The sequence below is a fragment of the Molossus molossus genome, unplaced genomic scaffold, assembly GCF_014108415.1.
Source record: "Molossus molossus isolate mMolMol1 unplaced genomic scaffold, mMolMol1.p scaffold_m16_p_22, whole genome shotgun sequence".
Classification (NCBI taxonomy): domain Eukaryota; kingdom Metazoa; phylum Chordata; class Mammalia; order Chiroptera; family Molossidae; genus Molossus; species Molossus molossus.
This window is the reverse complement of record NW_023425358.1, coordinates 33,684,515-33,936,624: the sequence shown is the minus strand read 5'-3', so window position 1 is coordinate 33,936,624 and position 252,110 is coordinate 33,684,515. Positions and strand designations below refer to the sequence as shown.

At 44.9% G+C, this 252,110-nt stretch overlaps 6 protein-coding genes, 2 long non-coding RNA genes and 1 other non-coding gene across 14 annotated transcripts; 2 read left to right on the top strand and 7 right to left on the bottom strand.

Moving 5' to 3' along the window:
- Nucleotides 1-10,737: 10,737 nt before the first annotated feature.
- On the bottom strand, nt 10,738-56,531 carry PPTC7 (protein phosphatase targeting COQ7). The gene is made up of 6 exons (XM_036276477.1): nt 56,028-56,531; nt 28,547-28,726; nt 22,135-22,333; nt 18,093-18,216; nt 15,608-15,737; nt 10,738-14,543 (listed from the first exon to the last, which is right to left on the bottom strand). The coding sequence occupies exons 1-6, from the start codon at nt 56,251-56,253 to the stop codon at nt 14,485-14,487; spliced, it is 918 nt and encodes a 305-aa protein (XP_036132370.1). The 5' UTR covers nt 56,254-56,531; the 3' UTR covers nt 10,738-14,484.
- On the bottom strand, nt 16,420-16,489 carry LOC118640472. The gene has a single exon (XR_004961389.1). It is a non-coding gene; the product is annotated as a small nucleolar RNA U2-30 (small nucleolar RNA).
- Nucleotides 56,532-65,492: 8,961 nt separating the features above from the next.
- On the bottom strand, nt 65,493-74,363 carry LOC118639995. The gene is made up of 3 exons (XR_004961319.1): nt 73,916-74,363; nt 66,963-67,105; nt 65,493-66,423 (listed from the first exon to the last, which is right to left on the bottom strand). It is a non-coding gene; the product is annotated as an uncharacterized LOC118639995 (long non-coding RNA).
- A 152-nt stretch (nt 74,364-74,515) lies between these two features.
- On the top strand, nt 74,516-101,941 carry TCTN1 (tectonic family member 1). Of its 2 annotated transcripts, XM_036276536.1 has the most exons (15): nt 74,516-74,735; nt 77,733-77,853; nt 83,166-83,296; nt 84,355-84,506; nt 86,926-87,013; nt 88,467-88,576; nt 89,304-89,324; nt 92,994-93,128; nt 93,885-94,010; nt 94,347-94,432; nt 94,913-95,053; nt 97,745-97,907; nt 100,356-100,481; nt 100,923-101,067; nt 101,915-101,941. In XM_036276536.1, the coding sequence occupies exons 1-14, from the start codon at nt 74,516-74,518 to the stop codon at nt 101,064-101,066; spliced, it is 1,764 nt and encodes a 587-aa protein (XP_036132429.1). In that variant the 3' UTR covers nt 101,067; nt 101,915-101,941. The 2 variants fall into 2 exon arrangements, with proteins under 2 accessions (XP_036132429.1, XP_036132430.1); XM_036276537.1 differs by lacking the exons at nt 74,516-74,735; nt 101,915-101,941 and having other exon boundaries at nt 77,761-77,853; nt 83,222-83,296; nt 100,923-101,066.
- On the bottom strand, nt 101,036-136,103 carry HVCN1 (hydrogen voltage gated channel 1). 4 transcript variants are annotated; one of them, XM_036276542.1, is made up of 8 exons: nt 135,889-136,103; nt 130,720-130,796; nt 125,607-125,646; nt 111,150-111,443; nt 106,011-106,115; nt 103,184-103,415; nt 102,691-102,803; nt 101,036-102,359 (listed from the first exon to the last, which is right to left on the bottom strand). In XM_036276542.1, exons 3-8 carry the CDS (start codon nt 125,625-125,627, stop codon nt 102,294-102,296), a joined length of 831 nt encoding a protein of 276 aa, XP_036132435.1. In that variant the 5' UTR covers nt 125,628-125,646; nt 130,720-130,796; nt 135,889-136,103; the 3' UTR covers nt 101,036-102,293. The 4 variants fall into 4 exon arrangements, with proteins under 4 accessions (XP_036132435.1, XP_036132433.1, XP_036132432.1 ...); XM_036276540.1 differs by lacking the exon at nt 135,889-136,103 and adding an exon at nt 134,123-134,415; XM_036276539.1 differs by lacking the exon at nt 135,889-136,103 and adding an exon at nt 131,197-131,225.
- A 3,424-nt stretch (nt 136,104-139,527) lies between these two features.
- PPP1CC (protein phosphatase 1 catalytic subunit gamma) lies at nt 139,528-164,176 on the bottom strand. 2 transcript variants are annotated; one of them, XM_036276362.1, is made up of 8 exons: nt 163,941-164,093; nt 151,798-151,929; nt 150,610-150,840; nt 146,113-146,217; nt 144,656-144,879; nt 144,313-144,447; nt 143,266-143,326; nt 139,528-139,559 (listed from the first exon to the last, which is right to left on the bottom strand). In XM_036276362.1, exons 1-8 carry the CDS (start codon nt 163,993-163,995, stop codon nt 139,543-139,545), a joined length of 960 nt encoding a protein of 319 aa, XP_036132255.1. In that variant the 5' UTR covers nt 163,996-164,093; the 3' UTR covers nt 139,528-139,542. The 2 variants fall into 2 exon arrangements, with proteins under 2 accessions (XP_036132255.1, XP_036132254.1); XM_036276361.1 differs by lacking the exon at nt 139,528-139,559 and adding an exon at nt 141,969-142,358 and having other exon boundaries at nt 163,941-164,176.
- Nucleotides 164,177-169,112: 4,936 nt separating this feature from the next.
- On the bottom strand, nt 169,113-177,831 carry LOC118640279. The gene is made up of 3 exons (XR_004961348.1): nt 177,528-177,831; nt 176,634-176,773; nt 169,113-169,260 (listed from the first exon to the last, which is right to left on the bottom strand). It is a non-coding gene; the product is annotated as an uncharacterized LOC118640279 (long non-coding RNA).
- A 32,324-nt stretch (nt 177,832-210,155) lies between these two features.
- Nucleotides 210,156-239,929, top strand: CCDC63 (coiled-coil domain containing 63). The gene is made up of 11 exons (XM_036277029.1): nt 210,156-210,232; nt 210,620-210,792; nt 213,597-213,786; nt 221,366-221,485; nt 223,767-223,948; nt 224,748-224,929; nt 225,642-225,862; nt 228,287-228,361; nt 232,143-232,335; nt 237,444-237,647; nt 239,811-239,929. The coding sequence occupies exons 1-11, from the start codon at nt 210,224-210,226 to the stop codon at nt 239,927-239,929; spliced, it is 1,668 nt and encodes a 555-aa protein (XP_036132922.1). The 5' UTR covers nt 210,156-210,223.
- A 1,886-nt stretch (nt 239,930-241,815) lies between these two features.
- On the bottom strand, nt 241,816-250,867 carry MYL2 (myosin light chain 2). The gene is made up of 7 exons (XM_036276777.1): nt 250,809-250,867; nt 249,417-249,506; nt 246,614-246,689; nt 244,979-245,083; nt 243,859-243,937; nt 243,723-243,771; nt 241,816-242,155 (listed from the first exon to the last, which is right to left on the bottom strand). The coding sequence occupies exons 1-7, from the start codon at nt 250,809-250,811 to the stop codon at nt 242,057-242,059; spliced, it is 501 nt and encodes a 166-aa protein (XP_036132670.1). The 5' UTR covers nt 250,812-250,867; the 3' UTR covers nt 241,816-242,056.
- Between the last annotated feature and the right edge of the window lie 1,243 nt (nt 250,868-252,110).

The window sequence follows — 252,110 nt, the reverse complement described above, 5'->3', positions numbered from 1 at the left end:
TTCTGTATCTGTCTCTTTCTGTTCAGCTCGTTCATTTTGTTTGTAGATTCAGTTGTTGATAGATGTGTATTTATTGCCATTCTACTGTTCATATTTTCTATCTTTTTTTTCAAGAAGACCCTTCAACATTTCATATAATAATGGTTTGGTGGTGATGAACTCCTTTAACTTTTTCTTGTCTGGGAAACTCTTTATATGGCCATCGATTCTAATGATAGCTTTGCAGGATAGAGTAATGTTGGTTGTAGGTTCTTACTTTTCATCACTTTGAATATTTCTTGCCACTCCTTTCTGGCCTGCAAAGTTTCTTTTGAGAAGTCAGATGACAGTTTTATGGGAGCTCCCTTGTAGATAACTGCTTTTCTGTTGCTGCTTTTAAGATTCTCTCTTTGTCTTGAACCTTTTGCATTTTGATGATGATGTGTCTTGGTGTGGGCCTCTTGGAGTACATCTTGTTTGGCACTCTCTGTGCTTCCTGGACTTGTATGTCTGTTTCCTTCACCAAGTTAGGAAAGTTTTCTGCCATTATTGTTTCAAATAGGTTTTCAATTTCTTATTCTCTCTCTTCTTCTGACACTCACACGATGTGAATGTTGGCATGCTTGAAGTTGTCCCAGAGGCTCCTTACACTATCCTCATTTTTTTGTATTCTTTTTTCTTTTTGCTGTTCTGATTGGGTGTTTTTTGCTTCCTTAAATTCCAAATCAATGGTTTGCTTTTTTGGCTTTACCTACTCTACTATTGATTCCCTGTAAATTCTTCTTCTTCTTTTTTATTTAATCCTCATCCAAGGACATTCTTTTAATTTTTTGTTCAGATAGAGTGGGAGGGAGAGAGGGGAAGAGAGGGAGAGAGAAACATCCACATGAGAGGGACACATTGACTGGTTGCCTCCTGCACGACCCTAACCAGGACTGGTGACGAACCACAACCAAGGCACATGCCCGACTGGAATTGAACCCGTGACTCATTGGTCCGAGATCCAATGCTCTAACTACTTAGCAAACCGGCCAGGGCTGTAAATTATTCTTTATTTCAGTTAGTGCCTCCTTCATTTCTGACTGTGCAACCTTCATTTCTGACTGGTCCTTTTTTATGCTCTTGAGGCCCTCACTAAGTTCATTGAGCATCCTTATAACCAGTGTTTTGAACTCTGCATCTGTTAGATTGATTATCTCCATTTTGTTTAGTTCTTTTCCTGAAGTTTTGTTCTGTTCTTTCATTTGGGACATGTTTCTTTGTCTCCTCATTTTGGCGGCTTCCCTCTGTTTGTTTCTGTGTATTAGGTAGAGTTGCTACATCTCCTAGGCTTCCTAGGGTGGCCTATTGTCGGCCACCCTGATCACTCCAGCTGTGCCCTCATGTGGACTGTATACCCATCTGTTGTAATTGAGTCTTGATTGCTGTTGGCATGTCAATGGGAGGGATTTACTCAGGCTGATCAGGTGCAAGGACTGGCTGTGCCCACTGACCATGGACTACCTTGGAGGATCAGCTGTGCAGGGGCCCACCACACTGAGCAAGACTTACTTCATCAGGGCTCTGGTACCCACTGAATCCACTCCTTGAGTGTGTTGCTTGTAGAGGTGGTTGGGTGGTGGTGCTTTGACGTGGTCTGAAGCTGTCCACTGGGTGTGCTGGCTCTGGGGCAAGGTCAGCCACTGCCTGTGTTCTACCCGCAGCCACCAGGAATAAGCTACAAAGCGATCTGCAGGTGGCTGTTTCTTTCTTTCTTTTTTTTTCTTTTCAAATCTTTATTGTTGGATGTAAAATGTAATACAGATGTTCCACATTTTTCCCCCATTGACCCCCTCCTCCCCACTCCCGCCCCCCTCCCACCTTTTCCCACACCACTGACTGTGTCCATTGGTTATGCATATAAGTTCTTTGGTTTATTTCTTCCCATCCTCCCAACCCCTTTCCCTTTGAGGTTTGTCAGTCTAGCAATGAATTTGTGCTTCTTAATCCCTTCACCTTTTTCACCCATTCCCCCAACCCCCTTCCCAACTGGCAACCAACAAAATGTTCTCTGTATCTATGAGAATGTTTCTGTTCTTCCTGTTAATTTTGTTTGTAGATTCCATTGTTGATAGATATGTATTCATTGCCATTTTGTTTGTTCATACATTTTATCTTTTTCTTGAAAAAGACCCTTCATCATTTCATATAATAACGGTTTGGTAGTGATGAACTCCTTTAACTTTTTCTTGTCTGGGAAAGTTTTTATATGTCCATCAATTCTAAATGACAGCTTTGCAGGATAGAATAATTTTGGTTGTAGGTTCTTGGTTTTCATCACTCTGAATATTTCTTGCCACTCCCTTCTGGCCTGCAAAGTTTCTTTTGAGAAATCAGCTGACAGCCTAATGGGTACTCCCTTGTAGGTAACTAGCTGCCTTTCTCTTGCTGCTTTTAAGATTCTCTCTTTGTCTTGAACCTTTTGCATTTTGATGATGATGTGTCTTGGTGTGTGCCTCTTGGGGTTCATCTCGTTTGGGACTCTCTGTGCTTCCTGGACTTGTATGTCTGTTTCCTTCACCAAGTTAGAAAAGTTTTCTGCCATTATTGTTTCAAACAGGTTTTCGATTTCTTGTTCTCTCTCTTCTCCTTCTGGCACCCCCAAGATGCGAATGTTCGCACGCTTGAAGTTGTCCCAGAGGCTCCTTACACTATCCTCATTTTTTTGGATTCTTTTTTCTTTTTGGTGTTCTGATTGGGCATTTTTTTGCTTCCTTATATTCCAAATCGATGGTTTACTCCTTGGATTTACATACTCTATTATTGAAGCTGTGTAAATTATTCTTTATTTCAGTTAATGCCTCCTTTAATTCTAACTATGTATCCATGATTTCTAACTGGTCCTTTTTTATGCTCTTGAGGCCCTCCCTAAGTTCACTGAGGTTCTCACTAAGTTCATTGAGCATCCTTCTCTGGACCACAGGCCAACGCCTAACCGCTGAGCCAAACCGGCCAGGGCTGAGCATCCTTCTAAGCAGTATTTTGAACTCAGTATCCGTTAGGTTGCTTATCTCCCTTTCGCTTAGTTCTTTTATTGGGGTTTTGTTCTGTTCTTTCATTTGGGACTTGTTTCTTTGTATCCTCATTTTGGCTGCCTCCCTGTGTTTGTTTCTGTGTATTACTTAATGAGAGGTATGGGGCTCGCTGAGACCCGATGCTGCTCGTTTGAAAGAATTTAGGAAAAACCTGAAGCAGGATCCAAGACCGGCCAATCCTATGGTTAAGCAAGTGGCAACAGCTTGGGTGGGCTTGAAAGTTGGGTAGGGTGGGGCGGGGCCTCAGGGAGTCAACAGGGCGGGGCTACCAGTGTGAGCCAGGTTGCTGGAGTCCCAGATATGGCAGCTGTCTGCCGTCCCCGGGAAGGGCTCACCAAAGGAACAAAGGCCTCTTACAGCACGTTTGTCCCCGAGGAAGCCCTCTCTCCAGCCCTCGCTCCAGTGCCAAACAGCTCAGTTCTTCCCTGTATGTCTCTGGCGCCCCTCGAGCTGCCTCCCCTCTGAGCTTAGAGGGAGAGAGTCCGATAAGTCCGTGCGCGGGCCCTTTAAGGAGCTGCCTGGGGCTCCAGCCCCTCAGCCTCCCTGAGCCTCAGTTCCCGCTGGTTTTTCCAGCCAGAAGTGATGGGGATTCTCTTCCTGGCACTGGAACCCTGAACGGGGCACCTGGTGTGGGACGGGGACCCCTCAGTCCACAGGAAGGACCTTCCCAGCCGCGGCAGCCTCCTTATTTTTATCCGCCACGCTTGGGTGTGGGACCAGCCCGTCGCGCTGCCGCGCTGCCGCTGCCACCGCCGCCGCCGCCCCTCCTACCAGTCTGGATGTAGCTGCTTTTTTTTTTTTTAATTCCGTAGTTGTACGACTTCCATTCAGCTTGATTTTAGGCGGTTTTGAATGATGGTTGTTCTGTAGTTTAGTTGTAACTTTGATGTCGTTGTGGGAGGACGCGATACTGCGTTTACCTACGCCGCCATCTTGACCGGAAGTCCTGCAGATGGCTGTTTCTTGTGCTGGGCTTGGAGGTGCCCAGGCAAAGCCAAGTTGTGAACCAAGGCTGGCTGCTCCTAGTGCTGGGCCTGGGGCCACTTAGTGAGAGGTATGGGGTTCACTAAAGCCAGATGCTTTTTTGAGAGAATTTAGGAAAATCTGAAACAGGAGCCAAGACAGGCCAATCCTAAGATAAAGCCACTGGAAACAGCTTGGGTGGGCCTGAAAGTTGGGTGGGGCAGGGCTTCAGGGAATCACCAGGCAGGGCAAACAGTGTGAGCCAGGTGCTGGAGTCCCAGATATGGTGTCCGTCTGCCTGCCCCATGGGGCAAGGGCTCACCAAAGGAACAATTGCCTCTGCCAGCACATCTGTCCGGGAGAAAGCTGCCCCTCCAGCTCTCGGTCCAGTACCAGACAACTCAGTTCTTCCCAGTATGTCTCTGGTGGTGCTTTTCAAGCTGCCTCCCTTTGCTGGAGCCTGGAGGGTGGAGTCCGAATAAGTCCCTGCATGGGCTCCAGAAGCCTCAGCCTCCCTTAGCCTCAATTCCCACTGGTTTTTAAAGCCAGAAGTTATGGGGACTTCTCTTCCTATCACTGGAACCTGAGTGGGGCGCCTGGTGTGGGACGGGGACCCCTCAGTCCTCAGGGAGGACCTTCACAACTGAGGTGTCCTTCCTGATTTTTATCCACCACATGTGGGTGTGGGACCAGCCCATCTGTGCCTTTCCCCCTCTACCAGTCTTGATGTGGCTTCTTCTTTAATTTCGTAGTTGTAGGACTTCAATTTAGCTTGATTTCAGGTGGTCTTGAATAATGGTTGTTCTGCAGCTTCATTGTAATTTTGATGTGGTTGTGGGAGGAGGCGACATGGCATTTACCTACGCTGTCACCTTGACCGGAAGTCTAAACCTTATGGAATCTATTGAATTGAAGATAAACACAATTTATTAGAAATGGAAATATTTCAAATAATGATAGTTCCAATTTTACGTTTATATTAATATTTTATTAAGCCTGTTTTGCTATTGCTCTTATTATTGATTTGGAAATACGAGTTAGAATTAGAAATTTGGAAGGAGAAATATTATTTCTAAAAGTCACTGTCTTATGCTGTATAAAAGACCTTTTAGGACAGTAAAATTGGATAGTGAGGAAGGTTGGTAAATGTGTGGCATGTGCAAAGGCCCTGTAATGGAGGGAGCATGGTGGTTTGAAGGAACTAAAAGCTGGCCATTGTGGTTAGAAAGCAGATAGTCGGGGGGAAATAATAGCACAGAGTGAAGCTAATAGTCGGGGGGAAATAATAGCACAGAGTGAAGCTAGAACAACTGATAAGTGCTCAGTCATGCCGGAAGAGTCCTGTAGGCCATGTAAACAGCCATATATATACTGTATCTTTTTTTTTTTTTTTTAATCCTCACCCGAGGACACTTTTTTGCATTTATCTTCAGCTAGACCAGGAGGAAGAGAGGGAGGAAGAGAGAGAAAGAAATATCGATGTAAGAGAGACACATCAAGTGGCTGCCACCCACATGACCCCAACCAGGGCCGGGGACAAACTACAACCGAGGCACATGCCTTAGCGGGAACTGAACCCAGGACTCTCTGGTCCATGAGCTGACGCTCTAACCGCTGAGCCAAACTGGCCAGGGCGTACATTAAGTATCTTGGCACTTAAAGTATCCAAAGTGTTTTAACAGGGAGGACAGACAGAGTTGAAATTTTGTTGTTGTTGTTAATCCTCACCTGGGGACATTTTTTTCCACTGATTTTTTTTTTTAATATGAATCCATTTATTTATTCTTTTTGTTTATTTTTTAAATTTTTAAATTATTAATTTGTTTTTGTTACAGATGTTTCTCCTGATTTTTTTTTTTTTTTTTTGAGAGGTATTGAAAGGAAGAAGTCGGGGGTGGGGGGTAGAGAAACATCAAGACTGGTTGCCTCTGACACACACCCCATCCAGGGCGGGGGAGCAAACCCACAACCAAAGTACATGCCTTTGACTGAGAATTGAACCCATGACCCTTCAGTCCTTGGGCTGATGCTCTAACCACTGAGAAAACTGGCCAGGGCAACAGAGGTGAAATTTTTTATTGTTGAAAGTATTACAGATGTCCCCTTTCTTTCCTCATTGACCCCCTTCTTCCCGCTCCCACCCCGCTCCTGCCTTCCCCAGCCTAGTGTCCGTGTCAGTTGGTTGAATTTTAAAAGATAGCTTTAGCTGCAGCTACTGTGTGAACGGGGTGCAGTGAGCAAGAATGCAAGCTCAGTCGTAGCATCTAAGGGATGAGATGGTGATTCCTTAGAGTAGAGATGGAGAGAAGTGACCAACCTAGACAGCCCATTGAAGAGGTAAAAGTAGCAGGACTTGGTGATGGAGGTTAAGGGAAAAGGAGGTATCAAGGATGACTTAGGTTTGGAGAAACAGGTTCAGTGCTAAGATCATGAATTCAGCTTTAGACATGTCAAGTTGCCTAAATCAAGTAGGTAGTAGGATATATGGATTGAAGTTCAAATTCTAACCTTTAGAGTCCTTGGCATATAAATGGGCATTTCAGCCGAGTGTGAAAGAAAGGTAGGGAGAGGGTACCGAAGAGAGGACTGCATCATTTACAGCAGTGGTTCTTAACCAGGGCGATCGTGCCTCCCAGGGGACACTGCACAGTATCTAGAGACACTTGAATGTCACAGTTTGGGAAGGGGTGGATGCTACTGGCATCTAGTGGGTAGAGGTGGCCCAGGACAGCCCCACAACAAAGAATCATCAGGCCTCAAATGTCAGTAGGGCTGAGGTTGAGCAGCCTGAGTCAAAGGCCGTACAGAAGAAGGCAAGCCAATTGAAAAGTCTGAGTGACCAGGAGTATGGCACGAAGAAGGTACAAGACCTGGCTGGTTTGGCTCAGCAGTCAGAGCATCAGCCCACAGACCAAAGAGTCATGGTTTCGATTCCCATTAAAGGGCGTGTACCTCAGTTGCAAGTTCGATCCCTGGCCCTGGGGTCATGTGGGAAGCAACCAATCTGTGCGTCTCTCTCAAACATCCGAGTTTCTCTCTACCTCCCTTCCTCCTTCCCTCCCACTCTACCTGAAAATCAATGGAAAAAAATATATCCTCGGGTGAGGATTAAAAAAAAGTGTCTATCAAATGGGATGAAGACTGAAAATGGTCATTGGCTTAAGGATGTGGTGGTTTTTTGGTGACCATAAGGGTTTCTGTGAAGTGGTGGGATCAGGAGTTTTTATTTATTTTTATTTTTATTTTTTTTATCCTCACCTGAGGACATTTTTCCATTTTTTACTCAGAGCGGGAAGGAGAGAGAGGAAGAGAGAGAAACATCGATGTGAAAGGGACACATCGAGTGGCCGCCACCCACACGACCCAACCAGGGCCGGGGACAAACTGCAGCCAAGGTACATGCCCTTAGCGGGAACTGAACCCGGGTCTCTATGGACCGCAGGCTGACGCTCTAACCACTGAGCCAAACCGGCCAGGGTGGATCAGGAGTTTTTAGATAGGACTGAGTAGGAAAATAAGAAAATGGAGACAGCAAGTGTAGACGACTATAGCAGAGGTAAGGCAGGGGAGGCGAAATGGGATGGGGCTTTTTATATATTTCATTTTATATTTTTATTGATTTTTAGAGAGAGGAAGGGAGAGGGAGAGAAACATCAGTGTGAGAGCAAAACATTGATTGGCTGCCTCCTGCATGCCCTCTACCAGGGATCGAGCCTGCAACCCAGGCATGTGCCCTGACTGCCAATTGAACCCACAACCTTTTGGTACAGGGGATGATGCTCAACCAATTGAGCCTTTGTCTCTGTATCTCACAACCCTGGCATTAGTTTAAATGGCTCAGGCAGGGGAGTCTGGAACAGATTACTAATCCTAAACTGTGCCTTTGGGGAAGAGTTTTGTTTTAGCGAATGTGTTGGTCGTTATGAAGGTTCTGGGTGTTCCATGAACCATCAGCATTAAAGTTAGGGAGACCACATTGGCCAGGTATCTGCAAAGGGGCTGCTCCCTGGAGCATTTAGTGAACTTTTACTTTGAATAAACAGTGCAGTTACTTTTTTCCCTCCAGTTTTCTTGCATGTTCTTTGGAGCAGTTTCTTCCAACCAGCGAGTACACTGTGACAACCCTTTCAACAGTCTGGCCATAGCAAGTGACAGTGAAGAGGACGTGATGGCAGTTTTTCTACATTCTAACATTTAATGACATCTGAGTTGCCTGCCCCCTCCCCCCCGCCCCATTTACTGGCTTACATCTCAAACACATTTTCACACCAAGTCTATATTGTCTTAGACTCCTTTGAAATGCAGGGTGGGCTCCTGCTTTTCTAAACCATCATCTCATACCACAACCATATCTAGAAATAGTTGCTTGTCAAGTGTATGCAATTTGCTTTAAATCTGTTATACTGCTTGGGAGGCAGAAGATTTTTCTGTGCAAGGAGAGGCTCATTAGAATTCTTGAATTCAATGTACGTTCACACTAGAGCTTTTAGCATTTTCTTTGCCAGTTTTGTAAAGGTATTTAAACTTTCTTCAGCAGCATTTGGAGTGCATCTATACTGCTTGTAGAGTTTTGTTAATAGGCTATCTTTGTATTTGCAAACTTTTGAGTTTTAGTTCTTTCAGACATAGTAAAAAGTTATGCAGTCTTTTCTCATGTAATGCCTTGACCTTTAGTTTTTATTGATTTTTTTATTAAAAATTTTTATTTTTTATTTTTTGAGAGAGGAAGGGAGGAGAGCGAGAAACATCGGTCAGAGAGAACATTGATTGGCTGCCTCCTGCATGCCCCCCACTGGGGATCTGGCCCACAACCTGGGCATGTGCCCTGACGGAATCAAACTGGCAACCTCTTGGTGCATGAGTTGATGCTCAACCACTGAGCCACACTGGCTGGGCTTTTATTGATTTTTTTAGAGAGAGGAAGAGAAAGATAGAAACATTGATGTAAGAGAGATACATCGATTGGCTGCCTCCTGCTCGCCCCCTACTGGGAATGGAGCCCACAACCCAGACACATGCCCTGACAGGGAATCAAACTGGGACCTCTCAGTCCATGGGACAACGCTCAATCCACTGAGCCACACTGACCAGGCTGGCCATTGCTTTTTATATTGTTAAGATTTTAAGTAAAATTAATCCCTGGGAAAAATAGGTCAAGAATAAAAATATATAGCTACCCCCTCACTGTGGAGCCTTTTTATATACTGTAAAATTTTACTTGATAGCCTTAAATTATCCTGATTTTCAGATGTGATTTTCTGCAATGTGATGCAAAAAAATAATTTAATGAAAGTGATCCCAAAAATTATTTCTGTATTATCTGATATAGAGCACTAACCTCCACTGGCAAGACAGCCTGGGTTTGAAGTGGAATGAGGTGGAGGATGACTATCTTGGTTCTTTGCCGGAATTAGCTTGTTACCTGCACAGACTAAAATCTGGCACCAAAACATTGTTATATAATATGCTATGATGCAAGCCTTTCCTTCCCCCAAACTGTTTATAGTCTATTATAACCTGACAAACTAGACTTTTGTAACATATTATTGTTCAGTCTTGGTGAAACCATCAAATCCCAAGGAAATTTTAACTGGCAGGCAACTGTGCCTTAGATTTTGTGAGGAATTCATAAACAAAGATGGTTGAGTGAATCAGTCAACTTTAGAACTATGAGCAGACGTTTCTAACTAAAACCAGAATGAATTTGGCTCTTGTAGCTCAGTAATGAGTCAGAACTACCCACCATAACCTAATAAAAACTCAAGTTCATCCCAAAACGTTCCTCAGTGAATGAAAATGGGCTTTCACCAAGCTTTTTGTGGAAAGTGGCAATGCCCACACAATTTTAAGTGGTCCTGTCACATGTAGGCTAAAGATTTATGTATCTTATGCTTACACTGGTAATCAACACTGAATTCCACATATCCCTAACAAATGCAGATGACTACACAGAGACTATTTATATACTAGAGTAACTAGGTCTCCCTGCTGAGGATAAGTTTCTGGTTCACTCACGAAATGACAGGGGGCAGGTATTGTTCAGGTGGTGGAGGAACCATCATCAGTGATTGCCTGGAAGTAGCACTAGTCTATAAATAATAGTTACACTGTTAAATTGTATTTAATTTGGATTTTAGAATTTGGATACAGAATGCTAAATTTAAATGACAACAGATTTTTCTGTGCTTCACCCCAGGCCATGTGAAAGATGCAAAAGCCTTCTCAGCCAGGAAACCATGTATATTTTACATTGAATTATCAGCCCATTTTGATGAATTAAAAAAAACTGTTTTCCTTTATTGATTTTAGAGAGAGAGGAAGGGAGAGGGAGCGAGACAGAAACATCGATGAGAAAAAACACCAATTGGCTGCTTCCTGCACACCCCCTACTGGGAACTGGGCGCACAACCTGGGCATGTACTCTGACGAAATTGAACCAGCAACCTTTTGGTGTACGGGTCGATGCTTAACCACTGAGCCACACCAGCTGGGCCATTTTGATAAATTTTTGAGGAAGCTAAATTGATGTAGTAAACCAACTGGTGAAAAAGAGCTAAGGCGATAAATCAGTAAAGGATGAAATAATAACTACAAAATAGGGAGTCACTGCTAGACTGACTAAGAGGCTTGGACATGAGGACTTGATAGAGACCAATAAACTCAATGTCAAGGGTTGGTGTCTTACTTAGCTACTACTCAAATTAAAAGGAGTGTACACAGATTAGTATAAATACTATATTTATTAAATATCTTTACAGTTTATTTAAATGTATTTACAGAACTATTCCCGCATAAGTTATATTTCAGACATCCAATTCAGGTCATTGCCTCTTGGGTAAGACAAATAATGATAGTCTCAACAGAAAAAAGCAGCTCATTAGTATACACAAATTCAAATTTGCTTCATTATTTAGCCATCTTTGCCACAAACTACCTGCTAACAGTTAAAATTTTGACATGGACACTCAATTTTTAGTTGAGAAGTTCAATTTTACAAAACTTTTAATTTTTCATGAATAAAATCCAAACATTTTCTGCTTCATATATTCAGTTTTATAAAGCAGATTTTTTTGTCTTGGTATTGTAAAATTTGTTAAATGCAAAAATGTGATCATTTCCAGGGAAACTGGATGCTGTAGCTTCTACTAAAGATAGCTGGTATAAGGTGACAAGGAACCAAGAACTAATTCCAAAGTACAAACATTTATAGTTTTAGTCAATCTTGTTTACCATCTCCAAAACTCTCAAAAACGACTCAGTAAATTCCCACAATTCCTGCCTTGTTACTTGATGTGGTAGGTTGGTGGTACTGAAGGTGGTACTGAAGGCTACTGTTCTATCCAGAACAAATGCAGCTGATAGGAGAGACACTCCCATCATGCAAAGCTTGAAATCTAGTTGCTAATCTAGACACAGCCCAACCCCCAGACATGCACACCTGGAATGGATTCTTTTGTGATTTAGTACCCATCAACCATGTCAAGCCAGTACAGTAACTCAGGACAAGTAACTTGTTTCTCTCCCCTCATTTCTTCTTTCAGTTTTTAAGAGCCTATGGGCTCTACTGCATATCCGTTCGGTAAATTTTTTTGTGTGCGCAGGCAGCTTAAGTTCACAGGAGAAATAAGGTTCTGATATGTTTAGAGTGCACATTTTAAAACAAAACAAAAAAATTTCAAGCATGTGATAAAAATATTGATTTTTTTTTTTATAATACAGTATTGCTTTATAAATATAGATGGAAAAGCTATAAACTTTACTGGTCTTTGGTGCATCCAGAGAGGGATAAATAATTTGCCATTTGTAAATTAGAAATCCAAATTTTCTTTTGTTATAAAAGTCCATCACATGAGGCAAATGTGTGTGTGGTTTTTTTATACTGCTTGATTTAAAATACAATTACCACACACATCAAGTTCAGAATCAGACCCACCACAAGGTGTGTCTCAGTCACACCCACAGACTTGGGTCCTACGACCTGGAAAGCTCCGGCACGGGTCCAACCCAGCCTCTGACTGCTGAGCGTGCAAGGGGCGCCCTGAAAAGCAGCATTCCAGCTGACCCCTGGCAGTCCTAAAATTAGGTGCATAACACAAAAAGGGAAAATATTATCTGTATCACTAAATTTACACACCAGGTCCAAAGTCGGTTCCACTGTGAAATTCAATTCTTGTCCCCTTAATTTCAATGTCACTGGAACAAACATTGTCAATTTCTAACAATCATTTCTCAAAAAAGATTAAGTTGATTAAATGAGTTGTGTTAAAACATCACCAATCTAGCTTTACAAAGATTGTGTTTGATGGGTTAAATGAGAGCAGAGAAAAGCCAGTGACTTAACCAGCACCGCTCTACCAGGAATCAAATGTAGGCATTGGAAAATTAATGCAAAATACATCCAGATCATAGGCTACATACCTCTGACCAGAAATAATTAAAAATCCAATAAAAGAACTAACGTCATTAGCCCAAATATAAATGTACTCCTTCCAAGAAAACCCTTCTAGATGCAACTTTCTTTACTTTTAAAAATACACAGAGACTGCAAATAGTTTGTGCAAAATAAATACCCCACCACTTGCCACTCTGGCTTCCATGTTTTATCATAGCACAATGGGTTCTTGTTATTTAAACAGTCTCCCTCCACCCCCAGCTCCTCTACCAAGGAATTGTTTTGTCAAGTTAGGGTAGTTAAGGCATTCTGACATGTAATTAAAGGTGATTCAAAATAGATATCTAACATTATGCCAATTTAGGAATAGTAGATAAATTACTGAACGGCTTACAAATGAATAACTCATTCTTATTATAAATGAAATGCCTGTTACAAGCATGATGCATTGAAATATAGTAATGACATGTACATGGTACATGTTTAAACAATTTTAAATAAAACAAAAGCTTGACAGTTACTCAAATATACAGTACAAATTCACAAAACAAAATCTTTTAAAACAAGTTGAGGTAACCTCAAACATAAGTTTTAATGCAATAAACCAGGGAGTAAGTATCTCCTTTAGAGAAAGACTTTCTATATTCTCCTCAAGTAGATTCTCATCAGGTTTAATTGCATTCTCATCTATACACCAATGTTACCTGACTTATATATAAAACATGGCTTTAATTTAAGGATTGCTAAGTATATTTTTCTACCACCAAGTTAATGAAGGAAAAAGACTGACCCAAAAATATATATCTTTACAGCAGTCGACTTGTACACAAACCTTAAAAATAAGTTTGAGTTTGCAGATAATGGGAAAACTGAATGCGGGGTAGTTTTATAAGGAAATTATACACTGCAAGATGGCTATTCGGAAACTGTAAACATTAAGCTTGATTCAGAAACCCCTAAATTTCTGTGTAGGGAAATACAAATGTCAGACCATCAGCAGTTTTCCTCGTGGACTCGTGCTGCTGCCACTGCACACGGTGCTCCTCCCACAGGGACCTGAATCTGGTGCATGCTCTACAGACAGCAAGGCTGCTAATAAAAGGTCTGAGTGAGACTAGGAGTAGCATGACCATCAAAAACCCCAAAATTCAAAGTAACAGCTGTCCATTCTCAACCCATTAGGCCTATGGGCCTAGAGCTCCCACACAGAGGCATCATATCAGACAGCCGGGGGGAATTTTAGCCATAACATTAAATTTCTTGGCTTTGAGGAGTTGTACAATCTTGAGTAATATTTCCATTAAAATATTTTGGTAAAGAGTCTCCTCTACCCCTCCTACAGATCAGGCCACCAGCCTATGATTTGGACTAATCAATAAACTGCCAAAACTTTGATCAGAGGATCACAATTAAGCATGTTTTAAAAACCATGAAACATTTACATCCATAGAATTAAACTGAATTTTTCTTCCAATTTGTAATAAAAAAAAAGCTCCTGGATCAAGATTTCATAATTCAGAGCAATGTATTAGAGCAGAATTATAAGCCCCTGAAAAATAGGAGTTTATAATGAAAACACAAAGCCACACCCAATCATCATAACAAAGACGGTATAGTACACGTGTAACATTTCTTTTGATGAATAATGCATGTTTCTAGATGTACCATAACATAGAATTTGTGTTAGACTTTTAAAATCCCTTTTACACACTGTAATTTTGAATTAACTTTACCACATTACTCATTTTCATCAGTACTTCAAGCGTTTTTGAAAAGTAAATAGCTATTTTGGCTTTGAAAACCTTCATCCCATCACGGAAAGGACAATGAGAAGTGAAGGTCAATCTTCAAATCTTGATTCTTTTCAAAGTTGCTGGCAGATATGAGCTAGTGAATGACAGTAGTGGTTCTCAACAAAGATCTCAATGGGGTCTCAAGAAGACAGGCAAAAAGGCTTACATCACTGGCCATTGAGATCAGTGGCAAAGAAACGTGGTCCTGCCAGCAGGATCAGCACACACGGCTGGGGAGAATTTGGGGTGACAAAGGAAAGGCAGGAGTTGACACCTAGGTGAGTCAGTCTGTATACTCAGCCACTATGGAAAGAAGGACAGTGATGTCATCTGGCTTTCCACCTAAAATGAAAATGAAAATATATCTCAAAAAGAAAAGTCAATCAAAATTTCAAGCTTAAATAAGTACTAGGAGACAAATGCTTCCAATTCACAAAGTTTGATTTGTCGATATATTCTAGTAGAGAAAAGGAAAAAAAAAAACTGATGAAGAGAAATAAACAAACTACATGTAATTTAATTGAAGTGTTAAAAAAAAGCCTCTGCCTTTTAAAACAGTAGCTCTATTAAAATGGCCACTACATCATCTGTATCACAGTAAAGACAAAATCTGGTTCAAAGATGAATTCTGCCTGACGAGAGTTACACGCTTCTATCCACAATCCTAATTTGGACAAACATACCCACTGTTTTCAAATTAGGAACAGTCTTGTATTCTAATCTGCCAAATAGCTATGGCATGTGTTTTTTCTATTTTAATATTTCCTGGAAGGCTAAGAAATGTCATAATATTGTATCAGCAAGAAACTGACCAACTCTGATAGTTCTGATATGCTACTACCAACATGTCATCCAAGCTCTAAGACTGAGCTACTAGCCTGCTCCCAAAGTTACATATCACTCAGTTGACAGAAGGGTTCTTCAAGAAAGGACAGTTCAACATTGCTTCCCTCTTCAAAACTGCATGGCAATTTGGCAGGCAAATACTGTCAACGAGTCCCACAGGGCCAGAGGAAGGGAGAAGCGAAATGTCAGACCCATGAAGGGCAGAATGTTAAACTGCTGGGAATGTCCGATCCTTCCAGGCAGAGCGTGGAGGCCTTTTGGGCTGGGGTCCAAGCAGTGCTGTGGTGGCAATAAAGGGCTTCAGGTTCTGCCCGCCTCTGCAGCCTATGAAGTTCAGTTCTGAAGGGCGTCCTCTGTGGGGAAGACACGATGACATGCACTTGCTCTGGTCTTCCAGTGTTAAGGCCTGATGACCTCGCTCAAAACCACTGGCTCACAGCTGGGAGAGAACATCTCAAGTCTCACCCCAGTGCTCTAGTTTACCTCACCCCACAGCCCAGAATGTTCCCATCTTACCATGTCCCCAATTAATCCCTATGACCTTCCTAAAGAATGCTTACCTCTCACATTTAGTCCGTTGTCACATGCAAACTGTGCGAAAGGTGACATATAATTTGGGTCATAGGCCAGTTCATGAGCTTGCTCAGCAATGCTTCTTGCTGTCTGTTGTATACTCTCATAATTTGAATTCTAAGATGAAAGGATGAGGGAGTTATTTTTATCATAATGCCTCACATGATTTCTGTATTCAAGTATACTTACAAGTATCACTTTTAAAGACAGTAACATTTATCTAATCATAGTGTCCACTATTTATGTTTTATTCCAGTTAGAGAAGACAATAACACATACTAATGAATGAGACCACCAGCACTGCCTGCACACAATGCGAATCAGAAAGTTTCTGCTAGGTGGCCTTGAGCCCTGAGGTTTGAATTTTGATTTCTGCTTTTTTTCCCATTTGAAATTCTTTTTTTTTTTTTTAATCCTCACCCGAGGGCATTATAGAGTGGGAGGGAAAGAGAGGAAGAGAGAGAGAGAGAGAGAGAAACATCGACGTGAAAGAGACACATCGAGTGGCTGCCACCCGCACAACCCAGCCAGGGCCGGGGACAAACTGCAACCGAGGTACGTGCCCTTAGCGGGAACCGAACCCAGGTCTCTCCGGACCGCAGGCAGATGCTCTAACCGCTGAGCCAAACCGGCCAGGGCCCATTTGAAATTCTTAAGGTATGTTTACTAAAATGGGATGAGAATGGAAGGGCACATTTTGATAGCACTTTAGGGATGACTTCAAAAATTTCCTTGTTTACAAATGTACCCTTGGCCAATACCAGTTTGCTCTTTTTTTTCTTCTTCTTTTTTTCAATACTGAGTTCAGGTCAAGTGTAGAAACCTTCATAATTACAAAGGTCAGTAATCAAACCTTTTCATCATTGCTCTCTCAGTTTGCTCTTTATGAGCTGCCAGTTACCCTACTGAAAATACCTTTAGAATTCTATATCATGATGAAAGAGTCTTGTCTAGCTTTATAATCTTGAGCCACTCCCTTACCCTTTTTGCTTCAACTTTCTCATCAGTAAAATGGGATGGGAAACAAGGTCAATTTTAGCTCCAACATTCTAAGATTCAGAACAATTTCAGTTCTGAATAATAATAACAAGCCTCTGCTTCAATGTTGCCTCGTTGAGAGGCCTTCCCTGACCAATCTTTCTAAAGTAGCAGCCCTCTCTATTCTCTTTCCTTTCGCCCTGCCTTTTCTTCTTATTTACCACCAACATTACAGGGTGAGGAAAAAGTAGGTTCATAGTTTGTATGGAATACAATAATTAATAAATAATAATACAAGAATAAACCGTTTCACATACAAGTGAAAACCTACTTTGTCCCACCCTGTATATCACCTGTTTCTTTCTCTGTATTATCTGCCTTCCTCCACTAGAATATAAACTCCGGAAGGCAGGGAATATGTCACTTCTGCTGTCACCCTGTTGCCACACAGAGTACAGTGTCACCCCAGTAAGCACATGGCCTTTACTGAACTCCACAGATGAGGCCCGGTACTAGGATTCCACATGCATGGTCTCAGTTAGTCCTCACCAAAACCCTATAAAACAGGGCCTTTTGTACCCCCTTTTTATAGGTGAGGAAAATATTGCTTAAAAAGTTTAAAAATGTACTCAAAGTTATAGTGGTTAGTGATAAAACCACGAGAAAAGCCCTGGCCGGTTTGGTTCAATGGTTAGAGCGTCGGCCCACTGTCCAGAGAGACCCCAGTTTGGTTCCCGCTAAGGGCATGTACCTCGGTTACAGTTTGTCCCCGGCCCTGGTTGGGTCGTGTGGGTGGCAGCCACTCAATGCATCCCTTTCACGTCGATGCTTCTCTCTCTCTCTCCCCTTCCCACTCTATCTGAACAAAAAATGGAAAAATGTCCTAGGGTGAGGATTAAAAAAAAAACAAAAACAAACCATGAGAAAAAACTAACTTTTCCCAGAGTTAGTATTTTTACATAGGAGACTATGGAAAGGCCCATTTTCACTTCCTTCCACTCTCTGTATGGGTCAAGTCTGAAATGTTTTATTACTGGTGATAGCTCAGATCACATCAAGGACCCTAGCTGCCTACTGCCCTTGGCTGCTGCCTTGGCTGGCTCTGGTATGACGACTTCCTATCTTTCCCAGCCTCAACACCTGCTGGGTTTATTATGAGAATAAAAGGAGAAAAGGACCAGGAGCCAACACTATTTAAATACCACTAAAATTTAACAATGAAAAATACAACCAATAAATATCTTATCTGGACTTTTCCTGCCTTTACTACCCTACCAAAAGCTTGGTGAGAAGCCTTTTTCCTTCCAAGTTCTCCATTTGTGAATATTTCAATTTATAATTATTTGAAAGAGTACTATTGTTACTATTTTCCTGTATTTATAAAATAATCCTTTTCAAAAAGAGATATAAAAAGAGATAATGCAATTGAATGAAGAAAACTCAACTTCCCAGAGAGAGTCACTATTTCCAAGGTCCAACCTTTGAGTTAATTACCTTTAACTTTTTTAGCTCCTGCAGGATCATATAATCAGGCATGTTGTCAAAGAGTCCATCTGTCGCTGTCAGGATAATATCTCCTAACTGGACATCAAAAGATGTGCTATCAGCAGCATCCGGGCTGTGACAAGGACAGGGTAGGGGCAAAGTTAAGAGAGCTCTTTAGACATACCATTCAAAGTTTCCAACAGACACTATGTTACAATGTAATGAGGCTTTAAGAAAAACTAATTTATAACAGGAGTCAATAATAAAAGACATTCTGAAATGCCTAACCTTGAAAAGAATTAACTGAAAACTCTGATATATTTCAAAAGCTTAACTGAAACTACCAAGGAAAACAGAGTATAGTGATTAGTCACTTGTGGTTTAAAGGAGGGAGAGTTCTGCCCTGGCCAGCGTGGCTCTGTGGTTAGAGCATCATCCTATGCACAGAAAGGTCACGGGTTCGACTCTCAATCAAGGGCACGTAACTGAGTTTCAGGTTCGATCCCCAGCCCTGATAGGGGTGCATGCAAGAGGCAATCAATTGATGTCTCTCTCTCTCTTCCCATCCCTCCCTTCTTTCCATTCTCTTAAAAGAAAAAAAAAGTTACCGGGAAAAAAAATATCCTTGGGTGAGAATTAACAACAAAAAGAGGCAGGGTTGTTTTCTGAGTCAGATTCTAACATGCCTCTAGAATCCTAGTGCAAATGAATCTTTACTTCCTAATTCTTTAGAGCCACATTCCATCCTCTCTTATTCAGTTTCCCTGCAGACTTGAATCCTGCTCTCAGGAGGCTGTGTTACAGTGAAATAACTGAGTATAATGGAGCACAGCATACAAATCCTCTAAGAATTCATTCATAGGAAACACCTGCAACACTATAGTACTAGTAATTACTAGTATATTACTGGAAATTCTGTATTAGTATTATTAAGTAATACTTATTCTTGCAGAAGGAATGTGTATCTCCCAGGGCTTACGAAGTGCTCCTCATGCACAAGTATTTATTAGTGTGTTTGGCACATAACAGATCTTCAATAAATACCTATTGAATGACTAAATGAATGAAGAAACAAAGTAACTGACCCTTCAAATTGGGGAATTAAAAAAAAAATCTTTGTGATATATTGCTAATGGAGAGAGAAAGGTACAGGAGATAATGATACAGATAACAGTGGCTACATCTGAGGAGAGATTGTGTTACTGGGGCCAGGGATAGGAGGTAGATTTGGCATTAAATCTTTTTGCATAAAACTTTTTTTTTTCTTTAGTGATTTTAGAGAGAGAGGAAGGGAGAGGGAGAGAGAGAACACTGACTGGCTGCCTCCTGCATGTCCCCCAATGGGGATTTGGCCCACAACCTGGATATGTGCCCTGACCAGAAATTGAACCAGCAACCTCTTGGTACATGAGTCGACACTCAACCACTGAGCCATACCGGCCGGGCTGCATAAAACTTAAAAAACAAAACAAAAACAAAACAGATGGGAGCTCTCTGGTCGGTTTAGCTCAGCAATAAGAACATCGCCCATGGACCAAAGAGTCCTGGGTTTGATTCTGGCCCAGGGCACGTACATTGGTTGCAGTTCGTCCCTGGCCCTGGTTGGGGTTGTGCGGGTGGCAACCAATCGATGTGTCTCTCTCACATTAATGTTTCTATCTTTCTCTCTCTTCCTCCAGCTCTATCTGAAGATTAATGTAAAAATATCCTCAGGTGAGGATTAAAAAACAAAAACAAAAAACAAAACAAAACAAAAGATGGGAATTTTTTTCCTCTCACAAAACCTGATGAAAGCAGACAAGAATGGGGGAAAAACAACCCAGGTGGGGAGAACAGAAAAGACCATATATTCAAAGAGTTAATGGCCCCCTGAGAGGCTGATTCTCAGCCACTTCCAAGTCCAGATTCACTGCTTCCAGGCCTCGAAGGAGAGAAAAAGGTGAGATAGATATCAGATAACCTGCCTTAACCTGTAGTAAGTGAACAAGAGCCAGGAAAAAAAACCATACACTGACCCAGAAGGGAGGGGCCAGAACCAAAGCACCCTAAACTTGACAGAAAAACCCCAAACTTCTGTAAGCAACATGTTATAAAATTTGTGAAGAGAAAACATAAGAAACTAACAGCCCACCCATGCCTGTTGGGGATTGATACAAAGCACACTGAGAATATTTCTGGTTCATCTTCTCCTACTGAGGAAAGAAGCAACACGTTTGAAAGTTCTGTAATGGGCTTTGTCAAAGAACAAGCTAACTTACGTACTTATACAATAAATATTTTGTAAAAACAGCTACTAAAAAGCTGTAAGTTTTAACCTTATTAGATTAATAGTTTATAGATAAGGTGGACTGACAACTAAGGAGATAAGATACAGCAAGGGGGGAAAAGAGTAAAACTGGTGGAAACCAGGTTGATTTCTTCTGCATAATAAAGAGAAACAATACAAGGCACTTCACATTTGCTGTCTTTGGAAGCTAATCAGATTCTCCAAGTTTAGATTAATGACCAGGTTGGCACTGAAGCTCTATTTTATGCTGAGGTTTTTCTTTCTCCAGGAGTGTCCTTTGCTATTCAGCCTGTGAGGAGACTCACTACCATTGGACAGTTTGTCCTCTTCTCCCAACACTCCCACCCATGAGCTTGGTGTTCCGCCAGCTGCAGTTCTGCCCATTTTGATTGAACATACTGTGCTGCTGGAAACTTTTGACTGCACTGAAACACGAGCTGGAATCACATGCTAGCAAGCTGTCTCTGGGCTCCAGGGGAAGCAACCTCCACCTCGCTGGCAGTCCAGACCGAGTGCTGCCCTAGCCGACTGTCCCAAAGATAGTGTGTGAGATACAGCAGGGCTCCTCTAGCACTCAGAAGCCAAAACAAGAAGAATCAAAGAAAAATTACAACACTGTTCTCCAAAAATTGTTAGCTGAACTTGCTATCTACCAAGGCCTTGGGGCTCTAATCTTTCCCCACTCCAACATGGTTAATATTAATGTGTATTACAGCTAACTGAAAAAGGGCCCATAATAAAATATTCTTTCAATTATGGTAATCTGTCTCAATATGAAAGTAAAGAATGCTTCCCTCTCTCTAGGAGTCAACAACAGACTTTCGATGGGCAATACCAAATACCTAATTATATAATATACTCATTCCAGTTTAAAAAATGGTAGTAATAATAATTTATCTTAGGGCTTAAGATCTGGTTTTTTAAGAACTATTAAGTAGAGACAACAGGCACTTGCTAGAATGCTTCTATTTTTACAAAAGGTTTATAACTCAGTTAACATTTATGAATCACCAACACTGTTTGTGCTAGGTCTTACAAGGTTGTTATAGGCAGTGAAATCTGAGACTGTCTTATGTCTTAGCCTTATTCTGTACTCTGATCTTACAAAAGATAATTGTAAAAGTAGACTGAAAAAAGTACTGATTGTCTTGAAAAGTTCTCTTGACAATTTAAAAATGAACTGAGGGAAAGTGTCAGAAGAAAAAGAGAACACTTCAATAGCGTAATCACAGAACATATCCAAGACCACTCTTGATTCCATTTCCTGCAAATTAACTTGGCTCTGACAGGTTCTGCATGGACTGCAAGTTCTACCTGAGACACATAGTAGGAGGCCCTGAGAATCAGGAAGTTATTCTGACAAAGCAGATGCCTATTTGCACTCTTTCCTAGTAACATATGCACAATCTTGCACAGGCAATGGCAGGCATGAACAATGACTCATTTCTCCAGCACAGTTTAACACAGCTGTATGTACCACATGGTATGAAAATTGATATTTTATAAGCTTGAAATAGTATTTTCACAGTCTTGTCAAATTATTGGGTGTTTATCAGAATTCAAGTTGGCTGCAACATCAAGTTTAAGCAAAACATCTTTTGAAGTCAAACTAAAAGGTCCTCCTGATGAGAACATTCTCAGTGTGCTTTCTTTTCTCATACGAGAATGGAAATTGCCTATCTCCACTATGGTTAAGGGGGAATGGGAAAGGACCTGTGGGTGAGCCACGTCCTGTTCACACTTAACGGCAAAAGGGGAGATTACCTGTCACTCAAGACGACACCCTCGGCTTCTGGTGGTGCAATTGAGAGCTGGAATGGAGTGTTGAAGTAATGCTGCTGCTCATCTGATCGGTGCACAACTTCGCCACCCCTGACAACCAGAAAGCCTGAATCGCCCAGGTTTGCTGTGTGTAAGCGGTGGCTAGTTCTGTCCAGCACCACGATGCAAGCCGTGCTGCTACCTAGAAACAAAAATGATCTCCATTTATTTTCTCTTTCCAGGCTGCCTTAGTATACAATTTAATCAATTTACCCCAAAGAGCAACATGCCATAATTTGAACCTCCTTTGCTTAAAAAGGACCTTAGTTATGCTCCATGTCATAAATAAATGTCATTAATAACCTGATCAGGGTCCAAATGATGGGAAAGAAAAAGGAATTTGTACAATACATAGTAAGTAGACCACTGATGATCTGAATTCTTCCATTTGCAGAGATAGAAAATAAAAATGGCTGGTATTTAACCACATTATTTCATTTCAATAGTGCTAGTACACAGTGCCAAATGCTCAAAAGCAAGTCGTTGAGATATTAAGCTTTAATACTTAAATACCAAATGATAATGTTATGTTTCCCTGACATTTCTCATTAGTCACTGGCAGGAAGCCTCCACAAAATTCACCAGCATTTAAGACGGGGCACATAACTACAATTTTTAACCTGATTTCCATCTGTTAAGGTTACGAAGAACTTTTATTGGGGACTGACTCACTATGAAGTAACAAGATTAATTTTCCCAGGTGGCTTGTGAAATCAACCTGTTCACTTTATAGAGACTACTAATATTCGGATGGAAGAGACCACATTCTAAGTAGACAACAAAAAGCTTCCATGTACCTTTGCAGCACGCAGCTCACATGACCTTCCCAGAATGAAAGGCTATTATTACAACTAGTAAGATCACTTTCAAGTTCTAAAATTTAAACCTCTGTCTAAAGACAAAAGGCAAAATAGAAAAATGAGCAGTTCACCAAGAAATATATGAAAAATGATCATCATACTACTAATCATTTTGTCGTTTAGTTTAAAAAGAATCAAAAGAAGATAATGCATGGTACTGTCAAGAGTGTAGCAAACATGGTCACTCATTCCACAGTGTTGAGAGAATAAAACTAAACAACCTTTCTAAAGGGCAATATAGTCCTGAAAAATGTGCATATCCACTAGTGAGAATTTATTCTAAGAAAATAATTAGAGATGCAAGGAAGATGTAAGTATAAAAACATTGTTTAGTATCAGGAAGAACTGGAAGTAACCACAACATTCCATACCATAGCAGGCTATACAATGTAACATAATACTTAAAGAATATTCTCCTAAGTAAGTGAGCCTGCCTGTGTCTGAATGCTGGCTCTGCCACACACCAGCTGTGTAACCCATGGCAAATTACTTAACCTCTCAGTGCTTCAGTTTCTACATCTATGAAAATAGTGATAACAGTAACTACCTCATAGCATTGTTTGTGGGGATAAAATTAGTTGAATCACATCAAACATTTATAAAACATAACGAGTGTTGGCTGTTTGTTGTTTTTTTTGTTTGTTTAATCCTCACTCAAGGATATTTTTTCATTGATTTTTTTAGAGAGTGGAAGGGAAGGAGAAAGACCTATGTGAGAGAGACATATCAACTGGTTGCCTCCCGCACGACCCCAACCAGGGCCAAGAATCAACTTGCAACCCAGGTACGTGCCCTTCAGTGGAATCAAATCCACGACCCTTTGGTCTAATGGCTGACACGCTAACCACTGAACCGAACCGGCTAGGGCAATAAGTACTAGCTTTTTGATAGCCATTATAATTGTTAGAGAAATATATTTAAAAAGGAAGGATGATAAATTAAATCAAACAAGTAGATTACAAGCTAGCATTAAAGTTTCCTTTTTTAAAAAAAAGTGATACCAAATTTAAAGAACTATACATCAAAAAGAGTGAAATTTATTTTTTAAAAATTTAAAAAGCAATACTGTTATAGGCAAAGGCCAAATTGTTAAAGATGACAGTTAAAAAGCAAAATGAAACAAAATGAACAGGATGTAGAACTAGCTGTTTTAAATCCCGGTGCTCCATCACTTTCTAGCTGTGTGACTGCTGGCAGGCAAGTCACTTATTTTCTTTAGGCCTGTTTCTTCCTAACAAAACGGTGAATAAAAGTACCTATGAGCCCCGGCCAGGGTGGCTTGGTTGGGTGTCGTCCCATACACTGAAAGGTTGCTGGTTGATTCCTGGTCAGGGCACATGCCTAGGTTTCTGGCTAGATTCCTGGTAGGGGGTGTGAAAGAGGCAGCCTATGGACGGTCTGCTCTCTCATCGGTGTTTGTCTTTCTCTCTCCCTCTCCCCCATTTAAATTTTAATAAAAATAAAATAATAAATAAAATTATAAAGTACCTACAAACCTAGCTCACGGCACTGTTGTGAGCACACAGTAGATTCAATTCCTGTTATAGTTATTCTACATACAAACGTACAGAAAAATAACAGGGAGCATAATCACTACTTTAGTTTTTGTTATTGATTTTTTCTAAATGAAAATGTATAACTTAATAATTTAAATACACTTAAACATAAGCATTTGCCTCATCATAATGTTCATAAATTCCCTTTCCTTGTTTCTAGAGTATATGCATGGGTACTAACCCCACACTCTAATGCTAACCTATCTAGTCCCAACCCATTAAATGTCAAAGAAAAACACAGGTACTGTAACTAACTGAAAGTGCTGTCAGACAATCTACCTACTCTAGAGCTCACTTTACCAATTACCCTTCCTTCCTAATTCAATGCACAGAAAATCCAATCATTTATCATTAATAAAACTGTCATGCAAAAGACCTAAAGCTGATGGAATTAATCTGAGAACAAAAAAATGACAGATGAGTAGCACAGCTTTGAAATTCTTCCTGCAGTAAGGACTCATGTTGATTCATTATTATTCACTGACAAACCCAGGCTATCATTTAGGATCAAAATGGTCCTCATGAGTGAAGGAGCTTTAAGATGCAAAGCAGTATCAACAAAGGCAAGCCTAGCCTTACAAAATCATCTGGGCATGGAGTGCACACTCCTCCTCTGCCTCTTCAAATTACTGATGTGTGCATGAGGCTCAGGCCCTAACATCCTAAGACTGGGAGAAAAGCTTACCATTCTTGGGTGTTTGGAGGGGAACAAGCAGGCAAAGAAGAAAAAGATGCTGAGAACAACAGTGATGAGTGCTCAGATGACTGACCAATCCAGACAGACACCCAAGCAAATCCCTCATGCTAAAATGGAAATGTTTTTATCACTCGGCTCCTTGTTTTATAAACTACTACTAAGCCTTCTGTGTAGAAAACAGAGAAAGGAATAAGCTTATTAGGAATGACCCCTCAAATTCTGAAGGTATGTTGGCTTCGTAAGACCTAAATCTACTTAAGGGTTTCTGAGGAAACATGTATCAACAAATAGCCTGTGATGCCAACCCAGATCTAAAAGCAGTTAGGTATTTTCAAGAAATAAGTGGTTACTGTTATCAGTTTGCCCTTTATACTGGTAGTGTTACAGGCTTTTAAGCAGTTGCTGGATTAAAAAAAAAAAGATTACCTAATCTTGCAAATTACCATTATTTACAATTATATCTGAGGTTCAATAAAACTCAGTAGTCTGCCTTTGCCAAAATATGTGTTTTTTTTCCCTTAGTCCTCACCCGAGGACATTTTTTTTTGATATTTTGTTCAGATAGAGTGGGAGGGAGAGAGAGAGAGAGAAACATCGACGTGAAAGGGACACATCAAGTGGTTGCCACCCACACGACCCAACCAGGGCCGGGAACAAACTGCAACCGAGGCACATGCCCTTAGCGGGAACCGAACCCGGGTCTCTCCGGACTGCAGGCCGACGCTCTAACCACTGAGCCAAACTGGCCAGGGCCCAAAATATGTTTAAATTTAGTTACAAATAGCTTAGAGACGTGAGATTAGGTAAGAAAGCAGAACATATGTGTCCAACATAGTAACAAAGAATTACTCCAATGTGTCTTTTAGGAGAAAAAATTGTAATATTCAATGTAAGAAAATTTTTGATGTCCTTAAATTTATTTTATTAAGATCTCCCAATTACATGAGGGTAAAAAGAAAGGGAAGTAGAAATAAAGAAGAATTTTAGCAAAAAAGAAAGGTTACAAAGTGCAAAAACAAGATGGTTGCTGTTCTGTAACTAATTATTCCAAGTCACAATAAATAAAGGGGGGAAGGGGAGCCTGGCCAGTTTGGCTCAGCAGTTAGAGCATCGGCCCGAGGACCAGAGAGACCTGGGTTCAGTTCCCACTAAGGGCACGTACCTCGGTTACAGTTTATCCCAGGCCCCAGGTGGGGTCGTGTGGGTGGCAACTAGTTGATGTGTCTCTCTCACATCAATGTTTCTCTCTTTTTCTCTCTCTCTCCCTCCCGCTCTATCTGAAGATAAATGCAAAAATGCCCTCGGGTGAGGATAAAAAATAAATAAATGGGGGGATGGCGGCAGAGGATTCATGGGAACATGCAGGCCTCTGGAATCTGTGTCTATGGGTTCTCTATTAGATGGTATTCTGCAATGTCCTCTTTTCCCTCAACAACATGTTTCTGAGTGCTGCAGGAAGTTTTAAGTCTGTTTCTTCTCTCTCTCTCTCTCTCTCACGCATCTTCCCATTTAACATGAAGCAAGGGGTCAAAGGTTAAGTGGTTTGCCCAAAGACACATGGCAAGTTGAGAGGTGCTAGAAACCGAATCTAGGATGTTTCATTGTGCATGTCCAAAATAGCAGATTAAGCCCTGGCCGGTTTGGCTCAGCAGTTGGAGTGTTGGCCTGTGGACCAGAGAGTCCCAGGTTCAGTTCCTGATAGGGGCACGTACCAAAAAAGAAGAAGTACAAAATAGCAGATTAAGACAAAGTGGTATATTGAAACCTCAAGGCAAGATTTTTCTTCAGTTAGAAAGAAAACAAGCTGGTTAATTATAGCATGGAAAGGACATAAGATGGCAGCATGATGAAAAGAACGCCATCTTAAGAAGGATTTTAATTGAAGGCAAAATTTTACAATGTGGATGGTGACTGGGAGGGAGGGCCTTCTAAGCAACCAGAAAGATTCTGGCAATTAGAAGAAACTTAATAACATCCTTTCTGAAAGTCTGCTTAGAAAGATGGTCCTACCCGGCTGGTGTGGCTCACTGGTTAAATGTCAACCCATACACCAAGAAGTCACCAGTTCGATTCCCCATCAGGGCACATGCCCAGGTTGTGGGCCAAATCCCCAGTGGGGGGCCTGCAGGAGGCAGCCAATCGATGTTCTGTCTCATCGATGTTTCTATATCTCTCTCTCCCTCTCCTTTTCTCTCTCTCTAAAAAATCAATAAAAATATTTTTTTAAAAAAGAAAGATAGGTAAGTTTCCAGGAAACCATTTAAAAGACAAATGTAGAAGCTTGGCCAAAGGATGTTCCATTAGTATACCAGATAAACACTAGGTATTTGTATATTTTCTAATACAAGATTAACAGGGATCTATTTTGTGCCATGCTATTTCACTGACTAATCAGCTATTAGTCAGGGATATCTATCTGCAACCCAAACTTCCCACTGAATTTTACATGCCAGACCTCCTTCCTTGGAAAGAACCACTATCCTGAATTATACAATCACTTGCTTTTTCTTTCTTCTTTTATCATATTTTAGAATCCCTACACAATACAGTTTTACTTTTTTATTTTTCTGAACATGAAATATATGGAACCAAATTGTTAGGTGGTATTTTGTAATATCCTCTTTCCCCTCAACATGTCCCTCGGGTTTGTGTGTGTATGTGTGTGTGTGTGTGTGTTTAGAGATAGAAGAAGAGCGAGAGAATCATACACTTGAGAAGGAAATCAAGTGGCTGCCTCCTACACATCCCCCACTGGGAACTGAACCTGTAACCCAGGGAATTATCAACCTTTGGGTGCATGGGACGACGCTCAACCAACTGAGCCACACCAGCTAGGGCTGTTCCTGAGTATTGCATGCAGCTTTACATCATTCCTTTTCTAAATGCGTTTTTCTACTACAAATGGCCTTCTAAGTTGCTACTATGAACATTCTTGTGCCTACTCTTTGATACACAGATGTGTAAGAGTTTCTTTAATCTAGGGTATAGACCTAGAAGTGGAGCTGCTGGGGCATACTATCTTATCTGTTCATGTTTAACTTTATTCTAAATACCAAATTGTTTTCCAAAGTGGTTGTACTTAGGTACATTCTTTCTAAGCAGCAGCATCTGTAAATAAGTAGTAAGTATTTGATAGCTTCTCTATCAAACTCTGCTTAAAGCTAGGCTGGTTAATTTTCTGGTTTTATTGTAAACCATCTCCTGGGCATCTTTTGAGAGGAAAACATAGGATATCTACTTACCAAGCAAAGGTACTTTATTTTGCAGCAACTCGCAATAGCTGGTGGTGAGGATTCCAATGGGATTACTCGGGACAAACCGTCCTTCTTTTACTAACCGTTCACATGTCCGCATTAAAGTCCCTGAGAACTGAGATGGGTCAACTCCATAGTCTCTCCATCCTCCTACACCATCTGCAACCCCTAAAAAAAAAAAAAAAAAAAAATTATATTTAAAGGATGTTCTTACCAACTTCTCAGGAATTTCTACCCATTATCTCCTGACAGTTCATTTTACTATGTAACAGTATACATATTTACCCTGAAATTCAGAATAAAAAGTGCTCAAGTTTAACGTATTATACATGAATACTCCAAGGCCATATTCTCTACTTAGAATCTGATCTTTCATATATTGATGAAAAACATGTGAGCTACCACAGGGTGGCATTGCCTACAAGCCAAGAGTTCAATTTCAGCAGGATTATCATCATCTTTGTATAGAAGTATTTGTGCAACTAATATTTGTTGTACTTTATAAGAATGAAAAAAAGTACTGATGCTAGTAACAATGCAACTGACCCAGAGTTGGTAATCATTAATGCCAACGCAGGATACTTTTAACTTCAAATATTAGTCAATAACTTTAAAATAAAGAACAAAATTAAGAACAGCCCTGGCCAGTTTGCTCAGTGGTTAGAGCGTCAGTCTGCGGTCCAGAGAGACCTGGGTTCAGTTCCCGCTAAGGGCACATACCTCGGTTGTAGTTTGTTCCTGGCCTCAGTTGGGGTCATGTGGGTGGTGACCACTCGATGTGTCTCTCTCACATCAATGTTTCTGTCTCTCTCTTCCTCTCCCTTCCCTCCATCTCTCTAAAAATCCATGGGAAAAAAATATCCTCAGGTGAGGATGACCAAACAAAAACAACACTTATTTTGAGGAATTCTTTTATCAGTAGAGGTAAGATTTCACCATGGTTTGTTTTATTTATTTATTTATTTTTTATCCTCACCTGAGGACACCCCCCCCCCCCCGCCGCCTTTTTTTGTTCAGATAGAGTGGGAGGAGAGAGAAACATCAACATGAAAGGGACACAACATGGCTGCCACCCGCATGACCCAACCAGGGCCGGGGACAAACTGCAACCAAGGTACATGCCCTTAGCAGGAACCGAACCCGGGTCACTCCGGACCGCAGGCCAATGCTGTAACTGCTGAGCCAAACCGGCCAGGGCTCACCATGGTTTTAAATGTAACAATTTGTGTTAAAGCATAGAATACAATTATAATTCTTGCAACTCCATTGGATGAATCATTAATTCTTTCAAACTACTCCCTGCCTGAGGAAAGAATTTCTGATCTCTGATCTAAGAGCCACAATTAACTTTATAATCTACCAGTACCCTTCACAAGAAAACCATTAAAATCTGAGATAATGTTGAGAGTTGATTCTGACACTCACTAAATAATCTTGAGCAGGTTATACAGCCTGACCTGACACAGCCCTTCAACATTAATCAGCTTTCTCCCAGAATAGAGCGCAACCTTTCAGGCACCTGTTTGCTTTTATATGGAAACAAGAACTCAGGCAAAATTACTCTGGCTAAATGTCTTTAGGGGATAAAGAGATTCAAAAAGCACATAAACTTTTCAATAAAGCTGGGGGAGGGGGCATAGCATATATATATATATATATATATATATATATATATATAATTTACTTACAAAGAACAAGTTATATAAATATGAGCTCATATTTGGGATTAGAATCAGGCTAAAACTAGAATAATCTTTCACATATACATTTTGAAACCTAATTCATATTAAGCAATTATTTCTACAAGTAAATGAATATTTCCTCTTTTGCATAAACAAAAGCTTCAATCCACAAAAAGAGAGATCATTTAAACAGTGGAATTAATCCAGATACAAAGGAAAATTTAATTTAAAGGTAAAGAAAATAAATGTTAAAGGAGTAATTGCTTGAGATACCAAAGATATTAAACAGCAAAGATAAAAAATATCCCTAGGAACACCCTGGCCGGTTTGGCTCAGTGGTTGGAGCGTCGGCCTGCGGTCCTGAGAGACCCGGGTTCGGATTCCGCTAAGGGTGCGTACCTCGGTTGCAGTTTGTCCCCGGCCCTGGTCGGTTGTGCGGGTGGCAGCCACTCGATGAGTTCCTTTCACATCGATGTTTCTCTCTCTCTCTCTGTTCCTCTCTCTCCCTCCCACTCTACCTGAACTAAAAATGGAAAAATGTCCTCGGGTGAGGATAAAAAATAAATAAATAAATAAATAAAATATCCCTAGAGCAAATGGAGGCCAAAGTTAACACTATGAAATAGAAACATGTCGTACCTCTGAGAAGCTCACCTTCTGGTGGGCAGCTAGACTACTCATTCATACAAGAACTAGACAAACAGCTCCCATTAATGCTACTACAGAAGGGTCAAGAGCCAGTGGTTAAGCCTGGCCAGAATGGCTCAGCTGGTTGGAGCATTGTCCTGGGCACCAAAGGATGGCTGGTTCCATTCCTGGTCAGGACACATACCTGGGTTGCTTTTACACCAATGTTTCTCTCTTTCTCTCTCCCTTCCTTTCTCTAAGCATGTCCTCGGGTTTAAAAACAAAACAAAACAAGAAAAGGGTGCCCTGGCCGGATGGGCTCAGTGGTTAGAGTGTCAGCCTGCAGTCCAGAGAGACCGGGGTCCGGTTCCCGCTAAGGGCACGTACCTTAGTTGCAGTTTGTCCCCGGCCCCGGTTGGGGTCATGTGGGTGGCAACCACTCGATGTATCTCACATCGATGTTTCTCTCTCTCACTCTCTCCATCCCACTCTATCTGAACAAAAAAGGAAAAATGTCCTCGGGTGAGGATGGAAAAAAAAAAGAGCGCCCAGCCAGTGTGGCTCAGTGGTTGAGCATCAACCCATGCACCAAGGGGTCTCCGGTTTGATTCCCGGTCAGGGCAGATGCCCAGGTTGTGGGCCAAATCCCCGGGGGTGGGGGGGGCATGCAGGAGGCAGCCAATTAATGTTCTCTCTCTCCCTCCCTCTTCTTTCCTCTCTTTCTGAAACCAATAAAGAAAAAAAGAAAAAAAAACAAACAAACAAAAAAACCGAACAAGTGGTTAATTCTTATGGGCTCGGTGAGAATGAAGCAAGACCTGATTCACTCAAGAAGTGGAATTCAGCCCTGGCCAGTTTGGCTCAGCAGTTAGAGCGTGGGCCTGCGATCCAGAGACCAGGGTTCAGTTCCCACTAAGGGCATGTACCATGGTTGCAGTTTATACCTGATCCTGGTTGGGTCGGGTGGGTGGTAGCCACTTGATGTGTCCCTTTCACATCGATGTCTGTCTGTCTGTCTGTCTGTCTGTCTCTCTCTCTCTCCCTCTCTCCCTCCCTCCCTTCCACTCTATCTGAACAAAATGTGGAAAATGTCCTCGGGTGAGGATTGAAAAAAAAAAAGAGGTGGAATTCAGATTAGGCCCTGGAAGGTAAGTCAGATTTCCACAGTCAGGAAAAAGAATGGCAGACAATTGGTGTCCATCTGGTGAGTGGGAAGAAGATAAAATATGGAGAGCAGTTGCTGAAATTGTGGAAGGCCCCAAGCTGCAGACCAAGAACTTAAGAACTTTAAGCTTTATGCTATTGACCTGTGCTGCCCAATACGGGAGCCACTAACCACACTGAATTCAACCACACACTGAATTTGAAATGTGGTTAGTTTGGATTGAGATGTGCTGCTAAATGTAAAATACACTCTGGATTCCGAAAACCTAGTACCAAAAAAAGTAAAATGTCTTAGTAATAGTTTTATACTATTGTTTATTTTAGATAAGTAATATTTTAGATATATTGGGTTAAATAAATTTAAATGAACTGTATCTTTTTTTTTTAATTTTTTTTTTTTAATCCTCACCCGAGGATATTCTTCTATTTTTTTTTTTTTTTTTTTATCCTCACCCGAGGATATTTTTTCTTTTTTGTACAGATAGAGTGGGAGGGAGAGAGAGGAAGGGAGAGAGAGAGAAACATCGATGTGAAGGGACACATCGAGTGGCTGCCACCCGCACGACCAACCAGGGCCGGGGACAAACTGCAACCGAGGTACGTGCCCTTAGCGGGAACCGAACCCGGGTCTCTCCGGACCGCAGGCCGACGCTCTAACCACTGAGCCAAACTGGCCAGGGCTGAACTGTATCTTTTTAATTTTATTTTTTTAAAATGTGGCTACTAGAAAATTTAAGATCACATATGTAGTTTATAGTATAGTTCTACTGGACAGCACAGCTATAGATAGTAAAAAGTCGACTTAAGTAAAACCTTGTCGACTTTTATTTCACAATAAAAGTGATATAATGCAATCTATATTTTAGAAAAAAATCCTGATAGCAGTGGAGAAAATGGTGTGGGGAGAGGTCAGAAGTCAGGAGTCAGCTGCAAAATTTTAGGTTAGAGGTATTGATAAAAGCAGAATAGATAATCACTGGAAATACAAAGGAATAAATACAAAAGACACCTAAGCTCTATTATCAATAGGTTTTATATCAGCAGGTTTCTGAATTTCAGGAATAAATACTGAATAGAATAGATAATTCCCCAGTTGGGATAGGGTGGAAATGCTTTCAGAAGACCTTGAATTCTGTCGCTGGTGTGCTGAGCTTCAGGTGCCCAAGGGGTATTTTTGAGAAAAAGTTCTGTATGAAGTCAGGAACTATGGGCCTGCCCCTGGGAAGCCAGATCTTTGATAAAGATAGGGAATTAACACCAGAGAGGAAGAGGAGAAGTTCTGGGAGAGAGAGAATAATACATCCAAAGAGTTAATTCAAGAAGATCTTATCTTAGGAATGAGAATTCCTGGCCCAATAGCTCATTTGTGAACTGCATTATTACTCTAGGCATCAAATTATAATCACAGATATGATAACTGATTAAGTTTAAGGCCAAGTAATCCACTTGGTCAGAATGATATAATTTCTTTAGAGGTGAAGAGAGGTGTTATTTGAAAAGGTGGGCAGAGTTAACTGGAAAGACTCTGAAGGCCAAGATTAAGAGTTTGCACACTGAATATAGAAGCTATTTCCTTCAATTCACTGTAATCATCTTATGTCTCCATTAATAACCCTGTCAGCACACAGTCTAGCTTAAGTGTTTCCTTTGACCCAAAATCCAATTACAACAATTATTAGATTAAGATAATGGTTACATATCTGAATTAACTGAGCAAAAAGGCTGAAAGAAGCCTACAGGGCACAGAAGATTCCTTTAGTTATGCCATTTATGTGGAAATGTAGGTTTCATGAAGTGGGAAATAATCAACTAGAAAATATTTATAATTTTTATATAATTCTTTGTTTTCCATGGACTTTTTCTAAAGTAGAGTTAAGAGAGGAGAAAGAATAATTCTGGTGTATTGCCCATCACTTAACTGTATCTTTTTGTAAGAAGAACATTTTTTTTTAAATTACAGTTACAAGAAAATTCTTTTTTTTTTTTTTATCCTCACCCGAGGACATTTTTCCATTTTTTGTTCAGATAGAGCGGGAGGGAGAGAGAGGAAGAGAGAGAGAGAGAGAGAGAGAAACATCGACGCGAAGCGACACATCGAGTGGCTGCCACCCATACAACCAACCAGGGCCGGGGACAAACTGCAACCGAAGCACATGCCCTTAGCGGGAACTGAATCCGGGTCTCTCTGTAGCGCAGGCCGACGCTCCAACCGCTGAGCCAAACCGGCCAGGGCAGAAAATTCTTAATGTAAGAGCCAATTTTCATTTTTCTAATTAATATATTTTTGTCTTTGCCTTAGTTATAACTATATAAAAACAAAATTTTGCTGTACTGAAATCTTTACAATTGCATATAGTCACCCAACTTGTGTAGCTGCAAAAGGCTCTCCTTAAAACTTTGAATTAAGCCAATGAGTCTCTCCAGCATTGTCCCCCATTATCAGCCATCATCATGAGATTTCCATTCTTCTTAAACCCTCCCAACTACACTAATCTTTAGATTGACAGCTTTATTCCTTGCATCTTTGATGATTTTGAGGCATTTTACATTGAGCCTCACCCCCTAACGAAGCAAGATGGTTCTACAGGGACTGTTTTTCCATCAGTGAAACATCTACCTACCAGGATGGGTACCTGATAATGAACTGAAACTCCAGAGGAGAAAGTGAGTAAGAATCTGGTTGGATCACAAGAGTTCAGTAATAAAAGTAGCATGAGACCCTCTGTACTCAAGGGATAAAGATCTGGTTTTACACTTTCTGCAGTGACTGTTCATCTAATGAGGTAGCTGGTTAGTCAGTATTTATTGCAGTGCTATACAGCCCGCTTCTTTTCAGATGCCAAGGCTCTTCTTCAAATATATAATCGAGTGTTCTCAAAGTCAACCTTATTTGTCTAGAGGCATCCCAACAGAAAGCTTTATAACTAGAGAAAAATGAGATCAGAGTATAAATTCAATTTCTATCCAATGGAACAGATCACATTTGTATCAACATTTCTGAAGCCTCAACTATTTGGGCATTAAGAACACACTCCCCCCTGTGATTCGGGACTGTGAAATGTATCTGCAAATAATGAATGATACCAAAGGGAACAAAAAGCAGGATTACTGAAAAAATATATTCAACAGTTGAGTTATTCAGAAAAGAACAATTTTCTCTAACAGTCCTTTCAGTTCTCTAGAGGTGAAATTAAATAAATTATGATGTTCTTCCTGCTGTAACAAGTGATATATTCCCTTTGCAAGAAGTTTCCCCAAAGCAGCTACTTTGTTTTAATAGCAATGAAATCTGCATTTTCTTATTCTCTAGAGATTAAGCCTACCTCAAGAACTCAAGATCTCTAAGCAGAACAGCTAATTTAAAAGCTGAGGCAATGAAGCTGAAAGGAAAGGAAAGGAAGAAAGGAAGAAAGATTCAACCCTGTGATAAATGGAACCTATAAGCAAAACTCAAATTCCACTAAAAAAATAAAATTAAAAAAAAAAAAAAAAGGAATTATCCAGGACAGTCAACAAAACTCAAATATGGGCTCAAAGCAGGAATAAACAGTTCATTTTATGTTTAAGAATTCCAAACAAAACAGCTATTCCTTTCTAGTTTAGTAAACATGAAATTACTAAATAATTAATTAAGTTAAAATGCACATATATACACTCATACTTAATGTCCAGAACACTTCATTAACTAGAGATGGTAATTTCCAGACTATTCTGGGCGGTTGCTTTGTCTTAAAAAGCAGTGAAAACGTAAAGAGGATTAAGAAACAATAGTGTGAGGGCAAAGAAACTCAAAGTCAACCTTTTAAAAATAAAAACGTTTTTCCTCTAATTTAAACTCTTCTGTTTAAATATCAAATACTTAATGTGGAATGTGTTTTGGCTCAACTGTGGCTTGGGGACCTTGGTTATCTTACAGACTTGGGTATGAATCACTGCCTCCTGCCACACAAACTGCAGAGTTGAAGGTGAAGTCACAGAAAAGGTCACTTCATTCCTTTGAGCTGCAACAGTATCTTCCTGAAATGCTAAATGCTGTTAGCAATGTTTTTTGAACAAGAGGAAGCAACAAATGAATCATCTGGGGCTCACACTTATAGTAAATTATGAACATAGAGGCAGGGCTCTTAGTGTATTACAGAATTAAGGGCTTCTATTAATGCTGAGGCTTGTTGGTTTCTAGATATTAGGAAATGTTATATAACACCTAATAATTTAACATTTAAATAAGAAAGTAACAGCAATTAAAGTGCAGCTATCTGATGGGTGCTTATTTGTATTGTCCCTTTAGGCTAAGAAAAAAATTTTCCTGTTTATAAGATTAGATCTAGAATTCTGGTCTTAAAGGTTAACCTAATATTTATAACAATTAAGCTGTATATCTTTGACTTAACCCTGAAGAGGATACTATTTACTCCTCGTTTTCTTCACCCATCTATAAAAATAAGAGCTGGCCTTTACTAAAATACCACCCCTCGGAAGATGTTAAGAGTCACATGTAGTAGCCCTGGCTCAAAAACTCCTTTTTTTTTTTTTTTAAGATATATATTTTTAATTGTTTTTTTTTTTTAAAGAGAGAGGGAGAAAGAAACATCAATGTGAGAGCAAAATCATCGACTGGCCACCTCCTGCATGCCCACTACTGGAGATTAAGACTGCAACCCTGGCATGTGCCCTGACCTGGAATCTAACCGGAAACCTTTTGGTGCACTGGACAACACCCAACCAACTCAGTCTCACTGGCCCTCCTTTAAAACAAACAAAAAAAAAGAGAACATAATTCCTTTGAATAAGCCAGGCAAGTGTGGAACACTTAATTTCTGAATACTAATTATATTTCCCCTACATATTGTTTAAGTGATGATCTCTGAGTGGTAGGACAAGTAAAAAAAAAAATTTTTAATCCTCACCCAAAGATTTTTTAAATTGATTTTAGAGAGAGAGGAAGGGAGAAGGAGAAAGAAAGAGAACATTGATTGGCGCCTCCTGTATGCACCCCAACCAGGGATCAAAACCACAACCTGGGAACCGAACCCAAGACCTTTCAGGCGCCAAAGAACTGAGCCACACCAGCCAGGGAAGGACAAGTAATTTTTTCCCTTCTTTTTGTTTTCCACACTTTCCCATTTTTTTTTAATCCTTACCCAAGGACATTTTTGCATTTATCTTCAGATAGAGCGGGAGAGAGGGAGGAAGGAAGAGAGAGAGAGAGAAACATCGACGTGAGAGAGACACATCGACTGGCTGCCACCCACACGATCCCAACCCGGAGCCGGGGACAAACTGTAACCGAGGTTATGTGCCCTTAGCAGGAACCAAACCGGGGTCTCTCTGGTGCGTGGGCTGACGCTCTAACCACAGAGCCAAACCGGCCAGGGCCACACTTCCCCATTTTTTGGTAATGAGTACGTTACCTTCATGGAAGGGATGACAAAAACTATATATCCAGTTAGAACTACATTTTACCCTTAAATTCAATATTAAAGTTATTCAACATATTTTATTGAACATTTTCTATGTTCAAGATATTATGGCAAAAGGCAGCTAAGAGATTTACATATAATAAAAGATTTCCTGCCCACAGGAACTTAAAATCAAGTGGTAGGGAAAGGGGGTTTGCAGAGGTTCAAGATAAATGGCTATAATATACCAAAGGAAATATGCATCAATGAAAACAAAAGCAAGGAAGATCAGATTACATCTAGCTGAAAGAATCAGGAAGGTAATGAAGGATGAAAACATGCGTTGTTGGGGAGGTGAAAGAGACAGACATTTCGACAGTTCCCAATGATTGTGACTAATATGGATACAATACAAATCAAGTTATAAAGGTGAGGTTAGAGCTCTAACAGCAGAGAAACCTGACCTCCAGGTAAATTCCTATTAATTACATCATTGCCGGGAACTTCTCACTAGCAATCAGCTCAAACAATGCACTGCCGGAGTTAAGGCTTTTAGGATGTCCCCAGTAAAGGGCTGGCCTAAGGCCACCAAAGTCCTTGTGGCCCACAGACTAGTTCAACAAGGCTTGTCGAGGCCTTTATTACTTTAACTAAAGGGTTTTGCTCTTATTAGCCTAAGAATAGCTAATAATTAAGTAGTATTCAAACTCAGCATAGATTACCTCAGTAAAACAAAATTTAAAATGATCATTTCTGACTTGAAAGGCAGTGTAATAACACTGGGCAAAGGCATGGCAGACAGGCTTTGGAGTTGTTATAGGCAGTTAGACAGACATAAGCAGAGCAAGGACAATAGGCCAGGTACTGAGAAAACAAGGACCTCGCCCTCAGTGTAACCTTTTCTCCCCTAGCATATCACTGGTCATGCGGTTTAGACCCTCTGGCTTTTCCTCCCTAAAGATAACATTTAGGTCTCAGTTGAATTTCAGTTCCAGGCCCAGAAAAGCAGCAAAACAAGACAAGTGACTCCACAGCTGCCTCTGGTGCTGACCAATCAGTGGAGACCATGACCCTGAAAGAGCACACCTGGAAAGCTGATGAATATTCTATTAAGACCCTCCCCCAAGACCTCCCCTAAGATTCCTACCTGCAAGAGAGAAATATCCTCATCACAAAGGACCCAGTGGGCAGCACACCCCCCAGGGGCGCACACCCATGCCATTCCCTTACTGCTCTCTTTCCCCCACAGGCGTGTATCCCTTAAATTATATGGGACCCCAAGAGACTTGCAACCAGGGGAGCAGTGGGCAGCCGCACCTTGAACTTGACTAACCTCCTGAACCTGTCTCCAAGGCCCCTTTTCTCTGACTTCCCAGTGAGCCAAAGCAGCCCAACCTACCTTGTTCTCCTGAGGTTTCTTCTATGCCCTTCCTTGTTTCACTGGCCTAAGTGTGTTTTTGCTGCAGCCAATAAATTTTTGCTTGCATTGCTGCACTTTGTCTCCCAATTGAACTCTTTCCTTCAAGAAGACAAGAACCAAGGTCTCATCTTCTTGCTGGTAACAGTCAGATCTGGGTTCAAATTCTAGCTCCAGGACTAGGTGTCCTTGGGCAGCTCTCTAAACCTCCGTATTTTCACCCATAAATGGGAACAATATCATGGGCATCACAAGGTTGGTATGAGGAACAGGAAAAATGTGTCAACAGTGCCTGCCACAGTGCTCGGCTGGCAGATAATATGTAATCAATGAGAGTTATGCCTCTCTTAAAGAAAGTCCAAATAACAGCATATAGACCAGTATAGCCTGTAGCAACCAGAAAAAACTGATCAATGTTTTTAGGTTGCAAGGTCTACAAACACTGGCCTACGGTCACAATCAAAAGACAATTCCCACTCACAGGGTATAAAAGATGAGTTGTCCATTCTTCCTTCCCAGTCACACATCCACCACCATTCAATATTCTATTAAACATTTAACAGTAACAGTTTCAAGCACTAAGGAACATATATTTCTCTCCAAAGAATACACAAGGAAAAAACAATTCACCCACACTTTGAAGAAATGAATTAGTTTTCTTTTTCCAGAATTGACTTTGAAGTAACCTTACTTAATGAATAGCTCTTACATGCCTGCTGCCTACTATGTGCCGTGGTTAGATTTAGAAATTTCTTATTTTATGAAACTGAAAGCACTGCCTACTGCGCTAAGAGGACAACTGAGAAATTTCTCATTTTAAATGGAAAATCTTATAATAACTTGTAATATATAAATGGGCCTAACCATTTCCTTAGGTCACTATAATAATTGCAGCCTTTCCTGTCTTTTTCACTCTCTATACTATGACCCCCTCCAGGGATGAGTTTCATACTGCTAACCATCTTTTCATCCCTGGGTGCTGGCCTGGTACCTGGCACAACAGTTCTCAATTCTTGCTGCACACTGAGATTACTTGTAGAACCCAAGCCCCACCTCCTGAGTCAAAATGCCCAGGCCTTTTAGCAAAATATGAAAACCAAACTGCACATAAGATTCTAATGAGACTCACTGCTGGAACATTCAGGATTCAGTAAAGGCCAACTGAACAAAAGCATTCCATGAGGAAGGTGATTCTGTCTCCGAAAGCCTCTTGCACCAAGCAATTCCTTGTTTTCTACTCCCAAACTTGATCCTTCCCCTGCATTTCCTAATCCCATTAATGGCAGCCCAACCCACCCACACCTGAAGGCTGGGAATCTTAAGAAAGCTATCAAATTCATAATCTCAAAATCAACTTCAATTCCTCTCCCTCTTTCATCCTCTCTTGATCCTGCTGATTCTATGTCTGCAGGCCAACTACTTTCCACTGCCCCAGTTAAAGCCCTTTCTAGCAAAGACTATTTCAGTCGCTTCATAACTGGTCTTTTGCCTCCTGTTCTCCCATTACATCCTCTATCATTTTTTTTTTTTACAAGATTACTATGTCCATGTTACTTTTCTAGTCAAATATCTTCCACGTATATACACTTACGAAAACATTCTCTAGCCCTGGCTGGTTTGGCTCAGGGGTTGGAGCATTGGCCTGTGGACCAGAGTCCTGGGTTTGGTTCCTGCTAGGGGCACATACCAAAAAAAAATTCCCTAAAAGGATACACAAGAAACTGATAACACTGGTTCTTTTGGGATAAGAAATTTGCAGTAAGGAGATCAGGGTAACAGGAAAACTTTACAGTGTAACCTTTTGAATTTTGAATACCTTTTGAATTGTGTACCATCTAAATGGACTGCCTCTTCAAAACAACCAAACCAAACCCTAACCAACAAAAGCTAAAACGTCTATAGCTTCCTACCAAAAAAACAAACAAAAAACCCCCAAACAAACAAACAAACAAAAAAACCTAACACCCAACTCCTTAACATGGCAATTGTGACCTTCAATGATTTGATCTCAGTCTATTTTCTAATATCAATTCTCGACCACCCTCCCAATCCCCACCCCACCAGTCCAAACTACTCTCTAGCCATAAACATCTATAGTTTGGGGAGTCTTCTGTGCTGTTGCTGACCCCTCAATCTGGAGAGCCTTACCATTCATTGTCCTCCTCACTTGCCTCAATTTACCCTTCTCTCAAGGCCTGACTCCATGCTTCCACACCACCTAATGTGTGTGCATTTTTTTATACTATTTTACTATTCCTGTGTATATGTGCCTTTCCCATCAGCTATAAAACTTCATGGCTGAAATCTGTTTTGTTCTTGGTCTTCTCCACAGCACCTATCAGGGACTAACAGGAAACAACCAGTAAACAATGAATTCAGTTGACTGTACTGAAAAATTAGGATACCAATACTCTGGTATATCACTGAGAACTCCAAAAAGAGAACGAACTCATTATCTCATCCTAGAGTTGCACATGGTATTGTGCCCTGGGTCAAAGCCGGCTACGAGATGCTCCTCTCACAGTCAAAAGAAGGCTTGATGGAAAGAACCTTGAAAAGCAGTCTGGAGATGACAACACTACCAACTTTCTTTCCCATTTACTGGCCATAAGACACTGGTCAAAACAGTACTCCAAGCTTTAGTTTTCTCATCTGTGAAATAGGGGCAGAGGGACAAATTCTCTCAGGAGCTCCTTTTTCTAACATCTAAGATTCTGGGATTCTAAGTCACACTCCAAGAAAAGGGAGCCTGTTTTAACCACCTGACTTAGATGTAAAAGTTTTTTCTCCTTTAAGCCTGTAACAAAAAGTCAAGTCAACCACTTTTCAATTTGAAATTTTGATAAAAGTTATAGATTAGTATTAACTGACTTCAGTGAATTAAAATGATCTGTAAATAAATTAATTTGTATGTCTAAAATGTATTCACAGGACTTCCGGTCAAGATGGCGGCGTAGGTAAACGCGGTATCGCGTCCTCCCACAACCACATCAAAGTTACAACTAAACTACAGAACAACCATCATTCAAAACTGCCTGAAATCAAGCTGAATGGAAGTCCTACAACTACAAAATTAAAGCAGCAGCTACATCCAGACTGGTAGGAGGGGCGGCGGCGCGAGGGGCGGCGGCAGCAGCAGAGGGCGCGATGGGCTGGTCCCACACCCAAGTGTGGCGGATAAAAATCAGGAGGATACCTAGACTAAGGGGTCCCCGTCCCACACCAGGTGCCCCGCTCAGGGTTCTAGTGTCAGGAAGAGAAGTCCCCATCACTTCTGGCTGGAAAAACCAGCGGGAACTGAGGCTAAGGGAGGCTAAGGCGGCTGGAGCCCCAGGCAGCTCCTTAAAGGGCTCGTGCACGGACTTATCGGACTCTCTCCCTCTAAGCTTGGCAGGGAGGCAGCTCGAGGGGTGCCAGAGACATACAGGGAAGAACTGAGCTGTTTGGCACGGGAGCAAGGGCTGGAGAGGGGGCTTTCTCTGGGACAAATGTGCTGTCAGAGGCCTTTGTTCCTTTGGTGAGCCCTTCCCGGGGACGGCAGACAGCCACCATATCTGGGACTCCAGCAACCTGGCTCACACTGGTAGCCCTGCCCTGCTGATTCCCTGAGGCCCCGCCCCACCCCACCCAACTTTCAAGCCCACCCAAGCTGTTGCCACTTGCTTAACCATAGGATTGGCCTGTTTTGGATCCTGCTCTAGGTTTTTCCTAAATTCTTTCAAACGAGCAGCATCTGGTCTCAGCGAGCCCCATACCTCTCATTAAGTAATACACTGAAACAAACACAGGGAGGCAGCCAAAATGAGGAGACAAAGAAACAGGTCCCAAATGAAAGAACAGAACAAAACCCCAAGAAAAGAACTAAGCGAAATGGAGATAAGCAACCTAACAGATACTGAGTTCAAAATACTGCTTAGGCCCTGGCCAGTTTGGCTCAGCGGTTAGAGCGTCGGCCTGCGGTCCGGAGAGACCCGGGTTCGGTTCCCGCTAAGGGCACGTACTTCGGTTGCAGTTTGTCCCCGGCCCTGGTTGGTCGTGCGGGTGGCAGCCACTCGATGTGTCCCTTCACATCGATGTTTCTCTCTCTCCCTCCCTCCCACTCTATCTGTACAAAAAGCAAAACAAAATACTGCTTAGAAGGATGCTCAATGAACTTAGTGAGAACCTCAGTGAACTTAGGGAGGGCCTCAAGAGCATAAAAAAGAACCAGTTAGAAATCATGGATACACAGTTAGAATTGAAGGAGGCATTAACTGAAATAAGGAATAATTTACACAGCTTCAATAATAGAGTATGTAAATCCAAGGAGCAAACCATCGATTTGGAATATAAGGAAGCAAAAAATGCCCAATCAGAACAGCAAAAAGAAAAAAGAATCCAAAAAAATGAGGATAGTGTAAGGAGCCTCTGGGACAACTTCAAGCGTGCCAACATTCGCATCTTGGGGGTGCCAGAAGGAGAAGAGAGAGAACAAGAAATTGAAAACCTGTTTGAAACAATAATGGCAGAAAACTTTCCTAACTTGGTGAAGGAAACAGACATACAAGTCCAGGAAGCACAGAGAGTCCCAAACGAGATGAACCCCAAGAGGCACACACCAAGACATATCATCATCAAAATGCAAAAGGTTCAAGACAAAGAGAGAATCTTAAAAGCAGCAAGAGAAAGGCAGCTAGTTACCTACAAGGGTGTTCCCATAAGACTGTCAGCTGATTTCTCAAAAGAAACTTTGCAGGCCAGAAGGGAGCGGCAAGAAATATTCAGAGTGATGAAAACCAAGAACCTACAACCAAAATTACTTATCCTGCAAAGCTGTCATTTAGAATTGATGGACATATAAAAACTTTCCCAGACAAGAAAAAGTTAAAGGAGTTCATCACTACCAAACCGTTATTATATGAAATGATGAAGGGTCTTTTTGAAGAAAAAGATAAAATGTATGAACAAACAAAATGGCAATGAATACATATCTATCAACAATGGAATCTACAAACAAAATGAACAGGTAGAACAGAAACATTCTCATAAATACAGAGAACATTTTGTTGATTGCCAGTTGGTTTGTTTGTTTTTTATCCTCACCCGAGGATATTTTTCCATTTTTTGTACAGATAGAGTGGGAGGGAGAGAGAGAGAGAGAAACATCGACGTGAAGGGACACATCGAGTGGCTGCCACCCGCACGACCAACCAGGGCCGGGGACAAACTGCAACCGAAGTACGTGCCCTTAGCGGGAACCGAACCCAGGTCTCTCCGGACCGCAGGCCGACGCTCTAACCGCTGAGCCAAACTGGCCAGGGCATGTTGATTGCCAGTTGGGAGGGGGTTTGGGGGAATGGGTGAAAAAGGTGAAGGGATTAAGAAGCACAAATTCATTGCTAGACTGACAAACCTCAAAGGGAAAGGGGTTGGGGGGGTGGGAAGAAATAAACCAAAGAACTTATATGCATAACCAATGGACACAGACAATAGTGTGGGGAAAAGGTGGGCGGTAGTGGGGAGGAGGGGGTCAATGGGGGAAAAATGTGGAATATCTGTAATACATTTTACATCCAACAATAAAGATTTGGAAAAAAATAAAAAATAAAATAAAATAAAATGTATTCACAAAACACACTAATGTGGCCCTAGCCAGTTTGCTCAGTGGTTAGAGCATTGGCCCATGGTCCAGAGAGATCCGGGTTTGGTTCCCGCTAAGGGCAAGTACCTTGGTTGCAGTTTGTCCCCGGCCCTGGTTGGGTTGTGCAGGTGGCAGCCACTCGATGCGTCCCTTTCACGTCGATGTTTCTCTCTCTCTGTCTCTTCCTCTCTCTCCCTCCCGCTCTAGCTGATCAAAAAATAGAAAAATGTCCTCGGGTGGGGTTAAAAAAAAAAAAAACTAATGTGTTACCCAAAGACCACTAATTAACTGTTCAGTGAATTCAGAGTACAAGAACAAGAAAAACAATGGTAAGATCAAAGTTGCCACTAAGGAACCGAGATAAGTGGATTTTTTCAAGCAACATACACATAAGACATCGCTGTTTAGACTTTCTCATTTCATAGAAACATGTTGATGACCGTGTTAACAATTAGTGGTCAACCAAGAGGCCATGAACAGTTTTCTAGCTCTTATCCAAATAGCTCAAATCTATTTTCTTATTCAAACATTGATGTGAAAACAAAAGCACTTTTTGTTTGCTTCATTCAGCACAGCTAACCTGTTGCATCTACCTCAAACGACAGCACAAACTAATCCTGTTGAGTCAAAAAATTTGCTGGATGATCAAAATGTACAATCCTAGTAGTATAAAAAGAAAGAAATTCCCTTTTCTTTTCAAAATAATCTGTTAATGAGTGAAAGAAGAATCCGTGCAAAAATGTGTTGGAATTGGCTTGAGTCAAAATAGTACTGGATCCTTCAACAGAAAGCACTCTTTGTAGTAAGTCACTTTTGTAGTCTGGCAAAGTTTTTGCAGTGATTTTGTAGTCCTTAGGATTCATACCAACAATTCAATTCCAGAACTGTTCACCAGAAAAAAACTTATTCACCTCAAAAACAACTGTTTAAGAACCTAGTAAATTTTAAATTGTCAAATGTGACAGACTCAAGATCAACAATAAACTGTCTGATGAGAGCGATTTCATATTAATTAGAAAAGGATAAATTAGCATAACCTTCTGGCGGGACCTTTGCTGATATTTATATCAGAGGCCTTGCAAATGTTCATTGCCTTTGCCTTTCAGGAAGTCCTCTTCAAGGAATTTATCCTAAGGAAGTATTCCAATGCAGACATATTTACTCTAGTGTTATTTGTAACAGGAAATTAGAAATAATTTAAGTAACTAAATCTAGAGGTCTGGTCAGATAACTATGAACTATACTGCAGTGAAGTATGATACAGTTATGCTTATCAGTATGGAAATATACTCAATTTACATTACATAAAATAACATCATAGAGCAAAATACATATTAACTTAACTTCATTTAATAATGTGTATAACATACAACTGTATATACACAAAGGCTGAGAAAACCATACCGACTATAGCTGAGTTGTAAGTTACTGGTGTTTTATACTGTATTTTTCTGAATATGCTTTTTTTTTTTAATCCTCACCTAAGGACATTTTTCCATTTTTGCTCCGACAGAGTGGGAGGGAGAGAGAGGAAGAGAGAAACATCAACGTGAAAGGAACACATCAAGTGGCTGCCTCCTGCACAACCCCAACCAGGGCCGGGGACAAACTGCAACCGAGGTACATGCCCTTAGCAGGAACCGAACCCGGGTCTCTCTGGACTGCAGGCCGACGCTCTAACCACTGAACCAAACCGGCCAGGGCTGAATGTGTTATATTTTTATATGCAAAAAACAAAACCATTTATTTAAAAGCACTAGACATGCAAGCAGGAAACTTAGGTTCAGGTCCCAGTTATACTAGCTGTACTGACCTGATTGATGAGTCAACTTTATAGATGAGGAAAAACACACAGATTAAGTAAAGATAAGAGCAGTTATTTCATAGTTAAAAGATTAAATAAGGTAAAACATATAAAAACTCCTAAAATCTAAAGCACTGGTAAGATGAACCATATTTTGCATCAGATACTGAAAAAATGCTTAGGGGAAATAGAGGAAAGTATTTTTACTCTTTAAAGAAAAGCTTCTGTTACCCCCTACCCTTACCCCAATCCACCCAAAATCCTGTTTGGGATCTTATTCCAAAGCTTTTACAATCTTTTCTTTCTTTTAATTTTTTTTCTTTATTGACATATTAGAGACAGAGGAAGGGAAAGGGAGAAAGACATGGAAACATCGATGAGAGAGAACATCAACTGGCCGCCTCCTGCATGCCCCCACTGGGGATCAGGCCCACAACCTGGGCATGTGCTCTGACCAGGAATCTCTTAGGGCATGGGTTGACGCTCAACCACTAAGCAACACTGGCCGGGCTAGCATCTTTTCTTTTTTTAAATTTTAAATTGGAAGAGCTGTGCCTCTTGCCAACTCAAGTTTAAATGAGTGTGTGTTAAGAGTCCCATGCCCTCTGCAGTGGTCGGTTTTTATAAAAAGTCTTCATTATGATGCAATTCTGTGACTTCTGAGAATTATTTAATAGGAAAAAATAATTTTGGATCTCGGGGAGATAGAAACTATCAGATTTTTAACATATTCAACAACTCCCAAACATGACAGAGCACTAAATTTTATTTATTTATTTATTTATTTATTTTTTTATCCTCACCTGAGGACATTTTTGCATATATCTTCAGATAAAGCAGGAGGGAGAGAGGGTGGAAGAGAGAGAGAGAAACATCAATGTGAGAGAGACACACATTGAGTGGTTGCCTCCCACAGGACCTCAACCGGGACCAGGGACAAACTGCAACTGAGGTACATGCCCTTAGCAAAAACCGAACCCGGGCCTCTGTGGTCTGCGGGCTGACGCTCTAACCACTGAGCAAAACTGGCCAAGGCAAATTTTATTTTTAAATTATTTTTTTAATCCTTACCCAAGGTTTTTTTTTACTGATTTTTTTAGGTAAAGTGGGAGGGGGCAAGGAGAAGGTGAGAAGAGAAGGAGGGGGGAGGAGAGAGAGAGAGAGAGAGAAGGATGTGAGAGAGACACATCAATTGGTTGTCTCCTGCATGCCCTTGACCAGGAATCGAACCCTCTGCTCTTTGGTCTGTGGGCCGACGCTCTAGCCACTAAGTTAAAGGACCAGGGCCAGAGCACTAAATTTTATTACTAACTACATAAAAAAGAATCCAGGGCACCAATTTTTTTTTTTTTTTTTTAGAGCGAGTGGAAGGGAGGGAAGAAGGGAAGGGAAGGGGGCAAAGGGGGAGAGAAAAAGAAAGAGAGGGAAGTGGGGGAGAGAGAGACACACACACACACCCCCCACACACACAGAGAAACATCCACTGGTTGCCTCCTATACACACCCTGACTGAGGCTGGAGATCAAACCTGCAACCCAGGTATGTGCCCTTGAACTGGAGACCTTTCAGTTCGTTGGCCAACGCTTTAATCACTGAGCCACACCAGGCAGGGTGTGGGCACCAATTCTTAAAATGAGACCAAACGTTAACACTAACTTTGAAAGGGAAAATCACAAGGCATACTGTTTTTCAACTGACTAGAATTTCTGATTTAAAATGTCAAATTTATTTGAAAAGAAAATATTCTTGCCCTGGCCAGTTTGACTCAGTGGTTAGAGCATTGGCCTGAGGACCAAAGAGTCTCGAGTTCGATTCCGGTTAAGGCATGTACTTTGGTTGCAGTTGGGTCCCTGGCCCTGGTCAGGGTCTTACGCGAGGCAACCAGTCGATGCCTCTATCTCGCATCGATGTTTCTCTCTCTTTCCCCCTCACTCCCTCCCTGTCTGTCTGAACATAGTGGAAAAATATCGAGTGAGGATTAATTAAAAAAAAATTCTTAACTTATTTTTTCCAAAGCATTTTCCTGAAAATTCTGAACCTAAAGCCCCAAGTGAGGCCTCTAAAAAAGCACAGGGACCTAGGTAGAATGAATCTGACATTTAGCTTGAATTTGACATAAGCGTTTATTGAAAGGACACAGTTGTAGGTCAAATACTCTGATCTGGTATAGTGCCTCTTGAGTCACACAGGAGTACAAACTCCATTTGGATACTGTTGCAACCATTCAGGATATGTACTGCCCAGTTTCGAAAAGCAGTGCTAAAGTTCAAGGAACAGTCTCCTCCCACCCAGGTCCCCTCCCCTCCACCAAAACCATGGTCCCATCACAACAGCTAACATCTGCTTCCTACCTTCTGCTACAATTTACAACCCTTTCACAAAAATGTATTTTCTGAAAAGTATAAAAAGTCATGCTTTTAAAATTTAACTTGCTCTAGCCCTGGCCTGTTTGACTCAGAGGTTAGAGAGTCGGCCTGCGGTCCAGAGAGATCAGGGTTCGGTTCCCACTAAGGGCACATACTTCAGTTGCAGTTTGTCCCCAGCCCTGGTTGGGTCGTGCAGGTGGTAACCACTCGATGTGTCCCTTTCACATCGATGTTTCTCTCTCTCTCCCCCTCCCAATCAATCTGAACTAAAAATGGAAAAATGTCCTTGGGTGAGGATAAAAAAAAATTTAACTTGCTCTAGCCCTGGCTGGTTTGACTCAGCAGTTAGAGAGCTGGCCTATGGACCAAAGAGTCTCGGGTTCGAATGGGTCAAGGGCACATACCTAGGTTATGGTTCAGTCCCCGACCCTGGTTGGGGTACAGAGGGAGGCAACCAAGCAATGTGCCTCTCTCTCTTTTTTTTTTTTATCCTCACCCGAGGACATTTTTTTCCATTTTTTGTTCAGACAGAGTGGGAGGGAGAGAGAGGAAGAGAGAGAGAGAGAAAGAAACATCGAAGTGAAATGGACACATCGAGTGGCTGCCACCCGCACGACCAACCAGGGCCGGGGACAAACTGCAACCGAGGTACATGCCCTTAGCGGGAACCGAACCCGGGTGTCTCCGGACCTCAGGCCAATGCTCTAACCACTGAGCCAAACCGGCCAGGGCCAATGTGCCTCTCTTACATCGATGTTTCTCTCTCTCCCTCCCTCCTTCCCACTCTACCTGAAAAAAATCAATGGAAAAATATCCTTGAGGATTTTAAAAAAGAAAAAATAGTTAACTTGCTCTACAATAAAGATTCGTCTAGAGTTCAAGGATATTAACAAATGATATTAACAAATTTAGGAAAATTTAAAACTAAATTAGGGAAGCTCCAGATTCAAGATTGTGAAAAAAAAAACCAAAATAATATTGAATGCAAAATGTAATTGAAAAAAAGAAAAAAACTTGCAAAGAGAATAAATCTCATTCACAGCATAGTATCTTTATTTTATCCTCACCCGAGGACATTTTTTGATATTTTGTTCAGATAGAGTGAGAGGGAGAGAGAGAGAGAGAAACATCGATGTGAAAGTGACACATCGAGTGGTTGCCACCCACACGACCCAACCAGGGCTGGGGACAAACTGCAACCAAGGCACGTGCCCCCAGCGGGAACCGAACCCGGGTCTCTCCGGACCGCAGGCTGACGCTCTAACCGCCGAGCCAAACCGGCCAGGGCACAGCATAGTATCTTTAAAAAAATTTTTTTTAAAAGGGACCCTGGCCCTGGCCAGTTTGGCTCAGCGGTTAGAGCGTTGGCCTGCGGTCCGGTTCCCGCTAAGGGCACGTACTTTGGTTGCAGTTTGTCCCTGGCCCTGGTTGGTTGTGCGGGTGGCAGCCACTCGATGTGGCCCTTCACGTCAATGTTTCTCACTCTCTCTCCCTTCCTCTCTCTCCCTCCCATTCTATCTGTACAAAAAATGGAAAAATATCCTCGGGTGAGGATAAAAAAAATAATAAAATAAATAAAATAAAAGGGACCCTGGCCAGATGGCTCAGTTGGTTGGAGTGTCAGCTTCTGCACCAAACCTAAAGGTTTCGAGTTCGATCCCTGGTTGGATCAATGTTTCTCTCTCTCTCCCTTCCTCCTTCTCTCTCTAAAAATCAATTAAAACATATCCTTGGATGAGGATAAAAAATTTTTTAAAAAAATTGTGAACAAAGGAAAAGTAGCTCTGACAGTATAACAAATGAGGAAATGACTTTAAAAATAATGTGCCTTATAAGTACCTATGAAAAGTACAATATATCTATATGGCAAAATGAAAAAAAAAAATCAGGGAGCAGTTTTAAAAATAACAGCAAAATTCCCCTACCTATCAACCCTGTAACCTTATTTATTAGAGAATGACAGAACAATCAGAACAGTCAGTCGGCAACTAGTCAGGTTTTGTGTTTTTTTTTTCAGTCAGTGGCTTCTTAAAGCCTGCTGTTTCTATGAATCCTAGAAGGCTCTTACTAAACCTATAACTCTCACACCTCCTTAACATTCCACAGTTTTCTCATTAAAGCACACAGATTATTATGAAATCAGGTATATTTAAAGTACTGCTGATCTTAGAACTTACACATCTGATTGTTGCCATTTATAAAATATTTCCCTTGTAGAAAATAATTACATCAGAACTATATAAAAATGTATTAAACATTATATTCCTCAAATAGTTACAGAATTACAATATGGCTGAATGATTCCATTTGTAGGTATATAACCAAGAGCATGGAAAATATATATTCACACAAAAGCCCATACATAAATGTGTCATAGCAGCACTATTCCTAACAGCCAAAAAGTGAAAACTATTAAATATTCATTAACAGATGAATGAACAAAATATGGTATATCCATAGAGTGGAATATTATTTAGCCATAAAAAGGAATGAAGTGCCCTGGCTGGTTTGGCTCAGCGATTAGAGCGTTGACCTGCGGTCTGGAAAGACCCGGGTTCAGTTCCCGCTAAGGGCACTTACCTCAGTTGCAGTTTGTCCCCGGCCCTGGTTGGGTCGTGTGGGTGGCAACCACTCAATGTGTCCCTTTCATGTCGATGTTTCTCTCTCTCTCCCTCCCACTCTATCTGAACAAAATATCAAAAAAAGGGCCTTGGGTGAGGATTAAAAAAAAAGGAATAAAGTACTGATACATACAATGTGGGTGGACATTAAAAATATACTAAGTGAAAAAAGCCAGACACAAATGATCACATATTATATGATTCCATTTATATGAAATGTCCAAAATAGGCAAGTCTATATAGAGTCAGAATCTACTTTCTACTGCCAGGGGTTGAGGGAGGAGAGACTAGGGAGTTACTCCTAATGGGTAGGGAGTTTCTTTTGGAGTGTGTTTTGAAATAAGTTAATGGTGGTGGTTGCACAACCTTATGAATATATTAAATGCCACTAAATTTTTTACTTTGAAAGGGGAGTGATATGGCAGGTGAATTATGTATCTCAATTTTAAAAAATTCAATCAGGATTATGTCTGAAATTAGGCTGAAATTTGACTTTCAAAAAATTATGACTATATAATAATAAGACTGGTTTCCTGACATGGCTTGAAATCTAGTGGAGGGAAATTCCAAAGAGGACTTCTTAAAAGGCTGAAATTAGTGCCAATACACACTATCCCAAGGTGACAACTTTGTTAAAAGGACAACTCACTTTCAGATATAGAGGTTCTACCAAATACACTAAAATTATCATGACTGGCCCGGCTGGCATGGTTCAGTAGATTGAGCATCATTCCATGAACTGAGAGGTTGAGAGGTCCCGGTTCGATTCCCGGTCAGGGCACATGCGCAGGTTGTGGGCTCGATTACCAAAGGGGGGGAGGGGGTATTCGTTCAGGAGGCAGCCGATCAATGTTCCTCTGTCATATTGATGTTTCTATCTCCCTCTCCCTTCCTCTCTCTGAAAAAATTTAAAAAACACATTTTTTAAAAAGTTATAAAATTATCATGACTGTTGGAAAGCATCAAATTCTACCTCATCTATTCACTTCCTAAATAAAATCTTGATCTTGACATTGTTCATGTAATCCTTATACCTTACAACAACTACTTTTAAGATTGGCATTACTAACAAAAGCAATTGGCCACAACCCTGGCCACAATCAAAATCAGATCCAAAGGCTAGAATATGAAATTGTTTTAATTTTCTTTAAGGCTTCAAGTTAAATCAAGCCTAAATAAACATCTCAACTTTATAAGAATTACTTTACAACTCAATATTCAGAGGTCAGAATTTACATAGCATAGACCATGCTGCCATTCTTTAAAGAAGTAGTTTCAGTAAACTGTGGTTTAGTATGCAGGAGTTTTTGTTGCAATTTAAGTTATAAGTCACAGAATGAATAAAAAAGTTGTAAACACACACACACACACACTTAAGCAGAAAAAACATTAGAAGGACAAACCGTAGCAGAATTCAGACTGGTTTTGAATTCACCTGTCTTGTCAAGAAAACTTAACTAACCAGTGTTGTAACAGAAAGGACTGGAACTGGGAGTCTTAGTGCTAGCCCTAGCTCTGCTATAGGAGTAAACTCATTTGATCCTCTGTAGGCCTCTGTTTTCTCATCAGTAAAATGAAAGAACTGGACTCCAAGGTTACTAAGTCTTACAACTCCCAACAGGCTTTGATTCTATTGTTAAGTAGCTTAGGGTTATGGGAGGTCCAGCAATTACACACCTGGTAGCTCTGATATTTTTGTGGATCCATACCATATAGAGTAAGAGAACTACAGGAAAGAAGAACAAAGAAAAGTGCACATAGCTCCTGCTGGTTCTGGTTTACTCCTGTTGGACCTAATATAGAGAAAGTACCTTGGCCAATTTTCCAGAGGATAGGAATGGTTCCTATGTCTCACCACACCCATCATAGTTGGTTTTTCCTAAAAGAAATCCAGTGGGACTCTACAAAAATGCTGTAAAGTACCAAATAGTTTTAGTCACTGCATGACTAATAGGACAGATCAATTCTAAATTAAAGAAATGAAACAGCTTTTTCTTTCTAATACAGAAAGAAATAAACAGCTTTCATTCCACAGTCCACATTCATTCCAAGTAGCCCTAGATGACCAGTGAGTGCCACAGATACTTAGCAATAAACAGTGTCAATCCAAACAAAATGAATTGTCTATAGAACTAGAAGGTTCAAAACACTGAGGTTCAACATAACATTATCATTCAACACAATCTTTTGATACAATTCAGTTTAAAACTCCAACTTCCAGAGTAAAAAGCACTATTTTAAAAATGTTTTTATTGACTTTTTAGAGAAAGTGGGAGAAAGAGATAGAAACATCAATGTGAGAGAGATACATCAACTGGTTGTCTCTTGCACGCCTTACTGGGGATCAAGCACATAAGCCGAGCAGGCACTCAGTGAATGGAACCAGGACCTCTCAGTCCATGGGACAACGCTCAATCCACTAAGCCACAGCAGCTGGGCGTAAAAAACAGTATTGAAGACTCACTGAGACGCATCACCTCTTTCACAGCAAGAAATAATCAGACCTGTGATGACAGAAGTCACCATCATACCTGCTGATTTGTGGAAATCAAAGGTCAAGTAAATGAGGCCAACAAAAGTTGTTTCGGGTGGCTTCCAAGATGGCTTTCCAGAGGAGCTCCTCCAAAACAAGACAGTCCCAGAGAACCTGTCTTCCCCTAATTTGCACATAACACACACACACACACACACACACACACACACTTTTAAAATGGCTCTTTGTCAAATATGGCTAAAGAAGCCTGACAGCATTCCTTTCAGGAGGAGTGAAGAGCTGTGGTTTTAATCTGATACCCAGGCATGGACCTCTGGATAGCACATGGATGGACTGCATAGAGTCAGCAAAGTCCCTGAATGAGCCCTTGGGCACTCAAAACTTCTGAGAGGCTATAAACCTGGAAAAATTATGAACTACTGGTTTAAAAGCCAGATATAAAACAGAAGAAATCTACTGGAGGTGCCCATATATATATGACAGGAAGTAATGACTGTTATTTGTGGTACAAAATAACAAAGGTTGCCTTCATTTCAAAACAAAATAAAACAAAACAAAATATGATCTGATGGTCAGAAGTCCTTGAAGGTCAGATAGTCCACTCCCTTCATCCTCTAGTTTAGATGAGGAAAATGAGCCCAAAGACTCTTGCCCAAAACCACAGATCACAGGGCTGGTAAGTTGCTAAGCTGAGCACCAAACTAGGCCAGGTCTCTGCCAGGATAGCATGTTTACACTTTTATTCACAATGGGTTTGACCAAAATTTCACAAATCTTTCATAAAAGCCAGCACATAAAGGGGGAACTTAATGGCTCATTGTCCCCTATCCTGTTGCACTATGACTGCAATTTGAAAAAGTAGCACAGGTCACAAGTTTATTGAGTGAAGTGCTTCTAAATGTAATGGAAAAAAGACAGCACTGACAGCCCTTTAAAAAAGATACCGAGTCAGGGTCAAACTGACTTCAGATTTGTAGGATTTCAATCTGCAAGCTCCTCGGTCTTCTAGTAAGTCTGTGTCTTTCTCTTTTAAAGTTAACATCTAGAGTGTTGCTTAAACATTAAATGACTTTTTCAGCCCAGGTAATGGGGTCACTCATAAATCAAATTGAGAGCAACGTTTCCAGTTCCATGTTCACAAACATTACATGTAGTAGAAGCAAAGATAATAGGCAGTTATTCTGAGATCAAATTAAAAAGTAATTATTGCCATAAAAAGTTACAGGACCATTTGTTCCAATGCCAAACTCTGCTTCGGCATATGAAATTTAAAGTCATTACCGGCTCAATCTCACCTGAGAAGTGAAACCAAAGTGACATGTGAATCCAAGTTCAATGACAGCATGTCCTTCAATTTCAAAGTGCCTTTTTAAAGGATATTTAATGACATACAATTTCTACAGGCACATACATTGTCTCTAAAGACTTACACTATGGTAAAGTTCGAGAACTATAATTAGCCCTTTCTGCAAGCTCTCATTCTAGTCTCCTACCCCCGAAGATGTAACTGGAACAGGCTTTGGGAAGCACCTGTGGCCTGAAAAGCTTTAACCAATTTCCAAGGCGTTCTTGGCTTTCAGTCTAGAAGAGGGTTTGACCATTCTATTTTAGGTCAAGGAGACTCTTCTCCGCCCTGGGTGACCTCAAGTGGGCAGGATCAGTTTGGGATAATGCACCGCGAGTGGTTTTCCCCAGGCCAGGGGCCACTGCGAGACTCGGGAGGGCTCGGTGCAGGGATGGAGGTCTGGGCACAATCAAGGCGGCGAACAATGCGGCTGGGTTGTCTGGGGCTCAGCCTGCACGCTCGGAACCCCGCAGGCCCGGTCGCGCTGTCGGGAGCACGCGGAGCAGCAGGGATCCCGGGCCGCGCGGAGGGAGGGAGGGGGGGAGGGCACGAGAGCGAGGTCAGGAGCCTGAAGGTGTCGCCGGGGGGGAGGGGACGAGGTCGTCCCGGGCTGGCGCAGCCCAGTGACTAAGAGTGAGGCTCTGAACTCGCACAAACTGGTCACATTCTCAGGCTGTGTGACCTTGAGCACGTGGCTTGCCCGCTCTGCGCCTCAGTTTCCTCATCTCGAAAGTGGGGGTTGGTCAAGCGGAAAACGCACCTCTGAGCACTTGGCACGGCGCCTGGCACATAGTAAGCGCTCCCTACACGTGAGCTGCTGCGGGCTTGCGGGCTCCGCTCGCTGCCCCGAGCAAAGGGGGAAGTCCCGAGCCGGGGAGTCCCCGGAAGGCGGATCCCGGCCGGGGTGGGAGCCCCGGGCCGACGACTCACCAAGTACGTCCGCTGAACGGTGCCGGGCCACGAAGCACGCGTCGTCCCCGTAGCACGCACCCTTCTTCAGGAGGCCCTTACGGAAGTCCTTGCCAAAGCCGCAGCCGGCCGTCACCAGCCCGTAGTCGCCGCCGCCGCCGCCGCCACCGGCCCTGGGGTCGGTCTGCGAGAGGCCGCCGAGCACGGCGCGGGCCACCAGCCGCCCGTACGAGAGGACCGAGAACATCGCCGCCGCCGCCCCCCCGAGGAGGCGGGGGGCCCGGGGAGCTGGAGGACGCGGAGGCCCGGAGCCGGCTCTCTCCTCAGCCGCAGCCGCACCGCCTCCTGGGCGCTCCTCAGGGCGGCGCGCAGTCGCTGTCGCCGCCCGTGCCCGACGCGCGGGGCCTCGCACACGCTCCGCCGCGCGCACCGGAGCCAGAGCGAGGTCAAAGCCGGCGGCACCTCCGCCGCAGCCCGACTGGGGTCCCGGCTGCAGACGCTGCTGCCGCCGCCATCTTCCGCTCCACTAGCGTGTTCCGGGCCGCTCCGGGAGCACCGCCCCCTCCGTGCCCCCCGCCCTAGCCCCGCCCAGTATTCGCGGTTTCTGTATAAGCCCCGCCCCCTTGGCACTTGGCCCTCTGCAGTCACCGAGGTCGAGTGTGCGCAGAGGGTGTGGCGCAATGTCTCCTGGGCGTTGTAGTCGCTTTTTACTTGGTTGCCCAGCATCCAAGACTTCGAGGATTCCCCTTGGACGCAGACACCTAAGTTATTGAGATTTAAGGTAGACTGAAAGCTTTCTCCCGATTTAACCATATATTTTAAAGGTTATTGTTTTAAATAACGCCACCATATTTTTAAAAGAAAAGCCTGAAAGAACCTAGGATCAGGTCATGAATATTATTCTGTAGTACATATATTAAGAAACTGAAGTATACAAATCAAGTGACGCCTTCAGAATTTATATACTGGGAAGGTTTAGAGGCGGCGATCTAGAAAGAACTGTTTTGCGTAGTATTTAGGACAATTCGAGAAAATGTTGTATGTCCCTATTAGAATGGGGGGAGGGTGAATTTCGGGGTGGGGGGCTGGTAGTAATAGAGAGACAGGCACGACCGCTGCAGATACGTTCATACAGAAATGTTTCAGACTTTGTAGATGGTTTTGTTAAATTGAGAATTAAAAATTCCAGGCTCTAAATTTCTTTGCCCCAAATCTTAATTGTCTTGAGGACCTACCTGCAGGTCTCCCAACCTCTGGCTTGGGTGCCGGAGAGGTCACGCAGTGCCAAAGACTTGCAAAGACTTTTCTTCTCTCCTTCCACATCACCTCTTGTCAGAGGGACAGCCTTTGGCAAGAAAGACAGCTCCTCTACGTTTTCCTTTTTAAGCACTCAGCCCACCTCTAACAAAGACAACACAGTAGCCTCTTCCAGATTTTTACTATTATTTAAAGCAACTTTCTCCTGAAATTGTTTAGGTTGAATAATAACTAAATTTAATGAGGAATTTGCAATCTAATGAGATTAGTTCACCAAATGTGTGTAACATGTTTGTTTGTATGTGTGTATGAATGTATATTTAGATTACATACCATGCCTGGTGGTGCTATACATAATCTAGCATTTTTGTACCTCTCCACCCCATTTGGCCATGTCCCCCTCACTAAAGGCTCTAGTCATGCTCACAGCTACAATGGGGATTCTACCCGCTGGAATGCAGTTCCATTATCTGGACACTTGGGGAATGAAAGACTGAATAAATATGTGAAAACCTTAATGAAATGAAGAATTCCAAAGATTAAAAAAAAAGAAAAAGAATGAATGAATATTTCACTAGATTGTAAGCTCCCCAAGAAAAAGGATCATTTGCCATTGTATTATTAGAATCTAATACAATCCCTGGCATGCAGTAGGGGAATCCGTAAATGTTTGTTGAATAAAAGAAGGAATAATGGAATCGGAACCATAAATAATATTTTAAAAGAATGGTTTTTGAATATAGGAATGATTGAATGAATGGGGTTCACAAATAAAACTAAGATTTGAGGCAAGTGATCCAATTTAGAATAATTTTTAGTTATACTGAAACATAAATGTATATCACCCAGAAACATTGGTCCTCTTCCAGTTTACTTTTGACAGAAATGTACTTACTCCTGGATTTCCCATCTCATTCTTTAAAAGATTCTGTTTTTATTCCTTCCTTAATACATCTAAAGTCCTGCCAACCATCCACTCAAAGCACATTATTCTGTTATCCTAATTACTGTCATCATTAAACACTTGCAGTTTACAATGTGCCAAGTACTCTATATGTTTCTGTCCCTAAAGGTTTTCATAAAAATTGGATGGAATAAATCATTTCACACAGTGAGGGGCATTTTGTCAAATATGTAGACCAAAAAAAGTTCATTTACTGAATAGAAGACATAATGATCCCAAGCATACAATTGCACCTTGGTGGTTTTTATGGCCCACAAGAATAGGAGAGCACCCAGAAAAGGGGTGGGGTAGAGCCTTTTGTATCCTCCACTTGGCATTTATGTCTATGCCAGCTGTGGCTAAAGGTTGTCCTTTCAAGTACACACACCACTTATAAAATCCCAGCTGGGCTGTCAGGTAATTCTACCCCAAGGACAAACTTTTTAAAATAGCATGTCAACCCCTATTCCTTGCCTCATCAAACTCCTTCAGACTGCTCCTGCCTTTCATTTTCAGGGCATATATTATTAATTTATGTGTCACTCACAAGGACTAGTTGGATGAGATGAGCAGGAACATAAGACGTGACTCTGAAGCTGGTAACCTCAGCTCTGATGGGGCTGCTATTTTCACAGTTAAGTGATATGGGTGCCTTGAATTTCTTGCAAATGAGTTTCCTGCAAATGAGTTGCTCACTGAAGCACAATGTGAACAGAATCCTTTCTCAAAGCTTCTCTGCACTTTTTGGAAAGGAGAGGAGACAGGGCCTCAGGTTCCCTTGAATCATTTATTCCAAAGCCAGCTTTGAAAAGTTCCACCAGGGTAGGGAAGCCAGTAGAGGGTACTTTGAAAAAATACCTTTTTCCTGCCCTCTCCTGGGAACACAATTCACTTTCCACCTTTTGCTAGACTGAAAAAGCCCCGAGGTTTCTTCTTTAACAGAGTTACATTCTTAACACTTCAAGGATTCCTGGGAGGTCAGTTGTCACTCTCAGTGGTGAACATACCATCTGTGTTCCCAGGGCACCTCTATGGCATTAGGAAAGAGCTTTGTACTGGAGTTACCCTCAGCTCCTAAAAAAAGAAGAAGGAAAAAAAAAAAAAAAGGCATGAATTCCCTAGTGAAGATTTTCTGCCAGACTGGTACACCGATCTCTTCTGATTTCTATTTGCTAACCTATTCAAAAGGAGCAGGAATTAGTTTATGGCAAGGTTTCTCAACCTTGGCACTACGGACATTTTGGGCCAGATTATTCTTTGTTGTGGGGTTGTCCTGTGATTCCAAAGGGGTTTAGCAGCATCCCTAGCCTCTATCCACTGGATATGGGTAGCACCCCTCACCTCCTAGTTGGGACAACCAATAATGTCTCAGATATTGCCAAAAGTCCCTAGGGAACAAAATCACCCTTATTTAGAACCACTAGGTTGTACCAGTGCCGTGCACATAAATAAATACTTGGTGGAGCACTTGTTATGTCCCAGGCTTTTGGCTAAGGACAAAAAAAGCAGTTGGTGCTTTCATGGCCATCACAGTGTAGTAGGAAGTTTAAAATTAGGTAAATATATATAAAGACTATAAGCACCATGGGTTGAAATAAAGGAGTGTGGGGAGGAGAATGGGACCCACTGGGGCCAGAGAACACAAGGCTCCTCGTGGAGAGGTGACATTTGTAAGAGGCCTGAATGGACAGACGGAAGTCTGAGGAGGGGGTATAACCATTCCAAGAGGAAGAAGTGGATGCAGAGTGTTTGCAAAAAAGTAAGTGGTCTAGTGCAGCTCAATCTTAGGGTCTGAATGAGGAATAACAAGAAATGAGGCTAGGAAAATAGTTTAGGGATTATCAGGCAAATAGTTTAGGAACGATTAGTCCATAAAAAGGAATGAAGTGCTGATACGTGCCTGGACATCGATGAACCTTGAAAACATTGGGCTAAATTAAAGAAAATAGTCCCAAAAGACCAGATATGTATGATGCTATTTATATGAAATGTCCGGAATTGGCAAACCCACAGAGACAGAAAGCAGATTCATGGTTACCAGGGCCTGGGGGTAGGGGAATGGATGTGACTATTAATGGATATGGAGTTTCTCTTTGGAGTAATGAAAATATTCTGGAATTAGATAGTGGTGATGGTGGCACAACCTTATAAATATACTAAAGAAAACATTGAACTGTACACTTTAAAGGTTGAATGTTGTGGTATGTGAATTACGTCTCAAAAAAAAACAGTTTAGGACCTGTTGCAGAGGGCCTTATATGCTAAGCTGAGGATACTTAATTCTTGAGACACCAAGGGTGGGAGTGGGGTCACCAAATGTTTTTAATATGCCAGTAAGAATAATAAAATAATAAATAATATTATAAAGTATAATAAAATAATAATAGTGATAATGAGAATAATAATGAATGAGAACAGTAGATACCATAAATTGAGCACTTACCACGTGCTTCACCTCTTCATCTGCTCTGACCATCTATTTAAACACACAACCACCCAACAGTCTCATCTGTATTTTTTTGTTTTGTTTTGTTTTGTTTTGTTTTGTTTTGTTTTGTTTTTATCCTCACCCGAGGACATTTTTCCATTTTTTGTTCAGGTAGAGTTGGGGGAAGAGAGAGGAACAGAGAGAGAGAGAGAAACATCGATGTGAAAGGGACACATCGAGTGGCTGCCACCCGCACAACCGACCAGGGCCGGGGACAAACTGCAACCAAGGTACGCGCCCTTAGCGGGAACCGAACCCAGGTCTCTCAGGACCGAAGGCCGACGCTCTAACCGCTGAGCCAAACCGGCCAGGGCTCATCTGTATTTTTCTCATTCTTTTTTTTTTTTCTTTTTTTCTCAGATAGAGTAGGAGGGAGGGAGGGAGAGAGAGAGAAACATCGATGTGAGAGAGACACATCGATTGGTTGCCTCCTGAACAACACCAACCAGGGCCGGGGATCAAACCACAACCGAGGTATGTGCCCTTGACCAGAATTGAACCTGTGACTCCTTGTTCCGCGGGCCAATACTCTAACTGCTGAGCCACATCAGCCAGGGCATTTGCATTTTTCTTCATAGCACATAGGAATTATTTATTTTGTTTATTGTTTGGCTCCTCCCTGACTGAAATGTAAGTTCCATGAGAGCAAGGGATTTTGTCTGTTTTATTAACTACTGTAGCTCAAGAGTCCAGAATAGTGCCTGGTAAATAGTAAGTGCTAAATAAATACCTAATAAGTGAATGTTGTTGGATAAAAGAACCTTAGAGATCACATAGAACAAGCATCTTATTTTACAGTTGAGGAAAGGTGGTAAAGAGTGCGTTCATCTCATAGAAAATGGGTGGAGCTGGGCTTAACTGGAGAGGTATCTATTTTTTATTTTTTTTTTAATCCTCACCCGAGGACATTTTTCCATTTTTTGTTCAGATAGAGTGGGAGGGAGGGAGGGAGGGAGAGAGAGAGAGAAACATCGACGTGAAAGGGACACATCCAGTGGCTGCCACCCATACGACCAACCAGGGCCGGGGACAAACTGCAACCGAGGTACGTGCCCTTAGCGGGAACCGAACCTGGGTCTCTCTGGACTGCAGGCTGACGCTCTAACCACTGAGCCAAACTGGCCAGGGCAAGAGAGGTATCTAGATACTCTTGGTGACTGCCCTGCAAAGCCCTTTAAAAATTTTTTTTTTCTTTATTGATATTTAGAGAGAGAGGAAGAGAGAGGGAGAGAGAGAAATATCAATGAGAGAGAACATCAATTGGCTGCCTCCTGCATGCCCCCCACTGGGGATTGGACCCACAACCTGGGCATGTGCCCTGATTGGGAATCGAACTGGTGACCTCTTGGTGCAGGGGTGGACGCTCAACTACTGAGCTACAACGGCCAGGCCCTGCAAAGCCATTTTGAAGGAACTAGCCACAAGCTGTTCTCTCCATTGAACTTATCTTGTTTTGCATCATATGCAAATGGTATGTTTTCCCTCACCTAGAATCCATTTTCCCCATTCTCTGATAACAGTATTTTAATTTTCCTCAAAGGAATGAATAATCCCACACCCCCTTGGTTCATGCATGTTGAGTGGAACTGAACCAGAGCTGGACACATGACCCAGGTCCGATGAATCAGAGTATGGCATTCTCTTAGTTACAGTGATTTGTCCAGAGAGAAGGCACATGACCCAAGTTGGGCCAGTGAAACTCCATTATGTGATTTTGCTGAAAATATTAAGAGAAATTCTCATTAGGGTTTGTAAGCTGGTAGAATGCAAGCTTAGAGCAGCTTATGGCCATCTGTGACAATACTTAGAGCCAGCCTGGGAATGAAGGCAATACAGAGAGATGCAGAGCCTACAGATGGTAAGAAATAGAGGCTTGGTGATATGATTCAGACCCCTGCATCCAGCTTTATCTGACTGAGCAGTCCCTGAACTCCTATTAATTCCCTATTTTGCTTGAGTTGCTTTGAATTTGGCTTACAATGCAGTGAATCCTGACAAGACACATCATGTGATCTGGGTACCATGGCTACAATTATTGAATCAAGAGTAAGTACCCAACCCAAAGGCAGCTGTTAGAAGGGAACTTGTCCTTCGCTTATTTACATGGATAAGAGGGAACTTCCACTCCTCGGTAGAAAAACTGCTGAAGGAAAACTTCTAACTTCTTTTCATGCTTTCATGAAATGAGGAGTACTTTGTCTGGTTGGTGCCTTTGAGGAAAGATGCTAAGCCTGTTGCCCAGTCCCTTTCTGTTTTTTATTTCTTGCTGTGGCCTGACCTTTGGATACTAATGTCTCTTCCTCCCCTGTGGAGAGTCTGTCCCTGTGGAGGAGGCTTGCAGTCACCCAGCCTGTGATTGGGTGACTCAGTGTGATTCAGAGGGAACTGAGTCATGTTCTCCAGACAGCTTTATCAATAAAGCTGAGACTTATTTTTTTTTATCCTCACCCAAGGACAATTTTGCATTTATCTTCAGATAGAGCGGGAGGGCGAGAGGGAGGAAGAGAGAGAAACATTGATGTGAGAGAGACACATCGATTGGTTGCCACCCACAGGACCCCAACTGTGGTGGGGGACGAACTGCAACTGAGGTATGTGCCCTTAGCGGGAACCGAACCCAGGACTCTCTGGTCCATGGGCTGATGCTCTAACCGCTGAGCCAAACCAGCCATGGCTAAAGCTGAGACTTTTAAGCTCCAGCTGCCTGATCCATACATCTACTTCTCAGTGGATTAGAATTTGGAAAGGCTGGGAAGGATGTAATTAATTATTACCCCGATAAGCCCCCAACATGTTAATTTGCTCTTCGGAAAACTTTGAGAGGCAGACGTGAGGACTGACATTTGGGGGCTAACGTAACACACGGAGATCAGGTTTCTGATGCAGTCAGGGCTCTAGGCTTAAAGGTAATTGTGGGTCAAGTGGGTTCTTGACCTGAGCAATCTGTAACAGCTAGTTATTCAGCAGGATTTTAACTGGCAGAGGCCTGAGTACAAGGGCCTCGAGGGCAGGCCTTGACCTCACCTGTGTGAGTACAGTTTGACCTCGGCAGGCAGCTGGAACAGGGATTAGGTTATTGGGGCAGGGAGGAATCTTTCTGGCCCAGGGAAGGCTTACCTTAAAGAGGGCAGAGCTTTAGCTTACAAATGTTTAGGCAGAAGGTTTTTGCTTCTTGTAGAACATCTTTCAGCAAAGCTTTAGGCTGGACTTTATACTGCAAAGGCAATTAAATAATTCACATTTGACAGAGCTCATTTGTGAGATTTTAGACTTCTTACAGTGTGAACGCGGTGTGGGTGGATGCCTCAAAGTTAGCAGTCCTAAATCTGTTCTGTAGGTTGTTTTGAGTTTCATTTGGGGCCATGAGCAGGACCCATGGAGGGGCTGATCTCCACTCCTTGTGGCTTGTCACAGGCTGGTAAGGCTCACTTTACCACTGAGATCCCAGGTGGGCTCTGATTCATTAATTACATAAGCCTTGATCATGGCTTTACATTTGGGAAGCCCAGACTCTGACTTTACCCATAGAATGGGGGTATATTTTATTAATGAAAATAAATGAAAGGAACAGGGCCCTTATCATATAGGAGAAACTTTTGTGTGTGTGTGTGTGGGGGGGGGTTAAGTTAGAGAAAACTAATGAAAACCTCAAAACTAAGAAGGCAGTTAATGAAGCTATGCCTGGAAGACTTTGTCTCTGGGAAACAGGTTTGCTCTGGAAATCAGGGAGGAACAAGGTTGTTTTTAAAAATATGCTTCGCCCTGGCTGGTTTGGCTCAGTGATTAGAGCGTTGGCCCGAGGACTGAAAGAGTTTTGAGTTCGATACTCAGTCAAGGGCACGTACCTGGGTTGCAGGTTCAATCCTGGGCCCTGTTTGGGGTTGTGCGGGAGGCAAGCAATCAATGTGTCTTTCTTGCATTGATATTTCTCTCTCCCTCCCTCCCTTCCACTCTATCTAAAAATCAATGGAAAAATATCTTTGGGTGAGGATTATCAACAAACACACAAAGTCAAAACAGAACTCATTTTGATAAAGAATGAACACTTGTCAAAAATGTATTCAGCCCTGGCCAGTTTGGCCCAGCAGTTGGAGCATCGGCCTGCGGACCAGAGAGTCCTGGGTTCGGTTCCCGCTAGGGGCACATACCAAAAAAAAACAACTGATTAATTTTGCCCTAGCCAGTTTGGCTCAGTGGTTGGAGCATTGGCCTGCGGACCAGAGAGTCCTGGGTTCAGTTCCTGCTAGGGGCCTGTACTCCAAAAAAAAAAAAAAGTATTCAACTTGTTGAAAACAGTAAGATGGTAAAGCTGATTCAGAAAGCATTCCAAGGAAGTTGGAAAATTAGATATAAAACTGGTTCATCTCCACAGGATAATAAAAACTATAAGTTTCTGGATTCTCTTATGTACTGGAGATAAGTAATTTGAAACACTACCAGACAAAAACCTGAGACATTATTATTTAAAAAATTTTTTGGCCCTGGCCGGTTTGGCTTAGTGGTTGGAGCGTCAACCTGCAGACCAGAGAGTCCTGGGTTCAGTTCCCGCTAGGGGCACGTACCAAAAAAAAAAATATATATTTTTTCTTTATTGATTTTAGAGAGGGAGGAAGGGAGAGGGAGAGATGGAAACATCAGTAAGAGAGAACATCAACTGGCCGCCTCCTGCATGCCTCCCACTGAGGATCTGGCCCACAACCTGGGCATGTGTCCTGACTGAGAATCAAACTGGTGACCTCTTGATGAATGGGTCAACGCTCAACCACTGAGCTACACTGACCTGGTAATCTGAGCCATTATTAACAGTAAATATATGGGCAAACAAAGGTAAATTCCTTGGCCTACACATATGACCAGAGGGCCAAATCTGGCCCTACTGTTGGCATTTTAAATAAAGTTTTATTGGAACACAGCCACACCCATTTGTTTACACATTGTCTGCATCGCTCTACAATAACAGAGTACTAAAACAACAGAATTGAATAGTTGACAGAGAGCATAGGGCCAACCTTAAAGCCTAAAATATTTACTATCTGGACCTTTACAGAAAAAGTTTGCCAGTCCCTGCTAGAAAATTAACCCTTCAGTGGACTTGTTAAACAATGTCCTAGATGACACTGAAAGAATTGTACTGTCCTCTCTTGGTTTTATAGCAAAATTTCGGGCAATATTTTTTCAAAAGGAGATGTTTAGCTTAAAAATTTGGGGGACATTTTGCGATTAATTTTTGGCCTATAATTCCTAAATTCCTGTCCATCCTTTGCAACACCCGATTTCTGCACTGCCCCTTAGCCTCCCCAACCCTTTTCCTTGAATGTGGAGCTTATGAAAACCTCCTTTTAAGTGCAAGTGAGCCTGAAAAATTACTGGTATTAAGTAATGATCTTTACAGGGTCATTTTTGCTCAAGAGGGCATTCTGGTTTTGAGTAAGGACTCCAGTTAGGACTTGTGCCTCATACTAGAACATTTGTATGGAAGGTCTTCTTTGAGGGTGTGTGGGGAGGTCCTCTTAGCTTCTTTGAATTAAGTTCCAGGTCTGTTACCAACTGTTAAGTTCTAAGAAAGCAATGACAGTGTGTGCTTGACCATTGCTGTTTCCCTGGTTCCTGGCACATAGCTGATGCTCAGTAAATATTTGTTGTATTGATGATAGAGCCAATGAAACAAAGATAGAGGGGTTTTCTCCTCAGGGTCAGCTGTGTGACGTTTTGGTGATGAAGTCCGCCACCTGCAGGGAAAAAGCGAAACTGCAATATTCAGAACGTCTAAACCCTGAGGAAAATACAGTCGACTTCAAGGCAAGATGACTTGAAAATCATTGTTCTCCTTTAGCTTTAGGCAGAACTAATCTACATCATTTTGACCTTTCCAACTAAGGAACCCAGCACCCTTTCTTGAATAACATTTTTAAGCCTTTGGCGTGCTTAATAAGTGCCCAGCCCCATGCCACGCACACATAATTTTGTGATAGGTACTAACCACTATTATCCCCATTTTATAAATGAGAAGTCTAAGCACAGAAAGCCTGAGGTTACACAGCTAGCAAGTGGAAGGACTAGGGATTTGAACCTTAACACCGTGGCTACAGAATGTGTGCTTTTAATCATTTCACTATACCATCCCTTCATGCCTGGTATGGAAAATGTTTACATGAAACATAGAAACAGGCAGTTATTGCTGCTCTCTCCTGAAACACTACTAAAGTAATAGAAAAGGAGTAAAAAATGTCTAAGCCCACAGAGAATGGGAGAGGAGATGACTACTCACCAGAGATGTCAGGTCCTTTTTAGAAGACAGAAAGTGGATGGATGATTTAGCTGAGTAGACGAACCTTAGGTCTTGCAGAAGCTGCTGAAGCCCAGAAAGACTCAGGAATCAAAGGTCCCAGGTACCTGGGTTGAGAGGTGGGACTGAAAACAGATCACTAATTGTACATATATACTAGGAACTGTTAACACCAGGTTCCCCTCAGGTGACTTCTTGCCTCCATCCCTGCAGAAGATCAGGTGTTTTTTTTTTTTTGTGAACTTGAAACATAGCAGCTCTATGTTCAGAGAGAACAAAGAAAAGGGTGGAGATGAGGAAGAGATTAAATGAAAACATGAAGCTAAAACATGTTTTAACTTGTTTTTTAATAATCATGTATTTGGTGGTAGTATTTGTACTGTTATCCTGAGACTCAGCACTATGCTAAGTGTGCATTTTGGGATAAAGCAAAAAATAAATTATATTGGAGTTGTTGAGAAGGAAGCTTTTATTTTCTTTGTTGATCCTCACCCAAGGATATTTTTTTCCCATTGGTTAAAAAAAATTTTTTTTCTTTATTGATTTTTAGAGAGAGCCCAGCCGGTGTGGCTCAGTGGTTGAGCATTGACCCAAGCACCAAGAGGTCGCCAGTTCAATTCCTGGTCAGGACATATTCCCAGGTTGTGGACCAGATCCCCAGTGGGGGCCATGCAGGAGGCAGCCAATCGATGTTCTTCTCATCGATGTTTCTATCTCTCTCCTTCCCCCCTTCTCTCTCTCTAAACCAATAAAGGTAAAATAAAATAAAATAAAATAAAATAAAATAAAATAAAATAAAAAATAGAGGTAGAGGGAGGGGGAGAGAGAGATAGAAACATTGATGAGAAAGAACATTGATTGGCCGCCTCCTGAATGCTCCATACTGGGGATTGGGCCCACAACCTGGGCATGTGCCCTGACCGGGAATCGAACTGGCAACCTCTTGGTGCATGGGTCAGTGCTCAATCACTGAGCCATACCAGTTGGGCTCCCATTGATTGTTAGAGAATGGAAAGAAGGAAGGGAGGGAAGGAGGGAGAGAGAGAGACAGAGACACATCGATTGGTTGCCTCCCACACAACCCTGACCAGGGATCGAACCTACAATCCAAGTATGTGCCCTTGACCAGAATCAAACCCATGGCCCTTTGGTTCCCTGGCCGATACTGTAACTGCTGAGCCAAACCAGCCAGGGTGAGAAGCAAGCTTTATGGTGTGGGAGAAAAGCAATACATAACGTAAGATCAATACGGCTAAGTAAAATCTTTCTAGTCTTTATTTTAATTGGGGATATCAATGTGATGGATTTTATCAGAGAGGTTAGGTAACTTCCTCAAGGTCACCCAGCTAATAAGGGATGAAAAAGGATTAACCCTGATTGATCTTGCTCCAAAATTTATAAAGGTCGGACTCTGTGGTGGGTCAGGGCAGGCAGGAGGGCCTCCTGGAGGAGGCGAAATTTGAAGGATAAGTAGGAGCAATAAATGGGCATCTCTTTTGATCTCTGGAAGATCTGCTTACCATGACCCTGTAATCTTGGGCTGATCTGGAAAGATTTTGTTTCTGAAATGTCAAAACTGAGGCTCAGCTAGCAAATCATTGTGACAAAGGGCCAAGGGAAGTTTACCTGGGCAGCCAACTGGTCTGCCTATGAGCCATATCCCTTCAAAAATATTTAAGAACAGTGAGAGGTATTTTCACTAATTCCTGAAAGTAAACACTTTTAGTAACCACAGAAGACTACAATGTTTGTTTCAGTTCAATTTTTCTTTAGACCTAAAAAACGTTCACAAGTTTTAAAATCTGCTTTCAAGTCTAGTTTAAACAGATGTTGGATAAGGCTGGCAGGAGGGAAGGAATTTTGCCCTATTTTCCAGATGCTCCCCCTATTAGAACATAGGGGTGCTACAGTTAAGAGAGGGAATATATGCTTTGTAAAAAATTTTTTTTGTATTGTGGTTAATTTAAAAAATAGTTTTTAATGGAAAAGTAATACCTGCACAATAGATTGTCACTCCTTTCTTTCTCTCCCCCTAAGCTGTTAACAATCATGTTTCTTACGTCTTGAAGAGAAGGGAACATTTGAAGAGGAAGTTTTTAGTCTGATTCACGTTGGGAGGGGCCAGAAGTTAAAATTACTGATATTTTATTATCCCACTATAGTAAGCAGCTGTCCTCTGAGAGGGAGCTGAGCCTGTGGCTGGAATTAGATTGGAAGGACTTTCATTAATTTTTTTTAAGGAATTCACAAATGATCTCCATAAAAAAATAGTTATCAATTTGAATCTTTGTCCAAACAGACCTAGATAAACGACATCTTTTCTCATCAGACTATCTTCCCCTACCCTCTAGTAAATTGACAATAATGTAGAGTTGGGGGTTATGGGAGCTTGAAATTAGGGTTCATTCCTTCCAGATTTTTCACTACGGCCACAATAATTCTGAAGTGTTCAGGACATTCCAATTTTTGCATTTTCTTCCTAACTACATGCATTCCTGTCAGACTGTGGGTTCCTTTTTGGGTATGGAAAATGTACTTCAACAGTGTGAGGCTGATGCTTATCCATCTTGTATTTGCTTTTCTTGTTCTCCACATTCTTTCCAAACAATTTGGGTTTGACAAAAGGTATGTGCTTTGAAACAAGCTGTAGCAGAAATGCCTGCCCCCATGACAGCAAAATGAAGCAGGTTCAGGCTGCAAGAAGAATTCACTAACAGGTTGCCAGTAAGGAGTGAATGAAAGCGGAACTACCTGTGGGTCCTGAGGACAATGATGAAAACATGTTTACAGCACAGAGACAGAACTAGAAGGGGAGGGGGGGCAGTGCCCCTCAGTAGTACCAAGAAGCCAGCTCACTTCCAGTTTTTGAGGCTCTTTGACTACAGGAAAATGAAGAATTCATTTCTTCATTTAATATTTAACTAATGCTTTTTGGACATCCCAATATTAAAATGCAATGTAAATGTGCCATAACAGTATGACTGAATTTCTGAAATGTCAACTAATAACACCCTGATGAGATACCACCACACACTTACTAGAATAGCTGAATATGAAAATGAAAACAAAGCTGACCACACCAAGTTTACATAAACATGTAGAACATTGGGAAATCGTACACATTGTTGGTGGGGATGCAAAATGTACAGTCACTCTGGAAATAAGTCGGACAGTTTCTTATCAAATTAAACATATACCCACTATTCAACTCTGAAAGCTCACTCCTAGGTATGTACCCAAGAGAAACGAAAATTTATGTTCATACAGTATGTGAATGTTTATAGTGGCTTTATTTGTAATTGCCGAAAACTGGAAAAACACGAATTCCTTCAAATGGTAAATGAATGAAGAAATTGTGGTACACCCATTATAGTTGTCAGCAATAAAAAGGAGTACATTGGGATAAAGCTTGCATATATGGACAAATGATTTAAAACATTTTTTTATTTATTGATTGATTTTAGAGAGAGAGGGAGAGAGAGGTAGAAGCATCGATGAGAGAGAACATCGACTGGCCGCCTCCTGCATGCCCCTATTAGGGACTGGGCCCACAACCTGGGCATGTGTCCTGACGGGGATTCGAACCAGCGACTTCTGGGCGGACGCCTGATTGAGCCACACCAGCCAGGCTGGCCAAATGATTTTTAACAAGGGTGCCAAGATTACAAAATAGGGAAAGGACAGTCTCTTTAACTAATGGTGCTGGGAAAACTGGATAACCATGTGCAAAAAGAAAAATAAATAAAGTTAGACCCTTATCTCACCTATATAAAAAATTAACTCAAATGGATTAAAGACCTAAAACTACCAAATTCCTAGAGGAAAACATGGGGAAAAGCTTTAGGACATTGGATTTGGCAATTATATAATGAATATGACACCAAAAGCACAGCAAAAGAAAAAATAGATAAATGGGACTGCATCAGACTTTAAAAACATCTGTATGTTGCCTGGCAGGTGTTGTTTGGTAGATGAGCTTTGACCCATGCACCAAGAGGTCGCCAGTTCAATTCCCGGTCATAGCACATACCCAGATTGTGGGCTAAATCCCCAGTGGGGGGCATGCCAGAAGGCAGCCAATCGATGTTCTCTCTCATCGATGTTTCTATCTCTCCCTCCCTCTCCCTTCCTCTCTCTCTCAAATCAATAAAGAAAAAATAAAAAAAATAAAAACAGGCAAAGGACTCGAACAGACAATTTACTAAAAAAGATATACAAGTGGCCAGTAAACATAGGAAAAGATGCTCAGCATCACTAATCATCAGGGAGATGCAAATCAAAACTACAATGAGATAATACCTCACACCCATCAGGATGCTACTATCAACAGGTCAGAAAATAACAATGTTGGAGAAGGTGTGGAGAAGTTGGAACTCTTGTGCACCACCAGTGGGAACATAAAATGGTGCTGCCATTATGGAAAACAGTATGGTTGTTCCTTAAAAAATTTTAAATAGCCCTGGCCGGTTTGGCTCAGCGGTTAGAGCGTCGGCCTGCGGTCCGGAGAGACCCGGGTTCGGTTCCCGCTAAGGGCACGTACTTCGGTTGCAGTTTGTCCCCGGCCCTGGTTGGTCGTGTGGGTGGCAGCCACTCGATGTGTCCCTTCACATCGATGTTTCTCTCTCTCTCTCCCTTCCTCTCTCTCCCTCCCAATCTATCTGTACAAAAAATGGAAAAATATCCTCGCGTGAGGATTAAAAAAAATAAATAAATAAAATAAAAAAATTTTAAATAGAATTACATATGAACCGGCAATCCCACTTCTGGTAGATATCCAAAAGAATTCAAAGTAGGATCTTAAAAAGATATCTGTACACCCATGATTCTTGAAAAGCTAACTGGTTTATTCAAACTGCAGTATGGTCCAAAAACAGGATGCAAGGTTTAAAATCGTCTGGTAAACAAGCTATTTTTACTTTATTCCTGTGTGTATGTCTGAAACCATATTTATTACTTCATTCTCAGAAAAGGTCAAACTTGTAAATTTGAGACCTTTCAAGAATGTGAAGTCTGCTCAAATAGACCTTCTGCCCTCATAGTGTTTCAGAAAACATTTGAAGTACCTGGGCACATGGGGAATGGGTGGAGAGAAACTGAGGATTATTTTTTGCTGTGTGTTGACTTAGAAGTCAATTATTGGACTGCTCACTTCAGTCAAAATGGTAGAATCCAGCCCTGGCCAGTTTGGTTCAGCGGTTAGAGCGTTGGCCTGCGGTCCTGATAGACCCGGGTTCGGTTCCTGCTAAGGGCACGAACCTCGGTTGCAGTTTGTCCCCGGCCCTGGTTAGGTTGTGCGGGTGGCAGCCACTCGATGTGTCCCTTTCACATCAATGTTTCGATGTTTCTCTCTCTCCCTCCCACTCTATCTGAATAACAAATGGAATAATGTCCTTGGGTGAGGATAAAAAAAACAAAACAAAACAAACAAACAAAAAAAAGGTAGAATCCATCCTTTGTACTCAAACATCCTTGAACTCCCTGTAGCTTTAAGCAGTCTCTTTATAAAGCTTGATTATCCTGCCTCCCTATTTATAAAATATTTGGCTCAGATGAATAAAGATGGGTGGATATATTTAATTATAAGAAAAACTGGATACTTACACAGGTTTGAAACCATGACTTTAGCAACAGTAATAACAATAAAAACCAATTCACCCTGAACCAAACGGAAGACCATGACAGAGTGGTTAACACTGCCTTGTAAAGTCAGCCTTAGCTATTTCTTCCTAGCTACTTCTGTCATTGCGTTTTCAGGCTTCTCACGTGCAGCAGCTTCCAAGTGCAGAATTCTAAAAAGCTAAATTGTCTTGACTCCTCCCAACATTGGCACAAACGGTAAGAAATCAAGAATGCCAATAATCCTGGAGAAACAGATGGGCATTTTTAATCACATTTACCCATAATCCAAATGCTGCAGTTTGGGACAAAATATGGAAATCTTAGCCCTTCCACCCTAAGGAGGGAAACTACCAAGGCCAGAGGAGAAGGAAAGGAGAAAGGATCATCTGGGTTGAACCGTGAAAAAGCCTGGCAGATATGGGTCACCTGTGAAATGAAGTTTCTTTGTTCCCAAGTTTTTCCAAATGGATCTAAGTTGATGCAACCCTCATTTTGATTTTGTAAGCTGTCATAAGATTACATTGGGGCCATCTGACAAGTGTTTGAGATTGGACAAAAGGGGTGATGAGATTATTTCCTAAATTATAAAGCATAAAGAAGAAAACGTTAGAGTCAAAGGGCACTTTATAAAAATTTAATCCAACAGCCTAAAACTGCAAAACAGAAAATAGGACGCAGTGATTCATAGTTATTAAGGAATGGGAAAGAAAGTACCTGGAAGTAAGAGGTCAATGGGGAAAAAGGTAGGGGGATAGCTGTAATATTTTCAACAATAAAAGAAATTAAAAAAGAAAGTACCTGGAAGTAAAGAGAAGATTTAAAACAACAAGTGTTGGACTTAGAAGTCATGAGATGAAAGTTTGGAAAAGATAGTTTTTTAAAGGACAGCATTACATCAGTTATTAAAAGTGGTTCAGAAATTCAGTCAGATGTTAAAGCAATCCTTTGCAGGAAAAAAAAAAAGAAGTATCTGTTTACAAAGTTGATCCAATTATATTTTATACACTTTGGAATGCCACAGGAAGTTGTTAAAGATGTCACTTTGATTATTTCGCTTTGCTATATAAATTTAATAAACTAGATATATCGAGTTTGGGCATTCTTCTGACTTAATAAATGTGTCCCTTGACTATACCATATGTGTCAGTATTTTGACATTTAATTCTGAATGGTAAGATTAAGTATGAAAGGTATAGCCAACATCTCTGGGCTGGAGCACCCCTATATACAAGCCAGTTTAGAATAGAAGGGCTTCCCTAAGTCTTGTGGTCTCCATGCCATTTTGTAGAGTTCCAGTAGATCTAAGCTGTTTTTACCTTTTAAGACTTACACATCATCCCACTTAACTTTTGTCAGTGTTCTTTTGTGGGTACAAAGTTGTGTTCCTTTGTCCCCCTCTCACAGCACGGTGAACAGAAGGTATCTGGCGACCTCAGGTGACGCATCTGAAACAAAGGAGGTAAAGCAAGTGTTGGCAGAGTGTGGGAAGGAGAAAATTCAAGGACAGTGATGTCATCTCTGTGCTCCTTCAAAAGTCCTTATTTAGTAGCGTTAAGAGAGCGGTTCCGAAATTTTGTGCCCCCACCGGTTGCGTCAGGACCTTTGTTGAGAATATTGATTCCTGGCCTCTGCCCTAAACTTGCTGAGCCAGAATCTCCTGAGTCGGTGCCTGGAAATCCGAATTTCTTAAGTCCGCGCCGCAGTGGGCTTGAAAGCACAGGTCGAACACACAAGTCCCCCTCACCTCCATTGGTCTCACGGAGCCGCTCGCCCCCGCCGCCTGGCCCCGCCCACGCCCCGCCTCTGCAGGCGCCCGGAGCCTCGCGGGACATTTCCCATATTGCCCTGCGCCCGCCGCCGTGGTTGCCAGGCAACACGTGGTTCCTGCTGACGCCCGCGCGGAGTTACACCCGGCGATGGGGCGGCGGGGTCTCTCGCCGCTCCTGCTGGTGCTCCTGGACTGCTGGGCCTCCGTGAGCGCCCAGGCCGGGACCACCCTGGCGGGGACAACCGAGGGCCTCAACTCTACGGAGCCAGCCCCGACGACTCCTGGACCTGCCTCGTCTGCTAGGCCCCCCGGTAGCCCCAGGGCCCCAGGACCCTCCTCCGGGCCCAGGCCCACCCCGGTCACGGACGGTGGGTACCAAGTGTCAATTACTGGGGATCCACAGTGATCCATCCTGGAGGGGGTAGCCGGGTGAGGATGTCATAATAATGATGGTTAACGTTTATTGAACATTTACTCTGTGCAAACATTCATAACTGTTTCATAGACATTCTCTCAACAACCTTCAGAGGGAGATATGATCCTTGTCATACAGAGGAGAAAACGGAGGCTCAGAGAGCGTCAGTGGAACAGTGTCAAATCTTTGAAAGTACTTGCAGTGGTCCCTACCAACATTGCTTTTTTTGTTTTGTTTTGTTTTTTTATCCTCACCCGAGGACATTTTTCCATTTTTTGTTCAGATAGAGTGGGAGGGAGAGAGAGAGAGGAAGAGAGAGAGAAACAGCCACGTGAAAGGGGCACATCGAGTGGCTGCAGGACCTCCCGCAGGACCCAACCAGGGCTGGGGACAAACTACAATCGTGATAGTGCCCTTAGTGGGAACCGAACCCGGATCCCTCTGGACCACAGGCTGATGGATGCTCTAACCGCTGAGCCAAACCGGCCAGGGCACAACATTAATGTTCAATGTAACAATGAATGACTACCTCTTGCAGCTTTGCAGCCAAAGACGAAATTTATCAACAGTTTCTAGACAGTTGTGAATATTAAATAGGATGCACTGAACTTTTCACTTATACATAAGAAACGCCTTAAGTGTAGCTTATTAAATGTGACAAGGTCAAGGTCCTTGTCCACTGATTTTTTTTTTTTTTTATCCTCACCCGAGGACATTTTTTCCTTTTTTTTGTTCAGATAGAGTGGGAGAGAGAGAGAGGAAGAGAGAGAGAGAGAGAGAGAAACATCGATGTGAAAGGGACACATCGAGTGGCTGCCACCCACACGACCCCAACCAGGGCCAGGGACAAACTGCAACTGAGGTACATGCCCATAGCGGGAACTGAACCTGGGTCTCTCTGGACTGCAGGCTGAGGCTCTGACTGCTGAGCAACCGGCCAGGGCTCCACTGATTTGAATTATGAAAACCCAGGATTGTTTCTGTGTTGAGTTGGAGGTGGGAAGTTATGGAGTGAGGGGTTATGCCCACTTCTTAGGATTCATCTTTAGGGATAATTAACATATTTATCAGGAAGTGACCCAATCCTAGAGTTTAACTTTTATTGAATATATATATATATATTTTTTTATCCTCACCTGAGGACATTTTTCCATTTTTTGTTCAGGTAGAGTGGGAGGGAGAGAGAGGAACAGAGAGAGAGAGAGAAACATCGATGTGAAAGGGACACATCGAGTGGCTACCACCCGCATGACCAACCAGAGCCAGGGACAAACTGCAACCGAGGTACGTGCCCTTAGCGGGAACCGAACCCGGGTCTCTCCAGACCGCAGGCTCTCCAGACCGCCGACGCTCTAACCGCTGAGCCAAACCGGCCAGGGCTTATTGAATATTTTAATTGGGTTTGACATGGATGACTTCAGAGGATGTCTGTGATCCCCAGACTGAGTGCAAAATTTTGTGAATATGCATTATTTTCTGGAGTGAGAGTTCATAGTAGTGAGCAATTTCTCAGAGGTTTGTGATCTTGAAAAAAAAACAAGTCCTCTGACTATAACCCCAGTAGGTGGGCAGTATTTTTTATCCCTTCTTAAGAGAAAAGGATCTTTTAAAAAAAAATTGAATAAGGCTGAGTATTAGTAAATAGAAAAGTCATCATCGGCTATCATCCTGGGCCATTATTTCACCAAACAGCCTCCTTTATAAATGATGAGTAGTCTGTAAGAAAAAGTACAGAGAAATATATTTGCTGTTTCAGTACATAAAAACCAAACTCTTTTATATTGAAACTCTTGATCTGATGAATTAGTAGGGAAGCTAAATCAGTAATACATTGTGACAGAATACAGCAGAGTATTCAATGCCCCAAATTCTCTAATGTTTTTGGATTAGGTGGTCTTTTATCCTTGTAAGTATTCTACCTGTTAATGAATTTTCTTCCCAAAATAAAGCTATTCTTGAACCATCATTATGAAGGCATGTATTCAGGAAAACCAATATGGGGGATAAATTTACATTTCATCTTTTTAAAAGGACTCCTCTTTAGACCTCTGAAAGTAGTGATGATAATAAATGACAGCTGACATTTATTAACTGCTTACTGTGTAGCAGGTACGGTGCTAAGCATGTCATCTGTGCTATATCTCATTTAATCCTCATAACAACCCCATGATGTGGGTTATCCGAGCAATAATTACAACCATGAATTCAGTGTTTATCATTCTTAGGCACTGCTATTTCTTTTAAAGGGGTTTCCCCCTTGTTTGACAGAATGAAATAGGGAATAAAAATTCAGATAGTCATCATTATTACAAATTAGAAGTTACTAAGTGGGGAGATTCTTATACCTCCCCATGCTTTAGTGTCTAAATTACCAAGATATTTCTAGGACCCCAAGTACAAAGCACTTGAGCCAGTTTGATTCTTGGCCAATAGCCTGTGAATATGGGTTCAGCTTCAAAGCTGCAGGTGACATCTGAAGAGAGGAACAAGATTGAGAATCCTGATTCCTGGTGGCTTAAGTGGGTCATTCCTCCGAATCAGAATCTCCAGAGGAGCTTGGGGATCTGTAATATTGATCTGGTAGTTCTTATGGTCAGGGAAGTGATTTAGCATGCTGGTTCTTAATCCTGTCTCAAATATCAGCATCACCTGGAAAATTTTTGAACAACACAGATGTCTGGGTTTCACAGTCAGCTTACCAAATCATCGTCTTTGTAGGTAGAGTACAAACAACTCTCCAAGTGAGCCAGATGATTAACTACTTTGGGGAAACCCCAGATTGAGGAGTGCTCAAACTGACTTATTTTCACTTCACACATTTCTCCCAAAGTGCAGTAGCAAAAATCAAATGGATATTTGTGTGAAATGCATTTTTGGTGCATTGCAGTGGCAGGGGGCAGTCACTACCTGCTGATTGTGATGTTCTGCATCCCTCCTTTCATTTCTGTAGTTGCTGCTTTGTGTGTCTGTGACCTGTCTCCAGCACAGTGTGACATCAACTGCTGTTGTGATCCCGATTGCAGCTCCATGGATTTCAGTGTCTTTTCTGATTGCTCAATTCCAGTTGTCACGTAAGTTTGTGACACATGCAGTTTTGATAAAATTGGACCAAGATTATACAATTTTGAGATAGAATGTGAAAACTCCCCAGGCTGAAAAACCCAAACCCGATTTCCTGAATTTTGCATCCTTTGGAAGCCATGTTGTTCAAACCAGTATGTGGAAGAGTGTCTATCCTTTATTGCATCCAGCCAGATGATAGTGCAGACAAAAAAGAAGAGAGAGTACTTTTTAAAGAGTATAATGAAATCTCTGTGTTCAGAGATTGAGTTACATTTCACTTTAATTTGTGAACAGATAATGTATCACATTTTTGTATCTGTGAATTAGTGTTATTTGTAGCCTAGGGTGAAAGGTGCAGTTTAATTTTACAGTTTTTGTTTTGGACATAGTACTTGTAACAATAAATTAAACAGATAGTCAGGAAAGATTTGTTTATAGTTTTCTGATATGCAAATCTCCCTGGAATTCTCACAGTTCACATTGTATATGAGAATAATGGAAAATGACATTCCCAGTCTCTTACAAGGTAAAAAAAAGAATTTCTTCTGAATGATCTGTTTCTTGTAATTCAGATTTCAAAGCTTTTTGAAAAGACAGCAGCACTTAAAGAAGTTAATTTATTCAGGATGGGACCAACATATTCAGAGATAGTTAATTTAAATTTAACTTTACAGCAATCTGTAGCAATTGATACTCGATAGATTGAATGCTTTTTGAAGTCCAATGTGTTTTTCCCATGAGAAACAATTTTATTGACCAATGGGAATCTACTTCTAATATTGTAAAGATGCTTGGAGAATGGGATATTGTAATCAGATTATTTTCTCTGGCTACCGGACCACAGCGTGGTTCAGTTTTTGTTGAAAATCGTTCTGCTTTGCTGCCTTAATAAATACCAGGAGCCTGAGAGTGAGATTTCTGCTCCGATTTGAGATTATTATTTAGAATGTTGGTTCTTTTTTTATTAGCCAGTAGTGTAATTTTAGATATAGACTATTTAGAAGGGGGTCAGCAAGCTTTTTCCATAAAGGGCCACATAGTAAATATTTTAAGCTTTGCAGACCATCTGGTCTCTATTGCAACCTCTCAACTCTACCACTGTTGAGAAAAAGCAGCTATAAACAATATATAAATGAATGGGCATGACTGTGTTTCAATAAAACTTTATTTACAAAAATCAGGAGTGGTTTGCAGGCCCCTCATTTAGAAGTTAGAGCTGAATCTATATTCCCTCAGGAAAGGACCTACAAATTTTTTTTTTAGCCCGGTCAGTGTGGTTCAGTGGATTGAGCATTGTCCCATGGACTGAGAGGTCCTGGTTTGATTTTCTGTCAGGGCACATGTCTGGGTTTATGGCTCAATCCCCAATAGGGGGCGTGTAGGAGACAGCTGATGGATAATTCTCAAATCAATATTTCTATCTCTCCCTTCCTCTCTCTCTAAAAAAATCAATGAAAACATATTTTTTTTTGTTTTGTTTTGTTTTTTTTATCCTCACCCGAGGACATTTTACTCAGATAGAGCGGGAAGGAGAGAGAGGAAGAGAGCGAAACATCGATGTGAAAGGGACACATCGAGTGGCCGCCACCCACACGACCCAACCAGGGCCGGGGACAAACTGCAGCCAAGGTACATGCCCTTAGCGGGAACCGAACCCGGGTCTCTGTGGACCGCAGGCTGATGCTCTAACTGCTGAGCCAAACCGGCCAGGGCAATGAAAACATATTTTTTTAAAAATCCTTTAGAAAAAGATTTTTAAAAAATCCTTACCTGAGGATGTGTTTGTATTGATTTTGGAGAAAGAGGATGGATGGGGAGAGAGAGAAAGAAACATTGATATGGGAGAGAAACATCTATAGGCTGCCTCCCATACACACTTCAACCAGGGATTGAACCTGCAACCTGTGTATGTGCCCTGACTGGGATTGGAACTGGTGACCCTTCAGTGCATGGGACAACACTCAACCAACTGAGCCGCACTGGTCAGGGTTACTACTCATCCTTTAAGGCCCAGGAGGACACAAAATTTTTCAGTACTGGATCTTTTCTTATAAATATTACTTAAGAGTTTTCAAAAATATTCTTTATGCCCACGATTTCAACTGATATACTATACAGAACATTTGGAAAAGTGGCCAGTTATAAATGAAATCAATAGCTTCCTTTTACCCCAGCAAGAACCATTAAAAAATACAGTGGAAACGGATTTTATTAATAATACCAGTAGAAATATAATTAGAAATAATTAGAAATATAATTATAAATAATACCAATAGAAATAAACCTAACTATTCATAATTTATGTGAAGAAAACTTCAAAATGTGGTAACATAAAACAAACATTCTCTCTTCATTGAATAAATGAAGAGATAGTCTGTGTACTGGGATGGGGGTAGAATAATTATGTAAACATTTTAATTTATAAGAACCTAATTTATAAATATAATTCAGTCAGATGGGAGAGGGATACTGTATTAAAATGATTCTAAAATTCATCTGGAAGAATAAATAGATGAGAACAGCCAAGAGGTTATTGAATAAGAAGAGCAAACTATCAGGTTTCCAATATGTTGTAACACTATAATAATGAAAATGATGAGTATTAATTTAAGACAAATTGGCAGATGAGTGGGAGAGAATAGAAAGGCCAAAAATTAGTTGTGAACACTAATTTTGCTCACAGCTGATTAAAAAAAAAGTATTATGTATTTTTTCTATTTATATATTTAATATGGTATTTCACATCATTGAATAAGATTGGATCATTCAGTAAATTATGTGGATAATTAACTATTGAAAAACAAAAAAACATTAGATTTCTGCTTCATAGCATTACACCAAAGTAAGTTACCAATAGATTGAAGAATGTAATACTTAAAAAAAAAATTTAAAGAATGGTCTGGCCGGTGTGGCTCAGTAGTTTAGCGTCGACCCATGCACCAAGAGGTTGCTGGTTCGATTCCCAGTCAGGATACATGCCCAGGTTGTGGGCGCCATCCCCAGTGGGGGGCATGTAGGAGGCGGCCAGTTGATGTTCTCTCTCATTGATATTTTTATCTCTCTCTCCCTCTCTCTGTAAAATCAATAAAGGAAGAAAAAAATGAAAGAATGAATGAAAAATATAGGTGAACATTTGTTAAAATTAGGTTGTGAAATAGCTTTTAAGCACAAACCCACAGACAAACTATAAAAGATTGACAATTTTATTATTTAAAAAAAATGGTCAATTATACTTCAATGTAAAAAAGAATTATGATTGTAAAAAATAATTAAAACTTCTATAATGAGAAAGAGCATCACAAAATTGAAAGGTAACCTAACTAGGGAAAAACTATTTATAACACATAACACTCAAAGGAGATTCCTTAAAATGTGGGCTCTCACAAATCAGTGAGAGACAAATGTGCTAATCCACAAATGATCAATAGAGATGAACAAGCAACTTACGGAAGAAATACCAGTGAGCAGTAACCATATGGAAATATGTTTAACCTTGATAGTAAATGATAAAATTAAAATTAAAACAATCAGATAACAGGTTTTTGCCCATGAAATTGGCAAAGGATATTTATAAGTTGGATAATATCCAGTCTTGGCGAGAGTCCAGCTAAATAGCACTCTTTTCAACAGTGTTGGTGAGGATGCATCTTGCCTTTCTGGAGGGCAATCTGACAATATGTCTCAGAAGTCTTAAATAATGTACCTACCTTTTGACCCAGCGATTCCAAATCAGGGGATATAACTGGAGATAGTCATAAAGATGTATGTGCAAGGATGTCATAGTCATAAATATGTATGTGCAAGGATGTCAGAGTCATAAAGTTGTATGTACAAGGATGTCATTATAGCATCATATAGAATCAGGGGAAATTAGAAACAGCCTAGACCAACAGTAGAAGATCCAGAAGAATCCCTGGCTGTTTTTGCTCATTGGTTAGAGCATCAGACTGAGAACTGAAGGGTCTTGGGTTTGATTCCCAGTCAAAGGCATATACCTGGGTTGTAGGTGTGATCCCTGGCCCCTTGGTTGGGGTCATGTGGGAGGCCACCAATTGATGTGTCTCTCTCACACCGATGTTTCTCTCTCTTTTCCTCCCTCCCATTCTCTAAAAATCAATGGAAAAATATTCTCAGGTTAGGATTAACAAAAAAATAAATTAGAGTATCTTAATAAGTTGGTAGACAATGAAATCATTTAGTGTAATATTGCAAAAACACATTTGATGACATAAATATTGGACAATATATATTAAGTGAGAAAAGGCCTTAAGGTAGTATGTAGAATAGGATTCCATTTCTGGTATCTCTCTATCGCCATACCATATCTGTATCAGTAGCGAATTGATTAGGGTTGTCCAGTCTGGGATGGGTTGAAGACTTGGCTGTGCAGTAACTTCTCAGACCCAAAACTTCCAGGTGACTTCACAGTTTCTTATTTTCACAGCCCTTTGGAGATGGCTTTATTCTGAAGAAAAGGAAGTTTAGATCCCTTCTGATTACCTATATAAGTTCTGCTAAATTTTATATAATTGATTCTGTCAGAGTTTACAGGGTTCATTTACATCAAAATTATACCCTGATCTACATTTCATACTTGACAAGATTTCCTTGAAGAATTCAGCTGGTCTTAATATTTTCCCTGTTAGAGGAAAAAGTTTCAAATGCCAAACATTTTAACACTGAATAAACTAAATAAAAATAGATTCAGTTCTAACATCACACTTTCATAAATATCCTCCATGTAGTTTTGTTCAAGTAGAGTGAGAGGAAGATAGAGAGAGAGAAACATCAACGTGAAAGGGACACATCGAGTGGCTGCCACCCACACGACCAACCAGGGCCGGGGACAAACTGCAACCGAGGTACGTGCCCTTAGCGGGAACCGAACCCCGGTCTCTCCGGACCGCAGGCCGACGCTCTAACCGCTGAGCCAAACCGGCCAGGGCCTCCATGTAGTTTTTAACACAGTACACGGAACAAGCACCTGATAGTTTGTTTTTTAATCTTCACCGGAGGATATTTTCCCATTTATCTTTAGACAGAGTGGGAGGGAAGGAGGGAGGAAGAGAGAAAAACATCGATGGGAGAGAGACACATCGATTGGTTGCCTCCCACACGACCCCAGCCAGGGCCGGGGATGAACTGCAATTGAGGTACGTGCCCTTGACTGGAATTGAACCTGAGACTGGTCTGCGGGCCGATGCTGTAACCGCTGAGCCAAACCGGCCAGGGTAGCACTTGACAGTTTTTTAAAAATTTTGCTAAGATTGTGTACACATGCCTTAACACTTTGTATTATTATTACTTTTTTAATTTTCAGGGGTGATAGTCAGTTTTGTAGCCAAAAAGCAGCCATCTATTCATTGAATTTTACAGCAAACCCACCTCAGAGAGTATTTCAAGTTGTCGACCAGATCAATCCATCTATTTTCTGCATTCATATTACAAACTGTAAGTATTTGATATTCTTTGTGAAATTCTGAAAAATTTTTTTCTTTTGAAAGATCTTTTGTGGGGAAATGTCCCATTTAGTTAGTTTAAAGCAGTTATTCTATGGTTTGGCTGGGGTGTATCTTCTGAGGTCCTTTCACAGGTAGACCTGTGGGCAGACACGTTTTCTTTACAAGTAAGAACATGCTTGTGTAGTTGACTTTTGAAATTTCATACTTTGTTTCAAAAGCGTGTAGGCATGGATAGGAATCTAGATTTATTTAGGCATATGAGGGGGTTTTGTGTTTTTTTTTCTTTATTTCCTCCTGGTTTAATGGTTAAGAATCAGGTTCAGCTTTGGTTTCAATTTCCTTTTTTCTCTTTTATTTTTACTTAGAATATTTGCATGAAAACAGGATCTCTATTTTTATCTGAACGTTTGGCTCAAATAGGTGTCTAGATCCAAAGCACACGTAAAGTGTAAAATGTTATCAGTATCAAAGATCAGAGACACATTTATGGTTGTATCAGTTAAACTTTATTATCTTTTCCGAATGTCTTCACATTTTGGTTTTATTCTCTTATCATTGAAAACTCAGGCTCTGTGATTTGTAACCTGGAGTAGTGACTGGTCAGTCATTGTCACATTCTCTGACATAACACCAGCCCAGTGAACCCACTGGCCTGTTCCCTTCTACCTTTTCCATGAACAGCACATATTCTCCCAGGCTTTGGAGGAGGCTCTGTGGACAGAAACGGTCTCCCATTCCCACAGCCGTCTGGGGAGAGCTTCCACGTAGAGGTTTCTGTAGTGGACCTTCTAGTCCATGGGCTGGAGAAAGTGATGGTTATTACGGGCTTCTGTTGTGCTCTGCAAGTGTGGCTTCACAAACCATTGCTTCCACACTGTGAGAGAGACAGGCCAGGTCTGAGGATTCTGTTTACTTCATCAGATTCAAGCAGTCCTAGGGGAAGTAAATATAGAGAGAGAGACACTTAATTTTTTTCAAGTGTCTTATTGCTATTAAAACTGTATACATGTATTTTATACTGATTTAAAATACTTTTTCTAAAAACAGATAAACCTGCATTATCCTTTCTTAATCCAGAAGTGCCTGATGAAAACAATTTTGATAAATTGATGAAAACATTTGATGGTTTTTCATTGAATGCAGAATCAGATGTTTCTTTAGCAAATGAATCAGATCCTCCAAATACTACTAAATATGAGGTGAGCCAAGAAGTTATGTCTGTTTATCTGTGGCAAATATCCTGTCATTGTAAATTAATTTTTCAGTGTGTTCCCAGTAAAATCAGCTACCTGAGACATATAATTCATATTACATGTGTATAGACAAAAAACTTAATGTTTGTACCTATAAATGAAAGATCATGAAAATTAAATTGAGTAGTTGAATTCTAACATAGAGGTTTATTTTATTTTATTTATTTTTTAATCTTCACCTGAGGATATGTCCATTGATTTGAGAGAGAGAGAGAGAGAGAGAGAGAGAGAGAGAAAGAAAAAGAGAGAAACATTGATGTGGGAGAGAAACATCAATTGGTTGCCTCCTGTATACACCTGACTGGTGATCGAACCCACAGCCTAGGCATGTGCCCTGACCTAGAATCGAACCTCGATTTTGTGGTGCACAGGATGATGCTCCAACTAACTGAGCCACACTGGCTGGGCTAACATAAGATTTAAAGTCATTTATTCTGTGGTAAGGTTGCATTTTTCTCTGCAGAATTCTTTGTTCTCAAAAGATGCAGCAGAGTGCCGGAGGCATGCTGCTGGAACACAGAGTGGGTTGGTGGGATGCCTGGTCTTCTAAAAGCTGTATTTAGCTGTACAGACTTGAGGAAGATGTGTGCTGTTTTGCATCTATTCCTTAGTAAACCTTTTAGTGTGATAATCATTAACTTTGACTAAACTTCAAAATTTTCAGAAGCATATTTTTAAAAGAAATATTAAAGCTACATGTGCTAGTATAGAGGTATGTAATAGAAATGGAAAGGCCCCATTGCCTTAAAACACACACTGCAAATCACTGTTAACAGATTGATGTATACTCCTGATTTTCAGTGCATCTATTAAAATATACATGTAGTATTGTACAGAAGAGGGATTTCTAGGTATCCACATTGTTCTATAAATGTAGATAAATCTTATGCATCTTGCTATGTCAATATAAAAGTTACCATTTCTTGCCTGGCCGGTGTGGCTCAGTGGATTTAGCATCGTCCCATGGACTGAGAGGTCCTGGTTTGATTCCCGGTCAGGCACATGCCCGGGTTGCAGTCTCGATCCCCAGTAGGGGGTGTGCAGGAGGCAGCCGATGTTTCTGTCTCCCTCTCTCTACCTCTTTCTCTAAAAAAGTCAGAACAAACTTTTTTTTTTTTTACATGACCATTTCATGAGCATTTTCCATGTGGCAGGCACCATGCAGAGCTTTCCAGGCATTACGTCACGCGACCCAGGGAGAGACACACCACTGTCCCCCTTTAACTGACAAGAACAACTTAGTACCTACACTAGCTCTGAAAGTAACTGTGGGAGCTAGTGTTGGAGCCACATTTTAATGATACAAAGTTTTCCTTCTGTCTGTGTATTGTCATTTATTATCGAGCTATTCTACTATTAACAGATATTTATTTCCAGTTTTTGCTATTGCCAGTAATCCACACTGATTATTCCTATAGATACACATATCTTTGTCTGATTAAATCCTTAGTATATGTTCCCATAAATGGGTTAACTTGGCCAAAATGAGTGGAAATTTAAAGTATCGATACCAGATTGCTCTGCAGAAAGATTGCAGGAGCTTACATGCCCAGCCCCAGGGGAGGAGAGGGAGTGTTTCCACAGATCTTTGCTGGCACCGAGGCCTTTGGATACTTTTAAATTCAAGAAAATTAATTATATGTGTGAGTGTGTGTGTATGTGTTTATACACATACCATGCTTATGTCATATCAATAGTTATGCCATATTGATATTATATATAATATGATTTTTTTTTCAATCCTCACCCAAGGATATTTTTCCATTTATCTTCAGAGAGAGTGGGAGAGAGGGAGGGGGAGGAAGAAAGGGAGAGAGAAACATCAATGAGAGAGAGACATATCGATTGGTTGCCTCCTGCAAGACCCTGGTCGGGGACCGAACTGCATCTGAGGTATGTGCCCTTGTCCGGAATAGAACCTGTGACTCTCTGGTCCACGGGCTGACGCTCTAACTGCTGAGCCAAACCAGCCAGGGCAATACTATGATCTTAATGTATACTGTAACTGTTATTTAAATAAGTATTGGTAGTGAAAAATAATTACCTCTCTCACCCCTGTCCCTGGCTACCAAGTTTCTGTCTGCAGAGGTAGCCGCCTGTGTCAGCTTCTTATATACCCTTCTGGAGGAATTATTTAATAAAAACCTGAAAATCCAGTCACGTGGATCCACAGGAGCACACACCCTTAAAAGAGAGGATGGGGCAGCTAGACGTAAGCTCCATGCGAGCAAGGACCATATCTGGTTTCTGCTCATCACTGTGTTCCTGATGCCTGAAATACTGCCTGGCACGTAGTAGGTGTCCAGCAAGTGTTGAATGAATGCCTTCACAACATGAGAACAACTGTTGGCTGATCTCTTTGCAGTACGGGGCTCTTCTGCAGACTTCAGACTCCTTTTTGAGATTTCCCTCTCCCCTCACGTCATCTCTGTGCACCGACAGTAACCCTGCAGGTAAGAGAGCGGGCAGTTTTCTTTCTCCTTAAAACAGAGTTTGCTTAGTCTCATTTTATAGTAGTCACAATTAAACAGGCTTCATAAGTAGAACAGGGGATCTCAGAGTTGAGAGGAACCTCAAAGGTTGTGTAGTTCAGTGCTGGAGTCTTTTCTGCCACATGCAGTCACCGCTTGGTCACGTGCAGTGAAGGGAACCCCAGCCTGAACCAGCCTACTGAGTTGTTTACACTTCCAGTTGTGGGAAAGTTTTTTTTCACCAGAGCTGGTTTGTCAATACTGACATTTATTAAGCGCTTACTGTGTGCTGGGCATGATGGTCAGTGCTTCTAAGGTAGGGTCTCCATCATTATTTGGATGAGGAACAAGAGAAACATTCAGTTTCTTGCTCCAGCTCACTTAGGTGCCGGCGGAGCAGAGATGCAACCCACAGAGCTCCCTCCCGTGGCCCTGCTGCCCCTTTTAGGAGCATCACAGACGGCGGAGTAGTCCTCTTGGCAGTGGGAGGCTCCCATCCGTAAGCCAGCCTCCCTAGGAAGAGACCTGCCAAGTGAGGGATGGTAGCTGTGGCTTAATGGGGCATCATGTGATACGCGAAGGAAAATGTGTTCTGTTGAAAAGATGCTTAACCTCGTTCACAACAGGACCAGAGTAAATTAAAACCGAACCGAGGTACCATTTGCATCTAATGGATTGGCAAGCTTAAGAAATGTAGGTCTGTGGAGAATTAGACACTCATCTACATAGCTGGTGGGACTATAAATTGGTACAACCTCTGTGAAGAGCAGTTTAGCAATACGTATGAAAATAGCAAATGAATATGCCCTTTGATATATTCAGCTGTTCTACTTCTAGGAGTTGGTCCCACGGAAACTCTGGCCCACATGCAAAGTATAGATTGTAGCATTGTTTGTGATAGCAAAGCTGGAGACAACTTAAGTGTCCGTAGAGGGAAACTGGTTGAGTAAATTACGGCTTATCTATAGTAGAGTACTAATTATTGCTGAGAAAAGGAGGAGGAAGCTCTTCATGTACTGAGACAGCCTGAACTCCAAGATACATTGTTCAGTGAAAAAAACAAAGGTCAGAAGCTATTGTGCATTTGTTTCTGAAAGGGGAAAGAAATACTAAATATATATACACATGCTTTTATTTGCATAGAATATTTCCAGAAAGATACACAAGAAACTTCATACTGAGTGTCTCTGGGGGCCTGGGGAACAAGGGTCTGAGGGAGATTCCTCTCAACACCTTTTTGTGATTTTGAATTTTGAATCATGCGAATGTGTTACCTATTTGAAAAATAATTTTTCAACTCTATTTTAAACACGTATATCTGTGTCATAATTTATTTTGCGGTTTTACTTCTATTACAATTTTGCAGTTACCATTGGACAATTGAAAATTTTCTTCTCTTTGATTTTTTTCCCCTGGGGGATGTTACGATTTCCAGCATTTTTGGTGAACCAAGCTGTGAAGTGTACCAGAAGGGTACGTCTGGAACAGTGTGAAGAAATGGAAGTCCTGAGCATGGCTCATTACAGCAGCCCTGAAATTTTGAGGGTAAGAATTATTTTGAAGTGAAGCTGATTCGTCAGGCTTGTTTTCTGTCCTTTGTACTGTTTTATAGAATAATTTCAGTACATGATTGACGTGCTAATTTTAACCCCCCCCCCCTCAGTTCTTTGGTATACTGATAGCAAACGTACTGGAAAAAAATCACTTAAAATAATTTCTATTTTTAAATAGCTCATGTTTTGCTTTTATTCATTTTTCCTTTCATTCATTGTGTGGGTAACCGACAATGCCTGTCTCCTGAATAAAAAAAATATAAATAACCAAAAACTTTAGAAATTATAAAGCATCTCAGTGTCTATGACAGAAGTAATCATAGTGGCACAAGTAGAGAACTCACCAAGAAAAAAGATATAGATAGCAGGTCTTGATGAAGGATGTTCTATTTTCCTCTCTGTGAAGTCTCTTTTTGTGTGTTAATCCTCACCTGAGGATATTTGTCCATTGATTTTTAGATAGAGTGGAAGGGGGGGGGGTATTGATGTGAGAGAGACACATCGATTAGTTGACCTCGCATGACCCTGACCAGTCCAGGGATCGAGCCTGGGACCCTTCAGTCTGTGGGTTGATGCTCCAACTGCTGAGCCAAACTGGCCAGGGCTTTGTGAAGTCATTATTAAGATGAATATGCCCTTTCACCCACAGTCTGAACAAAAGCAATACAAATGCTTCTTTCTATTGTATTTAACAGAATTTGTTGTTTCTTTCTGTCTAGGTACCTAATTCAAAAACAAAGGTAAGAGTATTTCTTAATGGAAAGTTAGTTTATAATACACTGTCTTCTTTCTGAGCCTTTTGAAATGAATATACTTATCATTATAAGGGTACATTACTGCCAAAAACAAAAACATTTGTCAGAAAATAAGCAGAAATGAAATAGGGCAACTCCTTACTAGATAACCCTTTGTGATCACACATCGGTGTGATTGGCTTCTGTGCTTTCCGGGCAACCCCCGATATCTTCTTTTTCATTTTTTATCCTCACCCGAGGACATTTTTTCATTTTTGTTGTTGTTGTTGTTCAGATAGAGTGGGAGGGAGAGAGGAGAGAGAGAGAAGCATCGATGTGAAAGGGACACATCGAGTGGTTGCCACCGACACGACCCACCGGGGCTGGGGACAAACTGCAACCAAGGTACGTGCCCTTAGCAGGAACTGAATCTGGGTCTCTCTGGACCGCAGGCTGATGCTCTAACCTCTGAGCCAAATCATCCAGGGCCCCCGATATCTTCTTGATCTCTTGTCGGGAGAGCTGGCCAGCTCCCAGGATGCTGTGTGTCCAGTGAGGACAATACAGACAACTTCCCCAGAGAATGAGCACACCTGTGCAGGAGGTGCGCCTTCTCAGTGTAGCGTCAGCACTGTGGGTAGGTTCTCCTCCAAGCCCTATCGCCCCAGCCCAGGGGTTCTGCCAGCCTGTGGTGAGGAGACCAGCGTCTCTTTGTGGATATGTCAGAGGGAGGGAACTTGGATCTACTACCTCTTGTTCTTGGGTCTGTGCCCTGTGCCTGCCTGTGAATACAGGCGATGGCCTTGTCATAGTCTCCCAAAGCCTGCTGAATTGGTCCACCTTGTTCAGAACCCAGCTTTGCCATTACTTTCTTGTGTAACATGCACCGCAGTCCCCCTCGGTGTCCAGTGGATGGGAAGCCTTGATGCGCAGGCTCTGTGCAGCGCCTGGCACACAAGAACCCTCAGGACAGCGATACCACGATGACTGATTTCATTAAGTCTCCGGACACAGACGTGCTCGAGGTAGATGTTCGGAAGGAGTAGTCATGTGACTTTGAACTACACACTTCTGTGTGTGGGCCTGGATTTCCTCTTTTGTGAAGGTGTTTTCAAACTTGTTTTAGTTATAGGGCTTCTTCAAATGAAATCTCAAGTAGAACTCTTCCTAGTGTTAACATGGTTGAATCCAAAGCCCCTGGTTAGAGTAAGGTGGTGGCCAGAAGCTCTCCACCTGCCTGGCCTGTCCATCTCTCTGCTCTTTAGCCCCTCTGAGGGACCCTGCGGCTCCAGGAACCCAGTTTGAAGACCACTGGACTAGCTCTCAGATACCTCTAAATCACTGAAAAAGTGCTTTGACTCTACCAAAACTCGAACTGTCTGTGGGGGCAGTGGCCCTGTTTCCAATATGTCCTTAGTACTAGGGCGATGTCTAGTCTTTGGTGGGTTATGTGTTAAGTGAATGAATGACTAGGGACTTGGCTCAATCAAGTAGGGAAGACCCGTATGAGAAATAATGGGATTTTCCTGAGAGGCACATAGTATGTGCCAAGCACTGTTCCAAGTGCTACACATGTCCACATGTCTGAAGCCCTTTGGTCATCTCAGCAATCCTAGGAGGTATATCCTGTTATTGTCCCCCTCTGCTACCTGAGTCACAGATGAATTGCTTGCCCAGGGCCATGCGTAGAAAGTGGCAGAGCTGGGACAGGAATCCAGGCTGTCGGGCCCCAGAGACCATGACACTGGACTAGCTCTTCTGTGTGCCAGGCACTAAGTTACAAGTTTCACGCACAGTCTCTCTGCATCGGGTGGCCACACAGGAAGTGGTAGGCTGGGACTTCCAGCTCAGATGTGTGTGACATTCAAGTTTGTGCTCTGAAAGACAAGCATATCAACTAATAGCAGAGATTTCTTTAGTTTTTTTTTTTTTTTTCAAGCAACTTCCGAGGTCTGCTAGAGAATCAGGAATATAAAAATTGGATCCAGTCTCCCTATGAAGTGAAGCCCCTTCTGACTGCCTAGAATCATTGTCAGTATCTGTTGAACTGTCAGTGAAAGGATAAGTTGTGGCCCTGTAGTTCTCCTGTTAAGTGTGCCTTAGTTCTTTCGTTTGGGACGGTCACTACATTTAAAGAATTGCTGTCAATGGCCATAGATGAAAAATTTTGAATGGCATTGGGTGAGCCAGGGCTTCCTGATGGCACCGAAAAGATTTGTCTGTCTCTGTTTTCTCTCACCCATGATCCCGCCACTGTGTGTGGGTGTGGGTAGAAGTTGTGTATACATTGGATGAAGTGTATATTCAGGACGTTTGTGGGGATTTGGAGGACTGCCTGGGGCTGTTGGAGAATGTGCATGTGTGCGTACAGTGTGAGGGAACGTGCATGTGTGCGTACAGAGGGAGGGAACGCGTGTGTGCGCGTGCAGGGGGAGGGGACGCGCGTGTGCGCGTGCGCGTGCAGGGGGAGGGGACGCGCGTGTATGCGTACAGAGGGCATTTATCGGTGAGAGCTGTGTTTTGGAGGCAAGAGTATCCATATATATGTTTAATGGTGTGACATGAGTTTTGTGTGTGTGTGTGTTTGAGACATAATTCACGTACCATAAAACTCAGCATTTTAAAGTGTACAATTTAGTGGTTTTTAGTATATTCACAGGGTAGTGCAACCATCACTATTATCACCAGAACATTTTTATCACCCCAAAAAGAATCCCTGTGCTCATTCATTAGCAGTCACTCTTCATTCTTCTCCAACCCCTCCCTCCGCACCAGCAACGACTAATAGACTTTCTGTCTCTGTAAATTTGCCTGTTCTGGACATTTCCTAGAAACAGAATCATACATTATGTGGCCTTTTGTGTCTGGCTTCTATCACTTAGCATTGTGTTTTCTTTTTCTTTTTTCTTTTTTAATCCTCAGTCGAGGATATTTTTCTATTTATCTTCAGATAGAGTGGGGTGGGGGAGAGAAACATCCATGTGAGAGAGACATCGACTGGTTGCCTTCCACACCACCCTGACTAGGGCTGGGGATGAACCACAACCGCAGGTGGCAGTACTTTATTCCTCTTCATAGATGAATAATATTCTTTTGTACGAATATACCACATTCTATTTATCCATTCATCATTGTTTTCAGTCTGTGGCTATTAGGAATGCTGCTATGAGCATTTGTGTGCAAGTTTTGTGTGAACATGTTTTTGGAGGCAACCGCATTTAAAGTTTTGGCAGTATCCGTCTCAGGTATTTCTCTGGGAATGTATATGTGTATTACATAGAAATATCCAGGCAGGGGGGAGGACGGGGGGGTGCCAGGCAGGGGTGTGTGCCGGAGGGCACGGATGCCAGGCAGGAGCTGAATGAGAAAGTGCCAGGCAGAGGGGAGGTGACAGGCAAGGAGAATGAGCAGGTGCAAGACAGTCGTGGAGGAGGGAAGGTGTCAGACTAGAGGGAAGAGAGGAAGGCCCAGGAAGGAGGGTGCCGGGCAAAGGGAAGTGGGAAGTGCCAGGGGGGGGGGGATGGAAAGGTACCAGGTAGGGAAGGAGGGAAAGAGACCAGGCAGGGATGAGGAAGGGAGGTAGCAGATATCAGTGGAGGTTCAAATGTTTTGTTATTTAACCCGTTCACCTCTGTTGTAGTGTCCTCAGTAATCCCAGACTTTTGTACCCTGCAGGTCCCTATTGCTGTGCAGTCCATCGTCACTCAGTCTCTGAATAAAACGTTTACCCGGCTGGAAGACGCAGGCGTGTTGGAGCCGGCTCTGGTCGCGGCTGGGGCTGCGAGAGTCTGCACTAACGTCGTTCTCGAGGTGCGTGCCTGGCTGGGCTTGACAGCTTGATCTGCCGGTGGCGGACTCTTATGCGTGGCCCTGAGGGTCCAACTGCATGCCCGCCAAAGGCTTCTGGCCCACACCGTGGTATTGCTTTCCTTTCTTTTTTAAAAAAAATATGTGATTTTTTAGTGAGAGAGATAGAAACATCAATGTGAGAGAGAAACATTGATCAGCCATCTCCTACATGCCCCCTACCAGGGATGGAGCCCGCAACCCGGTCATGTGTCCTAACTGGGAATTGAACCAGGACCTGTCAGTCCATGGGACGATGCTCAATCCACTGAGCACACCGGCCGGGTGGTATTGCCTTTCTCGACCTGGCCTCCTGCCTGCCTTTCTGCTGTCCCATCAGAGGATGCGTCTGCATCTCTGAAATAATTGTGTGCCTTTTCTCCATAAACCTGGCGACTTACAAAAATACATCAAAATGTGTTGCTATCGCCATTGTTTTGTTTTAAGATGTCTCCTCTGCAGCGATAGACCGATTCTGTTCTGCCCAGACCAGCTGATTTAGAACTAATGTAATTGGGCACAGAGAGGCTCAGATGAACCCTGCTTGTCAGCAGGGGTGATGCTGAATAACACCTCCTGTAACCCGATTGGACAGGAGAGAAGAGCTTCAGCAAGTGGAGGAATGGGAAAGCATGTGCCTCCTGTGTCTGCTTTGTTTGAGTTACTAATACCGCTACAGAAATGTGGGAACAGGTATTGGGAGTGTCATTCTGCTGTCAGGTCAAGTACAGCCTTACGTACACGGATGCAGGGGAGATCACGAGAGCGGAGCTGTCTCTCCTTCTGGGGACCGTCAGCGGTGCGGAGCTTCCCCTCCAGCAGGGGTTTGAAATTCGCTTTACCCAGGTAAGTTGGATCAGTTTTGTAAAGTATTTAGTTGCCAAGCGAAAAGAAATCCTAACTTGTTAGTGAAAACAGTAGTCTCGGTTTGTAGGTGTTAGCACATGTAACCCCTTGCGCTGAACGAGGGCTCGCACAGAGCCTGGGAGTTCGTCACGACTCGGCAGAGGCCTTGCTTCTCCGCCGGGCCCAAGACCCTTGATGTGAGCTTGTTGTGTGCAGCACGTGCCCTCCGACGCCCAGCAGACGGATGTATGGTTCCGTAGGGGAGACATTCTTTCAGTGGTCGGTAATGCTTATCAAAGTGAGATTATGTGGGGGCATCTTTGCATTGTCTTTCAGCAAAACACAAAGCCAGTTCCCCTCAGCGGAAACCCTGGTTACGTGGTGGGGCTCCCGCTGGCCGCCGGACTTCAACCGCACAGAGGATATCCTTTTGGGTCTGTGGAGACGGTTGACCTCCCTGCCTGCATGAAGGGGCCACGCTTCTCTCTGTCGCCCAGGGTCCTGCGGCTGGAGACCAGTCTCTGCCTGAGCTTCCTCCGGGTGGCCCTCGTAGGGGTGGGCCTGGCCTCCCGGCAAGTGGAGCTCCTTGGAGACGGGGTTGGGGTGACCCAGCGTGACCCAGGAAAATGTCAGTGTCTTACAGTGAAAATCGTAACAGCGAAAAGAACCCATTTCTGAAGATTTTTTTTTCCTTCTGAAGATCTCCTAATCAAGGAAAGTAGTTACAACTGTTTTGATTAAAAACAGTTGTAACTATCTCCTGGGAGATAGCTGTTGAATCCCCAGAGGCCCAGAGAAGAGCTAGTTGGGTCTCACGCATGTCTCATGTCACACAGTGACACTGTTTCCTGAGACTCAAGCTGCTGTTGTACTGGGTGGTTATCCCTTAACTTCCTATGAATGTCTGGGATTGTTCAGACCACAAACAGATATGGACAATTTACTGTTCTGCGCAGCACAACTGAGCAAGACTGCTTAGCACTAGAGGGGATCCGGACCCCAGTATTATTTGGTTACAATATGCAATCTGGCTGTAAACTAAGGTAAGGGAATAACTTGTTTCTGTTGAAACTTGTTTGTGTTGATCAGAAAATAAAGCATTCCTACCCTCCCCGTGTTAATCTGATATCTGCATCAGCGGACCAGTGCCTGTGAAAGCCACAATGACCTTTTTGTGACTTTTAACATGTAGTAGCAATCGTGACAGTACCTTATAATACAGGTTTTTTTATTTCTACTTTTAATTCTCAGAACCATAAACCATGTGTCATGGTTCAAAGGAAAACACAACCATTTTAAAAATCAAATGTGGCAGAGTGAAAACCTCAAGGCTTTGTATATTTTGTTTTTAAGGCTGCAAAGTACTAGAATTCATAGCAAAAATACTTTCTCTGGAAGTCCTTCCTATATTCTGAATTTTACTTATTTATTTATTTATTTTATCCTCACCCGAGGACATTTTTTGATATTTTGTTCAGATATAGTGGGAGGGAGGAAGAGAGAGAGAAACATTGACGTGAAAGGGACACATCGAGTGGTTGCCACCCACACGACCCAACCAGGGCCAGGGACAAACTGCAACTGAGGTACGTGCCCCTAGCGGAAACCGAACCCGGGTCTCTCTGTACCGCAGGCTGACGCTCTAACCGCTGAGCCAAACCGGCCAGGGCTATATTCTGAATTTTAATATACTATACACAACACAACAAACCCAGTGAGAGGAAGCCTAATGCGATGTTTTAAATTTATCTTTTTATTATCAAATGTACATAATGTAAGATGTCAAATAGCTCTGCTTGGCTTGTTTTGTTATTATTTTTTTAAATCCTTACCTGAGGATATTTTTCCATTTATCTTCAGATAGAGTGGGAGGGAGGGAGAGAGAGAGAAAAAAAGAGAGAGGAAGGGAGAGAGTAAAGATTTTAAAAATGGCAGTTCCACCCTGGCCGGGTTTGCTCAGTGGTCAGAGCGTCAGCCTGTGGTTCAGAGAGACCCGGGTTCGGTTCCTGCTAGGGGCACGTACCTCGCCTGCAGTTTGTCCCATCGTGTGGGTGCCAACCACTCAATGTGTCCCTTTCACGTCGATGTTTCTCTCTCTCTCCCTCCCACTCTATCTGAACAAAATATCAAAAAATGTCCTTGGATGAGGATAATAAAAAAAATTTTTTTTTAAAATGGCAGTTCTTACCCTCACTTACCCCAGCCTAGAGGCAATCACTATTAAAAAAAAATTTTTTTTTCTTTATTATTTTTAGAGAGAGGAAGGGAGGGAGAGATAGAAACATCGATGAGAGAGAACATCAATTGGCCGCCTCCTACATGCCCCCCACTGGGGATCTGGCCCACAACCTGGGCATGTGCCCTGACCAGGAATCGAACTGGCGGCCTCTTGGTGCATGGGTCAATGTTCAACCACTGAGCCACACCAGCCGGGCCAGAGGCAATCGTTTTTAACTCTTATAGCTGATTTTTTTTTTTGAAATTTACTCCCAAATCTTTAAATAGTCTGCATATAGTGCTATTTCTTGATATTTTAGTTGGATAGATTATTTCTTGAATTCCCACTGTGGAAGACGAAAATCTGGCTCTTTTTCCTTTCGTCTACTAACCCATCATCCACTCAATTCCCACCCCTACATCTCCCCAGGGTAATTATATCATTATTTTGGTTAGACTGATATGCACCATTTACATCTGTACATTACTAGTTCTGATCACTTTAGACCAGCATTTGTCCAAGGGGGTTCCATGGAATACATTGCCACAAGATGTCAGTAGGGGTAGGTCTATGGTTCGGTATGTTGGGGAAATACCAATTAAAGTTAAAAACATGAGTCCTCACTGTAGGACTTCTCAGAGCCCTCAATATGCCAGAGTGCAGAGGGGGGACACGGATGTGCAATATTCCCCAAACTTTTGGCCATGGAACCCTTCTACAGAGCCTCTCAGTGGAACACGGTTTGGGAAGTGCTGTTTTGGATTCATCCCCTGGCCAACGGAGATTTCTCAAAGTTAGAGACCCCGTGGCTTCTTTCGGACAACCTCCCTTTTGGAGAGAGAACATAAACTGGAGGGGCACGCATATTGCCGAGGCCTGCGTGAACCGGAGGGGCGCGCGTATTGCCGAGGCCTGCGTGAACTGGAGGGGCGCGCGTATTGCCGAGGCCTGCGTGAACCGGAGGGGCGCGCGTATTGCCGAGTCCTGCGTGAACCGGAGGGGCGCGCGTATTGCCGAGGCCTGCGTGAACCGGAGGGGCGCGCGTATTGCCGAGGCCTGCGTGAACCGGAGGGGCGCGCGTATTGCCGAGGCCTGCGTGAACCGGAGGGGCGCGCGTATTGCCGAGGCCCGCGTGAACCGGAGGGGCGCGCGTATTGCCGAGGCCAGCGTGAACCGGAGGGGCGCGCGTATTGCCGAGGCCCGCGTGAACCGGAGGGGCGCGCGTATTGCCGAGGCCCGCGTGAACCGGAGGGGCGCGCGTATTGCCGAGGCCCGCGTGAACCGGAGGGGCGCGCGTATTGCCGAGGCCTGCGTAAACTGGACGGAGCATGCATATAGCCGAGGCCTGCGTGAACTGGAGGGGCGCGCGTATTGCCGAGGCCTGCGTGAACCGGAGGGGCGCGCGTATTGCCGAGGCCCGCGTGAACCGGAGGGGCGCGCGTATTGCCGAGGCCTGCATAAACTGCTGGCACGGACAGCAGCCTCACCCGATTGACCTCATTTTCTCTCTTCCCAGACTGACCAGGGCTAGCCCGTGTCCGCTTATTGTGGAGAAGGTGAAGAGCCTGTTGAAGGGCCAGGGCTTCCCAGATTATGTGGCCCCTTTTGGAAATTCCCAGGCCCAGGATGTGCTGGACTGGGTGCCTGTCCACTTTGTCACCCAGGTGTCCCACATGAAGGTAAAGGAGAAGCTGAAGGCCATATGCTGGCAGCCTCTTCTTCCACTGCTCCTCCTCCCCCGAGGGAGGGGGGGAGGGAGGGAGCTCTGGGTGGGGCCTGGGCTTTGTTATCAGGTGGGCTTGGACCTCATCTTTGAAGTGGGCGCGATGGTCATAGTACTGATCTCATGGGGTTGTTGAGTTAATGAGTTAGTGGCCACTCCCTAAATAGAAACCACCACTGATCACCATCCTGACCATTCCTACTATCACTGTTGGTTCCATGAGGCCTCTAGGCACTGAGGTATGTGACGAGTATGACTGTCTGAAAAAGATTGAGACATCCTCTCATCCACAGGCGTCCCACCCATTGTTCCCTGGTCTGTGAAGGTGGCTCACATGGGAGAGCTTTCAATTTAAAAGTTCCCAAGAACCCTGGCCAGTTTGGCTCAGCTGTTAGAGCATCAGGCCATGGACCAGAGAGTCCCGGGTTTGGTTCCTGCCAAGGGCACGTACCTCGGTTGCAGTTAGTCCCTGGCCCCGGTTGGGACTGTGTGGGTTGCAACCAGTCGATGTGTCTCTCTCACATCAATGTTTCTCTCTCTCTTCCTCCCTCCCTCCTGCTCTATCTGAACATAAATGCAAAATGTCCTCGGGTGAGGATAAAAAATAAATAAATAAAAAATAAAAGTTCCCAAGAGTTTAATGGAAGTTGACTTTCTACAAATAGGTTCCTGATCAGATGTGCTTCTTCTGCCCACCTTTTTCTTTTGTCTCAGCAGTCAACGTGGGCTGGCCCGTATCCCCAGAGGCGTGCTCTCCATCTTATTCTGTAATTGCCCAGCTTTTTCTTGTCACAGTTTCTTCAGGCCTTCCTTTATCTGCTTAGTGTATTTATAGCATGGGGACAGTGGGGGTGAGGCCCAGCTCACTAGCTCTGATCCGCCCTTCCCACTAGAGCCTGGTGATTTCTCAGCCCCTGCTGCTCAGCTGCTAAGTCTTGGTTCAGCTCTGCCGCCTCAGTGAACCAGGCAAATTGCTTCTGGCTTCTTGGAGCTGAGTTAAGACATCCAGTTATTACTTCCCCCTCGGAAGGGAACACGTGGGTTGGGAGGACAGGCAGCAGTGAGGACATCAGCATTGCCAGGGTCCGTGCTGGTCCTAGGGGCTCACGGCCTGGAGTGGGTTTGTCCAGCCTTCCAGGAAAGTCAGGTAGAAGCAGACTTGAGAGCATCTGCTAAACTGCTATACCAGCTGCTTGTTGCATCTTCTCCTAATAACAAGATATTCAAGGATCTTTGAGCCTGCAAACTGCTTGAAAGGCAGTTCCAGGCTCAGGAATCCCGCCAGTGCCTTCTTGGCAGGGCAGATTTAGCAGGCCTGCTAGCTTTTCATGCCTCGACAAGATGTATTTTTATTTATTTATTTTATTGATTTTAGAGAGAAAAAGGGAGAGAGAGAGAGAGAGAATGAGAAACATCGATGAGCAAGAAGATCGATTGGCTGCCTCCTGCACGCTCCCCACTGGGGATCAGGCCCACAACCTGGGCATGTGCCCTGACCAGGAATCAAACTGGTGCCCTCTTGGTGCAGGGTCGACACTCAACCACTGAGCCACACCAGCCAGACTACTAGATGTATTTTTAAAAACTTGTTGTGGAAATTTTTCAAACACACAAAAGTAGAATAATACAACGGAATCCCTCCTAACCATCATGCAGCTTCAACAGTTATCATATCTGCCAACTCAAGAGGTCCAACAAGCTCAGGAAGGCCCACTCACCGATTTTTACCTTGGGGATGACCAAAGGCCCTGGGCAGAGGCCCAGGTCCAGCTCCCAGTGCCCAGCCTGAACTGGGCAGCCTCACTGCGCACCAGTGCTCTTGGTCCCTGCGCAGAGCTGGCGTCTCTGACGACTTGCAGATCCTGCCTGCACACCCCACTGTAACATCTTAATTGCCGATTGATTAAGTCAGATAAATGAAAAGAAGGCACTTACATTTCTTCTAAGTGCATTTTAACATGATATGCAATCAGGTTGAAAGTCTTATCAATAATACCATCCTCTCTTTCTCCTCCCCACCCCATGCCAGTTTCTCTCCTAAAGTATCTCTGAGGCAGGTGTAAACACGTAGGGGAAGTTAGAGCAGGTGAGGCCTTGAAGGTTCTACAGGTGGGTGTGGGGCTTACAACTCCCAGGTAGTGTTGGCCTCTGTAGAAAGAGGAGGAATCGGAGGATGGAAAATTGTGCTTTAGGTGTTAAAATATTTTTGGAACACTGAGTACTTGAAAATATAGAGTGCTTTCTCTAAGCAGTTCTCATCTGAACCTCGAGAGCCTATTCATTCTCTTGTTCAGAACATTTTGTAATATGTGAAACATTTTATAATTAAAACCCTGAACTGCAGATTAAGTTTGACTTGAGGTTGTGTAACAGTCAAACTGATTAATGGCATTTTGTTTCCCAGGACTCTTGCCAGCTCCCGGTGGCTTTGGTTATAGAAGTGAAGTGGACTAAATATGGATCCTTACTGAACCCACAGGCTAAAATAGTCAACGTAACTGCGAATCTACTTTCCTCCTCATTTCCTGAGGTAACCCTAACTTTAGTTTCAAGGTACAGGTTAAGACACAAGTCCAGACAAAGCCAAGTGTGGTAGTAACATTTATTATTTTGTGAAAAGGATTATAAGTGAAATGTAACCATCTGGGTTCTGGAACCATCTGGAAACAGTGTAGCAGTCACTGTCTTCCACTCAGAGGAAACACTTCCACTGGTTTTATTCACAGTAGCACTTTTGTTCAGATTTGATCTTTACAATCTCTGTGAGTTATGATCGACATTGATGTGTTAGGACAAACTGGGTAAAAACCTCTCTCTCTCATCCAAGTTAATGGCTGATGAGCCCTCCACGTACCTGTCAGATTCATGAACTGCCCGACAGTGGTCAGTGAAGAGGAGGAGATGCCCCGTCTTTGTTACCCTGGTAACACCTGGATGGCAAGGCTTGCATCACTCTGACTTTTTATTACAGACCAGCTCAGGAAGTGAAAGGACGGTTCTTATTTCCACTGCGGTCACTTTTGTGGATGTGTCTGCACCTGCACAGGCGGGCTTCAGGGCTCAGCCAGCCGTCAGTGCCAAGCTGCCCTTTAATTTCTTCTTCCCGTTTGTTTGACGTAAGTCATTAAGGAAACGAGGCCACGCCTCTGGCGCAGAGTGGGTGCGGGGCCCTGCGGAAACGGCTCATTTTATTACACTTCTACCCCTTGGGGTCTTCCCCAAACCAGCACTCCTCCCTCCCCATCGTTTCCCTCCTTTTGGAGATTTTCTCCTACTTGGTTTGACTTGAGAATTGGGGCACCATCTGATCTTGGTCATTTCCAAACCTCTCAACACATAGATCATACATGGAAACCAAACTGCACTTTGGGAAGATAGTTAAGAGAAAAGAATTGGAAGTACACCCAGGATATATATATAAAAAAAAAGAATTTGAAGCAGCACAGGCGTTGAGGGTTTATCCAGTTTACTCATCCCCTGCTTTAATGTGAATTATTGTTAAAATAGTCACTGTTTTTAGTTTAGGTTTTTTTCCTTTTCAGGTCCCATCGAAATGAGTACAGAAATAGCGAAATATTGTATAAGATCATGCAAGTAGAATCACAAGGCCGCGGAAGGGATCTGCCCCCAAATGTCATGTTAATTACAGTGGAGTCTTGGGTCCAACTGACATTTCTGTGCCAGGCGCTGTCGCTAGCTCGCTCTCCAATGGGTGGGCTGGTGTGGGATGCCACAGAGCAGTGCCAAGTAGTTGAAGCTGGAAAGAATATAGTAGGAGGGCCCAGGGGAAGGAGTTTATTTCACATTAATTGTACTGTAATTGAGAAAAATGTTGTCAGGTGGCAGAACGAGGTGGCGCCAGCTAGAAGCTGGGAGATGCTGAGGAAGGGCTGGCACCTGAGAACGGTCTCCCTGAATGGGCTGGTGGCTAAGGTCGCTGCCTTTCTTTCCCTTGTCTTTCAGAGTGCTCCGATGAAAGGGTGCCTCGGGACCCACGCGCAACGTGACAACTGTACATTTGATTCAATTTGATAGACAACTAGTAATTGTCCAGCTTTGTTGTACATTTTCAAGCAAGAGTAAAGTGTTCGTGGGAAACAGTTTATGATACATTTGTGATACAGTGCAGGTGGGAATGGGGCGGGAAGCTCTCGGTCACACCAAGGAAGATAGAGCGCCTTCCGAAAGACTGTGTCCCTCCAGAATCCCAGTGGGTGGGAGGCAGTCACAGGCATCAAACCAAAGCTGTCCTGCAAAGGGCCCAGGAGAGGCGGTTGTAGCTCCCATCCACAGGCACAAGCCCGGGGGAGGGTCGTCTCTTTGGAGTAGAGCAGGTACGCCTCTAGTTCACCTCCCCAAGAAGTCCGTGCTGTCTCAATAGCTTGTTAAGTCTTTCAATCTCTTGTTCCTGTTATTACAAAAGCAGACAAAAAACTAAATTTACCTTCTGAGCCTCACCAGGGACATGACCATCCTTCAGTGAGCTCCAGGTACAGGGACACAACGCCGAAGGCAGGCTTGGAAACTTGTGGAGTCCGTCTGCCGAAGGGGACTGCTGCAGTCAGACGGGGGCCAGTGGACATAGCAGTGCAGGGAGGAGGGGCGCCCAGCACAGCTCTGGGCAGGGGGCCAGGAAGACCCAGCCCAGGGGAGGGGTGCCCCAGGCCTGGCAGTGAGAAGCACGTGCTGAATGTGGGCACCTGCAAACAGATGGCATCTTCCCAGAAGTGTGTTCTTACCTTCTCAGAGCAGCTGAACTCCAGGTGCTGGATCTTGGTGGCCAGTTGTATATTTATCTGTTTTAACCTAAGCAGTTGCCGTTCTGAACGTGTCTTAACCGAGATAATTATCCCTGAAAAATAATTGAGGGTCTCAGTGACATTGGTTTCTAATTTAACCACTTGGGGAAAAAAAATCTGTGTTCCTTATAAATATATACAGTTGGGAAGAGGGGCGACAAACACAACAGTCGTCACTTAAAGGCATCAGAACTAGGAGGGTCAGGTTTTTCACTTCGGAGCTGCTCGGAACCTAGTTGTCAAATGTTTCTCTCTGGTCCCCATGGGCTGAAGAATAAGCACTGAGCAGATTAGCTCCCTCCCACAGAGCTGGCTCACGACAGCACTGCCTGCCGCAGCGCGCACAACCGCCACCAAGGGGCAAAGCTGGGAGCGCCCCAGCGAGGGGCTGGGCCTGCACTGCCCGCTCTGCAGCCCGAGCCAGGGGACGTACCGTTGATGATCCGGGCCACCCGCCACAGCCGGAGCAGGATCAGCAGGCCCAGAGCCTCAAACTCATGCTCCCGGAGCAGGAAGACGATGTCGATGACGAAGGACACCACCACCACGATGGAGTCCAGGATTTCGAACTTGTGGTGGAAGAACTCCAAGCGGAAAACAAATATTTTAAGGAAAATCTCCACCATAAAGAAGGTCAAGATGACAATGCTCATGTAGTGGAACACCTGCAGGGGACGAGGAAGCACAGTGAGCGCGGGTCCACAGTGAGCGAGGAAGCACAGTGTGGCGGAGGCAGGCCACACACCAGCTGGCCGTGACTGCCCTGCCCGGTCACCAGAGATGTCACTCGCTGAGCAATCAGAGCCCCCGCCAGCACCAGGCCCTGTCCTGGGGCTGGTCACATGGCTGAGGGCACCACAGACGGCTCAGCTCTGCTCTTTGAAGGCCAACTGGTGATGGTGATGGAAAACATCCATCATGCCTACAGGCATAGCAATGCTGTAACCACGCAGAAACCTTATTTTCTTTCATCCGGCTTTTGACATTTTTCCCCTTTGACTCAAAATTGGTCTTACTCAGCCCCCTGACTCACCCGCCTCCCTCTCCTTTGCTTAATCATTAAGCCCTCAGGACAGTGAGGTTCCGGTCAGCCTTAGGAACAAGGTCCTGGGTGTGTGGACTACAGAGACCATTTTCAGTCAAACTAAAGATAGCTTCTTGGCTTCTGTTGTGTTTTAGCTGCGGACCCAGGAAAATGAATGATCCTACCAAACACACCCTTGCAAAATCAGGACGACTCCATGGCTGACATCGGGCAGGAGCAGATACAGTGATAACTACCCTCCTACCCTAGCGCCAACTAATCACTAGAGACCATGACCCTAACTCCTGTAGTCACCATGATTAATGCTTTTCCCCCATAAAGTCCATTCCCTGGAAGCCATGGAGGACCAGGTCTGTGAGCAGCAGCTCACCTGTGACTCCAGGCATGATGCCACCTCCTTAATAAATCCTTACTTTCTTGGCTGCAGACCCTTGTTTGTGTCTTACTGGGCTTTGATGTGTGCAGGCAAGCGGACCCCTCAGCCCGGTAACAGTGTCACTGCTAGGAACTTACAGCTTTGTCTATGCACAAAGACATGTAAGCATATTTACTGCAGCATCATCTACAAAACAAAAGATTTTCTACATGGTTTGTAGAGAAACTGAAATACCCATTAGAGGGCAGTTGTTAAAAAGACCAAGGCTGATCCATAAGGACTGACTAGAAGTGATCACCCAGGTAGATGGTGAGTGAAGAATTCCCAGATCCTGACTGACAAATATCGGTCTCACTGAAGAAACCATTTCCATTCTGGGGCGGGGAAAGTTCAGCTGGGACATCACCTTGGGCCTGAAAGCAAGGACATGCTTTGGAGTCATGTCGAAAGGACACAGCAGCCCACTCGAAGAGGCTCATAGTGGCCAATACACTGCATACACACACACAGAAATCCGTGAGTCCACAGTGAGTGGTGCGTGCGCACACACGGAGCGAAAGGAACCCTCTTCTTTATAAATACCAACTACACGACGTAGAAGGAAAGAGCACTCAGAACCACCAGTCTGCACCCCCCAGCGTATTCACTGACCCGCCAGTGCTCATCAGTAGATGCTAACTGGTTATTAGACATTATGGAATTGTTGATCATTTTTAAAGTGTGATAATGCTGCTATGGTTCAACAGGAGAAAGGCCTTATTCTTATGCATATCAAGGTATTTAGGGTGAAGTGTCGTGATGTCTAACTTACTTTCAGACGGTCAGACAATAATGTGTGGGTGTTTGTGGATATGTAGAGTTATAAAGCAAATATAGCAAAATGTATATTTGCCATTTTTTCGTAATAGACAGTTGAGGGAAAAGAAAGGCACAGCGAGTTTGCAGGTATGTTAGGAAACGAGAGGAAGTCCCTCCGCGTGGGGAAGGACTAGGGCTGGCGGCAGAGCAGCGTACCGGCTGCCTGGGGAAAGGGGCCCGTGTGGGAAGGACCTTTATTTTCTTCCCTTTTACACCCGAAAGGACGTGTTCGCGTTATCAGCTGGATTTTGTTTTTAAGAAAGTGTGTTGGGAAATGATTTCAGCCCTTGGCTGTCTCCCATGTTACTGACAACGGGCCACACGTGGTGTGTTTTGGGGCATCCAGTGCCTCTTGGGAGAACGTCTGGGAGGGACTCAGCAGGAGTGTGCATCAGGGAGTCAACAGTGGCACACCCCCCGGGGCCCCCACCTAGGGACCCCATCAGAATTCTGTGGGAGAAATAGTATGTCTGCCTCTAGGGCAGGGGCTCTCAACCTGTGGGTCGCGACCCCTTGGGGGTTGAACTGCCCTTTCACAGGTTGCCCAAGACCATCAGAAAACACACATTTCCGATGGCGATTCATAACAAACTAGCAGAATCACAGTTCTGAAGTAGCAGTGAAAATGATTTTATGGTCGGGGGTCACCACAACATGAGGAGCTGTTTGAAAGGGCTGCGGCCTCAGGAAGGTGGAGAACCGCCGCTCTAGGGGATGAGAAGGCGTCGTCCCGGGGGGATACCCCTCTGGAATCAGACGTGCCCCCGCCTAGAGGTGCAGGGTAGCCGTCGAGTGAAAGGAGCTTTCCTGCCTGTAGTAAACGCTCGTGTCATTTGGAAGGGAAGATATGTCCTCTGCTCTTGGACTAAAAGCACCAAACTACTCTCCTGAGGCCGCAGGGCAGGTGCCCCCTGCCCCCCCCGCCCCCCTTGAGGGCAGAGAACAGCAGTGAACCGTGGCAAAGGGCTGTGGACACACTACCTGGGTGGCGTAGTTGTTCTGGTCAGACTTGATGATCCTCAGGTCCAGAAGGAGCTCGGCCAGCACCAGGAGGGAATCCAGCACCACCAGGCAGATGATGATGACCTGTGGACCATGAGACCCGAATGGAGACCCGCCTTCCGTTTCTCAAGGGCTGGTTTGGGAGCATCTGGATGAGACCACTAAGGACCAATGCCAAGGATGGGAGGCTGCTGGCCACAGCCCGAGCACCCTGCAGGGAGCCCGCTGGGGGCCGCCTTCCTGGCCGATTGGCTGCGCAGCGCCTGTGCCAGGGCACGTCAGCCAGCTCACGGACCCTCCGTCCCTACTTGTCTTTTTCTTACTCACTGCTTCCCAGCGTCTCTCAAACCAAACTGCTAATTCCTAGATGGCAAAAATAAAATAATAATGATGATAATAAGAACGTTCTGGCCCTGGCCGGTTTGGCTCATTAGAGCGTCGGCCAGTGGACCGGAGAGTCCGGGTTCAGTTCCCGTTGGGGGCATGTACCTCGGTGCAGTTTGTCCCCGACCCCATGGGGTCATGTGAGTGGCAGCCAGTCAATGTCTCTCTCTCCCCCTCTCTCTCTCCTTCCCGCTCTATCAGAAGATAAATGCAAAAAAAATAAAAATAAAAATAAAAAAAGTCCTCAAGTGAGGATAAAAACAACAACAAAAGTTTTGACACGTTTTTATTTTTCTGGCTATAGGGTAAGCCCAGAACAGATGCCCGGTAAATAATGAAAAGCATCCAGCCTCCAAGCTCTGAGCGCTGGAAGGAAACTCCAGGGACCACCGACCTCAGGCAGTTGGGTTACCGTGATGCCTACTGTGCCCATTAACAGCCTGGCCCAGAGTCGTGACACACCTGTGGCCACTCAGGCGAACTGAGAAGAGTTGTGGGAAAGACAGTGTCCTGACCTGCTGGCCGAGGAGGGCAATGGGAACCAGGGTGGAGTGAATGGGTGATCTCAGCGATGGTGGTGGTCATGGTGATGGAGGTGGTGATGACTTGGAGCAGGGCACTAATGGCGGGGCGGGGGTGATGGTGCTCAGGGAGACCATGGGGACAGAAATGGCAGCGATGGGAGGAACACCAGAGGACACTGTGGGACTCTCTTCCTTTGGAAATTGTGGACCACCACTTGTGTGCCTCAGGGCCTTGCCTCTTGTATTCTCAGGTACATAGATTTTGGCCTCTGAGACTTCATCTTGCCATTATCTTGGCAGTTTCTTAAGTTTCAGGATGAAATTCTCCAAGTTCAGCCCTACGTAAGAACGGACTGTACATCTTTGACCATTTCCACCTGTCGCTAATTACTTCAGTAATTAAATGATTTGATGGTATGGTTTTGTGTGAAATTGCATGGCAAAGTGCTTTTCAATGACTTTTTCACGCATACTCAAATTCAGCAGCTTAATAACGATTCAAGCTTTTGGTGGTTTTTTTCCTTTTCTTCCTTCACCCTTGGTTTTATTTTAGAGCTCAGGGGATCTGATAGAAAATCAAGGCACAGAAATGGTAAAAACAGACCGAATGTTCAGCCTTGAGAAGAAATGAAGTACTGACACATGCTACAAAATGGTTGAGCCTAGACAATATTATGCTAAAGGGAAAGCCAGACACAAAAGACAATATGTACTATATGATTCCATTTATATGAGGTGTCCAGACAAATCTATAGACACAGGAAGTGTGCAGATTGGTGGTTGTCAGGGGCCGGGAAGTTATTGTTTCATGGGCACGGAATCTCCTTTTGGGGTGATGAAAACATTTGGAATTAGTGGTGATGGTTGTACAATATGGTGAATGTACCAAATAAATGCCACTGAATTATTTACTTTGAAGCAATTAACTTGATGTTAACTCACTGCTAAAAAGAGAGACAGAGAGACCCGAGGTCATAAAACTACATACAATGCCTGGGTCCCCACCCTGGCCTCTCCGAACGAATCCCCAAAACCATGAATTTGCCAGTTCACAAGGCAGTACTATTTCGAGGGGAGTCACACACGCAGAAACATTCTGAGAATTCAGGGAGGCTGGTTAATTCCAATCCCTCGCCTGGCAAAGATGACCACACCATCAGCAGAGGCCATGCCAGGGCTGTGGGGTGGCCAGTCCTGGGCCAGCTCCCAGCTATCCCATTAGCCTGGACCTTGGTCACAGCTCTCCACACCGCTGAGCCTTGGCATTAACTCTGAGCTTCCGTGTCCTCCTGGGGAAATGGGGTTGGTCACATTTTCCATGTCAGAGTGACCATGGGAGCCAAGTGAAGCCTCAACCTTCATGACTATGGTCCTAACCCTGGCTCAGCTATCCCGTCTGTCCATGGTTTTCATGGAGGCCCGACACACCCTGTATTTTCTCCCTTGGTTGTGCCATCCCATGTGAGAAGTGACAGCAGGTAACTAACTATACATCACGCCACCCTGGCCACCTCAAACCCTATGGAACAAGTGTAGACTGCATCTAAGAAAGGGATTCCAGAATCTTCTTGCATGCTGATCCTACCAGCAGAGATCAAACCCCTGAACCTGACGCTATATACCCTGCTCCAAGGGGGCCTCCCTGCTTCTATTCTGAGCCTCTCTCCAAATCTGGTCATGTAGCCCTTCCCACCCACATTCAGAACCTTCCATGGCTGCCCACTGCCCAGGGATGAGGACCCTCCAGTGCCTACTCTCTTGCCAAGAGGTCCCTCTTCTCACCATACGTACTACTACTTTTTTTTTTTTATCCTCACCCGAGGACATTTTTCCATGTTTTGTTCAGATAGAGCGGGAGGGAGAGAGAGGAAGAGCGAGAGCGAGAGAGAAACATTGATGGAAAAGGGACATATCGAGTGGCTGCCACCCGCACGACCCATGAGGGGCCGGGGACAAACTGCAACCGAGGTACGTGCTCTTAGCGGGAACCGAACCCGGGTCTCTCTGGACCACAGGCCAACGCTTCAACCGCTGAGCCAAACCGGCCAGGGCACCACATACACTTCTCATGGACCCTTCTCAAGTCCTGAAAGGCTGCAGATCCTCCCTTTCCCCCCTCGGGCCCTCAGCAACAAGCTGGGCTGCTTGGAAGGCTCCTCCGTCTCCCATCCACAGAGCTCACTCCTGCCCAGCCTTCAGGTGTTAGGGGGAATGTTACTTCCTCCACCACCAGTCCTCTGCCCTGCCCCCAGGAACTCTGGACCCCCCTCTGTGCAGAGGGCTTCTCTCCACTTGCCACCAGCACCCGTCTGGGCGATCCCTGGAATGACGGCCTCTGCTGAGCGTGGATCCTCTGTGAGTAAGGCAGGGGCGTGTCTGCCATGTTCACGCTGTGCCCCCTGCACACAGTGCTAAGCAACGACTGTTGCCCTGGCCAGTTTGGCTCATCAGTTAGAGCACTGGCCCACAGACGGAAGGTCTTGGGTTCGATTCCTGGTCAAGGGTACGTGCCTGGGTTGCAGGTTTGATCCCCGGCCCTGGTCAGGGTTGTGCAGGAGGCAACCAATCAATGTGTCTCTCTGCCATCAATATTTCTCTCTCCCCCTCCCTCCCTTCCACTCTATGTAAAAATCAATAGAAAAATATCCTTGGGTGAGGATTAAAAAAACAAACAAACAGAATTATTGAGTGAATGAATAAACATCTCTACTTATTTTATGACAGTCAGTCTTCTTTTTCCCCAGTACAAGTGTCTCGGGGGGTCCCAGCTCAGGGGGCCAGCCCGAGCCATGTGGTCTGGTGGGCTGAGTCAGGAGAGGGGTGAACCTCCCAGAGGGGGGTGACCCAGGCCTCCCCTTGCAGCTGGAAGGAAGCTGGTCCTTTCCTTCTGCTCCTGAAATTGAGGGTTTGGTATTTCAACCCCAACAACTTAATACCACGTTTCCGTTCCTGTCACCGCGCAGAGGGAAACACTGTGCCGGGCCGCTGGGCCCGCATTCTTCTTCCAAGCCACGTGCAAGCGGAAAAGACCAAAATAAATCTTCCCTATTTAACCCCGGAACAAAGTCAGTGATGGGAGAGGCAAGGGCTGCTTCTCTCTGCTTCCAGAAGGGTGACCAGCTCTTGGTAGGAACTGGATTATCTCGGTCCAGGGTCCCCAAAAGGGCTCCCCTTGGCAGCTGTGCTGACCACGTCCCTAGGCCTCCGCATTCTCCTGGGACTCAGACACCGGGACACCTGCCTGCCCATCTGAGGGCTGGGGGTGGGGTTCAGAGGGCTGGCCAGACTCAACCTTCATTTATCCTTCAAAATCAGAAGATGCTTTGGCGTCCATGTCTCCCTCATGTCCTCCCCATCCCCACATCTGGAAGTTGGTGATGTGTTAAGCCCAGCTGATATTTTTGGCATCACTCCACAAAAAAAGAGACTGCGGCCCCCATGGCGATGAGTCAACGAGGCACGGGACCCTGCTGGCCTGGTCAACGCAGGCCGGGCACGCCACATTTGCTGAATAAACACAGGAACCTTTTTCCTGCCTCCAGTGTTTACCCTTTAATTTACTTGGTGAGTGTGTGTGGTAAACTTCGCATAACATAAAACTTACCATTTTAACCATTTCAAAGTTGGCATAAAGTTCAGTACCCTTAAGTATATTCCCGAGATTGTGGAACCGTCCCTCCTACGTAGTTCCAGAACATTTCCGTCAGCCCAGAGGGGGTCCTGTATCCACGCAGGTCACTGCTCACTCTTTCCTCCCTCCAACCCGTGGCCACCAGCAATCTGCTTTCTGTGTCTATGGATTTGCTTATTCTAGACATTTCACGTAAGTGCAATCACACAATATATGGTCTTTTGTGTCTGGCTGCTCTTGCTCAGCATCATGTTGTCAAGGTTCATCCACGCTGTAGCCAGTGCTTGGTGCATGGCTGTGCATGGCTGTGCATGGCTGTGCATGGCTGAGCATGGACAGACCGCATTTTGTCTATCCCATCATCAGACGATGGACGTTTGGGTTATGATTTAATCCCTGACAACATGGGACCTGCCGTGAGCACCCAGTGCTGTGTAGGCGCCTGGCACATGGTTGGTGCTCAGGGGACATCTGCACAATGAATGAGGTAGTGGCAGAGGTGGGCTCCCACCCCCGCCTCGTGACTCTCAGCTGACGGCCTCGCCCCACCCCGGGCCTCTCGGGCCTCTGCCCACCTACCTGAAACCTGTGGGAGCTGAAGAGCTTCCTCAACGTGGCCCTGAAGTCCCGGGTGCGCCTGGGTGCGGTGGCAGGAGCCTCAGTGGGGTCGGCAGCTCTGCCCTCCTCGCCCGAGGCTGGTGTTGGCGGTGGCTGGTCCCCTTTCTCCTCCTCTTCCTCCTCCTCCTCCTCTTCATTCTCCCATTTCTTGTAGTTGATATTCCAGGCGTGGTAATCGTCCCCAACAACGGTGAAGTGCTTCAGGAACCTGCTCATCCTCTGTGCAGAAGGCACCTTGGCCCGGCGGGTGACTGTCTGAAGGGAGGGGACAGAGAGTGAGCAGGGCGCAGGGCTCCAGCTGGGCTGGGCCTGGGGCTGAAGACGGCCCCAGAGCTCAGAGCGCTGATCGGGCGCAGACTGTGAGGTCAGGTCACGGTGGTTTCTTGTGCTTTTATTTTTGGAATCCAGGTTGTCAGTGCCAGTGAGCCAACAGGAAATGTCAGAGCCCAGAAGGCCTGTCACCGTGGTCTGGGTGGCAGTAACAAGGGAATCGGTACTACGACTCAGTTACAAAATACCCATCACAGGCCCACGTGTAAAGACCTGAAGAAGCACCGCATGGTTCAAAGACATCACAACCTGAGAACGCGGAGGTGAGGGCGGGGGGAGGCAAAAGTAAAAGTACCCAGAGTACCACAGAAAAGTGAAGGCCCCTCTCTCCTCTCTCTGCTGCAGATCAGTCCTTGAGAGGTGAGCAGCAAATGGATGTTTTCCTAGGTTCAGCCAGTGCTGTTTTAGATACACTACGGACGACCGTTTAGAGACCAATGCCTTCAAAGCAAAAAGCAAATAATCCTCCCCTCTTTGCCCAGAGAACATATGTTTTATAAAGTTCGATAATGAACACTTTCAGGTGTGGGTACAAGCACAGGCAATATGGTCGGTGGAACAGGAGGAGAGAAGAGCCCAAAGCAGACTCAGGGCCCTGTGGGAACCTGGATGTGACGGTGGTGGCCGTCCAGATCAGCGGGACAGGTGGCGAGGTTAGGACAACCGGCTTTCCCAATAGAAAAATAAATAAATGAAAGACCCCTACCTCACGCCACACACAGAATAAATTTCAGAGGCATTAGCATTAACATATAAGGTGGCGAGGTTAGGACAACCGGCTTTCCCAATAGAAAAATAAATAAATGAAAGACCCCTACCTCACGCCACACACAGAATAAATTTCAGAGCATTAGCATTAACATATATAAATGTATTTTTAAAAAACAGTGAAAGTCTTAGAACCAAATACAGACAAGTATCTTCATGACCTCAACGCAGGCAAAGATTGCTTGAAGAAGACACAAGACACACAGAAATGGAGAGATTCATCAAAACTGACAGCTTTGCTATCACACAGAGCCCCCCCCTACAAAGTTAAGACACACACAGTTTAGGAGTAAACATCTGCAATATACAGACACAGATTTAGCATCTAGAATATTTAAAGTAATCTTACCGAAAAAAGAGAACCCCATGGGAAACTAGGTAGTGGATATTAACAAGCAGGTCACTTAGGAGAAAACCCAGATGGCAATGACATTCAACTTCACTAGTACTCAGGAAAATGCAAGATGAAGCAACAATCACACCTTTTCACTCCTCAGATTGGCAGGACTTTAAAGTCTAAAACAGCAAATGTTGGTGAAGGCGTGAAACAAAGGGGTCTGTTGAACATTGAAGATAAGAACGGTCAGTGACACCATTTTTGGAAGCAATATGACACTGTGGAGCAATATGTTTTGTCAAGACAAAGTTGTACACATCTTTCTTAATGATCTACTGATTCCATCTCCAGGTGGGCTCCCCCCAAAAAACTCGCCCATATGGGCTCAAATCAGTGACATGCTCAAGAATGTTCACTGCAAATGCTCACCTAAATGGTGGGAGATGGGGAAATGAAATCTCCATTTGTGTGATGGAATACTATACAGCGGTTAAAATGAATGCAGTAGGTCTATATATGTCACTGAGGACATCAGCACGTACTGGGCTCAGCAGCACTGAACACAATAGCTCACTCCTCTTCAAACACTCCTTCATTGGCTTCTGGGAGTCTACATTCTCCTGGTTTTGCTCCTGCCTCAAAGGTTGCTTCTCGCCAGTCTCTCTTGCTGGACCCCTTTAGATTCAGAGGAAGATCTTACATTTAAATATTCGAATTCTCAGGGCTGGGAGGAGACAAATTCTCTCGTCTCCGTCTCCGTACTAAGTTCTTAGGATCTCATTCAGCAGCATGGCTTTATATGCCTCTCTGCGTTGACGATGTGTTAATACTATCTCCAGTCCCAGTCTTTCACCTGAACTCCAGACACGAATACCGGTTGTTGACAGGACATCACCCTTAGTTATCTAACAGCTCTCTTAAACCTTGCACGTCCAAGATAGAATTATTCATTCATCACCCCAACCTCCCCCAACTCAGTTGTCGGCGTTTCCTCAGGCCAGTAACCTTGGCCTCACTCTGGATTCTTCTTTCTCTCACTCTCAATATTTGCCTCACAGTACATTTTGTTGGCGCTACCTTTAGACTACATTTCAAGTCAGAGCTGGACGCTCGTCTCCCTGCCCCGAGTTGGACTCACTCTTACTCACGTTTGAAGCCTCAAGTGAAATGTCCCTTCCTTGACTCCTAAAATGTAAATCAGACCCCTTCTTAATTTTATAACCTCTCTTTATAGATCCTTTACTTTTCCTTTGAGAGCCCTTATCACAGTTTCCAACTAGAAATCTTTTGGGGCAGCTGCTTATTTATTACTTCTCTTTCCACACTAGCACTGAAGCTCTGTGGAGGCAGAGTTGGTGTCCACAGAGTCTCATGTGACGCCTGACTTAAAAAAGAAGTCCACCCAGTGCCTGTTGGCCGAGAGTACTGGTACCCTGTCTCTCACGTCCCGCTTCGGCTTGTCTCAGGCTGGACCCTCCATCACTTGGTTCCCAGGGCTGGCCAAGGGTAGCGACGGGCCATAACTTCCCCCGAAACACCTCACCTGGCAGATGGAAACCTCCTGAGCTAGCGTGCAGCATGGTGAAGCCTCCGGGTGCTTTGCAAAAACCACGTTTCACAGGAAAGGAAATTTTTCTTTCTGAAACCTTGTGACCAGTCAAAAAGCAACTTTTAGTAATTTGGGATGAAAATATTTACAGCACCCAGCAGAGCAGAAAACAACTCTGGTTTTAAGTAAAAAATCTGTCATCTCAGAAGCAGAAAAGTTCCAGAAAAGGGCAAAAATATAGCTCACCATGAAAATGCTGTGGGCCTCTGAAATCCAACACCCACCCTGGACTCTCCGCTCTAGAGTTCCCCTCACCCGGCTGGGTGGAAGCACTGACTCAGCAAGTAAGGCAGGGCCCCACCCTCCGCGTCTGGCCTGGAGCAGCCCTCCGTGGTGATGGCTATTACTGTTCTTCTTCGGCATCAAAAACGCCCATCTCCACTCTTCCAACTTCATCACTGTCCATGGATAGTTCGCTTCTCTGCCTACTGGCCGGCTGCTGCCCTCTGCAACCCCAGACTTTTCCGTCACCCACGCTGATGGATTTCCTTTGCGGCTTACGCTACACGGAGTTATTTCTGTTACTTGCAACCCCAAGAATCTAGACCAGAGAGTCCCTGGCGCTGGAAAACCCCTGTCTCCATCCCTCCTGCATTAACTCTCGCTGTCCCACTGCATCCTGACCCTACGCTCTCTGGGGTCACCTTCAGATCAAAGCCCGCAACCGGGCTTCCCACCTGCTTAACTAAGACCATCCTGTCACACTGTTGACTCGGTTCTTTTCGACAATCTCGCCTCTTGATTGTTCTCCTATCTCTGGCTGATCTTCTAGGTGTCTTGTACCATGTCCCTGCCCCCACGCCATCTGGAGTCCTTGAGACCCTGACCCTGTCCTGGTGGAGGGTGATTCTCCTCCTTTGGCGGTCTCCGCACACCTGTGTTCTCAACACTGCTCATGTTCAAAGTCTCCGTCAGATGTCTGGCATCCTGTTTGCTGTGACCCAAAGGGAACCAGCTTGTCTTTCCCCCATATCCACTCCTTCCTCCATGTCCCCCCAGGGTGTAGCATGATGCCCACCCTGCTGCCCAAGTTCAGAACCAGCAGCCATCCCTGGCTCCCCTCTCTCCCTCCAGCTCAGCCATGTAACCTCTTCAACACCGCTCATCCACCTTCTCTCCGTCTAACCCTCTCTGACCGACAGGACACCTGCACCAGCCTCCTCACTCAGCCTCCTGTCCCCATCCTTTCTCCACACAGCAGTGGCCAGATCACTTTTCTCTGCTGCCCACCTGGGTGTCTGCTCTCACCAACCGCCTCCCCCCGCCTGCCAAACACTGCTCAGGATAAAGGCAGAACTCACTGGGTCTCCCCAGGCCCTGGGCTCCTCCCAGCCTCCGCCACACTCCAGCTACACCCAACATCTCGGGGTTCTAGAATAAATCACACTCTCTCTTGCTTCTGGGACTTTGCATAGCCTGTGCCCACTGTCTGGAATACCCTCCGCCTGTCTCACTCTAGTTCTCTTTCGAGCCTTACAGACATCTAGACGTTACCTCCCCCGGGAGGCCTTCTGCGCCCGCTGCCTGCTGGCTGAGGGCCCTTCCTCTGCTTCCTCAGCACGCCACTTCCGAGTGAGCACTGTGCCTCGCAGCCTGTCTCCTGCACCAGCCTGCGGGCCCTGCGCTGGTGCCCGGCGCTTCCTCCCTCCGGCTCAGGGAGGGGACCAATACCATCTAACAGACAAATCGACAAAAAGCCCACAGGAGCTATCCCTCAGAGAGAACTGACTCGCCTACTCCTCTTTTACATGTTACAGGTATTATACCAGAAAAATTACTACTACCTGGGAGAGAGGAAGAAATGAGAAAAACAAGCCTAGAAGAGATGGAGAAACATGTTCTCATGAATGTCTATTTTTACAGGCTCTGAAGCTGCCATCTGTAGGAGGGGATGTCCCTATTTCATGGTCATCCAACAATCACAGAAAATGGCACATTTTAAGAAATTCAGCTGATTCCCGATTCCCAGAGCTCAAGGTCCTTTATGTCCCCATTGTCCTGTTCCCTCCCAGAGCTCAGTTTTGGGAAAATGATGTGCTTATTAATCAAAACCTCCACCCAAAAACTCCAACCAGACACAAGAGTAGTAACATCTATTAATACTGTTAGTGATATTTTCTGTTATATTACCACAACACTAAGTTCCTTAAAGGCGCTATTTCATTTAAATTCCTAACAAACCGCCGGCTGGTTTGGCTCAGTGGTGAGAGTGTGGGCCCTCGAACAAAAGAATTGTTTCTGGTCAAGGGTACGTACCACAGTTGCAGTTCGTCCCTGGCCCTGGTCCGGGTGGCACAGGAGGCAACCAGTCGATGTGTCTCTTTCACATCAATGTTTCTCTCTCACACTGATGTTTCTCTCTCTCTCTCTATCCCCCTCCCTCCCACTCTATCTGAAGATAAATGGGAAAATACCCTTGGGCAAGGATTAAAAAAAATTCCACCCTGGCCGGTTTGGCTCAGCAGTTGGAACGTTGGCCTGCGGACCAGAGAGTCCAGGGTTTGGTTCCTGCTAGGGGCACGTACAAAAAAAAAAAAAATTCTTAACAACCCTCTGAGGTCCAGACCCTCATTTTGGGTCTTGGTGAAGGAGGTGACACGCCCAAAGTCACACACTTGGAAAATGGCAGAGCCAGGATCTGCCTCCTATGCTGTGACTCGGAGCCCATGTTTCAGATCCCATGGCAGGGAAACAGCCAGGCAGCCAGGGGCTGGCTGCCTGCTAGGAGGACGCCGTGGGCTCACCGTGGCCACCCCGCCTGCTAGGAGGATGCGATGGGCTCGCTGTGGCCGCCCTGAAATGCACATCCTCCTGGAACCTCAGAATGTGACCTTACTTGGAATACGGGTCTTTGTAGACATAGTTAAAAATCTTGAGATGAAATCATTCTGGATTTAGGGTGGGCCCGAAATCCAATGACTGGTGTCTTATAAGAAGAGGAGAGGAGCCCTGGCCGGTTTGGCTCAGTGGTTAGAGCGTCGACCTGCGGGCCAGAGAGACCCGGGTTCGGTTCCCGCTAAGGGCACGTACCTCGGTTGTAGTTTGTCCCTAGCCCTGGTTGGGTCGTGCGGGTGGCAGCCACTCGCTGTGCCCCTTTTACATCGATGTTTCTCTCTCTCTCTCTCTCTCTCTCTCTCTCTCTCTCTCGCTCTCCCTCCCTCCCTCCCTCCCTCCCTCCCGCTCTATCTGAACAAAAAATGGAAAAATGTCCTCGGGTGAGGATAAAAAAAAAAAAAAAAGAGGAGAGGAGTCTGGCCAGTGTGGCTCAGTGGTTGAATGTTGACCCTGCACCAAGAGGTCACCGGTTTGATTCCAGGTCAGGGCACATGCCCAAGTTGCCCAAGTTGTGGCCCCGATCCCCAGTGGGGGGCATATAGGAGGTCGCCATTTGATGTTCTCTCTCATCAATGTTTCTGTCTCTCTCTCCCTTTCTCTCTCTAAAATCAATAAAGAAAAAAAAGTTTAAAAAAAGTTTTTATTGATTTGTTTAAAGAGGGAGGAAGGGAGAGGGAGATAGAAACATCAATCAGCTGCCTCCTGCACGCCCCCTACTGGGGATGGAGCCTGAAACCCGGCATGTGCCCTGACCGGGAATTGAACCGGGCCCTCTCAATCCATGGGACGATGCTCAATGCACTGAGCCACACCAGCTGGGCAAGAAAACAAACCTAAAAAATAAATAAATAAATAGGAAGAGGAGAGGACACACAGAGGAAAAGGCCACATAAAATTGGAGGCTGAGATTGGAGCGACATAGCTACAACCCAAGGAAGCCAAGGAGCGCCGGAAGCGAGGAGAGAGGATGAGCAGCCCCTCCCTCCCTCAGAGCCTCCAGAAAGAACCAGCCCTGCCGACACCAAGCTTTTAGACTCCGACCCTTCAGAGCAAAGGATCAACTTCTGCTGTTTTAAGCCACCTGTTCCGTGATCTTTGGTTATGACAGCCCCAGGAAGCTAGTGCAGGGGGGAAGTCACGGACCATGCACTCTCTCTCCCTTTATCTGCGTGGGCCACACAGCCATCCTGGACTCCCAGGAGGAAGCAGGCTCCCCTCGAGGTCACAAAGCCCCTGGACGAAGCCTGTTTCTGTAGCCGATCCTGGAAGCAGCTACTTCTCTTTGCTCATGGCCTACAGGTCGCCACACACCCCTCTCGATCTCCCTCGAAGCTTGTAAGTATCCAGAGAAGTAGGCAGGGCAGGGCAGTGTCTCCATTCTGCAGAAGGGGAAACAGACATACTGCAGAGGGGAGCACAACTGTCCAATGTCACAGGGTGTGGCAAGCGGACAGAGGCACAGGGAAGGGAGCACACCTATATAGCACCTGCTGGACGTGTAAACAGGTGCGCACTTTTTAGGAGGGCAAGAGGGCGGTTTCTTTCATCTTTTGAAAAAAATATGTGAGTCTTTCCAATATGCCAGGGGTGGGAACAAAAGACGGGGTCCCTACTATTTGACCTAACAAGGGGCTCACATGAGCACACACATGCTCATTGCAGTTCCGCTTTCTGGAAATGATCCCAAAGTCCACTGTTAGACGCGATGGTACCACACTGCAGAACCCTGCACGGCCGGTAAGAATGCGGGTAAGAATGCGGGTAAGAATGCGGGAAAGCCTGCGCACCTGTAGGGACTCACAGAGAAAGGTGTTCTTGATCTACGGTTAAGGAAAAACCAGCATGTTTCCGACCAGAATGTATCATTGGATTCCACTTTTGTTAAAAACAGATAAAAATCAACAACCCCACCCTGGTCAGTGTGGCTTGGCTGGTTAGAGAACTGTCCCATGCACCGAAAGGTGTGGGCTCAACTTCTGCTCAAGGCACATACCTAGGTTGCAGGTTTGATCCCCCGTTGGGGCACATGCAGGAGACAACTGATCGATGTTTCTCTTTCTTTCTCTCTTTCCCTTCCTCACTCTAAAAATCAAAAAAAGAAAAAAACAACCCACAACTCAAACCAAATGGTTACTTCTGGGAAGGGAGGAGGATTGAGCTGGAGGGTGAAGAGAAACTTTGAGGGTTTTTTTCCTATTGGGTGTAACCATAAGAAATAGCCATTTTTGGAATGCCTGCAAAGAATTGAGTGGTGAATGAAGTATTTGGAGGGGAGGGAAGGAGAAAGGGAAAACGAGTATATATACATATATATGTCCAACATACATATAACTAGAATCTCTGAATAAGGAAACCAAAACAACGGAACAGAACAAAGAGTTCAAGATATAATTCAAGAAAACTTTCCTGGCCCTGGCCGATTTGGCTCAACGGTTAGAGCGTCAGCCTGTAGACCAAAGCATCCAGAGTTCGATTCCTGGTCAAGAGCACGTACCTTGGTTGTGGATTTGATCCCTAGCCAGTTTGGGGTCATGTAGGAGGCAACCAAGCGATATATCTCTCTCACATAAATGTTTCTTTCTCTCTCTCTCCCTCCTTCCCTTCCACTTTATCCCCCCAAAAAAAAGTCAATGGAAAAATATCCTTGGGCCCAGCTGGTGTGGCTCAGTGGTTGAATATCAACCCATGCACCAAGAGGTCACCAGTTCGATTCCTGGTCAGGGCACATGCCCAGGTTGTGGGCCCAATCCCCAGTGGAAGGCATGCAGGAGGCGGCCAATTGATGTTCTCTCCCATCGATGTTTCTAATCTCTCCCTTCCTTGCTCTCCCTTCCTCTCTCTCTAAAAATATTAATAAAGAAAAAAAAATTTAAATGAAAATAAAATAAAAATATCATTGGGTAAGGATTAAAAACAAACAAACAAAAAACCCAAACAAACAAAAAAGGGAGAGCCCTGGCCAGTTTGGCTCAGCGGTTAGAGCGTCGGCCTGCGGTCCAGAGAGACCCGGGTTTGGTTCCCACTAAGGGCATGTACCTCGGTTGCAGTTTGTCCCCGGCCCTGGTTGGTCATGCAAGTGGCAGCCACCCAATGTGTCCCTTTCATGTCGATGTTTCTCTCTCTCTCTCTCTCTCTTCCCCTTTCTCCCTCCCACTCTATCTGCACAAAAAAATAGAAAAATGTCCTCAGGTGAGGATTTAAAAAAAAAAAAGGTAGAAAACTTTCCTGAAGTAATAAACTTTTGAGAAATTACTGTTTTTGTAGGTCAAAACTGGTAGAAATTGACAATCTCGTGATTCAGCCTAACATATACTAGTTTGTTGTTCAAATTCTTTCTTTTTAAATTATTGTTATATGTTTTATTGATTTTTTTTAAGAGAGGAAGGAGAAAGATAGAAACATTGATAGAAACTCAATCAGCTGCCTCCTGCACGCCCCCTACTGGGGATGGAGCCCATAACCCAGGCATGTGCCCTGACTGGGAATCAAACCAGGACCTCTCAGTCCACGGGACAACACTCAATCCACTGAGCCACACTGGCCGGACTATTGTTTCAATTTCTTACCCTGAGAACTTGTTCATGTAGAGACCAAAGAACTTATAAGCATATATACATAACCCATGGTCACAGATAGTAGTGTAGTGAAGGCGGGGGTTGGGGGTGGGAACAGGGAGGAGAGGGTCAATGGGAGGGGGAAAGGGACATATGTGATACTTTCAACAATAAAGAAATATAATTAAAAAATAAAATAAAAAGACCAATTAAGAAGATAAAATAAAATGAAAAAAAAACAAGAACAAAAAAAAAATCGGTGGTAGAGCTGGCGTACGAACTCAAGTCTACCACCTCTGTCCTCGCCAAGCGCTCTGCCAACTCGGGGAAGATGGGGCAGAAGAGCTGCATTTTAAAGCAGAGAGAATGTTGCCATTGTAAGAGATGGAATCAAGGTTCTAAGATGCAATCTTCGCTCCGTTAGTCGCTGGGGAAACTGAGGCTCTGTAACATGGCAACTGCCACCAGTCAGTGGGCGGTCCATCTACATACACCTGGGTGTCCTGTCTTCTGGTCCAGGCGTCTGAAGACACACCCAGGCAGTGTCTCCAATCCCGCCTTCCCTCCCTCACCCACAGGCCACCCATCAATAAGCCTGGGGCACTTTAGCATTTGAATGACGCTGGAATCTGCCACCCTCTTGCCAGGGCCCTGTGTCCTCCTGTCCCTTGGAGATGGAACCAGCTCCTCACTGCTGCCCATTTCTTTCTTATATTTTCATGAGCAAACATAACCATGTCACTCTCTGTGCAGAAGAGGCCCGAGGCTTCTTGCCCTGGAAGAACCTGCTTAGGCCTTGGCTGGCCCCTGGAAAGTTGAGGTTCCGGGAGGCTCCTAGCATCCCCTGATGGGAGCAGCTCACAGTGCCTACACTGCTTGTGTAAACGATGTGGTTTATGTTACACACCTGCTTTCCGTCCCGGAGTCTGCTAGGCAGAAGGTGCGTACTATGGAGCCGCCCCCCACAAAATCCTTGAGTCTCTAATGAGCTTTCCTGGCGGGCAGCATGGCGCACGCGTCATCACAGCTTGTTGCTGGAGTGTTGAGCGTGTCGTGTGACTCCAGGTGGAGCCTGGTGTCCTCTGGACTTCACCCCATGCACCTTTTCCCTTTGCTGATTTTAATTTGCGTCCTTTCGCTATAATAAACCATAGCCATCAGTCAAACTGTAGGCTGAGTTCTCTGAGCTCTTCTGGGGCAGCACTGAACCTGGGGTGATCTTGGGGACCTCTGACACACTCCCTTATTAAAAACTCTTCTTTGGCCCTGGCCAGTTTGGCTCAGCGGTTAGAGCGTCGGCCTGCGGTCCGGAGAGACCCGGGTTTGGTTCCCGCTAAGGGCACGTACTTCGGTTGCAGTTTGTCCCCGACCCTGGTTGGTCGTGCAGGTGGCAGCCACTCGATGTGTCCCTTCACGTCGATGTTTCTCTCTCTCTCTCTTCCTCTCTCTCCCTCCCACTCTATCTGTACAAAAAATGGAAAAATGTCCTCGGGTGAGGATAAAAAACAACAACTCTTCTTTGGCTTCCAACTGCTCTTAAGAATAGACCCAAGTGCCCTGGCCGGTTTGGCTCAGCGGTTAGCGCGCCGGCCCACGGACCAGAGGAAAACAAACCCAAGTGCCTCGCAGAGGCCCGTGCGTCTTCTGCATCTGTGGCCTCCACCGCCCGTCTGACCCCACCTTTCACCATCCTCTGCGGGGGCCAGTGTCTAGTCAGCCTCTGGGCTCAACCACTGGGCCTCGGCAATTCCCCCCCCTGCCTAGAGTTCCTGCCCCTCCCCCACTTTGTCACGCCTCTTCTTCACCCCCTTCAGGAGGTCTCTCTCAAGCAGCTCAGCTCCAGGAGGCTGACCAGTGCCTCCCCTGTGGCACTCACCCAGGGGCTGTCTCCTTCCCTGCGGAATCAGGTTTGTCTGTGTGTGACTGTTGGAGTGTGTCGCCCCCATCAGGGCAGAGACCAGGTGGGATCCAGGCAGTATCCTCTGTGGCTGGACCCTCCACTAAACATACTTGGAGGGTCCACTGCATCCTGGCAGCAAGACTCCCAGCAGCAAGCTCGTGGACCCCTGGCACGGGCTCCCCTACCCCCAGCCCCTGGGGGTCTGTGTTCTGAGGAACGTCTATTTTTAAAACCAGCGAGTCTTTAAATAAGCGTAACAGTTTTTCCTTCTCTAGGGTGGGGAGGAAGTTTGAGGTTCACAGAAACAACCACTAGTGACGGCTGACCAGCTTTGGGGGTAGGAGTTGCTGCTTATGGGTCGAGGGGCCAGACTGGCAGCACCAGCCACCCCCCCCAACTCTCCAGAGCTGCAAACATTCCTCCCCTTTTCCTGCACGGTCAGGATCCCTCCTGTCCTGATAAGAGTCTACCAACTCAGCAAGGTGATCATGAGGCTGGGTGGAGGCGATGGGGGAAACAGCATCTACAGTAGTGGAAATCATACTGATTACGACGAGAGCACCTGCCATTTCTGAGTTCTGCAAAGCCCTTCATAATACATCGCAAGACCACCATGAAGTGGGGGCCCAAATCTCCATTTACAGGTGAGGGAACCAGGAACAGAGAGGCCAAGAAATGTGCCCAGGTCACACAGCCAGTGAGAAACCGAGCTCGGTTTCTGATGCAGGCGGCCTGGCCCAGAGCCCCCTCCTTTTGTTTACAAAAGCACAAAAAGAAAACGAAAGCACAGGAAGAGGAAAATGTAGTCATCCAGCTACATCGGGATAGTAAGACCTATCCCGAGAGTGAAGGAGTCATCGGGGTGACTCTGTCCTCCAATGTCCTAGTGATGCTTGGTCCGGGAAAGGACAGGATAAACGGGGTTCAGGGCACCCATTTTTCTTGCCTCACAGTCGAACCAGTGGCTCTCGGTCCTGGCTGCACACTGGAACCGTGCAGAATCATGGACGAACCCCGATGCCTGAGCCCAGCCTGCTGAGCCCCTTTCTGCAGGGCTGGCTACAGCAACGCAGATCTGATCATGGCTAAAAAACCCACTACTTTCTCCTACAACATAGTTGTTTTCCTCTCAAAAACAAGGAGAGCTGGAAAATTACAAAGCTCCTAAAAGCAATCCTATTAAAAGTTTTTAGAAACAATGAACTCCATAAGAGTACTGAAAGAAACTTGTTCTTTGAATCAGTTAAGAGGCTTATTTGCTACAAGTGGTCCTGGCCCAGTCTTCCCCAGCTCCCCACAATGCCCCTGGGCCAGGCTCTCCGATGGCCTCTGTGTGATGGCAAACATGCTTCCCACCCGCCGCTTCCCCTGCTGTGTCTGTGGCCTCACCTCACCCCTGCGACATGTCCCTGAAGCTCCCTAGCTTCATTTAGACCCCAACTCATCTGGACCCCCACCCCCAGCGTTACCTGCCGTCATTCACCCCCATGAGCAGACCTTTCCCCTAGATCAATTTCTTTCATTAATACTGTGAAAACATGAGCAAAAAGAAATAAATTCATAATATCCCCACACTCCAAACGTATCGTCTACCTATCTGTTCCTAATCTATGTCTTTTGCAATTATAATCAAAGACTGAAGACAAGTGTGTATCCTGTTTTTCCCACTAGTTATAGGCATCACACTTATTTATACCTTTTTTAAAAAATTTATTTTCTTGCCCTGGCCGGTTTTCTCAGTGGTTAGAGCATCATCCTGAGGTCTAGAGAGACTCGGGCTCGGTTCCCACTAAGGGCATGTACCTCTGTTGCAGTTTGTCCCCAGCCCTGGTTGGTCATGCGGGTGGCAGCCACTCGATGTGTCCCATTCACGTTGATGTTTCTCTCTCTCTCTTTCTCTCCTTCCCTCCCACTCTATCTGAACAAAAAATGGAAAAATGTCCTCAGGTGAGGATAAAAGAAAAAAAATTTATTTTCTTTATTGATTTTAGAGAAAGAGAGAAATAGATAGAAACATCGATGAGCGAGAACATCGATTGGCCGCCTCTTGCATGCCCCTCACTGGGGATCTGGCCCACAACCTGGGCATGTGCCCTGACCAGGAATCGAACCGGTGACCCCTTGGTGCAGGCGTCAATGCTCAACCACTGAGCCACACCGGCCAGGCTATTTATACCTTTTTAATGGCCAAGAAACTGCTCTCACAATTGCATTTTTTTTTTTAATCCTCACCCGAGGACATTTTTCCATTCTTTGTTCAGGTAGAGTGGGAGGGAGAGAGAGGAACAGAGAGAGAGAGAGAGAGAGAAACATCGACGTGAAAGGGACACATCGAGTGGCTGCCACCCGCACAGCCGACCAGGGCTGGGGACAAACTGCAACCGAGGTACGCGCCCTTAGCGGGAACCGAACCCGGGTCTCTCAGGACCGCAGGCCGACGCTCTAACCGCTGAGCCAATCCGGCCAGGGCACAATTGCATTTTCTGATTGTCCCTCATATTCAGGGCCTTTACCATCAATTCTAAAACCACATTTTCTCACATTTTAACATTTCTGAAATCTGAATGTTTCACAGTTGACCAGTTTCAGTGCTGTGTCACATTACATCCCAGCAAATGGTGACACTGTTTCTTTTCTTCTCCGTAGTACCTAAAATAATGGTGTATCTACAGTCACGGGTGCCTTACGTGCTACGAAATATGGTTCCGGAAATGGTACTTTTTCCTGTTCATGGGTTATTTCCTTTCCCATAAGTGAGATGACCAGGTTGGATCACAAATATTTGCATGATTCCTGATACACACCGTCGATGTTTTCCCCCAGGACAGCGCTGCGGTTTGACCCAGCCCCTCCGTAGAGGTAGGAATGGGTCGGTTTCACCACAGCATAACAGCCTGGAGCGTTTCCGCTGGCTTTTCTGAGTCTGCCTAATTTAATGGGGAACTGCAAATGAAGGAAATGAGCTGCTCCCATTTGCCTTTCTCCGATTAAGAACAGTAACTGGAACTCACGGGTGTTTTCCCTCAATCCTGCCAGAAATGCCAAACAATGACCTCCAGGCTTGAGGGTCTCAGAATCAACTTACCTTTTGGTCCCTGGTAGACATTTTCCTGTCGTGTCTGGATCTGGAGAACAAGAAAACATTTGTTCAGATGTGTCATCCTGCCATCGTTTACCTCGGTATGTGCTTTGCAACACTTTCTTACAAATTTTTAGAAACTTGATTAATTGTCTGAAAATAGTAAAGCTCAAAGCATATATAGAAGGCCGTAGATCCTGGATATGTACCCAAAAGAATGGCTACAGGCACCCAGTCAAATACATGCACACAAATATTCATAGTTGAAAGGTGGAAACAACCCAAGTGTCCATTTACATACGTGGATAAATAAAAGATGTTATATCCAGCCCTGCTGGTGTGGCTCAGTGGTTGAGCATCGACCCATGCACCAAGAGGTCTCCAATTCGATTCCCAGTCAGGGTACATGCCCAGGTTGTGGGCCAGAACCCTAGTGGGGGGCATGCAGGAAGCGGCCCATCAATGTTCTCTCTCATTGATGTTTCTCTCTCTCTCTCTCTCCCTCTACCTTCCTCTCTCTCTAAAATCAACAAAGAAAAATAAATTTTAAAAAAGATGTTATATCCATACAATGGAATTTCATCCAGCCATAAAAAGAAATACTTTTGTAATATGTATAAATATTGAATCATTGTTATACATTTGAAACTAATAGAATTTTGTATGTCAATCAGACCTCAATAAAAATTAGTTTAAAAAAATGTACTGAGCCCTGGCCGGTTTGGCTCAGCAGTTAGAGCGTAGGCCTGCGATCCAGAGAGACCCGGGTTCAGTTCCCGCTAAGGGCATGTACCTTGGTTGCAGTTTGTCCCCGGCCCTGGTTGGGTCGTGCGGGTGGCAACCGCTCGATGTGTCCCTTTCATGTCGATGTTTCTCTCTCTCTCTTCCTCCCACTCTATCTGAACAAAAAATGTAAAAATGTCCTCGGGTGAGGATAAAAAAAAAATGTACTGACACATGCTACTGTAGCAATGAACCTCTAAAACATTACGCTAAGTGAAAAAAGCCAGACACATAACATCACACATCACATGACTCCACTGATATGCAGCGTCCAGTATATGTGACTGTAGAGACAGAAAGCAGACTGGTGGTTGCCCAGGAGCGGGGAGAGGGGGTTGGGGAGTGAGAGCTTAATGGGGATGGGGTCTCCTTTTAGGGCAATGAAAACGTTCTGGGATTAGATAGAGGTGGTGATTACACAACACTGTCTATGCACTAAATGCCACCGGGTCGTTCACTTTATAATGCTTAATTTCACATTATGTGAATTTCACTCCAATTTAAAAAACCCCAGACATATAGATTGCAGTGTTGAGATTGCTCTGGAAAGAAGCAAAGAATCTAAATGTCCACCAATAGGGGTCTGGTTGAGTCAGTGAAGGTGCATCCGAGCAGTGGGAGACAGCAGTGCCGTTAAACCTTCCTATGTGGATGAGGAAAGACGTGAATGATAGAGTACCCTTCCCCTCCCCATCACATTATAGCATAGGGTACGATCTCACCTATGTGAAAACAATTACCTATGCATTTATTTATTTATTATATTTTAATCCTCACCCAAAGATATTTTTCCATTCATCTTCAGACAGAGTGGGGGTGGGGGGAGAGAGAAAGCAAGAGGGGGAAGGGGAAGAAACATCGATGCTACAGAGACACATTGACTGGTCGCCTCCCGCACAACCCTGACCAGGTCCCGGGACAGAGCTGCAACTGAGGTACGTGCCTTTGACTGGAATTGAACCAGCGACGTTTTGGGCCACAGGCAACACTCTAAGTGCTAAGCCAAATCGACCAGGGCAAATGCATATTTCTTTTTTTGGTTTCTTTTTGTCCTTAAACAAATGTGAGCCCAACACTCGACTCTGAACCTTGCTTATTCCCTTTTGGGTGTGGTAGGCTGAATAACGGCCCCTGAAGATGCACACCTCCTAATCCTAGTCCTCAGAACCTGTAAATATGTCCCTTTACGTGGCAAAAGGGACTTTGCAGATGTGATTAAATAAAGGGTCCTGAGCCCTGGCCAGTGTGGCTCAATTGGTTGGAGTGTCATCCTGTAGACCAGAGAGCGGCAGAGTTGATTCCCTCCTGGTCAGGGCACTATCCAGGTTTCGGGTTCTATCCCTGGTTGGGGTGCGTGCAGGAGGCAGCCAATCGATGTTTCTTTCTCAAAAAAATAAATAAATAAAATAAAATACTAAAGGATCCTGAGACCCCTGGTGGGCCCAATATAATGAGAATCAGACACAGAAGATGTGACTGTGGAAGCTGAGGTTGGAGTCAGAGAGAAATATGAAGATTTTATGCTGCTGGCTTTGAAGCTGGAGGGAAGAGGTCATGATCCAAGGAATGCGGGGGGCCTCTAGAAGCTGGTAAAGCACCAGTTCTCAACCTGTGGGTCGTGACCACTTTGGGGGTCGAATGACCCCTCCACAGGGGTCACCTAAGACATAACAGTAGCAAAATTACAGGTATGAAGTAGCAACTAAAATAATTTTATGGTTGGGGGTCGCCACAACATGAGGACCTGTATTAAACGGTCGTGGCAGCAGGAAGGTTGAGAACCGCCGAGATAAAGGCAATGACACAGATTTTCTCCTTGAGTCTCCAGAAGGAACACAGCCCTGTCAACACGATGATTTTAGCCAGCTGAGACTGATTTTGGACACCTGACGCCCAGAACTCTGAGATAATACACTGACGTTGTTTTAAGCCATCAAATGGTGGTCACTGGTCACAGCAGCCCCAGGAGATGAATTCAGTATCTCGGAGACCTTTCCGTGTCAGTGTGTTCAAGGTCAAGTGTGCTGCTTGGAATGACAGCACGGGTCTCCGCTGGAGGAATGTGCATGGCCCACGAGTGATCAACATGCAGGTTGTTCCCCAATCTCGTGCTCCCCGATGTTCCAATGAATAACCCTGCACGTCGTGTGCTACTTTTATCATTTAAAAAATTACCGTTTTGAAAAAAAAGTTCACAAGACTTAAAAAGAGAGTTCTTTCTCTCCCCACAGTACCATGCTCAGGGACCCTCAAAGAGTTTTTTGCTGCTTGATTGGCAGAGCAGTTTCTGCAACCAGCACAGTTGGGCTCCATGGGTTCCGGTTCCAGTCCCTGGGGGCCGTCATGAGCTGAGCTCACGTGGAACCATCACCACAAGTGAAGGTAAAGGGAAGAATGAAGGTGCCCTGGAGATTTCCTTCCTTCACAAGACAGGAAATAGAGCTAGCACGAACTTGAAAAAGACCCAGCTTCAATAATTCAAACAACAGAAGATTTAAACCTAGCATGACCTCGCCATTAAAATAGACAAAACAAGAACACCCAATGCTTGTAGGACCATAGAAAAACTTGCACACATTGCTGGGGTTAATTTTTCTAAACAGCCATCGGGTGGCACGTGGCATGTGCCTTCAGAATGATCATATCCTTGACTTCAACAGTTTGGGAACTATATCTTGAAGAAATCCCTTGGTAGCAAAAAAAAAAGGTCCGATTTGGACAAAAATGTTTCAAGTGAAGTTGGTGTTATGGCTAGAACCTGGCAACAGCACGCAGGCCCCACGTTAGGAAGGCTCAGGGAGGCAGTGGGCAGTTAGGAGGAATGGCAATTCTGAGGTCTGTGTAGAAATATAGAAAGAATGCTGTTAAGCAATGAGAAGTAGAACTCTTCATGGCTGCACGCACTTCTTGCAATTGCACAAAACCATCAGAACTTAAACTATGTGCCAGGCACGATGCTGGGTTCTGGGGACTCCAAAATGAAGAGGCAAGTAGAAGGTCAGCAACCTTGTAGGCTGACATTTTAGCTGGGAAGACAAATGAGGATCCAAGGAAACACATAAGCAAGGTAATATCATCCAGGGTTGAGCATGGGAAGGAAAAAAGTAACGCATCAGAGAGGAGGTGAGTGTAGCTTGTGCAGTGGGGCGATCGGGCAGACTTCTGAGTCTTTTATGGTGGTTCCTGAATTGCAGAGAAGTAAGTCACAAGAAGATGGCAGGGAAGAACAGTGCCAGGAGGAGCAGGAGGAGCAGGAGGAGCAGGAGGAGGAGGAGGAGGAGCAGGAGCAGGAGCAGGAGCAGGAGCAGCAGCAGCAGCAGCAGCAGCAGCAGCAGCAGCACATGCAAAGGCCCTGAGAGAGCAGAGAACTCAACATCTCCAAGGAGAGAACTGTGGCTACGATGGGCAGCAGAGTGAGGGGAAAGAGGCAGGAGAGGAGAGTCAAGACTCAAGCAGGCCCAATCAACGCTGAGGACCTGGGGGGCAGAGGTGGGAACGGCCAAATACAGAATGTGCCGAGGGGAGGGGTAGACTTGCTGTGGGCCTAGATGTCAGGATAAGAAGAGAGGGTTTGGTTGCAAGAATAGTCTTGGCTTCACCCTTCTTGCTAAACCAGTGGTGGGGGAGGGCTTGGGGAGTGCAGATTGGTTCTGCAGTCCCAAGATCTTCAAACTCCCACTCCTACCAGCCTGTCCTCCCAAGGGTCACAGCAGGGAGAAGTTGCCACCCCCAGCCTTGGTCTTACTCAAGAAGCTTCAGCTGCTGGTGGGGTGTCCGGAAACATTGCAGATTTCAGACAGCTCTGACTGACCTCAGGTTAAAGATGTCCAGGGCACAGAAATGCTCTCAGAGGGGCAAGAATGGGGATGGAGGGGGTTACAATATGGTCCAGGTGCTAGGTTAAGCCTTCATACCAATCATCTCATTTAATCTTCTCAGCAGTTCTGTGAGGTCGGTGCCATGCCTAACCCCACGGGACAAAGAAGGAAACTGAGGCACCGAGAGGTGAGGTCCCATAGCTAAGCCCACAAGAGCCCCCCCGTGCCCAGAGGAGGTGCTGAGTAAAGGCCTGGGAGTTCTTGGAGGGGGGAGGATGCTCTCCCTACTCCTGAAGTTCGACCTGGCCCCCACCCACCATTCTTATTTCTCGAACCCCTCACTCAGTTGAGTAATGTGCTGCCCTAGGGGTCCTTCCTGCAGGGATGGGCTGGCTGGTTCTTGGCCGCTTCCTCTGGGCTTACCCCGCATTGGCTTTACCCGCCACTTTTCTCCCTGCAGCCAGGGTGGGGGCCAGGGCAGGGATGAGGACTAAATGGATTTAGGGGTTCGCACCGACCTGGGTCTAAGTTCTGGCTCTGCCTCCTTTGCAACTCAAGCAAGCGGCCTGGCCTCTCTGAGCCCTGGTTTCTTCACCTGTGGGAGGGAGACAAGGATATTCCTCACCTGTTGCTGCTGCCCGGCTGTGATGAAGTGAAGGCACCTGGCCCGAGCTCCAGACACAAGGGGAGCTCTGTCATACTGTCCTTTCGCGGACAAGAGGGGCATCTCTCCCAGGTCCTGTGAGTGCCCTCCCCCTCCAATGGACTCCAGTACCCCTGGGCGAGGCAGGGGTTCCAGGGCGGAAATCACTGCCCGCCCGCCCGCGCTGGGAAACGCTGGAACCGAGGGCACCTGGGGGCGGGCTGGGACCCCGCGGGACCCCCCGCAGCACAACGGGGGTCCCGCCCTTCTCTCTTCGAGGGGCTCGGGCTGGGGCGCCGAGAGAAGGGGCTGCGCACCAAGAGGGGGCGCGACCCGCCCGGGGAGCACTTACCCTGCGGTCCGCTCGCCCGCGGCCACCCCAGCAACTGCGAGCGCGGCTCCGGCCCGGCCGCCCCGCCCCCTGTGGCCCCGCCCCGCCCCGTGGCCCCGCCCCCGCCCCCGCCCCGTGGCCCCGCCCCCGCCAGTCCGCCCGCCGACTCAGTCCGGTCTGGGTCCTGCAGGCCTCGTGCTTGCCTTTCTGTCGGTCTCCCTCTGGCTCTCTAGCTACCCCCGCTCCGCTGCAGCCCCGCACATGCGGGAGCCTGGCCGGGCCCCGCAGCCCCGCAGATGCACAAAGGTCCTGCCCTCGGGGCCAGTCGCCAGTCACGAGAATCCTGGCCCAGTTGAGCTGAGGGAGGGGGTGGGAGGAGGGAACCTTTGCTTCACGGGGCGGGTTGGAGGGGTGGCGGGTCCATCCCCTTCCCACCACACACGCGTGGGAAATGGGGCCTGGCTTCTGGCACCCTCCCACCCCACACTCCTGAGTACTTGGGGGAAGCCGAGTGGCCGTGCACAGTGTCTGCTGTGCGAGGGGTGGAGGGTGGGCAGAATGTCCTAAGAGGGTGGCCAGCCTTGAAGCTGTCAGGACGCCCCTGGAGAGGGGGCTGAAGCTGGAGGTAAAAAGGGGGTGCCCTGCTCCAGGACTGGTATTGGCAGGAGTGGGGGGCCTTCCTGCCTGCAGCCCTTGCTCAGGCCAACTACTACTCACCTTGCAGGCCCAGCTGTAACCCCCTCCCCTGTGGGCCCTCCTCTGCCCAGCTTCCCCAGGACTCACTCTGCTGATGCCTTATTTCACTGCTCACACTGGAATCAGCTGGGTCTTCCCCAAAAAGCCATTTGTCCCAAACTTCCAAGGGCAGGGGCCCACTATACCTCCTTTCTACACACCTCCCCGCTGGGGTGGGAGGAGTCTCAGCTCCCTGGAGTTGAATTCAGTTTCCCACCACTGCTGCAACAAGTTACCACAAACCTAATGGCTTAAAACAACACAGCCCTGGCCCTGGCCAATGCGGTTCAGTGGGCTGGACTTTGTCTTATACACTGAAAGGTTTGGGGTTTGATTCCCTGTCAGGGCACATACCTAGGTTGTGGGTTTGAACTCTGGGCAGGGACGGGGGGGGGGGGGGGGGGGGGCAACCGATCAGATGTTTCTCTCTCTCACCCCCTTCCTTTCTCTAAAACATATTCTCAAGTGAGGATTTAAAGACAACACAGCCCAGCCAGTCAATGTTCTCTCTCATTGATGTTTTTCTCTCTCCCTCTCCCTTCCTCTCTCTCTCAAAATTAATAAAGAAAAACAAATTAGAAAAACCACAACACAGAGGTCAGACGTCCCAATGGGTCTTGCAGGGCTAAAAGCAAGGTGCCGGCAGGGCTGTGTTCCTTCTGGAGGCTCGGGTGGGAAATCGGTTCCCTGCTTTTTCCAGCTCCTAGAGGTCTCCTGCCTTCCTCTGCTCCTGGCTGCATCACCTGACCTCTGGATCAGCATCACATCTTCTCTAGAACTGACCCTTCTCTCTTCCTCTTAAAAGGACCCTTGTGATTACATAGGGTTTACCTGGATAATCCAGGATAATCACCCCACCTTGATTTAAACACGTCTGTAAAGTTCCTGTTGCCAGCTAAGGTAGCATATTCACAGGTTGGGGGGATTAGGATGTGAGTACCTTGGGGGCGGGGGCAGTATTCTGTCTACCACAGGGTTATTGTTTCCATCAGCTTCTACTGAAGCTGCTCTTCCTAATCCTGTCTCCCACCTCCTGCTGGGCAGCAGGCTTTCTTAAAAATCTTGGTCTGATCTGACTCCTCAATAACATTTGGTGATTACAAAAGTCTCATTCCGGTCCTTAAGGCATGGTCTGGTCCATTTGAAATGTCAACCTTATATTTTATTAATAACTCCCCTCCTTGACAAGTGCAGCTGGACAGAGTGAACGGTCCTTCTCAGCCCTCTGTGTTCACTCCCTTACAGTTGGGAAGGAAGAGGGACCGGGAACAGGTATCAGATATCCCCTCACCTAACTGCCCATCTGGAAACTGCACTTCTCTGTTAGTATGAACAACTGGTCCTGCCTGTAGTTAAAGGCTCAGTACAGACAGATGGGGGCCTCAACAGGCCCTGCTTGAGCAAGCCTCACATCCTGCCCCTGGCTTGATCCTCTGGCTGACCCCTGCTGGAGGCATCACTCATTTTCTTCTCCTGTGCTGCCTCTTTGCCCCACATTGCAGTGGTCCTGGGAAAGCCTGCAGCTGCAACCTTATCTGTGCCCTGGAGACCTACGCCTGCTGCCACCAGCAGGAACCTATTGCCATACTTTTTGGGACTCAGGACCCTGAGGGAACAGGATCCTGTTCTTAGTAAAGTTCTCAATATTTCTGTCTTCACTGAAATCCCTCTACTACTTAGTTTTTCTCAGTGGACGGAAAAAGATCTCAGTAGTGTTACATCTTTTTTAATTTTTATTATTATTTTTAATGTTTTTATTGATTTTTTTTTAGAGAGAGAGGAATTGGGGGAGAGAAACATTGATGTGAGAAAGAAACACCAACTGGCTGCTTCCTGCATACCTCCTACTGAGGATCAAGCCTGCAACCAGGGCATGTGTCCTGAACCTCTCAGTCCATGGGATACTCAATCCACTGAGCCACACTGGCCGGGCTTACATCTTTATCCCAGCACAGAGTGTGGCATATACTCTGTAGGTGCTTTATATTCCATGATGTAATTATGCAATTGCATAAATTAACAAATAAGCATTCAATGTAATAAGATAAGGGTGCCCACCATCACTGCTTCTTTTCAACATTGAACTGAAGATGCCAGCCAATGCAATAAGACAAGAAACAAGAGGCATAAAGATTGAAAAGAGAAAAATTATTATTTGCAATGAATGTGACTATCTACCCAGAAAATCCAAGAGACTCAACAGAATACTTACTGTGTGGTAAGCCCTTTCTAGACACTTAGTATAAGATGAAGGGAGCAGCCCTGCTTCTCTGTGAGCTCCCATTTTAGGTGGGGAGGTGAGGCCAACAATCCTTAGGGCCGAGTCACTTGCAAAAGAAAGAATCCAAGAGGTCCATAAACTTGGATTGGAAAACATTACATCTTTATTTTCATTAACCTCTAACTGAAATGTATAATTTCCTTCAGGTATAAATGTACGCAACAGCTGTATTAGCAGTACCCATGACTTTGTCGTCAATCAAAATCACTGATGTTTTCAAGTCACAATATAGTATTTGCAAATATCTCAAAATAGTATAACTTACATTCACCACTACTTGAACATTACAGTAGTTATTAAACCAGGTCTTAGTTCTTACAGTTTAATATGTTAACAAAAAATTCCATATATTACTTTATCACAATTTTAAAAATAGTTCAATAACTTCAAGGCAGTGGGTGTCTTTTATATGATACATTCTATATTTTATGTATTCAAAAAATTATCCCGAGAAGAGGACCCATGTTACAAGAAAGATTAGGAAGGGTTTGTTCTCTGGTTTGGGCAATGTCAATAGTTCTTTTGCACAAAGGAGTCTCCCCCAGCTCCTGTCCTTTCCATTTCTTACCATGGAGTTAAGCTCTGCTTGCTTTTAAGTATGTGTCAGTCCCAGGAGCTTTCTGAATGTCCCACCTTTGGGGGACATTCTAAGGAAGGTCTAAGCATGCATGGACCTTGGGTCTGGGCCTGCTTGTGGCCCAAAAGTGCTGGCACCAGGCCTGAGCAGTGGCCAGTTCTGGCTTTGCCCAGTGAGAAGAGAGAGGGCTGCCTCTGCTAGTTTTGGTTCCTCCTGAGCAGTGTTTTCAGTTGCTGCAGCTGACCACTTCCCTTCCTAGGGGGAAGCCAGGTCCTGGCTCTAGGAGAATGTGCCAAAGAGGAGAGAGAAGTAGAAAAGGGCTCAGCCAGGGCCGCGGCAGGGGCTCTGTTGGATTTCCCAGAGTTACATCTGCAGTCTGGGTCCAGACGGTCCTTTCCCAGCAGACATGAGTCATCTGCAGCAGTGACAGCCACACAAGGATATCTGCACAAGGCCTGGGTACCTATGTGTGATCATGTAGCTGCATTAAAAGATCATGGCTCATTCTGAACCCCTTTTCTGATACTCAGCTCAAACTTCTACTCCATAGTTCAGAATCACATGGAAGAGTAGGAAAACAAAACAAAACAATAGCACAGGAGTTGGCATAAAAAGACTTGGGTTTAAATCCTTCCTCCATCCCTTCCCTTGCTAGCTGGCTGATCTTTCATTCATTTAGCAAATAGTTTCAGAGTGCCAACTCTGTGCTAGGCACCGAGAAAATAGAGTTGAACAAGACGGACAGGTCCTTCCTCTTCTCATCAAACTTTCTCTCTATAACAGGGAGGCAACCAAAGACCAAATTACTGGTATTGTAAAAAAATGACCATGGGTTTATGGCAGAGAACAGTGGTGGGGATAGAGATGAGGCCGCACCAAGGTAGGACGGTTAGGGAAGGCCTCTCTGTGACATTTAATTGGGAAAGCTGAGGTTCTGCAAGTTCATTCCAGGGCCGCACAGCTGGTCAGAGGCGGAGCCAGAACATGAACCATGCTCTAAACACAGGATTCTCAATGGACTCCTCCCCTACCTGTGGCAGGAGCAGTGGGTGCTAGTTTGTGGGTCAAGTTCCCCCAATCTCTGAAATCTTTTCTGCCTATTGAAGTGCATGAGACTTACCGTTGGGACGAGGAGGGCAGAGGACACTGAAAATATCTTCTGACTTTCATGCTGGTGAACAGAACCTCACAATGAAGGATTTAACAGCACCATCTTGTTCCACCTGCTGGTCATTCATGGAAACTACTCTCGACAATGTGGGTCAGCTCTCCTGGCCAGCTGGGGAAAGTTCCCCCAGATGGGCTCCACATCGGTCCAGAAGCAGACCAGGTCAGATTCCCGTTTCTCTCCACCCAGGTGATCAGTCAAAATCGATCTTGGCGACTCCAGCCCTCCCTGTCCTTGTGTTTCAGGAAAGGGCCTGTGACCCCAAAGCTCTGGCCAGTGAGACCTGGGGGAAGTCTGCAGGGGCCTCTGGGAAGTTTGCTGTTTTCAGGAGCGCCCAGGAGACAGCCTCTCTCCTTCCTCCAGTTAAGGTCAGGACATAGGGCCAGGACTGCGCCCCTGCTCCTGGCTTGTGGTGGAAAGAACCTGAGCCCCTGATGTCACTGACCCACTCACCCCCACAGCCACACACACACCTGTTTTTGAGAGAGAATACAGTTCACTGTCGTTTGGGTCAGAGTTTCTGTTACCGCCGGGAACACACAACCTTCACCCATATTTGGACATTTGGATATTTGCTGGTGCTCAGCACCCATTTCACTTTCTCTTGGTAACAGCATCCACTTCCTGTTTAGGGAACTAACTCACCCCGTTGGGTCCAGTGGAACTATTCATCAAAATGTCCCCCCTCATCCCACTGAGAGGTGGCCACATGACACAAATGGAGTCACTGGGAGACAGACAGCCCGCCCATAGCTGGCATCCACCCACATCAGGGTGGGGGTGGGATATGGGCTGATGGTGCTCGTCCTGTTTGCTTCCAATATCTGAGCTGGTTTCTATCATTTGCATCCAAGGAACCCAGGCCAGGAGCGGAGGGGGAGAGAGAAGGCGGAGTCCCTGCAGTGTAGGTGCAGGCCCTTTGCAGGGGGCAGAGCAGTAAACCGCGCTCTCATGTGAGGCAGAATGAAAACAGACAGTGGCAATAATGACTGAGGATGAACAAGAAAGGGACAATAGAGGCAGGACAGCCATCTCATCAGAGCGGCCTCCCGATGCTGCTACTCCCATCCCACGAGCGGCCCTAAGTCCCAGGACACTGAGCTGCATAGGAACACGGCAAAGGTGCCTAGCGTAAAATGTCTATGATGGTTGAAGTACAGAAGTCCCCATCTTTGGGCAACTGCCAGATATTATCCCAATGACAAAAACAAGGCCCAGAGAAGTGAAGTCGCTTGTCCCAGGTCAACCTGAACAAGTTCATCGATTTAAAAAAGAATCTCATAAAAATGCAACATTCCTGGTGACTAAAACGTGCACCCAATAAGCAATCTGCACTGCAGCAAATCTTCAAATCGCTGGGTCTTCCTCACTGGGTACAATACTCAATGGCCCTAAAACAGTAGAACATGGGGGCAGCCTTGAAACCAATAAAGCCAAGCTGGTGAGCTAACTCCAGCCAACTCTGATCAGCACTGATCTGTGCATTTTATCATTTACACTGTACAGCCTCCCAAGGGGGTGGGGGGTTATTTGAGGGTATGATCTGTCAGTCAATTCCAGCTATCCCTTAATTGAAAGGATCAACACTATACATGAGAAGCAAGATAATGATGTTTGTTGGGGGGGAGGGGGTATCAAATTTGGAAAGAAGTGCTTTTATTTTGGTGAAAGGTAAGGAATTTGACTCCTCTTAAGGTTCGTGCTGCTGGTGAATGAGCAAATCTCCAGCAGATGGCATATGAACTTCTGCCAACCTCACAAGAACGTCCCTTTGTCCCACCTGCTCTCCTACCACACCTATCTAACTTGCCAGGGTTGTGCTGGAAAGGTCAAAGAGCCAGCCTCTCCAACACAATGCCTGGTTACTGTTCTCCTGTTCACCACCCTGAACAATTGGTGTGCGGGCTCGTCCTCTGTGGGAGACCCGGTATTTGGTACTGTGCTAATTGGGCAGCTAGAAGAAAAAAGAAATGTATTTTTTTTTTTTTTTCAATCCTCACCCGAGGATATTTTTCCATTTTTTGTACAGATAGGAAGGGAGAGAGAGAGAGAAACATCGACGTGAAGGGACACATCGAGTGGCTGCCACCCGCACGACCAACCAGGGCCGGGGACAAACTGCAACTGAAGTACGTGCCCTTAGCGGGAACCGAACCCGGGTCTCTACGGACCGCAGGCCGATGCTCTAACCGCTGAGCCAAACTGGCCAGGGCAAGAAATGCATTTTTTAATGACTCCTCAGAATTTGTTCTACAGTTGCACCAACTATACACATCTTGGTTGAAAGGTTATTAAAATTCAATATTTGGTCTCAGCCAATATCACTGTCAGAGAACTGACAGAGGCACAAGAATGAACTTGAAATCTATCGGAAAAAACTGTCTTATAATTTAATTATTAAAAGTTTTGAATCCCCAAGTTTGACAATGGGCAGAAACAATACTTTCTTAGTACCACCAATCACTTGATTCTTCCTGTGATACGAAGAGATGCTTTTACCGGAGGCTGGTGGGAGATTAAGTGTCTCTTGGCCAGCCCTACCACCAAACTGAACAGTGTGTCCTCATAAGACAATGACTAGGTCTTTCCCAATTCCCCGATCGTTGGTGACTCTTGTTTTACACAATTCCTTTCACCTCAAGCTTGTACAGTACCCCTAGATGCTTTCTGAATATTTTTGGAAGTACTTAAAAAACTTTTGCCACCTTAATTTCCAATGTTTTGCATGCCTTGTATTTTAAAAATCTTTTTTTTTTTTCAGAGTAGAAGGAAGGGAGGAACATCGATGAGAGAGAAACACATCAATTGGTTGCCTCCTGCATGGGGATCAAACCTGCGACCCTTGCCCTTGGGTAACATGCCCCTGACCAGGAATCAAACCCACCTGAGTGTGTGGGCTGACATGCTAACTGCTGAGCCAAATGAGCCAGAGCATATTTTACAATTCTTATCAACTTTTTTTCTTTTTTTTATCCTCACCCAAAGACACCTTTCATTTATCTTCAGATAGAGTGGGAGGGAGAGGGGGGAAGAGAGAGAAAGAAACATCAATGCGAGAGAGACACATTGACTGGTCGCCACCCACACAACCCCAACCAGGGCCGGGGACAAACCGCAACCGAGGTACGTACGTGCCCTCAGCGGAAACCGAACCCGGGTCTCTCTGGTCCACAGGCCAGCGCTCTAACTGCTGAGCCAAACTGGCCAGGGCATAATTCTTATCAACTTTTGTTAGATCAGAGTATAAAGTTCTTCCTGAACTTATCTAGGTAACAATATATTTTATTTAATTATCACTTTCTATTTGATTAAGTTTTCATAATTAACAAGTGTTTTATTTAACCCTATAATATATATTTATACTTCAAACAACTGACAAAATGGACATAATTCTCACAAGAAATTTGCCTTACCTGTACTGGAATTTATTCAGATATTTGCAGTGAATTCAAAGGCATGCTGGTTTCAGCCACTGAAGCCATCGTGCTGATCAGATGGATGATAGTATCCGTGCTCAATCGATCATGCACTACTTCAGGGATGCCAGGAATTTAGGTTTTATTCGGTCTGTCTTGGATTAAGGTGGAAGGCACTGACAGTACATCCTCACTTGCACTCTTCACCTGAAGATCATATACATAATCCAGCAAGTGTGAATGAAAACTGACTTGCTTGTGCCTGGACCAAGCTTTCCTGGTGTAACTTTTAAGTTCCTTTGCGTGGCCATTGATGCAAGTCTTAGAAATATGCTTTGGTATCTTAGAGCTGTTTACTGAATGTGTGAGTCCTTGTAGGCACCTTTTTCGTGGGTTTAATTCTCACAGGCCCACCAGTGAGTATACTAGTTCCCTATTTTATAGGTGAGGAAAAGCCTGCGCAGAGCAGAGGTGCACTCTTCTGGTCCAGGCTCGTGTACATCTGATCTGAACGGAAACAAGCGGAGTCATCCACGCAGATTCAAGTAACTGGCTTCAAGGCTGAACGAGCTCTGGGTTTCTTTTCCAAGAGGTGAGAAATGGGCACAAAAAACTAAAAACCACCTACCTTTATTGTGGGAGCTCTCTTTTTGTCTTCTACTTAGTCACACGTGAGCAAAACATTTCTTTGTCCTCATGCAGATCCCCAGCTCTGTCCTAAGGACCACATTCATGCCCTTCCTGGATAGCATGAGGCCTTTGTCAGCTGATCTATTTTCACTTCCCAGCAAACTTGGTTTCCTTTCAACCTCCCAGCATGACTGCGCATTGGGAAACTTAGGTTATTTCCCTTCCATGGTCTAAATCCTGGGCCTTCTCCATGGCTCAGCACTCATTTGTTCCTAGTCCCCATGTCTCATATCACATTTGTGTGTGTGTTACTTGAGAAGTCCCTAGTTTTAAATCAAGGTGCTTCAAGAGCAAGGATGCTACGTGACATCTGTGCTGTTCACTGCAGCTAGATGTAGGCAGGTCTAGTCCAGCAGGTACCAATCAGTAATTTCAATGGATGGATTTAAACTGTATTACACAGACTTTTTAGCTACATTTAAGGATGTCTATCGCCTGTCTTTCTGAATGCTTTTGTAATGGTGTTGTCAGTGTGAGAGCTAGAATACTTTATAAAACAATCAATTAAAAGGAAACAAGAATTTAAAATATTACACTAATAATTGCAACTTCATGTTTCCTAGTTATTTCTTTTGCATCTGCTGAAATTTACCTATAGGCGGCTCTGTATGTAGTCAGTGCTCAGAAAAGTCTAGCTACCCATGGCTCAGTATCAGGCCATAACAGGGCCACAAACAAAAGGCAGGTGGCTACTTATAATCAACCAAGATAGTCAAAAACATGAAACAACTGCAGTTCATTATATCACATTATTTCACTCAACGATTCACAATGAGGTGAATATTGTCTTCTAGCTAGGGACACTGGCTTAGCATTTAAGCCCCTCACTCAAATCACACAGCTAGGAGAGGAGACAGGACTTGGATCAAATGTAACCACTAGCTCACAAAAGGCAGATGTGACCTCAAGTGCACATGGAGATAAATGACAAATGAGAAAGGTTGGCGTAGCCTGGGATTTACAAGGCAAGGCCTCAAATTCTGGTGTCACATACTAGTTTCAAATTATGTGAAGCTCTTCTAAGATCGTCTGTCCGAAAAGCAGAGACTGACCTTGTTCTCTACTTAACCACGGCCATGCCTGTTTTTTTAAGGAATTTTAAGCTAGATACCACCCTCTACAACCCAAGCAGAGTGGTCTAATTTTACAACTTCATAGGTTTTTGAAATCTTAGAAGTGACACAATTGATGATGCCCACGGCCTAGATTCAAGATGTATGAAAGTGGCCTTTGACACATCGATTACTGCTCATCTTCCTCCTGCCACGATCTGGGAGAATCAACTGTGGGTTTGTCACAGAAGGTGGGGCAGGAAGGCACGAGGTCATGGGGGCTCACGCCTGTCAGTGGCAGAGGAGCACCTGGGGCCAGAGCTTGTTAGCACCGGTGGGAGGCCAACCCAGCACCCGTGCTCTCCCTCCGTGTGCCGCTGTCAGTTCACACAGCTTCTCACTACAGGTCCTCTTCTAACCCTAAGGGAGAGCAGTTTTTGATAGAAGTGTTTTAAATGACCCACGCTTTACCCACTTTTAATGTACTTTGAGAAATTAATATATGCATTTGACACATCTGTGACAAATGTGATAGGACATGACACTGCATTCCATATCAATTAGGGGAGGGAGGAGAGAGCAAAGAACAGTGCAAGAAAACATGGCTGGTTGAGTCAGAATAATAAAGTAGCTCCTGAATTACTGCCAAGTCCAACTGAACACAAAAAGAAAACCATGAATACAGATGAAGTCACAGCTCACCAAGTCCCACTCCTCCCCAAACAGCATGGGAGGACAGTTCAATCTCATCACTCCACTTCAGAAACTTAGCTATACCCAGGTTAGAACTTAGAGAATATGAGCATCAATATTATAATCCATCTTGGGAAAACAGATTATTCGAAGGAAGACAAATTCAAATAGAAACTGTGTGGTTTCCAGAGCAATTTATTCATTAATATCTATTCAATATGCCATCAATGGTTCTCCTGTGTGTATTGTGCTGATAAACTGACACCGAGAGGATTTAACAAGTTCGTCATTTAATAAGTCTGAATTCACTTTCATCACATGGTATTGTACACGGTCATCTGTTGAAACATTTCTTTTTAACAGATCTTAGTTTAAAAAAGTCATAGATAAGGTTAAGTTCTGTATAAACTGGTGGATAGTAAGTTAGTTCTTTTGTTTTGACTTATAAGCCTCAACTTCACCGCTGAATAAAGAATGTAGGCCAAAGAAAGCATAATCGGTCAGTCGTATAGAACAGTATTGTTTCTATAATTTGGAGCTTTCTGAATAGACGGGTTCAGGCCTGATGCAACTGTAAAAAGATTACTTAATGAATAGACTATATGGAAATTGTACAAAATGTTATTAACTTTAATTATTAATAGCTTAAACTGCACTATGTTATTAATTGCTATTCAAACTCAAAAACCTGGTTTTAATCCTCAAGAAGGTGGCATGGGTACACAACCATACCATCTTGTACTTGGGGGAGTGTCAATACATATTTCAACAGAAACTTTGGCTTTAGGAAGGAGTCACAAACATTTAAAATAATGGCTTTAATCGTCATTTTAAGTATACGGTAGAGGAAAGTGTGCTTTAATTAAATATACATTATACCAGTGATGCTGGCAAGGTTGAAAGTTACTCCTAATGTTGATAGCTATAAAAACCAGTTTGTACATGACAAGACAATGAGAGAAATAAGCAATCCCTTTGAAACAAATTCTTAAAAATTAAAAAAAAAAAAAAAAGGTTCACAGTGATTTGTATCAACAGTATGCATTTCATGACAATAGCATGTACAGATTGAGCACCCTAGGGCTCTCTTTATACCCTAAAGAAAACGAGCATTTACATTATTCATGAGTTGTACTGAATTTTAAAAAAGGTCAATTGTACTCTTACCCCAAGACAGGATAAACTGTCCTGGGTGCACAGCTTTAACACCATCATTAAAGTTGTTTGCAAAAAGAAGAGAGAATTTAAAAAACAAAACATTTTTTCTTGGGAGTGGAGTCTTTCATTTGCTGTGATAACCAGCAAATGCCATTCATTTACTCAGAAATGGAAGGGAGAGCCCCACGAACACACTATTCGAGCAAGCTGGTCAACACACATGACAGTTTTAAAAATGAAGGTTATATACTATATGTTACAAGTCCCAACTAGGCAGTGTCAAAATGACATCTATTTCTTTGCTTGCTTTGTGATCATACCCCTTGGAGGTGTTACGGGTCTCGTGGCATTCGGCTTCTTTTTCTCTGCAGGCTTTAAAATCTGCAAAGATTCAAAAGACAAGTGCATTTTAAGAAATAGACTCAACCCTAAATCTTCTTAAGATCCCTTAAATCTCATTCAAATCTCTGTTCAAGAAGGTTTTGACTTTAAAACTGCCCCAATAGCTTATTAACATGAACCACACTGACAAATATTTTGGTAATAAATGCTATGATGAATGGATAAAAGACATAATCTGGACAAATTATTTTGTCTCAGAAAAATAATGACAACTTTCTGAAGTCACACCTTGCAGTACTGTTAGGCTATCCCTTCTGACATTAGAATGGGGTTTCTCAAACTCCAAGGGGATCCTTTCACAATCTAGGGGTGCTACAAGTTCTCCCTGATAATTGGTGTAAAGAAATTGTTTTATTCCATTTAACTGATGACCACCACGTGACCTCAGTGGCTCTATTTATGTTTATGACTGGGCTAGCTTGAAGTCGTAGAAGTTTGACACAAGTGAAGGAGAAAAAGACTGAGAAGCAGACTTTACTTTGTGTAACTGATGCTTTTGTGCTAAGTGAAGGCCAGATGACGTCATGGTGAATCAACAGAGGCTTAGCAGAAATCACACTAGCGGAAGTGGTGGGACACCCGAGTCATCACAGCACATCTGGCACATGGCAGTTAGCACTATTCTCATGAGCAGGTAGTGCTTTAACTTTAGCTGAACATGACACTGACAATGTAGTTTTAGATTTATAGTAAAGGGGGCATCAACATAAAGAGCTTATCTATATATTTTTTACCTACTTAATGCAAAAACAGTTAAATTTGACACTGGGGAAAAGGTTCTATAATTTTTTTCCTTTGAAAGGGGTCTGTCTACTCATTACTGAACTAGGATAAACACGGGTTAAGGGAAAACAACAATTTAGTCTGTGTAACATAAATGAACAGCAGACAGAAAGTAGTAACTTTTTTTTTCTCAGTGAAATCCAGACATAATGAAGGGAAACCATGTTGAAAACATCCTCTACCTGAAAAGAGCACATGAGTGTTTCGTCCACACTCATCATGGCACCTGCATTGTCAAACTCTCCACAATAATTGGGTGCAGAAAACAGAGTGACCAACTGCCTCTTTGCAAAAAATTCATATCCATCTTCAACCACCTTGGAGAGAAAAGGTTTTCAGTATGAGTAGGTGCAAATTTTAGATGAGTAAAACCAATCTTAATTTCCCGCTGAGTCTGACATCCTGCAGGTCAACTTCCAGAGACATTTTGTATAAACAAGTAATACCTACCCACCAAAACCAACAAGGAAAATCTGTGCTCACATACATGCTCTTAAGGGTACATGTAAAATTCAAAATCAATACCTGATGGGCTCTACATATAAGATCCAAATCATGCTTATGGAGAAATTTTGCAACCACTTCTGCACCAAATGTGAAGGACACTCCTCTGTCATTTTCACCCCAGCCTAAGACATCTTTATCGGGGTCAGACCACAAAAGATCACAAAGAAGACCTTGATCTGGTACATCAGTTGGTCGCATAATTCGCCGAATCTGTTCCATAGATTGAAGATCTGGTGATAAACCTATTAAATGAGAAAAATTTGAAGAAAACAACTTTAAAGAGGATGTTAGTTCTTTAACAGTTCCATTTTTCTACAGAGAGACTCAATGACTCTAACATGAAGGCTCAAATTAAATCCATGGGTTTGTTTTCTTATTAAACTCTGGTTTTAAAAAACAACACAAAACTAAATCAGCACTGGAATTTGTTATAAGCACTAATTTGTGAGCAGAGTATATTTAAAACAGTATATGAAAACAGTTACTTCTACAGAGCCCTATGAAATTAAAATCCAGTGACTTAAAAATGACCCTTCCACTCCTCTGACAGCTTCCCGGCTATGACAGCATTGAACACTGTATATTCCAGATTTTATTATTGACCATTTGTAATGACTGGGCATACAGGCTACAGATGCTCAGGGGTGATGTAGTCTTCTAGAAAACTTGTGCTATCCAAGGACTATCAAATCTATAAGACCAGTTCAGATATAGCTGACTCTCATCTGAGTTTAGAGTCATGGGCTGAATTCTGCTGGTCAAGGGTACGTATGTACCTCGGTTGCAGTTTGGTCCCTGGCTCTGGTTGGGGTTGTGCAGGAGGCAACCAATTGATGTGTCTCTTACATGGATGCCCCCCTGCCCCCCCACGTCTAAAGAAAAATGGAAAAATATCCTCGGGTGATGATTAAAAAAATAAAAATTGCATGCCTTACTCTACCAAAGCAGTTTAAGTATAGGAGGACAAGGACAATGGCTTTATTAAAATATAGTGTAGTTGCTTAATTTTCTGGCCACAGATGAAAACAAATTCTTTGCCATCACTATTGTAATTACATTATACAACGCATAACCACTGAGCAGAGCAAAATAACTTTTAAAATCCAAACTAAGAAAACTTCTGAAAGGAGAGGACAAAAAATAGGCCAAGTGAATAGAAAAGTCTATTAACATTTTCAGTATTCTAGAAGATCTATGGTATAGCATATTAAATACTGTTCATTTTATATTTAAAAATACTTTCTGCTCTGTTTTCAAGCCCAACTGTTACAGAGCCTAGAATTCCCTGTAACAAATGAATTGCTTACTTCAAAGGTCTATCCAAATGATCCTGGATGTGCCAAAGTGGACCCATGATCAATAAGAGTTACTTGGCAGAAGTTATCCCAATGATAACTCATAAATGTCAAAGTATACCCTTTAGAAAGGATGAAAAACCAGAGTTCCATTTGGAATTAAAATAAGCCCACATATACCTCCATGACAGCAAAATATCTTCTCATCCACGATGGCCGCTATCGGTAAACAGTTAAAGCAGTCTGTGAACGTTTTCCACAGTTTAATGTTATATCTTCTTTTACCTGTGAAAATTTTAAGATGGTTAAAAAGAGACTGGTGTTCAGGGGAGGAGGGGATCAGTGGGTGAAAAAGGGGAAACATCTGTAACAAAAATTAATTAATTAATTAAGTAAAGAAGAAAAAAAGAGAGAGAGACTGGTGTTCTATAGAGTCATTCTATGAGGACAATTTACCCCAAAGCAAGCTTCTGATTACCTTTTAGGCAAACAAAAACCATGCTTTTATTAAAAATCCCCTGGAAAGGGTTAGGAGAATGAAATAATACATAATACATGAAGATGTCTGATCTATAAGCAACAATTTACATTTTCACAAACATTTTAAAAGTCCACAGAAGTGTGAAATTAGAATTCCAGATATAATGATCAAGAATTACTATTAAGCCCTGGCCGGTTTGGATCAGCAGTTGGAGCATTGGCCTGCAGACCAGAGTCCCAGGTTTGGTTCCCACTAGGGGCACGTACAAACAAACAAACAAACAAACAAATAAATACATTAAAAACAAACAAACAAACAAACAACAACTCTGACTGCATGATGTATTGGAAAAAAAAAAAAAGGAGCCCTGGCCGGTTTGGCTCAGCGGTTAGAGCGTCGGCCTGCGGTCCTGAGAGACCCGGGTTCGGTTCCCGCTAAGGGCACGTACCTCGGTTGCAGTTTGTCCCTGACCCTGGTCGGTTGTGCGGGTGGCAGCCACTCAATGTGTTCCTTTCACATCGATGTTTCTCTCTCTCTCTCTGTTCCTCTCTCTCCCTCCCACTCTACCTAAACAAAAAATGGAAAAATGTCCTAGGGTGAGGATAAAAAAAAAAAAAAAAAAAAAAGGAATTACTATTAAACCCCAATAATTATTTGGTAGTACAAATTGTTTAGAATCTAGACTGTTTTGTCCAATCTCAACCCACAGGTAGTTCCTGTTTCTAAAAGTAATGATGAACTTACACATGTGCCATTACCATCCTCCTGAGGAAGCCTCTTAGAGTTATACCCATCTTTCTCACACCACCTTCAGTAACCTACTGGTACCAGATAATTCCCAGTCCCGAAATACTCTAGTAGGAGTCACGACTGTAGGGAAACAGACTCCTCAATCCAGGATTTGTTGCTAACACTGCACGAATGCTCCAGAATGCTCCCTGCAGAAACAATGGTATAGGGTGGTCATGTTCGCCTCACCAGCCCTCAATTTCCAGGGATTCTGGAGCCAGAGGGTGACTCAGACAGAAACATGCCTTTAGGGCACTTTTTCCACAGGAAAATTCTGTTGCAAGTTGCAAACATACTCACAAAACTTGCAAGTACCAATCTGTCTCAATTGGTTGAGGAAGGCCCAATTGTTGAAGTGCCTTTGTCTCCTATACCCTCCACACTAGGAAAACCGAAGGTCAAAACACAATCTTGATTCCTAAACCAAGTTCGTCCTTAGTCTCTTCTTTCTTATCCTGGGGACATCAAATGGTTTAAAGCTATACCTCTTTGAGTTAGAGAATGGCCCAAGCAGCAGGCTTCTTGAACCACACCTTCCCCTCTGTGGCCATTCAAGTCCGGAGCGGGAATTTAGGGCAAGGTTGTAATGTAATGCAAATGCAACAAACACTTGGCTTCTCCCTCTTTCCCTAATAGTTTGTTTTTCTATGACTGGGTATAGCTCTTACCAAGGCTCACGAGGTTTTGTATTTCTTACGAGACCACTAATTCCCTCTGTCCTGTATCTTCCTTCATTGGAAGGAGTTCGGGAAGCTCTCTACAAAAGGCTGAAGGGGACCTGTGCATCATCACAACCTCTAATTTCCAATAAAATGATGATGATGATGATGATGATGATACAAGAACAGGACTAGGCTGTCTTAACCCCCACTTATAAACGTGTTTTGGTTCTGTCCCATTCTCTATGGAAGCCTGTCTATGAACGGCCATGCAGGGCTCCCTTGGATTTGCCAGTGCTGACGATCCTTCCTGAAGTCCACTTTGCTCCTTAAGTCCTTAGTCATGCAACACACTCCAGCATCTCTTGCAAATTTCTTTGCTATCTTTGTTGGCTTCTCTATCAAAAATTAGGATTTTTCCTCTTGTTGTCTCTGAGCATTCTTAACCAAGTCCTGGGCCCCTGCTTTCTCTTATATTTCTCTACATTTCCTCTTTAAGGCCGTTTCAGACCAGAAGGAACATCTGGCTCCAGAAAGGTTTCGTTTGGATAACTGCCAACATCTCTGCAGGCTTCCAAATCCTAGAATTCTGAGCCAGAACCCCTGATGCAGTTTCCTATTACTACAGATCAAAAAGCTCTGGTATCAGAAAAGGATAACACACAATTCATTTTATCCAACAGTAGATACCCCTGGCTTACCAGGACTGTAGTCACAAGGTTAGAAAGAAAATAGGAGAGTGCTGGTTATACTTGGGAAATAAGCCTATTACTTAAGGCAGCGGTTTTTAAATTGCTCCATGGAAATCTACATTCAAATAAAATGCCACAATAAAATTTACAATAAAAACAAAACTTTAATAAAATATCAACACTTTTTTTTTCAAGTCTGCAAACCATCAAATGAAAGACACTTATGCCAAGGACACTTAAAAAAATGTTTTTATTAATTTTTTAGAGAGAGAGAGGAAGGGAGAGAGAGAGAGAAACATCGACGGGAGAGAGATATATTGATTGGTGCCTCGTGCATGGCCCTCTACTGGGGATTGAGCCCGCAACCCTGACCAAGAATCGAACTGGGACCTCTTGGTCCATGAGATGATGCTCAATTAATTGAGCCACACCAGCCAGGCTTTTCTAAATAATTTTTAAAGGCCTCTGCATTAAATAGAAACTGAAAATGATGTAGCTGATTATCTTTACAATAGGATATACGCCACAACGAAGGTATCATTTAGATTTGAACTTCAATAAAAATGTCAAAGTACTTGCTGAGCTAACAGCTGTGTTAAAAAGAACCCTTTCTTAACCTGATCTAAAAAGTAGTGCCTGTAACAAGTATCTAAAACAATGTCATAAAGCTCCCTGCCTCGCATTTCACTACCTAAGGAGCAGCAACTGCCTCACCAGTACTTCTCTGGACTCACCGTCAACATCAAATACCTTTCTTGCCACACTCAGTTGTCTCAGTTCAGAACCAGGTGTTTTCTTGTAGGCGATCCCTCCCACCTCACCTTATTAGCTGGGTCTCAAGACCACAGACCAAGCAAACAAATGAGCTAGCTGAAGACATTTATGTGAAACTGAGGTGAAAAAACACCACACCCTGAGAAAATAGGTTATGACTACAGTTGATCCTTAAACAACATGAGGGTTAGGGGCACCCCCCCCCCCCCATGCAGCCAAAAATCCACATATAACTTGTCAGTCGTCCGCCTATGCAGGTTAAAAATACTAAATCCAAGTGAAGTGGACCCATGAAGTCCGAACCGTGTTGTTCAAGGGTCAGCTGTACATTCCAGGGGAGGGAGACAGTGACAATGCTATACTGGCCTTGTTAGAATCATATTGGCACAAGTTAGTAACTCAGACTCCTTAACTAACCCTCTCCTCCCTGCCTGAACCCTCTCCTGCAGAAATGATGAGCACAAAAGGAGGGTAGAGGTAAAGACACAAAGCTTTCTTTTTAAAATAACAGCAACAACAAAAACACCCTCTGCCAAAACTGCTGTTTTCAAGGCATAAAGAATCTTGTTTCTGTCAATTATCAACTCAACCTGCACCTTCCAACTACACAATCCAAGAGGGGTCATAAAATAAAACAAACAAAAAATTTTAAAACAACTTTCTTCTTTCAGCACATTTTAGGATGGTAATACTGCCATTTTTCCTGGGTGCAGATGTGCCAGAAGAGAAAAAAAAACCACTACAAATTTCAAAAAGTAATTATATGTACACTGCAAGATTCCATTTATATAAAATATCTAGAAAAGGTAAATCTATAGAGACAGAAAGTAGATTATTGTTTGCCTGGGGGCTGTAGTGATGGTTGCACAACTCTATAAGTGTACTGAAACTCACTGATTTATACCCTTAAAAGATGAATTTTATGGAATGAAATTGTCTCAGTACAGCTGTTAAAAACAAAACTACCTATTTGTACAGGTTCTCAGAGCTGTACTAAGAGATAAGTTATCTGTGAATATTATAATTACCTTAAAGAAGCCATTACCTCCTAATTTAATCATCATAGCACAAAAAGAGTCCGGGCATCATTATACTGCAGGGCAAGTGTTACCTTCTTAACCCCAAAAGAAAAAACTAAGATAAAAACAAGTTAATAAAATAGGAAACGAGAGACTACAACATTGCATCTAAACTCCCATAAATACTAACAACAGAACGATGTCAGTTTATAACCAAGTATCTCAATTTAAGTAACCCTTCCTTAGATACAGAAAGTACTTACATTCATCATAAAATCCATAAATTCTATTGATGCTGGCACATTCGTGGTTTCCTCTGAGAAGAAAAAAATTCTCGGGATATTTGATTTTGTACGCCAGTAAGAGGCAGATAGTCTCCAGTGACTGCTTCCCCCTGTCCACATAGTCCCCAAGAAACAGGTAGTTGCTTTCTGGTGGGAAACCACCGTACTCAAAAAGTCGAAGCAAGTCATAGTATTGCCCATGGATATCACCTAGAAGCAAGGACTTTGTTACACAGTGTCTTCATACTTGCAGTTCATTAACAAGCTCTACACATTCTTGAAACAGTCACTGCACAGTGGCACTGTCCTCTAATAATGACAGTTAAATTCGACAACTAACACTAATTTCCAATCTCCTATGTTATTAGCTCAATTAAGCTTAATAAAAAATTTAAGTGTATGTTTATGTCCAGAAATCTCACACAAAACTCAACCAATTAAGAATTTATTTTGTGGAAAGGATTATTAATGCCGAGGCAGGCCTTCTTGCCAAGTAACATGGTTTTCCTTTCAGGTCAGTGATCAATATCAGATCTCTGACAGCTCAGTCTCTGGGCACTGTGTCAGCAGAATTACTGCACTTCTAGTGAGCCCTGGCCCCAGGTGAACAAACATACACACTTGCTGACCCATCAATATATTCAGCTTTCAATTTCTCCCTGATAATAATGCCAAAGAGCATTTACTTTATAAACACACACACACAAGCTTTATCAACGTACTCAATTATGCTAGAAAAATATAGCATTGCACAAAGTTTAGTTCTTGTACAGATTATCTGCTTCTACCATGTAGAAAGAGTAGAACTATAAATCGGCACCCAAGGAAGGTCTATTTTTAGGCACAACCAGTTCTACTTTGAGCTTAAATGTAATTCCTATATATTCATATAGTTCAGACCTTTTCTTAGCTCTCTATTTCATTTCCTCTGCAATGTTTATATTCCTTCAGCAAAATAGTTTTTAGAAAATCTGAAGCACATCTAAGTAAACTAAGCCCATTACAAGTATTTATTCTAGAGCCACAATTATTTAATTTAACTTCAAGTAGTTCCAGGTTATTCATAAGTAGTAAATGATTCTGCTGGCTAATACAAGGTCATCTATATATCCTTGCCTCGGTTAATCAAACTCCATCACGTAATCATGCTAGTGTGCCAAGACTTACCACATATTTTGAGTGGTGCTTCAAGTTCTAGTAGGATAGGCTGACTGAGAAAGATCTCTCGGGATTTTAAGCACAGTCCTCTGATTTCATTCTCCTGTAGCTGGACATTCTTACCAGGCTTGGACCCTCTCACTGTAGGGAGAAGAACCCCAATTAGTCAAATGAAGCAAAAATAAAATTTAATGTAAAAATTAAAAATATCCGAAAAGATACAAATTGTAGGTAAAGAGACAAAAATATAGTTTAACTAGCTCTTTGGCTGGATTTTCAGGACACTTAAAAATTGTTTTAACGCCTAATTAGAATCTTAAACCTTAGCCACACCCTGGCCGGTTTGGCTCAGCGGTTAGAGCGTTGACCTGCGGTCCTGAGAGACCCGGGTTCGGTTCCCGCTAAGGGCATGTACCTCGGTTGCAGTTTGTCCCCGGCCCTGGTCGGTTGTGCGGGTGGCAGCCACTCGATGTGTTCCTTTCACATCAATGTTTCTCTCTCTCTCTCTCTCTCTCTCTCTGTTCCTCTCTCTCCCTCCCACTCTACCTGAACAAAAAATGGGAAAATGTCCTCGCGTGAGGATTAAAAAAAAAAAAAATTAAACCTTAGCCAGGATTTCAGAGGTTATTTTGTTGCCACCCTCTTTACCGAGTTAAGACTTGTTCAGGATACTTTGTGTATGAGTGCTGTTAAAAGGCCTCAGTTTTGCACCTCAGCCTCCCCATCGGCCCGGGTCACCTACAGCCTGCCCACCAGACCAGCTCTTTTTGCCTCCCATCTTGTCTTCTCTTCTCCGGCCTTATAAATGAATTAGTACTTGTATAGCAGGATATTTGAGATTGTCACGTTACTGAGCTGATTCTAAGAATTCCGTTTTAAAATGTGAGACTGGAATTGCTGAGAACCCTTCCCCAAATCAGTGTTTTTTAGAGAACTAGGAGTATCTCCTCAAGGGCCCCAGATTTATCTATGAAAAAACATAAGTGTTTTCACTTCAACAAAACACACTGTAGGCTCGTTGGACATATTTGACCATGCAATGTCTAGGCCTGCATTTTTTAAAAATCTTCACCCAAGGATCTGTTTATTGCTTTGAGAAAGAGAAAGAGAGAAATATTGATCAGTTGCCTCCTGTATGTGCCCCAACTGGGGATCGAACCTACCACTTTTTGGTGTACAGGACAATCTCCAATCAACCAAGTCACACTGGCCAGTTATCTGGGCCTGCATTTTATTTTATTTTCAATCCTCACCCGAGGATATTTTTCCATTTTTGTTCAGATAGAGTGGGAGAGGGAGAGGGGGAGAGGGAGGGGGAGGGGGAGGAAGAGAGGGAGGGGGGAGAGAGAGAGAGAGAGAGAGAGAGAGAGAGGAGAGAGACATCGACTGGTTGTCTTCCGCATGACCAGACCAGGGCTTGGGACGAACCACAACCAAAGTACACGCCCTTGACCAGAATTGAACCCAAGACTCATTGGTCCGCAGGCTGACACTCTAACTGCTGAGCAAAACTGTCCAGGGCTTACTTTATTTTTAAAAATATTTTTATTGTCTGGCCGGTGTGGTTCAATGGCTGAGCATCGACCCATGCACCAAGAGGTGGCTGGTTCGATTCCCAGTCAGGGCACATGCCCAGGTTGTAGGCCCGCCCAATACCCAGTGGGGGGCATGTAGGAGGCGACCAACTGATGTTCTCTCTCATTGATGCTTCTATCTCTCTCTTCCTCTCCCTCTCAAATCAATAAAGAAGAAAAAATTTTAATGCTTTTATTGATTTTTCTTTAGAGAGGAAGGGAGAGAGAGACAGAAACAATGATGTGAGAGAAACATAAACTGGCTGCCTCCTGCACACCCCCTACTGGGGATCAAGCTCAAACCTCTCAGTCCATGGGACATGGCTCAATCCACTGAGCCACACAGGCCAGGCTCTGGGCTTGCATTTTAAAATACAATCATGCCTCCATAGGGCAAAGGATGTCAGCTTGTACTGTAAGAAAGGTTTCTTAGTAATTTGAACAGATGAAAATGGAGAAAGAAATCATAGCACAGCACCAGGCATCCTAAACTTACAAGTACTCTGAGTTCTACTCACTATCAAAATGAAGCACAAGCTTTCCTCTGGCCTTGTACCAGGTTCATTTTATCACACCGATAAATAGTAGTAGGAAATAAATATTTTCTGTTTTGATTCCAGCTGTAACAGATTAAATAGCACTGAATTCTAAATTTACCTTTACAGTTAAAAAGTGGCCTGCTTGCTGGCAGGGTCTGGTTAAATGTGGAGATTGACCATCCTCAACTTGTAATCAAAGTCTTAATACTTGTACAAACGATTTATGAAAGCAGGCATTCTCCGCGTTAGAAATGAAATGAAAACACAAGACCAGACTAAATATAGAACACAACCCTGCATCTTTCTACCATTAAATCCAATAAAAAGTGATTTAGTTTTAGCAAAATCACAAAATCCATCAGATTAAATCAATGTCGCTAATTTAAATTTTATTGGTTTTAGAGGCTTTATTTGTATTCAAATTATAAAATCATTTGGCCTGATAGCCGAGTAAGAGCAACAGGTTTACAGTCCGCCTCGTTTATCGCGGCTAATCAGTTCCAGACTCGACTATGAAAATGAATTTCCACGAAGTAGGATTCTTTTTTTTTTTAAATCCTCACCCGGGGACATTTTTCCATTTTTTGTTCAGACAGAGTGGGAGGGAGGGAGAGGAAGAGAGAGAGGGAAACATCGACGTGAAAGGGACACATTGAGTGGCTGCCACCCCACAACCCAACCAGGGCTGGGGACAAACTGCAACCGAGGTACGTGCCCTTAGCGGGAACTGAACCCAGGTCTCTCTGGACCGCAGGCCGACGCTCTAACCGCTGAGCCAAACCGGCCAGGGCAAAGTAGGATTCTTTATTTATACAGAATAAATAAATAAATAATCGCGGCTAAAGAGTGAAGCTGTGACCAAGTCGAAGTGGCGAGGGACGACTAACAGGGTTGTATCTAGCTTTGTTCTGTAGGTGCCTAAGTAACATCACAGAGTAATAAAAATTACAAGTAGAAAAACAACAAGCCCCCCCCCCCCGACATTTAAGATTTTTTTCCCCATTAAAAAGGGCTGTTCCTGCCCTTGCTCAGCAGTTAGAGCGGCGGGGTGCGATCCAGTGAGACCCGGGTTCGGTTCCCACTAAGGGCATGTACCTCGGTTGCAGTTTGTCCCCGGCCCTGGTTGGTCGTGCGGGTGGCAGCCACTCGATGTGTCCCTTTCACATCGATGTTTCTCTCTCTCTCCTACTCTATCTGAACAAAAGATGGAAAAATGTCCTCGGGTGAGAATAAAAAAAGGGGGGGGGGCTGTTTTCCAAGTATGAGCAATACTGTCCTAGGCGAAGCCATCTCTCAGCCTGAATAGTCACTGAAACCCTGAAGAAACAGGTTTTAAGCAGAAATGAAACTGTGTAGAGGAGTGTTTTTTTTCAATGCAAGATAATGAACAAGAAAGGAGGACAAAGTAAGGATTAAACTCTTGAAACACACAAAGAAGAAAAAATAAGAGCTCTAGATTGGGAGCCAGGAGCCTCAATGTTCTGTTTTGGCTCTACAGCCTTGTGCAAATCACTACTTTAAACCCCCAAATATGTAACTGAACTAAATAACTAGCAAGTCTCTGATCACATTATGAAACAAGCAGCAATTAAAGGGAAAACATAGTAATGATAACCTTTGAGGGAAGATATAAAACAAATGCACACAGCCCTGGCCAGTTTGGCTCAGCAGTAGAGCGTCAGCCTGTGGACCAAAGAGTAGGCGGGTTCGATTCCAGCAAAGGACCCGGCCCTGGTTGGGCTCCTGCGGGAGGCAACAAGTAGATGTGTCCCTCTCATGTTGATGTTTATTACTCCCTCCCCCTCCCTCCCACTCTATCTGAAGATATTTGAGAAAAATATCAGGTGAGGATTAAAAAAATCAAACAAAACAAAACAAATGCACATATAATACAACAGCAACTGAGCAACTAAAAGTGATTTTTCTCTCTCTAAACACACGTATACTAGAGAACTCAAGAAACACTCCTGGTGGAAAGATGATGTGATCCCTGATTCACTGGTCAGAAAACCACAATCATTAGTGATTTTACAAGTCAGCCAGAAACTTGGGCAGAGCCCCCACATTTGTGAATGAATAACCCAATATCTTTCAGGAGACTATGTAAAAATTGACTTGCACCTATATAGAATGCAGGCTATACTTTTTATATCAATGCCACCGTAATTTTAAGTCAGTGTCATCATATTAAATCAATGTTGTTAACATGAATTTTACCGATTTTAGAGGCTTCCCACTATCACCTTTAGATGTAGTTTATGGTGGTTCTGATATTCTTATGTTTTGTCCTGAATGGGAGAGCACAGAGATTTACTACTAACAGCCTGGCCGATGTGGCTCAGTGGATTGAGCCACATCCCATGGACTGAGAGGTCCCGGTTAGATTCTTGGTCAGGGCAAATGCCTGGGTTTTGGGCTTGATCCCCAGTAGGGAGCGTGTAGGAGGCAAAAGATCGATGTCTCTCTCCCCCCCGCCCCCAAAATAAAAAGTCAATAAAAACATTTTTTTTTAAAAAAAAAGGAAATGCTACTAACAATTAAAAACGATTCTTAATGTAGTTTCTCCAGAAAAAAAAAAATCAGTATATTTTATACTTGAAGAATACTGCTCATTAAAAACAACACGATCCCAAAGCTTCTTAAATTCCCTACAATTAACTCAAGGAATAAAATGATAGAAATTCTGCGTAAACCATCATCTACCAACAAGAAAATACCTACTCACCCTTCAAGACTGCTTCGCTATCACCTCACCCTGGAAGGTCTCTCCTATCCACCTCTTCTCCTTACAGGCCTGCTTTACACCGTCTGAAATACTCTCAACAGCCAGTCACACCCAGCACACACTGTACTTTGAATTATATAATTGTTGGTTCACTTCTAACTGTTCACTGGACCCCTTGGTAAAATGCAAACCCTAAGAACATACCATTTGCTCTTCAGTGTACATGCTCATGGTCAGAACATGGCAGGCACTCAAAATTTGTTGCAGAAATGAAGTCTGGATAAGTCTGTAAGAACTGTTGACTTGTGGCATTAGAATTAAACATACATTCCAGACTACATACTTTTTTCCTTTTCTTTAAAAAAAAAAAAAAGTTTTTATTGATTTTTTCAGAGAGTGAAGAAGGGAGAGAGAGAAACACCAATTGGCTGCCTCCTGCACGCCCCCCACTGGGGATCAAGCCCACAACCCCAGTATGTACCCTGACCTGGAATCAAACTCGGACCCCTCAGTCCATGGGACGATGCACCACCCACTGAGCCACACCAGCCGGGCCAGACTACGTACTTATTTTCTATCAGGCTTTACTGGAGTATTTTCCTAGTTGTGAAAATACAGGATTACTCTTAAATTTCAAGTCAAAGATAATGTGTCTACCAGAAGATAGATCCCAAAATGGGTTTTGGCAATCCACATGAACACTACATATTTCTTAAAAATGGCCATATCAGGCAATAGCATAAATATTTACTTCCTTATTTTCAACATTCATCAAATAGAAATATTTATTAGTTGTAGCTAACTTCTGCTGAGCACTTCCCACATGCTGGGTACTGCACTAAGGGGCTTTACATGGCCGGTTAATCCTCAACGATCCTTTGAGGTTAGGCACTATCACTTCTCCATGTTGCAGGCCAGAGGTTCAGTGACTTGGTCCAAGGTCACAGAACCTGTAAGGACACCAGGCCCAAACTGACTCTAGGTAGAGAGTGATGCTTCCACTACACCACCCTCCCAAGTAAGAATTTGTTCTTTATTAAACTTTCAAACCAAAGGAAGAACAAACTACTAAAACCCCAATATAGTCACTGCTCCCTAAAATACAACTGATATGGGATATAAAATCATCATGCATCCTTATAAATGGGAAGCATGAAATAAGAACTAAATCATGCAATCTGGCCCTGGCCAGTTCGGCTCAGCAGTTGGAGCGTCAGCCCGCAGACCAGTAAGTTGCAGGTTCAATTCCAGTCAAAGGCACATGCCTCAGTTGCAATTCATCCCCGGCCCTGGTCGGGGTCGTGCTGGAGGCAACCAGTCGATGTGTCTTTTTCACATCGATGTTTCTCTCTCCCTCCCATTCTATCTGACGATAGAGAGAAAAATATATTAAGAAGATTAAAAGAAAAAGAGAGAAAAATAAAATAAAATAAGCCATGCAATCTGTTAAGATTATCAATACTTATTTACCATAACACACTAGAGGAGAACCGTGTCCTCTTTCTCAGGAAGCTTACATTCTAGTGGAGGACGTTGAAAAGAAGAAAAACTGGGTAACTGGAGATTGTTACAAGTGCTATGGCTAGAACTATCCCTCCATAAAGACTATAAAAATAAAAGTTCACCTTAAGGACAATATTTTAATACCATTAAAAATGATATTAAAGACAAAGGCCTGACCATCTCTATTTTATCACTGTTTAACCTATAAAGAAAATACAAACAGTACAGCTCTAGGAAGGAAACATCAGCCAATACTCACTTCGAGGTTTAAAGCCCTCACTGTGCTCTGTGCATGATGGGAGAAACCTACACAAATGGAGGTACTTAGGCAGGAAACTCAAGGGTTGTCACCTCAGGATAACTTCCTAAGTAGCTGTTCAAATGGTACATATCAAATCATTTCAACTATATTAATGGAATCCAAAGCATTCCAACAAATAAAATTCCATTCTCCAGATGGAATGTTTCTCCTAAATCCAGGTGCCAGGCACTGTGAACAAATGTAGGTTAGTGATCATACATTAAAATATTCACCACATGCCCTGGCTGGTTTGGCTCAGCAGTTAGAGCATTGGCCCATGGACCAAACAGTCGTGGGTTTGATTCCGGTCAAGGGCAAGTATCTCAGTTGTGGCCCTGGTTGGGGTTACGCGGGAGGCAACCAATTGATGTATCTCTCTCATGTTGATGTTCCCCCCTGCCACCTCCCACTCTATCTCAAGAGAAATGGAAAAATATCCTTGGGTGAGGATTTTAAAAAATTAAATAAAATAAAACAAAACATTCACCACAGACCTTTCACATATGACTTTTGAGTAAAAGCTTTTCTTTATCTGGATAGAAATGTTGCTTCAGAAAAATGCATTATGGCTATTATCAGCAAAGGTGGTTCTGTACAGACTTATTTATTTATCTGGCAAATCACTGAGTACATGATAAACTTCCACTCAATTTTACTGAAAATAAACTGATAAAATCTTAAAGTAAAAAAGTAATGTTATTGGTGATTATCTGCAATGACAGCTTCTCTCACAAACAACACTAACTTTTCTGACAGCCTGGCAACAAGCAAAGCTGATAAAAACTGTGGAAGGAAATTGAAGATAACTTTGGGATTACTTATGAGAAATAAAAAAGTATTCTTCTTGCCCCTCAATTAAAAGCTCCTGTTTTTTGTTTTTTTGTTTTGGTGGTACGTGCCCCTAGCAGGAACCAAACCCGGGACTCTCTGGTCCGCAGGCCGACGCTCAACCGCTGAGCCAAACTGGCCAGGACAAAAGCCCTATTTTGAAAGCCATTATTAAAGGAACACCATACACCAAAAATAGGTATCAGTTGAATTATAATGAAGATTTAAAACCCAAGATTGGCACAACCAACATAAAAATAAACCAGAGAGGTTTTGCTGTTTTAAAATAATCCTATTAAAGTACGTGATAATCTTAAGAATATGCCACACATTCATTAACAGTGACAGAATAACCTTGCAATATTTGACAGATTTGGAACAAGTAGACCTCAAACCAAAACAAACAAGCAAGAAATAGTGAATATTTACAATACTAAAATTTTCCCACAAACAACTGATGAGTTCTTTTCTAAAAAAAAAATAATAATAATAAATGACAAGAATGTTATCAAGAATCATTTGGTTTCACTGCAGTCACCAGCAGGAAGACTTCAACTTTCTGACATCTTCATTGTTTTGAGCCCTACCCCAATTTTGACTTTTTTTTTAGCAGTTAATGTTATACTTTGGGCATTTAAAGGTGAAACCAATTTTCTCAAGACAGACAGAATACATCCACAAAACACTTCACTGCACTCAATAAAGTACCTTGAGTATTCTAGACCTAGAATGAAGCCATTTTATTGAAAAAATGTTTAACTTTCCACAGTCTAACAACCCATTTCGATAAAAACCATAGATTAGACTCAACATCTGAGTTGAGTTGAATTTTAGGAGCAGTTTTTCATTTTCATAAGCCTTAGTCATCTATGATACCCACTCTCTTCTAGATGAGAGATGCCAGTAAACCCTAGCGTGGTGGAGAAATTGGAGATTACTAATAAATCATCAAGACTCCTATGAAAATCATCTGTTCTTATATTCTTTGGATACAGGGGTCTGATCCTAAAACAAAAATTTGTCTCAGAATTCTATAAACTCCACAGAGACAGAATTATTCCTCATTCTTCTTGAATAAGACTGAGACTTTCCAGTTTTCTCATTTACAAATCAATTCACATCACAATATTATCTCCTTCACATTTAAATCTTTAAGGTCTACTAATAACCTCAACTGTAAATTAAGTGAAATGATCAAGTCCATATAGTATCAATTATTTCCCTGCTTCAAGATCAGTAATCCTCACATATTCAAATGAACTGACTGGCACATGCTTTTGCAGAACAGGTTGCAGGTCATTATAGCACTGCAGTTCAAAGACATAAAACAATCTCACCAACCTCTACAGCAAGATGCGCTACCACCTCCATTTCCCCAGCTCGGAGAAGGGAAGCCTGGCCTCCTGCTACTGTCAGGCAAGTAATCCTTTCTATGCTGTGGTTCAGGACTGGTGTAAGCTCAGCTCGTGTCTCCAGTACAGCTTTCCTGTCTTACCTTGTAGGAAAGAATGCAGCATACAACTGACATGCAGTAGGGGAGGGAAGAGCAGGGGGCTCACAACACAGTCTTGTGAATTGGGGAATTAGTAACAACTTTAATCTTCATCAACAAAATGCCCTATGATAACTGATCCCACGTAAAACCTCTAAGTGTTAAAATTATCTGACATGTAAAGAAAAAAATAACCGCAGCGGTGTCAATAGGAAAGATTACTTTTGTTTTCCTTCGTCAGCATTTTACGAACATTTTCCCCCATTGTTTGTCCTTTATTGTCTTCAGCATCAGGGATGCTGTCTTTTTAGCATTAGAATATAAACAGGTCTCATATCACACCAAAAAGATAAACACATGGGTTAAACAATTTTAGAGTTTCAGAGTATCTGTCTTCAGATTAACCCTTACACACCAGAGAATTAAATTAGTAAAGGTTTTCCAAGGGCCAGGGCAGAGGTCATATTTAAATCACTAAAGCAAGCCAAGCAATTATGCAGAGCCTACCATGGCCTTGCAGTTTGACAATAGCCATCTTCAAAGCAAAGATGCTTCTTGCAAATTAAGATGTGAAATAAATTACAACTGCCAGCTATGTGAGAAAAGTGCTACCTCCCTGAACAAGGTCGCTTACAAAGTAAAACCAACCTCCCTTTTCTCCAACATGGTAAGAATATCAGACCAAGTCAACAGCTGGCTTATTTTCTTTCTCAATCTCCCAAGTTTTACCGTGCAGTTATTTAATAACCTAACATTAGTTATATGAAGGAGTAATAACTTTTAGGTTTTTATCATCAGCAAGGCGGACCTGGGATAAAACCTTCCAAGATGGGTTGCATAAGGGATACTTTGTTTAAAGAAAAACTATTAACAGCATAGAGAAGAACTGTAAAGCTGTAGTGACTAAAGATCTAAACCAACAACATGCTGTTTCTCTTAAATAAGACCACTTAAAAAAAATTGTTTTTCCCTTTATTGATTTGAGAGAGAGAGGCAGTAACAGGGAGAGAGAGATAGAAACATCAATGAGAAAGAACATGGACGGGCCGCCTCCTGCATGCCCCACACTGCGGATTGGGCCCACAACCTGGGCATGTGTCCTGACTGGGAATCGAACTGATTCCCAATGACTTCTTGGTGCATGGGTCACTGCTCAACCACTGAGCCACACCAGTGGGACAAGACTCCACTTTTGAGTTGCCTTTTTAGTATCATGACGAAGCTACAGCTCAATTAGCTAGTAGAGTCCACCGCCTTAAAAGACAATTCTGAAGATAATTAACATTGCCTTCGTTTTCAGATATACTTAAATCTTAAATAAAATTTTTAGCGAAAAAGGTTTGGGGGACACCCCCCCACACACACACCAAAAAAATCACAAAATTTAGTACCAACATCTTCTAACTTCTCAATGGATCATCAGTTTCTTTGCCAATTAAACATCGATGAGAAAAAAAGAACATAAGTATACTGTGAAGCTAGCCTATTCCTGAGGCATTAAAATGCAAGACTTTATACTAATTTCTGGACAACCCATAAGTTAAACAAAACTTAACTGATCTTAAAACTCGGTTTCTAACCCACAGATTTCATTTCTCCTGTTTTCTCACTGACATAAAGCCCACCTCAATCTAGCCACACATCCTTACAGATATGCAGAATTTAAAATTTTTAAACAGAAATACTTAAGTTCCTTTCTTACTGCAAACTGTCTCAAAGGACTGCACTAACTAGTATGAGAAGTATTATTTATTTCTTATCGCACTTAACGGGTTTTTCTGTTCTTTTAATAAAGTATAAAAGGAAAAAAATCTCACACAGATTAAGCTATATTAGGAATTTCATCTTAATGACTTAATTCAAAAGATCTGCAAAATCAGAGCTGTCCAACTGTTCTCATGCTCTCGGACTCCATCTCACGGCACTGTAGTCCAACAACATTTAGGACAATATAAACGCAAAAAAAAAAAAAAAAAAAAATTTAAGGCTCAGTCGACTCTACATTATTCAGTGCTCTAATGAAGAAAGGGATTCAAATTCTCGATTAAGACGTTAGCCTCAGTAGACCCGCTCTGGGATCCGAAGGGCGGGGGGCAGTTCACTTTCGCGTCCCTCTTTAAATTCCGAACTTCTTCCGCCCTCCATCCACATCAATGTGAATCCACTGCCAGGCACCTCGCCAGTCTTAGGTCAGCCAAAATCAAAGCTTTATTTTAACCTTCGCGGACACTGGGCGCCTCGCCTCCTTCCTTCACACACGGGGTTCGTTGAAGGGGTTGCAAGCTCCTGACTCCCTGGCTTTGAAATCTGTCCCTAACTGTGTGACCTTGGTCAAGTGACTTCACCCCTCTGTGTCTTAGTTTGCTCTGAAAACAAAAAACAAAAAACGGGAGGAAATAATAGCGCCTACTTCGCGAGGCTGATGGAAGAAGGAAACGAAATCCAGGTAAAGTGCTCAAAGAAGCCCAGACACAGGGAGCGCCGCTTGCACCGCGACTGGGGCCGATCCGATGGACGCACGGTGCGGAGACCAGCACGCTGGAAAGGTCCTAACTGTCATCGCCGCTGGTTTCCAGTTCAGATGCACGTTCAGAAAAGAGCGCGGAGACCTCGTCAGGACAAGGCAACTTACAAAGAGTTATTTGGGGGCGCAGGGGGAGGTGGGGTCCAGCATCTCCTTGAGAGGTGTCCAAACAAGAAATGGGCCCCCAACCCCCGATCCTAGCCTCACGAAAAAAAAAAATCTATATACATGGGCGAGATAGGAAAGCAGCCCTCCAATCCGGAGGAACCCACACCCCATCCAATCGCTTTCCGAGGGGACGAGTACCAGAAAGTACGGCACACGCCTGCAGGTTGGACTGGGGCCCCAACCTTCTCTCCCTCCAAAGACTGGTCCGGGGTGTGGGGAGCAGGGTTCGGGCCGAAAACGTGGGGGTGGGGAGCAGAGTTTTCCAATTTCTGGGCCAGGAGGAAGGCTGCAGCCCGGTGCAATGAATGAGCGGAGCCGGGTGCGTCTGCGGGCTGGGCCAAGCGCGGGACTCCGGCCGGCCTCCCTGCCCCGGCAGCCCCCGGCTGGAGGGCCAAGGCGAGGGCTCCCTCCCGCCGGCGCTGCAAGCCCAACCGGCCTCCCAACTCCACTCCTCCCCAGCCGCCCGCCTCCTCCCAGCCCACCCGCCGCCCCCTTCACCTTCCAGCAGCCGTTGGATGATGCTGTCGATGTTGAGTTTATCTATATCCGCCATCGCCTTCCCACCGCCGACTCTCCCGCAGCGGCGCCGCCGGCGGCTCGCGCCCGGGACTCACGCCCCCTTTCCCAAGCCACGAGCACAGAGGCGGTGGTGGCGGCGGCGGTGGCAGCAGCCGCGGCGGGTCCCCCCAACCGCCCCGCTCCCTGCTTCCTCCTCTCTCCCCACTGGAACCACGAGAAGAACAAAATGGCCGCCGACTCCTGAGCTAGCCTCGGGCGGCGCACGGATGCGCGCGGGAGAGTGCAGCGGCCCGGCCGGAACTTCTTCGTGGGCCTTAGGGCGCGCGGGCGGGGGCGGGGCCTGGACGCCACGGGGGCGGGGCCAGGGCGCGGGAAGGAGGAGACGGTTGAGAGTAACTGAGACGGCCGGCGGGATCCTTCCGCCAAACGAGCAGCGCAAATAGGCCCCCTGGCGGGAGCGGGAGTTGCAAAACTGCACGCGGGACTTGGGGCTGGGGGAAGGATGCAGCCGTGCACGGGAGCATCGCGGCCTCTGCAGGGTGCTGTGCACTAGGGCCAGATGTCTGCAGACCTGCAGTGTGGAAGCCCACCGAGGGAATTAGGGACTCCTGGAATTAGATAAACCTGGGATAGAGGTGGAGCGGGAGAGAAAAAGAGAGAGAAATAGGTTGACGTATTTTGGATTCAAATCTGCTGAGACTTGGGGAGAAGGGAAAGCCCTCTCCCAGATAAATCAAAATGTTGACAGTTATTCATTCTGAATGGTAGGAATATGGATATGTGTGTGTGTGTGCGCGCGCGCTCTGTAACTTTTACATTGGGGAAACGTTTAACTCACCCTCAACAATGTGTTTCATTATTCTTATGTTTGCATGATCTCCCTTGAACACGGGACTTATATAATAATCGGAACGGTTACCCCGATTCTAGCCCGCACGAAGGTGAACCAGGGTTGAAGGGAGAATGTGCAGATTTCGCGCGTCGGAGCTGAAGGCCAGAAAACAAGAGCGAGTTCTCAGAGGCTGATATTGCGGGCGGGTCCTGGGTTCTGCAGACACTGGCCCATTGCCTTCGGACACCGAGTTTATCTCTCTCCGGGAGGCCTCCAAAATTTGCCACCTCCAAGCGGCGCGTTGCCTTTAGCTGGGATTGGAAGTGCAACCCACACGGCAAACAAGCACATTTGCTCTCTCGGATCCTGACCTTTTCATTTATCTGTTTTTTTCTGCAGTGCTTTCCAATTTGTAAAGCACTCTCAGTACCCTGAGAAATTAATTTTGTTTTTCAAGGCACGCAGGGTGCACGAATTCCAATCCCCAAATGCCATCGATGCGGTTGCACCACCCAGGCATCCGTAATCAGAAGCGGTGTCCTCTAGGGGCTCAAGCGGCACCGGGCATGGACTCCTTACATGTGGACCTGTGGACTCCTTGCTCCTGTCGCCAGGGCACTGAGGCTCGGGGCTTCCCCTGCTCTGCCCAGCTGCTCATTCTACTTTCTCCAGTCACCAGCTCACTCTCTAGAGCTGTAGCTCTGTTCACCAGAAGACACACAAGTGTCATTTGTCAGCCCAGTTGGTGACACTCAGGGCCGACACCCAGGGCTGTTGTGAACAGCTGGATGTCCAGGTCATGGTGGCTACTCCCCGAGGAGTCCAGATTTTGGCCTCCTCCAGGGCAGGGCGCATCATGGCGATGGCAATTAGAGCAGGAATATGAAAGACAGTGATTCATTCAGCAGACAAATGTTTACAGAGCACCTACTCTGTGCCAGACATTGTTCCAGGCAGGGAAACAGGGGTGAGCAAGACAGACAAGGCCCTTCTCTCATGGAGAGTCATCTAGTAAGTCGGACAGACAATAAACAAAGATGCAAATAAAAACAGTGTCTGATAAATGCAGTGGAGGAAAAAAACAAACACTGCACTTATTTTCTTATTGTGTGCCAAAAATTATCTCACTGAATTCCCAAAACAATCCTAGGAATTATGTACTATTCCCATCACATTCGTTTTACAGATGAATAAAGTGAGAACCAGAGAGGCAAGGTTGTTTGCTGAAGGTCACACAGAAGTAAGTTACAAAGCCAGGGCTGGAACTCCGGACAGCTAGAAATCAAAGCCCTTTTATATTCAATACATCTCTGCTGTGAATCCCCAGCACTTAGCACAACCCTGGCACTCACTAGGCACATAGCAAATGTGGAACCCAGTGGAATGTTCGAAACCTGTCTGTACCCACAATAAGAGTGCCATAACTTTAGATATACAAAATAGCAAGTGTGTTACCATCTGCTGACATCATCAGGGCTGGAGAAGGACTTCAGACTGGACTGGGACATGGGGAGGGGTTCTGTCCACACACCATTCTCTGCTGGGCTACTCCCCTCCAGAGTCCAGTTTTGTTGGCACATGTCTAAGAGAAGTAGCTGGCTCTGAGCCTGAGAGTGGCATGAGCTTAAGACAGTAGGCCTGAGCGGCTCCCAGAACAGAGCCGAGAGCTCTGGGAGGAACAAACTGATCCTCTGTTGGCCTTTCTCTGCCATTATCAACATGAGTGTTCTCCTTAAGGACCAGCAGACAAGCATTTGACAGGAAGGCAACTGTCTAATAAGTACAGTGTCCCTTCCCCTCTGTAGTTCGCCTATTTGTAAAATAAAAATAGTGGATTAAAATATACTTTTCCAATGGTCTTCCTTAAATCCACAATTTATTTATTTATTTATTTATTTTTTAGAGGCTTGCTAAAGATGATGGGGATCTGATGGGGTTCTGGTCCCAACCCCTGCAGTCAATGAAAGCATAACTATGGCACAAAGTAAGCACTCGATCAAAATGAACTATTATTACTGTTACTTGTTTTAGACATTGAGCTTCCATGTAAGATCTGAAGATTTGAAGAGGGGGCTGAAGCTAAAATACTTGAAAACCAATAGTATTTCTAAGGATACTGTAAGTTTGAGGGGGATCCCGGTGCCTAAAGGGTCCAGACTAATAAAACCAAAGAAGTAAGCCCGGTGGATGGGGTCTGGGTGAACTGGAGAGCACACACCCTATCTGGGGAGTGGCTACTTCCCAGCTCTGGTCCGCTGTGGCCATGTGAGAAACTGGGGCTCAGGGTAGCCAGATCCTCTGTGTTTTCAGGAGAACCTGGGCATATGGATTTTTATGTAAAATGTTTCCATTTTGAAAAGTTGGTCATGAGCTCAAATTCTAAAACACTGTGTGAGGCTGACAAAGCATATCTGTGGGTTACATTTGGCCCTAGGCCAACAATTTGGAACTTTGTTCTAGAAAGTTGGGGGTGAACTCTTCACTCTCCCCCTATTTAGTAGGCATTAGGATTATTGTTAAATGATTCAGAAAAGTGTTGTGAATAAGGTTTGCCAGAGAATCTGAACCTGCCTGAATGTTTTGGAGGTTTTGTACAAAGTAGGGAATCATGGGGGGAAATATAGGTGAAAGCCATTTGGCAAATGTTTATTGAGGCCTTACCCTGTGTGAGAAGCTGGGGACACAGTAGTGAGCAAATTAGCATAGTGTAGTCCTCATTGAGCTCCCAGTCTAGTGGAGGAAACAGATAGGACAAGAGAAACAATTAATGAAGATAATTCCGGAGAGTCCTGAGTTTTGTGATTGAATTAGAAGGGGTCATAGGACCACATAGGAGAGGGACTGTGAGGATTTGACTTTTTATTTATTTATTTATATTTTATTTAGAAACTCCAACCCCCCTCCCACCTCCCAGCCCCCCCTTCCCCCCCCCCGGAGGATTTGACATTTGACTCAAGTTTGGAAAAATGAGAAAGAAAGTCATGGAAAGAACTACACAGAGGAGAGTAGTCCTAACAAGGAAACAGCAAGTGCAAAGGCCCTGAGGCAGGAACAATCTTATGTTGGAGGAATGAAAAAAAGGCTACAGTGGCTGGAGTGCAGTGCAAGGGGGAGAGTGTTAGGAGAGGAAGTCGAGGTGGGCAAAGGCCAGATTACTCAGGGTCAGATTACAGGAAGACATTCAGATTTTATTCTAAGCCCACTGGGAAACCACTAGAGGGATTCAGGCAGAGGAATAACATGGTCTGATTCATTTTTAAATAAGCTTTTTATTTTGAAATAATTTTAGATTTACTGAGAAGTTGCAAAGATAGTACGAAGAGTTTCCACATACCTTTCACTCAGTTGCCCCTTAATGTTACCATCTTACATAACCATGGCCTTTCTCTTAATATTTCAAAAGACCTAAATCATAAAGAAATGTTAGGTCATAAAATATATAACATCATTACCCAAAGAGCCTCTTCTCCTAAATAAGATCTGATTTCATTTTTTTTTTTTTTTTTTTTATCCTCACCCGAGGACATTTTTCCATTTTTTGCACAGATAGAGTAGGAGGGAGAGAGAGGAAGAGAGAGAGAGAAACATCGACGTGAAAGGGACACATCGAGTGGCTGCCACCCGCACGACCAACCAGGGCCGGGGACAAACTGCAACCAAGGTACATGCCCTTAGCGGGAACCGAACCCGGGTCTCTCCGGACCGCAGGCCGATGCTCTAACCGCTGAGCCAAACCGGCCAGGGCTGATTTCATTTTTAAAAGAGCCCTTTGGACTATAGGTGGACGGGAGTAGAAACTGTGAGATCAGGGTGGGGGGGTGATGAATATAGCATCTATGTTCAGAGCCTCAGTTTCCTCATCTGCAAAATGGGGACGATATCACCCATCTCAAAAGGTTGTTGTGAGAATATACTTTCCAATGTACTTGGGGAGATAATAGTAATAATGAGGACAATGATGAAGATGATGAGAATAGCCCTGGCCGGTTTGGCTCAGCGGTTAGAGCGTCCGCCTGCGGTCCGGAGAGACCCGGGTTCGGTTCCCGCTAAGGGCATGTACCTCGGTTGCAGTTTGTCCCCGGCCCTGGTTGGTCGTGCGGGTGGCAGCCACTCGATGTGTCCCTTTCACATCGATGTTTCCCTCTCTCTCTCTTCCTCTCTCCCTCCCACTCTGTCTGTACAAAAAATGGAAAAATGTCCTCGGATGAGGATTAAAAAAAAAAAAAAAAAAAGATGATGAGAATAGCTAGCATTTATTGAGTGCTTACTGTGGCCCAGTCTCCGTGCTCACGGCTTTTCATGCATGATCATGGAGAGCAGATTCTTTGGAATGCTCCCAGAAGCCTTCTTTGTGGAGTGGGGTTTAGATGGGTCTTTCCAAATCTCTTGAACCATCCTTGGCCCTCATAGAGTCCATGTTGATGTTGGATGTGTCTCTCTTTGAGAAGGCTTCACATATACTTCCACCTGGATTTACCCAACAGAGAAATTAGGATGATTACCGCCTTGCTAAATGTTCCTTAGTTCACAAAATGATTCACTCCATGGTCAGGAAAGCAGCCAGCTGCCCTGGCATCCGGAGGGTGGATTGCACTGTCATTTGGAATCTGATAAATGACAAATGGAGGCTCACTTTAGAGCAGGGTCTCTCAGCCTGAGCGCTAGTGGCATTTGGGGCCAGATTATTCTCTGTTGTGGGGACCATCCTATGCATGGTAGCACCTTCCCTGACCTCCACCCACTACATGCCAGAAGCATACCCCCTCTTCCCAATCATGACATTCACAAAATGTCTCCAGGCACTACCAAATGTACCCTGGGGTGTCAAAATCATCCTCACCACTCCTGGTTGAGAACCACTCCTTAGGAGCATGTGGGGCCTGTGGTAAAGTGGCTTTGACATTTATTTTCCTGTCACTCCTAACCCTATGTGTTAAGTGCTTTACCAGAGTAGCTTCTTTGACTGCAAATATTAATAGCCGTCATTTAATCGGAATTTACTATGTGCCAGTCATTGACGTAACTCTTGCTTTAGATATACTTTCCGACTTCATTCTTACTTAATACATAGGGTAAGTCATTTTTCTCATTTTATAGATGGTAAAACCAAGGTTCAGAAAGGTTGGGTGACTTGCCCAAAGACACACAGATCGGAAATGATGGAGCCTGGATTTGAACCCAGCTTTGTCTGACTACTCTAACCACCTTGCCTGGCTGAGCCTCTGAAGGCATGGGTGTTAGAAAACCATGTGGAGAAAAATATTTTATAAATAGTGATGTACCATTCTAGTTACCAAGTAGAAGTAGCATGGAGAGAACTTAGTCTGGACTCACAGATTGGAAAAGCCAAGTTGTGGTGCAGAGTCCACAAGCGATTCAGCGTTTGGCTTCAGGCAAGTCACTAGCTTGATGCAGTAGGTAAAACACTCTCAGTAAGCCCTGCCTCCCCCCACAAGGACCAAGATGGTAATGGTGCCTCCCAGCAAAACACAGTGCTGGGAGCTTTGTATTTGTGCCCTTGATGAATTTCATCCTCCTTAATTCAGGGAGGCACAAGCCCTCCTCCCTTTTTAAAGTGGAGATGAAGTTCACATAAAACTAACCCCCCCCCCCCCCCAAGCCCAGTCCCGGGCAACCACTGATTTGCTTTCTACCGTTACAGATTAGGTTTATTTTTTCTAGAGTTTTCAATAAATGAGATCATAGAGAGTGGGCTCTTTTTGTACCTGGGTTCTTTCACTCAGCATAATGTTTTTAAGATTCATACATGTGGTGTGTCTATTCCTTTTTATTTCTAGTAGTATCCATAGTATGGAGAGATAAGAATGTGTTTATCCATTCATCTGTTGGGAGGCATTTGGGTTGTTCATTCTGGGGACTCTAATTTTTTAATGCCTGAGATGGTTTATTAAGAAATAAATATACAACCCCACTGGTGTGGCTCACTGGTTGAGCATCAACCCATGCACCAAAAGGTCGCAGGTTCAATTCCCGGTCAGGGCTCTTGCCCGGGTTGTGGGCCTGATCCTCAGTGGGTGGCATGCAGGAGGCGGCCAATTGATGTTCTCCCTCATTGATGTTTCTCTCTCTCTTTCTCCCTCTCCCTTCCTCTATCTCTAAAATCAATTGAAAAATATTTTTTAATCCTCACCCAAGGATATTTTTGCATTTATCTTCAGATAGAGCAGGAGGGAAGGAGAGAGGAAGAGAGAGAGAGAGAGAGAGAGAGAGAGAGAGAGAGAGAGACCGATGTGAGAGAGACACATCAATTGGTTGCCACCCACATGACCTCAACCGGGGCTGGGGACAAACTGCAACTGAGCTACATGCCCTTGGCTAGAATCGAACCAACCTGGGACTCTTTGTTCCGCAGGGTGACACTCTAACCACTGAACTAAATCAGCCAGGGCTAAAAATATATTTTAAAAAAATATATATATATATACAATCTGAGACAGTTTCAAAAAAGAAAAAGTGAAACACATAAGACAGAAATAATAATAAATATGCGATGTGATATCACCTCGTCCCTCCCCCTACATAGTTCTGGCAATTTTTTTGGTGTCAGTGTTTCCTCACCAGCACATTGGCAAACCATTGAACACTGCCCATAGCAGAAGGACTAGGCAGAGAAACTGGAGGTCCCCAGACACCCTCTTGGCCTTTTCTCCTGGGAAATACCGATTGCAGTAAGGGGCCGCTGCCTCAGCTTAGCAGAAAGCCCGTGGATCCCGGGTTTGTGTGGCCTGAAACACTTAGCCCTCTGGCTCCTCTGCTGAGGATCTGGGCCACACTGGTGGTTTCTGGAAGAAGTGCTTCCCACCAATTGTGGTAAAGCATTTATTATTTAATAATGATTTTAAACATCAGGGATCTGAGGCCCAGAGAGGTTAAGTGACTGGCCCATGATCACACAGTAAGTGGTAGATCATGTGACTTGAACCCTCATCCGCCTGATTTTTCTTAACGGTTAGGTGATCTTGCTCCTTTGATTCTAGAAAAATGACATCAGGATATGTGCACTGTGAATTCATTGCAATGTCATCAGAGCTAATGCTCATGGGAGGCTTATTTTTGTCCAAGTCTGTTCTAAGCATTTTTTGTGAATCATCCTGTGCAATCGTCACAAAGGTGCAATGAGGTAAGTACTATAATTATCCCAGTTTACAGATGTGGAAGCAGAGTCATAGGGAAGTTAAGTTAGTCGCCCTTGAGCAACTGAGCTGGGATTCAAACCCAGGCAGCCTGGCTGCAGAGCCCGAAGCAGAGGCTGCCAGTGCCTCCCCCGTATCCTTTCTGTGAAAGCCCTTCTGATGGTTCAAACCTCCCACCCTGCACTTCCATAGCCCTGAGAGTGAGCACCTCCTTAAATTTTGCAACCAAAACACCTCACCTCCCTCTAGTCTTGGACCTGCTAACTTGGACCAGTAGGACTTGACTCTGTTCACCAGGGTTTGCTGGGCAAGTGTGGGGCAAATCAGAAGTGCCAGGGAGTTGATGTCCCTGGGAGCATCCCCCGACCAATGACTGTTGGGAGTTGGAAGACAAATACCCTAGCTCCCTCGTCCCTCAGACGGGGTAATTCTGAGGCATGTTCTAAATGGTTCCCAGTGCTCCCCTGCAGAACTGAGCTCCAGATGCCCACGGCGGTAATTTGCTTGACAAAATGCATTTCTTCATTAACTTCCTTCCCTTCTCTTTCTCACTTCCCTACTCTCTTCTTGATATTTCCTGGAATTGCCTCTCAAATAAATACTTTGCAATAGAATCTTTGTGAGTCTCTTTGGGTAACTCAAACTAAGCAGAGCCTGGAGTCTTAGACTCTACAGAGACTGCCAATACATATCAACTTTGCTTTTAGGCGCAGACAAAACTAGCAACTTAGAAAGAACCTGGAAGTCACCTAAACAGAGAACTAGATAAATCAATCTTTGCGTGCAGGTGTATATGTTGTTGTATATGCACACATGTGTATGTGCATGGCTGTGAAACTGTGTGTGCACAGACTTCTTAGATGGGCTACTTCCACACCATAAAATGTTGCCTGAAAGTTCAAGGTCATCCAGTCCAGCCAAGGGCAGGCAAACTTTGAAGAGTAGACTAACTTCTCTTTCCAAACAGTTTAACAGGAAGGGCACCTATTGATAAGATCAGCACAAACAAATTTGCCATTTGTTGTGACTTTTTAGAGTTCAAGCTACAGCACCTGAAGCTGTGGGTTTTCTGTTTTTGTGGTTTTTTCGTGGGGGAGGGTTTCTTTCAGAGGCCCGAGGCTGGGGAGAGGACTGTGGGGAAGAAAGCTGATAGAGTTTAAACTGGAGGCTGTTGTGGGGTTCTTGTCAACCTAAACTTTGTATCTATCTTCACCAGGTTATTTAGCAGTACTGCGCCATAACCTGACTCAGAGAAGTTCCGGTCCCAATTTGAGGCCCAGGATTAGGCTTGGGGTCTGATATGTCAGCTGAACTGGCCCTTCCACCTAAAAAAAAAAGACCTTGCTGCAGACTTTTTTCTTTCTTCTTAGCAGAGCCCTTTCTCAATTCCAAGCCCCTTATCTACATTATCTCACCTAATCTTTACCTTAGCACTGTTATTATCCCCATTGAACTCCAAGAGGTAAAGTGACTTGCTCAAGGTCATTCAGCATTAGCAGAGCTGGGATTTGAACCAAGGTCTACCTGCCTTCAAGCCCTTCCCAGCAGCTGGGGATAGACATGCAAGTCAGCTTTGCTGCATAACAAACAACCCTAAGATCTCAGTGGTTTGTAACAACAAACATGCATTTCTTGCTCTTGTTAATGTCAGTGGCTACAGATGTGGTTCCACAGGGCTCTGCTCCACGTGTCTTCACATTCTGAGCCCTGTGGGCCATGCCTATTCTTGTGGCCAAGGGGAAGTACAAGGAGACAGGTGAAAATTCCAGCAATGCCTCTTAAAGTCCTCACTTGGATGTGATGTGTGTCCCACGCACTTCCTCTTAGCCAAAGCCTGTCATTTAGCCAAGTTAATGGAGATAACAATATATAAACCTTTTATAGGAAAAGGAGGAAGGAGTAAAAAATGGAAAACAGTAATACAATCTACTGTGTCTGTCCTCTTGGTCACAAATATTTACTTTTCTCTCATCTGCACTTAAAATATACTCCGCCCACAGGACTACACCTCAAAAAGTCACACTCAACTGTGACAGGAGGCTTGGAGTCTATGGCCTGTGACGGTCTCTGTGATGCTGGGAGTTGAGTTGCATGTTGGGAGCTAGGAGTTCTGGATTAAAGTACTAGTTCTGTTGAGCTTTTGGGTGCTAGAGTTTGTCTATCAGTTTTTTTCATCTGAAAAATGGGGTCAAGAAGAACACAATGCCCTATATTTGAGGGGTTTCTTTCCAGTTTTCTCTAGGGTTTCCTTCGGGCACTCCTTCCTCATTTTATTTTATCTTTCCAAACAGCTCACTCATGAGATCATGATAAAGATCTCAGGATGCAGGTGGAAGGGCTTTGAGATCCACAAACAGCACCGGGTTTCTAAGTCAGTCTACAAAGGAGGAGGAAAATGAGGGAAATTGCAGGGAAAGAAATCTGAATCCGATTACGTTAATGATACACGTGGGGGTTTGGGGAAAACAGTGACTTGTGTACAGGGTCTTATGAGTGAACACACGAGTAGCATACACATGTGTGTCCTCACAAAGACACTGTCTGAGACGCCCCGGCGGCTGACGTTCCGGGGAAAACAAGGAAGTTGTTAAATTATCCAGCTGTTCTGTCTAAATATATTGCACATCTGGCGGCCTGGAAACCTCTGGGTGACTTTTCACTTTATATTCACTGTCATGCTGTCTGGACCCAACCTCAGGCCTGTAGAGGAGGAAAAGGGGGAGGAAAAAAGAGAAATGGTGGATTAAAGGGGGAAGGGTGAGGATGGGGAGAGACCGAAAGACAAAGAGAAAGTGGGGTGGGGAGGGAAGAGAGAGAGAAATGGAGGGAGAGGAGACCCAAGCAGGGAGATGGAGAGAGACAGAGAAACACACAGAGTGAGAGATTCAGAGACAGACACAAACATGGAAGAGAAAGACAGATGAGACAGACTTATATAGAGAAAGTCAGACACAAACATACAGAGGAAGAGAGAGAAGCCGACAAAGATCGAGAGCGAGAGACCCACATACAGAGGTGGAATCAACCACAGACACACAGAAATACTTGAAGAGATAGTCACATAAAGAGATGGGCTGCCATTCCACCAACGGAGAGAGGGACAAAGAGACTGAGAGAGACAGACAAACACATACGGAGCAGAGAATATAAAAGGACAATGAGAGAAACAGAAAGAAACAGCCAAAGAGACAGAGATCCACACAGAGAAAGAAAACAAACCTTCAAACAAAAAGAGCCATCAGGAGTTTCTGTTCTGCCAAAAAACACTGGGAGTCAGACTGTTCTGTTAGGCCTCATGCAAAGCATTGTTCTCATTAGAGGAAAGAGTGGGCTTTAAAAAATGTTTTTGATATAAGTGCTCCCAGAACGGGGAATTATTTTATTCATTTCTTTCTTTTCTCCTTATAACATTAGAAGGTCTCAGGAGCACCAAAGATAGTATTCGCGTGTTTATCCGTTTTCCACAAACATCTAGCATCAGCAGTTTCTCTTTAACAGAAGAAAAAAAAAAAATCCCCAGCCGAGAAAGAAGGGTCTTGATGAATGCTGTGGGGCGTGGGGCAGTCTGCCATGTAGAAAGTGCGAGAGCAGGGAAAGGAAATGCCCTTGCACTTCCTGTGCTGATGGGTGGTCAGTGGTGGCTTCCCAGAGCACTGTATGAGGCCACATTTCGGGGAGAAGGAATGCTGTGATCCATTACTGAGGTTTGCCATGGCCTGGGAGGGGGCTGTCACGTTGGCAATTTGCCATTCCTCTACCAGAATCTAGAACCTGCCTGAAACATTGGCACGGTCTGGGATAAGAGTACAAATGGAGATCCAAATACCATGTGTCTCAAATATAAACGTTAGAAATTAAGTCGTACCCATGGCCCGGCCTGTGTTCTTGCTCACAGCCCTGGCAGCCTCCGGGTGAAGGAGCAGAGCTCTTCCCTGGCCAGTCCGGCCACCTGCCATCCAGAGTGGGAGCTGGATACTCAGCCCAGGGCAGGGTGATTCCCGGTGGTGACTGGATCTGTAGGAATCTAGGATGGAGACTTACCCAGGCAATCTAACTCAGGATTTCCAGTCAGTTCTAAGCACCTCCCAAATTATAATTCCCAAGTAGAGAGGGAGGGACATAGTTATCTAGGGAACATGAGCTAAGACACTGATTGTGGGTGATGGGTGATTTGAGGAGGCCAGCTTTCAATGGAAGCGGCCACTCTACCCTCAGTGCCCAGCTCAATGTCTGACACACAGTAGTGCTTAGTACACATTTGTTGAAAAAAATCGAATGAAGCCTTTGGCTATACTTTTTTGTACATGAGTTCATTGATTCGGCGTCAGGTCCCACAACTTCGCGATCCCGCCCAAAGGTGAGGGGCCAGGGAGTGCTGGGAGTGCGGGGGCTATTTCTGTTTTATAAAGGTGGTCAGAAAAGGACTCACTGGCCAAGTGATACTTGAACTGAGACTGAGGGAAGTAAGGCAGTGAGACATGAAATATCTGGGGATCGATCTTCCAAGCAGTGGGAAAAGCCAGGGCAAAGGCTCTGAGACAGGACTATGCCTGGCATGTTTCAGCACCAGCAAGGAGACTGATGTGGCTAATTGCCATAGGGCCTCATGGCCATGTTAATGGCTTTGGCTTTGATGCTGAGTGAGATGGGGGCCATCAGAGGGTTCAGAGCCCAGAATTGACTGACATTTGAAGACGATCCCTCTGGCTGCTGGGCTGAGAATAGACCAGGCAGAAGCAGGGCACCAGTGAGAAGGCCACGGCCTTATCCAGGTGAAGGTGCCGGTGGCTGAACCAGTAGCAGCACGGAGATGGGGATAAGTGGTCCTATTTGGAGGCAAGAGGTCACAGAATTTACTAACGAATTGGGCATGGTATTTGAGACTCAAGGATGATCTAGAGTTTTGGCCTGAGCAACCAGAAGGATAGAGGTGCCTGCTGCCATTCCCTGAGTCCAGGAGAGACTGTAGGAGGGGCTGGTTTAGGGCAACAGATCAGGAGTTCAATGTCAAGCATGGATTCTGGGGCTAGATCACAGAAACCAATCACAGGCAGTACTATATTAGGTTGCCCTTTCTGTTCTACTTCCTCTGGGGCCTCTTGGCTTCTGTCTATATATTAAAAAATTTTTTTTTCTTTATTGATATGAAAGAAAGAGGAAGGGAGAGGGAGAGAGATAGAAACATCGATGAGAGCGAACATTGATTGGCCGCCTCCTGCAGGCCCCCTACTGTGGATTTGGCCCACAACCTGGTCATGTGCCCTGACCAGGAATCGAACTGGCAACCTCTTGGTGCATAGGTCGATGCTCGACCACTGAGCCACACCTGAGGGTCTTCACTTCTCTATATTGTGATTCTCCCTCTTCTCTCTGCAAATAGGTTTTCCCTGATTATTTTTTCTTGCCTCAGCAAGAAAACACCCAACCCTTCCCTGATTCCACCACTGTTTGACCACCTGTGTCCCTTAGCTTATGCTTTAGACATTTAGAGAATTTCAAATTGTGTACCAAGGCAGCCTGGAGCCCCACAGCCAACTCCCAGGGGCACCATGGATTACTTCACATCTTCAAGGCACTTACAGTGAGACTTGACCTCTCTCAGATGCCTGGTGAACTGCTAGCTCCAGGTAGTTTCAGCATTAAACTGCACGCCGTTCCTTTCCATGATGTCATATCTTTGCAAGCTGGGTTTTCCGTGGTTCCTGGAATAAAAACAAAACAAAACACAATGACCTGAAAGTCAACCTGGCACAGGAAATAAGATGTCGTCCAATCGGCTTCCAAGGCTTCAGAGCCTGTGCAGTCCCAACAGGCACACACATCCCACTAGAGAGCAGCCGTGGTTACTCAGGATTGAATTTAAATGTCTGCCTTTCCAGTTACTGTTTCGAAGTCTGCTAAATTGTTAGGCCCTAAGGATGACGTCGCTTGGACCTAACAACTTAATAAACGTAAGCGTTCGGTATTTCTTTCGTCATAACGCCACCGTGGGAAAAAAAAAAAAAAGACTGAGTCACGAGGTTCACCAAGAACTGAGGAAGTTTGGGAACCTGGGGGGGAGGGGACAGGGAGGGAGGAAGAGAGATTCTAATTGGTTCCTGGCCAGCCAATGGGTTGCTTCGCTTTGAATCAGGTGATCATGGCTGGCCCAATCAGGGACCCAGCTGGTCTAGAAAGTGGCTACAAGAAGCATGTGGACCAGCAGGTGAGCAAATCAGTGGGGTTTGCCCCCATTAAACCCGGCTGCTTCCGTCAGCGGTGACCCTCACACCAACTGGAATGCTAACTGTACCCGCCTCACTCTTGGTCTTTACTGAACCTGAGTCCTGCTGGTGAGGGGAGTTCCGGAATTCTGGAACTTGGCTGCCTTGGAGATCCTTTCGATCCTTTGAGATCCATCTTGGGGTTTGTCCTTCGTCTCTGACGGGCCCGGCGTTCCATCCTTCAGCTGCCCAGCATTTGTGTCCCCGTCCTGAATCTGGGACTCCCCAGAGTAGGGCTTTCATGCGGGCAGGCAGCGCCCACCCAAGGACGCAGAAGTTTCTAGAAACTCGCTTTCTCAGAATTCCTTGCAGCCAAGTTAGCCAATTAGATGCACCCACCGAGGATTTTTAACCTTGCAGTCGGCGAAGCAGAAGGTTCAAGGAGAAATTTGGGGGGGGTATGATGTAGAAGCGGTGACACTGGCTAGGTTCCAGGGACAGTAGCCGTACTGAGGTCAGCGCATTGGCCAAGCCGGGCCGGGTGGGCTGCAGCAGCCGCCCTGGGCAGGGCTCCGCCAGAGGAGCTGGTGTCCCCAGCAGCCTGGTCCTGGCCCCGGGCAGGTTTCTGGGGGAGGTGGCCCGTGTGCCAGCCCTCTGTCTGTGCCTGTTTTCCGCCCTTCTCCAGCCTTCTCGGCAATTGTGTGAACTCACCGGCTCTCCCTGTAATAAATTCCTATTCTGCTGAATTTAGCCAGAATCAGCATTTGTGCCTGGAGTTGCTACTAAAAACTAAATAGATTCTGGAATTCACCTTACTCATTTGTTGGTTGAAAAAAAATATGATGACATATATTAATACATAAAATGAATTCGTCCAGTTTCAAAAGCACTAATAAAACAAATACCCATGTTTACACCAACCAGGCCATGAAAGAGAAACTTATCATGCCTCAGAAGTGGGGTTATCCTATGTTCTGGTTTGTCTGGGACCGTTTTGGTTTTTAGGTGTTTTCTGCTGTAATTATTACCAGCACCCTCCTTTTCATCCCCCTAAATGTGTCAGTGAAGCAATAAAATGTATGGACACCTTACCTAGAGGCCCCCTGTAGACCCTCCTTTCCCTCAAGTAACCACTATCTGGAAGGTTGCTTTAATCATTTCCCCCCTTTTCTTTCTATTTTTAAAAATATGTTTTTATTGATTTTTTTAGAGAGAGAGAGAGAGAGAAATGCTGATGGGCTGCCTCCTGCATGCCCCCACTGGGGATGAAGCTCCAACCCCGGGCATGTGCCCTGACCAGGAACTGAACCCCAACCTCTCCATCCATGGGAGGAGGCTCAATTTACTGAGCCACAGCAGCCAGGCTCCCCACTTTTCTTTATAGTTTAAACACCAAAACAATGTATTGTTTAGTTTTACCTGTTGTTGAATGTTATAGAAATGGATTCGTACTGTTAATATTTTCTGTAACTCACTTCTTCCGCCGAATTTTGGGTATGTGAAATGGATGTTTGTTGTTGCAAATAACTGTGGTTTGTTCATTTTTCCTGCTGTGTAACATTCCACTGTGTGAACACACCACAGTTTATGCATTCTCCTGTGGAGGAACATGTGACTTGGTTCTAGGTTTTGTCATTATAAACAATGAGAGGAATGTCCTTATACATGTTCTCTGCTGGACTTGGGCAAGCATTTCTTCAGGGCTTATACTAAGGAAAATTGCTGTCTCATTGTAATGCATATAACCAGTTTTATAATTTGGTTTTGCCAGACTGTTTTCCAAAAAGGAGGTGCCAATTGTATTAGTTTCTTAGGGCTGCTGTAACAAATTACTACAAACTTGGTGGCTTAAAACACCAGAAGTTTATTATTTTGCTCTTCTGGAAGCCAGGAGTCTGAAATCAGCATCACCAGACTGAATTCAAGGAATGAGGGGGCCTGTACTCCTTCTGGAAGCTGTAGGGGAGGATCCTTCCTCGCCCCTTCCAGCTTTTGGTGGCTCCAGGTGTTCTGTGGCCTGTGGCTGCATCACTCCAATCCCTACTTTAAGGAGCTCTTGGTGGGATGGGTGAGATGGACAAGTGAGTCAAGTGCTGTGATGGAGTCAACTCTAAGGTATTTCTAAAGTATTTGACCCTGCCTGGGAAAGTCAAGGGAGGCTTTCTGGGGGAGGTGACACTTAAGTTGAGGCTTAAAGACTAGACAAGCTAGGTAGATGGGAGGAGTCAAGGAAGTGGGAGAGGGTGTTTTGGGAGGAGAAAGCAACAAAGGTAAAGGCCTGGAGGTAAGAAACAGCATGACACATTTGAAGAACATAAGCAGTTTGATGTGGTTGGAATGAAGGGTGTAGGCTGTTGAAAATGTGGAAAGTTTTGTGTGCTAAGCCTAAGAGTTTGAAAATGTGAATTGAAAAAAAAATATATATATATATTTAAAAATATGTATATAAAAGATTCATACTTGTGTGCTTGTTGTAAACCATTCAGATATACATTGGAAATCAAAACTTCCCATAATCCCAACTGTCCCAGGAGATGATATCTAATAATACCTGGGGATGTATATATATTTTTTCCTTTTAAAAGATTGAGATATGACTATATATAGGACACTGTACAGTTTTTAAGTACAGACTGATGAATTTTTACCCATATTTACACCAGTGTTGTCACCACTAAGATCAAGATATAGAATCATCAAGTTTGGGGTCTTTCTAGAATTTTTTTATTTATAGATCAATAATCATGTACATATACATACATATATCTACATATATCTACACACACCACATGGATATATATACATATATACATATATGCATGGATATAATAATATACAGTATAATTTAATACACAGTATATATAAGTATTTTATTTTTTAAAAAGAGGGTAATTCTATTTTATTTTGTTTTATTTTTATCCTCACCTGAGGACATTTTTCCATTTTTTGTACAGATAGAGTGGGAGGGAGAGAGAGGAAGAGAGAGAGAGAGAAACATCGACATGAAAGGGACACATCGAGTGGCTGCCACCCGCACAACCAACCAGGGCCGGGGACTAACTGCAACCGAAGTACGCGCCCTTAGCGGGAACCGAACCCGGGTCTCTCTGGACCGCAGGCCGATGCTCTAACCGCTGAGCCAAACCGGCCAGGGCAGAGGGTAATTCTTGACTTAATATTCTGTGATATTATTTTTTCACTAACACATTTTTCAATACATAAAGATCAAGAGATAAAATGTGATCTGGTTCATTCATTCATTTATTCATTTACTCACTCATTCAGCAAATATTTAAAAAAATTATTTTCTTTATTTTAAAGAGAGAGGAAAGGAGAGGGAGAGAGAGCTGGAAACATCAATGAGAGAGAACATCGATTGGCTGCCTCCTGTGTGCCCCCCCAACCCCCGGGGATTTGGCCCACAACCTGGGCATGTGCCCTGACTGGGAATCAAACTGGCAACTTCTTGGTGCATGGGTTGATGTTCAACCACTGAGCCACTCTGGTTGGGCATAGCATATACTATTTTGAGCTTGTACTGTATGCTCAGCTGTGTGTCACCGAAGGGATTTAGATTTGAGGGACACGAAAAGAACCGATAGAACCAGCTTTGCTTTTGTAGACAGATCATCCTGGAAGGAATATGCTGTCCCTCACTTCTTTGGTGGAAGAGGAGGGATCAAGCAGTTCCCTAAGGTCGGTGGCAGCTGCGTTTTCCTTTTCAAATTTTAAGTGTTTGTTTCCTCAACCGCTCATTTCCACTCCAGAGAGACAGCTGCTGTCACTAACTTCTTACACATCCTTCCAGAGATAGTGGCAGTATGCGTGAGCAAACTTTTATTTAATCCTTTTAAAATTCATCTTTTCTTATTCAATAGAATCTCGTGGAGACCACTCATATCGGTGCATAACAATTATCCTCATTCTTTTATTATTATTATTATTATTATTATTATTATTATTATTATTTTGTTTTCTTTATTGATTTTAGAGAGAGAGGAAAGGAAAGGGAGATGATGAGAGAGAACATGGATTGACTACCTCCTGTGTACCCCACACTGGGGATCTGGCCCACAACCTGGGCATGTGCCCTGACCAGGAATCAAACCAGCGACCTCTTAGTGCATGGGTTGATGCTCAACCACTGAGCCACACCGATTGGGCGATCCTCATTCTTTTTTAGTGGCTGCAGTTTTCTGTTGAATGGAAGGACAACTTCTATTTGCAAACCTTGCTCAGAAGACTGGTGTCTTTTATTACCTGCCAGATTTCTCTCATCCCTTGGCTGGTGGACATCTAAGTGGGCTGGGTGGTAGTCAGGGCTCCAAGATTTAAAAATATTCCTTGGCATGACTGCCAGTTTTGGAGGTTGGAGCTGGGAGGTTTCTAGGAGACATCTTGTGGCCCTAGGCTGTTCCCACTCTTTCTGTGATTTCAGAAAGCTGTCCTGGCTTGTTTATGGTTCTTTCCTTCTTGTTCCTGTGGCCAAGTAGGTCACCAATTGGCCTTAGGGTCCTCTTGCCCACATTTGTTCTTGATCTCTCTCCCACGTGGGCATCCAGCTGTTCCATGGCTGTCTCAGAGCCCCCAGGCCTGTGCCCACAGTTTCTGGCAGACAGGGTCACCTTGGTCATGGGATGAAAGTACTCATTTAATGAGTACCTACTATGTGCCAAGCTGTCTGATATCCTTTTACAAGTTAATTCTTATAATAATTGTACCAAATAGGTATTGTTTCCATTTTATGAATGAGGGAACAGACCTGGATGGGGAAGTCAGAGCTGGGTAATGGTGAATCCTGAACCCACTTACATCAGACATCTTGGTTACCCTTGTCCCCATGGGCTCCCTGAGTCATTAATCAGTAAGTAAGCACCCAATAAATATGTGCTGACTGACTGAATGAGTGAATTTGAGAGTATTTCCTGAGCAGGTGCTCTATGTCAGACATGGTCTAGGGGCTATGGATTGAGCAGTGAACAGCCTTCTTGTAACTGAAATTCTAGCGGGGAAGACAATCTAAACGAATAAGCAAGCAAACGAACAAAAGTACGATAATAGGAACTGTGGAGGAAATATATATAATAAGATGAGGTACTAGAGAGTGACAGGGGGTGCAGGTGGGGGGGCAACTTTAGATAGGGATAGAGTCTGTAAGGAAGTGACCTTTGGACTGAGATCCAAATGGCAAGATGAGCCAGCTACACAAATACTGTAGGTGGTAAGGAAGAGAGGATCCCAGACAGAGAAAACAGCACATGCAAAGGCCCTGAGGTTGGATCTAGCTTGGTGGGTTTAGGAAACAGAAAGGATTTCAGTGTGACTAGAGCAGAATAGGAGGGAGACTAGTTGGAGTTAAAGTTCAGGTGCAGGTTTGGCCAGTGTGGCTTAGTGGTTGAGCATTGACCCATGCACCAAGAGATTACTGGTTCAATTTCCAATCAGGACATATGCCCAGGTTGTGGACCCGATCTCCATTGGGGCATGCAGGGGGTGGCCAGTCGATGTTCTCTCTCATCGATATTTCTAGCTCTCTCTCCCTCTCACTTCCTCTCTCTCTAAAATCAATAAAGGAAAAAAAAAGTTCAGATGCAGGCAGGGGCCAGATCATGCAGGGACTTATCAACATGTAAAGACTTGAAGGATTTATGTAGGGGTATAATATTGTATCAGGTTTCTGTGTGGAGAATACACTGTGGGGTGGCAAGAGAGGAAGCAGGGAGCACAGTGAGGAGGCAGCTACAGTCACCTGGCCTGAGATAGCGGTGTCCTGGACAAAAGGTGGGAGCCATGGAGACCAAGAGATGAAAAGAGATTGAGGATACATTCTGAAAGGAGAGCTGAAAAATTTGCTGATGAATTATAGATGGGTGATGGGAGGAAGAGAAGAATCAAGGATAGCTCCTTGGTTTCTGAAGCAACTGAATGGACGCTGATGGAACTGCTTATTGAAACAGAAGCTGGGGGAGGAGTAGGTTTTGGTGAGGGCAGTTAGGGAGCTAGGAGGATGAAATGGAGTTCCATTTTGGACACAGGAAGTTGCTCTGCTCATTAGGCATCCCAATGGACACATAGGCTAGCAGCTGGATAATGAGTCTGGGACTCAGGGGAGAAGGCAGGCAGGAGACTGATGAGTCATCATGTGGATGGTATTTAAAGCCACAAGACTGGATGAGATTGTGTGGGGAACAAGTGAAGACAAACTGTTCCTCAGTACACAGAAGGGTGGTGGGAATGCAGGTCACCTAGGGTGGGGGACTGGCTTCCGGAATGGTGACTAGGATGTCTAGCAGCTCAGCCTCAAACCCAGAGTGGTCCTGGAGGACCCTGGCTGGGGTCACTGCAGTGTTATGGAAGCTGGATCTTAGACACCGGCTACCCGGCTTTTGACCTTCTGTTCCAGCACCCTCATTCTGAAGGCCCTCGGACAGCGTTACCTGGATTTGCTGTTTACCTAACTCCTTCCTCCAAGAACTTCAAAGGCTTGGCTGGGGTTCCCCGGGAGCTTCTATTCTCCCCTTAGGGTACTTGCCACAATGCAGGCCAGGAAACCGGGACAGCAAGGACCTCATTCAAGGTCACGAGGGCTCAGGCAGAGTTGTCTCAGAACCAAGGAGGCAAACCCCTCATCCACCCACGTCCACGGTGGTTTGGTTTCTAATGAGGCTTTTATTTTTCCAAGTGAAATATGAAAACAAAAAAGAACTTACAGAATGGTAAAGATGTTTAGCAGGGGAGGAATGGGAGAGACACCCTGAATTATAGAGCCTGAGAAGAGAGAAGTTTAATACAGAAGTTCGGAGCATTTGTCTTGTAATATGTGATATAATACCATCCTTGGTCTTCACTTGGAAACTGCAGCAAAATATGTTGCACATCAAGGCTTTGGAGGTTAGATTTGTGGTTTGGGGTGAAGCTGGTCTCTGAAAGGTCCTGGGGTCTGAACCACATGTGGGTTATGTTAGAAGTAGTTTTAGGGAGACTGTGGAATACCATGAAATGCTTTTTTGTTCCAGACTGGTGCTCCTGGAGGTCAGGGAACACACATGACTCAGGCCTGTGTCCCCAGTGACCAGCTTCTCTACATCTCTTAGATTGTGACCTCAAAATAATATTTGTGTCCAAATGCAGTGAAGGTTCATCAGTTGTGCCTCTGCCAATATTGGAGATGGACAAGCTTCTAGTGCAAGGATAATTTGAGAGTTGGAAAAAAGCAAAGACAGCCCTGGCCAGTTTGACTCAGCAGTTAGAGCGTTGGCCTGCGGTCCCGAGAGACCTGGGTTTGGTTCCCGCTAAGGGCACGTACCTCGGTTGCGGTTTGTCGCCGGCCCTGGTTGGTTGTTGGTTGTGTGGCAGCCACTCGATGTGTCCCTTTCACGTCGATGTTTCTCTCTCTCTCTCTCTCTCTCTCTCTCTCTCTTTTCCTCTCTCTCTCTCCCACTCTATCTGAACAAAAAATGGAAAAATGTTCTCAAGTGAGGATAAAAAAAAAAAAAAGCAAAGACAAATGAAGTAACTGTCAGCAGAAATGCATAAGGAACTCTAGGTTTCTCTTTGTGTTTCCATTTGTGGTTCTGGAGGTACTCACGTATTAGTGCAATCTTTGCAACAACTGCACATGGCAACTGTGGGGGACAGACCCTGAAATGCCCCTCAGTATCCTTGCCTTCTGGCATTTCACACTCCTGTGTAATCCTCTCTCCTTGAGTGTGACTTGTAATTTGCTTTTAGCTAATAGAATACAGCAAAGGTGATGAGATTTTACATCTGTGATTTCCTCGCATAAGATTGTAACAACTGCCTTGCTTGCAGACTCTCCTACTGACACTCTTCTTTGTTGGCTTTGATGAAGTAAGCTGCCATATGGAGAGGCCCACTTAGCAAGAAACGGTGGTTTACCTCCAGCCAACAGCCAACGCATAAAGAATTGAGTCCTCAACCTCTACTGATCTTAGAAGCAGGCCCTTCCCCAGATGAGACTCTGATGAGACCCCGCCCTGGTTTATATCCTGATTGCAACTTTTAAGAGTCTCTGAAGCAGAGTTCAGCTAAACCCTGTCTGGATTCTTGACCACAGAAATTATGAGATAGTAAGTGTGTTGTGTTTTAAACTGCTAAATTATGGTAATGTGTTACATAGCAACATATAACAACAACAGAGGTTCATTATGAAATGTTAAATGATTCATATTACTCTAAAATTTGAATATATGTAGCTCTAGATGTCAAATGAATGACATGTGATCTGTTTCTTTACTTTGAGTACCAATATTGAACTCTAGGATAGTTAGTAGTTTTATTTAAAAATATTTATTAGATTTTAATTAAATTTAAAATCAACATTTGTAGCTTTATTTAAGTAATTTATTTGTAAGTGTTATTTTAATTTTATATTTGTGCTTTGCCTTTTGATTTTCAAAGATAATTTTAATTTAATAGATACTTTAATTTTTTTAATGTTTTTTCTTCATTGATTTTATATATATATATAAAGGGATAGGAACATTGATGAGAGAGAACATCAATTGGCCTCCTCCTGCATGCCCCCCATTGGGGATTTGGTCCACAACCTGGGCATGTGCCTTGACCAGGAATTGAACCAGTGACCTCTTGGTGCTCAACCACTGAGCCACACTGGCTGGGCTAGATAATTTAATTTTAACAGAAAAATATCTAGATATCTTAGGAGAAAAACAACTTTTAAAAACATAAAATGGTCCGATTTGCTAATATTTTACATTTACTAAATTTACATGTCTGATGATAATATATTCAAACTTTGTATACTTTAATATAATTTCACTTTATTTTTTATTTTTTTAGATCATCACTGTCAATAGCACAAGTTGTAAAAATCTTGATTATATCAACATGTGAATAATGTTGCTAAATGAAGGCAAGAAAAATAAGTTTTGCAGAATGAATATATAGTAATTGATTATGTATTTTAAGAAGTACGTAATTATAGTAATAAATTATGATAATAAATTATAGTATTAAATAATAAATATAGTAATATATTATGTCATTTAAATTATTCATTTAGACATCACTGGCATATTAGTACAATATCCAGACAGTACAATCTCAATTTAATTCAGTCATCTTTGATATTTTGCCAACTTTCAAACATGTAAAAACCACACCTTTATACCTATTTTCGACTTTGTTGTATGGTATTTTTGTTAAAATAGGAAGTTAGAACATATTTTACTTGACAATTTGTAAGCTCGATTTATACCAACCATGTAGACTTTTAGACACATGGCCAGTAGGCCTCCATTCATACTCTTGTCCTGGGCCTTGCAGATGTCACAGCCGGCCAGCCCAAGGTTACTTGGCTGGCAAATGGAGCCAAGATCAAGCTCACATCTTCCTGCACTCTGAGGTTTGGGCTGTGTGAGCTGTCACTTGCCCTGGGTCAGCTTATGTTTCAGTAGAGGAATTGCCACCTTAGGAAGTCCACAGAAGCTGGGATGCTCAGTGGTCTGGGCAGGAGAGGCTATAGAACTGTGGGGTCCATTGCAAAATGAAAATGCATTATAATAATAATCAATAAATTACTAAGAATTTCCAAATGCTGACAGTAAAGCACTAAAGGAAACAGGAGACCTTTCTAAGTGCAGGGTCTTGGTTGGTCAGGGGGCTTCCTGGAGGTGGTGGCTCTCGGTCCCCTCTCCCACTTGTAAGGGGTAGGATTAGATGAGTCCAAAAGAACAAATGGGAAGGATGAGGACCACCTATTTGTAGCACTTTCTTTTTTTTTTAATTCTCACCCAAGGATTTTTTTCTATTTATCTTTAGATAGAGTGGGAGGGGGGGAGAGAGAGGGAGAAGGAAAGGAAGAGAGAGAGAGAGAGACATCGATGTGAGAGAGACACATTGACTGATCTCAATCAGGGCTAGGGATGAACTGCAACTGAGGTATATGCACTTGACTGCAATCAAACCCATGACACTCTGCTCTGCGGGCTGACGGGCCAGAGCTATAGCACTTTCTTTCTTTTTTTTTTAATCCTCACCTGAGGACATTTTTGTGTTTATCTTGAGATAGAAAGGGAGGGAGAGAGGGAGGAAGAGAGAGAGAGAGAAACATCGATGCAAGAGAGACACATCAAGTGGCTGCCACCCACACGACCCCAACCGGGGCCGGGGACAAACTGCAACCGAGGTACATGCCCTTAGCGGGAACCGAACAAAGGCCTCTCTGGTCCACAGGCCAATGCTCTAACCACTGAGAAACCAGCCAGGGCTATAGCACTTTCTTTTAAAAACAAATTTATTTAAATAAAAATGCAAATAATTTCAAGAAAAAAAATTCAGGAAATAAAAGCATATGTGATATGCAGATGTGGAAAAAATGTGATGAGTCATTGGAATGACTGGAGTTTGGGAACTTGCTGTCTGGGTTTGTGTGTTTATAAGCATGTAATGGTGAGTGTGTGCACATGAATTTGTATGAATTTTCAGTTGTATTAGTGAAAATGTGTGTGAGTCTGAGTGTGGGTGTATGATACATTTGTAGAAGTGTGTCTGAGCATGTGTGTACTATTGTGTGAATGTGTGTAGAGGAGTCTGTGAGGATGTGTGGATGCAAACCTTTCTTCTGCTGAACTTCTGCAAGGAGAATGTAAGTGGACTTGCTTATACTGAATGCATTTCTTTTTTTTTTTTTTTTTATCCACCCCCGAGGACATTTTTCCATTTTTTGTACAGATAGAGTGGGAGGGAGAGAGAGGAAGAGAGAGAGAGAGAAACATCGACGTGAAGGGACACATCGAGTGGCTGCCACCCGCACGACCAACTAGGGCCGGGGACAAACTGCAACCGAAGTACGTGCCCTTAGCGGGAACCGAACCCGGGTCTCTCCAGACCGCAGGCCGACGCTCTAACCGCTGAGCCAAACTGGCCAGGGCATACTGAATGCATTTTCAATACGAGTGTACATGCCAGTTATTGCCACTTTAACACTGTGTAACAACAAACAGGGAAATGGGGAAAGGTGGCTAATGCAATGGAAACATGATTTCCTTTTGGGTGATGAGAATGTTCTAAAATAGATTGTAGTGATGGTTACACAACTGTGAGTGTGCTAAAAAACATTAAATCGTATTATTTAAATGGGTGAATTTTATGGTATGTGAATTATGCTTTAATATAGCTATTAAACAACAACAAACACTTTTTTTCTTGCTCTGTATCTCTGCTGGAATCACCTGGCCTTGGCTCCTGGCTGCAGTTGACCTCAGGTATGTTACACGTGTTTCTTTGACATGTCTTTCATCCTCTTTGGATCAGCAAGTGCTCAAGTATGCTTCTTTCATGGTAAATAGCAGAAGTGCGAGGGGGCGAGCAGACACAGGTAAAGTGTCTTAACTCCTGGGCTCAGAACTAGCATATCACTTCTGCCCGCATTCCTTTGGGTAAAAAAAAATCATATGGCCAAGCCCCAGTTCAACATCAACAGGACAAGGGAACATACTTGCCTCACTCTCATGTACTTCACGGTCGTAGGGGAGAAGGGAGTGAAGAATTGAGAATGATAATCTAATCTACCACACCAGTGTAACACCTTGTTCCTGAGTCTTTAGAGCTCTGGTTAAACATGGCATAGATCCAAACTCCCAAGTCTGGAGCAGCCTTAAATCTCCCCACAATTTCTGCCTGTTCCTGTACCTTATTTCTTCTTGCTTCTCTCTTCCTCATGGGTCTGCTGTCTTGGGCTCATGTGCCTGTGTGAGCTGTCTTGCTTCCAGCCTGAGTCAAACCCAGATGAGAAGCCCAGCCTCAGCCCTATTTTTGAGGAGAAATCCAGTCACACTCAGCATTTCGTGTATTTAGCAATTGTGCTAAAGATTTTAAGACTTAGGGAGATGGATTGCATGGCATATTGCACAACCTTTTACTGTATTTATGGCCAACAACTCTCCCATTTCTGCATGGAGTTTGCAGGGAAGACTTCCTAGAGGATGTGACATTTGACCAGATCTCAAAAGCTGAGTAAGAGTTGGGCACAAGACAATGACAGGAAAGAACATTCTAGGGAGAGGGAACAGCATGGATAACATGAGGAAATGTCTGGTGTAGTTGAAAAAATGCAAGTATTTGGCTTGGCTGGGGTGGAAGGTCTGAGCGGGGGAGTGGCGGGGGATGAGGCTAGAGTGTTCTGCAGGCCCATGAAGTGGTTTGTACTGTGTCCTGCTACACCAGAACTCCTTTTCCAGAATTACCTTCTCTATACGGTTCTGGGTTAGCATTGGCCACAAGAGAAATTTGTGTGAGATTTAGAAGGTGGAAGTGAAACTGAAGTCAAGCTTTTTATGCTCCGAAGGTTATCGCAGGGCCCCAGGTACTGTGGACACAGGTTCCACTTGGTCCTCTCAGTTGTCATTGCAGCTCCGAGTTCATCCTTCCAGGTTCTTTGCACTCATTCGTGCCTGGCCCTCGTCCTTGACAGCTGATCTCAGTGATGCAGAGACAAGGTAGTTGAATAGATTCCTCTACCAGCTCCCACAGTAGTGTACAGTCTAATCCTTGTAATCCATCCTTTCTTCTAAGGTATTCATAGTGGTTCTCTGGTTGAACCATGACTAATACAGCCAGGATCATAAAGACCTCTGTGTGCCACACTGAAGTGTTTGGGCTTCATCTTTTAGAATGGGTTTTCTCTAATTTCAGTCATTTGAGGGCCAGTGTGATGGAGGTAATGCTAAATCTTCACCAACCCCTCTTCTTCCTTAGCATAAGGCTAATCTCCAGCCTCCCTTGCAGCTATGTTCTAATGTGGTGGCTAACAGATAACTGATACAAATCTATAAAATTTCCCTTCTTTTATAAAATGTCATTTACTTGCTAAAGACAGTAGGTAATTGGTTTTTTAATTTCTTACATTCAAGATTTTTGCTAATTACGTCCCATGTGTCATTTAATGTTAGTCCCCATATTTCTTTTCCTTTTGAATTTTTTTCTTTATTGATTTTAGAGAGAGAGAAACATCGATGAGAGAGAACATCGATTAGTCACCTTGCATGCCCCCCACTGGGAATCTGACCCATAACCTGGGCATGTGCCCTGACCAGGAATTGAACCTGCGACCTTTTGGTGCATGGGTCAATGATCAACCACTGAGCCACACTGGCCAGGTACCCCCATATTTCTTGTAAACTGGTAGCAGGCACACAATGTCTAGTTATCCCATTTTAAGTAATGTTAAGATTGATCAGTGGGTTCAGTGAATAATTTTAGACAAGGTTGAGATACCCAGGGAGACTTCCTGGGGGATTCAGGCTTGAGTTGGACTTCTTTCAAGGACAAATGAGATTTAGATAGGCCAAGATAAGGAGGAAATCTTCCAAGTGTGGAGGGAAGAATGGGTAGTGTGAAATCAGAGAGTGTTCTGAAAATACAGAACAAAAACTGGTTAATCATCCTTATATCAGCTTCCATTGTTACCCTCTTGTTTAGGGGCCGGGGTAGGAACCAGATTTTATCTCAGGTTCTAAATTCTAAGAGGCTGGTAATGGGTGCATGAAGTCCTTTGTAGGGATACAGTGTGAAATCACATTCCTGCTCAGTGGTGAAGATTGCTGCAATCTACTTGTGATGTCTGTCATGGGTCTGGGATGCTGAATGGTGGTATGATTGCTTTGAATTTGCTTGAGATCAATAACTGCCCCCACTTCAGGGTCTTTGACATTGGGCCCTAGAAGGAAAGCTGAATGGGATACCTGACATGGACTGTAGCAGACCTTGTTGGTTGCTTACCAACCTGCATTCACCTTTTTGTCTTTGCTAATGGAACCTTAGGTATTGTATGACAGAGATTGATACAGACATGAACAATGACCCAGTTCTGGCCAATGAGAAATAATGGAAAGTATGTTCCTGGGGCTTCTGAAGAACTTTGTCTTCCTGAATTAAAAGAAATGTGTGAAGAGATGCTTCCAATTCTAACTTCCTTTGGAGGTGATGCCTGGAGAAGGGGCAACCATTTTGTGACTATGAGGAGACATGGCTAACATGTTCAGTATGGTAGAGAAATGTGGAAATACTGGGTCTTTGATGAAGTTGTTGAGTTATGAACAAACTGTGAACCACCTATTGCCAAATCTGTTGTTATATAAAAGCTAAACTTCATTATTTAATCCACGTTTAGTCAGGCATTCTTTCATTTGCAGCCAAAGACAGCACAAAGGATACACGGACCATCCTCCATGCTTCATGGGTGTAGTCCAGGCTAGCATTTTCAAACCATGGTGGAATCATGAAATGAATTTAGTGGGTCATGACCAACATTTTAAAAAATGGAACAGCATACATAATATGAGAAATCACGACACATGGAAAAGGTAAATACTGTTTTTGCAAAACTCTTGTTTTAATTATGTGTGTCTCAGGTTAGGTTCTCCAAGGAGGAGATGGAGTATTTCACATCTTTCAGTGGGGTGTGTGTGTGTGTGTGTGTGTGTGTGTGTGTAAAAGTGAACCAAATTGTGAAGTGTTCCTTATTGTAGGTCCCGAGTAAAGCAGTTTGCAAGCCTCTGGCTAGGCTGTGTGCATTTCCACCTGAGATTTCCTTCTCATTGCCTTTGGGACTCCCCTCGTGAGAGGCAGCCCTGTCTTGGTGAGATAGCCCCCTGGTATATTTGAACACAGTGCTGAGCTGAGCTGTTGGTGCCTCCCACGCATTAAGAAAAGACAGCTGCTGCCAGTGTCCCAGATGAAAATGACTAAGGAGGATTAAAGCCAAGTGATGTTATCATTATCCTTGATGAAGCACACATAGGAGCCCTCTGGTCCTCCAGGGTGCCCCTTTCGCTTGTCTTGGCGGGCTCCTTCTTTACCCCCAAGTATTTTCTATCTCCCTTCCCCAGCAGATTGTCTTTAGCAATTATATTTTAAGTCATGTAATTATAAGTGGGTTAGAGGCTCGGAGCAAGCTCTGCTCTTGGGAAATGTCTGGACGAACGTCTCAGGCTGTTGGCTTGCAAAAGTCTCCATTAGTGGCTCCTTCACTGTTGCCTGGAACAGCAGGGAAAGGAGGGCGAAAACCACAGGGGCTGTGCCTCTGCCCTCTGATTGGGAAGGAAGACCCCAGCTTTCTGCAGAGTGGGAATTACAGTTAGGCTTCCTGTGTGTTGGGATCCCCTGGGGAGCTTGCTGGAAATTCAGATTCCTGGGCCCTGCCGAAGAGCCCATGAGTTGGGCTTTCCTGGGGAATGGGACTTAGGAGTGTACATTAAAAAAAACAAAAAACTTTTCACTTTGAAATAATTCCATTTTTGCTGAAACATTGCAGGACTAGTGCAAATGATTCATGTCAACCCGTTGTCCTGATTTTTGCCACATTTGTCTATCATTTCTCTCTTTGCATATATAAATATGCACGTTGTTTTTTTCTGAATCATTGAGAAGTTGCAAATAGGATGCCTCTTTACCTGTGGTTATCTCCTAAGAACAAGGAAATTCTCTTACATAACTATAGCATAATTATCAAATTCAGGATACTTAGTATGGTGCAATACTATTTTCTAAGCCACAGTATATAGCACATTTACCTAATTGTTCCTTTAAAAAATAATCCAGAATACGCAGCCTTTCGTGGTCATTTCTTTTTTGTCCCTTTCAATCTGAAACAGTTCCTTGGGCTTTTTTATTTTATTTATTTTTTTGGTCCTTCATGACCTTGACATTTTGAAGCATGTAGGCCAGTTGTTCGGGGTAATGTCCCTCCAGGACATTTGTCTGGGAACCTATATTTTTACATTTCCTCTGACCTTGAGCCCTTTGAGAGGCTTGGGCAGCTCTAAGATACAAATACTCAAAACTTGTACCTCTCAATAATGCCAATGCCCAAAGGACGTTTTAAAAAATAGCTTTGTGGGGCACCAGATTTAGCTCCTCATGGGGTTTAGAGTTAGGGACTTTTTTTTTTAGAGATCCGATTTGCTTGGAATGCAAATCTGAAAGATTTCTTTAATTGCCTGGGTTGCTAAGCTGGTGGAGTCTGAAGGGATCCTGCTGGGCCTTTAATTTCTCTGACTTTGATCCTCTGGAAGGCTGGAGGGTACTGGCAAGGTCAGCGAGCAGGTTGCTGGTTTAAGGTGGGAGGTAGCCTGGGGGAAGCAGAAGGGGACAGAGAGACAAAGTCTTGGGGGAAGGAAGCAGAGTACCATTTCCTCCACCAACGACAAGCAGGCAACTGGGCACTTGGGCAGATTCTCTTACCCAGTCTTCATAACCGTTTCCTAGGGAGAAACATCATCAGCTCCACTTTGCAGATGTGGCCACTGAGGCTCAGAAAGGTGATGTCACTTATCCCTCTTCACTTAGGAAGTGGCAGAGCTGGAATTTGAATCTAAGTCTGCCTGCCCATGAAGGCATGCCTCTCACCGGAAAACAATGCATGAAGGCAAATTTGTGGTCTGAATGGAAATTCAAGAAATAGGAGGACAGGCAAGGGTCAGCCCACCCCTGGCCTTGGGACCAGAAGTCATTGACAGCTCTTTTGTCTACCTGAGTGGCAGAAGTGCCCAGAATCACCAGCTCCAGTCCCTGCTTAGCCACTGGCCTTGTCACCTTGGCAAGTTGCCTAACCTCTCTGTGCTTCGACTTTCCCTTCTGTAAAATGGGGATAACCATATTACCTCCCTCATAGGATTGTCGTAAGGATGAAATGTGTTAATGTGCTAAAATGCTGTGAACAGCATCTGGTAAATAGTGTGTGTTACATTCATGTTCACTGTCGTCATCAACTCGTTATCCATTGCAGACCCATGGGTGTGTGGGACTGAGAGAATGGTGAACTCACTCCTTCCCCTGCTGCTGGGGTCTGAGCTAGTCTCTGCTGAGTCATTTTACTCCTGTGTCCGCATCTGCCAAGTGGAAACCTTTCCCCAGCTGTCTGGCCTCCAGACCCTCAGAAGGAGGTTAACCTTGTCTGGTCTTGGCGATTCTGAGTCCTTATATTTCAGGATTGAGCTGAAAGCTCTTGTTTAATACCAGCATCTCCTGCAGGGCCAGCCTGAGTCCAGCTCACTGCCACAAGCTGTACTGACACCTCAAGTTCGCGTTCACTCATACATACTCAGTGCCTTTATTTCGCACCTTCTGTGTGTTAGTCACTGTGCAGGGTGCAGGGACCAAACTGTAGCAAGGAAACTAGGAGCTCACGTGCTGGGGGTGGGAGGTGGGGGTGATAGCAGAGATGTAAACAACGAACAAATGAATATATAATAGCTGAGAAAAATAATGGTAATGAAATTCAAACAAGGCAAAGCCTGGAAAGAGGTCAGGGAGTGACCGGGAGGGAGGTGAGAGTTGTGCTGTTTGAGTACTTTAGGCTTGAGGAAGTGCCTCTTACTGGGACGCCCTGGGATATGCCGAGATACCTGGGATAGCCTGTAAAAATCCCTGGGAATGCCCTGGCCAGTTTGGCTCAGTAGTAGAGCATCGGCCCGTGGACCAGTGAGTCGTAGGTTCAGTTCTGGCCAAGGGCACGTACCTCGGTTGCAGTTCGTCCCCGGTCCTGGTCCGGGTCGTGTGGGAGGCAACCAGTCGATGTGTCTCTTTCATGTCAATGATTTTCTCTCTCTCCTTTTCTCCCCCCCACTCCCCCTCTATTTGAAGATAAATGGAAAAATATTCTTGGGTGAAGATAAAAAAAAATATCCCTGGGAATTTGTTGCTGACACTGCCACCGTGTCTCAGGGATCTCCTGTCAGTAACCTCGTCCCCACTCCAATCCATCCTTCACACTGCAGCCAACGGGGTCTTTTCAGATATGATGACATCACCCAGTCGCCTCTCACTGGCTAGGATGAGGACTAAAATTCTTACTGCTGCCCGTCATACCTGCTTTGTCTAGTCCCTGCCGCCTCCAGCCTTGGCTCCAGTCGTGCCCCCTCCCGTGATGGGACCCAGCCGGCAAGGCTGCCCCGCTTCTAGATGCTGGGAATACCCTTCCTGCTGTTTGCCTTGATAACACCCATTCTTCACCAGCTCAATGTCCCTTCTTCCAGGGAGCTTTCCATAACTAGGTCAGACCTCCGGTAATAAACTGTCACTGACTACCTGGACTTGCACTAAGTCCAGCACACAATGAATCCCATAGAAGTGTTCTTCTTCCGACAGTATTGAAAAAAAATTCCTGTTTCCACTGTCACCTTCAGATTCAGAATCCTTGGGGCTGGCCTCTGCCCCCTGCGTTGTTTTTTTTTTTTTTATCCTCACCCGAGGACATTTTTCCATTTTTTGTTCAGCTAGAGTGGGAGGGGGAGAGAGAGAAAAAAACATCGATGTGAAAGGGACACATCGAGTGGCTGCCACCCGCACAACCCAGCCAGGGCCGGGGACAAACTGCAACCGAGGTACGTGCCCTTAGCGGGAACCAAACCCGTGTCTCTCTGGACCGCAGGCCGACGCTCCAACCGCTGAGCCAAACCGGCCAGGGCTGCCACCTGCATTTTTAACAATGCCCCTGGTGCCTACTAAATCATAGAACCCCGCCCCAGTGGAATTCCAGGGTACTTTTGGGTCCTGTTGGATACTTGCTAACAGGTGGAAATCCAAGACAATTTGCTAATTTTGAAATCAGAAAAGAATAAAAACTGCCCTACTCCAAGAAAAATTTCCCCTGCTTCTGAAAGGGGATTTCCTGTCCAGGTCAGAGCCAAAGCATTGAACTTCTGAAAAGGCCCAGGATTCCAGTCCTGCCTGGGGTCTCCCCAGTTGGCAGTGCCCACTCACCCCACCCCTATTTACCATCATCAGACCCTGCCCTGTTTCAAAGGAGGCCCGGCTCACTTCATCCAGGCTCCTGAAGACAGGTTGGAAAAGCAAATTAATTGTGCAAGTTGATTCAAGGGCCACCTTTGGCCTCTTAGGAGCACAAATAATTCCTGAGCATTTTGGCTCACTTCCCAGAAGCCGAGGGAGACACTGAATTACTTCTGACTGCTTTCTGGGTGTTAAAGCGGATCCTGATGTTCCTTCTGGGCAGCTCCCTGTCGTTTACTCAGCCAGTGAACCTGCCTGAACATGGGCATGCCCTACTTGGCACACAAAACAGACATTTCTTTCTTCCCACTTATTTGCTACCAGAATGTTTTACTAATCGTTATAATAATTTCTAGCATTTATTGCTAATTTACCAAGCTTTGCGTATTCATCAGCTTAATTAATTCTCACAAGACTTTGTGAGGCAGAGCTGGTGTTAGCCCCAATTCACAGAAGAGGACATTGAGGCCTGGAGAGCTGTGGCAAAGGCAGTTGTGTATCCCCCAACGTCCATTCTAAAGTTCCCTCTTCTAAAGTAAAAGAAATCCAGTTTTTAGCAGGAAGCTTGTTAATAAACTAAAAAGCATTGAATTGTACAGTATGGAAATTATATGCCAATAAAGCAGTTTGGAAAGAAGTCAGTAGTGCTGAGGTTGAGAAACCCTGGACTAGTAGGTAATTAGTTTGACAGAAGGAAACTGGGGAATCAGGTTAGGGGAGCATGCAGGGCAAGCTAAGAGTTTGAAATTTACCACTAGTGATGGGTGGCAAGGTTAGTAGATTCATCCCTGGATATATGTCCCCATTTCAAGATTCTCTGAGCACCTACCGTGTGCTGGGCATTTTCACATGTAATCCCCAGAAGGATCTGTTGTTAGGCCTGCATCCTATTGTGGAGATGAGTAAGCTGAGCTCAGTGAGATTCACAGACTCGATCGATGTGACACAGCTGCTAACTTGTAGAGCTGGGGTCTGAATGCACTTGTACTTGTCCTTGTCCCCATGGGCTTTCTACTATTGTATACTGACTCTTAGTGCCCTGGCTCTCTCCTGCCACAGCCCTGGTTACAGCCTGTAATCCTGGTGGTGCCCCAGGAGGCCCTCCCCAGAATGCTGAGGCTCATCCCAGGCTGCCGTTGGCAACTGGATGGGGGCTGGTTGCTTAGCAACGTGGATGCAGATTCTGCTTTATTCCAAGGGAACCGTCTCTTCCAAATCTTGACTGGGGAACCTCAAGGAGAACAGTCCCAGGAGGGCCTCAGGAAGCCAGAGTCTAGAATGAGTAGGGAGAGCAGAACAGCTATGCCCCTGGGGGAAGGTTTGGAGATGGGGACCCGCCTTAAGGGGAAACCTCAGCTTCAGGGGACAGCAAAAGAGAACGTGGAGACCTGGGTCAATCCTATTGACATTATTATTATTATAACCATAGCTATGTTTCCTGGGCATTGTCTGTGTGCAAGGCACTGTGCTTAGTGCTTTATATTCCATAATCCTCCTCCAAATCCATGCAATAAGTTATATTATTTTTCCTTTGCAAACAAGGAACCGAGGCTTATAGAGGTTAATTGACTAGTCATGCTGTGGAAAGTGGGGAAGCAGGGATATGATCCCAGGCTTCTCTGGCACCCCAGCTTGGCCCCCATTGCTAGACACTTGGTGAAGAAAATTTACCATGTGGCTCCCAAGGCCCTGTGTGGACTGCCCCGCCCCACTCTTCCTGTCACTCTGCTTGCTTCATTTTCTCAAACACTCCAACCTTGTTCCAACCACAGGGCCTTTGCACTTGTTCCCACTACCCAGGAAACCTTTCCATCTACTTTCTTTACTTGGTTTACACCTATTCATCCATCTGGTCTCCAGTGGAACATTCATCCATTGATCCAAACATAGTTATTGAGTGCCTCCCAATGCCAGGTAAACATTAGTAAATAAAATATAGATGCTACCAGTCCTCGTTCAGCTTACTTACAAGCTAGTGAAAGAGACAAGCCAATAATGACACAATTGCAAACTCCCACTTCCCCTGGGAAACATTCCCTGACTCCCCTGCCCTTTTGGCAAGAAGAGATCAGAAACCCCCTTAAGATATACTCGTGAGCCCTGGCCGGTTCGGCTCAGTGGTTAGAGCGTCGGCCTGTGGACCAGAGAGTCCCAGGTTTGGTTCCCACTAGGGGCACATACCTGGTTGCAGTTTGTCCCCGGCCTCAGTTGGGATTGTGCAGGTGCAACCACTTGATGTGTCTCTCTCACGTCGATGTTTCTCTCTCTCTCTCTTCCCCACTTTCTCCTTCCACTCTGTCTGAAGATAAATGCAAAAATATCCTCGGGTGAGGATTAAAAAAAAATATATACTCTTGATCTTTTATAGTGTTTAGTCCACTGATAATTAATTAATCAATCGATTATGTAATTTATTTAATTCTGATCTCCACTCCTAGGCTGTAGGTTTTGTGAGGCCAGGGACTATGAGCCTATAATGTGATGGTTGTTACTGTTATTATCAGAGGAAACTGAGGCACAGAGTTTAAGCAGCCTGCCCAAGGTCGCACAGCTGGTAACTGGTGGAGCTGGGATTTGAACCCATCTTTCAATCAGTAGGTTATGAATAGATTAGAAAGAAAGAAAATAGGAAGAAAGGAAAGAAGAACTGAAATCCATGCCAGGAGAGCCCATCAGTGGTGATACCCTCCCTGGCCAGGCAAGTCCCCTGGGAAGCTGTCATCTGCTTCAGAGCCAGGCCCAGCCAACCCAAGCCCTGCCTCCCCTGCAGCTGTGCAGCCGTCTAGAGTTGCACAACAGGCTGGAAGCTCCTTATGTAACATGCCACCCACCAGCTTGCTTTGGGCTGCAGGGAGGGAGCAGGAAAAGGCACATGTGAATGTCAGAGGGTCCTTTTGGAATCTGCATTCCAACCTCTGCTTCTTAGTTGAGCAAACTGAGGTCTCAAGAGTATGATCTCATAGCACCTGAATCCAGCACAGGGTTACTCTGCTCCAGTGTGTCAGAGGGTGCATTCTCACACGTCTGTGAGCCAGTACCCTGGGATTTCTGGGACCTCTGGTGTTCTCGTATCAAGGAAAAACTCTGGCCAGCAAGCTCCAGAGGACAATTTTATGCAAGGCTGGGGCCAGGGAACAGAAGCCTGGCATGATGTGCCACGCAGTGTGCTCACAGTTTTACATGGATCCGCAGCTCCGCTAGCATATAGTGAAGGCAATCCTGTTGTCTCTGTTTGACGTCAGCTTGCCCCCTTTCTTACAGTTTTGTGACCTCGGGCAAGTCTGTTTATGTTTCTGAGCTTCCATTTCTGTTTCACATAAAAAATATGAAGGGACTTATCCAAACATGCTCGTACGAAGGAAAGCCAAAGCCAAATTTGTCCATCCACAAATTTCCTGAGTCCTTAATATATGAAAACTTAGGACTATTTTTGGGCAGGGAGTAGGCAGAGCTGATTATGACCCTACTGCTGCTCTCAAGGAGGTTACAGTCTCGGGAAGGAATAGCACATGTGGTTTTCTTTCTTGACAGATAGTCTGAATCATTTCATAACAGCTGCCCGTTGGAGTGCCAGATCTGTGGGGAAAGAGTGCCAGGATTGATTAGTAATGTCTGCCACAGGATCAGAGAAGGACTACACCTTTGCCAGGTCTTGAGATGGAGAGACCAGATGTTGGAAAGGCCTGTGAGGCAGCCAGTCTGGTAAGAGCCAAGTGTGTGTGTGTGTGTGTGTGGGGGGGGGGGGGGGGTCTGCATAGAGCTCTGCGGAGATAAGAACGGGGGTGGGGTGGGGGGAGGAAATAACCATTTGCACTTCAGGGAAAACTATGGAGATGTGCCCTGAGGGCAAGGAGTGGATGATGGCTGTGAAGACTTATGGTGTAGCAGCTCTCCAAACTGGAGGTCTCTACCCGGCCAGTGTGGTTCAGTGGATGGAGCATCGTCCCATGGACTGAGAGGTCCCGGTTCGATTCCCGTTCAGGGCACATGGCCAGGTTGCAGGCTAAATCCCCAGTTGGGGGCGTGCAGGAGGCAGTCGATCAATGTATCTCTCTCACATCAATGTTTCTATCTCTTTCCCTTCTGCTCTAAGAAATCAGTACAAACATATTAAAAATAAAACAAACAACCCAAACTGGAGGTCTCTGGGGAGACAGCAGCACAGGTTCTGGGTGAAAAGAGACTCCGTTCGAATCCTGACGAAGTCACTTACTGGATATGTGACCTGGGACATATCATTCAGCCTCTCTGAACCTCAGTGTTTTCTTCTGTAAAATGGGGGAAGGGCACTGGAGTGACTGCTAAGTGAAGCCTGACAACGACCCACCTCGCAGGACTCCGGGGTGTGTTCACTCGGTAGCCTGTGTAAATGGCACCCCCTGGTGCCCCAGTGTGAATAGTGTCTCCTGGAGCTGGGGATGGGGCAACCTGGACAAGGAAGCGGAGGCTCAGGGAGACTAAGTCAGTTGCCTAAGCCACACAGAAGAAGTGGAATTTGAGCTCAGGTCTATCTGACTCCACAGCCCAAGGCTGTAACCAGCATACCCTCCTGCCCACCACCCTTTTGCCAAATCTGGAAAAAAGGCTTATCCGTGACTACACTTTGGGAGATGGCTTAAGCTGTGTAACTTCCTCACATGGATTTCCCTGCAGGGATATGTGGAACCCGCGCCTGCACCGTCCGGAACACGGGGCCTGGTACACAGTGAGTCGTTCAGAACAGTGGGGAAGAAGCTGGCTGGGGGATTGGACCCCACTCTGAAGCGAAGTGTGAGAAGCAACCCCGAAAGAGAGAGGGTGACAACAGCATTTGCAATGAAAGAAAAGCAGACGCGTCCTTGGGCCCAGGACAAAGAGGCGAAGGGGCTGAGGAAGAGGTCTGGGGGTGAGAGGGCGGCTGGTGCACCCATCTCCAGGTGTGTCGGTTAGTGAACCTGGCAAGAGCCTTGACACAGAAGCTGGGCTGGAGACAGAGGGATGCAGCTCCCATTGGCCAGGCTCCCTGCATCCAGACAGCCCGCGGGCAGCCCCTAAACCTCGGACGGAGAGTAGACGAGGGAAACTGGGATGCTGTCACTACGAGAAGGCAAGGAAACTGGAAGACGTTTATCACGCGACCCTGAGCAGGATGATTTCAGAACATTCTGGCCACTCTCCAATTCTTTGATGACCATTGACTTGATCAGCTTTTCTTTTCTGGGACATTAAATCATGTGGAATACGGTGGCACTTTCAAATGGTGCAAATTCAGGGCAGGGTAGCTGGGGCGGGGTGGGGGTGGGGCGATGGGGATGAGGGTGGCTGCCATGTTCAAGCCAGAAATATTCCCAGAAGGTGAAAAACGTGTAATTTCCAAACTCCATGCTGTTATTAATCAGCAGACTTCTCAGGAGCAGATGTGCATGAGTGAGTTTTGGGGTCACAGCAGGTAATCCAGTCTGGCCAGGCTGAAGCAGGTGACCCAACTGCCTGATCCTGAGCCACTGGATAAAGGGATTAATCTAAAGCTCTTGGAGGAGAGGATGATTTTCAAGAAAGCCTACGACCCAAGAAATGAAAGTAGGACTTAGTGACCTCACTGGGATAATTTAGGAGAACTGCCATTGTGGTTGAGACCCCCTGGGATGTGGGGGTAGAAAACAGGGAGGTCAAAGGGTCCTGGGAGGAAGGGAAATAGGAACTCAGGGTAGGGAGGCTGGGGTGAATTGGGAGTTTATGCCCTTCTTAAGGAGACAGTTAAGACCTGGTGCTAGCTGGTTGTCACCCGATAGAGCCAGCTGGGCTGGATTTGGGTCCTGACTCTGCCTCTTACTCAGTGTGTGACATTGGGCAAATCACTTCCCCTCCCAAGCCTCAGTTTCCTCATCTGTAAAATTGGACGATAATAGGACCCACCTCATGGAGACGTTCTGAATGAATGAATGTTCACAAATGCCTGGAACAGTGCCTGAATGTAGTAAAAAGCACTATATATGAAAATTTGCTAAATAAATAGGTAAATAAGAATGTAGGTCGTTTGTTGCCAAATCTTCCAATCTTTCAAGGGAAGTAAATCTGGAAATTCAAGTTTTAATAATCATATTAATGGCACACTCAGGCAGTTTAGAAACACCTTAAATATTGACACAACCTTTTAGATACATACTGTTATTACTCCCATTTTATAGATGGGGAAACGAAGGCACAGAGCAATCACATAACTTGCTCTAAAGTTACACACTAGCGAGTGGTAGAATTGGAATACAGGGTGACCAACTGTCCCAGTTTTAGCACTGGACACCTCACATCCCAGGAAGGGCTCCTCTGCCCGAGAAACCAGCACTAGTGAGCACCCTAGATTCAGACCTGATCAGTGTGGCTGCAGCATCCTGCTCTTAACCACTGTACTCGTTTTCTGTTGCATGCATGCTTCTGATTTTTAAATGTTCCCACTGTGGCCCGGCTGGTGTGGCTCAGTGGTTGAACGCTGACCCATGCACAAAGAGATCGTTAGTTCGATTCCCAGTCAGGGCACATGCCCAGGTTGTGGGCTCAATCCCCAGTGGGGGGCATGCAGGAGGCAGCCAATTGATGTTCTCTCTCATCAATGTTTTTATCTCTCCCTCTCCCTTCCTCTCTCTCTAAAAATCAATAAAGAAAAAAATAAATAAAAATATGAATAAATGTTCCCACTGTGGGCCAATTTGCAAGTCCTGCCATGTTCCATGGCATCAGATTTCTCACTTGTTACAGGGATGTGCCTCAGTTTTCCCATCTGTAAAATGAGGAACGAATAATACAGACTTTATAAGTTGTTGTGAGGATTAAATGAGTTCACATATGTAAAGCACTTAGAACTGTGCCTGGCATAAAGGCAGTGCTGTATAAATGACTGCATGTATTATTGTTGTTAGACATACATATTGTCAAGACCCTCTGAGACTTCCTGAATCTGAATCTCCTAGCTTGATGTCTGGGCATCTGTTATTATTGTTGTTGTTGTTTTCAGTATTTTTTCTTGCCCTGGCCAGTTTGGCTCAGCGGTTGGAGTGTCAGCCCGCGGACCAGAGAGACCTGGGTTCGGTTCCTGCTGAGGGCACGTGCCTCAGTTGCGGTTCGTCCTTGGCCCCGGTTGAGGTTGTGGGAGTGTCAACCAGTTGGTGTGTCTCTCTCACGTTGATGTTTCTCTCTCTCTCTCCCTCCGCTCTATCTGAAGACAAAATGCAAAAATGTCCTCAGGTGAGGATAAAAAATATAAATGTGTATATTTTTTCTTTATTGATTTTAGAGAGAGAGGAAGGGGATTGGGCCCACAACCTGGGCATGCGCCCTGACTAGGAATCAAACCAATGACCTCTTGGTGCATGGTTTGATGCTCAACCTCTGAGCCACACCACCAGCCAGGTTGTTGTTGTTATTTTTAATACCACGGTCCCCATGCAGCCAGGTTTGGGAGTCAGGAATCTTGGGGACAACTCTGAGTTCTGCAAGTAATAGAAATCATAATCCAGACTGTCTTAAACAATAAGAACATTTATTTATTCCTTTAATAAGTACAGAGGCAAGGTGAATTTCAGGCATAGTATGTTCAGAGTTCTAGCCACATTGCTTTGCAATTCTCTCTAGACTCTTCCCTCCATAGTGTGTAGGCTTTGATCTCACAGTGACTTTCCTCATGGTTACAAGAGGGCTGCTAGCAATAACAGGCATCATACTTCCTTAGTCCCATTCATTGAGCTAGAAGAAACATCTCCCCTCCAAGCTTGTACCTACTGTAAGTCCTTCTTTTCTACTTGATTAGGCCACTGTCAGTTACGTGCCTATTCCTGGACCAGTGGCAGTCTCTAGGAGAATGCTGTGCACAGATTGGCTTAAACTTAGGTCCTAAGCCCAATCACTGGCAAGGGATGGCTGTGATTGACCAAGAGTAATGGAGATCTATTGCTTCTCAATCATAGGGAGAGGTGTGAAACTTCTCCTGGTCACGTAGGCTGAATGGGAGAGGGATGGTTATCTGAATAAATTGGGATCTTCTAGAGAGGAGGAAGGAGGAAGGAGGAACAGCTGCTGTAGCGGAAAATCATTTTTAATTATTTTGAGTGAGTTTCTGATTCTTGTAGTCACAGAGTCCCGTGGACAATCAACTTCCTGGTCTGTGGCCAAATGTCTGCCCAGCCCCTCTGCAGCTTGCTTCTAATTTCCTCCTCCATTCTGTAGACTCTGCCGTTGCCAACATTTCTCACCGCTGGCTCATCATTTTGGCAAGCTGGCATCACTCTGCGCCAAGCCCCACTGGTGGAGCTAAAGATCCCTCTAGCAGAATGGATTCTGGCATGTTCTAATTTTAAAAAGCCTTGCACTTCTCTGCGTGGGGGGTGCTGAGATCTGTGCCCATAAAGGCAGAGAGAGTAAATTCTTCTGAGGAAAGCCTATTTTTAACAAGTCCGGAACCTAAGTGAACTTAATCATCTTTCAGTTGTTGACACTTGAAATGTGTGAGTCACTTGGCTATGTATGGAGCTGAAGACGACGGTGGCCCTTTAAATATCAGAGAGATGGTAGATATCAGCTTCCAGAAGAACTGCTCAGGTTTGGAGCTGTGGTTTCACTCAGGGTGGTGGTAAAGCATGGAGCTTTCGAGACAAACAGCCATGGGTTCAAATATTGGCTCCCCCACTTATTGTAAAAGTCTCTGTTTCTCCAAGCCTCAGTTTCCTCATCTGTAAATAGACGATGGTTACACTTGTCCCAAAACACTTGTGGACCTTGAGAAGGAAAGACTCCTTGTGATTAACTGGGCACAAATTCATAATTTGAGTCGACCAGCCGCTGCTGACAGAGGCCTCCCACGCATCCTGCATTTCAAGGAAAAGCCACAGACTGAGCTACCGGCCTCCTGCACTGTGTTCCTGTCAGCTCATAAGGGAACTCCTGGCATCATCTTTGACCAATGGGCTGAGACTTGCTCTGTTCAATCGGAATGCACTGACCAATCAGGACAGTGCTATTTCGACCAATCGGACTGTGCAAATTTGTATTTTCCATGTGCATAAAATGGACCAATCAGGAGAAAAGCGGGAACTTGCAGGTGTGGGGAACATCCAGCCTGAGGGCCTATAGGGCCTGCAAAGTCAATACTGGCTAACATCACACGCCTCACCAAATTGGCCTGACCAAGCACAGCAGGCTCATTTTTAAGTTGATAATTTTGTATGGCCCTCAGATGATGTTGTAAATATCCAAATGGCCCTTGGAAGAAAAGAGGTTCCCCACCCCTGCAAAGTAGGCTCCCCCTTGTCTCTGGAAAGCACACTTTTGGTTTCCTCTAGAAGCTGTGTTTCCTTAGGTTTGCAAACCTGAATCAAGATTCTCCTTTTCCACACCTCAGACTGGGAAGTTTTGTTGATAAGTTTCTATGAGTCATCAAGGCCTGACATGAGGCTAATCATAATCTTTATTTATTCTACTTGGCATTAATATGCATATATTTCCTTGCAGAAAAATTAACGTTTGATTTTAACATGTTGCCCAAGCCCCATAGGTAATATACACTGTCACGCTAACGTCTTATGGTTACAATATGGCTGCCAGCAACCTCCAGGGAAACATGCTTCCTTGTGCACCATGTTACCTTCCTGAAACCAAAAAAATATGGCAAGTTCTAAGGCACATTTGTCCCAAGAGTTTAGGGATAAGAGAATGGAGATCTTAGTATGACTGAGCTACAGTTCACTCAAGGGGCTAGGAGGTAGGGTGGAAATCACATAAAATCAAAATTGTCCTAGAAAACCAGTACCCCTCCCTCCCCCCCAGTGAAAAATGCTCATGCCAGGAGTCACAGGTGACTTGGGTCAGATGGGTTCAAAGAGGGTGGGGGTGGGTGCTCCTGAAGAAAACTGATGGGCAGATTCCCTTGCACTGGGGAAGTTCTCTTCAATTCATCCCGCCCCCCCGCCCCCAGAGCAATAATTGGGTTCCTTTGAGTTAGTGCACGTAAAGCACGTACCCAGCAGGTAAGTAGGCGTGTTAGAGGGGGCACGAGGGATAGGCAGTGGGGATGCCAGTGAATGAGAGGGAGAGGTCGTGTGAGTGCAGGGCAGTCAGGGAAGGGGCGCGTCGACTAAGTCAAGAAGTCACTCAGTGTCCTGAGGGTCCAGCTGGTCTGGTCAGAGGTCGCAGAGGACTGTTGTTTGTCCTCCCCGCCCCCCAGAACTTCCCACTCACCAGCTGTTCTGTAATCCCCACCTAAGGGTTCTGCGCCTTCCCAGCGCATTCCAGAGGAGAATGCCCTATCTGTGCGGGTCACAAAGGCGCCTGTGCCAGGGGTCCGAGAACACCCGGACGTGGGGCTGCGCCCGCGCGGCAGGTAGTTCCCCGGGCGCAGTAGGATACGCAGCCGCAGCCGCCAACGGACCCGCGGTCGCAGCGCGTCTGCAGGTGCCCCGGGTAAGTTCCCCGCTTGTGCGGCAGTGCCTGCTGCTCCACAGCGTCTCCTACTGGGAAAAAGCAAAGACGTGGCTGTCCTGAGCCCATCCAGACTTGAGGCTGCCCTAAAGTTGTAAAATATCATGCCCCCCACCCCGCTTACACATAAATTACAATGTGTAAAATAACTCCAAGAAAGTCCAACAAACGTCCATTTCATCCCATAATGATCCCCCAATTTTGTTTTTAATCTGTGGGTTTGACAGCATCCCTGCTTGGCTGGTGCCCCAAGCTCGTTTAACATTCCACGGGGTTATGCAGCCCTGGCTCCGTTTCTGCAGGCTCCTCCTCTCTAGAGCGGGCACTTAGAATGCCCGCAGTGTCTTCTCCCAGGGGCCCTGCAGAGCCCTTCATGAGCCAGGCCTTTCTTTTAAAGGCAGACTGTTAAAATTTAGCAGCAGAGGAGGAGCAGGCTTCCCCTGCCCCAGCTAATGAAATATTAGACAGTAAAGGTGCTATCTGCCTGGGAGCACACTTCATTCATTCAAACAGTATTTGTTTAGAGCTTATCATGTGCCCGACACTACAGATACTGTAGTGGACAGACTGAGGTCCTTGCCAGATTCTCCCTGAACTGGACCTCTGGATTTCTCAGCACCTTCTACTGCACACACTGCTCCCCAGAAGCAGGCAGCTTTGAAATTCTTCCCAAGAATTATAAACTCATTCCTGCTGGCTCCAGGCTGTTACAGGAAATGTGGAATTGAGGAGAGGAGGAGTTAGGCATTAGGGAGGAGTGGAGCCTGCAGCCAGGAGAGTGAGTGCATGACCCGCATTCACACTGGAAAACACTGCCTGCTAAGCAGAACTGAAGGCAGGTTGAATTTGCCCTGTAGGCCTTGAGTTTGAGACCACAGAATCTGGTTCTGTGTGTGTGTATTATTCCCAGCCTGCATCTAGGAGGAGCTGGGAAAGTAATCCCTGTCCAGGCAGCTCCTCAAGCAACAACTCTACCTGAAGGGGAAGTGGCTGTTGGAGAAGCAATGAACTGATCTCTTACAGAGCTGATCTTAGTACATCCTTGCTTTTAAGGACCATCCAGGCTTTTCCAGACCTCTTTGCCTGTCATCTCTTAGTGGTTGCTGCATCTACCCTAGTTCACATGTCATTCTCTGAACACTGCTTTTATTTACTTGCCTCTCAACCTTTGCCTGGACATTTTTTACCTTTTATCCAGAATTCCTTCTCCACTTTTCTTCTTTGCTTGGTGAACTCCTATTCATCCTTCAAAACCCCAAATTAAAAGTCACCTCTTTTGTGGAGCCTTTTCCACTATTTTACCTTGGGCAGGATTCATAGCACTGTGAAGGCTGACTTATCACTGAATCCTTACAATGTTTACCACACAGTAGGGCTTAGTTTGTATGCTAAATGGATCTAAGTACTTCAGGCATGATAACTCATTTGGTTGCAAACATAGAAAACTCATCTCAAATTGCCTTAAGAGAATATGTTGATTCATGTAATTGGACATGACCCAGAGGTATCTTCAGGCTTAACTATATGCAGGGGCTCAGCTGATGTCCCCAGGGTTCAATCTCTGTTTTGTCTTCTCCATGTTAATTTAGACTCCTTGAAGAGGCAAGATGGGTGACAGCCACTCCCAACTTATTAACCTAGGTTCAAGTGCAGCAGGAACCAGTCTCTCTTCCTGAGTTTGCAAGTTTAAATTCCACTCGTCATTCTGCTTGGACTAGCCCGGGTCAAGTGCCCATCCCTGAATTTAACCCCCAGACCAGGGATCTAGTACTCTGATTGGTCCTCCCGGAGTCGTATGTTCCAATCCTGAAGTGGGGGGTGGGGCTGGGTCAGCTCTAGGGGGGCAAAAATAACAGGCAGTGGGGAGGAGGGGGCATGGCTTCCCACAGGAAATCCCAGGTATTGTTACCGGGAGACAGATGAGTGTCGGACGCCCCTCAAACCCTAAGAAACAGTCATTGCACTGACCTTTCACCATAGGAAACAACCCATATCAGACCAGCCACCGTGTACTGGGCACTTACCATGTGCCGGGCTCAGTGCCTGACACGATGAACAATCTGTGAGGCGGCTTCTAGAATTTACGTTTTCCAGATGAGAACTGAAGTAACTTGCCCAAGGTTAATGAGTGGCTGAAGAGGAAATTTTGCTGAGATCTGATGATTGACACAACCAATGCTTTAAACTGCTACAATGCAGGACCCCTCAGTGGACAGCAAAGCTAGAAGTTGCTGCCTTAGGAATCTAGCCCCTAAGGTCAGGGAGTAGGGGTGCAGGGGATCTCGCAGCCCTGGAGGGCTTGTAGGGTTAACATTGTTACCCCCTTCCCTGAATATCTACCAGCCAGATGAGTTTCAAGTTACGACACGATGAAAATGCCTCTCAGTACCACTGGCTCCTACTTTAAAAGGTGGGGTCCCTCACAGCTGAAGCTGGGTGAATCTTGTTCTAACCTCATCAGGGGTCACACCGCCCTGATCCCAAGTGCCCCCTCTTTGGGAACACAGGGAGCAGGAGGGTATTTGACACGCCAGAACCATCTGCCCGGCTCCTAATAATAAATCATGAGAGGAACAGGTTTCAGGCAAATATTGCTTTAAAAAAAAAAACCCTCTTTTCACACCCGGGCAGCCATCTGCCATGTCCTCCTCGTGTGCCAGGCTGTGGAGGGGAGAGGGGACTGGGGGGTAGGGAAGGGAGAACGTGCCCCTGGGTCCTCACCGCCAGCGGGTGCTCACACGTTCTCTCCCTTTGCCACTGTGGCCAGGGCACTGCCGAGAGACGAAGGAGCAGTCGGTGGCCCTGACTTCCCCGGGTCCGGTGTCTGAGCAGAGGGAAAGCACTTCCTTCAACATGCCGACGGTAGGTAACAATGGCTCCAGGTAGACAGAACTTACTGTGGGTCAGGCACTGTCCTGTCCAGTGTGCACGGCAGCTCATTTAATCCGACAACAAGTTCACGGGTGCTCTTTTTGGAGATGAGAGAGTGGAGGCTCAGAGGTATTAAGTGACTCACCCCAGGTCACCCAGCAAGGCTACCCCTTCAGCGTGGGGCTCTCTGAAGCCTCCTTCCCACCCTGACAACCTGGGGTGGGGGACACTTTTCCATGTGACATAAGCAGTTGACATCACCAAGGATGCTCTTCCACCTCCAGCCTTGCCCCAGGTACCCCTTCCTCTGCCCTTGAGCTGAAGCGTGGGCTTCTCTCGTCACCTCTCCTGCCGCCCTTGCCCCGCTGTCTCACCCAGGTGAAGAAGCACAGGAGAAAGGACTCCTCCGAACGTCCCCAGGAACCTTCGGAGAAGGAGAGGGAGCAGCTGGCCGAGGCGGAGCTTCGGAGGCTGAAGCAGCAGTTCCGGAAGATGGTGGACAGCCGGAAGTCCTTCAACTTCCGCTCGCAGCAGCAGATGGTTCACCAGCAGTATGTGATGGTCGAGTTTTGTCCCGAGGGAACTTGGAGAGGATTTTGGTTTGGGTTTCGTGGGTCTTGCCTTCAGGCCAGGGACCTGCTTCTGGACCCCGCCTGGGGACTGCTCAGTGGGGAGGGCGGCTGTGTTCCCGGAGGCTCCCAGCAGAGCAGCTGCCTGTGCCTCAGGGAAGGACCACACGAGCAACCATTTCTGGGTCTTGCTTGTTTCTACACGTGGGCTTTCTCTCTGCATCTCAGCCGTGGCTGGGGAGGGATGGCTGCCTCCCACTCTTGAGCTACCAAGAGCCACACAGAGAGACTGTTGTGAATCAGTTCGAACCCCAAAGTCCCAGCAGAGAGACTCTGATTGGGTCAACTTGGGTCAGATGTCTCCTGGAACAATCAGCTGTGGCCGGAGGTGGGACTGGGACATAGGACAAAAAGTGACCATGAGTATCATTCCCATGGTTCTAGCGCTGGAAGCCGGGAGTGCCCAGAGAAGGAAAAATCACCAGGCAGTGGACACCCCAAAGGATGTTTACTGCTTGTGCATCCTCACGGGATCTGCAAGATAGAATGTTTGAAATCGGGTAGCCTTGGAATTATGATGTGTATAGTTTCTTTGGGCAGTAGGAAGGTGTTCCCTCGGGCTGAACAAACAAACATTAAACAGGTATTATTAAACAGGCCAAGGGAATGTACTTCCTTAGCTCCATCCCTGTTTGTACAGGCAGAAACTGCCCACTATTAGAAAGAAAATCTCACGGTGAGATGATGTGACGTTCCGAGGATGGGGAAAAGGGGTGCTTTAGATTTTCCATGGATTTGACTCTCAGTCACTGCTAATCCATATGAGATCTTTGCCCGTTAGAAAAAAGCACCCTTTCTCAAGAGCCTTTACTGCCATCTGTTGGAAACATTGTCAGCATGTAGGGATTTTGTTAGAACAAGATGAAGTGTCCCCCAGAAAAGGGTAATGAATCAACAAATCAATGATATTTTTCCAAGCAGACAGCGCTCCTTTGGACGGTGCAGTCCACAGCCTGCGCACCTGTGCCCGGCGATCCTGATTCGCAGCCTGCCCCTGGTGGACATCAGGAAATGCCTCTTTCCTGGTGTGTCTCGGACAGTTTTTCTCGAATCATTCCTTTGCACCCCCTCTACTCAGCCCCAAGCCACTGGATCTGGTTTCGCTGTGATGGAACTGAAAGGGAGGCAAGTGGATATTTTCAGTTCTTCAGAGTGAAACCCCTATAAATAGTGCCAGAACTGGGGGTGCGGTGAGTGAGGTGCCTGGGACACAATATTTAAGCAAGTACTTTACTCCAGTACTGACCCTGCACCTATATCACCCTGAGAGTGAAAGTTCCTTAAACTTTTCTGTGCCTCACTCCCCTCCCCAACCCACCCACAGCACAGTCCCAGACCTGCCTACAAGCCAGACGGACCTTCATTCTGCTTCCACGCACCCCTCTGAAAGCCTAAATCAGATAGACTCTTTTGCTCCCTCACTGTGGCCACCATTACAAACACCTCCTCCCATGAGGGGCTTAAATGGCGGAGGAAAGTTCCAGCTGCCAGGTTGGGAAGACTAGCTGCTCCAGAACTGGGTGTGCACTCCGGTGGTCCCTAGCCACGTGTAGCTATTTACACTGGCAATGAATTAAATACATTTTCAAATTCAATTCTTCACTTGCACTAGGTACATATCAAGTACTCAAAAAGCCACATGTGCCTGGGACGCTGTCAGGCAGCGCAGCTAGGACCATTTTCATCACTGCAGAAGGTTCTATTGGATGGTGTGGTTTTAGGACAGTGGTCAGCAAAGGACAGCCCATAGGGCAAGTCTGGCTGGTTGCTTGTTTTTGTAAATAAAGTTCTACTGGAGCACAGCTACACTTATTTGTTTATGCATTCCCTATGGTTAGTTTGTTGAGTAGTTGCAACATGTTTTGGCCCTTTATAGAAAAAACTTTGCAGATTCCCACCTTAGAATAGTCTCTATGTTCTAGCATGGTGCTACCAAAAATTCAGTGGGCATATGAGTCGCTTGAGGATCAAGGATCTTGTTACAAAGCAGATTCTGATTTGGTAGGTCCCAGGTTGGGACCTGCGCTTCTGCATGTCTCCAAGCTTCCAGGGGATGTTGAGGCCGCTGGTCTGCAGACAGCACTGAGCAGCAGGTGTAGGTGCCCAGAGTTTGCCAGAAGCTTGGCCTCTGTGCCATTTCCTGTTGTGCAGTCTCCTGAGCCTTCTCTCTTTTCGAAGTCCCCGTTTGCCCACATCCTCCATCCTTTCTCTTCTCCAGAGTAGACAGAGGGAGAGAAAGGAGACTCATACCAGCCAATTTAACAGACCATTAGCACCCCAAAGAGAGAAACTGGTAGAGGTTAGAGGTTACTGTGTTGATGCAAATGTGAGAAATTGTCTGATGGGTTTGCCTCTCATTATCAGAGATAATTGGCTATAAAGTCCAGAAAGAAAGTCTGCAAAATCAGACAGATGCCAGTGAGCTGGGGGCAAAAGAGAGCATGGGGGCTCTCACCATGTCTGGGTAATGGGTTTTGACAGGCACAGCTGCAAATTGGTCCTCGGGCGGAAACGCCGCTCAGAGAGAGGCAGAGCAGTGGAAGTTGCAGTGAACTGCATCACAGGCGACCTGAGTTCTAGACCTGGGCCGAAGACTTGGGCAGGTCCCCTCCACTGCTTAGTGGGATGTACCTCTCTGAGTCTCCTTTCACAGCGAAGGAATCTGGAGTGTCCGATCAAGGTGAACCTGGGGGTTCAGGGTTAACCGTGCATTGCTTTCCCAACAGGGAGAAAATCAAGACCCTGCAAGAGGAGCAGGATGAGATCACCCTGCTTTTGAGTCTCATCAACTCCTCCAAGAACTTGGATCTGAATGAGAAAAACTACATGGAGCTGCGTTTCTTGCTGCAAACCAAAGAGGAATATGAGGCTTTGATTAAATCGATGAAAGTTCTGTTGGCTGAACTGGATGAGAAGGTGTGGTCTTTCTCTTAAAGGGCTAATGAGAACACAGAGCAAGGAAAGGGTGAGGGAAGTACCCATGATGCCTTAGGCCAGATCTGACACCACCCATATTCACTTTTCTAAATGTGACTGTGGTCACTGTCTCTACCACCTTGTAATCCCTGATCTCCCAGCTCTATTGATCCATTTCTCCACTGTGATCTCCAGTGCCTCCCACTACACTTTGAATACATTTCTAAATTCTTACTGTATCAGTCAGGAAATGTTTGGTTATGCTGCAGTAACAAACACCCCTTCCCCAAACTCAGTGGTTTATTTTTTAAATTTTTTATCCTCACCCAAGGACATTTTTTTTCCATTTTTTGTTCAGATAGAGTGGGAGGGAGAGAGAGGAAGAGAGAGAGAGAGAGAAACAGCAACATGAAAGGGACACATCGAGAGCTTGCCACCAACATGACCAACCAGGGCCAGGGACAAACTGCAACCGAGGTACGTGCCCCTAGAGGGACCCGAACCCGGGTCTCTCTGGACCGCAGGCCGACGCTCTAACTGCTGAGCCAAATCGACCAGGGCAGTGGTTTAAAACAATAAAAGTTTCTTCCTCATTCATGTTTCATGTCTATCAGGGATTTGCTAGAGGCTCATGTATCTTCTCATCTTAGGACCAGGCTGATGGGATAGCTACTATCTTGAACACTGTCAGGTGTTGTGGTAGAGAAAAAGAGAGTTTTGAATGGTCTCCCACTTGAGTGCTCTAGTGATATGTGTCACTTCTGCTCATGATTGATTGGCTTAAAATAGTCTACCAAACCCATAAATGCTCCAAATACCCATACCCAAAGTAGTCAACTCTACCTATCCACAAGAGAGTCCAGAAAGTGTAGCCCTCCCATGGATCTGGAAGACAAAGAGCTAGAGATGTTTGCCGAGTAGCATTAATAATTATATCCCTCACTATGGCTTGAAAATCCCTACATGATCTAGCCCCTGCCTACCCCTCTGGCTTCATCTCACATCATTCCCTCCTTAACTCATCTCACCCTACCTCAAAAGAATTTTTTCATGCTAAGCGTTTTCTTACCTCGGGGCCTTTGCACATGCTCTCCCCCAGTCACCCTGGCTGCTTGTCCTTTAGCTCTCATCTTAAATGTGACTGTCTCAGGGAGGCCTTTTCTGTGCCTTCTTTCCAGTTTAAAGTATATCCACCTTGTGATAGTCAGGTCCCTGGCCAGGAAAAAATAGCAGGCTCAGTAGGAAAAGAATTTTATGAAGGGATGATTTACAGGGGTGTGAGCATGGAGTAGGGACACTGAAGCCCTGTAGGGTTAGCAACAGTGGACAGGAGAGGCAGTCTGGAACCCGGAGACAGGGAGCAAGCTGGGGGGAATAAATACCCCCACCTCTCTCTCTTCTTACCCTCCGCTCTCCAGGACCCCTTCCAGGCCAGCCTCCTGGGGATGAGCAGAGTGGGTGGAAATGGGTCTTGGGCGGCAAACAGAAGATCCCAGCACACCCCCTTACCCTCTTCATGACACCACATGGCACCTCCTTCATAGCACTTCTCACAGTAGGAGTTAATACAGGTGTCATCTAATGTCCCCCCAACCTGTCACCTCCATGAGGGCAAGGACTATGTTGGCTTTGTTCCACATAGTAGGTCCTCAATAAATGCTGATTGAATGAATCTGGAAATCCCATTATCTCTTTCCTCTGCTTCAAACTCTTCAGTAATTTCTGTTGTTCTGGTGATAAAGACCAAGCTCCCCAGCGTGGTTTGCTGGCTCTGTTGCATTGTGCCCCCTCCTGCCTCTTCCACCTTCTCTCCGGTCCCCTCCTTCCTCTGTGTTCTGTCCACACTGACTGCCTTCATGAACCCCAATGCTGTCTCTCACTTCCAGGCCTTTGCACATGCTGTTCCCTCGTGCTTGGAGTGCCCTTCCTTGTCCTCTCTTCTTGAACTCCTATGTATTCTTCAGGTCTCAGCTCAAATGCTATTTCTGCGGAGGATAGTTACCCCTTCATCTTTCCCTGCAAGGTGTCCCTGCTGTGTGTGTCCACAGTACCATATATCCCCCCCTCCTAGAGCTAATCATGCTTCATGGCTTGTTCTCAGTCTTAGACTGTAACTTCCCTGAGGGCAGGGACCCTTCAGTCTTTATGACCATCAGACCTCTTTTGTTTGGCAGAGAACAAGTGTTTAATAAACATTGATGAGTAAATGAGTGAGTGAGTGAGTGAGTGAGTGAATAATAAAGGAGGTAATAAAAGTAAAGAAAGAGAAAAACTGAAGAAACTGATGGGACATGGGTCCTTATAAACATTAGGAAAAGGCAACCTAGTGTGGGATCCTCAAAAGAACATGGTGCAGCCCTGGCCGGCTTGGCTCTGCAGTTGGAGTGTCAGCCTGTGGGCCAGAGAGTCCCGGGTTCGGTTCCCGCTAGGGGCACCTACCAAAAAAAAAAAAAAAAAAGAACATGGTGCTCACTGCCCAATGCAAAAACCATTTTTGCCTAATTTGATCCCATGGTGAGCAGATCCCAGAATCCTCTTCTGCTGTCCCTCAGACAGTGCCCAGAACTTTGTCCTTGCAAGAGGTCAGTGGTGGCAGGGCCCTTAGCAGCCCCGGCTGTCCTCACAAAACAATTAATAAGCCTGCGCCTCCATGCTGGGGAAGAGCGTGTTGTGTAGGCAATCCATTTCCGACAGCACGGCCTTGGATAATGTCTCCCATTGGGCTGAGGCCAAATTACTCTCAGCATCACAAAAGCAGCATCTGACATAAAGGCGCCAAAGAGAGTAGGACACTGAATTTAATCACAGGAGCCACGGGGAGATGCTGACGCAGCCGCTTTCTTTGACAAGGAGCTGGAGCCTGAGGACTCCAGGGCCAACCAGGAGGGGAGGGCATCCCTTCAGAGCAGGTGACACCACCGTCTGGAGACGCTGCCTTCCCATATCTTTAGACCAGTCATTTGTTTTATTCCATAGGTGAGCTGGTGGGGGGTTGTGGTGAGGCTGCTGCGTGGAACAGGAGGGGAGAACAAAGTAGGTAGAACAGGGAACCCGACTTGACTTGGACCTGACATTGTCAGGGTTGATGACGCTCTTAGTTTGCCTCTTGCCCTGAGGGAGTTTGTAAGGAACGGTATGTGTGTCTCAGGTGCAGTCCAAAGTCTGACTAATATCGATGGCAAACACCATTCATTTGCCCTGCCAGTTTGTGTGAGACTCAGTGGTTCTCTTGATGGATGATCATCTAAGCTGCCATGTTGTGATTGATGTATCAATGAGAATGTGTTAGGCTGCAAGTAACAGAATTCTTGGCTGGAAGCTGTTGAGAGAATAGAGGTTTGTTTTTCTCACATAATAAGATGTCTGTCTGGCCCTGGCCAGTTTGGCCCAGGGGTTAGAGCGTCAGCCCAAGGACCTCAAAGTCACGGGTTCGATTCCCAGTCCAGTGCATGTACCTGGGTTGCAGTTCGATCCCCAGCCCCAGTCGGAATCATGTGAGGGGCAACCAATAAATGTGTCTTTCTCACGTCAATGTCTTTTTCTCTCTCCCCCCCCCCCCACTCCATTCTATCTAAAAAAAAATAGATGTCAGTCTGGAAGTAGGCCATACCATGGATGGTTTAACAGTTCTATAATGATGGGTTGGTTTTTTTCTTTCTGATCCTGTTGGTTGGCCCTCCGCTCATGGTCACAAGGTCGCTGCCGAAGTTTAGCTGGTGTAGCTTCTCATATAGTCACATTGAGGTATGAAGAAGGGATGGGAAGTTTTCTTACATAACAGTCTCTGCTTATGAGGGAAAGAACATCTCACAAATCTTGCTGTATGGATTTTGCTGGAAAATCTCTCAGCAGATTTTTCTCTCATTAAGCAAGGCTAAGGTATATGCCCACTTCTAGGTCAATCACTGGCAAAGGGAAATGGAATTTTCATAATTGGTTTGTGTTAGACCAGCAAACTAAAGATTATGCCACGATGCTGCCTACCATAGTTGTAGGCCACAGTTTACAACCCCTGGCATATGTATTTTTCAATGTACCATGGTGATGTCTGAGATTGTGCTGTATAGACTTTCCTGAAGGCTTGGGGATAACAAAGGAATTCAAACTCACAGGGACACTAACACAGGATCACAGATGCAACTACTCCCAGAATTCATCAGCCTCCGCTCTGCCCAGGGGCTCCTTGCTCCCAGCCAGAGGCTGGCCTCCGTGTGGTGACAAATTTTGTTTTACCACACCAAGCACCTAACCTTCCTCCTCTCAATTCCAGAACAGAAGTCAGGGTTCAGGCTGTCTTCAAAGGCAAATTCCAGCCACTACGTCTAGACAAATAAGAACACACCAGCTTGTTTCAAATGAATGTTCCCTTCATCGCTCTGCTGCCTTTACTTACCAGGGTTCCAAGAAGACTCTCAGCACTGAGTCTCAGCCCGAACTCTAAGGAGAGAAAGCACCTCTGACACTCCCCAGCCCTCACCAGTTCTTAAGGGCATTTCCCCCCAGATAACAGTTCTGTACATTGCTCTACAACCTTCTAGGATTTAGCATGAGCCAGCTGTCTAGATGGGGCAAAGTACTGGCAGATGCTTTCATCCTTGCGGGGCGTGGATGAAATCTGCACCGCGAATTGGTTATGCACATTCTTGGCTGTGCTCAGAAATGACTTTGTCCAGTGTGTGTATGAGAAACGATGATCTGCGCTCTCTGGAGAGGTGACAGAGAATGTTTGGGCCCAGAGAACTTGGCTGGAGTCGCAAGGGTAGAGAGAGATACTAAAATTCTTTCCTGTTGCCCGTGGCAGGGTGTATTTCACTTACTTGAAATCAGAATCCATTATCCTCCTGGGTAACATCCATGGTGTGTCGGTTAGGGATGCTTTTGGCTGCAGGTAACATATAACACCCAAGAGGAGTGTGGACCAGAATAATATATACTGATCAATTATTTTTTAAAATAAAGTTTACATTTTGGAATCATTTTAAATTTACAGGAGTGTTACAAAGGTAGTTCAGAATTCTCATATACCCCTCACCTAGTTTCTCCTAATGTGAACACCTCACCTTATCCTGGGACATTTGTTTTTTTTTTTTTTTCATTCTTTGTTCAGATAGAGCAGGAGGAAGAGAGAGAGAGAAACATCGACGTGAAAGGGACACATCGAGTGGCTGCCACCCGCACAATCCAACCAGGGCCGGGGACAAACTGCAACCGAGGTACATGCCCTTGGCGGGAACTGAACCTGGGTCTCTCTGGACTGCAGGCCGATGCTCTAACCACTGAGCCAAACCGGCTAGGGCTATCCTGGGACATTTGAATAGGAAATTAATATGGGCACAATACTATTAGCTGAACTACAGACTTTATTCATATTTCTCTAGATTTTTCATTAGTGTCTTTTCACTGTTCCAGGGCCCAGTCCAGGGCAGCACATTGCATTTAGGATATTAATTTTTTTCACTTAGCAAGAAATCCTCTGGACATAGGTGGCCTCAGTGTTGTTTTACCTGCTTTAAAAGATTGTGGCAGCCACGCCTTCCTCTGCATCCTTTCTCCGCTCCGTCTGCATCTTCAGAGGAAGGGGTGCCCGTTGCCCTTCTGCATGGCCAGGCCCCTCTCGTGTTAGGTCCCCTCGGCTCCCTCCCCCGTGAAGACCCGGCTCATCAGTGACCATTCTATTCTCCTTGTCTCTTTTATCCTAAAAAAAAAAAAATTAATAAACTCTTTGAAAACCAAGCATAAACAACAACAACGAAACAACAACACTCTTGCGATTCCAAATTACTGCCAGCTTTCCCCCTTTCCAGAATTGTCTAGAAGGAAGTGTCTGCACCCTGTTTCCCTTCCCAGGCGAGGCATTATCTCCAGTACCACTTCTAGTGGTGGAAGTAACATGCCCTCCACCAAAACTGCTGTCTCCAGAGTCTGACTGAAACCCAGGCTCTCCAGCAGGAAGGGAGCTGCAGATACACAGGGATCCGCTCGTGGGTCCCTGAGGACAGTGGTACTGAACCCTGTCACTCCCAACACCCATTTCTTTTCCTTCCTTCCTTCAGATAACTTCCTTACTTCCTCTCTTACCCCCTCCCTCCTTCTGCTGAATTACTAATTATACACAGGCAAGTGCACACAGTTTAAGGGTACAGCTCGATGAATTGTACAGATTGATATACCCGTGCAACCATCACCGAGATCAAGATAGAGAACATTCAAGCACCCAGAAGGCTCCCTTGGTCCCCTTCCATTACCCACCCTCCAAACCCTTCTCCTGACCCCTAGAATTATGCCTGCATGTAAATGTCTTGTTCTAGAACCGTGCTCTTTGTCTGACTTCTTCCCCTCAATGTTGTGTCTGCCAACACCCCTTTAGACAGTAAATATTTTGTAACTTCTCCTTCACAATCCTGAAATGAAATTCATAGACAATATAATCCTTTACCCTTACTAAGTCTTTTAAATGAATATGGTGCTCTCACAATAATATAAAGAAGAAATCAACAAACGTTTATACTAAAATTATTTATGTAAATATAAAATTATGTATTTTGATATGTGAATGTTCTGGCCCAACTTATCTAGAACAGGGCCAGCAAGCTGTTTCTGCAGAGGGACAGATAGTAAATGTTTTGGCTTTGTGGGCCATGTCGCAACTACTTCACTCTGAATTTGTAGCATGAAGACTGCCATAGACAATAATCAAAGAAGGAGCATGACTGGCTGTCAATAAAACTTTATTTACACAGAGTCAGTGGGCTGGATTTGGCCAAGGGTCTGGAGTTTGCAGACTCCTGATCTAAAAGATCTAGTCAGTGGCATACTATCAACATGCAGAATCACTGAGCATTCTACCTGCAGACTGATTCGGGCTTATTGTCATCTCATGATCCAGGTTGTGCTGGTAACATGATTTCCAAAGTGGTGACCAATGCTTGGTGAAGTTCCAAGCAAATCAAAGAGCATTTCTCTTGATTTATACAGTGACCACATTCCTGGATAATTTAGTGTCCTTTAGAACCAAATGAAAAATACTGTGTGTTTACATGTAGAGGACAGTTTGATTCTAGGTACAGAAAATTAGAGAGGGTTTTTTTTCCCCCACCTGTATAACATTCAGAAGGGCACTGGACAGTCACAAAGGATGGGGGACAATTCTTGGGTGTCTGGTGCTATTGCAGGATGTGTGACATCTCATGACCCACCCATTAAATGCCACTAGGGTCCTGTCATTGCAAGAGCCCAAAAACACTCCACAAGGTTACAGAAGGCCCGCTGAGGGGAAAATCCCTGCTGGAAAATTCCTGGGGGAAACCATGGTGCAGGGTAAGGTGGCGTTGACGCCAACGGGTGAGTGAAATTTACATAAACAGGTGAGAGCAAAAACTCTAAATTACCTCATTTTACCCCAAACTGGCTAAGATCAAGTTGAATTTAGCATGTACCTGAGAGAGAAATTAAAATTCCACTTATAGGAAAAGAAGGAACAGTGCAGTTTCTGTTCGAGCACACTCAAGTTAGTGAATTGTCAAATGCGTACCCATACAGATGTTAACACAGCTGGGTTTTCTTTCTTTCTTTTTTCCAGATTATTCAGATGGAAAAAAAAATTATAAACCAAAAACAGATCTTCACAAAAATGCAGGAGGCCAACAACCCCCGGAAATTGCAAAAACAGATCCACGTGTTAGAGACGCGCTTGAATCTTGTACGTAAGTCATTCTCTGCAGTTTTGCAAATAGCTCCACCTCCCTTTGCTCACGGCACAGAATGATGTCTGTGACGCCATTGGCAGAAGGTACTCATTTAGTAGGTGACTCAAGAGGTGGTGAACTAATGCTGTACGTCTGGACCAGGCAGCCCGTTCGAATTTACCATCCGCTCACTGTGTTCCACCCTCTCTGTTTCATCCTCTGCTTAGCCCATTGTCACCAAGGTGCCTTTCTTCTTGCTCTCTGCACCTTAGCACATGCTGTTGTCCCCATACCTCTACCCCACCCCTGCTTCTGGGGATGCCTACTCTTAGTTCCCTGCTTCAAAAACCCTTACTTGTTTCCAAGAAGCAGCTCAAATAATACCAGTCGCCAGGCAGAACTAGTTAGACCGTCCTCCCCCGTGCATATCTGCGCATGCCTCTATTAGAGCTAGTGCCTTTTGGTAGTCACTGCTGTCTCTGAGGAATATTAGGCATGGACATGCATAAGTTGATGAAAAGAAAGGGGTGTTTCCTGGTCACCTTCAATGTACCATGACTTTGGCATTTTGCAGGATTTAGTTGCAAACTGGTTTAAGCGAAAATAGGTAATGTATTGGTCTTAGAAGTGAAAAATTTAGGGAGGAAGTGGTACCGTCAGGCATAGGTGGATCCAGGTGCTCCAAACCTGTCTTTAGGACACTTTATCTGTCCATCTCTGCTCTGGGTGGATGTCATCCTTGAGCAACCCCAGTGTAAACAAACACCAGCAGAAAGTGAGCATCTCCCCGCTAAGAGTTAATCCCAGTCCCAGGGTTCCCACTGGGCCAGCTTGGGTCATGTGCCCATCCGTGAATCAATTACTGTGGTCTGAAGAATGGAATACATGGCCTGGAGTCACATGGACCCTTGGACTGCCCTCCCCCTGCCAACTGGCGAGGGCAGCCCTGTCCAACTCTGTGGTATGAGAGTCAGGGAGAAGTGGCTCCCCTAGAAGAGCAGAAAGAAAGGGAGAAGGAGTGTTGGGCGGGTACAAACAACACATTTCAGTCTGGCTAGTGAAACTGCAGCTCCCAGGACATGAGCCAGAAGAGAAGGAAAGTGAATTGGCTTGGAGGGAAGCCTGTCACTAACTCACTACACAAAGCTCTTCGCTTTCCCAAAACTCTGACCACCAAGCTTTAACCAGGAGTAGGTGAAGCAGATTTGACCTGGTCTCCATCTGCCTCTCCCAGTAGCGTGGAGGCTGCCTGAGGTCAGGGCAGTATCTCTTTACTCTCCCTGCACAGCGATTTGCAGCCATGCCTCAGCATGCTTAGGATGTGTGTTAAAATGCAGGTTCTTGGGTCCCCTCCACAGTCACGGAATCAGAACCCCTGGGCATCTGCAATATTATTAACAACCCTCATGAGGCCAAAGATCCCCTGGGTTAAGAATCATTAATGCCTGGCACAGTGTGAGGCTAAGAATAGGTGCTCAGCAGACATCTGTTGATTGAATGAATTAATTAATAATTCATGCTGCCCGGCTGATGTGGCTCAGTGGTTGAGTGTCGACCCATGCACCAAGAGGTCGCAGGTTCAATTCCCAGTCAGGGCATATGCTCAGGTTGTGGGCCAAATCCCCGGGGAGGGGAATACAGCCAGTCAATGTTCTCTCTCAATGATGTTTCTATCTCTCTCTCCCTCTCCCTTCTCTCTCTCTAAAATCAATAAAGAAAAAAAATGCATGCATGATTTAATGATGACGTGTCTGTAGAGGTTGGCCTTTTGTTAGTTGTCTATTCAGATTTTCTGTTTCTTCCTGAGTCAATTCAGTAGTGCCTTGCTTCTTTCATACTCTACATAGCATAGGTAGGACAGCCTCCACCACAGTGCATCATTCAGCCAAAAATGTCAACAGGCTGAGTTTGAGAAGCCCCATCCCAACTTTTTCAGGTTATCAACATGGTGAAGAGACCAGGTCAGTTGTCCTATAGAAAGTTCTACTTTCTGGATTAGGTTGATTGTTCCTCATGGTATCATTTAGCTTGTTCCCCTCTCCCTTGTAATTACTGGAAACTAGATGTTAGGTATAAAAGTATGTGAGAAATGTGCAATCCAGGAAAAGTAACTTGTCAAAGACTACTGAGCCAGTTGGTGGCCAGCTTACGCCTTTCACCCGGTGCTCCAAACCACTATTCTGTGGACCTGGGGTGGGAGACTGGGGGAGACCTCCCAACCCTCTGGCTGCCTCCTGGAAGCTCATCTCATGTCCCAGGAATGAGCCCTGTTTTGAAGCACAGCCCTCCCCACAGGTCACCGTACAGTTTGACAAGATGCTGACCACCAATACAAAGCTCCGGAAGGAGATTGAGGACCTACGTTATGAGAAGGCTGCTTATGATAATGTCTACCAGCAACTCCGTCGGCGCCTGTCGATGCAGAAGAAAACCATGAATGTGGCCATTGAGCAGTCTGCTCAGGCCTATAAGCAGAGGTGGGTGAGGGAGAGATCCTCAGGCAAAAATGTCTCTCAGCCTCCTGCTGAACATCTAACTTCCCACACTGGGCCACCACTGCTTCCTGTGCTTAAGTGTTGAGACCTTAAATAATAATATCTCTAAGCTCTGAATGTGTGCAAAGCCTGATGCTAGGTGCTTTGAGTAATATTTCAACCTTCACAAATGCCATAGGAGTTATATCCCCATTTTACAGACCAGGAAGCGGAGGCTTAGAGATGCCAAAACACTTGAGATCCACGTAAATGGCAGGTGTGGTGGAGCGGAGATTCAAATATCTATGGTCTACTATCTCCTCCAGGTGGCCCTGCATCTGGTTGTAGGGGTTTCTCTCAGTCTGAGCTGTCTCCTAGCTTTATACTCTCAGGGGCAAAAGGTATACAGTTTAGCTGTGAAGAGCACATGTTTTGGAGTCAGCAAGATCTGGGTTTAAATCCTGGCTCCAACAGTACCACATTGTTGTAGGACCGCTTTGAGTGGTAGTAAAGCGTAAATATGTGTGTTAAGGAGTGTCTGGGACATAGTATGAAAAGTGGTGATGATGGTGATGGTGGTGACAGTAATGATGGTGGTGGTGATGATGATGATAGAAGAATAACTTCCTAGGGGTAGTCTAGAGCTGGTAGCTCCTGTCATTCAGGTAAAGGGGGTTATTCCTCCACCCTCTCATTAAAAGAAGTAATTGTCAGTGGCAGAAAATCCCTCTGGGCTGGTACAGGGAGGGGAGAAGAAGGGAGGATCCTCTGGACAAGCAGGCTCTGTACCCCCTTCACCCAGACTGGAAGCCATGGCTCGAATGGCTGCCATGAATGATCGCCAGCAGAAGGACATCTCTCAGTACAACGCGGAGATCCGAGAGCTGGAGCGCGTCTATGCCCATGAGACCAAGCTCAAATCCTTCCTGCTCATCAAGCTGAATGACCGTATGGAGTTCGAGGAGCAGGCCAAAAAGGAAGAAGGTACACTCTCCTTGGAGTAGAGGAGACCAGATTTTAAATCATGCTGAGGAGCTTTAGCTTCATCCCAAGGACAGTAGAGAGGCACAACATGTAAAGGGGTCATATGACCAGATATGCCTAGAAAGATTCCTCTAATTGCTATGTGGGAGCCAAATCAGAAAATAAGACTGAGTTCAGGAGAGTTGGGGCTATTGCAGATATCCAGGCTGGAGAGAACAAGGTTTGGAGAACTTTGTGGTTCTAACTTCATGAATTTGCCAAGTTCTGAGCCTGTTTCAGGCTCTCTATCCCCAGAGTTTTCTTGAATTTTATCCTGCTCAAATGTCTCATTCTTTGAGAGGATTTCCCTGACCATCCTGCTCCCCCATCACAGCACCTGATGGGTCTCCTTCATTGCTCAGGCCACAATGGTAGTTATTGAATTTCCTTTTCTGTTTACTTGGTTATCTCTTTTTCTTTTTGCCTGATTCCTCCACCAAAGCTCCATGGGGCAAAGACTTTGTATCCACAGAGCCCTGCTCAGTGTCTGGCACATAGTAGGTGTTCATTTAGATATTTGTGAAGCAATTTAGGAGTGAAGTTCCTGCCCCATCTCCTGGGAAAGTTTAGCCTCCTCCTCAAGGCACACTAAAAGCACAGAGAATATCTCTGCTGGGCACTGCACTGAGTGTTTTCCTTTTCAGACTCACTGCTGCTGATTTTTCCTTTCTAGCTCTTAAGGTAAAGAAGCAAGGGAAGAAGAGCAATGCTGAGAGTATTGAGAGCTACGAGGTAGCCCACCTCCGGCTGCTGAAGCTGACTGAGAATGGGAACCTGAATCAGCTCATTGAGGACTTTCTGGCCAAGGAGGAGAAGAACTTTGCTCGGTTCACGTATGTCACAGAGCTCAACAATGACATGGAGATGATGCACAAGAAGATTCAGAAAATCCAGGTCAGGGCAGCTCTCCTTTCCTGGGCCGAAACCCGCCTACTCCCCCAGCAGCCTTCCCCAGTGGGGGCTCCTCGAAACACTCCTTGAGAGGCTCTTGGCAAAAGGTGCCTCAAGGTCAAATCAGTCTGAGAAACACTACATTTCCCCCAGTGTCGCCCTTGCATTTTAGCCGTTCTGAAATTGGTATTTGTCTTTCAATTGATATGCACACTTAATGTGGTCATATCCCCTCACTCCAAGTGACATTGATAGTCCATGGCATGTTTTATAATCCAGGGTTCAGTAAACGACAGCCATGGCCAACTATAGCCTGTAGCCTGTTTTTACACAGCCCATGAGCTAAGAGTGGTTTTTATATTTTGTAAGGGGTATAAGAAAAAAAAATAAAAATAAAAGAGTAATATGCAAGACAGACCATACGTGGCCTGTAAAACCTGAAATATCTACTACCTGGCCCTTTGCCTTAAACGCTCACTGACCTCTGCTCATCAGCAGCTTCACAGAATTGAGAAGAGATGGTCAATTCATCTCGGAGAGACTTGATGTACATGAGCATGGTAAATGCTCTGACAAGTCCTGTGGTAAAGAAACCTGTTTGTCTTTGTTGAACACATCATTTCCCAAACTTATTTGGCTGCCTGGGCTACTTCCTCCCCAGAGCAAGGGATAGAGTCTAAACCCAGTGTGACACTCCAGACTCTTCAAAATTTGGCTTTAACCTTTTTCTGCAGTTGCCATTACGACCCCCGGGGCACCCTCTGCAGCTGCCAGTCCCAACTGTCCCGTGCATTTCCCTCCTCTGAGACTTTCCTTGCGCTGTTTCCTCCTCCCCGTCCCCTTGGTTTTCTTCCGATGAAATACTGATCATTAGTCCCAGCCCTGCACAAATGTCACCTCCTCTGGGAGTTCATTATTCTTCCCTCTGGGGTCCCAGTGCTCTGTTTATACGACTAGAGGAGACATGTCCTTATGTAATGTCACTCTTTCCTGAAGGTGTGACTTGTCTGCTGGCAATGTACAAGCAGATAGTAGCTAGAATATATAGGTGACGCTTTTAATTTACTAGTGACGAATTAATATTAATGAGGATTAGGAAAAATATAGCTTGCAGAGCAAACTTGTGACTTGGACATTATTAGTGTGATAAGTAATAATAATAGTAAACAAATACTGATCAACATAATAAAATACACAAAATTTGGTTGAATTAAAGACGGTTAATAAATAATATAGATTAATAGATAATATTAATAGAGTACAGGTGGCATGCAAAAATGGCGGAAATGGAGGTGGTTGTATCAGTTTGGGTTGTCACAGGACACAGATGGCCTGCCCCAAATGTGTAAATTGAGGTGAGTTTTTTAAAAGGGACTGTTTCTGGCCCTGGCCGGTTTGGCTCAGCGGTTAGAGTGTCAGCCTGCGGTCCTGAGAGACCCGGGTTCGGTTCCCGCTAAGGGCGCGTACTTCGGTTGCAGTTTGTCCCCGGCCCTGGTCGGTTGTGTGGGTGGCAGCCACTCGATGTGTTCCTTTCACATCGATGTTTCTCTCTCTCTCTCTCTGTTCCTCTCTCTCCCTCCCACTCTCCCTGAACAAAAAATGGAAAAATGTCCTCGGGTGAGGATAAAAAAAAAAAAAAAAAAAAAAAGGGACTGTTTCTGAAGATGTAGGGAGATTAAAAAGGGAGAGTGCAGCACCAGCAAGAAGAGAGGGCCCCAGAACTGGGGAGGGGGGGCAGTTTCTGGACTCAGGAGAGAGGTGCGTGGAGAAAGATGAATTTGTCCTTCCTGGAGGGATGTGGTCCAAGGAGTGGGCAAGTACCCCCCAACTTTACTCTCCTACCCTGTAATCCCCAGCGGGTGTCTCTCTGGGCTGGGCCCAACCCAAGCCAGCGGGCAAGGAAGCCCCTCGTGTGGGGCAGAGGGTAGGGCGGGGAAGGGAACTGGGTAGATTCTGGGATGGATGGAGCGTTCAGCTCACAGTGTATTCCCTGTGAATTCCTGATGCCAGAAAGGCCTGCACACAATGGGAGGCACCAGCAAACGGTTCCCAAAGGGTAATTAACCTTGACCTTCCCATTCACCTTGCGGGCGCTCTCCTTTCCTTTTCTTGCCACACAGACTATCTCTGGCACCGGGACGAATGTGTCTGATGAAAGATGACCAAATTCTGGTTCTTTCTGGCCTCGGTCTCCTCATCTGTAGAGTGACTACTTGCACTAGAGCAGTAGTTTCCAAACTTTTATTTAAAAATCTTTAGAACATTTTGGTTTAAACTCAGGGGCATACGAGGGGCTCAGGGATTCTGGGCTCCTTCGATTGGATTATTGAAATCCTCATAAATTCCTGGAGGCGAGGTTCAAGCGAATTTTCAAGTGAGGTGGGGAGGAGAGCACCCACTTTTCCTGTGGTCTGGTTTTTTGAGCAGAATGAAATCATCCGCTTGGAGTCCCAGCAGAAAACATCCCAGGATGACAACCACTCTGTCCTGAGACAGCTGGAGGTAAGACCAGGATGGGAGTGGGGGATGCAGGAGTCTCCGTTATCTGCCTGCCTGCCTGTCGGTTTGTCAGGCAGCCTGTAACTTGGTTCTCAGGAGGAGTAAGATACCTGCCCCATGACTCTCTATTGGCCCAAGTCATGTCTTGACAGGTCCCTTTGTCACAGGCAGCTTCTGCTACAGGTATTGCTGCAGAATTCTGTCCCTAGGGCCTCTTTGTCCACTTTAAAGACTCCCCCACTTCAGGGAGTCTAGCCCAGACCCTTGCCTCCTATAAATTCATCCCAGGCTGGCAAATTCCAGACAGATCTCTGCCTCAGTCTTCTTTTTCCCCCTTGTCCTGGCTGTAGCCTGTTCTCAATAATAGTTATTACAAACATTTCTTGAGTAGCTACTACATACTAGGTACTAGGCCAAATGCTTTGCTTGCACTATCTCATTTAATCCTCACAGCAGCCCTTTTTGGTAGGTGCTCCATTTTACAGATGAGGAAACTGAGGTTTAGAGAGGAAAAAAATCACTTGACCATCCTCATGGAGCTGATACATTGTATGAGCTTTGCATTGTATTTAGTTGCCAGTAGCACAGACCCAAAATAACTGTGGCCTAATCAGGTTAGAAGTGTATATACTTTGTTAAGAAATAAGCCTGAAAATGGGCCCTTCAGGGCTGATCATGATATCATCATTGACCCAGGCTTCTCTTTTTTTGTTTTGCCACCCTTAGTGTGTGGCTTACATTCTCAAGGTTGCCTCATAATTGTTGTATGGCTGCCGATGAGTCGTGGGTCCAGCCATAACATATACATTCAAGACAGGAAGAAAGTGGATAAGGCTGAAACACGCCCTTCTGGTTGAGTCAGCCAGCTTAAAAGTTCTTTCCCTGAAGTCTCAGCCAGTGACTTCTGCGTTTACACATCACTGGCCATCCCTCTTACCAAGGAGGGGTGGAAATATAGTTTTTAGTTGCTCATACTGCCACCCTAAATACAGTCAGGGTTTTGTTGTCAAGGTATAAAGGGAGAATGTATAGCAAACATCTGCCAAAGATGTGAACTCAGAGACTTAACTCTAAAGCCCCATTTTAATCCAATGGTTTCTGGCCCAGGAACTGTGTTCCCTGGTCATTTCCCTTCCCTTCTCTGAGGTTTATTTCGGTTGTTGGCATGCACCTGGTAATCAGCGATAGTGGTGCCATTCTCCAGTGGGCCACTGGGGGGCAGCAAAGCACATGCTGTTCATTGAGCTGCTGCAGCTCCGAAAGGCCTCCCCCAGGAGTAGTCCAGGTATGACTTCCAGGCAGGGCCCAAGTCCAAGGAGATCCTCCCCAAGCATCTCTCCCACCATCAGCTCTTCCTTCCTTTGGTTTTAATGGGACTTCTGAAGGCCTTTTCAAATGCAAATATTTTAAGCAGGAGAATTTGTTTTAATAACCATAGGCTCACAAGACGCTTTCTTAGCCCTAAAAATCACTTTCATCTGCTCTATTTTTGGAACTTTGCCACACACATTCCATTTCATCATCTCCTGATGCTTAGGGAGAGGTAGCGGGAACAGTCTCTGAATTGGAGGGTTTTGCATAGGAGTTAAGCAACCAGGCCCTGGGAACAAATGCTTGGTTATGACTCTCAGAAAAGTCACTTCCTTCCCTGGCCAGTTTGCTAAGTGGTTAGAGCGTCGGCCCACGAACCAGTGAGTCGCGGGTTCGATTCCGGTCAAGGGCACATACCTCGGTTGTGGTTCCTCCCCAGCCCTGGTGCAGGTCATGCAGGAGGCAACCAGTCAATGTGTCCCTTTCACGTGGATGTTTATCTCTCTCTCCCTTTCTCTCCCTCTCTCCCTCCCATTCTATCGGAAGATAAATAGAAAAATATCCTCGGGTAAGGGTTTAAAAAAAGAAAAGAAAAGTCACTTCCTAGCTGTGTGACTTTGAGAAAGTGATGCAGCCTCTCTGAGCCTCAGTTTTCTTACCTGTAAAATGAGGATAATAGTCATTCTTACTTCGTAGGGCTGTTACTTCCACCTTGTTACTAATAATTGTCCAAATAAAGAGTTGAGCCCAAAGTCAGTTACTTAAACAACTTGATGTAGGGGAGTTAAAAACAAGGTCACTTCTCTGACCTCAATATTCTTCATCTGAAAACAGGGTCAGCTGTGAGAATGAGTTGAGATGATACATGTAAATTGCCTGGAATACCTTTTAGGTATTGAACCATCACAGAGGCTTTTTTTTTTAAATTGTGAACTTTTGATGCACCTTTAGAACAAGAGGGCAAGTCTTATGAGGAAAGGCAGCCCTGAGAACCGAACATTCTCGTAGCTATCTGGGACAGGAAGCTGCCTGGTGCAGAGGTTGAGAGACAGTTGGAATCCTGGCTTCCCTCTCCTGCTTGTGGGCCTTGCAGCCTCAGTTTCTTCACCTGGAAAATGGGTGTGCAGATAGTGCCAACCACTCATGGTTAGCTGAGTCAGAGCCCTGGGGAATACAGTCAGTCCTCACAAGCCCCATTTCACCTTTGCAAGCTGAAGACGCAGAGGGAGGCGAAGGAGGCATTAGAGCGCTCGCGCTAGGAGCAGTGGCTCTGAGCCCAGGCTGCACCCCAGACCAGCACCTCTGAATCTCTGAGACTGAGGTCTGCACGGCAAATATTTTAAAGCTCCTAGATGATAGTAACTTGAAGCCAAGATCGCAATCCAATGGACTCGCAGTGGTTCTTTAACTCCACTGTGCGTTCGAATTACTGGAGGTTCACTAAAACACAGATTGCCGGGCCCACCCCCAGAGCCTCTGGTTTAGTCTGGACTGCAGCCCAAAAGCTTGCATTTCTAACAAGTTCCCCACTGAAGCTGATGCTGCTGATCCTAAGACCCCACTTTGAGAACCACTGGGCTAGAGCAATGTGTTTTTGGCTGTGAGTGATGAAATTGGTTTGTTGGATTGCAACCAGCCTTTAAAAATAATGAGACAGAAGAGAACAGAACAGAACAAAAAATGTTAGAACACATAATAAGAATATTGATTTGTGAAACTTGAATTTTATGTGATTAGATAATATATATAAACACACACATACACACACATATGTATGTAGGTACGTAGGTATTAGCCTGTAAATATAAAATGTATTTCTTCCTATAGGCCACGATTTTAAAAAAATGAGTCACTATCACCCTGGCCTGTTTTGCTCAGTGGTTAGAGCGTTGGCCTGCGGTCCAGAGGGACCCGGGTTCGGTTCCCACTAAGGGCATGTGCCTTGGTTACAGTTTGTCCCCGGCCCTGGTTGGGTTGTGTAGGTGGCAGCCGCTCGATGTGTCCCTTTCATGTCGATGTTTCTCTCTCTCTCTCTCTCTCTCTCTCTCTCTCTCTTTCTCTCCCTCCCACTCTTTCTGAACAGAAAATAGAAAAATGTCCTCCGGTGAGGATAAAAAAAAAAATGAGTCACTATCTTTTAATAAAAAAACAAATAAAACTAATTCAGTACATATATAGACATATACATATATGTAAGTAAAATAAAACATTAAACAGTACTTACCCTTGTTAACTGCAATGCATACTACTATTTTTCTCTCTTTTCTGTTCTATTTAATTCATTTTTTAAAATGCTGATTGAGACTCATTAAATTGATCTTGCTCCCCCTTTGAGGTTTGAAAACCTGAAGTTTGGAGACCCTGGCCCCAGAAGGTCCTGACCCCTCATACCCAGTTGAAAATCTTCAGGGTTGGGCTGACCCCAGGGTAGCAGCCTGGCTGACTTGGGTTGGGATTCGGGGTCTGCCACCAGGAGAAACTAAAGAAGACCACCGAAGAGGCGGATATGTATGAGAGCAACTACAAGGAGATCAGCCAGACCTTGGATTATCTCAAGAGCACAGTGAAGAATCTTTTTAATAAAATCAATTGCGATGCCACCAAGATCATGGTGCAGTTAGGAGAGGCAGGGAAAGTCACTGATACCAACCTTCCGCAGTACTTTGGTGAGTCAAGCTGGGGCCTGTTAAACTCTTAGGAACCATTTCCAGAGCTTGCTGTAACCAGGCACAAGGACTTGTTATTTTGGTGGTAGTGAGACTGGTGGTGAAGCATGTGGGCACTAATGCCAGCCTGCCTTGGTTCAAATCCTGGTTTTACTCTTTTTTTTTTTATCCTCACCCGAGGACATTTTTTCATTTTTTGTTCAGATAGAGCGGGAGGGAGAGAGAGGAAGAGAGAGAGAGAGAAACATCAATGTGAAGGGACACATCGAGTGGCTGCCACCCGCACGACCAACCAGGGCCGGGGACAAACTGCAACCGAGGTACGTGCCCTTAGCGGGAACTGAACCCGGGTCTCTCAGTACCGCAGGCCGACGCTCCAACCGCTGCGCCAAACTGGCCAGGGTCTGGTTTTACTCTTAAAAGCTGTGTGACTTTGGGAAACTTTCTGAACCTCTCTGTGCTTTAGTTTTTTCATCCAAAATAATAATAATAATGAATGAAAGAAAGAAATGAGCGGTCAATCCAGTATCTACTTATAAGGTTATTGGGAGGATTGAATAAATTAATAGTTTTTAGAGAAAAACTATATGATCATCTCAATAGATGCAGAAGCAGCATTTGACAAAATTCAATATTCATTCAAGATAAACATTTAAAAAAACCCCAAAACTCTCAACAAAAACACCTACAGGTAACTTCATACTTAATGGGGGAAAACTAAATGTTTTTCTTCTAAGATCAGGAATAAGGTAAGAATGTCTGCTCTCATTACTGCTATTTGACATTGTATTGGTTGTACTAACCAGTGCAATAAGGCAAGAAAAGGAAATGAAAAGTTTACAGCTTGGAAAGGAGGAAATACACATGCTCAGAGCAGTGCCTGGCATGTAGCAAATGCCTCTTCACTAAAACACACATTTCTAGTCCTAGGCCCTGAGCTCACAATAGAGAGGGAGGGATGCACCTACACAGATCATGAAGATTTAGAATCACTGTTGTTAGAATAAAACCTAAGGTTCTTAATAATATAATTTGTGTCTGGGAGTTTCCCAAGACAGCCCTTCTCACCAAGTTCAGTGATTTGCTAAGAGGGCTCACAGACACTTAGCATATAGTCGTACTCATGGCTATGATTCATTACAGCAAAAGGAGACAAAGCATAAATGACAGTCCTGTTGTTTAACATGCACCCAATTTGTCTCTGGGTGGTTCTTACTACCTGAATCTACAAGGTTCTTGAGGTCTGATAGCAAGTTCCAGATGCAAATGTTTTTGGTCCCTGGTTTTCAGAGAGAATAGCAACAGAATGGGTAGTGTGAGGTTTATTTTTCTTAAATTATTCAAAGCCAGTTACTGAATCAGATGATACACATCTGGATAGTGAGGGGGTACATGTATTTATTTGTTGAATTTGTCTTTCCATCTCCCCATAAACACTGAAGTTTATGACCTTTATCAGGGTAGGGACTGCCAGTTTGTTGTTACTGGATTTTTATTCCATGCATCCACAGTCTCTACCACACTGCCTGGCACAGTAGGCATCCAGTAGTCATTTGTGGAATGAATGAATGAATGAATGAATGACTCCGGTGTCCTCACAGGGCTATGTAACACCATGGGAAAGGCAGTTCCCCCAACCTAGGCAGATCAGGGAAACATTCCCACTGGTGGCAAGGCCTGACCTGAGGTTTTTTAAAAATATTTTTTCTTTGTTGATTTTAGAAAGCAAGGAAGGAAGAGGGAGAGAGAGAGAGAGACATTGATGAGTGAGAACATCGATTGGCTGCCTCCCGCATTGCCCCACGGGGGATTGGGCCCACAACCTGGGCATGTGCCCTGACCGGGAATTGAACTGGTAACTTCTTGGTGCATGGGTTGATGGCGCTCAACAACTAAGCCACACTGGCTGGACCTGACCTGAGTCTTAAAACACCAGTAGGGGTTATTCAGGGAAGGGTGTAGGGAAGGGCATGTTAGGCAGAAGGAACAGCATGAGCAAAGGCCTGGAAGCCTGAGACAGAGGAGCACTGAGGAAAAAGCAGTAGTTTAACGCAGGGCAGCCCATGTCTTCCAGTTTTTACTCTAACCCAGTATTTCCTTTTTTTTTTAAATTATCTTTATTAATTTATTTTTGTTACAGATGTTTCTCCTTTTTCCCCCATTGACAACCCCCTCCTACCCCCCCCCCAGCATTGTTGTCTATGTCCATTGGTTATACATACATGCGTGTAAGTTCTGTGGTTTATCTCCGCCCCCCACCCCCTCTTTGGACGTTTATCAGTCTGTACCCTACTTCTATGTCTCTGGGTCTATTTCGTTCATCAGTTTGTTTTGTTCATTATATTCCACAAATAAGTAAGATCATGTGATATTTGTCTTTCTCTGCATGGCTTTTTTTGCTTAGGATAATACTCTCCAGGTCCCTCCATGTAGTCTCAAAGGATAAGCGATCTTTCTTTCTTACAGCTGCATAGTATTCCATTGTGTATATGTACCACAGCTTTTTTATCCACTCATCTACTGATGGACACTTGGGCTGTTTCCAGATCTTAGCGATTGTAAATTATGCTACTATGAACATAGGGGTACATATATTCTTTCTGATTGGTGTTTCAGGCTTCTTAGGGTATATTCCTAGAAGTGGAATATACTTCTGGGTCAAATAGAAGTTCAATTTTTAACTTTTTGAGATAACACCATAGTGGCTGCACCAGTCTGCATTCCCACCAGCAGTGTACTAGAGTCCCCTTTTCTCTACACCCTCGCCAGCACTTGTTTGATGATTTGTTGATGGCGGCCATTCTGTTGTTGTTTTAATTGGCATTTCTCTGATGATTAGTGACACTGAGCATTTTTTAATATGTCTCTTGACCATTTGTATGTCCTTTTCGAGGAGGTGTCTCTTTAGGTCCTCTGCCCATTTTTTTTTTATCCTCATCCGAGGATTCTTGCATTTATCTTCAGATTGAGCAGGAGGGAGAGAAGGAGGAAGGGAGAGAGAAAAACATCGATGTGAGAGAGACACATCAAGTGGTTGCCACCCATACGACCCCAACTGGGGCCAGGGACAAACTGCGACTGAGGTACAGGCCCTTAGCAGGAACTGAACTCAGGTCTCTCTGGTCCATGGGCCGACATTCTAACCACTGAGCCAAACCAGCCAAGGCATCTACCCATTTTTTTTTTTTTTTTTATCCTCACCTGAGGACATTTTTCCATTTTTTGTTCAGATAGAGTGGGAGGGAGAGAGAGGAAGAGAGAGAGAGAGAGAGAGAGAGAGAGAGAGAGACATCGACGTGAAAGGGACACATCGAGTGGCTGCCACCCGCACGACCAACCAGGGCTGGGGACAAACTGCAACCGAGGTACGTTCCCTTAGTGGGAACTGAACCCGGGTCTCTCTGTACCGCAGGCCGATGCTCCAACCGCTGAGCCAAACCATCCAGGGCCATCTGCCCATTTTTTAATTGGGTTCCTTGTCTTCCTTTTGTTGAGTTGTATGAACACTCTATATATTTTGGAAATTAACCCCTTATCTGATGTGTCATTGGCAATTATGCTCTCTCACATAGTGGGTTTCCTTTCCATTTTGATGGTTGTTTCCTTTGCTGTGCAGAGCTTTTTAGTTTGATGTAGTGCCATGTGTTCATTTTTTCCTTTGTTTTTTTTGCCTTAGATGTATCAGTGAAAATTCTGCTGCATATGATGTCTGAAATTTTGTTGCCTACATTTTCTTCTAGGATTTTTATGGATTCATGAGTCACATTTAAGTCTTTTATTCATTTTGAGTTTATTCTTGTGTATGGCGTAAGTTGGTGGTCTAGCTTCATTTTTTTGCATGTAGCTGTCCAATTTTCCCAACACCATTTATTGAAGAGGCTGTCTTGACTCCACTGTATGCTCTTGCCACCTATGTCAGATATTAATTGAGCATATTGTCTTGGGTCCATTTCTTGGTTCTCTGTTCTGTTCCATTGATCTATATGCCTGTTCTTGTGCCAGTACCAGGCTGTTATGATTACAGTGGCTTTGTAGTGCAACCTGATATCTGGTATTGTGATTCCTCCTACTTTCTTCTTCTTTTTTCAATATTGCTGTGGCTATTCGGAGTCTTTTTTGGTTGCATATAAACTTTTGGAATATTTGTTCTAGTTCTGTGAAATATGGTGTTGGTATTTTGATGCATTGAATCTATAGATTGCTTTGGGTAGTATGGACATTTTAATGATGTTAACTCTTCCAATCCATGAACAAGGTATATGCTTCTACTTTTTTTTTTTTATCCTCACCCGAGGACATTTTTCCATTTTTTGTACAGACAGAGTGGGAGGGAGAGCGAGGAAGAGAGAGAGAGAGAAACATCGATGCGAAAGGGACACATCGAGTGGCTGCCACCCGCACGACCAACCAGGGCCGGGGACAAACTGCAACCAAGGCACATGCCCTCAGCGGGAACCGAACCCGGGTCTCTCCGGACCGCAGGCTGGCGCTCTAACCGCTGAGCCAAACCGGCCAGGGCTGCTTCTACTTTTTTATATCTTCCCCTATTTCTCTTTTCAATGACCTGTCGTTTTCTGTAAAGAGGTCCTTTACTTCCTTGGTTAAGTTTATTCCCAGGTATCTTAATTTTTTTGCCGTGATGGTAAATGGGATTGTTTTTTAGTTTCTCTTTCTGTGAGTTCATCGTTGGTGTATAAGTATGCCATCGATTTCTTCACATAACCCAGTATTTCTCAACCTTCTTTTCATTATTACCTTCTAAGGAGCCTTTTTAGATATTCTTTTCCTAATTGCCCCATCCTTATAAAAATTTAATACTATTGATATACTGTATAGCTGTTTATGTCCTGTATGTATATCTGTGCTTTATACCTTATAGAGTCAGTTATTTTTTGCCTCTCAAGAACCAAATTTTACCCGTTTGGGGTGATACTGCCCCCTCTCACGAATGCATGGAGTAACCCAAGAGAAAGGCATTGTCTTTATAGGAGCTCATGACCATCCCCATTTCTGTTGCTTCCCTTCCTCTCCAGTGGGGGGCACCATCCCCAGATGCCCCTCAACCAGGTCTTGTGGCAGTGATCTTGAATGCCGTGATTCTTTTTCAGCTATTATTGAAAAGATGACCAACGACCTGCTGCTGTTGGAGTCCTACAGGCGGATCCTGGATATAGAAGGGGTAGAGGCTGAGACCCCACCACCCTTCATCAACCCTTTTTGGGGCAGCTCTGCCCTCTACAGGAATATAGAACCCATCAAGGTCAACCCCCCCGTGTTCGGGACTGACCCCTTCAGTGATAAGTTGGAAGAAAGTGAGTTCTCTTTCTACTCAGATCTCCCCAGATTGCTGGGGCAGGGCTCCGAGGAAGCCTGTGGGCATGCGGGTCTACAGTGTTGACAGAGGGTCTCAGTTTCCCCTTTTCTATGAGCCATGTGGCCCATCTTGGGTACCATCTTGGCTGTGGCCACGTGGCATGGTTCTCTTAGGGATACTTCTCCCTGTGGCCCAATGGCCTTGACACAGATCATGAAGTTTAGTTATCCTGGATATTTTCTAAACTCATAACTACTATGTAACCATTGAAATGAACCTTAAAATGTCCAAAATTTCCCAATTGGCAAGTTATGGGCTCACAAGTTTCCCTGATCTCATCTCTCACGCTCACCTGTGCTCTTGAGTCTCACTCCACCCATGAGCTTCCTCGGTCCCGTCCCATCCAGAAGCCTTTACTGTGGCACTTCCAGCATCGGCCCATCGATCTTCCTTCCTCTCGGAGGCGGAAGCTCACGACACTCCCTGTCACAGGTTCCTGTGACGGGAACCAGCCCTTCTCTCTGAAGCTGGCGATACAATCGGCCTCAGCTGGGTTTTGGAGAGCAGTTTGGCAACGTGTATGGGAAGCTTGAGAAATGGACACACCCACTTAGCCTGTGATCTCACCTGTGGGAATCGGTTTCTCGGGAAAAACTTATTCAGGAGTCTAAGGCAAAGGTTGGAGGATGTTCACTGTAGCCCCGAACTGGACATGACTGGAACGCCCACACATTAGAGATTGGTTAAATAAGTTATAGTTCACCCATACGTATAATGGAATACTATGAAGCCACTAAAAAGAATGTGATGGACTATAATATACGTATATTCACTGGTTCTCAACAGGGGGTGATTTACTCCTCAGAGGACTTTCGGTGATGTCCAGAGATATTTTTGGTTGTCACAACTTAGAGGAGGGAATTGCTTCTGGCATCTAGTGGGCAGGGATGCTGCTAAAATCCTACAATCATACAGTGCACAGGACAGGCCTTCATAACCCTGACTTATAATAGGGAGAGAAATATGGTGAGAGAGAGAGAAAGCCGAGGAGGAGGAAGAGGAGGGAGGGCGGGAGGGTGGGGGAGGGAAGGAGGGAGAGACCTTGATTTGCATGTGAGAACAAAGAGGATGTACAGGCTGACTTTCGGTGGCTATTTCTGGGTGCTAGGTTGCAGAGAACGTTACATTTCTGAGTCGAACAATTCTGTATTGTTTAATTTTTTTCTCTTACAATGACCTTGGGTCACTTCTGTAATCAGAGAAAAAAGTAGATTTTGAAAAACAGCTGCCCTGCCTCTCTGAGCAGCACCTCAAGTGCGCAGCCGCCGAGGAGGGGGGAGGAGGGAGAGGGAGGTAGGGAGGGGAGGGTGAGGGAGGGAGGGAGGAGGGAAGGAGGGAGGGAGGGAGGGAGGGAATGGAGGGAGGGAGGAGGAGAGGGGAGGGAGGGGGGGAGGGAGGAGGGGAGAGGGGAGGGAGGGCCCCCACCGCTCGGGCGCACTTGCAGGCACACCCTCTGTCGGCTTAGCCATGCACCGCAGCTTAGCAGGAGTGAGAGCTGGTGTGGTGTCGCCCCGTAGGACAGCTTCTCTTGGCCTCCGTGTTCCTAAGAGAGGAGGTTCGCGGGGCATAGGTCACAAGGTCAGGAACTGACGGAGATGTCTTCCCCTGTTCAAGGGAATGTTGATAAACATTGGGTTTTCTTAGCTTACTAGCCTCTATGGCTCACATGTGTGAATTAGAAGAGACCACCCCCTCGGGGCATATTAATTAGAAAAAGGTGCCCCTTTTGGGTCGACATGGTTTGGCAACCAAGTGGGGGCTGGATTTCAGCCATTCATTCATTCATTCATTCATTCATTCATGTTTCCACCTGGCACCTTTGTGCAGTCTACATCCTGAGATTAAACCAAACTCACCTGGAAGGAAACAACAGTTATTGTCCGGGTCTCCCTAAGCAGTACCTCTCTACCTATCCTCTTCCTCCCTGAACCTTGAGAATGGTCGTACTCCAGCCCCTAGGATTGCAGAGGAACCCCCTAACAGGCTTGGACATCCTTGCCTTGGGTACCTGTGAAATGGGGCAGAGAGGCACTGTCCCTGGGTAGGAAGTGTAGTGGGTTCGATTTCCAAACTCCTTACCCGAGTCTCGTTTTTGGCACAGTGGAACATCCCCTGGACCACAGCAACCTTCGGCAGATGGTCCTCAGCAACAACCTCAAGAGAGAGTCTCGAATCAGGGACTCACAACCGGAAAGCACCCTGAAAAGGGGGATCATCTGAGGCCCAAGAAGAAGGTAATAATCGGATATGGATGGGCCACATTGCATCATAACCAGAGAGAATAAATGTTTTGTTCTGTAACCCCAGTGCCTCTTCACACTCCCTTCTAGGAGACTAGGGCTCTGGGAGCCACCCCGGAGCAGGGTGGAGGAAAGGAGGGGTTGACCTCCAAAGTGGCACAGGATGCAACAGTCAGGTCACCGTGGCCCCTGAGAACCTGAGATTATGGCCAGCACAGGTCACCCCTTGCCGTGGTCCACTAGGTGAAGCAGGGATGAGTGAAGTGTAGGGGTCAGGGGAAGCCGAAATATTGATCTTCGTGCCCCAGAATCACACGGGGTGCAGCAGCCACTCAGGCAGGAACTGGGAGCCACGTAACCTCTGTATCTGTGCGTGTGTGTTTGTGTATCTCTCTGTAACTCTGTGTATGTGTCTCGCGGATGTACGTGTCACTGCAGAGCTGTGTCCTGGGCGTCTTGGCCCAAAACACATGCTGCACTAGAATGATCGGAGCTGGGTCCCTCCCAGGCCTCCCCGGGACCTGGTTGTTTCTGTAGGAGTCTGTGGAGCTTTGTGGGTCATCACAGGTGGGATCCCCCAAGTCCTTGCCTGCCTGGCTTGCTGTTGGCTTTGAAAGGGGGCCCGTTTCCTGGCAGCCAGGGGTGATGTCATTATTCGTACCGGTGGAGCTGACCCTGGACTCCTCCTGAAGGGGCTCTGCTGTTAATCTTGAGCCTTGAAGACTCGCTCCAGTTCTGGCTCCTCCGAACACCTGGACCCTGTCATTCCTTCTCGGTGACCCCAGCTGCCACTCCCATCCCCAATTTCAGCTCTCTGCTCCTATCCCATCATTCGCTTGGGCTGTGTCCTGAGTTCTTGAAGACCTACGAGGGTCTGATGTTCACTCCCCTTCTTCCTGAAAGGCATCTGGATTTTCCTTTGGGGAACAGCCACGTGCTTGGAGAAGGGGCTGACTTTAGCCCCGGGATGGGGGTTAATCATGTAATCCAGGTCTGCCGATCAGAGCACTGCACCTGTTTCAGGGTCGGTTAGGAACCCCATAGGCACTCTTTTGGGATTGGTGTGGAGCTGGGAGAAAGAGATAGGCCCTCTTTCCAGAAAGATTGCTGAGGGCATAGATGGGAGCCGTTTTGCTACCACTGGGAGCAGAGCAACATGAAAGAAAGCCGAGCAGTGGAGAGGCCTCCTCAGGTACTGATGGCCCTGTGTGAGCTCCTGGATGCAGCTATGCCTGAAGTCCTTGGACTTCTTAGTTATGTGAACCCATTTGTTTCCTAAATTGGTGTTCTCGCAGCCAAAATAGACCCAAATGCTTTAGCAATGACTTGGGTCACTGAAAATCGAGAGTAGATTTATGTCCAGGCCTGGTTGCTGGACCTCAGGCAGGTTCAGAAATCAGCGCTCCTCCCCCAGTTTGCCAAGGGAGAAGTACAGACACGTTCTACTTCACCTAAAATTAGAAATTGACCTCTTACAATGAATGGATGTGATTTTTTGCCAAATGAGCCATATTCTTAGCGTGCACAGGAGGCCTTTTCCTCTTAAGTCATCGCGGGGCCTGTCTAAGCACATCTGTGGGAGAAGCATTCCAGCGACATCCCGGGGGAATGGGTGTCATGGAAGCTGGGCTCTACAACTCCTTGAGCTCTTTGGAAGAAAAGGCTGCAGTACTCGAACTTTCCAGTAAAATGTGGCCCTTGATAGAAATAGTCCCGAGTGGCTGCAAAGATCTATTTTAAATAAAGAGTCACCAAGATTCAATAATAATGACAGCAGGGCCATCACTAGCTTACTCGCTGCCTTCATGGAAACTGGCAAAGGGCCCTCCTTACTCCAGGCACTTCTGTCAGAGAAACACACGGACCAATACATGACCTCCTGTTTATTTGAACAAGGCCTCTGCGTGGATTTCCATCTGCAGGATGTGTGGTCACGTGGTATTGACACACCACCTGGGCTGCAAAGTAGATGGAGGTAGACACACGAGGCAGCCACACAGCTAACAGGCCAGGGGCGAGGGTGGCGGCTTTCCTGGGCCCAGTGAGAGGAGAGCAGGTACCGTCCTCCCGGCAAAGACAAGCCCAGGTGGGGTGGTGAGCCCCCCGCTTAGTCCTTTTCTTCTCCATGGGTGATGATGTGCACCAGGTTCTTATAGTCCAAGTTGCCAGTCACATCAGGAGGGAAGGCGGCAAACATCTGGTCAATCTGCAATGAACCAGCAAGAGGTGCAGAGGATGATGAAAGGAGGGGAGCGGAAGGGAGGGCTCTGTGGGGGGCAGGCCTGAGAGGCAGTGGGAGTGGGGGAGGGAATGGGGGTGAGGAGTAGCAGACATGGACATGCTCCACTAGATCCCTCCAGGAAGGTTTGTCACTCGCTGCTGCAGAGAGCAGAAGGTGACGCCCTTCCTGGGGCAGCCCCTAGCCTCCTGATCAGTGTGGGGCCCAGCTCAGGACCTCTCAGAAGGGCTGTTCTAGCCCCCGGGAGCGTCGACCAGGACACTCTTTGGGCCTGAATCTTGGGTCAGCATCTCCCGTGAGCCCCCCTGCTTCCTTGCCCTTACTTTCCGTGCTGACCCTAAGGGCCACCCTGAAGGGATTTTCCCCGGAACCCAACCTGCGATGGGTAAGTCGGGGATCACATGCTCAGACGTGCTGGGCAGGTTGGATGAGAGAGCGAGGTGGGGGCACGTGGGTCGCCTACAGAAGTGGCAGCTGCTCAGGGACAGCCAAATGTGGCCATGTAGTCAAGGAAGTCAGACTCTGAAGGATCTGACTCCAGACATCTAGATTTTTTTTTTTAAACGTGATTTCCACATTTTAAATATATTGGCTAGTTATTTTTAAAAATCATACTGGCTGTTACTAGCTCACATGTGCTAACATTGCTCCTATCACATGTCAGCACGGTACACATACTAACTTCTGGAACCCTCACAGTGTAGAATGCGGTAGGTTCTAGGATTGTCTTTACTTTACAGATGGGGAAACTGAGGCACAGGGAGGTTAAGGAGCTGGTCCAGAGTCACAAAGCTGGTGGGAAGCGAAGGCAGGCTCTTTAACTGCTTGAGTTTGGGAGGGAAAAATCTAAATAAAATTTTTAGTAAAATGTGGAACTTGATGGAATCAGGCCTGACAGGGGACTATTTAAAATAGACTCCTTAAGGTACGTTAATAATATCAGCAGTACTGTTGCTTGTTCATACAGGACTTTTGGCGAATTATCAAGTGTCCCTTCTTCCAGGCACAATACTGCCACCTGCCAGAAAAGTCATATATTCTGGTAAAAAAAAATTTTTTTTTTCAACAAGTCACTTTACGGTCATCTGCTGGAAAACCGTTGCCACACATACACACACACACACACACACACACACGTCACAAGAACGGCATCCCGAACTGTGGGGCGCACCTACATGGCAGTACAAGGTCCGCTGCCTGCCCCCCCCCCCCCCCCGGCCGGAAACTGATGCTCTCACCAGGCCCCACGCACTGAGGAAGGTAGACCTGGGTCTGACGACCTGCATTCACCGTCAGTGCTGTCCTTTTAGGCGACTTCACTTCCCTGGGCCTCAGTTTTTCCTTTTATAAAATGACGTAATACTAGTTCTGACCTCATGAGGGGGTTGGAGAACGACATGGGATAAGGGCTCAGTAACGATTGCAGGCTCCCTCTCTCTGTGGGGTCGGGGGTGTTTTAGGAAAGAAGAAGATGGGCCCTGGAAGGGTGACGCCAGGGGCCGGGATGCAGGGAGCAGCCAAGGGGCCCCGTTACCTCCTCCTTGGAAAATCTCTCTGCCTGCGTGGTCAGCATCTCCTTAATGCTGCAGAGAGAGAAAAGCAGGTGTTGGTGCCGAGCGTGTGAGGGGCAAGCAGGGATCCCCACACCCTCCCCCACAGATCCCACTCACTAGTCAGCCTTCAACACCCCTTTGCCTTCAGGGTCAAACACTTTGAACGCGTTGAGAATGGTCTCCTCGGGGTCTGCCCCTGAAACAGAAAGCAGGTTGGTATGTGCCGTGGGTGGCTGGGCACCTGACGTACCCCAGGAGGCAGGACCTAAGGCCCCCACCCCACCAAGTTGGGGAGCCAGGCTATTTCGCCCAGAGGAGAGACCCAGCCTTCCTCTGAGCACTGAGCCTTGCTGTTAAAGAGTGGGCTGAGTGTCCGGTTATTTTTTTTAGCAAAACCCGAGGTCAAATGGGGATCTCGATTTAGAAAGACTGAGATTCAAATCCTGACTCCAGCTATGTTAGCTATGTGGCTCTGTCTCTGAGTCTCACTCAGTTCCCATCTGTAGACGGGGGATAAGACCAGAACCCACCTCCTAGATGCTGCTAAATGAGGTAATGCCTACAAAGGGCTCAGCATGAGCTCTGGCTCAGGGTAGCCTTGGAGCAAACTTAGCTTCTTTTTTTATTTTTATTTTTTATTTATTTAATTTTAGAGAGAGAGAGGGGAAGGGAGAGGGACAGAGAGACAGAAATATCAATGAGAGAGATTGGTTGCCTCTTGTATGTCCCCCACTGGGGATCAGGCCCACAACCTGGGCATGTGCCCTGACTGGAAACTGAACTGCTGACCTCTTGGTGCATGGGTTGATGCTCAACCACTGAGCCACACTGGCCGGGCAGCTTTTTTTTTTTTTTTAAATCCTCACCTGAGGATATTTTTCCACTGATTTTTTTTTTTTTTTTTAGATAGAGTGGGAGCGAAGGAGGGAGAGAGAGAAACATCGATGTGAAAGAGACACATCGATTGGTTGCCTCCTGCACAACCAGAACTGGGGATCGAACCTGCAACCCAGGTGTGTGCCCTTGACCAGGAATCAAACCCATGACCCTTCCGTCCTCGGGCTGATGCTCTAACCGCTGAGCAAGCTGCTGTTTTCATTCTTTTCTTCCCCAGTGTTACTCTGCCTCTATCTTCTGGCAATCCTTGTCCATTCTCCTAGTGCTTTAATTCACACCCAAAGATGAAGACACGTAAAGACAGACAGACACACACACACACACAGGCACACAAGCTTACCCTTAAGTTTCTCCCCGAACATCGTTAGGAACACCGTGAAGTTAATGGGACCTGGAGCTTCCTTTATCATGTCATCGATTTCCTCATTTTTCACGTTCACACGTCCTAGTACAGGAAACACACACTCAGGGTCTCTGAGCTGGGACAGAAACAGCTACTAGGACACTGGCATTTGCCCTGTGATTCCACTGCAGAGAATCCAGTCTAAGAATAATCAGAGACAGAGTGCACGGGCCAAAGATTCACATGAGATGTTCCTGACAGTGTTATTTATAATAGCCAAGCAACTGGAAACAACCTAAACTCTGATGTAGGAGGGGTTACTTATTTTTTTATTATTATTATTATTTTTAATCCTCACCTGAGGACATTTTTCTATTTTTTTGTTCAGGTAGAGTGGGAGGGAGAGAGAGAAACATCGATATGAAAGGAACACATCGAGTGGCTGCCACCCACACGACCGACCAGGGCCGGGGACAAACTGCAACCGAGGTACATGCCCTTAGCGGGAACCGAACCCGGGTCTCTCCGGACCGCAGGCCGACGCTCTAACCGCTGAGCCAAACCGGCCAGGGCGGGGTTAGTTATTTTTAATTTTTTTTTTTAATCCTTACCTGAGGATATTTTTCCATTTTTATTTTTTCAGATAGAGTGGGAGGGAGAGAGAGAGAGGGAGAGAGAAACATCAATGTGAGAGGGACACATCGACTGGCTGCCTCCCGCCCGACCACGACCAGGGCCAGGGACGAACCACAACTGAAGTACGTGCCCTTGACCCGAATCGAACCCGCAACTCATTGGTCTGCGGGACGACGCTCTTACCTCTGAGCCAAACCGGCCAGGGCTATTTTTTATTTTTTTTAATCCTTACCTGAGGATATGCTTATTGATTTGAGAGAGGGGGGTAGAGGGAGAGAGTGAGAACATTGATTGGCTGCCTCCTGTATGTGCTCTGACCTGGAATCAAACCCACAACCTTTCAGTATATGGGACGATGCTCCAACCAAGTGAGCCACACTGATCAGGTCAAGATAATTTATGTTTTAAATATAAAAATCTACCGTGGCTACAAACATGAATGTGCTCTGTTGGAGTTCGCATGCACGACCTGTACTGGTGACCACGGTGGCCCCGAGCTCTGGGGCTAGGAGTCGGGGTGAGTGGTGGCAGGGTGGACGCGCATATTGTGAAAAAGCTCCAGGTACTTATGTTCACTCTGTTGAGATGTAAAATTTTTAAAAAAGCTGAATCCAAAATAGAATGATTCCAGTAATTAAACTCCCCCCGCCCCTACCATATACCTAGACTTAAAAGTTGAAATGTTCACGGTGGAGTGTGGCCTAATGGGTAATGCTGTTTTCTCCTTTATACTTTTCTAATTTTTCCAAGTTTTCTATTGTGAGCTGGCACTGCATTCAAATCACATGCAAAAAAAGTTATTTAAAAAAAAAAAAGATGTGAGGACACTCGAAGATCACACCCTTCTTTCCTACCCTCTGACATTTGTCTTTGGACAATCACGGTTCAGCTGTTTCTCTGGAAAATGACAAACTCTTGACCTTTTCGGTGGTCCCACCTCCCGGCCCTCCTGGGGTTGGGTTGAGAGCCCCCTGCAGGCCAGAATGGGAAACGCACCAAGGGCAGCAAAGGTGTCCCTCAGGTCATTCTTGTCGATGAAGCCGTCCCTGTTCTGGTCCATGATGGTGAAGGCCTGTGAAAGGGAGGTGGTTGGTTGGTCAGCCCAGGAGAAATTGGGGGCAGGAGCCCAAGAGGTGAGGCTGTGGGGTAGGGGAAGTGGGATTCTGGGATTTTCAAGGAACAGTGAGAGACATTGGATCACGAGTCAAAGATTCACAGCAATCTGACAGTTCCTCAAAATGTTAGGTGTAGAGTCACCATATGATCAGCAATTCAATGGCCAGGTTTCCAGTCCAGAGACTTAAATCATCTGTCCACACAAAAAACTAAACATGACTGTCCATAGCAGCATGATTCACTATAGCCCCAAACTGGAAACAGCCCATATGTCCATAAACAAAATGTGGCCTGGCTATACAGTGGAATACATTCAGCCATAAAAAAAGAAAGGAATTAATGACATATGCTACAATATAGGTGAGCCTTGAAACATGATGCTAAGTGAAGGAAGCCAGACACAAACGGCCACATTTTGTGTGATTTGTTTTCTATTAAATGTCCAGAATAGGCAAATCCATAAAGACAAAAACAGGTCAGTGATCACCAGGGGCTGGGGGCAGAGGGAATTGGGGAGTGACTGCTAATGGGTATAAGGTTTCTTTTAAGGGTGATGAAATGGTCTGAAGTTAGATAGGGATAATGGTTGCAAAACTCTGACGATACTAAATAGCCACTGAATTATACACTTACCTTAAAAATGCAAATTTGACCCTGGCTGGTTTTGCTCAGGGGTTAGAGCATCGGCCCTTGAACCAAAGAGTTGCAAGTTCAGTTCCGGTCAAGGGCATGCACCTCAGTTGGAGGTTTGGTCCTTGTGTGGGAGGCAACCAATTGATGTGTCTCTCTCACTTTGATGTTTCTCTCTCTCTTCCTCCCTCCCTTCCACTCTCTCTAAAAACCAATGGGAAAAAACTTCCTTGGGTGAGGATTAACAACAAAACTAGGGTCTCGTGTCTGTTCCCCCGCTTGCCAGCCCACATCTGTAAAAGAGAGCTGGTGATCTTTCTCAGCTAGCTAGCAGGGAGACTCAGGGAGCTTTGTAAATGTCCGGGTGTTTTACAAATGACATGTCATCTCTGTTTTCCGAGTTCTTTGTTGCAGCTGGTTGTGGAAAGTATTTGTAGCCCCTGCCCACACCCCGGCAGCTGATCTCATCTCAGAGGTCGGGATGGGGTGAGGGAGAAGGGGTGGCGCAGTTTTCTCCCTGGAAGGTGACTATTTCAAGTTCAGATATGACATGTCATCCCAGGAATTCCTCTTTCCCTGGTGGCCTATGGGACAGGATGTTCCCGTGAACTGAATGTTAGCGGGAACAAAAGGTGCAAGTGTGCACGTCCCGTTTGGAAGTCCCAAAGGTTTTCCCTTTGATATAAAACACACTGGCCTCTTTAGCATAGCTTAGCGTATTTCCCACAGGCGGGAGTGTGGGTGACTCAGTGTGAGCCAATCACGGCTGCTGGAAAAATAATTAATTGTCTGTCCTTCAAAGCCTTCAGGCGGTGGCTTAATTTTGCCTAATTGGTACTTAGTTTGCTTAATAAGGCGCAGTCGTGTAGCATGTGATAGGGTGTCAGACCCTGCTGGTATGCAACAATTGAGGACCCTAAAATTTGATATCTAAGAGATACTGCTTTTCATCTCTCAGACTGGCAAAAATATTTTAGACGATTAATGCCCAATGTTGACAGAGGTGTGGGAGAAAATAGCACTTTCTCCTCTTGGGGCCAGTGGGAGTAAGAATTAGCATCTTGTTTCTAGAGGATAATTTGGACCAGCTATACATTGATGGCTACCTCCACCCCCACCCCCACTGCATTTTGCCCTGACCGGGAATTGAATCCGAAACCTTTTGGTGCACCGGATGATGCTCTAACCAACTGAGCCTCTTAGGCCAGGGTTCGTTCGTTCGTTCGTTCCTTCCTTCCTTCCTTCCTTCCTTCCTTCCTTCCTTCCTTCCTTCCTTCCACCCAGTAATTCTACTTTTAGGATTTTACTCCAGGGAAAAGTGAAACATTCTAAACACATGTAACATCCCACCATAGGAAGTGGTTTAAATAAATGATAGAAAATGTTGAGGCCTGGCCATTTTGGTTCAGTGGTTAGAGCGTCGGCCTGTGGACCAGAGAGTCCTGGGTTCGGTTCCCGCTAAGGGCATGTACCTCGGTTGCAGTTTGCCCCCGGCCCCAGTTGGGGTCGTGTGGGTGGTAATTAGTCGATGTGTCTCTCTCACATGGATGTTTCTCTCTCCCGCTTCCCCCCCTCCCGCTCTATCTGAAGATAAATGCAAAAAAATGTCTTCGGGTGAGGATAAAAAAAAGAAAATGTTGATACTGAATTGCTCAGAGAAAACCAGCAGGCACTAGTCAGCATGTGCAGAAGACTGTAACTTTGTTTAACAAGTATGTACATATATAACAAAAATGACTTGAAGGGTGTATACCAAACTGTTAACTGATTATCTCTGGGTCATAGATTGTAGGTCATTTTTCTGTGTGTGCTTTTCTGAAATTTTTTTCTGTATTTTCAACAACAAAAAAATGCTTTACTTTGATGATTAGCAAAAGTTATTAAAAATAACTTCTTGAAGTGGGTCACACACACATGCAGACTGAATGCGGGGTTGTTTGGAGAATAAAGACATCTAAGCAAGAGGTCCCTGCAGGGAATACTGAGGAAGGGAAGGTGCTCCCTAATGGGTGGGCATTTGCATCCAGGCCAGTGATTGCACAGCTGCACCCACCTCCTTAAATTCCTGGATCTGGGTCTGTTCAAACATAGAGAACACATTGGAATTGGCGCCCTCTGCTCTCTTCTTGGCTTTCTTGGGTGCCTAGGGTGGGGGGGAAGGCATCGATTGAAAGTCAGAAGCTGAGAATTAGAAAACTAGGCCAGGCCCTATCTCTGGGTGAGCCCCAGCTGCTCATCTGTGAAACGGGGGTATGGCGTCCACAGTCTCCTCAAAACAGTGATGCTGGAAGGATAAAAGGACACAAAATGGCATTTCTCTATGACCCCCCCCCCCCCAGTTCTGGATCATAAGTGATCATAAGTGATTGTGGGTCTCGCGGCAGTTCCTATAAAGACTAGGAGAGGTGGAGGGGTGTCTCTGGGGATGGTCCGTGCCTTCAGATCAGCCCCGGCGGGGTCCAGCTGCTTTTGTTCTGCTGCGTTTCACAGAAAGTTCAGTAATGCACAGACGGAGAATTGATTGCAGGGGAGAAAAAGTCAGGCTCACTAAACCGTGAGGAATGTCAAGACAAAATGACACTTTTTCTGGGTGTTAAAACCCAACGGCTCCCCCTCCCACACACACAAAATTGTCCCTTGATCCAAATGGCAGTGAGATCTCTCTAAATGTCCTGGCCTTGCACCAGGCAAACAGCGCAGAGAAGAGCAAGTCCGCATTTCGCCCTGCACACTTCTCTCTGACTTTAAACAGTTACAGCAAATGCTTAAACACTGCACATACAGTACTTCATTTAATCCTCGTAACTGGCCTGTCACGCAGATGCAGTTATTACTGTCACTATTTCACGGGGGAGGCAACTGAGGCTCAGAGAGGTTGGGTCACTTGCCTAAGGTCACACAGTCACAGAAACAGCAGAGCTGCAGTTGAACTTGGGCAGTCTGGTTCTAGGGCCTGTGCCCCTAACCACTCTCTTATGCTGACCCTACTATGGGAGCTTCCTGCTTCGGGAGGTGGGACACCTAACCACACAACGTACGGAGAAAGATTTTAATTTTGCAAGTTCAAAAGGTGAAAACAAAAAGATCTTTTCCCCAGTTGCCTGAACCAGAGAAAAGAATTACAATTTGATCCTTAAAAGTGTTCAATCCCATTTTGCAAGCCCTGGGAGTTATTGATTCCTCCAGAGGTCAGTAGACAAGCCATAAAAAAGCCAACTCTCTTATTTTGTTTTTGCAAGTCCCCGGGAGCTGCTGTTATTTGTGGCTTATCAGGGCATTGATTGGGGTTTCTCTGTGCACACACAGCGAGCAGCGCTTTTCCCGCCGGGGCCTGGGGTCCTCAGAAGCCTCCTCCTCCCACCCCCGTTTAGGCCTTTGCTTGTAGGTGGTGTCCCCTTCTCAGCCACCCAGCACCACTCGCCTCCCAGAGCCCTCCCCAACTCACCATGGTGGAAAGGTCTCAGCACCGGTTCCCTAGAAGAATCTCTCAGGCTGCCCGCTCTCCTTGGCCGGAACAATAAATACTTCCTCCCCGTGTTTAAAAATAACCCCATGACCACTTTTGGCAGTTAATAGGTGAGGCAAACACCACCTAAGGCCTCCCCACCACCCTACCCCATGCCGTTCTTCTGAAGTAAGGGCTGCTCACTCATCACCTGGTGACACTTGAGACCCAAAAAGGCATTCAAGGTTAAAGAGACGGGTGGCTGGGTCACAGGGAGAGATGCTTTCTGCAGCGCTGGGGCGACACTTGTGCTTGTCAATTTTGAGAGAGAAAATGGCAGGGAGAGGGGACTGAAAATTCTCTCACATGATCAGGCACAGGGCCCACCTCAGGGCCTTTGCACCTGCAGGTCCCTCCACCTGCGATGCTTTTCCATCAGACATCTGCAAAGCTCCCCCCTCCCCTCCCTCCAGATTTTTGTTCAAATGTCACTTTCTCAGTGAGACTTCCCCACCAGCCTGTAAAAGTTCCCGGTCACGCCCTGCGCTCCAGATCCCCTTTCTCTGTTTCCTCCATTGCACTTTTCACCCAGCAACATACTATGGAATTCGCTTATTTCTCTTGTTCAGTATCAGTGGACAATCAGCTCTGGGGGGCAGGGTCCTCTCTCTCTCTCTCTCTTTAAATCTATTTTTCCATTTATCTTCAGATAGCATGGGAGGGAGGGGGGAAGGAGAGAGAGAGAGAGAGAGAGAGAGAGAGAGAGATGAGAGAGACACATTGACTAGTTGCCTTCCACACGACCCTGCAAGAACCGAGGTACATGCCCGTGACTGGAACTGAACCGGAGACTCTTGGACCCACAGGCCAGTGCTCTCACGGCTGAGCCAACCGGCCAGGCTCAGGGTCCGAGTTCCTCACCACTCTCTCCCTGGCTCCCAGCTCATGCCTTGCACAAAGCAACTGCTCAACAAATACTTGTCGGTGGACGAAGAAATAACTCACCTACCAAGCACTTACTGTGTGCCAGGAAGGTAGGCCCTTGGTAAATGGCAGTCATCACTCACTCTCCTTCTCGGGGGGAAAAATAAGAATTCAGTTTTAGAGGCACAAACCCAAGAACCATTTATTACCATGACAAAAACAGATGTGGGTTTTTCCCCTCTCTCGTTATGCATGGGTTAGAGTTACCCAGAAGCATCTTTTAACAGAATCTTTAATGACAAAATACATGTTTTCCTATGTATGCATAGGCCTTGTACACATACATTCAAGGGGGGACTTGCACTACACACGTGCACA

Excerpts from the sequence above, each read along its gene's own strand:
- PPTC7 (XM_036276477.1), bottom strand. The coding sequence starts at position 56,253 with ATGTTCTCGGTCCTCTCGTACGGGCGGCTGGTGGCCCGCGCCGTGCTC. Across the intron at positions 18,217-22,134 it reads GGTGTCGTCTTGAGTGACAG|CCCGGATGCTGCTGATAGCA; the intron begins GTAATCTCCCCT and ends TCCTTGTCACAG. Across the intron at positions 14,544-15,607 it reads CAACGGACTAAATGTGAGAG|GTGGAAAGCCAGATGACATC; the intron begins GTAAGCATTCTT and ends TTTTCATTTTAG.
- TCTN1 (XM_036276536.1), top strand. The coding sequence starts at position 74,516 with ATGGGGCGGCGGGGTCTCTCGCCGCTCCTGCTGGTGCTCCTGGACTGC. Across the intron at positions 93,129-93,884 it reads GCACTAACGTCGTTCTCGAG|GTCAAGTACAGCCTTACGTA; the intron begins GTGCGTGCCTGG and ends TTCTGCTGTCAG. Across the intron at positions 94,011-94,346 it reads TTGAAATTCGCTTTACCCAG|CAAAACACAAAGCCAGTTCC; the intron begins GTAAGTTGGATC and ends ATTGTCTTTCAG.
- HVCN1 (XM_036276538.1), bottom strand. The coding sequence starts at position 114,628 with ATGAAGTTGGAAGAGTGGAGATGGGCGTTTTTGATGCCGAAGAAGAAC. Across the intron at positions 103,416-106,010 it reads AGAACAACTACGCCACCCAG|GTGTTCCACTACATGAGCAT; the intron begins GTAGTGTGTCCA and ends CGTCCCCTGCAG. Across the intron at positions 102,804-103,183 it reads GGTGGCCCGGATCATCAACG|GGATAATTATCTCGGTTAAG; the intron begins GTACGTCCCCTG and ends ATTATTTTTCAG.
- PPP1CC (XM_036276361.1), bottom strand. The coding sequence starts at position 163,995 with ATGGCGGATATAGATAAACTCAACATCGACAGCATCATCCAACGGCTG. Across the intron at positions 151,930-163,940 it reads CATCCAACGGCTGCTGGAAG|TGAGAGGGTCCAAGCCTGGT; the intron begins GTGAAGGGGGCG and ends TTCTCCCTACAG. Across the intron at positions 142,359-143,265 it reads ACCCGTAACACCTCCAAGGG|TTGCATCAGGCCTGAACCCG; the intron begins GTATGATCACAA and ends ATCTTTTTACAG.
- CCDC63 (XM_036277029.1), top strand. Across the intron at positions 224,930-225,641 it reads GCAGGCCAAAAAGGAAGAAG|CTCTTAAGGTAAAGAAGCAA; the intron begins GTACACTCTCCT and ends TTTCCTTTCTAG. Across the intron at positions 225,863-228,286 it reads AGAAGATTCAGAAAATCCAG|AATGAAATCATCCGCTTGGA; the intron begins GTCAGGGCAGCT and ends TTTTTTGAGCAG.
- MYL2 (XM_036276777.1), bottom strand. Across the intron at positions 243,938-244,978 it reads GTTCGGGGAGAAACTTAAGG|GGGCAGACCCCGAGGAGACC; the intron begins GTAAGCTTGTGT and ends TTTCTGTTTCAG. Across the intron at positions 243,772-243,858 it reads GGGGTGTTGAAGGCTGACTA|CATTAAGGAGATGCTGACCA; the intron begins GTGAGTGGGATC and ends CTCTCTCTGCAG.